At 39.7% G+C, this 288,358-nt stretch overlaps 1 protein-coding gene and 1 non-coding gene across 6 annotated transcripts; one reads left to right on the top strand and one right to left on the bottom strand.

Annotated features, from left to right (window-relative positions):
• Window positions 1-52,984: 52,984 nt before the first annotated feature.
• SHROOM4 (shroom family member 4) lies at window positions 52,985-261,797 on the bottom strand. Of its 5 annotated transcripts, none has more exons than XR_010838561.1 (10): window positions 261,541-261,729; window positions 155,072-155,223; window positions 99,301-99,435; window positions 94,498-96,958; window positions 89,178-89,239; window positions 67,140-67,937; window positions 63,234-63,587; window positions 62,386-62,566; window positions 58,645-58,914; window positions 54,084-57,687 (listed from the first exon to the last, which is right to left on the bottom strand). XR_010838561.1 is itself a non-coding variant. In XM_059049721.2 (10 exons), the coding sequence occupies exons 1-10, from the start codon at window positions 261,655-261,657 to the stop codon at window positions 57,418-57,420; spliced, it is 4,596 nt and encodes a 1,531-aa protein (XP_058905704.1). In that variant the 5' UTR covers window positions 261,658-261,797; the 3' UTR covers window positions 54,089-57,417. The 5 variants fall into 5 exon arrangements, 4 of the variants coding, with proteins under 4 accessions (XP_066879119.1, XP_058905704.1, XP_066879118.1 ...); XM_059049721.2 differs by having other exon boundaries at window positions 54,089-57,687; window positions 63,438-63,587; window positions 261,541-261,797; XM_067023018.1 differs by lacking the exons at window positions 155,072-155,223; window positions 261,541-261,729 and adding an exon at window positions 103,905-104,325 and having other exon boundaries at window positions 52,985-57,687; window positions 63,438-63,587.
• Window positions 110,582-110,685, top strand: LOC131749131 (U6 spliceosomal RNA). Its single transcript, XR_009333238.1, has one exon. It is a non-coding gene; the product is annotated as a U6 spliceosomal RNA (small nuclear RNA).
• Window positions 261,798-288,358: the final 26,561 nt, after the last annotated feature.

Below are 288,358 nucleotides of genomic sequence, written 5' to 3'. Positions count from 1 at the left end.
TATATATATATATATATATACAATGGAATATTACTCAGCCATAAAAAGAAATGAAACTGAGTTATTTGTAATGAGGTGGATAGACCTGGAGTCTGTCATACAGATTGAAGTAAGTCAGAAGGAGAAAAACAAATACCGTATGCTAACACATATATATGGACTCTAAGGAAAAAAAAATGTCATGAAGAGATTAGTGGTAGGACAGGAATAAAACACAGACCTACTAGAGCATGGACTTGAGGATATGGGAAGGGGGAAGGGTGGGCTGTGACGAAGTGAGAGAGTGGCAGGGACATATACACACTACCAAATGTAAACTAGATAGCTAGTGGGAAGCTGCCGCATAGCACAGGGAGATCACCTCTGTGCTTTGTGACCACCTAGAGGGGTGGGATAGGGAGGGTGGGAGGGAGGGTGACACAAGAGGGAAGAGATTTGGAAACATATGTATATGTATAACTGATTCACTTTGTTGTAAAGGAGAAACTAACACCCTATTGTAAAACAGTTATACTCAAATAAAGATGTTAAAAAAAAAAGTGTAGGCTGGGAAGGTATTTGGCCAAAGACTGAGCAATGATGAAGAATATGGATGAATTTGAAATGGACAGTTTTGTCAAATTTTGGGACTAAAGACTAAATTGCTAATGGCTAAAATTTTTGAGTGCTGACTATATGCCGCATGTGCTAAGCATTCTATAGACAATGTTTATAAATTTTACAACAACTCAGTGGAGAGGGCATCATTGGGTCTTTCGACTTTGAAAAGGAAAATAGAGAGTAATCAAAATAAAGTTTTATTTTCATAAAAAAAAATAGAAAAAGAATTCGCCTGCCAATGCAGGGGACACAGGTTCAAGACCTGGTCCGGGAAGATCGCACATGCCACGGAACAACTAAGCCCATGCTCCACAACTACTGAGACCTAGTTCAGATACTCATTATTTGAACACAACTACTGAAGCCCACACGCTACAACTGCCAAAGCCCGCATGCCTAGAGGCTGTGCTCCACGACACGAGAAGCCACCACAATGAGAAGCCCTTGCACTGCAACGAAGAGTAGACCCTGCTCACAACTAGAGAAAGCCCCCGCACAGCAATGAAAACCCAGAGGAGCCAAATAAATAAATTTATTTTTTAAAAAAAGGAAAAAGGGGGTGATCCAATGCCAGAGAAAGCTTGAAAAACATCAGTCCTGATAATGCTAAATATCCATTTGAATGTAGTGTACTCTTTCTAGTGGATGTTTGGTTGTCCAGCTTAGGGTCTAAGCCTAGCAACCAGGGTCCCTAGGACCCTGAAATGTAAAGATTAGCTGAAAATATTGTTAGAGGAAGTGCTTCACAACTGAGGAAATGTAATTTTAGAGGTAATCTTCAAAATATTTTAACAACTGGCTTAGCATGGGCAATAATCAATCAGAAAAGACATTAGTGCTAGAGCAGGGTTCTGGGAGCCCCTGTTGGGCTGCGTCGTGGAAATGTCTGGCAGAATCTTAGGGAAGGGCCCAGAAGAGTGGTGGAAGGAGTTGGAGAGTATCAGTACTAAATAGATATTTACTGGCTAGTATGAAAATATTTCAATATTTTTTACAATCAGTATGACTGAAATACTGCATACTAGCTTCATATAAGACCTGGATATATTTATCATTTTCTTCCTCTCTGATAGGGCTACTTGCATACTCTTTGCCATTTTGAATAGTCCTAAGAGGATTTCTGAAATAAACATTTCCTATCCTGAGGTTAGTGTAGAGTTTGTGTTTGTTTGGGTCAATTCAGCCTGGGTTAACACTTGGCTAGGTGTTGAGGACATTGAGTATCAGCTCTTAAGAAGCTTATAGTAAGAGGTGGGGGAATATAAACAAACAAGGATCATAGAGTGTTACAAGTTACAAGTGCTATGATAGAGGAAGGGATTCCTAGACAAGCGTGGGGTTGAGGGTGAAGTTTCAGACTAAGCTTCCTGAGTGAGATTGTTTGAACTGAGTTCTGAAGCAGAAATAGAAATTACCCAGATGAAAAGGGTTAAGGAACAGAAGGCTGGGGAGAGAACATTTCAGGCAGAGAAAAAAGCATGATGTGAACAGGGAATTCTGAGTATAGGTCTGTATTGATAGAATATGAGATGAAGGACAGGAGACATTGTTGAGGCCTGGATCATGGAAGGCTTAAATTGAATGCTAAGGAGATTGGAATTTATCCTGTACTTACTGGGGTGCCATTGAAGAGTTTTCACAAGGGTACTAACATAATCATATATGCATTTAAGAAAAATCAGTCTTATTGCTAAGGCTACTATATTGTACAATGTGAATGATGTTACCTGGAGTTATGCAAAGTGGCAGCCCTGCTTGGTAGCATTATGAAAGGTGGGTTTGAAAGGGTAAGACTAGAAGAAGGACAACCTTTTAAAGAGGAGCATTGCAATGTTCTAGACAAAAGATAATGAGTATCTGAACTAGGGCAGCAGTAATGAAAATGAAAAGATTATTCAAGGAAAAGGTAGAAAGTTAAGGTGGCAGGTCCTGGCAGTATTGGATGTAGAGAGGGAGTGACAAAGAGAAATGAAAGATGGTTCTCAGGTTCCTGCATTGGGGGACTGGAAGTTACCATCAACTGAAGATAGGATACCAGATAGAATATGAGAAAGGTTCAGACAGGAAAGACATGAATGCAAATTTTGACAGAGAGGTAGAGCTGTACAGTGGGCAGTTGAATATATGTCAGAAGCTTAGGCAGGACCAACTACATAATTTGCAAATCCCATTTCAAAATTAAAATGCAGAGCCACTGGTTCAAAAATTATTAAGAATTTCAAAGGAGGGTTGTGGTGGTGGTGTGATGAATTGGGCGATTGGGATTGACATGTAAACACTGATGTGTATAAAATTGATGATTCCCTCCAGAAAGTAGGCATAGAGGGAACTTTCCTCAACATAATAAAGGCCATATATGACAAACCCACAGCCAACATCATCCTCAATGGTGAAAAACTGAAACCATTTCCAATAAGATCAGGAACAAGACAAGGTTGCCCACTCTCACCACTATTATTCAACATACTTTTGGAAGTTTTACCCACAGCAATCAGAGAAGAAACTGGAGATAAAAGTAATCCAAATCGGAAAAGAAGAATTACAGCTGTCACTGTTTGCTGATCACATGATACTATACATAGAAAATCCTAAAGATGATACCAGAAAACTACTAGAGCTAATCAATGAATCTGGTAAAGTAGCAGGATACAAAATTAATGCACAGAAATCTCTGGCATTCCTATACACTAATGATGAAAAATCTGAAAGTGAAATTAAGGAAACACTCCCATTTACCATTGCAACAAAAAGAATAAAATATCTAGGAATAAACCTACCTAAGGAGGCAAAAGACCTGTACGCAGGAAATTATAAGACACTGATGAAAGAAACTAAAGATGATATGAACAGATAGAGAGATATACCATGTTCTTTGGTTGGAAGAATGAACATTGTGAAAATGACTCTGCTACCCAAAGCAATCTACAGATTCAATGCAATTCCTATCAAACTACCACTGACATTTTGCACAGAACTAGAACAAAAAATTTCACAATTTGTATGGAAACAAAAAAGACCCCGAATAGCAAAAGCAATCTTGAGAAAGAAAAACGGAGCTGGAGGAATCAGGCTCCCTGACTTCAGACTATACTACAAAGCTACAGTAATCAAGACACTATGGTACTGGCACAAAAACATACATATAGATCAATGGAACAAGATACAAAGCCCAGAGATAAACCCACGAACATATGGTCATCTTACCTTTGATAAAGGAGGCAAGAATATACAGTGGAGAAAAGACAGCCTCTTCAATAAGTGGTGCTGGGAAAACTGGACAGCTACATGTAAAAGTATGAAATTAGAACACTCCCTAATACCATACACAAAAATAAATTCAAAATGGATTAAAGATGTAAATGTAAGGCCAGAGACTATCAAACTCTTAGAGGAAAACATAGGCAGAACACTCTATGACATAAATCGCAGCAAGATTCTTTTTGACACACCTCCTAGAGAAATGGAAATAAAAACAAAAATAAACAAATGGGGCCTAATGAAACTTAAAAGCTTTTGTACAGCAAACGAAGCCACATAAACAAGATGAAAGGACAACCCTCAGGATGGGAGAAAATATTTGCAAATGAAGCAACTGACAAAGGCTTAATCTCCAAAATTTACAAGCAGCTCATGCAGCTCAATGTCTATAAAACAAACCACCCAATCCAAAATTGGGCAGAAGACCTAAATAGATATTTCTCCAAAGAAGATATACAGATTGCCAACAAACACATGAAAGAATGCTCAACATCATTAATCATTAGAGAAGTGCAAATCAAAACTCCAATTAGGTATCACCTCACACCATTTAGAATGGCCGTCCTCAAAAAATCTACAAACAGTAAATGCTGGAGAGGGTGTGGAGAAAAGGGAACCCTCTGGCACTGTTGGTAGGAATGTAAATTGATACAGCCACTATGGAGAACAGTATGGAGGTTCCTTAAAAAACTAAAACTAGAACTACCATACGACCCAGCAATCCCACTACTGGGCATGTACCCTGAGAAAACCATAATTCAAAACGAGTCATGTACCAAAATGTTCATTGCAGCTCCATTTACAATAGCTGGACATGGAAGCAACCTAAGTGTCCATCCACAGATGAATGGGTAAAGAAGATGTGGCACATATATACAATGGAATTTTACTCAGCCATAAAAAGAAATGAAACTGAGTTATTTGTAGTGAGGTGGATGGACCTAGAGTCTGTCGTACAGAGTGAAGTAAGTCCGAAAGAGAAAGACAAATACCATATGCTAACACATATATATGGAATCTGAGAAAAAAATGGTCATGAAGAACCTAGGGGCAAGTCGGGAATAAAGACTAGAGAATGAACTTGAGGATATGGGGAGGGGGAAGGGTAAGCTGTGACAAAGTGAGAGAATGGCATGGATATATATACACTACCAAATGTAAAATAGATAGCTATTGGGAAGCAGCCGCATAGTACAGGGAGATCAACTCGGTGCTTTGTGACCACCTGGAGGGGTGGGATAGGGAGGGTGGGAGGGAAGGAGACACAAGAGGGAAGAGATATGGGAACATATGTATATGTATATCTGATTCACTTTGTTATACAGCTGAAACTAACACACCATTGTAAAGCAATTATACTCCAATAAAGATGTTAAAAATTTTTTAGAAAAATAAAAATAAATGAACCTGATATACGCTTGAAAATTTCAGCTGTGTTAAAATCCTGAGTTGTCTTTTTCCTACATTGTAAATAATCTATAGGATGATTGAACATTAACTGATGATCTCTAAAAGAAAGTACTAAAATTTATTTTCAAGAATATCATAAATATAAACTTTCCAAAATATAACTGTATTTGCTTCCCTCAACCCATGCCCTCTACCATCCTTGATATGATTGCCATGTTTAACTTACTTTTACATGTCTATGTCTGATCATTATAATGATATTTCTCTACCTGTCACTCCACCACCACCCCCACCATGATGTGAGAATTGGCGTGAGTTATTTGGGAAAGTGGGTACATTTCCATAGAATAGTGGACATATAATACTACAAGTTTTTTCACCTTGAAATATTAAGCTATGAAATAAAAACAATTGACTGTGAATTCCAATTTTCTACTTCCTGTACACATGTGTATATGGCCTTTATATTTTATAGTGACTTGTATTCTTTGGTGTAAAAATGATGTTTTGATTGTTATTAAACTAATGTAGCATTTATGTTCTTTTAAGAATGTAACACATCTGATACCAATTTTCTTGGTGTCAACTATAATCACATCATAATTTTTTTTTTTTTTTTTTGGCGGTAGGCGGGCCTCTCACTGTTGTGGCCTCTCCCGTTGTGGAGCACAGGCTCCGGACGCGCAGGCTCAGCGGCCATGGCTCACGGGCCCAGCCGCTCCGCTGCATGTGGGATCTTCCTGGACCGGGGCACGAACCCGTGTCCCCTGCATCGGCAGGCGGACTCTCAACTGCTGTGCCAACAGGGAAGCCCCATAAAAATTTTATACCTCTTTTGCTACATACTTATTTTGCTTCCATTTACTCACTCTTATTGTGTATTTATTAAGATAATGGAGGAAAAAGAGGACATATGGCTGTTGGAAATCTCAGCAACTCCCTGTTCCTTAGATTGTTCAATAAACCTAATAATCTTCTTGGACTAAAAATCAAAAATTGATGACTAATAAGAACCTGCTGTGTAAAAAAAGAAATAAAATGAAATTCAAAAATTAAAAAATATATATTTCAAAGCAGTGACAATAGAGCACTAAACCAATTGCAGGATCCTTCTAAGCATGTGGCCCTATGACCTTCCACAGGATGCATGAGGCCAGTCCTGAACTTAGCAGAGAAGTCAGGGTGGTTGGTATGGATTTGGGGATCATTGTGTTATAGATGGTCTTTTAAATCCTGAGAGTGGACAAGATTAGCTAAAGAGAACTTTTATAGTGAGAAGAGCAGATAAATTCCAGGGAACACCAACAGTTAAATAATAGAGAGATGAAAGAAAACCTTCAATGGCAACTGTGTACACAAGAGAGGTAGAAGTTAAGAGAACAGATTTTGGATTCAGACTGCCTAGGTTCAAATTCCAACCCTGCCACTTTATCTTGATGATCTTAGGTACCTCCATTTCTTTACTTGTAAAAAGATATGACATCAATAGTATCTATTTTATAAGGTTGTATGAGGATTAAACAAGTTAATATATGTAAAAGCCTAGAAAGTTGCTGAGGACATATAAATTATATGACTGTTAGCTATAAAATATATTTCTTCTTCGTAATAGTAACAGAAGCAGAAGGAAATCCAAGAAAGAGCAGTGTCCTGGAAGCCAAAGGGGGAGAGGATTTCAAGGAATGGGGTTACTAATATCAAATACAATAGAAAGGGCCAAAAAGATGACACTTGAAACTAAGCCAATGATGATTAGGAAGGAGGTCATTGTTGAACTTAAAGAGAGAGGGGGCAGTGAGACAAAGTGTGGAAACCAGATTTCAATTGATTGAAGAATGAAATGGAGAGAGAGTGTGTGTAAATTAACCTTTTAAAGTTTGTGAAGAGAGAAAGGAAGGTGGAATGGGAAAAAGAAGAAGGAAAGAAAAATGTGGACATACTAGATTGTTTTAGCATAGTTATAGGATGAAGCAGTGGAATGAGAGGTCAAAGATGTTGGAGAAAGAGGATAATTTGGTGGCAAAGGGCTCAGAGGAGACAGAATAGATGCCTTATCTTTGAGGCTAGAGAAGAAAATGCAACAATGAGTGTACTCACAAATGCATTTACCAGCAAGCGGAGGGGGGGGCAAGCTGAGAAAGTTTGTCAGATAGCCTCCATTTTTTGTTTTTAAGGATTATTTAAAATAGTGAAATGTAAGTATCATACATAAATTGTGAGTATATAGCTCAATGAATTATGACAAAGTGAATACCATGTATAACATCACTTGGGATAAGAAAAAGAACAAAGTCAGCACACAGGAAGAGCCTCCTACCTGTGTTCCTTCCTATCACACACCCCTCAACCCTGCAAAAAGTTAAATATGGTGTGATTTTTTAGCATTTCTTTATACCTTTACCACATAGGTGTGCATCCCTAAACACTGTGGTTAAATTTTGTCTGTCTTGAAATTTATGACTGGATTATATTTCTGAGATTTATCCATGTTGTTTCATGTACTATAATATCATTATTTATGCAGAGGTATGGCAGTTTGTTATATAAATCAGAAAAATGTTGTTTGTCCACATTAAAGGGAATTTACATTGCATCTAGTTTTTGGCTGTTATGAATAAACCTTCATACCATTTTTGTTAATATTCACAAATTTCTGTTCTGTTAATTACTGAGGATATACCCATTGGGTCATAGTGTAAGTATAGCTTCCATTTTAATTGATAATGCCAAAATGTTTCAAGAAGTGCTTGTACCAATGTACATTCCCACCAATAGTGTATAAAAGTTACTATTGATTCATATCTTCTTCTATAATTTGCCATGCTTTAAAATGTTATATATACAAATGGGCATATTTTATGATTATTGATCATTTGGATTTCCTTCTTTGTGAAGTGATTTTTCAAGTCTTTTCCTCACTTTTCTATTGGGCTGTCTGTCTCATTGATGTGTTGGAAATTTTTTTTTAAATATATATTCTGATCTTAAGAAATAGGAAACATCTCGAATAAACAGCCTAACTTTGCACCTACAGCAATTAGAGAAAGAAGAACCAAAAAAACCCAAATTTAGCAGAAGGAAAGAAATCATAAAGATCAGATCAGAAATAAATGAAAAAGAAATGAAGGAAACAATAGCAAAGATCAATAAAACTAAAAGCTGGTTCTTTGAGAAGATAAACAAAATTGATAAACCATTAGCCAGACTAATCAAGAAAAAAAAAGGAGAAGACTCAAATCAATAGAATTAGAAATGAAAAAGGAGACATAACAATGGACCCTGCAGAAATACAAAAGATTGTTAGAGATTACTACAAGCAACTGTATGCCAATAAAATGGACAACCTGGAAGAAATGGACAAATTCTTAGATATGCACAAGCTGCCGAGACTGAACCAGGAAGAAATAGAAAATATGATCAGACCAATCACAAGCACTGACATTGAAACTGTGATTAAAAATCTTCCAACAAACAAAAGCCCAGGACCAGATGGCTTCACAGGTGAATTCTATCAAACATTTAGAGAAGAGCTAACACCTATCCTTCTCAAACTCTTCCAAAAGATAGCAGAGGGAGGATCACTCCCAAACTCATTCTATGAGGCCACTATCACCCCAAAACCAGACAAAGATGTCACAAAGAAAGAAAACTACAGGCCAATATCACTGCTGAACATAGATGCAAAAATTCTCAACAAAATACTAGCAAACAGAGTCCACCAGCACATTAAAAGGATCATACACCACGATCAAGTGGGGTTTATTCCAGGAATGCAAGGATTCTTCAATATACGCAAATCAATCAACGTGATACACCATATCAACAAACTGAAGGAGAAAGACCATATGATCATCTCAGTAGATGCAGAGAAAGCTTTCGACAAAATTCAACACCCATTTATGATAAAAACCCTGCAGAAAGTAGGCATAGAGGGAGCTTTCCTCAACATAATAAAGGCCATATATGACTAACCCACAGCCAATATCATCCTCAATGGTGAAAAACTGAAACCATTTCCACTAAGATCAGGAACAAGACAAGGTTGCCCACTCTCTCCACTCTTATTCAACATAGTTTTGGAAGTTCTAGCCACAGCAATCAGACAAGAAAAAGAAATAAAAGGAATCCAAATCGGAAAAGAAGTAAAGCTGCCACTGTTTGCAGAAGACATCATACTATACATAGAGAATCGTAAGGATGCTGCCAGAAAACTACTAGAGCTAATCATTGAATTTGGTAAAGTAGCAGGCTACAAAATTAATGCACAGAAATCGCTGGCATTCTTATACACTAATGATGAAAAATCTGAGAGTGAAATTAAGGAAACACTCCCATTTACCATTTCAACAAAAATAATAAAATATCTAGGAATAAACCTACCTAAGAAGACAAAAGACCTGTATGCAGAAAATTATAAGACACTGATGAAAGAAATTAAAGATGATACAAATAGATGGAAAGATATACCATGTTATTGGATTGGAAGAATCAACATTGTGAAAATGATTTTACTACCCAAAGCAATCTACAGATTCAATGCAATCCCTATCAAACTACCAATGGCATTTTTTACAGAATTAGAACAAAAAATTTCACAATTTGTATGGAAACACAAAAGACCCCGAATAGCAAAAGCAATCTTGAGAAAGAAAGATGGAGTTGGCGGAATCAGGCTCCCTGACTTCAGACTATACTACAAAGCTACAGTAATCAAGACAGTATGGTACTGGCACAAAAACAGAAATATAGATCAATGGAACAGGATAGAAAGCTCAGAGATAAACCCACACACATATGGTCAACTTATCTTTGATAAAGCAGTCAAGAATATACAGTGGAGAAAAGACAGCCTCTTCAAAAAGTGGTGCTGGGAAAACAGGACAGGTACATGTAAAAGTATGAAATTAGAACACTCCCTAACACCATAAACAAAAATAAACTCAAAATGGGTTAAAGACCTACATGTAAGGCCAGACACTATCAAACTCTTAGAGGAAAACATTGGCAGAACACTCTATGACATAAATCACAGCAAGATCCTTTTTAACCCACCTCATAGAGAAATGGAACTTAAAAAAAAATAAACAAATGGGACCTAATGAAACTTAAAAGCTTTTGCACAGCAATGGATACCATAAACAAGACCAAAAGACAACCCTCAGAATGGGAGAAAATATTTGCAAATGAAGCAACTGACAAAAGATTAATCTCCAAAATTTATAAGCAACACATGCAGCTCAATAACAACAAAAACAATAAAACCCAATCCAAAAATGGGCAGAAGACCTAAACAGACATTTCTCCAAAGAAGATATACTGATTGCCAACAAACACATGAAAGAATGCTCAACATCATTAATCATTAGAGAAATGCAAATCAAAACTACAATGAGATATCATCTCACACCTGTCACAATGGCCATCATCAAAAAATCTAGAAACAATAAATGCTGGAGTGGGTGTAGAGAACAGGGAACACTCTTGCACTGCTGGTGGGAATGTAAATTGATACAGCCACTATGGAGAACAGTATGGAGGTTCCTTAAAAAACTACAAATAGAACTACCATACGACCCCACAATCCCACTACATATACCCTGAGAAAACCATAATTCAAAAAGAGTCATGTGCCAAAATGTTCATTGCAGCTTTATTTACAATAGCCAGGACATGGAAGCAACCTAAGTGTCCATCAACAGATGAATGGATAAAGAAGATGTGGCACATATATACAACGGAATATTACTCAGCCATAAAAATACATGAAACCGAGTTATTTGTAATGAGGTGGATAGATCTGGAGTCTGTCATACAGAGTGAAGTAAGCCAGAAGGAGAAAAACAAATACTGTATGCTAACACATATATATGGAATCTAAGAAAAAAAATGTCATGAAGAGACTAGGGGTAGGACAGGAATAAAACACAGACCTACTCGAGCATGGATTTGAGGATATGGGGAGGGGGAAGGGTAAGCTGTGACGAAGTGAGAGAGTGGCATGGACATATATACACTACCAAACATAGGGTGGATAGCTAGTGGGAAGCAGCCACATAGCACATGGAGATCAGCTCAGTGCTTTGTGACCACCTAGAGGGGTGGGATAGGGAGGATGGGAGGAGGGAGACACAAGAGGGAATAGATATGGGAACATATGTATATGTATAACTGATTCACTTTGTTGTAAAGCAGAAACTAACACAGCATTGTAAAACAGTTATATTCCAATAAAGATGTTAAAAAATAAATAAAATAAAATAAAATATATATTTTGGATACAAGCCCTTATGGATTAGATGTTTTGCAACTATTTTCTCCCTACTCCAAGGGTATGAGGATATTCTCATATACAATTTTCAAAAGGTTTTATATTTTTGCCACTTGCTTTTTAGGCCTATAATCTACCTGGTGTTGGTATGAAATAGGGTTCCACTTAATTTTGTCTACCATATGGATACCCCATTGTCTCAACACCATTTATCAAAAAAAATCTTCCTTCATCCACTCTTTTCTAATACCATTTTGTCATAAAAACACGTATCCATAAATGTGAGAGTGCTTTGGTGTGTTCTAGTGTGTCTCGGTTTACTTGTCTCTACCTCTGCCAGTACCACACTACGTTAATGACAATAGCTCTATAAGTCTTGGTATGTGGTAAAGAAGGTTATCCTGCTCTATTCTTCTACGTTAAGTATGACATGGATATTTTTCGCCCTTTGCATTACCACATATATTATAGAATCAAGGTTTCATTATCTAAACACACAACCACCAAAAATCCTATTGGGGGGAGAAACCTTCAAGATGGCAGAGGAGTAAGACATGGAGATCACCTTCCTCCCCACAACTACATCAGAAATACATCTACACGTGGAACAACTCTTACAGAACATCTACTGTATGCAAGCAGAAGGCCTCAGACTTCCCAAAAGATGCCCTCAGGTGACCTACATGCAGCGGTGGGGCCAAATCCAAAGCTGAACCCCAGGAGCTTTGCGAACAAAGAAGAGAAAGGGAAATTTCTCCCAGCAGCCTCAGGAGCAGCGGATTAAATATCCACAATCAACTTGATGTACCCTGCGTATCTGGAATACCTGAATAGACAATGAATCATCCCACAATTGAGGCGGTGGACTTTGGGAGCAACTGTAGACTTGGGGTTTGCTTTCTGCATCAAATTTGTTTCTGCCTTTATGTTTATTTCAGTTTAATATTTAGAGTTTATTATCATTGGTAGATTTGCTTATTGATTTGGTTGCTCTCTTCCTTTATATATATATATATTTTTTCCCTTTTTCTCTTTTTGTGAGTGTGTATGTGTATGCTTCTTTGTGTGATTTTGTCTGTATAGCTTGGCTTTCATAATTTGTCCTAGGGTTCTATCTGTATTTTTTTTTTTAGTACAGTTTTTAGCACTTGTTATCATTGGTGGATTTGTTTTTTGTTTTGGTTGCTCTCTCTTTCTTTCTTTTTTATTACTTAAAAATTTTTATTTATTTTAAATAATATTTTAATTTTTTATTTTAATAAATTTATTTTATTTTATTTTTTATTTCTTTCTTCTTTTTCTCTCCCTTTTCTTCTGAGCCATGTGACTGACAGGATCTTGTTGCTCCAGCTGGGTGTCAGGCCTGTGCCTCTGAGATGGGAGAGGTGAGTTCAGGACATTGGTCCACCAGAGACCTCCTGGCTCCATGTAATATCAAATGGCAGAAGCTCTTCCAGAGATCTCCATCTCAATGCTAAGACCCATCTCCACTCAATGACCAGCAAGCTACAGTGCTGGACATCCTATGCCAAACAACTAGCAAGACAGGAACACAACCCCACCAATTAGCATCGAGGATGCCTAAAATCATAATAAGGTCACAGACACCTCAAAACACAACACCAGACGTGGTCCTGCCCACGAGAAAGACAAGGTCCGGCCTCATCCACCAGAACACAGATACCAGTCCCCTCCACCAGGAAGCCTACACAACCCACTGAACCACCCTTAGCCATTGGAGGCAGACACCAAAAAAACTAGGAACTATGAACCTGCAGCCTGCAAAAAGGAGACCCCCAAACACAGGAAGATAAGCAAAATGAGAAGACAGAGAAATATGCAGCACATGAAGGAACAAGGTAAAAACGCACAAGAACAAACAAATGAAGAGGAAATAGGCAGTCTACCTGAAAAAGAATTGAGAGTAATGATAGTGAAGATGATCAAAAATCTTGTAAATAGAATGGAGAAAATACCAAAAACGTTAAACAAGGACCTAGAAGAACTAAAGAGCAAACAAACAGAGATGAACAGCACAATAAATGAAATGAAAATTTCTCTAGAAGGGATCAACAGCAGAATAACTGAGGCAGAAGAACGGATAAGTGACCTGGAAGATAAAATAGTGGAAATAATTACTGCAGAGCTGAATAAAGAAAAAAGAATGAAAAGAATTGAAGACAGTCTCAGAGACCTCTGGGACAACATTAAATGCACCAACATTCTAATTATAGGGGTCCCAGAAGAAGAAGAGAAAAAGAAAGGGAATGAGAACATATTTGAAGAGATTATAGTTGAAAACTTCCCTAATATGGGAAAGGAAATAGTCATTCAAGTCCAGGAAGAACAGAGAGTCCCATACAGGATAAACCCAAGGAGAAACACTCCAAGACACATATTAATCAAACTATCAAAAATTAAATACAAAGAAAACATATTAAAAGCAACAAGGGGAAAAACAAAAAATAACACACAAGGGAATCCCCATAAGGTTAACAGCTGATCTTTCAGCAGAAACTCTGCAAGCCAGAAAGGAGTGGCAGGACATATTTAAAGTGATGAAGGAGAAAAACCTACAACCAAGATTACTCTACCCAGCAAGGATCTCATTCAGATTTGATGGAGAAATTAAAACCTTTACAGACAAGCAAAAGCTAAGAGAATTCAGCACCACCAAACCAGCTTTACAACAAATGCTAAAGGAACTTCTCTAGGCAGGAAACACAAGAGAAAGAAAAGACCTACAATAACAAAACCAAAACAATTAAGAAAATGGTAATAGGAACATACATATGGATAATTACCTTAAATGTAAATGGATTAAATGCTCCAAACAAAAGATATAGACTGTCTGAATGGATACAAAAACAAGACCCATATACATGCTGTCTCCAAGATCCCCACTTCAGACCTAGGAACACATACAAACTGAAAGTGAGGGGATGGAAAAAGATATTCCATGCAAACAGAAATCAAAAGAAAGCTGGAGTAGCAATTCTCATGTCAGACAAAAGAGACTTTAAAATAAAAACTATTACAAGAGACAAAGGACACTACATAATGATCAAGGGATCAATCCAAGGAGACATAACAATTGTAAATATTTATGCACCCAACCTAGGAGCACCTCAATACATAACACAAATGCTAACAGCCAAAAAAGGGGAAATTGACAGTAACACAATCATAGTAGGGGACTTTAACACCCCACTTTCACCAATGGACAGATCATCCAAAATGAAAATAAATAAGGAAACACAAGCTTTAAATGACACATTAAACAAGATGGACTTAATTTATATTTATAGGACATTCTGTCCAAAAACAACAGAATACACCTTCTTCTCAAGTGCTCATGGAAGAATCTCCAGGATAGATCATATCTTGGGTCACAAATCAAGCCTTGGTAAATTTAGGAAAATTGAAATCATATGAAGTATCTTTTTTGACCACAATGCTATGAGACTAGATATCAATTACAGGAAAAAAATCTGTAAGAAATACAAACTCATGGAGGCTAAACAATACACTACTAAATAACCAAGAGATCACTGAAGAAATCAAAGAGGAAATTTAAAAATACCTAGAAACAAATGACAATGAAAACATGATGACCCAAAACCTATGGGATGCAGCAAAAGCAGTCCTAAGAGGGAAGTTTATAGCAATACAATCCTACCTCAAGAAACAAGAAACATCTCAAATAAACAACCTAACTTTACACCTAAAGCAATTAGAGATAGAAGAACAAAAAAAACCCAAAGTTAGCAGAAGGAAAGAAATCAGAAAGATCAGATCAGAAATAAATGAAAAAGAAATGAAGGAAATGATAGCAATGATCAATAAAACTAAAAGCTGGTCCTTTGAGAAGATAAACGCAATTGGTAAACCATTAGCCAGACTCATTGAGAAAAAAAGGGAGAAGACAACTCAATAGAATTAGAAATGAAAAAGGAGAAGTAACAGCTCAATCCTTTTAATTGATAAATAGTGTTCTACAGCATGGATGTACTACAGTTTGTTTATCCATTTACCTTGAAGGACAGCTTGGCTGTTAACAGTTTTTTGAAATTATGAATAAAGCTGCTATAAACATTTGCATGCAGGATTTTGTGTGGACATAAATTCTCAAATCATTTGGGTAAATATTTAGGAACAGGATTGCTGGACTGCATGATGAGACTAAGTTTAGCATTGCAAGAAACTGCCAAATTGTCATCCAAAATGGCTGTATCATTTTACATTCCCACCAGAAGTTAATGAGAGCACCTGTTGCTCTTCATCCTCACTAGCAATTGATATTGTCAGGGATTTTATCCATTCTAATAGGTGTTTAGTGATGTCTCATTTTAATTTGCAGTTCCCTGATAACATATCATTTTGAGCATATTTTCATATGTTTATTAGCCATCTGTATATCTTCTTTGGTGAGGTATTTGCTCTTTTGTCAATTTTTAAATTGGGTCATTTGTTTTCTTACTGAGTTTTAAGTATTCCTAATATATTTTGGATTCAAGTCTTATATCAGGTATCAGTTCTGCAAATATTTTCTGTGGCTTGTCTTTTTATTCCCTTAACAGAGTTCTTTACAGAGCAGAAGGTTTTAATTTTGATGAGTTCCAACTTATCAACTTTTTCTTTAATAGCATGTGCTTTGGATGAGATATATAAGAACCCTTGGTCTAATCAAAGGTCACAAAAATTTTCTTTTATTTTTATTAAGTCATAATTTTACATTTAAAATTTAGGCTTATGATCCATTTGAGTTCATATTTATATGAAGTGTGAGGTACAGAACAAGGTTCATTTTTTAATATGTGAATATCCAAATGTTCCAGCACCATTTGTTGAAAATACTCTTTTTCCATTAACTTGCCTTCACATCTTTGTAAAACATCAGTTGACTCTATTTGTATTAGGCTATTTCTGGTTCTCTGTTTTGTTCCATTGATCTATGTATCTGCCAATACAATAATTACCTTGATTTTTATGGCTATATAGTTAGCCTTAACATTGGATAGACTGATTCCTCCAAATATCACACTGGTATCATTACCATAGTTTAATAGTTAAGCCTTAAAATGAGATACTGTGAGTTCTTCAACTTTCTTCTTTTTCAGAATTGTTTCAGCTATTCTCATTTCCTTACCTTTCAATATGAATTTAAGAATCAGCTTGTTAATATCTAGAAAAAAATCCTGTTGGGATTTTAATTGGGTTTGCATTGAATCTATAGATCAATATATGGGAGAATTGACCTCTTAACAGTATTGAATTTTCCAGTCCATTTATATGGTTTCCAATCCATTAATATAAATATTAATATATTAATATTTATTAATATAATAACTATATACATTTATTTAGTTTTTATTTGATATTTTTATATTTTATTTATATTTTATATTTATATTTTATTTGATATTTTTCTCAAATATTTTCTCAAATGTTTTGTAGCTTTCAGTGTACATATCCTGAACATATTTTGTTAGCTTTTTTTTTAACCTAAGAATTTAATTTTTCTGGTGCAATTGTAAATTATACTGTTTTTTTAAAAATAAACTTTGACTTCTGATTGTTCATTGCTAATAATATAGAAATGCAATTAGAGACCTTGTTAAACTCATTTATTAGTTTTAGTAGCTTTTTTGTAAATTCCATGGAATTTTCTCATGTTATCTGTGAATAGAGATAGTTTTATTTCTTCCTCCATATTCTGTATGTCTTTTATTTTATTTTTTCTTTAATTATTACGCCAGTTAGGACTTCCAATATGGAGTTAAATAGGAGTGGTGAAAATAAGGATGCTTGTGTTTTCCGTGGTCTTAGGGGAAAAGTATTCAATCTTTTATATTAATTATGATTATATCAGTAGATGCATGTTATTATGTTAAAGAAGTTCTTTCTAGTTTTAGTTAGCTGTGAGTTTAAAACAGTTTTATTGAGGTATAATTTACATACCATAAAATTCAACTATTGTAAGTATACATTTCAATATTTTTAGTAAACTTATAGAGTTATGCGGCCATCACCAAATCCAGTTTTAGAACATTTACCACCACTCTCCAACCTCAATTTCTTGAATCTCTTTGTAGTCAAGCCCTGCTCCCATTCACAATCCCAGGCAAAACTGCTTTCTTCTCTAATAATGTGCATTTTTCTGGATATTTTATGTAAGGAGAGCAGTGCTTGTACTTCCTGAATTTTGCCACTTGTGGTGGTGGGATTCCCCACTCCCAATGCTGTCAGGCCTATCATTGTCTCTAGGTGGGCAAAGGGAGTCTTCAACTACAGAATACAAAGAATTCTTTCCAGGCTGGGCCACTTGTTGTAGTGGTATTACCCCTGGAGGTGCCACTGGGGCCACTGGGCATCTCTAGGTGAGAGAAGAAACTCTCTGGCTCACAGAAATAAAGATTATTTCCCCTGGCCACCTTTTATTTTTGGAGCTCCCACATAATCACCCTTACCACTGCCACTGGACCTGACCGGAATTGTCAGCATAACTCCCATTTAATCTGGAGAAAGCATGAACCTGCCTGAGTCACCTTCATCCAATATGTTAGGGTCATGAGATGCCAGGCTTGGGTGGCCTTCTGTTACTGAGTGAGGAGCTGTAAGATACCATCTGCTGTATCTTTCCTCCAGCACTGGAGTCTTTAGATAGTCTACTTTCCTTTCTCCACCATCCAGAGTCCTCCCATGGTTACCTCTTATGTCATGTTACAGTTGTACTTAGCAGAGAGAAACGGGGAGAGATGAGTCTTTGCCATCTTTTCCAATCAAAGTCCCTAGATAATTTACATTTAATTTAACTACCCATATGTTAGGGCTTAAGTCCTTCACTGTTTATGTGTGTGCTTGGTGGTGGTGGTGGGGTTCATGTTCCTTTGTTCTCTCTGCTCTTCATTTCTGTTTTCTTTTTCCTGCTTTCCTATGGGTTACTTCAAGATGTTTTAGAATTCCATTTTGAATTAGCTAGTACTTTTTAGTGCATCTCTTCATGTAGATTTTTTAGGTAGTTGCTGTAGATATTATATAATACTGTGCATATTACATAACTTATCGAAGTCTACAGGTTGTGTAGACATTTTATTAGTTACATTGAGGTATTTCCCTTTAGATTTAATACACTTTCTCCCATTCATACTATAATTTTATCAACTATATCCTCTATATACATTGAGAATCATATCAGACAATATTATAATTTTTATTTCAACCATCAAACATAATTTAGAAAAGTCAAGAGGAGATGGAAAGTTTATTACATTTACCCGTAATTTTATCCTTCCATTGTTATTTCTTCCTTTCTGATGTTCTAAGATTCATTTTTTAATATTTCTTCTATGTTTCAAGAACTTCCTTTAGGCACAGCATAGGCCTACTGATGAAAAATTCTCTTAGTTTTCCTTCGCCTGAGAATGTTTTGATTTCTGCTTCATTCCTGAAGCATATGTTCACTGGATTTAGAGATTTGGCCTGATTTTCCATTCTTGTCAGTTCACTGTCTTCATTTACCTTTGATGTAGGATTCAAAGTCCTTGCAGGGCCAAAGTCTAGCACAACTAGAGGTATAATTTTCACTGTGTTCTATACTGTGTTCTAGGACTGCCATTCACATATGAGAGAGTACCTCTGGGGTCGCGTAAGGTGCAGTTTCTCAGCCCATTGCTGAAAAGAACAGGGATCGGAGGGGTTTGATTTGTGTGGTGCCGATTTGAATAGGCACTGAACAAATGGGAGAGGAAGCTAACAAATAAAGAGTTAGCTGAGTGGTGCCGAGGGCCCAACTGAGAAAAGAAGCCATTTGTTTGTGGTGGCTTCAATCTGCATAGCTGTGGGGTTTTTTTGTTTTTTGTTTTTAGCAGTCTGCAATAGAGGGTAGTTGGAGGCAGCAGTAAGAGGATAAGTTTAATGAAAGCTTTTGTTGTTTTACTCTTGTATTTCTTCTAACTGTCATGGTACGTACATTATCTACCCTCAGTATAGAAATCAATAGTAACATCCCAAACCACAGTTAACAGTATTTGTGGATATATCAGAGTATATCAGGCAGCAAAAAAGCCCTCTTTGGTTGAGTGGAATGTTGAAAACAGGTGAGGATTACCTAATTGGGCATTCACTCTTCCATCCCTTTCAAATCCCAAAGGCTGGTAGATTACAACCTGGGGACATTGGCTCCTCAACAGTGCTGCTTATTTCAAAGAGTATCAAGATGAAGCCTTGATCACAGCAGCAAATGGGAATGATCAACAGGTTCTGTGGTACCTGGGGCTCTCTTTTCCCCACTCCTTAAACACATTGTGGCTGACACAGACTAGGAGAGATAAGGTAAAACTTGTATATGTATATGTATATGTATATGTATGTACACATACACATACACACATTTTAATGGCATTTAAGAATATCAAAGACTTCTCAAATCTTCCAGATAGAAAAGTAAAATTCTCTACAAAGGAAATAAATTGATATCACTTATTAGCAAAATTAAATACAACAATCAAGTAATATTTTTAAGGTACTGGATCTATCATGTTTAACCTATAATTTTATATTCAGTCATCTTTTGTTTAAATGTAGTAGAGTAATAAAAATATTTGGGGGCATACAATGTCTCAGAAGGCTTGCCACACAAAGATCCTGTTGAAGACAATTTTGGAGGAGGTCTTCAAATGAGAAGAGATAAAAAGAGATACTGCAAGAGATATGGGAAGTAAGGGTGATTTAATGTGGTATAGTTTATTGCTGATGTGAAAAATTAAAAATATTGAGCAGAAAAAAGAAAAATCACATCCCTAGTAGCCCAGAACTAAGGTTTTAAACATTATCAAAATGATGGGGAAGGTGTGATGGGATGCAAAGGACATAAGAACATTTTCAAATACTTGTATTGTTAAGAGGAAAATATATTGATAAATTAATAGGGGTAAATAAACATAGATGTTAAGGGAAACCACAATAAGAACAAAAGTAGAATGTATAACTTTTAAACCAGGAAAATTCCATCTATACTATAGAAAGCAGGAAAGAAGAAAAAGATAAATGAGTCAAAAAAGATTTCCAATGTGGATTTCCTATAAAGATCCACTGTGTAGTCATGGGTGACAGTGGTTGAAGTGAAATGGAATTGAGGCATTCAACACAACTGAGAATCTAAGGTTCTGGGTGTCATGTCTGCATGGATTCCATTGTCAGAGATGAGAAATTTTATCTTCTTTTGAGACTTCTGTTGTTGGGATTTCCAATTCTCTACCCTCTTTGTCAAACCATATAATTTATGGGGACTAAGAAAATAGATTTCACCAGAGAGGGCTATTTGGAAAGTATATTCCTCAGGGGAGTACCAAGTCTCAGTTAAGAAGGGCAACAATGTACATTTTCACGAGCTGAGCTTGCTTTACTGTGCAACAGAGTTCCAGGTAGAACTATGGAAAGGTTTTAAAAGAGGGAAATCAATAATAGGAAGAAAAGTGGGTAAGGAATTCATGATTAGAGTACGAATGTAGGAGGAGGGTAGGTGATGGTGTGGGGAAGTGCTTGTCTTTGAGTAGTGTCTGTTTATTAAAGGATGAAAAGCATAGATGAAATTGGTTGTCCACAGACTCTCCAACAGTCATGCACAGTGTTTTGTACCCAGAATGAGCTGAATTATTAGATGGAAAACAACCTGATACTAGCACCACTGACACCACCACCACTACTACCTCATCCTTAACTTGCTATGTTAAAAGTGAAGATAAAGCCCCCTCCAGCCCTATTCTTCATTCCATCTCTCTGTTCCTTCTCTCATCTCCCACTTCTCTCACATCTCTATATCAGATTCATTTTGGACAGTTAGGTGACTAGACCAGATACACTTACTGTAACCATTGGTCAACCCATAGGACTTTAGACAGAGGTTGCCACCTTGTGGTTGGAGACCAATATAACCAAGATGGGATGGGTAAAACAAATGTGACTTCAATTTGGGGTCTCACACTTGAGTGTGCATCAGAATCACCTGGAAGCCTTGTTAAAACAGAGTGCTGGGCCCCACCCCCATAGATTCTGATTCAGTAGGTCTGGGCTGAGACTAGAACACTTGCATTTCTAACATGTTCCCAGGTGAGGCTACTGTTGCTGCTTCAAGGACCACAGTTTGAAAACCACTGCTTTAGGCAAACCTCATTCAGGATAGGGAGACCTCCATTTAGCCATCCAAGATTGGTAGAATTGGAGTTTGAACCTAGGTCTGTTCAAAGTACATGAAGTTTTTGCTACACTATTATTAGGAAGCACAGATGGTACTGCTTGGGCAGCAGTCTCGTTTGTATTCTGTATATCTGGAAAGGGTAACTACCTAAAAAATGAAAGAATAGTATCCATTATTTCTGCATGGATTAGATGTACCATGTTATAATTAACAATTTCCCTACTATTGGACATTTGGGTTGCTTCCAAATTTTCATAATTATTAAAAATCTTAACTGAACTTCCTTGTTCATAAAGTCCTCTCTTGCTATTTACTGATCACCTCTGATGGAATCATTTTAATATACTTTAATGATGCTAACCGTCTCCTTCCCATGAGGGGTGAGGATAGGTAGGAGTAAAAGGGATATGGGGGAGAACCATATTCCACTAAAAGTACTGCTATAAGCAAAACTGGACACTGGCTCCTGTTCCTCTGGAGATTAGAGTTCAGCATAATACTCAAACATTAATCAACTAGTCATACAAATAAATGTAAAATTGTGGCAGAAAAAAATGTTATGAAGGAGAGGTCAACAGTATGGTAGGCAGTGTGATAGTGCTTGGAAATGTTATTCCCATATTATAATAAGAAACTTAAAAAATTGACTACTAACAAATAATAAATTTACGATAAATATTTTGATATAATTTCAAATTTACTCTTGTATACAATAATTTCAATATATAATGAGGATTTGGGTGTTTGACCTTACCTTTTGCTGAATATTGTTTTTGATACCTGGCCAAGCAGCATTTGTCCAAACTCTGAATTAGGTGAACCTCCACCTAACTAGCACCACCATGCGTCTGTGTGGTGAACAGCTTTTGAGGTAGACCCTTAAGATCCCCATCACCTGGTATTCACACTTCTGTGTAATCCCCTTCTCTTGAATGTGGGCAGAACAGGTGACTTCCTTTTAACCAACAGACTGTGGAAAAGGTGATAGGATGTCAATCCTGTGACTACATTACATTACATAAGACTCTGTCTTGCTAGTGAACTTATTTTATTTATTTTTATTCTTTGAACTGAAGTATAATTGACTTACTGTATTAGTTTCAGGTATACAACATAATATTTTGATATTTTGATACATTACAACATTATCACCACAATAGGTCTAGTTATCATCTGTCAGTAGGCAAAGTTATTACAATATTATTGACTATATTCCCTACATTGTACATTACATCCCCTTGACATTTATTTTATAACTGGAAGTTTGTACTTCTTAATATCTTTCACCTAGTTCACTCACCCCTCCACTTCCCTCACCTCTGGAAGCCACCAGTTTGTTTTCTATCTCTCTATTTCTGTTTTGTTATGTTTGTTCATTTATTTTTATATTTCTCATATAAGTGAAATCATATGGTATTTGTCTTCCTCTGACTCATTTCACTTAGTAAAATACACTCTAGGTCCATCAGTGTTGTGGCAAATGGCAAGATTTCATTCTTTTTTGTGGCTAGGTAACATTCAATTTAATCTATTGATGCGTGCTTAGTTTGTTTCTGTACATTGGCTATTGTAACTAATGCTGCACTGAACATCAGAGTACACATAACTTTTTGAATAAGTGGGTTTTGTTTTCTTTGGGTATATACCCAGAAGTGGCATTGCTGGATTGTATGACAGATATATATTTTTAAATTGATTTAAATTTTTTTTTCTTAATTTTTAACATATTTATTGGAGTATAATTGCTTTACAATGGTGTGTTAGTTTCTGCTGTATAACAAAGTGAATCATCTATACCTATACATATATTCCCATATCTCTTCCCTCTTGCATCTCCTTCCCTCCCACCCTCCCTATCCCACCCCTCTAGGTGGTCACAAAGCACCGAGCTGATCTCCCTGTGCTATGCAGCTGCTTCCCACTAGCTATCGATTTTACATTTGGTAGTGTATATATGTCATTGCCACTCTCTCACTTTGTCCCAGCTTACCATTCCTCCTCCCCATGTCCTCAAGTCCATTTTTACATCTGCATCTTTATTCCTGTCCTGCCCCTAGGTTCTTCAAAACCATTTTTTAGATTCCATATATATGTGTTAGCATATGGTATTTGTTTTTTTCTCTTTCTGACTTACTTCACTCTGTATGACAGACTCTAGGTCCATCCAACTCACTACAAATAACTCAGTTTCATTTCTTTATATGTCTGAGTAATATTCCATTGTATATATGTGCCACATCTTCTTTATCCATTCATCTGTTGATGGACACTTAGGTTGCTTCCATGTCCTGGCTATTGTAAATAGAGCTGCAATGAAAATTGTGGTACATGACTCATTTTGAATTATGGTTTTCTCAGGGTGTATGCCCAGTAGTGGGATTTTTTATTGCCACTTTTAAAATAAAGTATCTTGGTGTGGACCTCTTTGGCTTCATCTTGTTTGGGACTCTCTGTGCATCCTGGACCTGGATGACTGTTTCCTTTTCCAGGATAGGGAAATTTTTAAATCTTATTTTTTCAAATAAGTTCTCTGTCTCTTTCCCTCTCTATGAAAACATAAGAAAATATATAACAAACTGGTAATGTTAAGTATATAGTCTGATTTAGAAATATCTAATACAGTAATAGGGTGGTATGTTGGCCACATAACTGTAGTATAAAAGTTAAAGGACAAAAGTATTAAAAATAGGGAGGAGATATGGGGATATATGTATATGTATAGCTGATTCACTTTGTTATAAAGCAGAAACTAACACACCATTGTAAAGGAATTATGCTACAATAAAGATGTTTAAAAAGTAGCTACAGTAATTTGTTAATGACTACACAATATAAATACATGTAAATTGTGACATCAAAAGCATAAAATGCGGGGAGCAAAAGGGTAGAGTTTTTGTATACAATCAATATTAAGTTGACATTAGCTTAAGTAGACTGTTATATCAATAAAATGTTTCCAGTAAGCCTCAGGGTAACCACACACAAAAAATCCTATAATACGTGAACACAAAATAAAGAAAAGAGAATCAAAGTACACTACTGTGAAAAAGCATCAATTCAAAAGGAAGACAGTAAGAGAAGAAAAAAGGAGCAAAGGAACTTCAAAACAGTCAGAGAACAATTAATAAGCTTTTAATAGTAAGTCCTTACATATCAAAAATTACTTTTAATGTAAACAGATTAAATTCTCCAATCAAAAGACATAAAGTGCCTTAATGATCAAATAAAAACAAGACCCAGCTATACGTTGCCTATAAGAGACTCACTTCAGCTTCAAGGACACACATAGGCTCAAAGTGAAGAGGTGAAAAAGATATTCCACAGAAATGAAAACCAAAAAAGAGCAGGGGTACTATACTTATATCAGACAAAACAGACTTTATTTTTTTAATTGAATGAAAGATTTTTTAAAATTCTAAAGTGCTTTACAATTTTTATGTTTCACACACATGGTTTCATTATAATCCCATAATAACCCTTTTTTTCCTCTACCCCTATATTGCCCCTCTCTCCTTCTCTCCCCACACTGATAATCACTGTTTTTTCTCTATATCTGTGAGTCTGCTTCTTTTTTGTTTTATTCACTAGTTTGTTGTATTTTTTAGATTCCACATATAAGTGATATCATACAGTATTTTTCTTCTCTGTCTTACTTATCTCACTTAGCATAATATCTCTCCAAGTCCATCATGTTGGTGCAAATGGCAAAATTTCATTCTTTAGAGAAAATAGACATTAAGTCAAAAATTGTAATGAGAAAAAGGGCTCAATTCATCAAGAGGATAACAATTGTAAATATATATGCACCCAACATCAGAGCACCTAAAGATATTAAGCAAACACTAACAGATTTGAAGGGAGTAATAGACAACAGTATGATAACAATAGGGACTTCAATATACCAGTTTTGACAATGGATAGATCACCCAGATAGACAATCAGTCTGGAAACGTTAGACTTGAACTATACTTTAGACCACATGACCCTAATAGACATATACCAAACATTCCATCCACAACGAGCATAACACACATTCTTCTCAAGTACACACGGAACATTCTCCAGGATAGATCATATGTTGTCACAAAACAAGTCTTATCAAATTTAAAATGATTAAAAGTGTATCAAGTATCTTTTCTGACCACATGATATGAAACTAGAAGCCAATAAATAAGGAAAACTGGAAAATTCACAAATATGTGGAAATTAAACAACACACGCCTGAACAATCAGTGGGGCAAAGATGATCAAAAGGGAAATCAAAAATATCTTGAAATAAATGAAAATGGAAACACAACATACCAAAACATATAGGATGAAGCAAGAGAAGTACTGAAAGGGAAGATGATAGTTATAAAGCCTACATTTAAAAAAAAGAAAGATCAAGGAGCTTCAAGATGGTGGAAGAGTAAGATGCAGAGATCATCTTCCTCTCGACAAATACATCTACATCTGGAACAGCTCCTATAGAATACCTACTGAACACTGGGAGAAGACCTCAGACCTCCCAAAAGGCAAGAAACTCCCCACGTACCTGGGTAGGGCAAAAGAAAAAAGAAAAAAAACAAAGACAAAAGAAAAGGGACAGGACCTACACCACTGGGAGGGAGCTGTGAAGGACGAAAGGTTTCCACACACTAGGAAGCCCCTTCATGGGTGGAGAATGTGAGTGGCAGAGGGGGGGAGGTTCAGAGCCATGGAGGAGAGCACAGCAACAGGGGTGTGGAGGGTAAAGTGGGGAGATTCCTGCACAGAGGATCAGTGCCGACCAGCACTTACCAGCCCGAGAGGCTTGTCTACTCACCCGCCGGGGTGGGCGGGAGCTGGGAGCTGAAGCTCGGGCTTTGGTCAGATCCCAGGGAAAGGACTGGGGTTGGCTGTGTGCACACAGCCTGAAGGGACTAGTGTGCCACAGCTAGCCGGGAAGGAGTCCAGGAAAACGTCTGGACCTTCCAAAGAGGCAAGAGACCTTTTCTTCCCTCTTTGTTTCCTGGTGCATGAGGAGGGGTGATGAAGAGCACTGCTTAAAGGAAATCCAGAGAATGGCACGAGCAGTGGCTATCAGCATGGACCACAGACACGGGCATGGGATGCTACAGCTGCTGCTGCCAACAAGAAGCCTGTGTGCAAGCACAGGTCACTATCCACACGTCCCCTTCCAGGAGCCTGTGCAGCCCACCACTGCCACGGTCCATGATCCAGGGACAACTTCCCCGGGAGAACACACAGCAAGTCTCAGCCTGGTGCAACGTCACGCAAGCCTCTGGTGCCGTGGGCTCGCCCCACATCTGTACCCCTCCCACCCCTGGCCTGAGTGAGCCAGAGCCCCAGAATAAGCTGCTCCTTTAACCGTGTCCTGTCTGAGCGAAGAACAGATGCCCTCAGGCGACCTACACGCAGAGGCAGGTCCAAATACAAAGGTGAACCCTGGGAGCTGTGAGAACAAAGAAGAGAAAGGGAAACTTCTCCAAGCAGCCTCAGGAGAAGCAGATTAAATAACTCCACCATCAACCTGATGTACCCTGCATCTGTGGAATACCTGAATAGACAACGAATCATCCCAAATAAAGGAGGTGGACTTTGGGAGCAAATATATATATTTTTCTCTTTTTCTCTTTTTCCGGGGGGATGAAAGTCTCTTGGTTCTCCAGCCAGGTGTCAGGGCAGTACCTCTGAGGTGGGAGAGCCAATGTCAGGACACTGGTTCACAAGAGACCTCCCAACTCCACATAATATCAAAGGGCGAAAATCTCCCAGATATCTCCATCTCAATGCCAAGACCCAGCTTCACTGAACAAAGAGCAAGCTACAGTGCTGGACACCCTATGCCAAACAACTAGCAAGACAGGAACACAACACATCCATTAGCAGAGAGGCTGCCTAAAGTCATAATAAGGCCACAGACACCACAAAACACACAACCAGACGTGGAACTGCCCACCAGAAAGACAAGATCCAGCCTCATCCACTAGAACACAGGCACTAGTCCTCTCCACCAGGAAGCCTACACAACCCACTGAACCAACCTTAGCCACTGGAGGAAGACACCAAAAACAACGGGAACTACGAACCTGCAGCCTGCGAAACGGAGACCCCAAACACAGTAAGTTAAGCAAAATGAGAAGACAGAAAATAACACAGCAGATGAAGGAGCAAGGTAAAAACCCACCAGACCTAAAAAATGAAGAGGAAACAGGCAGGCTACCTGAAAAAGAATTCAGAATAATGACAGTAAGGATGATCTTAATCTTGGAAATAGAATAGAGAAAATAAAAGAAACATTTAACAAGGAACTAGAAGAACTAAAGAGCAAACAAAAACTGATGAACAACACAGTAAATGAAATTAAAAATTCTCTAGAAGGGATCAATAGCACAATAACTGAGGCAGAAGAACATTTAAGTGGCCTGGAAGAAAAACTAGTGGAAATAACTACTGCAAAGCAGAATAAAGAAAAAAAGAATGAAAAGAACTGAGGACAGTCTCAGAGACTTCTGGGACAACATTAAATGCACCAACATTCTAATTATAGGGGTCCCAGAAGAAGAAGAGAAAATGAAAGGGACTGAGAAAATATTTGAAGAGGTTATAGTTGAAAACTTCCCTAATACGGGAAAGTAAATAGTTAATCAAGTCCAGGAAGCACAGGGAGTCCCATACAGGATAAATCCAAGGAGAAACATGACAAGACATATATTATTCAAACTATCAAAAATTAAATACAAAGAAAACATATTAAAAGCAGCAATGGAAAAACAACTAATAACACACAAGGGAATCACCATAAGGTTAACAGCTGATCTTTCAGCAGAAACTCTGCAAGCCAGAAAGGAGTGACAGGACATATTTAAAGAGCTGAAGGAGAAAAACCTACAACCAAGATTACTCTACACAGCAAGGATCTCATTCAGACTTGACTGAGAAATTAAAACTTTACAGACAAGCAAAAGATAAGAGAATTCAGCACCAAAAAACCAGCTTTACAACAAATGTTAAAGGAACTTCTCTAGGCAGGAAACACAAGAGAAGGAAAAGACCTACAATAACAAACCCAAAACAATTAAGAAAATGGGAAAAGGAACATATATATCAATAACTACCTTAAATGTAGATGGATTAAATGCTCCAACTAAAAGACATAGGCTGTCTGAATGGATACAAAAATAAGACCCATATATATTCTGTCTACAGGAGACGCACTTCAGACCTACAGACACATACAGACTGAAATTGAGAGGATGGACAAAGAGAGTCAATGCAAATCGAATTCAAAAGAAAGCTGGAGTAGCAATTCTCATATAAGACAAAATAGACATTAAAATAAAGACTATTACAAGAGACAAAGGAATCTACATAATGATCAAGGGATCGATTCAAGAAGAAGATATAACAATTGAAAATATTTATGCAGCCAAGGTAGGAGCACCTCAATACATATGGCAAATACTAACATCCATAAAAGGGGAAATTGACAGCAACACATTCATAGTCGGGGACTTTAACACCCCACTTTCACCAATGGACACATCATCCAAAATGAAAATAAATAAGGAAACACAAGCTTTAAATTATACATTAAACAAGATGGAGTTAAGTGATATTTATAGGACATTCCATCCAAAAACAACAGAATACACATTTTTCTCTAGTGCTCATTCTCCAGGATAGATCATATCTTCGGTCACAAATTTGGCCTTGGTAAATTTAAGAAAATTGAAACATATCAAGTATCTTTACCGACCTCAAAGCTATGATACTAGTTATCAATTACAGGAAAAAATCTGTAAAAAATACAAACACATGGAGGCTAAACAATACACTACTTAATAACGAAGTGATCATTGAAGAAATCAAAGAGGAAATCAAAAAATACTTAGAAACAAATGACAATGGAGACACGATGACCCAAAACCTATGGGATGCAGCAAAAGCAGTTCTAAAGGGGGAAGTTTATAGCAATACAATCATACCTTAAGAAATAGGAAATATCTCAAATAAACAACCTAACCTTGGACCTAAAGCAATTAGAGAAAGAAGAACAAAAAACATCCAAATTTAGCAGAAGGAAAGAAATCATAAAGATCAGGTCAGAAATAAACGAAAATAAATGAAGGAAATGATAGCACAGATCAATAAAACTAAAAGCTGGTTCTTTGAGAAGATAAACAAAATTGATAAAGCATTAGCCAGACTCATCAAGAAAAAAAGGGAGAAGACTCAAATCAATAGAATTAGAAATGAAAAAGAAGAAGTAACAATGGACACTGCAGAAATACAAAAGATTATTAGAGATCACTACAAGCAACCGTATGCCAATAAAATGGACAACCTGGAAAAAATGGACAAATTCTTAGAAATGCACAGCCTGCCGAGCCTGAACCAGGAAGAAATAGAAAATATGATCAGGGCTTCCCTGGTGGCACAGTGGTTGAGAATCCGCCTGCCGATGCAGGAGACACGGGTTCGTGCCCTGGTCCGGGAAGATCCCACATGCCACGGAGCAACTAAGCTCGTGAGCCGTGGCCTCTGCGCCTGAGCATCCGGAGCCTGTGCTCCGCAATGGGAGAGGCCACAACAGTGAGAGGCCCGAATACCGCAAAAAAAAAAAAAAAAAAAAAAAAACGAAAATATGATCAGACCAATCAAAAGCACTGAAATTGAAACTGTGATTAAAAATCTTCCAACAAACAAAAACCCGGGACCAGATGGCTTCACAGGTGAATTCTATCAAACATTTAGAGAATAGCTAACACCTATCCTTCTCAAACTCTTCCAAAAGACAGCAGAGGGAGGAACACTCCCAAACTCATTCTACGAGGCCACCATCACACTGATACCAAAACCAGACAAAGATGTCAGAAAGAAAGAAAACTACAGGCCAATATCACTGATGAACATAGATGCAAAAATCCTCAACGAAATACTAGCAAACAAAATCCAACAGCACATTAAAAGGATCATACACCATAATCAAGTGGGGTTTATTCCAGGAATGCAAGGATTCTTCAATATATGCAAATCAATCAATGTGATACACCATATCAACAAACTGAATGAGAAAAACCATATGATCATCTCAATAGATGCAGAGAAAGCTTTTGACATAATTCAACACCCATTTATGATAAAAACCCTCCCGAAAGTAGGCATAGAGGGAACTTTCCTCAACATAATAAAGGCCATATATGAGAAAAACACAGCCAACATCGTCCTCAATGGTGAAAAACTGAAACCATTTCCATTAAGATCAGGAACAAGACAAGGTTGCCCACTCTCACCACTATTATTCAACATACTTTTGGAAGTTCTAGCCACAGCAATCAGAGAAGAAAAAGAAATAAAAGGAATCCAAATCAGAAAAGAAGAAGTAAAGCTGCCACTGTTTGCTGATGACATGATACTATACATAGAGAATCCTAAAGATGCTACCAGAAAACTACTAGAGCTAATCAATGAATTTGGTAAAGTAGCAGGATACAAAATTAATGCACAGAAATCTCTGGCATTCTTATACAATAGTGATGAAAAATCTGAGAGTGAAATTAAGAAAACACTCCCATTTACCATTTCAACAAAAATAATAAAATAGGAATAAACCTACCGAAGGAGACAAAACACCTGTATGCAGAAAATTATAAGACACTGATGAAAGAAATTAAAGATGATACCAATAGATGGAGAGATATACCATGTTATTGGATTGGAAGAATCAACATTGTGAAAATGACTGTTCTACCCAAAGCAATCTACAGATTCAATGCAATCCCTATCAAACTACCACTGGCATTTTTTATAGAAGTAGAACAAAAAATTTCACAATTTGTTTGGAAACGCAAAAGACCCTGAACAGCCAAAAATCTTGAGAAGGAAAAATGGAGCTGGAGGAATCAGGCCCCCTGACTTCAGACTATACTACAAAGCTACAGTAATCAAGATGTTATGGTACTGGCACAAAAACATACATATAGATCAATGGAACAGGATAGAAAACCCAGAGATAAACCCACGCACATATGGTCCCCGTATCTTTGATAAATGAGGCAAGAATATACAGTGGAGAAAAGACAGCCTCTTCAATAAGTGGTGCTGGGAAAACTGGACAGGTACATGTAAAAGTGGGAAATTAGAACACTCCCTAACACCACACACAAAAATAAACTCAAAATGAGTTAAAGACCTAAATGTAAGACCAGACACTATCAAACTCTTAGAGGAAAATATAGGCAGAACACTCTATGACATAAATCACAGCAAGATCCTTTTTGACCCACCTCCTAGAGAAATGGAAATAAAAACAAAAATAAACAAATGGGACCTAATGAAACTTAAAGCTTTTGCACAGCACAGGATACCATAAACAAGACCAAAAGACAACCCTTAGAATGGGAGAAAATAGTTGCAAGTGAAGCAACTGACAAAGAATTAATCTCCAAAATTTATAAGCAACTCACATAGCTCAATAACAAAAAAATAAACAACCCAATCCAAAAATGGGCAGAAAACCTAAGTAGACATTTCTCCAAAGAAGATATACAGATTGCTAACAAACACATGAAAGAATGCTCAACATCATTAATCATTAGATAAATGCAAATCAAAACTACAATAAGGGGCTTCCCTGGTGGCGCAGTGGTTGAGAATCCGCCTGCCGATGCAGGAGACACGGGTTCGTGCCCTGGTCCGGGAAGATCCCACATGCCGCGGAGCAACTAAGCCCGTGAGCCATGGCCGCTGAGCCTGTGCGTCCGGAGCCTGTGCTCCGCAACGGGAGAGGCCACAACAGTGAGAGGCCCGCATACCGCAAAAAAAAAAAAAAAAAAAAAAAAAAAAAAAAAAAAAAAAAAAAAAAAAACTACAATAAGATATCATCTCACACCAGTCAGAATGGCCATCATCAAAAAATATAGAAACAATAAATGCTGGAGAGGGTGTGGAGAAAAGGGAACCCTCTTGCACTGCTGGTGGGAATGTAAGTTGATACAGCCACTATGGAGAACAGTATGGAGGTTCCTTAAAAAACTACAAATAGAACTACCATACGACCCAGCAATCCCACGACTGGGCATATACCCTGAGACAACCATAATTCAAAAAGAGTCATGTATCTAAATGTTCATTGCAGCTCTATTTACGATAGCCAGGACATGGAAGCAACCTAAGTGTCCATCAATAGATGAATGGATAAAGAAGATGTGGCACATATATACAATGGAATATTACTCAGCCATAAAAAGAAATGTAATGAGTTATTTGTAGTGAGGTGGATGGACCTGGAGTCTGTCATACAGAGTGAAGTAAGTTAGAAGGAGAAAGACAAATACCGTATGCTAACACATATATATAGAATCTAAGAAAAAAAATGTCATGAAGGGACTAGGGGTAGGACGGGAATAAAACACAGACCTACTAGAGCATGGACTTGAGGATATGGGGAGGGGGAAGGGTAAGCTGTGATGAAGTGAGAGAGTGGCATGGACATATATACACTACCAAATGTAAGATAGATAGCTAGTGGGAAGCAGCTGCATAGCACAGGGAGATCAGCTCGGTGCTTTGTGACCACCTAGAGGGGTGGGATAGGGAGCGTGGGAGGGAGGGAGATGCAAGAGGGAAGAGATATGGGAACATATGTATATGTATAACTGATTCACTTTGTTGTAAAGCAGAAACTAACACACCATTGTAAAGCAATTATACTCCAATACAGATGTTAAAAAAAACTCACAATAAATTGGGTATATAAGGGATATACCTTAATGCAGTAAAAGCTGTATATAACAAACTCATGGCTAACATCATACTCAAGGGTGAAAAGTTGAAAGCTTTTACCTTTAAAATGAAGAACAAGACACGGGTGCCCACTCTCACCATTTCTATTCAACAAATTATAAGAAGGTCTAGGCAGAGCAAGTAGGCAAAAAAAAAAAAAAAAAAAAAAAAAAGAAAGGCATTCAGTTTGGAAAGGAAGGAGTAAACTAATCTATCTTTGCAGATGACTTAATATTGTGTATAGCAAATCCTAACGACTCCACTAAAAACTGTTTGAACTAATAAAACAAATTCAGTAAAATTTCAGGATATAAAATCAACATGCAAAATCAGTTGTGTTTCAAAACACTAAGAACGAAAGAAAATAATCCCTTTTACAATACCATCAAAAACAATAAAGTACTTAGGAATAAATTTCATCAAGAGATGAAATATCTATACACCAAAACCTATAAGACATTGATGAAAGAAACTGAAGAAGACATAACTAAATGCAATGATATCCCATGTTCATGGATCAGAAGAGTTAATATTGTTAAGATGTCCATATTACCCAAAGCCCTCTACAGATTCAATGCAAACCCTATCAAAATTCCAAGTGGAATTTTTCACAGAAATAGTAAAAGCAATCCTAAAATTCATATGGAAGAACAAAAGCCTGCTAAAACCCAAAGCAATCTTGAGATGGAACAAAGCTAGAGACATCACACATCCTGATTTCAATGTTATTACAAAACTGTAGTAATGGAAACAGTATGTTATTGGCATAAAACAGACACCTACACCAATGAAAAAGAATGAAGACCCCACAAATAAATCCATGCACATAGGGCCAACTAATATTTGACAAGAGAGCCAAGAATAATCAATGGGGAAAGAATAGCCTCTTCAGTAAATGGTGCTGGAAAATTGGATATTCACATGCAAAACTATGAAATTAGACAGCTCTATCTTACACTACTCACAAAACAATAACTCAAAATGGATTAAGGACTTGAATGTAAGACCTGAAATGATAAAAATTCTAGAGGAAACAAAATACTAACAAACAGAATCCAGCAGCACATTAAAAGGATCATACACTATGATCAAGTGGGGTTTATCCCAAGAATGCAAGGATTCTTCAATATATGCAAATCAGTCAATGTCATACACCATATTAACAAACTGAAGGTGAAAAACCACATGATCACCTCAATAGATGCAGAAAAAGCTTTGAACAAAATTAAACACCCATTTATGATAAAAATCCTGCAGAAAGTAGGCATAGAGGGAACTTACCTCAACATAATAAAGGCCATATATGACAAACCCACAGCCAACATTGTTCTCAATGGTGAAAAATTGAAAGCATTTCCTCTAAGATCAGGAACAAGGCAAGGTTGTCCACTCTCACTGCTGTTATTCAACATAGGTTTGGAAGTTTTAGCCACAGCAATCAGAGAAGAATAAAGAGATAAAAGTAATCAAAATTGGAAAGATGAAGTAGAGCTGCCACTGTTTGCAGATGACATGATACTATACATAGAGAATCCTAAAGATGCTACCAGAAAACTACTAGAACTAATCAATGAATTTGGTAAAGTACCAGGATATAAAATTAATGTACAGAAATCTCTGGCATTCTTATACACTAATGATGAAAAATCTGAGAATGAAATTAAGAAAACACTCCCATTTACCATTTCAACAAAAAGAATAAAATATCTAGGAATAAACCTACTTAAGGAGACAAGAGACCTGTATGCAGAAAATTATAAGACACTGATGAAAGAAATTAAAGATGATAGCAATAGATGGAGAGATATACCATGTTCTTGGATTGGAAGAATCAAAAATCAACATTGTGAAAATGACTCCACTACCCAAAGCAATCTACAGATTCAATGCAATCCCTATCAAACTACCAATGGCATTTTTCACAGAACTAGAACAAAATATTATTTTATTTTTTAAACATCTTTATTGGAGTATAATTGCTTTACAAAAAGGGAACTGGAGGAATCAGGGGCCCTGACTTCAGACTATACTACAAAGCTACAATAATCAAGACAGTATGGTACTGGCACACAAAGAGAAATACAGTTCAGTGGAATAGGATAGAAAGCCCAGAGGAAAACCCATGCACATATGGTCACCCATCTTTGATAAAGAAGGCAAAAATATACAATGGAGAAAGGACAGCCTCTTCAATAAGTGGTGCTGGGCAGGTAAAAGAATGAAATTAGAACAGTTCCTAACACCATACACAAAAAATAAACTCAAAATGGATTAAAGACCTAAATGTAAGGCCAGATACTATAAAACTTTTAGAGGAAAACATAGGCAGAACAGTCTATGACATAAATCACAGCAAGATCCTTTTTGACCCACGTCTTAGAGAAATGGAAATAAAACCAAAAATAAACAAATGGGACCTAATGAAACTTTAAAACTTTGGCACAGCAAAAGAAAACATAAACAAGATGAAAAGACAACCCTCAGAATGGAAGAAAATATTTTCAAATGAAGCAACTGACAAAGGATTAATCTCCAAAATTTACAAGCAGCACATGCAGCTCCATATCAAAAAAACAAACAACCCAATCCAAAAATGGGCAGACGACCTAAATAGACAATTCTCCAAAGAAGATATACAGATCGCCAACAAACAGATGAAAGGATGCTCAACATCACTAATCATTAGAGAAATGTACATCAAAACTACAATGAGGTATCACCTAAAACCGGTCAGAATGGCCATCATCAAATATTCTAGAAACAATAAATGCTGGAGAGGGTGTGGAGAAAAGGGAACACTCTTGCACTGTTGGTGGGAATGTAAATTGATACAGCCACTATGGAGAACAGTATGGAGGTTCCTTAAAAAACTACAAATAGAACTACCATACGACCCTGCAATCCCACTATTTGGCATATACCCTGAGAAAACCATAATGCAAAAAGAGTCATGTACCACAATGTTCATTGCAGCACTATTTACAATAACAAGGACATGGAAGCAACCTAAGTCTCCATTGACAGAGAAATGGATGAAGAAGATGTGGCATATATCCACAGTGGAATATTACTCAGCTATGAAAAGAAATGAAATTGAATTATTTGTAGTGAGGTGGATGGATCTAGAATCTGTCATACAGAGTGAAGTAAGTCAGAAAGAGAAATACAAATATCATATGCTAACATATATATATGGAATAAAAAAAAAAAAGAGGTTCTGAAGAACCTAGGATCCAGACAGGAATAAAGACACAGACATAGAGAATGGACTTGAGGACAGATAGTGGGAAGGGTAAGTTGTGATGAAGAGAGAGAGTGGCATGGACATACATATACTACCAAATGTAAAATAGATAGCTAGTGGGTAGCAGCTGCATAGCACAGGGAAATCAGCTCAGTGCTTTGTGACCACATACAGTATTGGGATAGGGAGGATGGGAGGGAGATGCAAGAGGGAGCAGATATGGGGATATATGTATATGTATACCTGATTCACTTTGTTATAAAGCAGAAACTAAGACACCATTGTAAAGCAATTATACTGCAATAAATATGTTTAAAAGAAAATTCTGGAGGAAAACATGGGTGGTAAGCTCCTTGACATTAGTCCTGGCAATGATTTTTTGGATTTGACACAAAAAGCAAAGGCAGTGAAGGGAAAAATAAACAAGTGTGACTATATCAAACTAAATGGCTTCTGCAAAGCAAAAGAAACAATCAACACAATGAAAAGGCAATGTACGGAATTGAAGAAAATAATTACAAACCATATATCTGATAATGGATTAACATCCAAAATTTATAAGAAACTCATACAACTCAACAGACAAAAAGAAAGCAATCTAATTAAAGAATAGGCAGAGCTTTGTCATATAGTCCGAAGCCAGGGAGCCTGATTCCTCCAGCTCCATTTTTCGTTCTCAAGATTGCTTTGGCTATTCGGGGTCTTCTGTGTTTCCATACAAATTGTGAAATTTTTTGTTCTAGTTCTGTGAAAAATGCCAGTGGTAGTTTGATAGGGATTGCATTGAGTCTGTAGTTTGCTTTGGGTAGTAGAGTCATTTTCACAATGTTGATTCTTCCAATCCAAGGACATGGTATATCTCTCCACCTATTTGTATCATCTTTAATTTCTTTCATCAGTGTTTTATAATTTTCTGCATACAGGTGTTTTGTCTCCTTAGGTAGGTTTATTCCTAGATATTTTATTCTTTTTGTTGAAATGGTAAATGGGAGTGTTTCCTTAATTTCTCTTTCAGATTTTTCATCATTAGTGTATAGGAATGCCAGAGATTTATGTGCATTAATTTTGTAGCCTGCTACTTTACCAAATTCATTGATTAGCTCTAGTAGTTTTCTGGTAGCATCTTTAGGATTCTCTATGTATAGTATCATGTCTTCTGCAAACAGTGGCAGCTTTACTCCTTTTCCGATTTGGATTCCTTTTATTTCTTTTTCTTGTCTGATTGCTGTGGCTAGAACTTCCAAAACTATGTTGAATAAGAGTGGAGAGAGTGGGCAACCTTGTCTTGTTCCTGATCTTAGTGGAAATGGTTTCAGTTTTTCACCATTGAGGACGATGTTGGCTGTGTTTTTCTCATATATGGCCTTTATTATGTTGAGGAACGTTCCCTCTATGCCTACTTTCTGGAGGGATTTTATCATAAATGGGTGTTGAATTTTGTCAGAAGCTTTCTCTTCATCTGTTGAGATGATAATATGGTTTTTCTCCTTCAATTTGTTAATATGGTGTATCACGTTGATTGACTAGCATATATTGAAGAATCCTTGCATTCTTGGAATAAACCCCACTTGATCATGGTGTATGATACTTTTAATGTGCTGTTGAATTCTGTTTGCTAGTATTTTGTTGAGGATTTTTGCATCTATGTTCAGCAGTGATATCGGTCTGTTGTTTTCTTTCTTTGTGATGTGCTTGTCTGGTTTTGGTATCAGGGTGATGGCCTCATAGAATGAGTTTGGTAGTGTTTCTCCCTCTTCTATCTTTTGGAAGAGTTTGGGAAGGATAGGTGTTAGCTCTTCTCTAAATGTTTGACAGAATTCGCCTGCGAAGCCATCTGGTCCTGGGCTTTTGTTTGTTGGAAGATTTTTAATCACAGTTTAGATCAATGGAACAGGATAGAAAGCCCAGAGATAAACCCACGCACATATGGTCACCTTATCTTTGATAAAGGAGGCAAAAATATACAGTGGAGAAAAGACAGCCTCTTCAATAAGTGGTGTTGGGAAAACTGAACTGGTACATGTAAAAATATGAGATTAGAACACTCCCTAACACCATACACAAAAATAAGGTCAAAATGGATTAAAGACCTAAATGTAAGACTGGAAACTATCAAACTCTTAGAGGAAAACATAGGCAGAACAGTCTATGACATAAATCACAGCAAGATCCTTTTTGACCCACCTCCTAGAGAAATGGAAATAAAAACAAAAATAAACAAATGGGACCTAATGAAACTTAAAAGCTTTTGCACAGCAAAGGAACCATAAACAAGACCAAAAGACAACCCTCAGAATGGGAGAAAATATTTGCAAATGAAGCAACTGAAAAAGGATTAATCTCCAAAATGTACAAGCAACTCACGCAGGTCAATATCAAAAAAACAAACAACCAAATCCAAGAATGGGCAGATGACCTAAATAGAGATTTCTCAAAAGAAGATTTACAGATTGCCAACAAACACATGAAAGAATGCTCAACATCATTAATCATTAGAGAAATGCAAATCTAAACTACAATGAGATATCATCTCACAACATTCAGAATGGCCATCATCAAATATTCTAGAAACAATAAATGCTGTAGAGGGTGTGGAGAAAAGGGAACCCTCTTGCATTGTTGGTGGGAGTGTAAATTGATACAGCCACTATGGAGAACAGTATGGAGGTTCTTTAAAAAAGTAATAATAGAACTACCATACGACCCAGCAATCCCACTACTGGGCATATACCCTGAGAAAACCATAATTCATAAAGAGTCATGTACCAACATGTTCATTGTAGCTCTATTTACAATAGCCAGGAGATGGAAGCAACCGAAATGTCCATCACTGGATGAATGGATAAAGAAGGTGTGACACATATATACAATGGAATATTTTTCAGCCATAAAAAGAAATGAAATTGAGTTATTTGTAGTGAGGTGGATGGAGCTAGAGTCTGTCATAGAGACTGAAGTAAGTCAGAAAGAGAAAAGCAAATACAGTATGCTTACACATATACATGGAATCTAAGAAAAAAAAGGTCATGAAGAACCTAGGGGTAAGATGGAAATTGAGACGCAAACCTATTAGAGAATGGACTTGAGGATGTGGGGAGGGGGAATGGTAGGGTGTGACAAAGTGAGAGAGTGGCATGGACATATACACTACCAAACATAGAATAGATAGCTAGTGGGAAGCAGCCACATAGCACAGGGAGATCAGCTCGGTGCTTTGTGACCACCTAGAGGGGTGGGATAGGGAGGGTGGGAGGGAGGGAGACACAAGAGGGAAAAGATATGGGAACATGTGTATATGTATAACTGATTCAGTTTGTTATAAAGCGGAAACTTACACACACTATAAAGCAATTATACTCCAATAAAGATGTTAGAAAATGAAAAATAATTAAAAAATAGGCAGAAGACTTGAAGAGACATTTCCCCTATGAAGATATACAAATAGCCAACAAGAACATTTAAAGGTGCTGAAAGTCACTAACCATGTGTGAAATACAAATCAAAAGCACAATGAGATATCACTTTGTGTCTGTTAGGATTACTTATTACCCAATAGACAAGAGGGAACAAATGCTGGTGAGGACGTGGAGAAATGGAAACCTTAGTGCACTGTTGGTGGGAATATGAGTTGGTACATTCACTATGGAAAATAGTAGGAAGACTCCTCACAAAATTAAAAATAGAACTACCATACAATCCAGCAATCCCACTTCTAAGTACATATCCAGAGGAAACAAAAACACTGTCCTGAAGAGATATCTGTACTCCCATGTTCACTGCAGCATTATTTATAATAGTCAAGAAATGGAAACAACTTAAGTGTTCATTGATGGATGGATGCATTAACAAAATGTGATATATACATATATAATGCATGTAATATATCTAATACATTTTCTATGTACAACATTGCCATCTGCTAACAGAGAAAATTTTACTCCTTCCTTTCCAAATTGAATGCCTTTATTTCTTTTTCTTTTTTTTTGCCTAATTGCTGTGGTAGGGTATATATATATATATATATATATATATATATATATATATATATATATATATATATATATATATACACATATACATATATATGTATATATATATGTAAAATGTAAATAATAAAATATTATTCAGCTAAAAAAGAAAAGTAGGAAACCTTGCCATTTGCCACAACATGGATGGATCTTGAGGGTATTACGCTACATAAAAAAGTCAGTCAGAGAAACACAAATACTGTATCATCTCACATGTATAGTATCTAAAAACATCAAACTAATAGAAATGAAGAGTAGAATGGTGGTTTCCAGGGGATGGGAGTTGGGGAAATGGGGAGATGTTGGTCAAAGGGTATAAACTTTCAGTTACAAATGAATAAGTTCTGGGGATATATGGCACAGCACAGTGACTATAGTTAACAATACTGGATCATATACTTGAAAGTTGCTATGAGAGTATGTTTTTACCATAACAACAAGACCGAAATGGTAATCATATGAGGTCAAGGATTTGTTAACTAACATTGTTGTGGTAAATATTTCAAAATATATGTGTATCAAATAATCACACTGTACACCTTAAACTTAGACAATTTTTATGTCAATTTTATGTCAATTATATCTCAATAACCTGGAGGAATAAAGCTAAAGGCATAGAGGAACCTATAATGCAGATTTGGCCAAATAATGAGACTGAAGCCGAAGTGATGCATCCTTAGACAATGAAGCATGCAGAGCCTCATTGGCAATGGAATGGGACTTGGAATCTGTTAAAATGACTTAAGCAGGAGAAGAGGTGACATAGTCATATTTCGATTTTGGCAAGATTGCCCTGTATACAGCATGAAGAATAGACTACAGAGGGCAAGAGATGATATGGGGAGAATAACCAGCATGCTAATGCTGTAGTTTAGAAGGCAAAAGTTGTGGAAATAGAAGTGAATAGATCTGAGGGATATTTAGGGGATAGAATTGATAGGACATGGTGATGGATTCCACATGGGAGGATTGAGAGCGAGGAGGATGTCTAAGATCACTCTAAGACGTCTTGCTTTCCTAGTTGGATAGATAGGGGTATCATTCACTGAAATATAAGGAACACTGGAGGGAAACAGTTTGGAGAGGGAAAGGTTACATGTTCAGTTTCTAACATGGGGTTTAAAATGTCATTGAGCCATCCAAATAGATATAAAGCCTTAGAACTAAGAGAAGATCTGAACTAGAGATACAAATTTGGGAGGCAGCTTTAAATGGGAGGTAAACTGTAACCATGGTATGCATGAATCTTCTGATAGAAAAGAGGGGAAGTAAGAACAGAAGAGGGACTAAAGAGAATAGATTGAGAAGACAGGAGGGGCTGGCATCAGGTTTTAAGACACTCCAGGCAGCCCCACCTCCCATAGGGACCTGGCCTGAGGAGCATGGGTGGGAGCTTCGAGGACTAGGGTGGTGTGAAAGCTGCATGGATGAAATGCTCTTGGTGCTCCAGCCAGGCGTCAGGGCTGTGCCTCTGAGGTAGGACAGCCAAGTTCAGGACACTGGTTCACGAGAGACCTCTCAACTCCATGTAATATCAAATGGCGAAAATCTCCCAGAGATCCCCATCTCAATGCCAAGACCCTGGTTCACTCAACAACCAGGAAGTTACAGTGCTGGACACCCTATGCCAAACAACTAGCAAGACAGGAACACAACACATCCATTAGCAGAGAGGCTGCCTAAAGTCATAATAAGGCCACAGACACCACAAAACACACAACCAGATGTGGAACTGCCCACCAGAAAGACAAGATCCAGCCTCATCCACTAGAACACAGGCACTAGTCCTCTTCACCAGGAAGCCTACACAACTCACTGAACCAACCTTAGTCACTGGGAACAGACGCCAAAAACAAAGGGAACTATGAACCAGCAGCCTGCAAAAAGGAGACCCCAAACACAGTAAGTTAAACAAAATGAGAAGACAGAGAAACACACAGCAGATGAAGGAGCAAGGCAAAATCCCTCCAGACCTAAAAAATGAAGAGGAAATAGGCAGTCTACCTGAAAAAGAATTCAGAATAATGATAGTAAAGATGATCCAAAATCTTGGAAAGAGAGTAGATAAAATACAAGGAATGTTTAACAAGGACCTAGAAGAACTAAAGAGCAAACAAACAGTGATGAACAAAACAAGAATTGAAATTTAAAATTCTCTAGAAGGGATCAACAGCAGAATAACTGAGGCAGAAGGACGGATAAGTGACCTGGAAGATAAAATAGTGGAAATAATTACTGCAGAGCTGAATAAAGAAAAAAGAATGAAAAGAATTGAGGACAGTCTCAGAGACCTCTGGGACAACATTAAATGCACCAACATTCTAATTATAGGGGTCCCAGAAGAAGAAGAGAAAAAGAAAGGGAATGAGAACATATTTGAAGAGATTATAGTTGAAAACTTCCCTAATATGGGAAAGGAAATAGTCATTCAAGTCCAGGAAGCACAGAGAGTCCAATACAGGATAAACCCAAGGAGAAACACTCCAAGACACATATTAATCAAACTATCAAAAATTAAATACAAAGAAAACATATTAAAAGCAGCAAGGGAAAAACAACAAATAACACACAAGGGAATCCCCATAAGGTTAACAGCTGATCTTTCAGCAGAAACTCTGCAAGCCAGAAAGGAGTGGCAGGACATATTTAAAGTGATGAAGGAGAAAAATCTACAACCAAGATAACTCTACCCAGCAAGGATCTCATTTAGATTTGATCGAGAAATTAAAACCTTTACAGACAAGCAAAAGCTAAGAGAATTCAGCACCACCAAACCAGCTTTACAACAAATGCTAAAGGAACTTCTCTAGGCAGGAAACACAAGAGAAGGAAAAGATATACAATAACAAACCAAAACAATTAAGAAAATGGTAATAGGAACATACATATGGATAATTACCTTAAATGTAAATGGATTAAATGCTCCAAACAAAAGATATAGACTGTCTGAATGGATACAAAAACAAGACCCATACATATGTTGTCTACAAGAGACCCACTTCAGACCTAGGTACACATACAGACTGAAAGTGAGGGGATGGAAAAAGATATTCCATGCAAACGGAAATCAAAAGAAAGCTGGAGTAGCAATTCTCATGTCAGACAAAATAGATTTTAAAATAAAGACTATTACAAGAGACAAAGAAAGACACTACACAATGATCGAGGGATTGATACAAGAAGAAGATATAACAATTGTAAATATTTATGCACCCAACATAGGAGCACCTCAATACATAAGGCAAATACTAACAGCCATAAAAGGGGAAATCAACAGTAACACAATCATAGTAGGGCGCTTTAACACCCCACTTTCACCGATGGACAAATCATCCAAAATGAAAATAAAAAAAGGAAACACAAGCTTTAAAAGATACTTTAAACAAGATGGACTTAATTGACATTTATAGGACATTCCATCCAAAAACAACACAATACACCTTCTTCTCAAGTGCTCATGGAAGAATCTCCAGGATAGATCATATCTTGGGTCACAATCAAGTCTTGGTAAATTTAAGAAAATTGAAATCGTATCAAGTATCTTTTCTGACCACAACACTATGAGACTAGATATAAATTACAGGAAAAATCTGTAAAAAATACAAACACAGGGAGGCTAAACAGTACACTACTAAATAACCAAGAGATCACGGAAGAAATCAAAGAGGAAATCAAAATATACCTACAAAAATATGACAATGAAAACACAATGACCCAAAACCTATGGGATGCAGCAAAAGCAGTTCCAAGAGGGAAGTTTATAGCAATACAATCCCACCTTAAGAAACAAGCATCTCAAATAAACAACCTAAACTTACCCCTAAAGCAATTAGAGAAAGAACAAAAAAATCCAAAGTTAGCAGAAGCAAAGAAATCATAAAGATTAGATCAGAAATAAATGAAAAAGAAATGAAGGAAATGATAGCAAAGATCAATAAAACTAAAAGCTGGTTCTTTGAGTGGATAAACAAAAATGATAAACAATTAGCCGGACTTATCAACAAAAAAACTAGAAAACTCAATCAATAGAATTAGAAATGAAAAAGGAGAAGTAACAACTGACACTGAAGAAATACAAAGGATCATGAGAGATTACTAGAGGCAACTCTATGCCAATAAAATGGACAATCTGGAAGAAATGGACAAATTCTTTGAAAAGCTGAACCTTCCTAGACTGAACCAGGAAGAAATAGAAAATATAAACAGACCAATCACAAGTACTGAAATTGAAACTGTGATTAAAAATCTTCCAACAAACAAAAGCCCAGAGCCAGATGGCTTCACAGGCAAATTCTATCAAACATTTAGAGAAGAGCTAACAACTATCCTTCTCAAACTCTTCCAAAATATAGCAGAGGGAGGAACATTCCCAAACTCATTCTATGAGGCCACCATTACCCCGATACCAAAACCAGAAAAAGATGTCACAAAAAAAGAAAACTACAGGCCAATATCACTGATGAACATAGATGGAAATATCCTCAACAAAATACTAGCAAACAGAATCCAACAGCACATTAAAAGGATCATACACCGTGATCAAGTGGGGTTTATCCAACGAATGCAAGGATTCTTCAATATACACAAATCAATCAATGTGATACACCATATTAACCAATTGAAGGGGAAAAAACAGATGATCATTCCAATCAACACAGAGAAAGCTTTCCACAAAATTCAACACCCATTTCTGATAAAATCCCTGCAGAAAGTAGGCACAGAGGGAAATTTCCTCAACATAATCAAGGCCATATATGACAAACTCACAGCCAACATCGTCCTCAATGGTGAAATACTGAAACCATTTCCACTAAGATCAGGAACAAGACAACTTTGCCCACTCTCACCACTATTATTCAACATAGTTTTGGAAGTTTCAGCCACAGCAATCAGAGAAGAAAAAGGAATACAAGGAATCCAAATCGAAAAAGGAGTAAAACTGTCACTGTTTGCAGATGACGTGATACTATACACAGAGAATAATTAAGATGCTACCAGAAAACTACTAGAGCTAATCAATGCATTTGGTAAAGTAGCAGTATGCAAAATTAATGCACAGAAATCTCTGGCATTCCTATACACTAATGATGAAAAATGTGAGAGTGAAATTAAGAAAACACTCCCATTTACCATTGCAACCAAAAGAATAAAATATCTAGGAATAAATACCTAAGGAGACAAAATACCTGTATGCAGAAAATTATAAAACACTGATGAAATAAATTAAAGATGATACCAATAGATGGAGAGATATACCATGTTATTTGATTGGAAGAATCCACATTGTGAAAATGACTCTACTACCCAAAGCAATCCACAGATTTAGTGCAATCCCTATCAAACTACCACTGGCATTTTTTACAGAACTAGAACAAAAAATTCACAATTTGTATGGAAACGCAAAAGACCCCGAATAGCAAAAGCAATCTTGAGAAAGATAAATGGAGCTGGAGGAATCAGGCTCCCTGACTTCAGAAGATACTACAAAGCTACAGTAATCAGGACAGTACGGTACTGGGACAAAAACAGAAATATAGATCAATGGAACAGGATAGAAAGCTCAGAGATAAACCTACACACATATGGTCACCTTATCTTTGATAAAGGAGGCAAGAATATACAGTGGAGAAAAGACAGCCTCTTCAATATGTGGTGCTCAGAAAATTGGACAGGTACATGTAAAAGTATGAAATTAGAACACTCCCTAACACCATACACAACAATAAACTCAAAATGGATTAACGACCTAAATGTAAGGCCAGGCACTATCAAACTCTTAGAGGAAAAGATAGGCAGAACACTCTATGACATAATCACAGCAAGATATTTTTGACCCATTTCCTAGAGAAATGGAAATAAAAACAAAAATAAACAAATGGGACCCAATGAAACTTAAAAGCTTTTGCACAGCAAAGGAAACCATAAAGAAGACCAAAAGACAACCCTCAGAACGGAAGAAAATATTTGCAAATGAAGCAACTGACAAAGGATTAATCTCCAAAAATTACAAGCAGCTCAATATCAAACAAAACAACCCATTACAAAAATGGGCAGAAGACCTAAATAGAAATTTCTCCAAAGAAGATATACAGATTGCCAAGAAACACATGAAAGAATGTACAATATCATTAATCATTAGAGGAATGCAAATCAAAACTACAATGAGATATCATCTCACAGTGGTCAGAATGGCCATCATTCAAAAATCTACAAACAATAAATGCTGGAGCAGGTGTGGAGAAAAGGGAACCCTCTTGCACTTTTGGTGGGAATATAAATTGATACAGACACTATAGAGAACTGTATGGAGGTTCCTAAAAAAACTAAAAATAGAACTACCATATGACCCAGCAATCCCACTACTGGGCATATACCCTGAGAAAACCACAACTCAAAAAGAGTCATGTACCAAAGTTTTTATTGCAGCTCTACTTACAATAGCCAGGACATGGAAACAACCTAAGTGTCCATCAACAGATGAATGGATAAAGAAGATGTGTACATATATACAATGGAATATTTCTCAGTCTTAAAAAGAAATGAAATTGAGTTTTTTGTAATGAGGTTGATGGACCTAGAATCTGTCATACAGAGTGAAGTAAGTCAGAAAGAGAAAAGCAAATACCGTATGCTAACACATATATATGGAATCTAAGACAAAAAATGGTCATGAAGAACCTAGGGGCAAGACGGGAATAAAACACAGACCTACAAGAGCATGGAGTTGAGGATATGGGGAGGGAGAAGTGTAAGCTGGGACAAAGTGAGAGAGTGGCATGGGCATATGTAGACTACCAAAAGTAAAATTGATAGGTAGTAGGAAGCAGCCGCATAGCACAGGGAGATCAGCTCGGTGCTTTGTGACCACCTAGAGGGGTGGTATAGGGAGGGTGGGAGGGAGGGAGATGCAAGAGGGAAGAGATATGGAAACATATGTATGTGTACACCTGCTCCACTTTGTTATAAAGCAGAAACTAACACACCATTGTAAAGCACTTTTACTCCAATAAAGATGTTTAAAAAAAGACACTCTAATATTTAATAATTGTGTTAAGGCGGAGAAGCCAGCATAAAATATCTCCAGAATATGAAGCTCACAGTAAAGACTTTATGAATGCATCCCTCTCATAAAATATTACTACCCTCTATTTCTGAAGTGTGTACAATGAGCTAGGTCCACTGTGAAATGTGCTGGTGGTCTAAATTACTTTCTGCACTCAAAAAGCCCACAGCCTAAAAGCAAGAGACAGAAAGCATAAATAATTATCTTATCCAAATATCATATACTCTTATTAGTATAATAAAGGGATGTTTCTGAAAGAGGTGAATTCTGAGTTGACATCAAAGGACAAGCTGGAATTAGTTAAATGGGTGAAGTCAGAGGAGGGATTTTCAGGCAGAGGAACCTGTCTTTCTGCAAGCACAGAGGGATTAGACTGCATGACATGTTTGGAGAACTGGCTAGAGCTGAGGATGAATGTGAGGTGGTGTCAGGAGTCCTAGCTGGAGAAGAGAGAGGTCCACAGGAGACAGATCACAAATGGCCTTGTATGCAAGTAGTCAGGACTTTATCCTGTGGGCAGTGAGGCCAATTAGAGGGACCTGGCCTTGTATGCCATTTGGGGGCCAGGTGTGGAGAGTGGTGTTACATGCACTCTATATTCAGAGCCTGGAGCTAGGAGGGGTATTACTTCTTTAATAACCCCAGAAGTATCCACTTCACAGACCTGACAATGGAGCTCTAGGTCTCAGAGGGAGGGCAGAGATGGCTCTAGGTCTAAGGGTCTGAGTGCCATTACAGCAAGGTCCAGAAAACATGTGATTTTCCTCATTTTCAGATTGTTCGGTAACAGACATGCTTTAGGCCATGTTTGTCAAAACCGGATTTGTCTGATTCTTACAACAGGCTTACTTAATAGCTACCAGGCTGTGTGAAAGTGACCAAAATTATGTTCTAAATGCATTGCATTATCTAATTTACCCACAGTCTCATTACTCTTCTCTATCTGCCTCTCCTCACTCTTACCATTGCCTACTTTTCTGAAAGAAAAATAGTTTCCCTATTTGTAAAAGGTGTTTAAATATATAGTCATGTATGAAACTTCTAAACAGTGGCTATTTAAGCTTAGCCAAAATAAGAGATCTCTCTCAATTAGAAGTTATCATTTATGGTATCTACTAATGGGTTTGGTCTGCCAGTTTACCTCTCTCAAACTAAAAAATGTGGACAAATCAGGGTACAGATGATTTTTCCAGCACTTTGACTTATTCACATTTAACCTAATGCATTTTCAAGTTGGAAAGATTTGTCACTCATGGCCTTTTCCCAAATTATTTCCTCTGTAAAAAATATGACCAACTCAGCACCCAAAGAAGTGAGTTCCATTAATTATCCTTTTTAGATGGAAAATCAGTAGCTGACAGGAAAATGGAAATTCAAACCATGTTGTTTCACTCAGTTAGCAGCAGTGAGCAAATCCAGGATGAAGGGACATATTTAAGAAACAGTTTACAAACAGAGCATGGTCTTTTAAGATTTACATTGCCTAGTAGCAGAGAGGCTTTTGCCAGAATGCTTTAGCCTGTGGCTATGTTTGAACCATGCACAAAATGGGCATTAGTTCCATGTGATATAAGTTAGTTGTCTTTATTAATAGTGGAATTCAACCTTTCTGTCTAAACCATCTTTAAATCCAACTTCTTCAGGGACAGGGGTTTGCCATCCTTTTGCTAGGCATTTAAAAAAATCCCATTACAAATTCCATTCAGTCAGAAAATAAGAATATCACTGTTAAAAATTAACATTAAAATATTTTAGTTATTACAGTAGGAAAGAGAGTCATGAATTTAACCTATTGCTAATAGCTGTGGAATCAAGGAAAATTCTGTTTTGTCTTGCTCTACTAGGGTAAAAAAATGATTATGTGTGTATAATTCTATATATAAAGTATTATGTAATTATCTCATTAGGATGGAAGCCTCATGAAGGTGGACAATTTGCCTGTTTGGTTCACTTCTGAATCTCTATTTAGTAAAGTGTTTTAAAGTCACAGAGATGTTGTAAGGATTAAATGAGAATTTTTGTTTAAAATTGTATATCTAGCTAGAAAAATATAGTGGCACATATGTAAAGGTGCCTAACCTAGGGTAAGGAACTCAATGACATTTAAGTTGACACCAAATCTAAAGAGGAAGTTTGAGGAGAAGTAGATTTCCCTAAGCCGTCCTCAAATTGGAGCCCAAGTAGTCCACAGGCAAAATAATTCTTTCCCTACTGCTCTGAATGGGGTATGTTCTTAGGAATATAGGGGGTCATCTTGCAGGCAGCTAATAGATGGCATTGTTCCCATCAGATGGTAGTATTGAGCCTGCCAGAAAATTCTACTTACCATGAGGACCTCCTTAGTCTGAAACATTTTCTCTGCAAGTCCGAGGAAATCTTGACCTGGTTCACAGAGCAGGGTGGGTGAGGAAGTGAACTACCTTTTACTGAGGACCTACTACATGCCTAGCTTTACCAAGGATCTCATTTGTTTCCTACTTTAGCTTTATAGTAACCATTAGTATTCACTGAGTACTTACTGTATGCTAGGCACTATTCTAAGCACTTTACACAGATTAACTCAATAATTCTTCACACCAACCCAAGGAAGTGTAAGTATTTTTGTTACCTCCAATGGACAGAAGAGGATAACCACACACAGAGGAGTTAAATATGCTCATGGTCACACAACTTGTTAGTGGTGGAGACAGTATTCAAAACCAGGGGGTGTGGGTTCCAGTGTCTAGGCTTTAAACTGCCTCCCTAGAGAAGGATTATTATCCTCATTATTACAGAGGAGCTTAAAGCTCCATAAATGAAATGACTTCCCCAGGTCACCTTAACAGAGCTGTCTGACTCCAAAGCTGAGGGTGCTTTACTTTTCCTTATATGGTTTTGCTTCAGTTTCACCTCAATAAAAATAATAAATCTAGCAGCTAATCTTTATTGAATGCTTACTGTATGGCAGGCATTATTTTAGGTGCTTCATATGGAATATCTCATTTAATCTTCATAACACTTTGAGGTAGTGCTTTTTATTAGCCCCCCTTTTAGAGATGAAGCTTGAGAAGGGTCAAGTAACTTGTATAGGTGACATAGTAAGTTGGTGGACTCAGGATCTAAAACCTGATTTATTTGCCTAAAGAGTTGAAGTCCTTATCTACTCTACCATATTCCCTGCCTAGAAAGATTGCCCTCTTCCCCAATAGGTCCCATCCCTACTATTCCTGCTGAAGTCATGAGATAGAGCTGAGACTACTCTTACTTCTTGTGTTGCTGGGTCTGCCAAGTCTGCAAGGGGAAGGGTATAATGACAAGCTCCCTCCCAAAACACAAATTGTGTGAATATTGTATCTTTCAGGCTCAGGCATGAACTACATGCTTACCATCAATTCAGATTTTTGTCAATAGGAATGAGACTGACAGAAATAGGCCAAAGTGTTTTTCTTTTGTTAAAAAGCACTTTTATTGGGAAATAATTCATATACCATACAGCTCACTCATTTAAAGTGTACAATTCAATGGTTTATGGTATATTCACAGAGTTGGGCAACACTGATGACAATCTAATTTTAGAATATTTTCATCACCCCAAAAAGAAACCCCATGCCCATTAGCAATCATTCCTCATTTCTCCCAGACCACCAGCCTTTGGCAACCACTAATCTGCTTTCAGCCTCTGTAGCTTTGCCTATTCTAGACATTTCATATAAATGGAATCATACAATATGTGACCTTTTGTGACTGGCTTCTTTCACTTAGCATAACATTTTCAAGGTTCATCCATGTTGTGGCAGGTATCAGTACCTCATTCCTTTTAATGGCTGAATAATATCCCAACAAAGTTTGTTTATCCCTTCCTCAGCTGATGGACATTTAGGTTGTTTCTACTTTATGGCTGTTATGAATAATGCAGCTTTGAACATTTGTGTACATGTTTTTGTTTGAATGCCTGTTTTCAATTCTCTTGGCTATATGCCTAGGAGTGGTATTGCTAAGTCATATGGAAACTCTGTTTAGCATTTAAAGAAACTGTCAAATTGTTTTCCAATATGGCCACATCATTTTACATTTTATCCACCAACAATGTATGTGTTTCAATTTCTCCATATGCTCACCAACACTTGTTATTGTTTGCCTTTTCTATTACAGCCATCATAGTCAGTATGAACTGGTATCTCATTGTGGTTTTGATTTGTATTTCCTTAGTGTTGAGTATTTTTCCCTGTGATTATTGGTCGTTTGCATATATTCTTTGGAGAAACGTCTATTCTGATAAAAAGAAAAAGTCTTTGCCCATTTTTAATTTGTTATTTTTGCATTGTAAGAGTTCTTTATGTGTTCTGAATAAAAGCCCAATATTAGATACTTTTCCAATTATGTGGATTGTCTTTTCACTTTCTTGATGGTATTGTTTGCAGCACGAAAGTTTAAAGTTTTGATGTATTCCAATTTATTTATATTTTTGTCACTTGTGCTTTTGGAGTTCTACTTAAGTAATCATTGCCTAACCCAATGTCAGGAAGATTTATTCCTATGTTTTCTTCTAAGAATTTTGTAATTTTAATGCTTACATTTAGCTTTATAATCCATTTCAAATTAATTTTGTTGTGTGGTGTAAGGAAGAGATCCAACTTCATTCTTTTCCATGTGGATACCCAGTTGTCCCTGCATCATCTGTTGACAGACTATTCTTTCTCCATTTTATTGTCTTGGCACCATTATTGAAAATTAAGTGACCATAAATATGAGGGTTTATTTCTGTACTCTCAATGTTATTCCATTTATTTATATGTCTATCCTTGTACATATACTGTCTTGATTACTGTAGCTCTGTAGTGAGATTTGATTTTGAAATTAAGAAGTGTGAGTCCTCCAATTATGTTATTTTTAAAGATTGTTTTGACTATTCTGGGTCCCTTGAAATTCCATATGAATTTTAGGTTTGACTTTTCCATTTATGCGAAGAAACCAGCTGGGATTCTCATAAGGATTGCACTGAATCTGTGGGTCAATTGGGGAGTATTGTGATCTAAACAATATTAACTCTTCCAATTGATGAACATAGAGTGCCTTTATTTAGATTTTAAAAAATTTGTTTCAACAATGTTTTTAGTTTTCATATACTTCTTTTGTTAAATGTATTTCTAAGTATTTTATTCTTTTTGATGCTACTATAAATTAAATTGTTTTCAGATTGTTCATTGTTAGTGTATAAAAACAGAAGTGATTTTATATATCAGTCTTGTATCCTGAGACCTTGCTAAACTCATTTAGGCAGGTAGTTGTGAGCAATATGAGAAGAGCAAGAATGTGTCTGGGTTGGAAAAGAATGAATTGAGTAAATCAGGACTCGAATGATGGTTACTATGTACTGAGCCTGTTTGTGATAAACTGGTGCTTCTCAACTTTTAATATGCATGTGAATCTCCTGGGAGTCTAGTTAAAATGCAGACTATTATCATTGGGTTTCGAGTGGAGCCTGGGATTCTGCCTTTCTAACAAACAACCTCTTAGTATATAGCTGGTGGCTATCATTTATTATTTTTAAGCCACAACAGTCTTGTAAGATGCATATTATTGTTTCCATTTTACAGATAAGAAAATGAACTCAGATGTTGAGCAAATAAGCCAGATTCATAGAACAAGAAGTAAGTTGCAGAATCAGGATATGAACACAGTTCACTTCAATACCCAAACTGGGCTCTTTCCACTCTACTGCACTGGATATCTGGAATAGGAGGAGATCAGTTGGGATATCAATAATGTATGGATGGGGGGGCAAGTAAGATTTTCAGGGTCAAAGGAGCTCCCTGGAGTATATTTGGGTCTAAATCTTGAGGTTATCTTGGAAAGCTGATCAGTGACTAAGAGTAAAGGTGTGAGACTGAACTATCAGGTAGAAGTCAGATGATACTAGTAGAGAGAACTCAAGATAGGAGGAGGTCTAGAAAGTGGCTCACCTCTGATCAGGATAGACTCCAGAACTGGACTCTGTATACTGCTGAGGTCTACACTTGAGATCATGCCTATTGTTGACTCTTCCTGAATTCTCAGTTATTGTACTGGGAATAATGAATGGTGTAGCATCAATGCTATCCCTGAGGGGCCAGAGTAAGGGTTTAGGGATGTAGGTAAGGCTCTGATCATATGGTTACCTATGAAAGACTAGGGATAGGTGACCAAATTCCTTTCCAATACTTTTCAGCAGAATATTATGGAATTTCCATGACCTTAGTCAAAACACGTGAGATAATTTTTTTTTTGTCCTTAGCACCTTTTATTGAAGTATGACCCTTGATGACAATCTGGCAGGCATATCAATGTCAGCCAAGAAGGGAGTGGTGGAGGACACAAATGCAGAAACAATAAGATTCAGAAAAATAATAGTTTCACATGGGATAGATGACCCCCCCAACATTTGTACAACAAACACTGGTTCTTTCTCTATAGAAATTGCCCCCTGCCCCACCCCCCTCTAAAGACCTACTAATCTTCAAAGAATACAATATGCTGTTACAGAAATATTATTGGCATAGACAACTCCTTTGGCAAAGATAGAGGGAGACATCAAGCTCCGGACAGGAGGAAGTGGCCAGAAATGTGCCCAGCTTCCTCCATTTAGGGCCTGCTACTGGCAGAGCAGCACCTTTAGGGAGGCTGGGGTTAAGGCTGTGGCTCCAGTGCCCCTCGGCAGCGTTTTGGCACATGAGGTGAAATGGAAAACAGAACCTGAACCTGGCTTTGAAAGAGGCTTTTCATCTTTTCACCCTCTCCGTTCCTCAGCTTCCAGTCTCTCACTTTCTAGGGCTTTTTCTTTTCAGTGTCTCTGTCCTTTCTCTTGGCTTCCCCTTGAGCATTTACTGCTCTGCCCTGGATGAGTCTGCAGCTGGTGGGACTCAAGGAGACACTCAATTACCCAGAGTCCCTTACACTGATTCCTCTCTAAATTTCAACCAGTGTGCTTACACGTTACCCACTGTGGCCTGTATGGGGAAATCCCTTGCCTTGCCTTCCAAACTGCTACTCCCTGGCAGGCCTTGGTGGAGGGCTGAGCACAGGAAATGAGAACGAGGGCAAGAGATACTGCATCTCAAGTAATACTGGCGGCTTTGCAGTGCTATCACTCACGATGGGCCTGCCACGTCAGCATTGTGGGGCATCTGTGCCTGTCTGGTAGTTCACCTTTGTCTGCCGAGCTTCACTGCTCAATATAGTATTAAGTGCTTTGGAAACTGTCCCTCCGTGTGAAAATGAGCATTCTTGTACTCTGATCCCAACTTTAGAATAATTGGAGGTGGGATAAGGGACACAAATAACAAAGTCAATAGTACTTTTAGTCTGATAAGCTTAAGATACAATCATTCTAATGCTGACTAGAAAAGCCCAGACCATGGTCATGGTGTCCAGGTAAGCGGCCACTTTTTTCCCTGGGCTATATTCCCAAAAAGCTGTTCTGGTAAAAAATATATATATATATTAGAATGATGGACTACATTGGCCTCATCCTCCCCAATACAGGACATCTCCGCCTGCTCACTGTTTAAGAGCCTGTTTTAAAAACAACAAAAAAACCAAAAAACACAATAAAAACAAAAAAACCCAAAAAGATGGCAACCACAGCCTCTATTCAAAGCATTCCCCCATCTCATGCAACCTTGGCTTAGGTAAACCTAGCCCTTTATAAGCCATCAGCCTTCCTGAATAGAGTAGAATCCTCCACTTGATGGGAGAATGGCAGGTTGACATTTTAACAGTGGTTCTGACAGCAGCAGTGTACTAAGAGCATACTCAGGGCACCCCTCCCCACAGGACACCCTGCTGGCCAAGGTTCTTCCATTGTTTCCAAATACAATGAAGAGGAAACGGAAGCTAGCAACCAGTATTTGTAGCAGCAGTAAAGTTCCCTGGCAAATTCTTTGGTTGAATGAGGCACCCCTGCTGCTACAGTTAACCTCCAAAGACCCTGAGGAACTGAGCAGTAACTAGAAGCGATGCCAGTGCCGGGTTGGCTGCACAGGGCTGTGCAATACCAAGCATGGGCCCCAGTTATCAAAGAACAGAAGACTGAGCTGGGTAACAGGGCAGCATCTGGCCACAACTCCCTTCCTGCCATCACCCACCTGAGGGCTTTTCCAGGATAGAAACTGGCTACCGGTGGCCACAGCAGCAGCATTCATTATTTGTGTGCCTAAGATCCCGGCTGGACTATAACTTGCTCTGGGGGGCTGGCCCTGGCTGGAGCTTCCAGTGAATTTCGGTTCCTCGAGCCAGCCCACAGGATAAGAAAACAATTAGATAGAGGAGCTCTTCCTGAGCTCACCTCTACACCTTCCTTAGCTTGGAAATGGTAGAGAAATGGGTGAACCTTTGTCCCTTTCAGATTTCTTTGGTTTCAAGAAAAAAGAATAAGCAGTTGAAGCCTGTTGGGGAACTCTAAGCTCATGGTCATCCAGACTTCAAGGGAAGTATATGGCCAGGCCACAGTGGGGAAACTCTGAGTTCAAAGTGAGAACTCCTTCCTTAGATACTTGTTAGCTATGGTGGGAAGAATTCAAGGCCTTGGCACTTGCTTACCTAGCCATGGTGAATTCAGGATGATCTGCAGAAAATGCTTTCCTTCTGGGCTAACTTTTCCCTCTCCAACTCCCCTCTTCTTACCTTATTAGTTAAAAAAGAAAAAAAAAACATCAAGACATAAAAATAAATAAAATCAAAAGGCCATTTAAAATATAACAACCCCCTCCCCCCAATAATAAAACATGTATCCAGAAGTCAGCTTTAGTAGAGCTATTCATGGCCCATAGTGTGAAGCCCTTAGGGTAGGCACCTGTAACTCCCAGCAGTGAAACGGCAAGATGAAACAGGAAGTGGTAGGCCAAAGTCTTAGGACAGGAGGAGGGCCACACTAGCTGGGGCTGAAGATAGGCCTCCTCCCCCTCAACTAGATAATGGGGAAGGCAGGGGTAGAGCCAGTTTGTTTAAGCATAGCTCCTTCTAGCAGGGCATCAGGCGATTCCCAACCTTTGCTCACATTCTGTTAAACGTCATTGCTCCTTCTGTGCTTCCTACTGCAAAGCTGGGGTGAGGCCCTGAAGCTGGTGGCAGGTGAATGCCCTCAAGACGGCCAGATCTCTGTGGGAAATGGCTGGGCCACGAGCCCTGGGGAACAGTGGAGCTGCACAGGCAACTTCTCTCTGAGACTTCAAAGGCTGATGATGGTGTGGGTGGGTGGCTGAGTACATGATGTTCCTGGTGTCCTAGTACAAAGAATAATGAAGGCACTTTGTTGGTCCTGTGTGTGGTGAGTGCTTGGCCGTGCAAACTGTGGGAAGGAGAGTGTGGTTGTATGATCACACTTTGCTGCAGCTCCTGCTTCTTGCTTCTACTCCCTTGGGTAGAAGCTTGGGGCCTCCCCAGGTCCTCTTAGCTGGTTGGGAACACTGCTAGGTTAAGGGGCAGTGAGAGACAGCCAGGGTAGAGAATATGGAACAAACTGCTAACTAACTGTTATCTACTTGCTAACAAAGTGCTAACAAGGATTGAAAGCGCTTCCCATTATGGCGGGGCAGGGATGGTGTAGGCAGTCTGCTGGTGGAATTAGAAATTACTGGGCCCCAGGAGTAGGCTCTCCCTGAGACATTTGAGTTGCTCTTCCCCGAGCTTGATCTTCTCTTCCAGCTCTCGCTGTTCAATGATGAGAGCAGATTTCATCTTCACAAAGTGCTGGTAATCTTGGAGCTGGTCCTGAGGCAGATAGCGGGAGACCATACCAAACACCAGCTTCTCCCGGCGCTCCATGTGCTCCTTCAGCTCCTTGGCATCTGCCAACTGCCCTGTCAGCTGTTGCTTCTTCTCTATCAGCACCAACTGGGGAAGCAGAAGACCAATAAGGGCTATCCCAATGACCAGTCATCTGCCCGACCCAGTGCTCCACCAGTGATGCTCCCACAAAGCCACTAGCCCCTCTGCTCAGTGATCAGTCCTAGATTTCTTGCCCTGAAGTCCACCTTCACACAAAAGCCTTTCTTTCCTGTAGCAAGGGGAGGATAAACATGACAGCAATTCTGGATGGGGGATGAGCAATCGCCTCTTTCTATCTCTAAATTGTTGTTAATCTGTGGACCACCACTGGGATTGGGGTGGGGGAAGGCTCCGACAAAGCCAGCTCGTACACCTTCCATATGGTAAAAAAAAAAAAAAAAAAAAAAAAAAAAAAAAAAAAAAAAAAAATCGCTGTGACGATGCTTTCAAAACAGTGTGTGTCTCTGTGTGAGTGTGTGTGTGTATGTGTGTGTGTGTATGTATCCATGTGTGTATGCACAAGCATATGTGCCTTTCACCGTGGGTTCAAATTTGTATCCAAGAACCACTTGGATAGAAAAAGGTAATGCCATTTGGGTTCAGGAATTATGCAGAGTGTCCCAACCTATGAAATTGACAGACTCCCAATCTCAACTACTTGCTACTATTACTACTACTATTACTACTACTACTGGCAGCTAGCAATGATTTAGTGTTTATCTTGTTCCAGGCTCTGTTTTAAGTCATTAACATGGATTATCCAATTTAAGTTTCACAACCCCATGAGGTAGGTAGTGCGTTTACCCTATTTTTAAAGGGATGGAGACAGAGTGAGGTTAAGTGAATTGCCCACAATCACACAGTTACTTAATGGTAAAGCCAGAATTTCCACTTAAAAGCCAGTGCCCACACTCTTCACACTATGCTCTGCTGCCTCCAGACTAGCCAAACTTGAAAGAGGGATCCCTGGGAAGAAGCAGATGGCACTTCCCTCCATCCATACCCTGGAGACCTCAACCCTACCTTCTCCTGGTTGGCCTCTGAATCGATGCTGTTGAGAGCATTTTCCACACGGGCCAGTCGACCAGAGAGTGACAGCAACAGGTTGACTACTTTGTCCAGGTCCCCAATAAACAAACGGTATTTTTCAAACTCATTGGATTTGCAGACGGCTTTTAGGTTGGTCTCCACCTCCTCCCCAAGGGCAGAATTGGCAGTGATGTCCTCCAGCAATCCTCGCTGGGCCTCCTGCAGGACAGAAAGTTTTCTGCCAATGCTTTCGATGAGCTGAATCTAGGAGAAATAAACAGGAGAAGCAAAGGATGAGAATGGGGACTGACAGAAACGGATCTGTCCCTGGAACCGCTGTTTTGAGATCTAAATAACCCAAGGCGGGCTCTACCCTAGTCACTGGAAACAAAGGAAACCTGAGCAAGTCATGAGCAATTCCAGTTTTCTGGACAGACACCTTCTTTCCCATCTCTTCAGATCTGCTAGGAATCTCTGTCACCACCAAACTTCTTGGCATTAGATAAGTGGTACCCATTGGCTAGTTCTCGTTTGCCAAATGTAACTTACTAAATACTTGCTGAGGCTATTTAATAAACAGGAATGCTTGTGAGAGCATAGGTAAGAAAAGCACTGCCATCAAGTGTTTGCCTATTACTTCATTCATTCTCCTTCAATCCATTTCAGTACCTCTGATGTTGATGACACTGTGCCAGATCTTCCCCCACTCAGCTTGGCTCTTGAGGCCTTTTGGATAAAAGTGTGAGTCCTGGAGTCACAATGACTAGGTTTGACTGCTAGCTCTGCCACTTCCTAGCTGTGTGACCTTAGGTGAATTTCTGTATGGAGTTTTACTTTCTTTATCTGAAGAATGGGGTAACTGCAGTACCTACTTCATTGAATTGTAATAAGGGTTCAATGAGATAATGCATGCCAAGGGTTTAGCACAGACTAAGTGTTCAATAAAAGCAGCTGCTATGATTATGATTCAGTCTGGACTCACCCTACCATTCTAATCTCACTCCTCAGAACCTCTGAGGATTAGCCCCTCATGCTGTGTCCACAACACTCATTCTTATATTCCTGATTTGCTTATGCAGTTCTGCCAGCTCTTTATCTCTTCCTTCACTTTGGCTATTCCAGTTCTTTCTTCAGAGCCCAGCTTTGCCCCTACCCTCCCTGCTGGAAGCCCCTGCCCCCATAACTTCTCTCTCAATGATCTCTTTCTTTTCTAAACTCTCCAGTCTTTTAGAATGAGAACGCTTGAGTGTAATTTGAGGTTGTTCACTTTCTGTTTCCTGTGTGTGCATCTGATCCCTCTCCTACTACTGATTGTAAGTTTCTCAAGGGAAGGACTGCTTGTGTCTTCTGATTTGTCTCCCCTATAGGTGTAACGAGTTGTGGGACTGCACTCACAGGAAGGTAGTGTGGTAGAGTGGAGTTTTAGAGTCAGAGATGCCTGGATTCCAATTCCACCTCCTCCAAACTGTGTGACCTTGGGCAAGATACCCAATCCCACTGAGACTTCTGTTTCCTCATCTGTAAATTGGAGAAGTGCCCCCCACCAACCTTCCATTGTTGTGAGGGTTAGATGAGATCATAGAAGTAAAGTACTTAGTATTGTGCCTGGCACATTAAGTGCTCAATATATGTTTATTGATGCTGTTACTACTACTACTATTACTACTACCACCACCACCACCACCACCTGGCACTCTGAGCTAATGGATACCTGTCTAGCTGCAAGGTCCTGACAAGAATAGACCTGTCCCAGGTTGCTCCCAGCCTTTGCAGTCAGTATTGCATTATGGTCAATGGCATGGACTCTAGTGCCAGATTACCTGGGTTTGAACCCCAGCTCTGCCACAAAGTAATGGTGTAAACTTGAGCAAGTTACTCAACCTCTCTGTGCCTCAATTTCACCATCTAAAAGATGGGGTAACAATATTACTTACCTCATAGTGTTGTTATGAGAATGAAATGAGTTAATACATACTACATGCTTAGAATAGTGTCTTCTATATAGGAAGTATGCTTCAGTGTTTTATTACTATTCCTGCTCAGGCACTCTGGGAGCATAAGCTTGTAGTTATGTAGAGTACATTCTTTTCTCGTCCTTTATTTAGAGATGTCCGAGGTGACAAAGGACAAGAGAGCCTGCTCTGGGTCTGGGCCAGGTGTCGTAATTCAGAACTGGTCAAAAGTCAGGAGCTCACCATGACATTAGTGTAAAGTGTAATAGGTTTACATTTAGGGAAATTTCCAAAACCCACTGGAAATTAAGGATCAATGATATGAACGAGGCAACACAATTAGATGCCAAGAAGCTCCCAGTTATATCCGCACTCTCTGCTTTCCCAAACAAAACTCAGTGCCAGCGACAAGGGAGGGCTGGGGGCCAAATGATCAACTTGGAAAATCACCTACCTACCCCCAGCTCTTAGGTCCCATAGATCTGGAAGGAAGAAAGTAGACAGAGCCCTTTGTTTCTCAGCACTTGGGCTTTATAACCTGAACTTCAACTCTGGGGAAAGGGTAGTGGATAGAGCTGTGGAGTCATCACAGACCCAGCTAGACCTGAGTGGCTTTTCTGGGATATTGCAAATTGGTGACCTTCCTCACTAATTTTCCTCAGAGACAAAAACTGTCTTAGCCCACCCACAATCACTTCAAGTCACTATCTGCTGTTCTGTGCTTTGCCATTTCTGATCATGTCTTTCTTCTCCTCATCAGACATCTATTAGGTTTGCTCCTAATAAAAAAAAAATCCTAAGTGAGCCAGGAGCAGCCCTGTCATACTTAGGAAACATGGAATCCAAGGAAGCAGGCACCTGGATCAATAAAACTTTGATGCCACCATGCTTCCTATTCTTTCCCTGACATTTTGCTTCAGATTGGAACGTGGTGGGGGTCTCTTGCAAGTGGCCTTGAGCTTTGGTACAGGTCATGTCCTGAATAAGAAATATGGGCAGAAGAGCAATTTGCATTGAGTTCAGATGTCTACAAAGTGGTAAACTGGGCCTTTGAGGTTGCCATGGAAACCCTATTTGCTTAGGAAATAAAAGGGGTAAGTGCAGGGAGGGCAAAGTGATTCCAGGAATTTGATTAGAAACCCAGGCTAGTGGTACTTAGAGGAAGAAAGGGGAGGCTTCAGAACAACATCATCTCCATTTATCTATTTTAGTACTTTTAAGAGATGATTGACTATCCTTGCAAATAAATATTAAAGTTGACTGGCCTATAATTTTTCCTTTTCTTTATTGGCCAGTCTGCTCTCTCTTTGAAAGTTACACAGAATAAAAATCAATGGCTGCCAATGGTTAGAGCTCACTGGCAAAAACTCTGATGTGCCTTGGGTAGCAAGTTACTTACAAGGCTGGCTTATTTCAGAGTAGGAAGTCAGACAGTCTTGACTTTGAGTCCTGGATCAACACTTAGCCTTTAACCCTGGGCAATCTGCTCCTCTCAACTGGTACAAAGAAGCCAGTAATGTCCATCTTATAGAGTTGGTTTTAGGATTTGAGAGACACTGCGATGATGATGATGATGATGACTACTATACTATTATTACTATTATTGACTGGATCAAAAAGAGACTGCAGTTGCATTTGTGAGAAACCCGGGCAGGCTATTTGATTTCCATATTGAAAATACAGGAATGTACCAAGATATTCTGGAGAGTGTAGAGTGCAGGTCAACCTCCAGACACACTCAAGCTAAATGCAGTAAATCTCTAAGGCATGCCAAAAACTTCACCTTTTTTTGAGCCAGTTCGTGGTCAATTTCCTCCTCTCCCAGGCCAATCTCTGCCATCTCGGGTTGGTCTTTCAACTTGTTCAGCAGCTCTGCTTTGGCCACAGAAATATTGTAATAAGCTGAGTAAGAGGTAGGGATCCCTGGGGCACCCTGAGGAGGTGAGAAGTGCTGAAACTCTTGTCTGTGGAAACAAAAAATGACCATTTGAGCACCTCTGTTGACAGCCTGCTGACCTTTCTGCTTCTTAATTTCCCCATTTATAAAATGGGACCCTGCTTCACCAAGGAGTTATAAGGAAATAATGGATGGGGAGGCACTGTTCAAACATAAACAGGCCATGTGAAGGCTCTCTAAAAACCAAGTCAAGGCCAACTTTAAGAACTTAGAAGGCTCTTTCTACATCCCTGACTTCCACAGCTGGGGGGACTTCTTTAGAGATCAATGGGTTTGGTCATTAACACCCCAATAAAATTCAGAAAAAACTAGCAGGCCCCTAAAGTTCCAGGCTTCTGATCATCAATGATTCCCCTTGGTTCAGCGTCCCAGTATATGGATCCTGCGGGAGGGGCTAGGTGGTAGGGCCATGTCTGAGACCTTAGCTATTTGTCCTCTAAGGCTGTTGGGCTCCATCCTACCCATCCTGGATGACAGCCCAACCTGGCTCTATCTAGTCTGCTTGCTTATAAAGGCACCTCATGGCTTTCCTGGACACGCTCATCATTTCACCTTTCCTGGTGGTGCCACTCCTGCTTGAAATAACCCCTCCACTGCATCTCTCCCACAGCAAAGAGGTCACCCATGACCTCAGCAGTGGTCACCATGTTGGAGGATGAGTTTAGCACCCCTACCAGAGACTTGTCACGGCCCACCACATCTCTCATGAGCTCGTCTGAGATTGCCTGAGGTGGGGCAGGCCTTTGGCCTGAGAAGGGATAACATCTCTCAACTTCTGGCATATCCCCAATGGTCCCAGCCTCCTCCATGGTTGCAGAATGAAATGGGGGAAAATGGAACCAATGGTGCCTAGGGGCTTGACAAGTGTAACAGCAGACCCTGTTGTCTTGGGTTCACTGAAGCCTGCAGGGTTGAGGTGCTGCTTCTCGGAGCCCCAGCCCATGAAAGAGAACTGCTCCTCAGGAAAGAAGTAGCTCTGGCTCCATGCTGGCTTAGGTTTGGACTCTTCTGCCATCAAAGCTTCTGGTCTGATGTGAGGAAAGAAATGAAATGCTTCAATGTTAGGGTTCAGTGACGGAGGGGCAAATAATTCTGCCTATGGTTTATGTAAGGGGGAGACCCACCCCCACTATGTTCTTGTTGCCTACCAGCCATCCCTACCCTCCACCTGTCTGTGTCACTGCCCCTTCACTAACCTCTAGCTGTTTGAAAGGAAAAATAGGAGAAACTCATTAGTCATTTTTGCAGCTATTTGCAGCTCTTAGATAAAGGTCAAAAATAATGGGTAAAAGGCTCCACAGCTATTTACTGATTCATGCTATGCTGTCTCCTAATTCATCACACAAAAGAAATTTGGGCATGCCAATATTGCTCATCCTAGGTATTCATTTTACATGGAGGTTTTTAAGCTGATAGCACTGATAAAAGAGCTCTACTAGCTAACATTCACATAGTGCTTACTATGCCCAGGAGCTGTCCTAAGATATATGTGTGTGTGCGCGCGCGCGTGTGTGTGTGTGTAAATATAGACATAAAATGTAATGCTCATGACAACCATTTTATGGATAAGGAACATGAGGCACTGAGAGGTAAAGTGACTTTCCCGGGAACACGACAGTAAATGGCAGACCCGTGATTTAGACCTAGGTGACCTAACTCCAGAATCTGTGCTTTTAGCCACTGTACTATACTGCCAAAGGGTCAACTTGACATCACATAAAACCTTGCATGTAAGGAATTTTCTGGCTGGACTGTATCTATGTTAGCAGAGAAGAGAGGACATCCTGGAGGAAATATAAATGCATGAATTTAGGGAATTCCTACCTATAAGAAAAATATTTAGTGGCATGTGTGCGAGTTGAAAGTTAGAAAGTACTGAAAGAAAACACAGAATTTTTTTTAAAAAAAGGATGTGGCTATCTGTCAATTATATCTCAATAAAACTGGAGAAAAATTTTGAAAAAGGATGTGCTAATTAGAGACTCAGTTCCCTAGCAGACATAGCCCTGTACTATATTATAGTGTATCATATCAGGCACTGTGTTCTAGGGCTTCTTTCCTGATACTCTCCATTAATAGGGCAGAGGTTATAGGAGATCTATGAGAACATAATTTGACCTTGATAATGAACTTTGTTGCAAAAATAAGATTCCTTCTCTAGAGCACTGAGAGAGAATGCATAGAGTCCATAAAGCAAACTATACCTGTAATTGAATCAGAGTTATCAGATTTAACCAATGCTCAATAAGTCCACTCACCTGCTTCTACATGTATCCTGACATTTTGTAACTAAAGAGTATGTGGGTTACAGAGAGACTCCAGCTTAACGTGGCTGAAATTAGGATGTCTTTTTTCCTTTTTGCATTTTAGAGTCAAAATATTACACATCTACTTGCCCTTAACACTAGTTTCCCTTACAAAACCTTAAAGGCACTTCCTGCTGGGTAGAACCCTGTGCTCTCTGAGGGTCTGGAATAGGATCTTCTTGAGGAGCCCAGAGATCCTGGGTTGATATAGTTGGCACAGTGAGCCAGACTATCTGGGTTCTGGCTACCTGTGATCTTTTGCAACTTAATTTATATCCCTGTGCCTCACTTTTCTCATCTAAAAACTGTAGGAAACTAATGGTATCTATTTCATAGGCTTGTTGTGAAGATTAAATCAGTCAATACACAAATGTGCTTAGAACAATACTTGGCACATAGTAAAGAGGCAAAAAATATTAGCTATGTTGGAAATGATGTTTTTCCTTAAATATGCATCACTCAAAGAAGCATCTATAATTGATTTTTTACATCCACAAGCCAGGCTTGTGTGCAAACAAATGTTCCCCCTTGCATCCCATAGTCATTAAGAAAAAAAAATCTGTGGAACAAGTTACAAGATCTCTAGTAATAGCAATTTACTTCTCTCTGGACAAGGTGCCAGGATGAATGGAGGTACATAAAGGAGGAAGGACTAGGAGGCTGAAAGGGGTAAGCCTGGGGCCTGTAACTACTACCTCTGGTACACATTGCCTTCTAGGGAACAGGAGGTCTAAGTAAAGGCCTGGCTACTGCAGGAACAAGATCCCCCTGAGAGAGGCTGCCTAGGATGGCAAAAGAAGCATGGATTTTGGAGTAAGATCTGGCTTTGAGTCTTTTCTGTGTAATTCTGAGTTAGGTAGTCCCTTATTTTACTCAGCTTTAGTTTCCACATCTGTCAAATGGGGATAATAATGGCCCATAGGGCCGTTGGGAGAATTCAATGAAATAATAGATATAAAATGACTAGCAGTGTCTGACACATATCAAATGCTTAATACATGATCATTCATTCATTTATTCATTCTTTCTTCAGAAATAGTAAGTGCCTACTATGTGCTAGGTTGCCTTCCCTTCTTTCTGCTGTGATAGGTAACAATCCAGTCACTTTCCACAAATGTTTTCTAATTACAATAAGAATACTCCTCAGCTAGATGGGCAGCTTGAGAAGCAGGCACTAGGGATCTGACAAGAAATTCTCATAGTGTCTGGGAGCCAGGCCCTGTAAGTGCTGTGCCTGTGGCACCTTAGGCTGGAAAACTTGTCAACTAGCTCCAGATAGCCAAGTAATGGATTTGTCCATCAGTAAAAGACACAATAACAAAGTACTTCTAATAGCAACAAGTCTCAGGCAAGTTCCCTCTGTAAAGGTATTTAAAGAAAGCACTGAAAGGATAGACACCTGCCCCTCATCCCCACCCCCAGCAGAGAGTGGGTGGAGCTCTCTGCAGGAGGATTGGCAGAGCCAAAAGCCAAAGCTCTTTTGTTTTGGAGCAAAGAGGACAACCACACATTGTGGGGCACGCCAATGAGCATTGGCACAGTGAAGGGAACTGTTCTGTGGCTATAGTACACTCCTCCTTTGGCCTCTCTGCCCAGACAGCTGACCCTGTCAACTACCACTGTTGGTACTACCATTTTCCCACTGAAGCATATGCAAAGAGGCAGAGGAAACAAGGGTGGGGGTGATGGAGAAAGTGGAAGATGAAAAGAATGCCTTTGGTTTTTGTAAGGAATGGTCAAGGCATAAAGCATCCAACCCCAGGAACACCTTTGATGCTGGGGGTGGGGGAAGAGTTTAGAAGCTCAGACAGGTCCTAGAGCAGAGGCAGGTCAGGTTGTGAGCTGGACTCTTGTTCTGGAGAGCAAGCAGCAGAAAAGGCAAAAAAGGACCCGAGCCAGGCTTCTGGAAAAGGCCACAAGGCAATAAGGGTTTAATGCCTTATTGCTCAGGGGCCAGAAACTGATGCATACCTTAAAGACAAACTAGAAAAAAATATAGTACCTTGATAGTGATATTTAGGGATAATCAATGACATCAATGGCATTTACTGAGTACCTACTATGTGCTAAGTATGGGGCTATGTCTTTTACGTGGATTATCCTCATATTCACAACAACCATGTATCATCATGCCCATTTTCCAGGTGAGAAAACTGAGGCTGGAAATAGTTTAACTGACCAGCCCAAGGTCACGAAGCTGGCAAATGGTGAAGGTGGAATTCAAGCTCATGCTGCCACCTCTTCAGGGACCTAACGTCTTTCATAAGCACTTACTTGGGGGAATCAGTGGTCTCCTGCTCTGATGTTCTCCAAAGCCCACCAATGCCATAATAGCAAGGGGGCAGAGCCTTCTCAGGTTGAGATCCCAAATGGCCCCTTACTGGAGACAGGAAATCGCTGGAATGGAGAGCAAAGGACTCTTGCTCTGCTGGAAGGCTTTGTGAGCCCTGCCTTGAAGCCTCCAGGTGGCCAAAGCCCAGCGGTTGGGGCTGCTCCAGGACCTCCTCAGGATTGAGGGCACTGGAACCAGTGGTTTCTGAACTGAAATACTGGGGTGGCAGCTCTTCCTCCTCCCCCTCCTCCTCCTCCTCCTCCACCCCCTCTTCCTCTTCTTCCTCTTCCTCCTCCTCTTGCTGCTGCTTTTGCTGCTTCTGCTGCTGTTGCTGCTGCTGCTGGGCTGCACGAAAGAGCCTGTACTTCTCCCAGTTGGGAGGAGGAGGGCGAGGAGGAGGAAAGGCCTTCCTCCTGGCACCCAGAGGATCTGGCTGGATCTCATCAACTTTGGTAAAGAGCTCCTTTCTATGCTGCCCCCAGGCCCGGGAGCTCTGAGGATCCAAGCTGATGTGGCTCTCTGAGAAGGCCCGGCTGCGCAGTGGGCGGGGCATGGAGGCTAGGGAGCTTTCCTCTTCATAAACGGAGGTTTCCTCTGGTTTTTTTGAGGAGTGCTTGAAGTCTCCAAGGAGGTCAAGAGAAGAGATTGCTCGGTAGCTTGACAAGTCCAGTGCTGGGTTCTCAAAGCAAGGATGGAAGGAGGTTGCCCATGAAAAATTAGCCTTGGAATGAGCCATTTCCCTGCAAAACAGCAGATAAAGGTTGTATAAAGCAAGAACATTGCAGATGGTCCCATAATTTTGGATAACATCATTTATATAAAATTTAAAATGGCCACAAAACATATAATATAGGTAGTAAGTATAGTAATAATAATATATGATATATAATATTGATAGCTAACACTTACTGAGTACATACTAAGTGCCAGACACTGTTTTAAGTGCTTTCCATGTCTTAACTTATTTAATGCTCACAATAACCTTAGGAAGTAGGTATTATTATTGTCCTGATTTTATAGCTGGAGAAACTGAGGCATGGGCAGGTTAAGTCATTGCTCAGGGTCATAAAGCTGGTAAGTGGCAGAGCTAGGATTTGAACATGGAGAGTCTAGCTCCACGTCTGGATATACACACCACCCCACTCAGATTGAATGTGCTGTGTTCTGGGGCTTGCAAGTGTGGCTATCCTGCTACATCTGTTGTTTTTGTTTTGTTTTTAATTATGAAACATTTCAAATGTTTAAAAACATACAGAGATTGTTATAATAAATATTCATGTTCCCACCTACTGCCCACAATTAGCACATCTTAATACTTTACCATCTATGCTTCATGAATTTAAAAAAATAATAATATCCTTTGTTTCACTCCCCACTTCTATTCCTCTGCTGCCTCTCTACATGCAAGCTATATCATGAATTTGGCATGTATACTTTCTGTCCAAGTTCTTATACTTGTACCAAAAAAACATCGAGCCGGCCATTCACAAATATCTGCTACTTTGGATTTAAAATGTATCTTTCTAATGCAATTCCAATCAGAATTCTCACCAGGACTTTTTAACTATAGAATTTTTGTGTTAACTTGCAAAATAAAGCAGGATATGGTAGTCCCCATTTGTCTGCTCTTTCACTTTCCAAGGTTTCAGATACCTGTAGTCAACCACAGTCCAAAAAAACAGTAAATGAAAAATTCCCAAAATAAACAATTCATAAGTTTTAAAGTGCACAGTATTCTGAGTAGTGTGATGAAATCTCCCGCTGTCCTGCTCCATCCTGCTCAGGACTTAAATCATCCCTTTGTCCAGCAGATCCCACCCATTAGTCACGTAGTAGCTGTCTAGGTTATCAGATGGACTGTCACAGTGTCACAGTGCTTGTGTTCAAGTAACCCTTATTTTACTTAATAATGGCCCCAAGCCCTAAGAGTAGAGATGCTGGCAATTTAGATCTGCCAAAGAGAAGCCGTAAAGTGCTTCCTTTAAGTGAAAAGGTGAACGTTCTTGACTTAATAAGGAAAGGGAAAAACTCATATGCTGAGGTTGCTAAGATCTATGGTAAGAACGAATCTTCTATCCATCAAATCATGAAGAAGGAAAAAGAAATTCGTACCTGCTGTCATACCTCAAACTGCAAAAGTTACAGCCAGAGTGTATGATATGGGCTTAGGGAAGATGGAAAGGCATTAAATTTGTGGATGGAAGACATGAACAGAAAGCATGTTCCGACTGACTGCAACGTGTTGCGCCAGAAAACATGGAGCCTATACGAAGACTTCAGCAAGGGATCCCCTGAAACAAGTGACTTCAGCCATTTACTGCAAATAAGAAATGGTTACAAAGATTTAGGAATAAGTTTAGACTGAACAACAGGAAAGTTACTGGAAAGGCTGCATCTGTCAATGAAGAAGCCACTGCCACGTTTCTGGCAGAGGTGAGGAAGTTGATCAAGGAGAGAGACAGAATTCATATAACTTTTATTACAGTACATTGCTATAATGTTCTATTATATTATTAGTTATTACTGTTAATCTCTTACTCTACCTAATTCACAAATTAAACTTTATCATTGGTATGTATGTATTAAAAAAAACATAGTATATATAGGGTTCAGTACTATCTGTGGTTTCAGGCATCCACTGGGAGTCTTGGAATATAACTCCCACAGATACATGGGGACTACTGTATAATAAAAAACATATTTTGCTACAGAAGAAATCGGGGGTAAGTAAGGCATAAAGCATAACATAAAGCAATTATAATTAAAACTGTTTTACTGACTAACAGAACATAATTGAAAGTCCAGAAACATATCAAACTATTTCTAAAAATGTCATATATAATTCACCTTCCATAACAAGAAGATAAAGATTATTTAATAGATATTTTTGAGACAATTGCAGAGCAGTGTTATGTGGAGCTGTACTATATATTATATGCCAAAATAAATTTCAGATTCAAGAGTTAAGGGTGTGTGTGTGTGTGTGTGTATAAAATTTTAATGTGTTATATGTGTATATATGTATATATAATATACTTATAAGAAAAAACTCTTATAAGAAAAAAATTATCAGAAAACTTAAAAACTATGACTTGTGAGGTGAAATAAGACTCTCATCTCATAAGTAATAGAAAAGTATATGCAAGGAAAACAAGTCCAGGTTTTTTTATATATGTATAAAAAGTTAAACTTCTGTATAATAAAGAGGGACCAAAGCAAAGGACATCTCTTTAATCTCTGAGTTTAAAGAGTTAAGCCCTCTAAGCCAGAAGATCTGGTTTCCTGCTGTAGTCTGTGAGCAATCAGCATCATGCTAAGTACTGCCTAGTGACAGGAAATTCCAGCAGTTCAATTAAATCATCAGACAGAATATCCATTCAGTAGTCACGTTGAAGACTGAGAATATTTCCTCAAAAAATAATAATACACATAATGGTGGCCCAGGTCAGATAGAATGGAAAGCAAAATCTCCTTCATTCCCCTCATCTGCAGTCCCCATCCTGGCTAGCTCATCCCTCATGTGGATCAGAAATTCATAGCCACACATCACCATTCTCTTCTCATTTGGACCTTAGCCCACCTATAGCTCCTTAAGGTTATAATAATCCCTTGTGTACAAACTGTTCCACCTGGCATTTCCCCCCTCAGGAAACAAATAAACAAGGTGGTGAGTGGGAAGTAATAGGATGATAAATGCTATCAGGCAGAGAGGCCTTTCCTGATGACCTTATCTAAAGTAGAGACAACTTATCCTTAATTATCATGTTTCTATTTTGCCTTTCTCAGAGCATACATCCCCACAAGGGCAGAGATCTTGTGTGTCTCATTCATCTGGTACCTACTCCCTGGCACATAGTAGGCATTCAATAAATATTTAATAACTGAGCTAATTCCCAAAAAAACCCCAAGGACCATGATACTCATATCATAAAAAATAGTTGAATTAAAGGCAAAAAACAATAAACAAGACAAAGAAGGGCACTATAATATTAATGATTAGAAAACACAATTAAGATCTAATTACACTGAATCTTTATGTACCAAATAACATAGCATCAAAATTCATAAAGCAAATATATAGAAAATGCAAAGGTAGAAAAAGCAGAAACAAAATATAAGACTTTTTCAGCTGATGACAATACTGTATCTAGTCACAATACAATAACACTAGAAATTAATAGCAAAATGAAAAACAAATACTTCTAGCACACAGAAAATAAGAGGGAGAAAATATCCCCCACTCTAGTCAAAGAGGAGATCTAATCTAAAATTGTAGACTACCTAGAAAATAACAACAATTAAAATATCAGAAGCAAGAGGATGTGGTTGATTAAAGCAATGATTAAAGGAAAATTGATAGTCTTAAATACTTATATTAATACATAAAAACAAATTAAAATAAATGAATTATCCTTTCAACAAAAGAAGTTAAGAGCCACAAAAATAGACCTAAGCAAAGCAGAAATAAAGCTAATGGCAGAAATTAATACACTAGAAAACAAATGATAGAACTAATAATTAAAGCCAAAAGCTTTCTTCTAAAGAAAATATAAAACCATAAAACAGATAAACCACTTGCTAATCGAATTAAAAACCCTAAATGCACAAAATTAGAAATGGAGAAATAACCACAGTTACAAAGTAAATGAAAAGAGTAAGAGAACACTTTGCTCTACTCTATGAAACAGATTTGAAAACTTAGTCTTCTAGGAAAAAATAATTACCAAAACTAGTTGCAGAAGAACAAATATATCTAAACCACCAGTTATCATAGGAAAAAATTTGATAAATTTGACCAAAAAACCAGCATACTCCCATGGTCTTGTGTTAATTCTACCAACCTTCAAGGAACAGACAACCTCAATGCTATTTATGCTTTCTAGATTCTGGAATCTAGAGAATAGGGGGAGAAGAAAAGAATCCTGCATAACATCAATACCAAAACCCAGCAACTAGAACATACATAAAGGAAAACCAGAGACCATTCTCATCGAAGAATACTAATGCAAAACTCACCGGTTTTGCATTTAAAAGCATAAATATTAGAACATTAGTAGATATAAGTAATTTACTACCAACACGTATTAAAGGTGAATGCTCAAAACAATTCTTTCTGAGAAGGGTGCATGATCCAAAAAGTTGGAAACCATTGGTCTGAGGCAGTTGTTCTGAATCGAAGTGGCTCTTAATTGGAATTACCTGAAGATGTTGTTTAAAATGCAAATTCCTTGGCTCCACTTCTATCAATAGAAATTGAGATTTAGTACCTTTGTGGTGGAGCCCAGGAATCTACATTTTAAACAATTTCCCCAAGGGATTCTAATACCAGTGGTTCAGGGATCATACTATGGAAACAAAGGTCCAGGGTGAAAAATATGGGAGTGTTGTGGTTTGGAGGTAGAGGTTTGGGGATAGAGTTATTTGTTCCAGTTAGGTTGGTTTCCAATCTGAACAGTATGTGTCCCACCCCTCAGCACACACATGCCTATCTTCTGTCCTTGCCTCTCCTGTTCTTCCCCACCTTCATCTCTAATCTAGATCTTATGAGATGCAGGTGGTGAAAGCAACATCTCCAAAGGCTCAAGTTGGGCCAATGTCCTGCAGCTGTGGTGAGAAAAACCCTGCTCCATGATAGTCATCAAATTTACCACTCTTTCCTTGCCAGGGCACAGGAAAGGCAACAGAGCAGAGCGCAAAGAACACTGTTAGAAAGGCTTGGGTCTGAATTTCTGTAAAATTTAAAAATCTGCCTCCAGAGCCCAAAAGCTGCATGACCTTGAGGAAAGTATTCAATTTACCTCAGTTTCAGTAAAATATCTTTCTTAACAAAGCTGCTGAGGGGATTAACCATATAAAATAAAAAGGACCTAGCAATGATACTGGGTACATGGACAAGTGTTTAATAAATGACAGAACTATGCTTATTATTAGAGTGAAGTCCTTACTCAGGGCCACTGCATATGGTTGTGCAAACTGTGCAGTGTACAGCCTTCACTGCTGTATGCTTCAGCCCTGCTCCTTGTTCCCATAAAGGGAGTTGAACTGCACTGTCCCCTGGTTAATATTCAGCCCTGCTCAATAGCCAAGAAACCAAGAGACCTGGGGTCCCAGCTCAGCTACATGGCTGCCGAGCCAGGAGACCCTAGATAACCAAGGATTTTAATCCTAGGCTCATTCACTCACTCTTCTCATCTACTAAAAGGGAGAGAGAATAAAAGGCAAGTTTAGGCTTAAAAGCAGTGTGACCATCAACAAGACTAGATATTCTATGTTGTCCTGTTTAGGTACAAATCACTTATGTCAGCATTACAGAATTTACCTCTCAGTAGCCAACTCCAGAACCAGCTGGAAGAAAAGAGCACACCCTCCTAGGGACATTCGGTGCCCCAATTTATGGCACTGTGACACTATCCTGAGGCACTAGGCTCTAGCAAGGCAACCTGGAAATTGCTATTCTCTGAATCAATTCTAATTTCAAAAGCACTGGTCTCCCACCGACACAGGTTGTGTAAGGGCAGCCTGAACCTTGCAGAGTCATTTACATCAGGGGAGCAGAACTAAGCAAGACTCCAGAAAAGGGGAAGGACTGCCCTCGATGGGACCAGCTGGCCAATGTGTGTACAAGTCATCCAAGCTGTCATTCAATATTACACTGTGCAAGGTGACCAGATCTCAGGGGAGCAAAATCCGTAGCCCTTGCTTTCCAGGCACTAATAGCTGAAGCAGACTGGTGAATGGGAGGCTTCCATTGAAGTGTGTCAGGCTCAAGCCAAGGATATTGGTCTCTAGAGGTCCTAGTTTCAAAGGGCTCAAGCCTCCTATATGCACAGAAATCTAAGTCTACAACTCTTCTTTGGGATGAAGTAAGGATTCTTCCCTAGAGTGGAGGATAAGGAGCTAAATTAAGGGACAAGAACTTTCTTACTTCTTACTTACTATGTGTCACGCACTGTTGTAGGTACTTTCATGTAGGTATTTCTATTAATCTTCACACCAGCTCATTGAAGTATTACCATTATTGCCAGTTTGCAGGTGAGGATCCTGAGGCTTAGAGAGGGTCATTAATTTTCCCAGCTAGGAAGAAGTAGTAGTGTCCAGACTGGAACTTGCCTTATCTGGCTCCAAGGGAAATCCCACTGAAGCAAGGACTCCTGAGTTAAGGCGAAAGGTACTTGAGCTACATTCATCCTCAAGGTGTTCTCAAAGACTTCAGCTCCTTGCTGAAGAGAGGGGAGGAAGCATGAAAGCTGAGTCTGAGAAAGGGCTTTGTTGACACCAGCAAGGAGCCTACATCTCAAAAACAAAAGCAAATCATGTGCCAAGTCCTGGGCTGTTCTTCTCTTTTCCTCTTGGCACAGGTTGCCTGTTCTTCTGATGAATAGATTTTCCCCTTTCGTTACAATCTTTTTTGGGGGGGGAGGGGCTCGTAGTAATTGAAAATGAAAACCAGTATTTTCAGAGACTGAAAAATCTCCTCCCGCCTCCTCCTTAGGCCTTTTGAAGTTTTCTTGTTTGGAATTTTTATTTTTAACCTCACCACAATAGCTTGGCATTCCAGAATCTCAGCAGCAAGAGTGCACAGTCCCAGCCCTTCTCCCCTTCCCCTTTCCTCAGCAGCCAAAAGATAAGACTGCTCCAAGAGAAACAGCCACTCCCAGCTTATTGCTAAAGGAAATATTTACAAGATCCAGGAAGTGAGCTACAAGGAGGCTACACAGGGAGGGGAGAAGGGCCCGGAGAGCTTGTTGTTGCCACCCTTCTCCGCCTCTGGGGCCACGGAACTTCAAGCAAGGAACAATTAGTCTGGCAACAGCGAATACAAGTGGCAGGACTCACTCTGAGCCTTCTACAGCCCCCAGGAGCCTGCTGCAAAGTGTACTTTGAAGAGATCAGAGAAGTCCTTGCTATATTGGGGCTGTCCTGGGTAAAGCTTAGATTCCTCTCGCCAATGACTCCAACTTGGGAGTTTCCAAGAAGGTCTTCCCATTACTCCTCTGAACCCTACATAGTGTCACAGACATGGTGCTAAGGGATGGTAATGACCACTCTTCTTTACTCAGAGTCCACCATGTGTCAGGCACAGCACTGGACAGTTAACAGACTCCATCTCGTTTCACCCTGAAGACAATCTTCCAGCCTGAGTATTCTCTTGCCCATGTTAGAAATGAGACTCAGGGAGGTTAAACAACTGAGGGAACATAAAGAGAAGCAGCAGCCAGGAGAAGTTACAACTAAGGTCCATCTGACTCCAATGCCCATGCTTTTGCCAGCACAACATGCTGCCTCTTCAGCATTCTCATAACCTTCTCAAAAGATTTAATAAAAGACATTTTAGAGGCATGTAACACATTATGGAGGGGCCTGGAGGGTTTGATATCCATGAGAACAATTTAATGGAGGATCAGGCTGGCTGAGGTTATTGAGGCTCTATTCTCTAATAGGCAGTGGTTCTGAAACTTGAACATGCATCAGAATCACCTGTAAGGCTTATTAAAACACAGTTGGCTTAGTCCTACCCCCAGAATTTCTAATTTGGTAGGTCTGGGGCAGAGTGGAGAATTTTTATTTCTAACAATTCCCAGGACAATGATGGTATTGCTGGTCCCAGATCACACTTTGAGATCCACTGCTCTAAACAGTCATTATCTACCAGGTTCCCAACTCACCAGGGTATCTTAAGAGGTATACAGCCAAGAAATAAAACTCTCAAGGAGTTCCCTGGTGGTGCAGTGGTTAAGAATCTGCCTGTCAATGCAGGGGATACGGGTTCAAGCCCTGGTCCAGGAAGATCCCACATGCCACAGATCAACTAAGCCCACATGCCACAACTACTGAGCTTGCGCTCTAGAGCCTGTGAGCCACAACTACTGAGCCCGTGTGCTGCAACTACTGAAGGCTGCATGCCTAGAGCCCATGCTCTGCAACAAGAGAAGCCGCTGCAATGAGAAGAATGAGAAGCCCACGCACCGCAAGGAAGAGTAGCCCCTGCTCACTGAAACTAGAGAAAGCCCATACACAGCAACAAAGACCCAATGCAGCCCCAAAAAAACCTCTCAAGGGCTTCCCTGGTGGCGCAGTGGTTGAGAATCCGCCTGTGGATGCAGGGGACACGGGTTCGTTCCCCGGTCCAGGAAGATCCCACATGCCGTGGAGCGGCTGGGCCCGTGAGCCATGGCTGCTGAGCCTGCGCGTCCGGAGCCTGTGCTCCGCAAAGGGAGAGGCCACCGCAGTGAGAGGCCCGCGTACCACCAAAAAAAAAAAAAAAAAAAAAAAATCCTCTCAAAACGAAATGCATTTTAATTAACTATATACATACCACCCATGTAACAAGTATGATGAAGATTTACAAAATAAAATAATGGGAGGTCCATAAAGCTCTGGGAATCCTGATGCTATTTAAGGAAATTCGGTGCCCCGCCATCATTAAACAATGGATGTGCCAGGGGAAGAGAGCAATTTTTGTATATTTGAGTCCTCATATATACCAGATGCTAATGTACTAAATTTCGAAGACCTAAAATACAGTGGAATAGACTTAATACCAAAGTTATAAAGAACATGATTTTATCTCAGTTTAAAAGGCATTCTGGGTGCTCAATTATGAATGACAATTATTATCATAGAGTGGTTCTTTGGCATGAACATATTTAACATTTGAGGTTTTAACCCTTTGAGAGTAGCCCTAAAGATCCATGAAGTGTAATAACTGGTCATTTTGCAAAGGGTATGAATTTGACTTGCAAGGCCTCACAATTCTGGTGTGTAAGGCAAGTCACCAAGCAAAGGAGGGAGCCTAGTCAACCACTTGGCATTCCCATCTCAATGTGGCTTGATAGGTCTCTATTTGTTAACAAGGTACATAGGTGTGCAGTAACCATGGTAGAGAGAATATGTGCTTCTCTGTGAATAATGGCACTGAAATGCAAACTATTTGCAAACTAGTGCTGATGATGGAAGTGAAGAGAAATGTAACGGTCTTGAGAAAGTGATGGTTCTGAGTCAGATAATAAAATGTTCATTGGTGGAGGTGGAGAGGTTCTATGTTGTAGTAATGGTGACAAATTTGAAGATTCACAAATGTCTGGTGATGTGCCCCCTCAGAAATGTCAAGTTCTCACAGATTTAGATAAGCAGAAGTGCTGGTTGATGGAGAATTCTAGCAAAACAAATTCTAGCTAACAGACAGATCAAGCATGTCTGGTAAGTAACACTGTCTGTCATTGGTATGGGGATTTTCCTAAAGCCCTTGATCTTTAACTTTGCAGGCCTAAATCAAACCAATGTGGGCTGCCTCTTCTTCAGATTTTCTTTTTTATTATGAATTCCAGCAACTTGACATGTACCCAAAGAACACCATGTGCATTCAACTCCAGCTATTTACATTTTACCAGATGCCTTTCTGAATCTTCTTTGTGCAAGGCTACTATCAGATTCAACATGTGAGATTAGAATTTAGCCTTTTTATTGTTAGTATTATTATAAATACCCATTTCTGTGTAAGACCCAATATTTGTATACCTGTCACTGTTAATGGCTATATTCTATTCCATCATTATGATATATTAGATTGGTTAACATTTTCCATGATTATAAATAGCACTACTTTAAATATATTTTAAAAATTATTTTTTCCTTTTTAGGTTATTTCCTTGGGGGTATGCTGGATCAAGGAGTATGTACAAATAGTTTTGTAACTCTTGTCACATATTTCTAGACTGCCTTTTAGGAAAACTGAACCAATTTATACTGCTCCCCAAAACACATACTGTTTCCTTAAGTCAAGATAGGGTTTTGTAATTTCTACTTATAATTTCCATTAATTGTTGATAATTTAATAAGCAGGTTGTGATACCTTGATGTTGTTTTTATTTGCACTTCTTTAATTGGTAGAGAGGTTATACTTTTCCAGGCAGTGATTTTACTGCCTTTATTTCCTCATGTGTAAATTGGCTGTTCATTTTCCTTGCCCTTTTATGAAGCTGAATTTGAAAGCCGACCTTCTATATCTGTATCCATTCTTTATATTTTTCGGACAATCAACTGTTATCTGTGATGCTGACCCCAGACATTTTCCTCATTCTGCTATTTAGCTTTTTATTACATTTTGTTGTTAAAAAGGTTTCTTCCCCCAACTTTTAAATATTTGAAACCATCCATCTTGTCTCTGATGATATCCTCCATTTAACAGGCACAAATTTATCTTCCATCCATAGCTGGAATGAATATGCTGTTCCACTGGTCTGCTTTCTGAAATTTACTACAGAGTATTGTATGCACTGTGGCTCTAAGCTAATTATTCTCCATACTGATACCTACAGTTCCCAACATTTATTGAAGACAGATGATTGCTTTCCAAAGTTCACGGTTGCATCCAGTGTGCTCTACAGTCTTAGTATCTGTTCCTAGAATCTCTCTTTTTTATTTAATTTCACTGTTTGACGTTTTCTCAACCCACTATCATATGGTTTTAATGATTGTCACTTTATGACAGACTTTAAAATTTGATAGGGTAAGTCTACCACCATTACCTTTTTTTAACATCTTTATTAGATTATAATTGCTTTACAATAGTGTGTTAGTTTCTGCTGTATAACAAAGTGAATCAGCTATACATAAACATATATCCCCATATCTCCTCCCTCTTGCGACTCCCTCCCACCCTCCCTATCCCACCCCTCTAGGTGGATACAAAGCACCAAGCTGATATCCCTGTGCTATGCGGCTGCTTACCACTAGCTATCTATTTTACATTTGGTAGTGTATATATGTCCATGCCACTCTCTAACTTAGTCCCAGCTTGCCCTTCTCCCTCCCCGTGTCCTCAAGTCCATGCTCTATGTCTGCGACTTAATACCCGTCCTGCCCCTAGGTTCTTCAGAACCATTTTTTAAAATAGATTCCATATATATGTGTTAGCATACGGTATTTGTTTTTCTCTTTCTGACTTACTTCACTTTGTATGACAGACTCCAGGTCCATCCACCTCACTACAAATAACTCAATTTCGTTTCTTTTTATGGCTGAGTAACACTCCACTGTATATATGTGTCACATCTTCTTTATCCATTCATCTGTCAATGGACACTTAGATTGCTTCCATGTCATGGCAATTGTAAACAGACCTGCAATGAATATTTTGGTACGCGACTCTTTTTGAATTATGGTTTTCTCAGGGTATATGCCCAGTAGTGGGATTGCTGGGTCGTATGGTAGCTCTATTTTTAGTTTTTTAAGGAACCTCCATACTGTTCTCCATAATGGCTGTATCAATTTACATTCCCACCAACAGTGCAAGAGGGTTCCCTTTTCTCCACACCCTCTCCAGCATTTATTGTTTGTAGATGTTTTGATGATGGCCATTCTGACTGGTGTGAGGTGATACCTCATTGTAGTTTTGATTGGCATTTCTCTAATGATTAGTGATGTTGAGCATCTTTTCATGTGTTTGTTGACAATCTGTATATGTTCTTTGGAGAAAGGTCTATTTAGGTCTTCTGCCCATTTTTCCATTGGGTTGTTGGTTTTTTTGATATTGAGCTGCATGAGCTGCCTGTATATGTTGGAGATTAATCATTTGTCAGTTGTTTCTTTTGCAAATATTTTCTCCCATTCTGAGGGTTGTCTGTCTTGTTTAAGGTTTCCTTTGCTGTGCAAAAGCTTTTAAATTTCATTAGGTCCCATTTGTTTATTTTTGTTTTTATTTCCATTTCTCTAGGAGGTGGGTCAAAAAAGGATCTTGCTGTGATTTATGTCATAGAGTTTTCTCCCTATGTTTTCCTCTAAAAGTTTTATAGTATCTGGCCTTACATTTAGGTCTTTAATCCATTTTCAGTTTATTTTTGTGTATGGTGTTAAGGAGTGTTCTAATTTCATTCTTTTACATGTAGCTGTCCAGTTTTCCCAGCACCACTTATTGAAGACACTGTCTTTTCTCCACTGTATATCCTTCCATCCTTTGTCATAGATTAGTTGACCATAGATGCGTGGGTTTATCTCTGGGCTTTGTATCCTGTTCCATTGATGTATATTTCTGTTTTTGTGCCAGTACCATATTGTCTTGATTACTGTGGCTTTGTAGTATAGGCTGAAGTCAGGGCATCTGGTTCCTCCAGCTCCATTTGTTTCCCTCAAGACTGTTTTGGCTATTCAGGGTCTTTTGTGTCTCCATACAAATTTTAAGATTTTTTGTTCTAGTTCTGTAAAAAATGCCATTTATAGTTTGATAGGGGTTGCATTGAATCTTTAGATTGTTTTGGGTAGTAGAGTCATTTTCACAATGTTGATTCTTCCAACCCAAGAACATGGCATATCTCTCCATCTGTTGGTATCATCTTTAATTTCTTTCATCAGTGTCTTATAGTTTTCTGCATACGGGTCTTTTGTCTCCTTAGGTAGGTGTATTCCTAGGTATTTTATTCTTTTTGTTGCAATGGTAAATGGAAGTGTTTCCTTAATTTCTCTTTCAGATTTTTCATCATTAGTGTATAGGAATGCAAGAGATTTCCATGCATTAATTTTATATCCTGCTAATTTACCAAATTCATTGATTAGCTCTAGTAGTTTTCTGGTAGCATCTTTGGGATTCTGTATGTATGATATCATGTCATCTGCATACAGTGACAGTTTTACTTCTTCTTTTCCGATTTGGATTCCTTTTTCTTTTTCCTCTCTGATTGCTGTGGCTAAAACTTCCAAAGCTATGTTGAATAATAGTGGTGAGAGTGTACAACCTTGTCTTGTTTCTGATCGTGGTGGAAATTGTTTCAGTTTTTCACCATTCAGGATGATGTTGGCTGAACCACCATTACCTTTTAAAATAAATGTATTATTTTGTCTTCCTGCCCACTTATTCTTTCAGGTAAATTTTACGGTGAATTTGATAAGTTCTACAAAGTATACCACAGTGACTCTAATTGGTAGTGCATTACATCTATATATTATTAACTTAGGGAGTATTGTAATCATTACTATATTAGTCTTCCCAAATTGAAGCGGAATATAGCTATGCATTTATTCATGTCTTATTCATTTCTCCCATTAGATTTTTATAATTTTCCTTGAATAGGTTTTGTGTGCCCAGGATTAAATTAATACCCAAGTGTTTAAATTCACTTTGTCACACTCTTTGACAAATCCTTTCATGCCTCTGAAGGTTACATTCTTCTTAGCTGGTAAAGCCTTCCTGAAAAGTGTACTATTCCTAATGAAAGGAGATTCAATTCTGAATTATCCATTTTCTTTTACTTAATTGGCAAATAGGAAATGTGTACTGGATATTCCACACTCTGCTCATGATTTGGTATGATAAAAAGAAGGAAGAGAGCCCTAGGCTGCGAACTGAAAAACCTGGGTAGTAGTCTAATTTTGTCACGTACTTGCTATATAATCCCAGAAGTAATGGGCTCTGGAGTCAGATGCCTGTTTGACCTTGGGCAATCTATCTGTGAGTAAGTTTCCTCATCTGTAAAACTGGGTCAATAAATGGTAACTATCTCATAGGTTCATGATTAGTAATAAATAAAAGAATTCATGTGAAATGCTTAGAGCAGTGCCTGACACCCAATAAACACTTAATAAATGTTAGCTATTATACCTTTTGTTGTTGTTAATAATAGTATAATAATATCTTTTTTGAGTCTCAGCTTCCTTATCAGTCAAATGGGAAAAATAAGGCTTCACAGAGTTTCTGTGAGGATTTACTGTGGTTTTATATATATATATATATATATATATATATATATATATATATATATAAACGATCGCAGGAGGCAATTATAAGTATGGAAAACCAAATGAGATAATCTAGGAAATAAGTTCTTTGGGCTTTTAAATGCTTCACGTTTACGTAGCTTTTTCTCCCAGCAGATCTACTCACAAATGTTTTTTTTTCCCTCCTGCTAATATCAAAATGAGTTTGCATTCTCTGCATGCAAACTAAATAACTGTGGAGGGAGACAACCAAGAGTACAACTACCTGGAATTAAAATTCATTGCAGGCTTCCAGGCAGAGAGTGGCTCAAGAATATACATTTGATTTTCCCACCTACCCCCATCATTCAAGTTGTGACAGAAATGATGTAAGAAATGTTAAAAATGCGTGTGTAATGGGGGGAAGGTAAGTGGAAGCTCCATCAGGATTTCTCCTCTTTAAATGTCATCTCTGCCCTTGACCTTTCATAGGCCTTCTCATCTTCCTTGAGATCATAAACTATGATCTGCTGCCTCCATATTCAGCATAAATATTCTTTCCCTTTCCATTGACCTCTCCTTTCTGTTTTTAAACTTAAACCAGTTTCCCAAATCCTGATCAAACCATCACTTAAACCAGAGGTTCTCAGATTTAGCTTGCATCAGAATTGCCTGAAGGGCTTCTTAAAACACACATCTCTAGGCCATGTCCCAGTTTCTGATTCAGTAGGTCTGGGTGGGGTCCAATAATTTGCATTTCTACTTCAGTTCTTAGGTGATACTGAGGTTCCTGGTCCTAGGACCACATTTTGAGAACCACTAACTTAAACCTTATCTCCCCCTCTAACTACCACCCCATTTCTCTCCTTCCTTTTCCTAGCCAACTTCTTTTTAAACATTTTAAAATGTATAAATGTCTTTTCAAGCACTCTTCTTTTAAACCCTTTTCCAAATCACACAGTAGCACATAATCATTGTATTAAAATTAATGAAAAGAAACTGAAACCCTCCTACTTTGCTGGTGGAAGTGTAAAATGGTACAGCTGCTTTGGAAAACAGTTAGGCAGTTCCTTAAAAAAGTTAACAGAGTTATCATATGGCCCAGAAATTCTACTCCTAAATATATACCCAAGAGAATTGAAAACATATGTCCACATAGAAATTTGTATGTGAATGGTCATAGCAGCATTACTCACAAAAAAGTGGAAACAACCCAAATGTCCATTAATGGATGAATGGATAAATAAAATGTGGTATGTCCATACAATTGAATATTACTTGGCAAAAAAACGGAATGAAATACTGATATATGCTACAACAAAGATGAACTGCTAAAGCTTGCTAAGTAAAAGAAGCCAGACACAAAAGCCCACATAATGTATGATTCCATTTATATGAAAGGTACAGAATAGGCAAATCCATAGAGACAGAAAGTAGATTAGTGGTTGCTTGAGGCTGAGTGTGGAATAGAAAGTGACTGGAAATGAGCAAAAGGGATCTTTTTAGGGAGATAGACATGTTCTAAAATTGGATTGTGGTGATGATTGCATAGCATGCAAATTTACCAAAACTCACTGAATTGTACACTTAAAAGGTGAATTTAGCATGTGTAAAACTGTGTGCATTTCTTCTGTATGCATCCCCTTTACAGACCATATGCCATCTACTTTCTATGCCCACCATTTTACTAAGTTTGCTTTCTCGAAGGTCACTTGTGCATCCAAACCGTCAAAGCCAATAGCAGTCCTCTCCTTATCGTCTGTGATGGTACACTGGCATACTTCTCCTTCTTCCCACTCCAGATGCTTGCCCCTTCAATCCCCTTTGCTGGCTATTCTTCTTCATCCTACCTCCGCTGGCTGGGTGATCAACAGCCCTCCTCAAAAGCATCCCCTTGTCTTCCTCACTAACTTTAAATTCAACATACCCCAACTCAAACTTATTATCTCCACCAAGCCAGGTCCCTTTGTCACCTGCCCCCACTATGTCAATAATTTTCTCTTTCTAAAGTCACTGGGACAGAAAATTATTTTTGGCTTAACTCCTTTCATTCCCAAGTTCTTTCTACTTTTCTCTCAAAAGTTGTCATGTATTTGTGAGCAAATTGTCTGAACCAACAATTCACATGGGAATCAATGCAAATATTAAATAAATACATGAAAAATGTTCAAACCAGAATAATCAAAGTAAGCAAATTAAAATTATAATATGTACCATTTATACCTATTATATTAGAAAAAGAAAAACTTCCATGATGGCAAATTTTAGGGGAAACTGGTATTCTCATATATTGCTAATGGCAGAGTAAAACACCTCCAGGGAAAGCAGTTTGGTGAAATATATCAAGAACAATAAGAATGCTAATTTTCTTTCAACAACTAATCCCAACTCTGTATAAGTGTTTTTAGTGAGATAATTCAAAATGAGAAAAGTTATAGCTGCTCAAAATTTTTCAGCAGCATTACTTTATAATAGCAAGAAATTGGAAACAACCTAATTCTACCAATTTGGGAATGATAAAGCAAATTAGGGTACATTAAGCTGGTGAAATGTTATACAGCTATTAAAATTTATAACTATTGAGGAAGCCTTTATAGCAACAGGAAAAATTGTTCACCAAGTAATGCTTAGTGGGGAAAAAAGAAGCAGGACACATAAAATCACATCTACATAGTTATAATCATGACCCCCCGCCTGCAAATCTCTACACCTATAGATAAAGGCTGGCAGGGAAATGAAAACAATCAGGGTGTTAGGGTGGTAAGAATAAGGATACTTTTTCTATGGTTCTGAAGAACCTAGGGGCAGGACAGGAATAAAGATGCAGACGTAGAGAATGGACTTGAGGACACGGGGAGGGGGAAGGGTAAGTTGGGACGAAGTGAGGGAATGGCATGGACATATATACATTACCAAATGTAAAAGAGATAGCTAGTGGAAAGCAGCCGCATAGCACAGGGAGATCAGCTCGGTGCTTTGTGACCACCTAGAGGCGTGGGATAGGGAGGGTGGGAGGGTGGGAGACGCAAGAGGGAAGAGATATGGGGATATATGTATATGTATAGCTGATTCACTTTGTTATACAGCAGAAACTAACACAACATTGTAGAGCAATTATACTCCAATAAAGATGTTAAAAAAGATACTTTTTCTTCTGTTTTTAATTTCCTGTTATATTGCTTTCGCAATAAACATTTCCCCCAAAATATCCACACATTTATCTATCCCTTCTGTTACATTCCTATTGCACCCCGACCTTCCCAATCCAAGGCCACACTCATTCATGTCTGGATCACTGCCCCTAATTGGTCTCTTTTCAACCCATCTAGGCTGCAAATGCTGCCAAGTTATCTAAAGTGCCATATTTACCATGTCACTTACCTGATCAATAACCTTCAATTGCTTCCATATTTGCCATCCTACCTAGTTTTCAAGGCCTAACTATCCTGTTGCAATACTTCACTCTTTACCCTTTTTCTCTACTGTTACTATTGCTGCTGCTGCTCCTCTTAGTCCTCCTCCTTATTACAACTAACATTTACTGAAGGTTTATGGTGCCAGATTTTGTCCTAAATGCTTTACATATATTAACTCAATTATTCCACACAACAGTCACAGGAGGTAAGCACTCTTACCCCATTTCACAAATAAGGAAACCGATGGGGTGAGGTGAAAGAGAGGAACTGGGTGCGGGGGTGGGGGGGAGAGAAAGCCACTTGCCAAATTCACACAGCTAGAGAACAGAAGAACCTAGATTTGAACCCAGGCAGACTGATTTCAAGGACAGAACTTTTTTTTTTATTGAAGTACAGTTGATTTACAATGTTGTGCCAATCTCTGCTGTACAGCAAAGTGACTCAATTATGCACATATATACATTCTTTTTAAAATATTCTTTTCCATTATGGTTTATCCCATGAGACTGGATATAGTTCCCTATGCTATACAGTAGGACCTTGTTTCTCCATTCTAAATGTAATAGTTTGCATCTACCAACCCCAAACTCCCACTCCATCCCTCTCCCCTCTCACCTCCCCCTTGGCAACCACAAGTCTGTTCTCTATGTCTTTGAGTCTGTTTTTGTTTTGTAGAGAGGTTCATTTGTGCCACATTTTAGATTCCACATATGAGTGATATCATATAGTATTTGTCTTTCTCTTTCTGACATACTTCACTTAGTATGATAATCTCTAGTTCCATCCATGTTGCTGCAAATGGCATTATTTCATTCTTTTTTATGGCTGAGTAGTATTCCAGTGTGTGTGTGTGTGTGTGTGTGTGTGTGTGTGTGTGTGTGTGTGTGTGTGTGTGTATACTACATCTTCTTTATCCATTCATCTGTTGATGGACACTTAGGCTGTTTCCATGTTTTGGCTACTGTGAACAGTGCTCCTATAAACATAGGGGCGCATGTATCCTTTTGAATTATAGTTTGGTCCGGATATATTCCCAGGAGTGGGATTGCTGGATCATATGGTAATTCTATTTTTAGTCTTCTGAGAAACCTCCATACGGTTCTCCATAGTGGCTGTACCAACTTACATTCCCACCAACAGTGTAGGAGGGTTCCCTTTTCTCCACACGCTCTCCAGCATTTGTTATTTGTAGACTTTTTAATGATAAGGCCAGAACTCTTTAACAACCAGCATGGTTTGTTCCTCCAATACAGCCTGCTTAGTTTCCCCTCAGGGCCTTTCCTCCTGTAGGCCCCAGCCTTTAGTTTTCTTAACCTCCAATGAACTTAAATAGGGCACACTGATATTATCATGTATTGGCCCCTTACCATGTGCCAGGCTTTTCTTGTTTAAACCATGTATTTGACACTTTTTCATCTTATAGCAACTAGCCTGAGTTGAAAATCTGGCTTGTCCCTTTAGTATCTGTGAGACCTTGAGTAAGTTACTTAGCTCCTCTGAACCTCAGATTCTTTATCTGAGTCATCGGTTCTCAAAGTGTGATCCCAGGACCAGCTGCATCAGCATCACCTGGGTAGCTTGTTAGACATACACATTTTGAGCCCCATTCCACACCTACTGGATCACACTCCCTGGGGGCATGGTAGGAGCTACCATGTATCTGGGGTTTTTTTAACAAGCCCTCCAGGTATTTCTAATGCACATTCAAGTTCAAGAATCACTGCCCTAGTTATAATAATGCCTACCTGACAGTTTGGGGGAAGATAAAACAGGATATGTGTCACTTAGCTAGTGGCACATAGGTTGTTTTGCAAGTGGTAATTTATTATTACTGCTACTTAACTTTGTGTGGATTAGTCTTCCTTGCTCAAGCTGGGGATGGGCAAGCATTATGCTTCCTGATGCTCTTCCGCTAATATTTCCCTGCTTGCCTAGAAACACGCAGTACATATACTAGGTCTTAAATAAAGTCCTCTTCCTTGACTGGCTGATTAGTAAGAGAGCCATTTTGGAGAAGCACCATAGTGTAGTATAGTGTCTCTGAAGCTAGTCTACCTGGGTCTAGTCAACTTACTAGCTGTGGGACTTTAGGCAACTGAATTTATCTATCTGTGTTTCAGTTTCTTCTCTTGGTCAAATGAAGAAAATAACAGAACCTACCCCTTAAGGTTATGGTGGTAAATAAATACTTGTAAAGTGCTTTGAATGGTGCCTAGAATAGAGTACCGTGCTCAAGAAATGTTAGTTGGCATTATTATTTTTGTGTCATTTTACCTATTCAATGGTGGAGGAGGCTCTGTTTCTTCATTTGGCAAGCAAATGACAAATACATCTTGAGCAACTTCTCTGTGTCGGGCACTGTGTATCCATGACCAAGGTGTGGTCTCCTTTCTTGACAGTCTCAGTCTAGTAGGGGAGACTCAGCAGACCCACTGGACTGAAATGATTTCTCCAAGAACAGTGGGGAATCAAGGCCAGCCATAGAATCCCATACCCCACCCAGGCCTTAGGTCCCTGAGACATGATACTGAGGGGTCCATTTGAAGGGTTTCCTTAGGGATCCTAATTGAAGCAGTTATAATGGAAAAAGCATGAACTTTGGGGCCAGACAACCCTGGGTCTGAGTCTTGGCTCCATCACTTACTAGCTGTGCGACCTCAACTAAGTTATATAACCTCTCTGGACCTCATCTATAAAATAGGTAGTACACTTAACTGTTGTGGACAATAAATGAGATTATGGGTATAAAAAGATCCAACCCAGTGACTGACACTTAGTTGGTGATCAGTAAATGTTGACTTCCTCTCTTTCCATTGCCAATCAGAAAACCGATAGGTTTCCCAGACTTTGGAATCAAAAGAAAGCCCAAATTATTCCTGACTACACCACCAAATCACAGGGGATAATATAGACCCCTGGAAAGAACCCTGGACTTTTCAGAGGTCATGGGATCCAGATTCTAGCGCTCTCCCTAGGTGCTCCCACAGAGGCACAGCTAAGAGCCATCTTCCCTGTCCCTCCTTTATCCCTGGAGTTTGAGTTAAAAAATCAATATAATTTATGGACCTCTTGTCTGGAGAAGAACTAGCTGAAAGAGTATATCAAACAATTTCACAAAAGAGGGGTTCCAACCAGACTGATGGAGAGCAACCTGGAGGAGGTAACTGTCTCATCCACATGGTCACCTATGACAGGTGGGCTCATGTCTTTGGAGCATAAGTGCCAGGTACCATGTTCCCTACATTACAGGAACAGATTATCCACTCTGGGCATTCTTTTTCCCTTAAGGGCTCTGCAGAAGCAACTCTTTCCCCTCTAGCCCAAGCCATACATACCATAAATGTCCCTGCCTTCTTTTAGGAATTCTAACCTATTGTTAGCATGATCTGCCTTGGATTTTTAATGAACAGACCTTAAGCTCTCAACAAGCCCTATAAAAAGAAAGGTGGCAGAACCCAAGAAACACTCTGAGGCAAAGGCACAGCAGTAGCTGGACAGTCTTACCTCCTCTCTGGCCCCTCCAACCACCCAGTGGCTGCTGGGAAGGCAAGCATAGTTTATGCCTTCCCATCTGTGTTTTAGCATGGTCTGGTCCCCATGTCCTTGTGCCTGGGCACCTACCTCAGGCCTCTGAGCTGATGGGCACAACGTTCCACAATACTCCTGACTACGTATTCCAAAATGTGCTACCCATCAGTTTGGTCTATAGCCCAGCTGCCTGGTGGGCAGGCTGGATTACATCTTACAACATCAAGGCCTTTGTACTGACACCAGACAAGGTTCCTCAAAGGAAACAGAACAAATAGAAAACCTTACCAGTTTCCACAGAAGCCTCAGAGGTACTAACTCACCCCAACTCCCAGAGTGGTCACTTACCTCCCTGACTGGCTGGTCTTCCTGTTTCCTGTTATTGGTTTCCATTTGTCCCCAGGAAAGTCCTGCAAAGCAAAATTCTGATAAGTTAGGGAGCTCTAGGCAGCCAGGTATATATAGATGGCTTCAAAAACGTAAAGAGGTCAGGAGCCTATCCTGGGCCAGGCCCACCCCCTCTTCCCCATTCCCACAGCTGGTTCCTTCTACTCTCCCATGCAGGCTACAGAACTATGTACCTAGAGGGCTGCCTTTCTGTCAGGAGGCCTGCTGGGCTGCTGGGGGGCATGCAGAGTCTAAGACACACTCAAGGACCTGGACAATGTGGTCTAGAAACTCTAAGTTTCCCTCTCTTTCTCCACTCCCCTCCCAAACCACGTTAAAAACCAGTTTAGCATGTTTGCTGTTTGTTCTGGCTCTTGTAAAGAAAATCTCTTTGTTTGTTCTTCCCAGTGAACCTGCTCGTTCCTCTTGCCTCTTCCACCATAGAAAGCATCTTCTTGGAAGCCGCAGCCCTTGAGGGGGCTTTGAGGCCTAAAACTCCTGCTGCTACAACCCTGTCCTAGCCCACCCTGTACTGCAGGGTCCCTTTCTCCTCATTCCAGATCTGCTGACAGAGGCTGAGGTGGGCTTATTTTAGGGGAGCACTCATCTCCCATATTACAGGAGGAGACTCTTCACCCTGGGCATATTGTCCTTAAGGGCTTTGCCCAAGCATTCTTTTCCCTGCAGCCCAAGTCACATATACCATTTGTAAAAATGTCCTTGCCTTCCTATTCTAGCTCCAAGCCTAATGCAAATTTGCCTTTGACATTCTCCCTGGTTTCAGCATTCCGTACCCTCTACCTAGTGACTCAGAACTTAGCCCAATGGGAATGCACAGTTTTTCCTAAACCTCACTGATCTTCCAAAGTCCCGCTTTCTCCAATGCTATTATTGGTCCCATTCAAAGTTTTATTAACTTTGCCTCAGTCAAAGAAAATTATTACCTTTTGGGGGTAAGACACCTGGTTGTCAGTCATTTTGGCTAAGATACGTGTTATCTGAGGGTAGTTATGTCACCTCCCTGAACCTCAGCTTCCTGTCTGGCAAATAAGGACTAGGCTATCTAGCCTTGCTGGATTCCCAGGAGTGAGGATAAAATAGGATGTGTATAGAGAATGCTTAGCACAGCACTCGGAGCATAGGAGGCTTTGGACGTTAGTAGCCATGGAAACGATGAGGTTTCACAGCTTTCACAAGACCAGAGCAGTCCCTGCCTGTACCTGTCATGTGAGAGCAGCAAAAACCACTTGTTCAACTTAGATTCTGCCTTGATGCCCTTGTAAGATGTCCCTGCTTTCAAGCTTTGCCACAGTGGGAGCCAGGATTTCCTGTCCATGGCCTGTCTAGCCCTGTGGGAAGTGCTCAGTAAATAGAAGTGGCCAAACCAAAGTCCTGTCCCAACTCTCAATCTCCTCAAGTCCCCAGTATCACCTTACTTTTTTTTTCACTGAGCCACTTAGGTTGCTGTAAATTGTCTGCACTATTTGAATCAAAGAGGCAGATATCTCCACGGCTTGTTGCAGATGGGGATTGACTGTGGTAGGAACTTGTTGCCCTAGTGGAAGTTGTACTTCTAGAAGGCGTCCTGCCAGAGTGGGGAGGGCCTGGGCTTTGCAATCAGCTTTTGGAGAGGCAGTGTAGCACAGCTAGGAGCTTGGCCTCTGAGGCCACACTACATGGATTCAAATCCCACACTGAGTGTGACCTCAGGCAAACTACCGAGTTTCTCTTAGCTCATTTCCCCCAGCTATTTAATAGTGAACATAATAATAACAGTATCTATTTCTTGATTGCTTTGAGGATGACATGAGTTGATACACATAAAGCACCTAGAACAGCACCTGGTACGCCGTAGACACTCAAATGTTAATTATCATTACGTTGTTCAAATCCTAGCTTCACCACCTGCAAGATGTGTGATCTCACTGAGCCTCAGCTTTCTCAGCTGTAAAATGGGGATCCTATTATAATGTATCTCATATAATTGTTAAATGACATACTTTGATACTATATGCGGAACTAACTGGCATGAAGCATGAGGGATTTAGGTGTGTGCTGATTTTAGCTCTCTTAACAGCACCAAAGAGGAGCCAATTGGCTCCCCAGCCACTTCCAGGGGCCAAAAAGAGCAGGATCTCAACCCTACTTCAGATAGCCACCATCACAACTACCTTAGCCACCTGAGCTGGGGTATCCTAACCCATCTACAAGTTTTCCCCATGTCTGGGGGGAGGGTGAACTCATGTGGCAGGGGTAGAAATGGGCATGAAGTGGCTTCTGGACAGCTGTCCACATGTCTGAGAGCCTAGCATCTAAGCAGACCTACTTATCTAATCTAACAGACATTAGGAACCCAATGTGTCCTTCCCTCAGAGTACAAAAGGAGAGGCATGGTATGGGCACAAGCACACCTGCATTGCTGCTGTCAGCTGTTGCAAATTTCACCTCCTTCCCTTATGGAGTCACTGGCCCTAGGATGACCGTTCTGCAGCTGTCATCTGCTTACCCCACCCCCACCCCCAACTTTATCCCCTTTTCTCCATTGTCTACTTGCAGGTCCTTCTTTCAGCAAAAGTTTCTCAAGGTAAGCCCAAATCTCCCTTTATTCTAAAAGATAATAACTCACCTTTAAAAATGATTATTATCTGGTAGTTACTGTTCTAAGTGCCTTGCACATGTTACATCATTTAATCCTCTCAATCAACTTATGAAGTAGGTACTGTTGTCATTCCCATTTTTTTTAGATGGGAATGCTTAGGAATTCAAACCCAGGTAGTCTGGTTTCAGCATCATGCCCTTAAACCATTATTTTATATTTCCTCTCCTTTTTCCCCCCTACATTTTATTATGAATATTTTCAAACACTTAGAAAAGTTGAACAAGTTTCCAATGAACACCTATATATCCAACATTGTATAGTTTCTACAGTTAGTATCTTACTATATTTGCCTTATCACATATCTATTCACTCCTCTATCCATCCACAAATCCATCTTAAATTCTTGATGCATTTCAAAGTACAACTTTATCCCCATACATTTGAAAACTCAAATGGAATGGACAAATTCCTTGAAAGGCAAACTACCAAAGCTCACTCAAGAAGAAATAGATAACCCCATGTCTATTAAAGAAATTGAATTTGTTGTCAAATATCTTTCCACAAAGAAAACTCTAGGCCCAGATGGCTTCAATGATTAATTCTACCAAACATTCAAGGAAAAAAATAATACCAGTTCTATGCAAACTCTTCTGGAAAATAGGAGAGAAGAGAACAATTCCCAACTCATTTGGTGAGTAAGGCCAGCATCTTGATATGAAAAACAGACTCGGACATCACGAGAAAACTACAGACTAAAATCCCTGATATACATAGACAAAAATCCTTAACAAAATACTAGCAAATCAAATCTGGTAATATATAAACAGGATAAGGCGTCATGACCAAGTGGGATTTATTCTGGCAATGCTAGGCTAGTTCTCATTTCAAAAATCAATCAATGTAATTCACCATATCAATAGACTAAAAGAGAAAAACTGTATGACCATCTCAATAGATACAGAAAAAGCACTTGAAAAAAAATTCAAATATCCACTCTTGATAAAAGCTCTCCCAACAAACTAGGAATAAAAGGGAATTTCTTCAACCTGTTACAAGGCATCTACAAAAAAAATCTACAGCTAACATCAAACTTAATAGTGAAAAATTGGGAACAAAGTAACAATATCTGCTCTCACCACTTCTACTAAACACTGTATTGGAGGTCCTAGACAGTGCAATAGGGGCCTCCTCGCCTAATAAAGCCATACACAGTGGAAATGAAGACAAAATTACTTATATTTACAGATGACATGATTGTCTAGGTAGAAAATCTTTTAAAATCTACCAAGAAAAGTGAGTTTGGCAAGGTTGCAGGATACAAGGAAAATATACAAAATTAAATTGCATTTCTACATAATAGTAAAGAATTTTAACTTGACCTTAAGAAAACAATAGTATCTACAATGGCAGCAAAAACATGAAATCTTAAGGATAAATATAACAAAATATGCGCAACATCTGTATGCTGAAAACTAGAAAATAAGTTGTGTAAATCAATATACTTTAAAAACTCAAGCATACATATCATTAAAGTTTGATACTTGTTTACAGTATTTTAGGCAAAATTTACTTCCAGCGAAATACACAAACATTAAGTGTACATCTGTTAAGCTTTTGGCAAATGTATACACCTGTGTAACTCAAACTCATATTAAGATATAGATCATCACCCAACAAAGTTCCCTCATGCCCTTTCCTAGTCAATCTCTGTGCTGCCTGCCACAGGCAACCACTGTTTTGAAATGTTTTTCCATAGAATAGCTGTTTTAGAACTTTATATAAAGGAATAGTAGAGTATGTACTCTTCTGTGTAAGGCTTCTTTTACCCCTAAGTTTCGTTTCTTCAAAGAATATGTATTGAGCAATTTCATACAGTAAGTCTTTCAGAAGTGTAGGCCTATGCAAAAACAGTTCAACACAGGAACTAACTTCTGGTTTGAATGCACCAGCCAAAAAGTGGCACTAGGAAAGCCATGGGGAAGGAATCTGGTGGTAAGCTGGCAACAGCAAAGGGAGTCCTCCCACAAATACCCTGAGGGATGGTGGTGGCTTGTATTAGAGTTGTAGGTCATAACCAGGGTAGAGCAACAGCCAGTTTAGACCTGGGTCTCTGCAAACAAAGCCTGGGAGACATCTGCAAGTTTTTCAGCTCCAAATATATTTTAAAGCAGGAAATGGAAAGGAATACATGATGTTTTGGATCAGGCACTAAGGCTGGCACTCTGTGTTACACAATCTCATTTGATACACCCAACTAATTCATGAGGCAGCCATTACTTTCCTCCACTTTAGAGATGAGGTAATAAAACTTCATTTAGTACTGGCCATTTTATGAGGTAAAAATTCTTTTCTTTTTCCCTTTAAATAGAATAACATAACTACAACTTTTGGTGGCTGGATGACTTGCTTAAGGTCACTCAGATACCAAGTATACAGTCAGGATATAAAGCCCAGTTCTGTTCATTTTGTGAAGCAAAAGTTATTTTATTCTACTTCTAAAGATGAGGTAAGTGCAATTTTGATCACTGAATGTCTTGCCCAAGGTTAGTAAGCTACCACCTGGTGGACCCAGCACTATATAATTTTAAGATATTATAATTGTTATGTTTTCAAATGATTTACCTACCTTTCTCCTCACAAAGAGAATAATGAAGCTCACCCATCCAAGAGCCAAGTCCTCACCTGCACTGTTGGATTCCTGGGTTTCCAAGTGTTGCCAGGTGCCAAGCTGCTGTCCTCAAGGGTACCATGCTGGGGATTATGATAGCAAGCTGAACACCGGATGCACTGGTGGTGGTGGCACCGGCAGTTGTAGCAGTTTGGCATCATATTTCTCTTTCGCAAAGCAGGGCAGACTTCCCCAGAACAATAAATGCAAGGGTCATGGACTACAGCTCCCTGGACATTGCAGGAGTAAGAGCATGTCCTGCGGTAATCAAAATCACCACAGTGTAGTGGCTTACAACACATGGATTGTTCTAGACCTTTGCTTGCAAAACATTCTTTGTAAGTGGTAGTTTCTGACTGAAGGGGTGACATGGAATGATATGATTGGTCTGTGGCATGATAGGTTTGGTCTGTGGAGTGATATGATTGGTCCATGGGATGGCGCCTCAATTCCCTATAGCTGGAGCTCATTGGCTGGAAGTTTTGGTCAACAGGTTTTGGTCTCTGGGTAAAAGTCTTGCTATGAGTGGTTAAACCTGGCAAATGAGATGTAGATAAGGATTTGCTACTCTCTTCAAAGAACTTTCTTCTGTCTGCAAAGGGCAAGAGGATGGCTTCCTCCCCAGCTTGGGCAGTAGATGCCTTCAGTTCCTTGTCACCTGGGTTGGAAGAGTTTTCCACGGCTAGTGCCACATGTGGCTGCAGGTTATGCTCTGGCGACCATCTCCAGTGACCTCCACGGACTCCACGGTGAACATTTGTTTTTTCAGAGTCTGAGGAGGATGGGTCAGATGCTTTCCACCAGGTGTTCAGGCTCAAAGAGGACTGGCCAGGTCTCTGGCTAGGGCTCATTCGTCCCTCCAAGCCCATCCTAGATTCATGGCCCTCAGGGGCTTGGCTGAGGCACTCTGAAGACCTAGCCCTGAGTATCATACTCTTGTTGAAGTGCTTGTCTCTGGGGCTAGGTGGTTTTTTATATGAAGATAGAAGGGATGAGTTAGAGGCAGGAAGTGGAGGACTTTCTAGACGCTCCTCGGTCTCTTCCACTGGCTCCTTGGTGTCACACAGCTGTGACAAGGGACTCTTGCCTTTCTGGAGCTGGGCCTTCCTCCTCTGAATTTCATTACGTAGATTGGTAGCAAAACGCTCGCTCTTCCGCCGGTTTTGTATTGAGCGGCCCCGGGTCCCTCCATTTCGCCTACCACCCACCCGGCCACACTCCTTGGGATCACTGTCCCCTTCTTCAGTCGCCTCTGTGCGGCCAGCTACTTTAGTGGTTTGTTGAACAAGGGAGCCAGAGGCAGAGGACTGCTGGCTGGACAATTCACTGTCAGCTCTGCTTGCTCTGTTTGGGTCCTGGAAACTTCTTTCTGGAGGCTGTCCATCAGCCTCTCCATGTGGGGAACTGCTTGGGCTCTGATGCCCCGAACCCAGAAGTTTATCATCCACTGGCCTGGTCTTTCTCTCTTTGCTGGGCTGGTCCTGGGTTCCTCCTGAAGGGGGACATGGGCTTTTCTTGCCTGTGTGGCTACTGTGCAAAGGGGATAGAGTCCACTCCTGCCCATCCTGCCCAGCTGGAATCTCCGTCCTCTTGCTGTCCCTAGTATCAAGGTGCACATGCTGCAAGTGGGATGCCAGTAGCTGTTCAGGGGCACTATGGCGATGCCCTGTGGGATGTGGAGGGCTGCCAAAAGAAGAAGCCTTAGCTAGTTCTGCTGAAGCCTGGTTGAGTGGGCTGGAATCTGTGCTGGAAGCTTTGTCATATGCTTTTGGGAATCCAACAGCTTTGGCCGAGGCCTCCATCAGTAGATGCTCAGAGCCCTTCTGGCTGGATTCAGGAAGTTGGCTGAGCTCACAGTTCTGATGGGCCTCATTTGTCACTTGGTCTTGCCCGCTGAGGCAGTAGAACCTGTTAGGGTTCTTTGGGGATAGCATGGTGTCCAAGCTAGGTTTCTCCTTCTGTTGCAAGGAGTCCACAGGCTCAGAAGCCCTACTCTGCTCTCCATTGAGGAGTTGGGCTCTGGAGGCCTGAAGACTGTCTCGCCTCACTGGAGGTTGTGGTGGACCCCTGGCAGCCTTGGCAGGCCCTGAGGGGTGGACCTCCTGTGGACGGGATGATATCTGCGAGCTAGGAGTCAAGTGGCCCCCACTGGTTTGCCGGCCACCTCCTGAGGTTTCGGCCACATTAAGCTGGCCATTAGGGGCCTTCGTTGGCCCTGGGCCTTGCATGATGCAGTCCACAGAGCCTGGCTCCTCTGGCCTGAGGGAAAGGGCACAGTCAGAGGCATTTGAGCTGGCTGAGAAGGAGCTATAGGCTGAGTCACGCTGATTGGGGTATGTGCTCTGGTCAATGGGCAAGAGGTGGCCCTCATAGGTGGCTTGGCCTGGTTGCTCCAGGCTCTCCATGCTGCCAATGGAGCTGCTTTTCTCAGTGCTGCAGTGCCGGGAGAGTGGACACCACTGCACACACACGTCACTGCAAGACACAGGACACACCAGTTAGTTACGTCACCAGATCCCTTTCCCACCTTGGCCAGCCCTGCCATGGGAGAAGCAGGACAACCCAGAGGCACCCATGTCACAAGTGAGAGAGAGATAAGGCAAAAGAGGAAGGAAGGGAAATGGGGGAACAGATGGACACTGGGGGTACCACAGAAATGTGGTTAAATGGGAGACAAGATGATATGTGGAAGAAGGATGGGGCAAGATCCAAAAGACTAACAGTGTGAGAACTCCACTGAGGGTTGTGCTCTGTTTCTCTGCCTTCAGTGAGTCTAGAATTGCTTCTGGACTACTGCTGCCCCCAGGGAGTCAGCTATAGCTCTCTGCTAGGAGAAACAAGCACAGACTATTAGCATTTGAGAGGGGCCCTAAAGGGTTGATTTAATTTCAGCCAGCCCATTTTGTAAATCAGTGGTTCTCAAATTTGAGCATGTATCAGAATCACCCAGAGGGCTCATCAAAACCCAGGTGACAAGGTCTCATGCCCAGAGTTTTAGGTCTGGGTGGATCCAGAGAATTTTACTTCTGACAAGTTCCTGGGTGATGCTGGTGCTATTGGTTCAGGGACCATACTTTTGAGAATCATTGGTATCAAGCAAGCCCTGCAAAGGGAAGTGATTGTGAGGATGTGATTTTTCTCAAGATCGCCCAGCTCTAGTTCATGGCCCAGACAGGGCCAGAATTTAGGCATCGCCCGGTTCTTTTCTTGGTAATAGTAATCCTCACCATTTACCGAGGACTTACAATGTGCCAGGCACTTTACAATGTCTCATTTCAAACTGAAGGGGAGAGATTATTATCTCCACTTGACTAATGAGAAAACTGAAGCTGAGAGAGGGAAAGTAAACTGACAAGCTCACACAGCAGCAAAGAAGCAGACCTGGAATTTGAACCCAGGCCTCTATGAGTCTAATGTCCTAGGTCTTCTGCTACACTGTTTGTTAAATGTAAATAATAGTAATATCTGTATCAGAGGGTTGCTTTGTGGGTGAAATCAGATAATGAAAGTGAAGCTCTTGTCGCAGCCTGGGCACCTAGTGAAGGTTCAATACCTGGAGCTGCTGCTCTCTTGATTGTTGTTTTCATGGCTATTGTTATCAGCATCCTCTCTACTACGACTTTTGATACTATAGTGGTTCCTGCCCACCCAGGCCGCCCTCATCCCCCATGGCAAAGCCAAACCGGGGAGAACAAAGAAGGGACTAGGATCTGACACAATCTTGAATTTTAAGTACCATTTCCCACACACAAAGCCAAACTGAGCCAAGTCATGCTAGTAACACCCTGTGGCTAGAAACCCAGGAGGTTGCAGGCTGCCCTCAGAAAGGCCACAGTTCCAAACACCAGAGCTGAGCGGTGGCAGGAGCCCAAAAGATCCCCCAGGTCAGCCTTTCCTAATTCTTGCTCCCTGCCTTGCCCCTTAGCCACTCCACTTACTTGACCTCTGGGCTAGGAATCCATCAATTACTCCTTGGCAAGGAGATCTGCTACCCAACCCACCACCCTTCCTGCTGAAAACAGCCATGTCCCCACTCAAACAGGAGCCAAGCTCAGAATGTATTTCTGTGTATTCTCCCAGAACAAAACTGCCTCTGCCTCTTCTCTGAGCCCCTGGCTTCCGATGCCAAATAAAGACACCGAGTCAGGGCAAACTCAACCCTTAGCTTCCCTGAGCCTCCTCAACAGAAATCCCTTCTCAGAGGGAAGATCTTGTTGTGGAAGGGAAAAGGCAGCTGAGGCCAGCAGCTTTGGTGGCTCTGGGCTTGCTGAGAAAGTTTTCCGAGTCTGCTGGGCAGCTGTTTCAACCACAGACCATCCCAAGCACCCTAAATTGAGAGATCCTCATTGCAGGTGGACCCTGTTATTCAGGGAGGTTCCCATTCTGAAAGCTTTGGTTCTGTGACAGAGCTGGGATGAGAGGAACAATGGATGAGGTCACCATGAGTCACTGTAGCTAGAGAAGAGGACCAGAGCCCAGCCCCAGGGCCACTGATATCAGAGACCAGGATGATGCAGAGGAGCCAGGGAAAGAGACTGCAAAGGAAATAAGGTGAAAAGGAGGAGAGAGTGGTGTTTTGCAAGTCAAGTGAGGTTAGTATTTCAAGGAAACATTTTTTAAAAGGAAAAGGACTGTCCCAAAGTCACAGACAGTTCTCAGTAGACGAGGACCAGAAGCCAGGCACTCTGGAACCCCACCCCATTTTCCGGGATAGCACTCTGGGCTCTACAGCCTCCAACGGGGATGAGAGCAGAGGAGAGGGAGTGGCTGGGTGATCTAGCCTCTACCCCATCTTGAGGGGAGGGTTCTAGACTTACCTCGTGTTGCAGCCGGAATGCCAGGACAAGCTGAAGGCTTCAGAAGGGAAATGCATGTTGGTGGCTGCTTCAGGGCATCCCTCCAGCAGCTTGGCCACATGCCATGAATGTGGCCTACTGACGGGGGTGTTCTTCCTACAGTAAGAAAGGGACAGGAAGTCAACTTAGGGAACCAGAGCTGAAATCACTTCCCAGGCAGCTTCCGCCCCCACCCCGTCTTTCCCTTAAATGAAGTAGAACATCTTGCAAGGAGCTGATGTAGGAATCTTAGTGGCCACTCCCTCAGCTCTCAGTACTCACATCTCCTTCACCCCAAGGACAATCCCTGGAGATACAGAATGTTAGCGTCACAGGGCTCTTTTGCTCATGGGTGTATCCCAAGCATGTACAGCAGTGCCAGACACATAGTAGATGCTCAATAAATATTTGTGGAATAAGTGAGTGCTGCTGCCCAATGAACAGTGTGCCCACCCTAAGTTTTCTCTGAGAAAAAAAAATCATTCTGGCCAATCTTCCCATTTTTCTCTAAGAAAGGGATAGGTAAATGACTGAGAAGTTTGAGCAAGTCACCACCAATTGGCTGCCAATTGTTGGCTTATTCATTTGATAAGCATTTGTTGTATGTGTCTTGTGTACCATCTGTACATAGCTCTGGGGATACAGAGATCAATCAAATATGGCTTTGCCCTTGAGGACTTACAGATTAGTGAGAGAGAAAGACCTAATTCAAATAAAGCATGGTAAAGGCATTCAGAGAGTGAAGGATAAGATGGGCACAGTGGTGAGGTCCCCGAGTTTGTAGGCAAAAGGGTAGCAAGGAGCCCCAACTCCTGCAAGGGAGAATAGAATGAGATGGTGGATGGTGTGCTAGGCTGACAGAGGAGACCGGCTGTTCAGCAGGACAGGGGTGAATAAAGGGAAATAGGTCTGAGGCCAAGGCTCTGGATACAACCACAGCATCTGTCTGGTGCTGGAGGCTGCAGTCACAACTCTTGCACTGACTGGCTTCTACAGGACCCATCCCTGTGCTCTGGTATATTTCACATGAATAGATGCCACCCTCGTAAGTGGGGAAGAATGGGATGGGGAAGAGCACGTATGGGGCATGGGTAGTGTCAGAAGACAAAGAGATGACTGATATGGGAGAGAATGAGGGGAGGGGTGAGAATAAGAGAGAGGGGAAAGGGAGGAGAAAAGGGGGAAGGAGAGAGAGAGAGGGAGGGAAAGGGAGGGGAGGGGAGAGGAGAGGAGGGGAGGGGAGAGAAAGGGAGGGGAGAGGAATCAAGGAGAGAAAGATAGATTTCAAAAGGGCCAGATAGATGACAATGATAAGAGGGAGAGATGGTACAGAGAAAAATAAATGACAGAAAGGAAGAAAAGTCTGAGAAAGACTATAAGGAACTACACAGAGAGAAATGGATGATAGAGAACAAGATAATGACAGAGTAAGAGAAACGGATGATAAATAAAGGAGATGATGGAAAGAGAAATAGATGATAGCTTACTTACTAATTTATTCATTCATTTACTGTGGCAGGTTCCATACTAGACACACTGAGGGAGCAGAGTTGACTAAGATAAGGGCCCATGTTTTCAACACTCCTGTTATAGAGGAGGATACATCAGCTCTCTACCTACCAGGAGCAGTAGTAGACAGACTCAAGCTGATTCCATCCTAGCTGGGAATGCCCCTCACCCCAGGGGAAAGAGAGAATATCCCAGCTGTGCAGAGCTCTAAAGGGCTAAGGCCTAAAAAGGTAGTCCTGAGGAGGATGACCTTGCTGGGGAAAACATGTGTTGAGCGGTAACAGGCCAGACACAGAGAAGGAGGTGTAAGAGGAAGGGCAGGGGAAGCTGCCTACCAAAGGTCAGGAACCAGAGCCACAGGTCAGTAGCAGTGGCTAAAACTTATGGGAAGGAAAGGAGGTGAGGCCCCCACATTTAACCACACTGTTCTATTATGGATTCAGAGTGCCCAGCAGGGAGGCTCAAGGCACTAGAAGACCTTGTGGGGAGGCACCTGCTCCAGAGTTTCACACACAAAACCATGATTCTAGAAATCTCTCCAGCAGCTGTTACCCAGAAGTCATCCATTAACAACGATTTATAAAGCATCTCACAGAAGTACTATGTACTAGTATGTGCTAGGTACCATGTGTATCTACCATGTACCACATTTCTAGGCACTGAGGATACAGTGGAGGGCATGGCACCTCTCTTATTTTGGGCCCTTCATCCACATCCAGCATTCCTGAAGTTGAGTGCACCAACCATCCTGTCTCTTACTGAATTCTACTGAGCCTTTTTTTTTTTTTTACAGTATCTCTTTGGCTTTTCCTCTTTCTATCTCTCCCCCACCCCCCACCACTATTTTCATTGAGGCTATTCCACGTAATCATTTTTCTCCTCCACAGAGCCCGCCACCCACAGCTCCTGTTCTAGCCTTTTAACACTTTGTGTCCAAAATGCTGTGTTAGTCTGCCAGCCAGTCTTACCTTGTTCCACCTCCAATCGCTGCTTTTAGATTATATCATGTCAAACACCAATTGGATTGCGGCACTCTCCTATTCAAGAATCTTCACTGGCTCCCTATTTCTTAACCTGTCCTGCAGCAAATGTAAACTGGATCAGACTTTCAAAGCCCTTTATAAGCTATCTTTTCCCACCCAGCCCAACCTCTCACGTCTCTGTTCCAATCACACCCTGCAACCAGCTTTGTGCCTCTGCTTTTGGTTTTCTAGTAGAATCTAGCACAGGCTCTGGAACTGGACCTTGGTTGGAATCCACCACTTAAAAGCTCTGTTCCTTTAGACAGGTGCTTTCACTTCTCAGAGCTCTTGATAGTAAAATGGGATAACAGTACCTAATTAATGTAGTTGTAAAATAATCAAATGAGACCATGAATGTCAACTGCCTAGAATAGGGTTTCAGTTGTTACTGTGAATGTTCCCTCTGCCTGGAATGCCCCCTCTCATTTTGTTACTCTAAATCCCACCTGTTATTCAAGGTACTGCTAGAGTAATGTCTACTCCAGAGAGCTTGTCCTTAGTAATCTAGTCCCCACAATTTAGCCCATCATAATATAAGGTTTGATATTGCTCATCATCATTTCATGTACGTTAGTCTCATCCTACTAACTATAGCAAGCCAGCAGGCAACGAGACAAAAACAAGTGAGACAGATCTACTAGGTTCATAGCCTAACTACCATTTTGGATGTGTGATTCTGTGTAAGTCACTTAACCTATCTGATCTTTAGTCAGTTTTCTTATCCAAAACAAAACAAAACAAAACAATAATCCTTACCTGGCTAGGTTACTGTGGGGATGAGAGAGAATATTCTCAAAGCATCTGGGACACATACTGATGCATAACAAGTGGTCAATATGTCATAGGTACTATAGTAAGGGTTGTCAGCTCAGACTTTTCCTTCTCGATGGTTTAAGAGTACTTCCACCCAGATTTGTCCAACCACTGTCAAGGTTCCACTAGCATCACTCCCTTGCCACACTTTGAAAGATAGCTTACAAAGGCTCCTACTCTCTCTGGGGTTTCTCCAGGAGTGGGAAACAACCCTAAAGGAGACAGAAGCAAGGCAGTGGGGGCTTTGGGACCACTGGGAGAAAAGCACAAGCTGCAGGGAGGAAAATCCCAGTGGAGGAACTACAGCCAGAGCTGGAGCCTTCTAGGCCTAGATTAGGAAAGGAGAGGAAACTATCTGTAGGGTCTAATACTTGGCCTATTATTATTCCTGAAGAGCCCTAGACTTGGAGTCAGTCCACACTCACATTCCAATCCTAGCAGTGTGACTTGGGGCAAGTCACTTCTCTCAGTTGTAGATTCTTTATCTGTAAAATGGAGACGATCACCATCCCTTACTCATGAGTTAAAGTCTGGATTAAACGCAGTCCCATGTGTGAAATCACTCAGCATAGTGTCTGATGTACTATTAACTTAAAAAAACATAACACTATTAACTTAAAAAAATAACAACAGGGACCACTTATTGGATACTTAAGATGTACCTGGCACTGCGTACTTTGCATGCATTAGCTGATTCAATCCTCACTCCAGCCTTATCAGTAAGCACTATTATTATGGCCCCTTCACAGATGCAGAAAGAGAGACACAGAGAGTTGAACTGCTTTGCCAAGAACACACAGCTAGTAACCAGCAGTTGAGAATGAGGCTCAGGTCCTCCAACCCTTTTTAGGATACCACACTACCCCGCCTCCCCAAAGAGGGATCTATCTCAAAAAGCTTATACACCTAAGGCTTCTCCTAGCCATTCCTTCAAGAAGCAGTCAGAAAAGGGAAGTCTCAGTAGTCCTGAAGTTTAAACCATACCCTCAGGCAGTGGGGAAAGAGGATGAGGAGAAATAAGCACAGAGGTAAGAAAATGCCAACCGCCAACCATGTAGCTCCAGGCCAAGCTGTGGAGGCAACAACCCCTTTCTCCTAAGGCACTATCATTAAACACACACCCTATCATTCATTACCCCCAAATTCCTTTCTTAGGAAGCCAAACAGGATACTGAAGAAAGAAAGCCGAAGGGGGAAGAGGCAGCAGCAGCCATGATGGCCATGGCTACCAGTAGTACCTACCATGGAAGTTGCCCAGGATGGGGAGATGGCTTAGGAGAGAGCTGATTATCCAGCCAGTTCAGATGTTCCTCAACAATCCCTCCAGCCAGCCCCCTGGGCTTCTTTCTGCAGGCTGGATCCTCCTTTAGCAGAAACCCATCTGCCTTTCTTTAAGTCCTCTTGACAAGAGGGGCCATCAGCCCAAGCCCCTGAGTGTGATTCAAGGGGCTCAAGCCCAGCCAGGTCCCAGTTCCAAGAACAGAAAGGAATAGCACTGAAGGCAAGGTATGGCCATCAGCCTGGTTGGGCCTAGAGGAGGCCACAGCCTTAGGGAATGAAAGCCAGTGTCAAGAGCTGGATAGGAGTGAAGACGCTGCTCCAGAAACCAGCCAGCACCCTGGTGGCAAAGGGAAGGATGAAAGGCAGTTCCAGCAGCATAAACAGCCCCCCTGTTCCCTACTCCAGCCTCCTCTGAGCCCTGGCCCGCCCCCTTCCACAGCTCCGAGGCCAATAAGGAAGCTGGGCCCCCAGCCACTGCTAGAACTCAGGAAAGGAGCAAGGAAATGATGTTTGGGAAAGATAAAGCGGGTGTCTAAAAAGAATTTTTAAAAATACACGTAAGTGAGAGAGAAAAATACCCCAGACGCATACACTTAAAAGAATTCCTGTGCTTCCTGGACTGGGTTGACCCCACCCAGCCATCTCCGCAGGTCCTCTGGGCCCCAGAAAAGGAAAGCCCAGATCAGCCAGGCCCAGCAGCCTCCAGGTCAAGAAAAGCAAGTAGCACTACAGCTGATTTTACAAAGATGGGGGCAAGTAACCTAGAGATCTCCCAAGATGAATGTCCTGCTGAGACAGAAAGATTCACAAACCATTCTGGGCTGTATTTTCAGGGTCTGCACGTCCTACAGGCACCTGAGCAGACCCAAAGGAAACTGCATTTCACACCAGAGACTCCAACTCCAGAATAGTGCTGCTTGGAGTAAGCATCCCTGCCTCTGCCATGATTTTGCTCTGACCTCTGGCAATTTACTCCCCCTGTATGGGCTTCTGTTTCCTCTCTGCAAAATAAAACATTAAAGTCCATTGTCACAAACAACCTGTCCAACTATGGCATGCTCTGACGTAATAGTCCCAGGCCCAAGCCTGGGGGTCCACATGATGTCCTCAGTGACCTACGCAACAGCCAGATCCCAGAGCAGCTCCACAGGAGTTTGTTGCACACACTAAGCCCAAGCTCAGGCAACAGAATTTTATTTCTCTTGGGGATTTAGAGTTAGGGTTTTCCCTTCATAATATTGCTGGATCCCCACTCCAGTTTCCCTTGGCCTCTGGTCCCAATTCCAGCCATTTCTGGCCCCTGAGAGGGTTTATGTGAGCTTCCTCAGGACAAGAAGGATGCCAGGGCCTTCGCTTTCTAGGGAAATCATTCCGGGAGGCACCTTCCCCTCTCTTCCCTCTGTACCCCCTAGGGAGGTTTGGTTTCATCTGTTCCACAAAAGGCAGGTGTCAAAGCCCTCCTTTGGTAGGTAGAAGTACTGTAAGGGGGAAGTTTGGGGATTTTATGTGCATGTGGATCTGGCTTGGAGTCTCAGCTTTCCCACCCACTAGTTGTTTGGCCTTGGGCATGTCACAGAGCCTCAATTTCCTCATCTGCAGTGCATGCCTGGCACGTGATAGGCACTCAATAAATGATATCCGTTATTAAAATTATCCTCTACCCCAAATAATAATGGGAAGGGTATTGTCAGTGGCTAGAAAAAGAATGTCTTCAAGCCAAATGAAGAGGTAAGCAAAAGGACTAATTAAGGGAAGGTTCAAAAGCCAAGCCTAGTTCTCTAGAGTAGCACTCCTTAAACTTCAGTGGACAGACTAATCACCTGTCCATCTTGAATCAGATTCTGATTCAGTAGCTCTAGACTGGGCTCCAGATTCTGACTTTCCGACAAGCTCTAGAGTGATGGTGATGCTGCCAGTGTGATAACCACATTCTGAAATACACTGAGGAATATACCTTTAGTGTTAGCAGTACACTAGGGAATAACCCCTGGTCTGAAACAGCATCAGAATAAATGTCATTATTAAGGCCTGGGTACCCAGCCTTCCCTAATCTGGTCGCCAAGTGCCTTCCTCCCTCCACTCAGTAACCCAGGCCATAAAAATGCTTCCCTGACCGCCCCCATTTCCTAACAAAATAAAAAATAACAAATTTGATGCAGTCTGGCCCTGTCAGTGGCCAGGTGGGCTGAGGAAGTTTTGATTAAAGGTGCAAGCATGTTCTTGGGACTGGCTCAGGTAGGGAGGCAGGGTGGGAGCATGACAGTTGGGTAGTCACCAGAGGAGGAGATATGATGGGCAGATGGGCACAGATAGCATATACTGAAGAAATCCTTGGGCAGAGGATGATTAGAGAGGAATGTGAGCAGTTTGGCCAGTTTGGGATTTAGAAAGGAGGCTGGGAGATGGGGTGGGGGTAAAAGAGGTACCCTCTCACTTAGCAGAGCTAAGTTCCAGACAACATGAGCAAGTATCACCTCCTATGTTCAGGGGAAGGAAAAGATGACGGATTCTTTTCCAAGCACTCAGAGGATAAGAACTTGGTATGGGTGCAAGGAGGGTGAGCACATGCAGGCAGAAGCGGCAGATCTGTCAGAAGCTGGCTCCCAGAAGAGGCCTCAAAAAGGCTGTTATGAGAGGTGAGGGGAGGGAGGTGGACCAGTTCTAGAAGGAGTCAACCTCTGGCTGCTGTAGTGGGGTGTCACCCCGATACCTTCCGACAGCACTACCAGTCTCTGAGCCTGGCTCCCAGAAGAGCCCTCAAGAGCTACTTGGAGGGAGGAAGGTAGAGGGCAAGCAGAAAGAGAACCGTGGCTCTGATCCAACCCAGGGCAAGAATAAAAATATGGCCCCAGTTGCTTGGGGTTATGCTTAGCCTGAGGTCTGGCCCATAACCTACTGCAGGCTCTTTCCGTTTTTGAAAGTGTTTAGATAAGGAGAAGCACAAAAGAGTGTCCTTGATTAGCTCCGTTTACTTTCTGTGGCTCTTCCAGCCTCCCCCACCCCAAAACAGTGCATTCCACCTGCCCCACATGAAGGAATCCATGCTCATTCTGGCCCGCTCAGCAGGAAGGGAAGCCCGCACACAGCTGGTGGACAGAACAATGCATGGCTTGTTTATCTGACAGAAGGAGGCAAAAGTCGCTTGATCACTGTAGAGGGATATAGAGCTCTGAAGGCCTCCTCACAGTTACCTGGGGGACCCTGCAACCTGGTGATCTGGAGACCTTCCTTATACAGACCCAACCAAGGGAGAACATGTATGTGTATGTAAATGTGTGAATGTATATGTCTGTGTAGATGTATGGGTATGTATGTGTGTATCTGTGTGTATATCTATGTGTATGTGGGTGTATATATGTATGTATAATTTAAAAGAGAACTTTTAGGACAAGGTCTTTCTTGTCAGTTGGGGAGCTATAATTTGGGTCATCTGAGATACACGTACTTTACATAGAAGGGACTACCTCCCCTCACCTCTTGGAATAGCCAGGTCAAGTTCTTTCATGTAAACCTGCTGGATCCCCCCACTCCAGCCTCCACCTCAGGATCCATTCATGGCTTAAAGGAAACCCAGGGTAGTGAATAAGAAAGGAAAGGGATGTTGGGGTGGGAGAAAAGACTCCCTGAAATGCTGTGCTGTGTGTCAAGGGGTGTCTTTTGGCTTTCCAGGTAAAGAGCAATACCCTTATCTGGTTAGGGCCTTTACACTTGACCTTTTGCTTTCATTTCTCCACTTTTTCACAGGAATCTTTAAAACACAGGGACACCTCTTTTTCTAAAGAAGGTTGGCACGAAGCAACCATATGAATGATGTGGGAGAGCTCTGCAAATATTAGGGGCTAGAAAAATGCTTAGTAGTTTAGAAACACAGTACTTGGAATTCTCTTTCAGAGTGGGCTGTGAAGCATACTCTAGTTTACCTATGTATAGTCTGATAACAAATACCCATCATAGCTATTTCTTGTCAATGATCCCAAAGGCAAGGAGGTAGATGATGCATATTTTACAGCTTCTAGAAGCAAGGGGAGCAAGTCAAGAATCTGAATAACAAAGAGGGCTTTTCTCTCTTCCCTTATATACAAAGGCTAAGGGTGCAACACCAGAGGCATGAGGGAGACTTCAGAGGAGCACATAGGTAAAATGACAATAGGTTCACAGAACCCCATCTGTTGAGTCAGCTTCTGCTGTGATGCCCAATTTCCTAAATCAACACCCAGAGTGATAAAGAAGGTGGAGGATGTTTGTCCTGCAGCTCCAATTTCTATCAGTAATATTTGTAGCATCCCTTGGGAAAAAGGTTACAGGAATAATATAAGATTTCCCTTCTTTTCCCTTTCAGCCAAATACCTCCTTCAGCTCAAACTCAGTATTGGAGTACCAACTTTCAGCAAAATGATGGACTCCACAAAAGTTTTGCCTAAAGTCAAGTCTCCAAACCTTTAGAATTGCTTCTGGCCACTCCCTGAGTCATCTCCACTACTAAAGGCATGAAGCCCAAAGACAACGTCCAATAACAGTGAGGACCTAAATATAACCAAGAGAACCTACTCACTCTGCTTCGAGCAAACATGACAATGAGGAATGGCCAATGCTTAGCAGAGCTGGAGCACAGCGAGCAAGGTAGACAGTACAGGGACATGAGGTTGGGGAAGTGCCAAGGCCAGATCATGGAGCTTCCAAAGGCCAACATAGGAAGTTTGTGGTTTATTCTCAGTGTAGTGGGAAGTAAGTTACTGGAGGTTGTTAAGCAGAGAACTACCATGATCTAAGTTTTATAAAAATCTCACTTGGCTGATAGATTTAGGCAGGACAAGAGTAGAAGCCAGGGAACCAGTTTTAAAAGGCTCTTATAGGTAAGAGAGAATGGTGATTTGTTCTAGGGAGGGAGCAGTAGGGGTAGAGAAAAGAGGTTTGATCACAGGTATCTTGAAGAGGTAGAGCTTAATGTATTTGTTGATGGATTGGCTGTGGATAGTGAGGGAAAAAGAAGAATAAGCCATGACATTTGGGTTGTCTGGCATCTGTACCTTCTTAGCACAGAATTCATTCCCGAAACTGAGTCATTAGTAGTTCTTTAAAAAAAAGTTGGCAGTCTTTACCATTCTTTTATTCAAGCATTTATGGAGCTCCTATCTACATTTAATGTGCTTGGAGAGGTACTATGGAACATGCCAAAATGAAGAAGATATAGTTCCTGTGCTCAAGAAATGTATAGTGTGGTGGGGAGTGAATAAAAATAGCTAAGTAACTAAACAGGGCAGAATATCGTGTCATAAAGGAAGTGCTAACAAAATGAGAGTTTAAAAAAGGAGAACAACAAGGATTTACTGTACGGGGAACTATATTCAATATCTTGTATAACCTATAATGGAAAAGAATCCAAAAAAAGAACACACACATACATACATACATATCCAAATCACTTTGCTGTACACCTGAAACTAACACCACAACATTGTAAATTAACTACATTTCAATAAAAATTTAAAGCCACTCATAATAAAAACATTAAGCAAGCTTCCTTAATTTTTTGTTGAAAACACTATAAAATTACTGTCTAAAACCATACAATGAAGAAAAAAAGGGGAAAGTACAGCTGATTGAATCAAGGAAGACTTCACAGAGACTCTGATTTTGAAGACACAGGACAATTTCAGCTGGAGGAGACTGGGGAAGAGGTCATGCCAGGTTTTGCAAAAACAAGAGTGGATAAAGCAGGAATATGCTGAAGGAAGAACACAGTTTCTGTAAGGCGCACAGGAAGTAAAATTAGAACGATGCAACAACATGGTGGGCCTTAAGTGTCAGGATAAAGCATTTACTTTACCAATAGGCGAGAGAGAGGCTTTGGAGGTTCCAGGTTAGGAAAGCAACATGGTAAAAGCATATGTTAGGAAGGTTATTCTCATAGCCACATGTAGAATGAATTATATGGATAAATACTGAAAGCATAGTGAAGTGAGTAGGCTAGTGTGATAGACATAATAAAAGGTAGAAGTAGAGCAATGACAGTGAGTATGGAGCAGAAGGGAATGATGTGAGAAAGGACATAAGAGACAGAATCAAGAAGCTTGGACTACTAATTAAATATGGAGTAGAGAGAGGAGTTAAGGTGACCATGAAACACCTAGGAGAATGGTGGTATCACTAATCCAGATAGGGAAGTTGAGAGCCAGAGCTGGCTTCAGGAGTCATGAGTTTGACTTTAGACATGAGCGTGTTTGATATGCTGTCAAATAATGTAGACAGTCATGCCCAGCGAGCAGCTTGACATCTGGGCTGCAGTGCCAGAAAGAGGCTAGGGCAGGGTATGGACATGTAGTCATTATCCACAGAGAGGAGGCAGCCGAGGCTGTTGCAGTGGGTGTGACTGCCCACGGTAAATGCGTGCAAAGGAAAGAGGGTGGATGACATATCTCTATAGAACAGCTACAGAGAAAGAAGAGCTAATCAAAAATACAAAACAATAAAATGCCATTTTCAATGATATTGGCAATATATTTTTTTAACTAAGTGTCAGCAAAGTTGAAGGGAAAGAGGCATTCTTGTACATTGCTGAATGGGAATGGATTGGGTATACATTTGCTAGAGGGAAACTTGCTATATGTCATCAAGAGACATAAAAATGTTCCTACTGTGCTTGCTTTAGCTGACATATACTAAAATTGGAACAATACAGAGGATATCAGCATGGCTCCTGCACAAGGATGACATGCAAATTTGTGAAGCACTGCTTATTTTTTCTGGAATTAGACAGCAGTGGTGGTCATACAACCTTGTAAATATACTAAAAACCACTGAATCTCACACTTAAAAGTAATGAATTTTATGTTAGGTGAATTATACCTGTTTTTAAAAATGTTCCTACCCTTTAATCTAATCTTTCCATTCCAAGGATTCTATCCTAAGAGAGCAATTAGAGATGCACACATTGATTTATGGACATGAAGTGTCATCGACTGCAGGGTTATTTATAATGTAAAATTAGGAATATCCTAACTGTTCAACATTTAGGAAGTTAAGTGAAGTACTGTATATCTGCAGGAAGGAATAATAGTCTGCTATTACAGAAGTGAAAAAACAGTATACAAACCTGTATGTAGTACCAGCCCAAATCAAAAAGTATATATCCATACACATATATTCATGTATAAACATACACATATTAAAAGGCTGGATGAAAATGTACCAATATCTTACCACTAAGCATTTATCTCTGTGTGGCAGAAGAATTAAGGGTCATTTAAATTCTTTATACCTTTAGAAAATTTCAAAATTTTCTACACTACACATGTATTAGTTTTGAATGAGAAAAGGTTTCCAAAGAGAAAGGACACCCTTCTACACAGACATATCATTTACCTTGGCAACTGTCTAATACAACTGTCTGACACATTCCTAAGTTAGAAATCTGCAATTATACTTATGATTCCACTTAACTCTTTCAAACATCTGGATTTTGCCCTCAGGGAAATCAGCTCAGAGCCCACCAACCTAGCAAAATGGTTTCCCCAACAAATGCTTTCCTGCTTGGCAGTGGATTCCTCTGTTTATGCTACTAATTAAAAAAAAATTCCATCTGACAGTTTTTTACCCCAGTGTCAGCACTAGTTGCTGTTCTTTGCTGTGAGAGGTGGCCAGGGCTGGAAGAACGAGGAGCAAGTTGAGAAGAGGCCAGTCAGAGGAAAAGGGAGGTCAAGTCAAGGTCAGCATTATGGCCATGCCCAGTGGGTTAAATTTTTTTTTACTACTCAGGGCCTTCTTAGCTTTAGTTTTTCCAAGTCGCCTGATGGACTTGGTGGGACAAAGTTGTGTGGAGAGGGGACAAAGCACAGGAAAATCTGCTGGGGGTGGCAACAAGTACTATTTGTGAAGCCATTTAACTGTTAATATTTACAGTTTACAGAGAACTTTCACAGACACCATTCTATTTAATCCTTCCAACAACCTTATAAACTCCAGGTTAGAAAAGAAGAAACTCAGGTTCAGAGGTGAAGTAAATCATACAAGGCTTGAATCCAAGTTCTTTGCTTCCAAATTCCTTTGTTTTTTTTTTTTTTTTTTCCCCTAAACAGTAGTTCTCAAAGTCTGTCGAATAGAACAGCATCAGTACTACCCGCGAAATTTGTAAGAAATGAAATTCTGGGGCCCCACTCCAGACCTTTTGAATCAGAAACTCTGAGAGTAGAGCCCAGCCATCTGAATTTTAACAAGCCCGCCAAGTGATTCTGATGCATGCTCAAGTTTGAGACATATCACTCTAAAAAATGCTATCATACATTTGAAAACAGATTTTCAAATGGCTTCTTTAAAATACTGGCTGCTGCTGGTTTGACTTATGTGGAGTCTTGTCTTCCAAGGGAGCCTGGGAACCTTCCTTGAACTTCCAGTGGCTATGTACACAATAGAGGGCAGCTGCTTGAATAGAATTTGGGCTCCAGGGGCAGGAACATTCTACTTCATGGTGAGGCCCATCCCAGAACCAAGAAGGCAGTTCCCACATCACAACTTCCCGTGTTGAGTGGAGATATGAGCTGGCAAGCAGCTGCCATATATCTGTCCCCCTTGCTGAAGTTTCTCTTCATAAAGCTTTCACATGGTTTCACAATGCTCTGCATGAGCCGCTGAGAAATTCCCTGATCTGATGTATTTATGTTTACGAACCTCTAGTTCATCAAGCTTTTCATTTCTTTGGATTTCAGTTTGGTTTTCTAATGGATTTGGAAGCAACAATTTAGAAAAAAAATAGACAGCAATTTGAACAAAATTATTTTCCTTCTGGGGAACCTGGACTCCCTACTCCCACCTCCCCAACCTACTCCCTACCCTATTTCCTCACTGCAGATAACTGTTCTTTCTCTCTCTCTCTCTCTCTCTCTCTCTCTCTCACACACACACACACACACAATCATACACATTCCTTCCCCATGGGATGGAGAACAAACAAATAAGCAATTTTTTGTAAAATTGGACTTGATTTATATTGGATTTTAACTTTTGTCACGGTGATGTTTATAAAATTGAAACAAAACCCATAAATGGATATGGATTTAATTTGAAAATGCTAAAGCTGAAAGACAGAATCATGGACTGAAAATTATAAAGTTTTCAAAATTCTAGGAGTGAACAGAATTTGTTGTATTTCCCCTTCTACACAGGTACTTGCATTGAATTCATTCCTTTATTTATTCATTCATTGATTCTTTCATTCATTAGTTATTGAGAGCCAAGAAAGCACTGCTCAAGGTGCTGGGGACAAACCAATGAATAAAACAGACTAGACAGACCTCATGGGGCTCAACTCAATAAATATATAATATGACAGGTAGTGCTAAGTGCTATGAAGACAGAGAAAGCAGGGTAAGGGATAAACTGTCAGACAGAGCTATGTGAGGGCTGATTCTATTTTAGAGTGTGGTCATGGAAGGCCTCTATTAGGAGGTGATATCTGAGCAGTGACTTAAAGTCAGGGAAGGAGCCAGGCGAATATCTGAGGAAGAATGTTCTAGGCAGAGGCATCAGCTAGGGCAGTGGTCCCAAGATAGGATCAGCTTGCCATGGTCCAAGAACCATGAAAGCCAGTGTGGCTGGAGCAGAATGAACAAGACAAAGAAGGGTAGGAAATCAGGTTGGGGAAGGAGCCAAGGGTTAGGTGAGTGGGTCATTGTAAGGACTTGGATTTAATTGTAAGACTGATGGGAATAAATCTGTCTATCATGTGTTTAACAGGTGTCAAGGAGTCTTAAAAAGTCTACACTATGATCCTGGCCCTCAAGAAGCTTCAATCTGTCATCCATTTGGGGAAACAAGCCAGAATTACAGGAGACTTGAAAAGGGGTGGGGATTCTTGCTGACTCATGTATACTTGTTCCTAATACTAACTTGCCATCTTTAGTAGAAAAGAGCTCCAAAGGAGAAAAAGGCCTGCCTCCTATGCCAATTTGAAAAGATTCTTCCACGCCATACTTTAGGCATTTTTATATCAAAAGCACTTATAGTGTTCACTGTGTATTACAAATATGAAAACATTTAATATTCATAACAACCCTATGAAGCAGGTGCTATTCATCTCCATTGTGCAGAGAGGAAAATCAGATGTTTGGAGAGGTTGAGTAACTTGCCCAAGATCACAGAACTACAAAGTCACAGAGATCGTATTCAAACACAGGCAGCCTGGCTCCAAAGCCCATGTTCTTAACCACTATTCTAACCTGCCTCACCTACAGGTAGAGATAGAAGGATGGGAAGGGAGGCATGATGAATCTACAATTGAGAATAAAAGGAAAAGTCTCCCAGATGTCCTGGGTGACCAAGAAGAGTTCTGGGGCCTATGGGAGACCTGGGGAGAAGACTGAACTAGCTGGGGAGAGAGCTAGAGAAACAGGCTGCAGGATACTGCATCCATGTTGGGAGTCCATGAGGAATGTGAATGCACAGCATTCAGACAGGAGTGCTTTGATAGTGGAGACATTTCCTGTGGGAAACTGAGAGGCCATGGGACTTTAGGGTATCCTAACCTGCCTAGTACAGAATACATAATGTCTAATAGCTGGCAGCCAGAAAAACCCACATAAAGGAGGTCATGCTTGAGGTCTGGTCTTGAAGGAAGGGTAAGAATTGACCAAGATAAAACATACTTCTATAGAAGGAGTAGTATGTAAAAATCATGGAAATGTAAGGGGAAAATAGTGTCCTGAAGGTAGGGTGTATGAGGAGGGATGGTGGGAGGTAAGGCTAGAGAGGCAGGCTGGGCCAGAACACAGAAGACCCAGGCTGCCATGCTAATGAGTTTGGACTTTTCCCACAGGCACTGGGGAGCCAGTGAAAAATTGTAAGCATGACAATGGCAGAATCAAATTTGCATTTTGGAAAGATGTATCTGCTAATATTTTTAGGGAGAAAAGAAGCGGGTGTACCAGTTAGGAAATGAATGTTATAGTCCAAAGTGATCTATGATTCAGGGATAGAGTGGCAAGGCAGATTTGAGGCTTGTCTGAGAATGGTCGAGGAGGTAGAACCAATAAATCTTGGTTCCCAGTTGGACAAAATGTGAGGGGTAGAGGAAGGAGCCCAGAGTGTCTGCCATATTTCTCACTTCAACAAATAATTAAGCCTGTCACCAAGAAGAGTGAGGAGGGAAATTAGTCCAATTTTGGACAAGTCGATTTTTAAGTTTTTATTTTTAAAGCAATACTTGCAAAAGGTAAACCATTCAAACAGTACAAAAGCATATACAATGAAAAATGAGTTCCCCATACTCTGGGGGAAACCATCATTAACAGGTTCTTGTTTATCCCAGAGCAGCAGTATGGCATAGTGTTAAGAACATAAGCCCTGGAACCAGACTGTCTAGATTTGAATCTGCCACTGCTGGCTGTGTGGCCTTGGGCTAGTTATTTAACATCTCTGCCTCACTTACATTATCTGTAAAATCAGAGTTATAATAACAGAATACAAAAAAAGCATACTAGAATACTGTTCAGAACCTTGCTGTTAGTGTTTAACAATATATCTTAGAGATAATTTTGTATCTGCATGTACTTTTTCACAAATTTTTAATAACCGCCTAGTGTTGCACTTGTGTGACTTTTTCATAGTTCATTTAACCTTTACCCAATTAATGAAAATTAAGATTGTTTCTAATTTTTTGTTAATACAAATAATGCTGCAATGAATATCTTTGAACATCTCTTCACACACATATATGATTTTATCTGTTAGATAAATTCCTGTAACTGGAATTCTGGTTCAGAGCATATGAATGTTTAATTGTGATAAAGTCTCCTGAAATCCAAAGAGGTTATGCTAATTTGCATTTCCACCAGTGTATTAGAGCAGTGCTTTTCAAACTTTCATGTGCAAACAAATCACTTAGGAATCTCGTTAAAATGCAGATTCTGATTTAGTAGGTTTGGGATGGGGCTGCATTCCTAACAAGCTCTCAGTTCATGCAGATCCTGCTTGTTCAAGGATCATGCTTTGAGTAGCAAGGTATATAGCAGGGTGTAAGAGTGTGCATTTATCCACATGCTTGCCAAAACTGTATATTACATGCTCTGATTTTTGCCATTCTGACTGGTGAAAGTTGTATCTTAAGGTGAGAGTTGTTCCTTAAATTAACCTATATTTCTTTAATTATGAGTGTTGTTGAGCATCTTTCTGTTTATTTTTTATAAGTCAATTTTCTTTTTCCCTGGACTGGCTGTTTAGGTCCTTTTTTCCTCTTTTTAAATAATGGTTTATTGGTATTTTTCTAAGTGATTCTCAATCTCAAGAGCTCTTTATATATACAGGGAACCAGCCCTTTCCCATATCAGATGCAAATCCTTCTTCCCAGTTTTTTGTCTTTGGATTCCATTTCTGTATTTTTGTGGTGCTATAAATTTTAACTTTCATGTAGTCAAATTTAACAATTTTCTCCTTTATGGCTTCCTTTGTGTCTTGCTTAGAGAGACCTTTAATATTTAATAATAAAATCATATATTAAAAAATCTAAATTATGCCTTTGGATCAATTCCTAAGCTTATTATGGTCCATTGATCTGTATTCATGTGGTAGTACCAAACTATTTTAATAACTGTAGTTTTATAATATGTTTCAACAGGACTGGTTCCTTTCTCCCTTATTACTCTTCTTTTTCAGACCTTTCCTGACGATTCTTAGATTTATATTTCCATATGTACTTTAGAATCATCTTGGGCATGTTGAATTATGACATGTTTGGGAGATAACTTGTGGCAAAGTGTAACATGCAGTTGAAAATGATAATCTGGCGTCTAGTAGTGTGGTCTTCCCTGGATATAGAAATCTGAGAGTCATCAGTGATACCTAAAGCCTCTCAAGAAAAGTCCATAGAGCATTCTTTCATGTGTTTGTTGACACTCTGTATATCTTCTTTGGAGAAGTGTCTATTTAGGTCTTCTACCCATTTTTGGATTGGGGTGTTTGTTATTGAGCTGCATGAGCTGCTTGTAAATTTTGGAGATTAATCCTTTGTCATTTGCTCCATTTGCAACTATTTTCTCCCATTCTGAGGGCTGTCTTTTGGTCTTGTTTATGGTTTCCTTTGCTGTGCAAAAGCTTTTAAGTTTCATTAGGTCCCAATTGTTTATTTTTGTTTTTATTCCCATTTCTCTAGGAGGTGGGTCAAAAAGGATGTTGCTGTGATTTATGTCAGTGTGTTCTGCCTATGTTTTCCACATCACTTATTGAAGAGGCTGTCCTTTCTCCACTGTACATTCCTGCCTCCTTTATCAAAGATAAGGTGACCATATGTGTGTGGGTTTATCTCTGGGCTTTCTATCCTGTTCCATTGATCTATATTTCTGTTTTTGTGCCAGTACCACACTGTCTTGATTACTGCAGCTTTGTAGTATAGTCTGAAGTCATTAATCATTAGAGAAATGCAAATCAAAACTACAATGAGATATCATCTCGCACTGGTCAGAATGGCCATCATCAAAAAATCTAGAAACAATAAATGCTGGAGAGGGTGTGGAGAAAAGGGAACCCTCTTGCACTGCTGGTGGGAGGGTGAATTGGTACAGCCACTATGGAGAACAGTATGGAGTTTCCTTAAAAAACTACAAATAGGGCTTCCCTGGTGGTGCAGTGGTTGAGAATCTGCCTGCTAATGCAGGGGACACGGGTTTGAGCCCTGGTCTGGGAGGATCCCACATGCCACGGAGCAACTAGGCCTGTGAGCCACAACTACTGAGCCTGCACGTCTGGAGCCTATGCTCCACAACAAGAGAGGCCGCAATAGTGAGAGGCCCGCGCACCACAATGAAGAGTGGCCCCCCGCTCGCTGCAACTAGAGAAAGCTCTCACACAGAAACGAAGACCCAACACATACAAAAATAAAATAATTAATAAACTACCCCCAACATCTCCTTTAAAAAAATTACAAATAGAACTACCATATGACCTAGACATCCCACTACTGGGCACATACCCTGAGAAAACCATAATTCAAAAAGAGTCATGTACCAAAATGCTCATTGCAGTTCTATTTACAATAGCCAGGACATGGAAGCAACCTAAGTATCCATCAACAGATGAATGGATAAAGAAGATGTGGCACATATATACAATGGAATATTACTCAGCCATGAAAAGCAATGAAACTGAGTTATTTGTAATGAGGTGGATAGACCTGGAGTCTGTCATACAGAGTGAAGTAAGTCAGAAGGAGAAAAACAAATACCGTATGCTAACACATATATATGGAATCTAAGAAAAAAAATGTCATGAAGAACTTAAGGGTAAGACGGGAATAAAGACACAGACCTACTAGAGAATGGACTTGAGGATATGGGGATGGGGAAGGGTAAGCTGTGACAAAGTGAGAGAGTGGCATGGACATATATACACTACCAAACATAAAATAGATAGCTAGTGAGAAGCAGCCTCATAGCACAGGGAGATCAGCTCGGTGCTTTGTGACCACCTAGAGGGGTGGGATAGGGAGGGTGGGAGGGAGGGAAATTCAAGAGGGAAGAGATATGGGAACATATGTATATGTATAACTGATGCACTTTGTTATAAAGCAGAAACTAACACACCATTGTAAAGCAATTATACTCCAATAAAGATGTTTTTTAAAAAAGGTCCATAGAATGAGAAAGAGGGTCTGAGGCTGAAATCTAGGTTAGTGTGGTTCTCAAAGTTCAGTCCTCAGACCAGCAGCACCAGTATTACGTGAGAACTTCTTGGACCCTGACTGGATCAGAAACTTGGGGGGAGGAGCAATATGTTCCTTAACAAACCCTCCAGAGGATTCTACTGCACATTCAAGTTTGAGGACCACTCTTCTAAGGTACACTGTAGTTAACAGACAAATTAAGGAAAGAGAGCTGAAAATAAGTAGTAGTAAAAAAAACAGGAGAAAGACATATTTAATAATCAAAGAGAAGAAATTTCCAGAAATAAAAGTTCAATAGGGCCAATATTAATTAAGCAACAACTATTTTCAAAGGGCTTTATACATATTTCCTCATTTACTCATATAACTCTATAATGTAGATACCATTATTCCCATCTTGCAGATGAGAAAATTTTGGTTAACTAACTTGCTAAAGGTCAGCCAGCTGATATGTGATTTGACACCAGTGCTGTTATATAACAATGGCTATGTGCCTTCCATTGTACTCCTTCCACTGTACCGCTGAAAAACTGCTATTGAAAAATTGCCTACTGGAAAAGGAGAAAAAAAAGATGCTCCTTGACGTTTTTTTCTCAATCTGGAGGATACTAATTCATCTGGAACTATAGAGAAGACTGTCATATAGTGGAAGAAGCCACACTTCAGTGAGAAAATGACAAGAAGAAAATGGAGGATGAAAGTTAAGGAGAGCTGATATTTTTAGGATGAAGTGACCACCAGAAGATATTTATGTGTAATTGAGATCAGTTTCGATTAGGAGTAACATTCGATAGGCCTAGGACAATCTCTGGTCCTGATCTGGACCTAAACAACACACCACTTCTACCTATGCTCTACAACTGCCAGTTGAATCTCTACATATCCCATCAATCCCCTCAAACTAGAGACAAAACAAAACAAAAACCAAACAAACACTGAAATCAAGCCTAGCTCTTCCTAATTTATCTTTTTATCTTGTCTTAAAGATCTGACTGGCTCAAACCTTGTAACCATTGTTTCCTTCTCTTCTTCGGCCTTTATACTGAATCACTCACCAAGTCCTGGCTTTGAAATATCTCCCCCATTAACTCACCCTGTCCATTCCTACTGTCAGTACTTTACATAAGCAGGCATGTCACATAGCCTCCCTACATCCAGTCCAACCCACACCAATTTCCCACAAATACCAATTTCATTCTTATTTACCTATTCACAATCCTGCAATGACTCCTCACTGCCTATTAGATAAACTTTGCTTTACTGGGCCTTCTATTAGTTCAAATTTACCTCTCACTGATAGGTAAATTTGGATGGGCTTCCTTAATATTCCTCAAACCTGCATCTACATTTCTCTCCATCCTCTCTTCATGCCTTCCCACATACCATTTAGGAATTGAGCCAACCTCCCCTTATTTTGTTCAAGTTCCTTGTGATGTTCTTCTTCCAATTCTCACAACCACTTGCTGCTGGTATCACTCATTTTGTCAATCACCTACTTCCTTTCTCAACCATTTTACCTATATATGTCTTATCTCCATCCACTAGAGTTCAGGGGTGGAACATACTCCTGCTGTGAGCCCCACTACATTGTTTAACATATTGCTATGTACATGCTAAGCACTCAAACTCAAAAACACTTATTAAATCAATGAAATCATATCATGAGAACTTGGTATTTAAAGAGATATTTGGTGAATTAATGTTTAGAAAATGCCTACTTACTTTTTCACTTTCAAATGTCGTATTAAAAACAGTACACATTCACTAGTTATTACCCAGTATCAAGTACTATTGTAGGCACAATCTCATGAAGTACCTATTTAATCCTTACCAGATCCCTGTCAAGTGGGAATTACTGCCCTGAATTACTCATAAATACAAGACTATGAGATGGTTAAAGATTTGTCCAGTATTTCTACTGAGTACTCAGAGCCTACAATGAAAACCCCCAAGTCCACTGCTCTATCCTCCGTAATACAGATTCCTTTCTTTAATTTTTAATTTTTAAACAGGCTCTTATGGTTCTTAGTTGAATTATAAACATGGTTTTTCTATAGTCTTGATGTAAGAAAAATTGTGACTAACAAAATAGGTAAATAATAAATATATTTATATCTCAAGCTTAGTGTCTAATTACAGTTACTATGAATAATGAGAGAAAGTACCTGTGTGTCCCCGAAGTAAACTTGTGCCATAATGCAAATAGAGATGAGATGCAGCAGGGTGCTATATTAACATTCATAATTATGCATCTTATGTTCCAAAAATGAATTGTTTGCCAGCAAAGGAAAATGGCAATAGTAGGAATTACAGCAAAAGCACATAAGGTTAATCAACATATAATCGACTCTCAAATATGCACATTTTAGCTATTTTCTTTTATTGGTGTTTATGATTTATTATTTAGAAACACTGTAATCTACCAGAATATATTTCCCTATTAAGGACACCCGAAATGAAAACACACTCACATCAAGTGAATTAATTTTTATGACACATAGTAGATATATCACTTAAGGGAGATTTTGTTCTACAAATGCAATAAACTACATGTAATAAGGTGTCAACTTCTTCAGTGATATTTGGTCTACACACACACACACATATGCACTTTCAGGGCAATTTAAACTTTCTGGGAGAAAAAGACTAGGTTAAAAACTCTTTTCAATATCTCCTAATTCATGCTTTATTAAACATAGCACAACCCAAAGAAACAGGAGGAATGCAGAATACAAATGACAACACTTTCCCACTGACTGAGACTGACCCAGCTTCAGGTGAGAAAGGAAGATGCCTTCACCCAGCAGACGGCTATTGGATATCTTTATTAAGGTGCCAAAACCCATCAGTTCAGCTGCAAACAGACCCATTCCTAGAACCTTAACTCTCACCCTATCTAAGAGCCAATTAACTCAGATTATTCTTCTGTCAAGATTAGCAAGCAACCCAGGTCAAGGCAAAGCTTAAGCCTGGATGACTGAGAAAGATTCATTTGTCCTCTCAGACCACTTCTTACACTTTCTTTTGCTCTGGGCTCTACTGGAGTGCAAGGTTACTTCTGAGGATAATACTAACAGGGTGAGGCAAGGGAGAAATCATGCACAGCCTAAGGATTTTTAAAGTCAGACAAGGATTTCTTGAAGATCTCAACTAATATATTCAATTTAAAGCCTCAGAAAATGTTACAGAGACAGAAGCAAAATAGTAGGTAAGCAGGTAGGTAGGAACCAATGAGGTACTACAGACAGCAAACTATATACTATGGAGTCAGATGGACCTGGCTATGAGATTGTGGACATGTCAGTTATTTCATTTCTTTGTACCTCCGTCTCCTCATCTGTAATATAGGGATATATTCATCCCTATACCTCATAAGAGAGCTGTGATGATTAAATGACATGATGCACTTGAGAGCTCCAAGCACTGCATCTGACCCACAGTAAGTGCTGGGATAGGGGGACAGAACTAACATTTACAGAATGTCTATTAAATCTGAAAGTAATCATGGTTCTGGCTGTACCACTTCAGACTTAGGTGGGAAGGCACCTTGGAGAAACCCTTCGGCCTCAATCCAAAGCCCTATGGAGAACTCAGTTCATCCTTACTGGTCTTAACATTTTCAAACGAACTACTTGGTAGAGAACTGATACAGCACTATCTCAGTGAGTTGTAGAACTATGATTGTCCCTATGACTGGAATTCACACCAATGTTAATACAGGAAAAGGAGATGGATTCTGGAGTCACACACAGAGACTGGATTCGAGTCCCAGCTCTGAAACTTATTAGCTATGTGGTTTAAGACAACTGACATGTCCATTCTGAGCCTTGGTTTCCTCAATAATACATACTTTGTAGAACTTTGGTAAGGATTCAGTAGATGTAAGGGTGCTATCACTAATTAAGTCCTCATGATCACACGAGGTCTCAGGCCAAGCAAGCCACTTAGATCCTCGGATATAACACACAGGCAACACAGAGCTACTTTCCCTGTCCAGTTATGGCAAACCAATGGCGATTGCAAGTGTTTACCCTGATAAGCATTAGGGAGGAAAGAAAAAGTTGTTTTTACTGTGGCATGACAAAGGGTTTCTAGCAATTCTTCATTCTTTGTGTTCAGAAGGATTCATCATAATCATGATCCTGAATCACATATAAGAGATCAGCCATACTCTCCATCACTTCATGAGTGCCCTTCTCCACTCATCCTTTTTTATTGGCTGTGCAGCTTGCATGATCTAAGTTCCCCAGCCAGGGACTGAACCTAGGCTCCCTGCAATGGAAGCGTGGAGTCCTAACCACTGGGCAACCAGGGAATTCCCTCCACTCATCCTTAAACTTTTCTTTATTAAACCCCAAGCTTCTCCCAAGAAGTACAGAGTAGCAAAGAATCTCTCCCTCCCTCTGTCTCTGTCTCTCTCTCTGTCTCTCTCTCACACACACACATACACACACAAAGAGAGAGAGAAGGAAGGATATCACAAGGGAAAATTTTCCTAATTTCATACAAAATTCATGTACCAAGACTAGTTTTGAATTTTTGTTTCAAATGTTACATTCTGTTGGAAAGGCCAAGAGTACTTTAAGAAATCTATTCCTGAAGTGCAGAGGAATAACCTCAGGTAAGTAACTTTCACTGTATGTAAATTTACTTATTTATAAATTTATTTATTTAGGCTGTGTTGGGTCTTCTTTGCTGCACGCTGGCTTTTCTCTAGTTGCGGCGAGTGGGGGCTACTCTTCGTTGCGGTGCACAGGCTTCTCATTGTGGTGGCTTCTCTTATTGTGGAGCACGGGCTCTAGGCGTCCAGGCTTCAGTAATTGTGGCTCGTGGGCTTCAGTGGTTGTGGCTCATGGGCTTCACTAGTTGTGGCTCAGGGGCTCTAGAGCACAGGCTCAGTAGTTGTGGCGCACGGGCTTAGTTGCTCCGCAGCATGTGGGATCTTCCCAGACCAGGGCTCAAACCCGTGTCCCCTGCGCTGGCAGGTGGATTCTTAACCATTGCGCCACCAGGGAAGACCAACTGTATGTAAATTTAAATCACACAAATTTTAAGACTGAGAGAAAGAGAAGGGCAGGTGATGTTCTGCTCCTTCCCCTAGAGAGAAAATCTACTCTTCATAACTTCTCAAAGACTATTCAAAGGCATACATTAACTTTATACTTAACAAAATTGAAGGATATTCTGCACCCTCATCACAGGAGAAAAAGGAAGAATATATCTTTGCATTAGGAGCCAGAGACATAATCATTTTTAGCTGAACAAGGATGCCAGAACGGCCAACCAATGCTTTCCCTTTGATTAGCTGGAAAGCAATCAATGCACTCTTGCTAGATTGAAGCTTTCACTCAAAATAGAAACTGGCCTGAAGTCCAGAGCTGGCAGTTCAGAGACAAATCCCCAGAAGAGATCTTGACACTTGCAATAAGATCCAGGGTTGGCATACTCATTAGGATCCAAGTTTAAGACTGGGGCTTGAAGAAGCTAAATAATAAGGACTGGTGAAAAATAAAATACTGACTGCCTTCAGGATTCATATGTTTCTTTCATCAGCTAAAAGAAACACTTTTGGTGCTTAAGGTTTGCTTAGTTTAGCTGTTGTAAAAAAGACATTGGATTTTTATATTATAACTGATTCACTTTGCTGTACACCTGAAACTAACACAACACTGTAAGTCAACTATACTCCAAGAAAAATTTTTTTAAAAAGAAAATGTAAAAAGACTATTTTTAGTATAGATTTAGATTCACAGCAAAATTAAGAAGTTACAGAGATTTCCCATATACCCCTTGCCCCTACACATGCATAACCTTCCTCATTATCTATATCCTCCACCAAAGTGGTACATTTGTTACAACTGATAAACCTACCTTGATACAACATTATCATCCAAAGTCCATAGTTTACATAGTTTACTCTCACTGTTGTACATTCTATGGGTTTGGATAAATGCATAAAGACATGTATCCACCATTAGAGTATCATCAGAATAGTTTCACTGCCCTGAAAATCCTGTGTTCTGCCTTTTCATCCCTCCCTTTCTTCCCTCTAACCTTGGGCAACCACTGATATTTTTGCTATCTCTATAGTTTTGCCATTTCAAGAATGTCATATAGCTGGAATCATACATTATATAGCCTTTTCAGATCAGCTTCTTTCACTTAATAATATGCAGTTAAGATTTTTCCATGTCTTTTCATGGCTTGATAACTCATATATATATATATATATATATATATATATATATATATATATATATATATATATATATATATATAAAATGCTGGATAATATTACATTGTGTGGATGTACCATGGTTTATTTATCCATTCATCTACTGAAGGATATCTTGATGTTTCCAAGTTTTGGCAAGTATGAATAAAGCTTATATAAACATCCATGTGCATGTTTTTGAATGAACATAAGTTTTCATCTCATTTGGGTAAATACCAAGGAGAGCAATGGCTGGATCTTATGGTAAGAGTATATTTAGTTTTGTGAGAAACTGCTGAACAATCTTCCAAAGTGACTGTACCATTTTGCATTCCTACTAGCAATGAATGAGAGTTCCTGTTGCTCCACAGCCTTGTCAGCATTTGGTATTGTCGGTATTCCAGATTTTGACCATTCTAACAGGTATATAGTGGTATCTCGTTGTTATAATTTGCATTTCCCTGATGACATATGACATGGAGCATCTTTTCATATGCTTATTAGCCATCTGTATATCTTCTTTGATGAGTTGTCTGTTCAGGTCTTTGGCCCATTTTTAAATTAGGTTGTTTGTTTTTTTATTGTTGTGTTTGAAGAGCTCTTTGCATATTTTGGATAACAGATGTATTTTTTTAAACTATTTTCTCTAAGTTTGTAGCTTGTCTCCTCATTATCTTGACAATGTCTTTCCCAGAGCAGAAGTTTATAATCTTAATGAAGTCTAGCTTCTCATTTATTTCTTTCATGGATCCTGACTTTGGTGTTGTATCTAAAAAGTCATCACCATACCCAAAATCATCTAGGTTTTCTCCTATGTTATTTCCTAGGAGTTTTATAGTTTTACATTTTGCATTTAGGTCTATGGTTCATTTTCAGCTAATTTTTGTTAAGGGTGTAAGGTCTGTTTCTAGATTCATTTTTTGCAAGATACTGATTTTTAATAAAGACATTTATTCAATTTAGACATTTATTTAATTTTGAATTAATTGAAGATATGGAGAGGTAAGGCTTACAAATCTCAGGATGAGGGATTAAAATATTATTGAGACTTCCACTTCTGTGAAAATGTAGTAGATGAATTTTTCCTTATTCCTTCCATGAAGTACAACTAAAAATCTTGGACACTAAAACAAACGTAAGAAGACTCTCATATGTTTTCCTCTGATACCACTCACTAGGAGAAAATATTTGCAAAACATACATCGACAAAGGACTAGTATCTAGCCTATATGGAGAAAATTTAAAACCCAATAGTAAAACACAAACAATCCAATTAGAAGAGTCTTAAGGTAATGAAGAAGACATCTATTACATTAAAAAAGCTGACCGACAAAGGACCTTCCTTTCCAAGGAGCAATACGGTTGTAAGTTCCCTGGGCTTTCTTTTTGCCTTATATAGCCAAGGCTTGGATCTGAGAGGCAACAAACTGGAAATGCTAAATGGGCACACTTATTTTGTTGGGACAAAATAAGTCCCAACAGAAGCCTACTCTTCCTTCCCAGAGAACCAGGAGAGGGGTAGACTAGCAAGACAGAAAACTTTTAGATATAACTTCTCTATTCCAGCCAAATACCACAGAAAAACTGTGGCCCCATCTCTGCTCATGCCAATAAAGGCTGAATGGAGAGCCTAGATTTCCACCCTGGCCATGTTATAATAAGGTCTTTTCTGACATCATCACAGCCAAGGTGGTGGCAGAAAAGGCTGAATTCTGGGTTAGGACTTTCATCCATGCTGGGTGGTAACAAGCCCTCCTCTATCCACTCCTCTCTCCATTGTCATGGAGACCATGTAAGGAACATGGGCATGTAATCCCACCTGTGGTAACAAGGAGGCACTCCCTCTCCCTATTGAGGTGGTGTCAGAGGAGGCCACATGGGGAGCACCAAGGACAGATTTAGCAAGAGAAAGGAGCCTTCTTCCTTGGGTATTAGTAAATTCCAATAGGGAACCTGGACTTCTACGTCCATGTGGCAGCAAGGAGGCAGAAACCCCTTTCCCCTGCCAGGGTGGTGTCAGAAGAAGCCAGCTAAAACAGAAAGTTTAAATACGACCCAAAGTTTCATAACATAATACTCAAAATGTCTAGATTTCAACTGTAAATCACCTGTCATACAAAGAACACAGGAAGATGTGGAACTGAATTTAAAAAGATAATCAATAGACACCAATATCAAGATGACAAAAATGTTAGAATCATATGACAAAGTGACCATAATAAAAATGCTTCAGTGATCAAATATATACATACATGAAACAAATTAAAAAACAGAAATTCTTAGCAAATAGAAGCTATAAACAAGAACCAAATGGAAATTTTAGAACTTAAAAATACAATATTCAAAATAAAAAACTAGATTAATAGTCTCAATAACATAATGAAGGGAACAAAAGAATCAGTGAACTTGAAGACAGAATAATAAAAATTACCCAGTATTAACAACAGGAAGAAAATAGACTGAGAAAAATAAAGAGAACCTTAGGGACATGTGGGACTATAATGAAATATCTAACATTAATGGCATTGGAGTCCTAGAAAAAGAGAAGAAAGATGATGACTAAAAAAGGTACTTGAACAAATAACGCCTGAAAACTCCCCAAATTTGGCAAAAGACCTAAACCTGGAAACTCAAGAAGCTAAGCAAACTCCAACAGGATAAACCCAAAGAAATTCATACCAAGACACATCTTAGCCAAAAGTCTGAGCTAAAAACAAAAGAAAATCTTAAAAGTAGAGAGAGAAATAATACCTTACCTGTATAAGAAAAATAATTTAAAAGCCATATGATTTCTCATCATAAATCAATGCAGCCAGAAAGAAGTTGGCACAATATTTTTCAACTGCTAGAAGAAAAGAACTATCAACCCAGAATCCTATATCCAGAGAAAATATCCTTCAGGAATGAAGGGGGAATCAAGACATTCCCAGATGAAGGAAAACTAAGAGAATTCATCACTGACAGACCTACTCTAAAATAATGGCTAAAGGAAGTTCTCTAAAATAAAGGAAATGACAAAAGAAGAAATCCTGGAATTTCAGGAAGGAAGAAAACAAGGCAAAAAAATGGGTAAAAACAATAGACTTTCTTTTCCTCTAGAGTTTTCTAAATTATGTTTGATGGTGGAAACAAAAATTATAGCAATGTCTGATATGGTTGTAAATGTATGTAGCATAAATATTGAAGAAAAATTTATTATAAATGTTGGGAGATAAAGGGTTGTAAAGGGAGATAAGTTTTCTGTACTTCACTCAAAATGGCAAAATGACAACACCAATAGACTGGGATAATTTATGTATATATAATATAATACCTATAGCAGCAACTAAAAAGGCTATATGAAGAGATATGCCCCAAAACTAGAGATAAATAAAAATGGAATTCTAATAAATGTTTAAGTAACCCACAGTAAGGTAAGAAAAACAAAGAGTACAAAGAGAAAGAAAAATAAAATATTTTACTTAAGCCCTAACTTATCAATAATTTTATTAAATGCTAATGGTCTAAATACACCAATTAAAAGATAAGAGATTGGAAGAGTGCATAAAAACACATGACCCAATGACATACCATCAAAAGAAACTCACTTCAAATAAAACAATATAGGCAGGTTGAAAGCAAAAGGATAGGAAAATATATTATGTGAATAGTAATCAAAACAAAGAAGGAATGGCTATATTAATAATAGGTAAAGCAGGTTTCAGAGAAAAGAAAATTACTGGAGAAAGGGAAGGACATTGCAAAATGATAAAAGGGTCAACCCACCAAGATGAAATAACAACCCTAAATGTGTATGCATCAAACAACAGAACTGCAAAATACATGAGCAAAAACGGATAGAACTAGAAGGAAAAATAGACAAATCCACAATTATACTTGGACACTTCAACACTCCTCTCTCAGCAATTAATAGAACAACTAGACAGAAGATAAAAGGATACTGAAGAATTCAACATTACCGTAAACCAACAAGATCCAATCTACATTTACAGACTACTTCATCCAACAACCGTAGGATATATATTATTTTCAAGTGCTCATGGAACATATACCAAGATAGACTATATCCTGGGATATAAAACAAACCTGAACAGATTTAAAAGAACTGAAGTCATACATAGCATATTCTCTGACCACAGTGAAATTAAACTAGGAATGAATACTATTGTAGAAAACAAATGGAAGCTAAACAATATACTTCTAAGGAATCTATGGATCAAAGAGGAACTCTCCAGAGAAATACAAATTACATTAACTAAATGAAAATGAAAATACAACATATCAAAATTTGTGTGACACAGATGAAGTAGTGTTGAGGAAAATTTATAGCACTAAATGCTTATATTTGTAAAGGAAAAAAGCCTCAAATCAATAATCTAGGCTCCCATGTCAAAAAGCTAGAAAAAGAAAAGTGAAAAACCCAAGGCAAGCAGAAGACAGGAAGTAGTAAAGATAAGAGCAAAAATCAGTGAAATTTAAAGTAAAAAAATAGAGAAAATCAATGCATAAAAAAGCTGATGTTTTGAAAAGGATAATATAATTGACAAATCTCTAGCAAGACTGACAAAGGCAAAAAGAGACAAGATAGAAATTACCAATATTAGGACTGAAACAAAGGTTCTCACTATAGACTTTGCAGATATAAAAAAGACAACAATGAACAACTTTATACACATCAATATGACAACTTAGATGAAATGCACAAATTCCTTGAATACTACAAACTACCACAACTTACCCAATGTGAAATAGATCATTTGAATAGTCTCACAATTATTAAGGAAAATTTAATTTGTAAATAAATATTCTCCTTAAAGAAATCCCCAAACTCAGATGGTTTCCCTAGAGAATTCTACCAAATGCTTAAAGAAGAATTAGCACCAATTTTACACAGTATCCTCCAGGTAAAATAAATCCCAATTTATTTTATGAAGCTAGTATTACCCTGATATAAAAATCTGACAAAGACAGATTTATAAAACTACAGACTGCATGAATAATGACACAAGTAATAAAAAACCCTTAACAAAATATCAGAAAATATAATTTGGCAATATATAAAAAGAATAATATAATGTGGCCAAGTGGGGTTTATTCCTCTGATGTAAAGCTGGTTCTATTTTCAAAAATCAGTCAATGTGATATATCACATCAACAGGCTAAAGAAGAAAACTCATACAATCATATATTCACACAGAAAAAGCATTTGACAAAATCCAACATCCATCCATGGTAATTCTCAGCAAACATGGAATAAAGGAGAACTCCATCAACTTGATAAAGAGCATCTACAACAATCCTACTGCTAACATCATACTTAATAATGAAAGACAATGCTTTCCCCCCAAGATAAGAAACAAGGGAAGGATATCCACTCTCCCCACTCTTATTCAAAATAGCACTGGAATTTATAGCCAGCACAATAAGGCAAGTAAAAGCGATAAAAAGGCATTCAAATTGGAAAGGAAGAAATAAAACTGTCCCTATTTATAGATGACATACATAGAAAATTCAAGGAATCTAAAAACAAAAACAAATAAAGGAAATTCCTGGAACTTCCAAGTTCAACAAGTTTGAGACATACAAGATCAACACAAAAAGCAATTGCATTTCTATACATTAACAACAGACATGAGGAAACAAATTTTTTTAAGTATCATTTACAATTGCTGCAAAGGAAATGAAATACTTAGGTATAAATCTAATAGAACATGTATAGGATGTGTATGTTGAGAATGACAACAACGCTGATAAAAGAAATCAAAGATCTAAGTAAACAGACACACTGTGTTCATGAATTAGAAGACTCAACATAGTAAAAATGTCAGTTCTCCCAAAATTCATATACAGATTTAATGCAATTCCTTTCAGAATCTCACCAAGGTTGTTTTTGTAGGTATAGACACAATTATTCTAGAAAGACAGGGACCTAAGGACAAAATAGAAAATCCAGAAATAGACCCAAACAGATATGCCCAACTTATTTCTGACAAAGTTGCAAAAACAATTTAATGGAGGAAAGATAGCCTTTTCAACAAATGGTGTTGAAGCAATTAGACTTATGAACCTTGACATAAGTCTTACACTTACACACAAAAAACTCAAAATGGATCATGGATTTAATGTAAAAATACAACCATAAATTTAGAAAAAAAGGAGAAAATCTTTGGAATCTAGGGTTATGCAAATAGTTGTTAAACTTGACACCAAACGGACTGATCCATTAAAAGAAAAATTGATAAATTGGATTTAGGTTACATCATTCATTCTTTATTGTTATCACAGATCATTAAATGCTGGGATTTTAAAGATGATTTAGATGCAGTCCCTGCCTTCAAGGTGCTCACAGTTTAGTAGGAAAACAGATACCTAAACTGATAGGTATGATGAGATACGGTAAGTGCACAAGGAGAGAACCATGAGCTCTCCTGTGGGAATGAGGAATGGCCTGTAATATATAGTGGGCCCCTTTACAATGAGTAGGGGCTTACCAGGTAAAGAAGGGATGGGAGACTATTCCAAGCAGAGAGAAATGTATCTGTAAATGGCAAAGAGTCATTAGAAGATACTAAAGTAAGTTAGAGAAAGACAAATATCATATGATATCATTTATATGTGGAATCTTAAAAAAATGATACAAGTGAACTTATTTACAAAACAGAACCAGACTCACAGACTTCGAAAACAAACTTATGATTACCAAAGGGGAAACGTGGGGCAGGGGGAGGGATATATTAGGAGCTTTGGATTAACATATATGCACTACTATATATAAAATAGATAATCAACAAGGACCTACTGTATAGCACAGGGAGTTCTATTCAATATTCTGTAATAACCTATACGGGAAAAGATTCTGAAAAAGAATATATATATATGAATCACTTTCCTGTACACCTGAAACTAACACAACAACACAACATTGCAAATCACCTATACGCCAATAAAAAATAAAAATTAAATCAAATATTAGAAAAAAGAAGATGCTGTATATTCAGGGAATGATTAAGATGTTCAAAGAGGTTGAAAGCATGAGATATGAAAGAAGACATATTTGAGGTAGAATCAACAGGATTTGGTAACTGATTAGATAAAAGTGAAATGTGTAGCTAAGAGCAAGGAGGGATCAAGATGTTCCTCTGTGTCCTATATTAGGTGACTAGGACTATTAAATGAAATAAGGAACAGGAAAGGAAGAGGGGTTCTTGTTTTTGGAGGGGGAATATCAAGAAATGTTGAGGTTGAGGTAACTGTTTTTAGACAGAAATGTCCTTTGACAACTGGAAATATGAAGTTAGTATTCAGAAAATAGTTCTGGGGCTTCCCTGGTGGCGCAGTGGTTAAGAATCCACCTGCCAATGCAGGGCACACGGGTTCAAGCCCTGGTCCAGGAAGAGCCCATATGCCACGGAGCAACTAAGCCCGTGCGCCACAACTACTGAGCCTGTGCTCTAGAGCCCACAAGCCACAACTACTGAACCCACATGCCACAGCGACGGAAGCCTGTGCGCCTAGAGCCTGTCCTCCGCAACAAGAGAAGCCACCACGATGAGAAGCCTGTGCACCTCAAAAAAGAGTAGCCCCCGCTCACCACAACTAGAGAAAGCCCGTGCACAGCAACGAAGACCCAACGCAGCCAAAAATAAATAAATTAAATAAATAAATATTTTTTTTAAAAAAAGAAAATAGTTCTGGGCTAGAGATGTAAATGGGAGAGTATTCAGGATTCAGGTAGTTGAAGCCATGATAATAAATTACATTACATGTTGAAAGGACAGACTGGGAAGCTGGGTGTGTGTGTACATGTGAGGGACAAAAAGAAATGGACGGAGCAAAGTCCAAATGTTCTTTTCTGACTGCTTGCCATTCAGTCTTCACAAAAGTAGTTTAGATTCCCCTCCATGCATTTTGAGAACTCTGGCTTGAATAAAATAAAGAGATGAAAAGGCTGTAGTTCATCCATTTCTCAGCCATTGCTGCCAACTCCCTTCTCCTGTTCTGTCTCAGCATGGCATCTCTGGGGAGGTAAGGATCTGCTGAGGTCAGTAAAGAAAATTCCATAGCTTTCTTTGGTAAATTATCACTGACTACAGAAAGTGATTTGGAAGTCCTCTAGAAGACCTAGCTAAAATCCCTTCTGCTACAAATGATGCCATTTCCTCTTGTGCTGTCCTTAACGGAAAAAGAAAACAGTTAGACATCCTGTTGTGTGTGTCACAGAATGTATTTTCTGGTATGGACAGCATGGGAAAGTAGATTTTTTTAAGAAAAATAAAGTGGCTGACGGGAAGTCTTAGGGTTGACAGGGAAAAGGGGGTGGATAGAGGAGACCATGGGACTCAATTCCTAGCATTCTAGAAACGTGGATTTTTTTTTCCTAGAGAATACTTTTCAATACTTAAAAGCAATTATTAAATCATGTCTTCCTCTCTTGCAAAACAAATATATAAAGAATCCAACACAAGGCTTATTTACTTTACGCAAAACTCCTCCATGAACATTAAATTGGTTTTGGAATGAGTTAAGTCGGCATTTGTTTTGTTTTGTTTTTTAAACCATCCATGGTAAGTGGCTATTTCTCAGGGTCTGAAAATTTTATCTTCTCTGGGTTGAATAATCTTGCTTCTTTTACAAAGCCTTCACGTGAATGCCTTTTCAATCCATGAATCATTTTACCGCACTTCCTTGATTGCTCACCAAATTCTCTGCACCCATCTTTAGCTGTTATGATAGGATCACTTTAACTCTCTGATGAAAAACTATGTTTAAATATTGTCGAAAACATTCTGTTCTGTGCAAGGGATATAAGCCCTTGGAATAAACATTTCAGAGAAAAAAAAAGTGTCAGGCAGTGTTGCTAAAGGAAATGACCTGCCCTGGGATATTAATTAAGCCCAGTTATTGTATCCAAATTAAACCAGTATCTCCTAACTCCAGCTCAAAAAGCAGCAAAGTGGAGGGAAGAGAAGAAATTCAAAAGAGAAAAAGAGAAAATATCCTCCTGCTTAAGGACAAGAGAGAAAAGAGATTTTTTATACATTTAGTGGTATTACTTCTTTAATGAAGCTATTCTTTTATTTATAAATTCTGTCTTGTGTGGAAGGACCAAAAAAACGATAGAAGGAAATCCGGAAGCAAGGAGGTGGAAAAGGTAAACTTAGAATTTCTTCCACTGGTTAGCTCCAACAGCTAAGGCCAGCAGAGCAGCTTATCTGTGGCCAACATAGTGTGAATTACAGTTAATCACTGAGAGCAGCAGCCCCGGGTGTTTTGGATACTGACCGAGTCCCAAGGATGAGAACATGTTGCCAGAGAGCTTTTTTATTTTGTTTGCATTAAGATTTGGGGTTGAGTTGATAAAAGCAAAGTGAAGGAGTATCATACCCGATAGTGCCTTAGCTGTTTATTGTTTTTAAAAATTGCTCTAAAATTGCCTGCTGTGTCGGTTAATGTTAAGCTAAGCTGTTTTAACATCAATATCTATGATTTTTTAAGAGAAAAGGTATAATTTTCTTTATTCCCAACGTGGTAAAACATAAACAGAAAGTTTGACTTGTTGGGAGAGACTGAGTCTGGAAAAATAAAGAGGAACTAGAGCTAATACTTTTTAAGGTACTAAATGCCAAGCATCTTATCTACATGCTTTTATTTCATCCTCAGAAGCACCCATTGAAAAGGAAATGAGAAAGCTGATTCAAATATGTTAAGGAACATGTTCAATCTATCAGTCCACCACTTGTATTATATTGGTGTTCCTAAGTGTTCTTCCCAAGGTGCCATTCATTAATTCATCAGCTATTTATTCCTCAAATACTATATTCCAGGCTCTGGATCCATGTCCTGAAATCAATGGTAAACAACACAAGGCCTTAATTTTAGGGAGCTTTACCTGTTCCTAACCAACTCTTCAAGTTTTGAAGAAGTTTGTCTACTCCTCCAACCTCTTGGCCCCCCATTCCATATTCTGTCATCAGCCATATTCTGTCCCTGCCTAATCAATGGACATTCTCTTTGTTATAACCCTGTGGTCAACTCAGGTATGAGTCACTCAACAGCAGGAAAACAAAATGATCAACCAGTTTTTTCTCTGACACAATCAACCAAATTAGTGTAGGAAAAAGCTATTAGGTCATATCCAGTCCATCCCTCTGGGAACAGAGCAAAACCACTCCTTGTATTATGCTACATTATTTCTCAACTACATTGTCCTGCCTAATTGTAAATAATTATAAATGACTCAGTGGCAGGGTTTCCACTATTTCCTCTCAAAGGTTAGCCCACAATCCAGTAATTTTCAGTGTCAAGATGGTTTCTCTGATAGTCAGCCAAAATATCCCTTGTCTTGATTTCATCTAATTATGCTCTGATCAACCCTGATCCCAATCTCTGCAATTCCTCATTTGTTGTTGTATTTATACCCTTCAAATATAACTATATGGCTATCACACCCTATTCCCTCCCCTCCCCTCCCCAAGAGTCAATTGGCTGACTCTTAAGCTAACATCGGCAAAGGAAACTGCATCCCCGTCACAACTTCTAGCCACCTCAGTATTTCCTACCCTATGCAGAAAACACCATCTAAGTTCTTGCAGTTCTGGGGTCAGACCTTCCAGGTCTCCACCTATACACTGGGCAGTGGTGTGGGTGTCCAGACACCACAGATTGCATTTGAACTTCCTCCTCTGTCATCTCCATTCTTCTATTCCTCTAGGGTACAGAAGCACCTCTTTAGCTATTTTTTCCAACCACTTGTTTTGAGGGTAGTAAAACAGATCCAATTTCTCAAAAGAACATCTTAGAAGATTTCACTGACTCTATCTGGGTACAGAATTCATTCATTCACTCACATACTCAACTCTTATTGAAAACCAGCAGTGTCATATCCTGTACAAGTTACTAGGTATACCATGTGAATCTGACATACTCCTCTTCCTCAAGGAATTCACAGTCAAAGAAGATAAATAGAACATTCTCTCCAACTTATTATCCCCTACATCCTTTTCTTTTTTTAAAAAAAATTATTGGAGTATAGTTGATTTACAATGTTGTGTTAGTTTCTACTGTACAGCAAAGTGAATCAACTATATGTATATATATCTCCCCTCTCTTTTGGATTTCCTTCCCATTTAGGACACCACAGAGCACTGAGTAGTTTCCTGTGCTATACGGTAGGTTCTCATTAGTTATCTATTTTATACATAGAATCAATAGTTTATATATGTCAATCCCAATCTCCCAATTCATCCCACCACCACCCTTTCCCCTTTGGTATCCATACATTTGTTCTCTACGTCTGTGTCTCTATTTCTGCTTTGCAAGGAAGATCATCTATACAATTTTTCTAGATTCCACATATATGCATTAATATACGATATTTGTTTTTCTTTTTCTGACTTACTACACTCTGTATGACAGTCTCTAGGTCCATCCACACCTCTGCAAATGACCCAGTTTCATTCCTTTTTATAGCTGAGTAATATTCCATTGTATACATGTACCACATCTTCTTTATCCATTTGTCTTTCTATGGGCATTTAGGTTGCTTCCATGACCTAGCTATTGTATATAGTGCTGCAATGAACATTGGGGTGCATGTGTCATTTTGAATTATGGTTTTCTCTGGATATATGCCCAGGAGTGGGATTGTTGGGTCATATGGTAATTCTATTTTTAGTTTTTTAAGGAACCTCCATACTGTTCTCCATAGTGGCTGTATCAATTTACATTCCCACCAACAGTGCAAGAGGGTTCTTTTTTCGCCACACCCTCTCCAGCATTTGTTGTTTGTAGATTTTCTGGTGATGCCCATTCTAACTGGTGTGAGGTGACACCTCATTGTAGTTTTGATTTGCATTTCTCTAATAATTAGTGATGTTGAGCATATCTTCATGTGTTTGTTGGCCATCTGTATGTCTTCTTTGGAGAAATGTCTATTTAGGTCTTCTGCCTATTTTTTGATTGGGTTGTTTTTTGGTTTGGGTTTTTTTTTTATATTGAGCTGCATGATCTGTTTGTATATTCTGGAGATTAATCCTTTGTCTGTTGCTTTGTTTGCAAATATTTTCTCCCATTCTGAGGGTTGGCTTTACATCTTGTTTATGGTTTCCTTTGCTGTACAAAAGCTTTTAAGTTTAATTAGGTCCCATTTGTTTATTTTTGTTTTTATTTTCATTACTCTAGGAGCCTACCTCCTTTTCTAAAGAATATTGTTTACAAATACAGTTCCTTATCCTGTTTACCCTTCACTGAAATTGGGCCTCTGCCTCTAGTATTTTAATGAAGTCTTTTCTGCCAACGTCAACCAGTCATCTAATTAGCAAACCCAATAGCCTCTTTTCAATATTCATACAACTTCAATGCAAGAGCATTTAACATTATTGATCGATGGCCTGCCCCTTCTTGAAATCCTCCCCCTGCCCTTGGTTTCCACTCTCCCATATGTCTCCTCCTACATCTCTGATTGTCCTTTCTTTCTCTTTTACACTCCTTTTCTCCTCACACTCTTAGCTGATGGCTTTCCCTTATGTTTGATTTAAAAAGAGACATATTGAAAAGGGAACATCCTCATCTTTCCATCATTTCATTACCAACCTACCTTGCTTTACCTCTTCTTAATATAGATCATTATGCTTATTTTTAAAAATCAAAGTTCAAGGGCTTCCCTGGTGGTGCAGTGGTTGAGAGTCCGCCTGCCGATGCAGGGGGACACGGGTTCGTGCCCCGGTCTGGGAAGATCCCACATGCCACATGCCGTGGAGTGGCTAGGCCCGTGAGCCATGGCTGCTAAGCCTGCGTGTCCAGAGCCTGTGCTCCACAATGGGAGAGGCCACAACAGTAAGAGGCCTGTGTACCGCAAAAAAAAAATTAAAATTAAAATTAAAAAAAAAAAAAGTTCAAGCCCCTATTTCTGCTCAGATCTCCCAAGGACTTTGCTGCTGAAATTATCCCTTATTTTCTACACCATCTATTTCTCCCTCACTACTGGATTATCCCATTAGCAGTCAGATATTTAATATTAAATAGTCAGATATTTAATATTAAGTCTCCCCTTCTTGATCCCAAACCCCTTCCAGCTAATACTCCACTTTTCCATACACCTTCACAGCTCAACTCCTAAGAAGACTTATTATCTTCATTTCCCATTCTTTAATGAAATAATCCATTCAGGCTTTTATCTCCAACATTCCATTGTCAAGGTTACCAATCACTTCCATGTTGCCAAAATCAATAGTCAATTCTCAGAATCAATGTCTCATCAACATTTGACACAGTTGACTACTCCCTCTTTCTTTAATCAGTTTCTTCACTTGGGTTGTAGACACCATTCTCTTTTGGTTTTTTCCTACCACACTGGCCATTTCTCAGCTTTTTTTTTTTGGTTGCTCATCTGCCCTACCTCTAAATATTGGAGTACCCCAAGGCTCAGTCCAAGGACCTCCCCTCTTTGCTGTCTAAACTTAACCCATTAGAGATTTCATCTAGTCTCAAAGCTTTATCAGAGGGTGATTCTAAAATTTAAATAGTTAACACTGACTTATTTCCTGACATCTATCTCATTTCTTAGTAAATATTAGCATGTAGCTGTCAAATGGACATCTTCAACTTAACACGTATAAAACCAAGCTATTTATTTCCTATTCCTTCTTACCACTCACCAAACTTGTTCCTTTTCCAGTCTCTCCCACTCCAGTTTTCCCACCTTGGTTTTCAGGCCAAAACCAAGGAAACTTTTATTCCTTACCTACCCGCTCCATACCACAACGCTGCCCAACTCAAATCTAATCCATTAACAAGCCCTCCAAAACAAATTCCACATCCAACTACTTTTCACTATTTCCACTACTAAAATCCAAGCCAAGCCATAACCACCTCTTGACTGAATTAATTAGCCTCCTAACAAATTTCCCTGCTTCCTCTCTGCCCCCTACAGTCTGTTCTCCATACAGCAGCCAGTGTGTTCATCTCCAAGTGCAAAACAAATCATAGTGCTGACCTGCTTAGAACAGGTTTGCTCTGCAATTAGAATAAATCTGAACCCCTTACCAGAGCTTACAAGGCCCTATGTGACTGTGTTCCTACCACCTTTTCAATTTCATCTCCTTTCATGCTCCTTTTTGCTTACTACACTCTAGCTGCAGTAGCTTTCTTTCTGATCCCTGAATACATCATGTATTTTTCCATTTAAGGACTTTTATTCTTGATATCCTTCTGCCTGGAATGCTCTTCTCCCCAGATCTTTATATGGCTGCCTGTCTCTCATCATTTAATTCTTAGTTCAAATATCTTCAGAGAAGCCTTCCCTGAACTAGCTAAAGCCTCCTCTGTCCCCATTATATCCACACTCAGTCATTTTATATGCTCTTACACTTATTTGTTTTCCTTTATAGCACTTCTCACAAACTAATATTATATAATATGTTTACTTGTTTGTGAGTATTGCATATTTCCTCTATCCCCACTAGAGTATCAGCTTCATGAGAAAAAGAACTATTTTGTCTCGTGTTATATCCCCAGTTCCTATAAGAGTACCTGGCACAGAGTATGGCCCTAGTAGATATTTGTCTGATGAAGGAAGAAAGGGAGGGAGGGAGGGAGGGAAGGAGGGAGGGAGGGAGGGAGGGAAAGAAGGAAGGAAGGAAGGAAGGAAGGAAGCAAGGAAGGAAGGGAAGGAAGAGTTTCTCTCCCTGTGCTTAGCTCTTAAGTATACGTCCCCCAGGATTTTGTCCATCTCTTCTTCACTTCCCCTCTATACTGCCCTTTTTGGAAGATCCCTCCCACCTCCCCCAAAGTTTCAATTACAATCTACCCAACTAACTCTGAATCTACTTATTACGTCTTTGTTTCTTTTCTATACCCAAGACTTATAGTTACAATTGACTGCTGGACATTTCTACTAAGAGGTCTTAATAGATACTTAAATCTCTGCATGTCTAAAACTGAGCTCATTATTTTACTTCCTTCTGATATAATGTATAAAAATACTGAGTCAAATGTGCAGTGTCTAGTAGGGACTCAATAAATCCTAGTTCTCTAACTCCATCTAGCCTATTAAGCAAGAAACTCTGGACTCATCTTTGACTCATATTTATTTTCTTGGACCCACCACCTCAATTTTCAAGTATTTGGAAGTCTGACAACCCAATATCCCTGGGATTCTCAGCTTTTAATCCTCACTCTGGTAACCCTGATTGCCCTTGCCTGGCACACATTCATTCAATTCAATTAGCTATTCGATGAGTATTGAACTTGTATCCCTGCTAGGCACTATGATGGCTATGTCAAAGATACAAGGATAAATAACACATGGACACCACCCAAAATTTATAGGGGGAAATGGATGAGTAAACAGGCTGTTACAATATAGAATAAGCAGTTCTAGACAGAGGAAATCAGCTGGTGTTGTTTATGGGAGGAAAACAATACAGTCCAGGGATGAAAGAGCTAAGGAAAGAGTCTTACAAGTGGCAAAGCCTTGGTCAAGTCTTGAGTTAACTAAGCAAACAAGAGGAGGGAGCAGTCATCATGCCAGGAAGGAGCAGAATGTGAAAAGACACAGAGATATGGGAGATGATGTTATAGTTGGGGAGTACCTGCAGTTGAACATGGGCATAGCATAGATTGGAAGCTTGTGTGGAGATAAATACGGTTATATTCTAAAGGGCCTTGTTCAACCAAATTAAGAAGTTTGGATTTTATCTTAAACATAATAGGGAACCTTGAAGGGTTGTGGTGAGTAAGGGTTTCATGACCAGATTCAAGTTTAAAAAGAAGACTCTGGTTGTAGTGTGGAGAACAGATTCAATTCAGGAGGTGGAGAGCATGGAAAGACTAGAGGTAGATAAACTAGTTGAGGGACTATTGCAGTGAACACATAAGTGAGGAGAAATGTGAGAAATTTTTAGTAGGTAAAAATTGCCAAGACTTGGTCAATTAGATACAGAACTGAGTAGTTGAGAAAACTGAGTTCACTGGGAACTATTTACTTATATAGAGGTACACAGGAGGAGACACAGATTTCATCAGGTGTTGGAGATGGAGTTTAATACATTTAAGACATACATGTGGAATTTTTGAGATATCTGTGGGGGCATACAAATATCCAGAAAGCAGTGGGATATATGAGAGAATAGTATGGGATATAATGAGATATTTAGAAGTCTTACTTGCTAAGTAAAATCATAAGAATGAATTAAAATCACCCAGATTGTACAGTGTGAGAAGAGTAGAGAACCTTGTGTAGAATTCTGGAGAATATATACTTAAGGGGAGTGGAGGAATAGAAAAGAAAAAAAAAACAAAGAAAAACTAGGGGGAATATAGTGTTACTGGAGCCAAAGGAAGAGGAAATTTTGAGAAAGAAGCAGTGTTTAACAGTGTTAAGTACTGAGGAAAGGCTGTACTGGGTTGAATGGTCCCCCCCCCCCAAATTAATGTCCACTCAGAACTTCAAAACACAAGCATAGGAAATAGGGCCTTTGCCGATGTAACTAGTTAAGATGAGGTCATACAACATTAAGGTAAGCCATAAATCCAATAAATGGTGTCCTTATAAGAAGGCCATGTAGACGCAGACACAAAGAGAGAAATGTTATGCACAGAAGGAGGCAGAGATTAGAGTGATGTGCCTGTAAGCCAAGGAACACCAAGAGTTGCTGGTGACCACCAGAAGCTAGGAAGAGGCAAGGAAGGATTCTTTCCTAGAGTTTTCAGAAAGAGCATGGCCCTGTTAACACCTTGATTTCAGATTTCTAGCTCCCAGAACTGTGAAAGCATTCCTTTTGTTTTAAGGTACCCAGTTTGTGGTACTTTGTTATGGCAGCTCTAGCACACTAATGAAGAGGTGAAGTAAGATAAGAATAGGAAAAAGTTCATTGCTTTAAATAATTAACAGGTCACTGGTAATATTGGCCAGAGTCATTTGAGGAACATGGTGAGGGACAGAATTAGATTATTATGAGTTGTGTTGTGAATGGAAAGTGGAAGAGTAGGAACAGTGAGTGTAGACAAGGTAATTTAGCTAAGAAAGAAAAAAAGGGTAATATCTAAAGATAAACATAGGTCTGACAAAGGTTATTTTCAAGATGGGAAAGATCTGAGCCGGTTTGCAGACATAGAGGGTGGACTCAGGGCAAAGAGAAGGATAACAGGCTGATAATATGTGAAAGAAAGAGAGTGGGAATCAAAAGTGCAAAATTTCTCCAGGAAGTAGAGGGGAATGAGGACCAGGCCACAAGTGAAAGAATTGGGTATGTCCAAGTGAGGAGATAAACGTTTTAAATGCATATCCCTTGAGTTTCAGGGAGATGACAATAGAAAAAAAGTCCTTTAGACCCATCTATACGGTGTCTTCAATGCTGGAATGAAGTGGCTGGACTTAATTCTGGAGGCAATTGCAGCTTTTTTTGAGAAAGGGAATGACATGACCCAGGCTAAGCACAATTGAGATCTCATAATTCATGAGGTTTACCCAGAGCACAATTACTGCTGATTGAAATGAATACAGAGATGTGCTTTAGGGAGATTCATTTGGCAGAATTGCAGAGCATGGGTTAGAGGGCATCCAGACAAGAGGTAATGAGTCCCTGGCAGTAGCAGGAAGAAGGCAAAGGAGATAGATGAGTTGGATATTAGAAACACTGCAGAGAAGCTCAGAAAAGGCTTGGGGACTGTTGGGGATAAAAAAGGGAATGGAAGAGGATTCTACAGTTGTGAGATTGACTTACAGGGGTGGGAAATATGCCATGGTCAGAAATAGAGATATTAGGTGGGGAAGTTGGGTGAGGGGTAATACAAACTTTGGAACAGAAGTCTGCAGGTCAGAAAGAAGGTAAAGTTGGGCAGAGGTATCTGGCAGTCTCCTGCATCTAGGAGAGAGGTGAAACACTTGGATGTGGATCAATTCATGAAAGAGTTGGCAGAGGGAAAAGATAAGGTAAAGGTTAGTACAGTGAAGGTATTTTGGGTGTAAGAAGATGATGTCTCCCTCAAGTGCAGGAAGGCTTCTTAGAGGAGGTAGCAAATGTGAGACATCCCAGAAATGGTGAGAAGAATGCTTAACTGGTAAGCAAAAGCTGCTTATTTAGTCCTACCTCTGTCACTTCTAAGCTATGTGAACTTAGAGTCTTTCCCTGTCCTGGGCACTTTTTCATGTATAAAATGGGGTTTGCTAAATACAGTGATTAGAGAGACCCCTTTTAGCTCTGACAGTACATTTTCCTTTGATTGTAGCTTGACTTTAGTGTATGGCCAGTCTTTGGTTCAGCAGAGAAAGGTGAAAAACTTTCTATGTCAAGGAACAACATAGAAAAGGCAAAGAGGCACACTCAAGGAACAAGAAGTAAACCAATTTGGAACTAGTTGTTTTTCACGACTTGTGCTATCCAACCTAATGATTATTCTGGTTGACAATTATTATTACCATTGATAATAACACCTCATCTATGTTGTTAAAAGTGCTAGCCATTAAAAGGAAATTTGGGTAACATAGTTTTAACCAGTATTGTACTCCCTGCTAAAGTCAGTACTGAAGGATAAGGACTGCCATCTTTTTATTTATTCAGGAAAAGGAAAAGAAAAATCATTAAATCCTACTTTGCTTCAGGTAGTTTCATATATTTGACTAAAATGCAATTTCCATGAGGGCAAGATTTTCTCTTTAAATCTACTGTATTAACTGCTGTATCACCAATACCTGGCATAGTGCCTAGAATATAGTTGGCACTCGATAAATATTCTTTGAATGACTTGGGAAAAAATATATATAATCTATTTTAATCCTTACAACAAACTTGCAAAAGAGGCATTAGCATTCTCATTATACAGGAGGGAAAAGAATGGCTAAAAGAAGTTATGTAAACTTGTTCAAAGTCATGCCAGGGTCAAACACAATAAACTATAAGCTACATATGTGCAGGGAATGTGTCTGTTTTATTCCTTATGGTATCCCCAGCAGTTAGCTCATTATCTAGATTACAGAAGCACTCAATAAATATCTTTCTTAATGTATATGTATAACTGATTCACTTTGCTATACACCTGAAACTAACACAACATTGTAAAGTAACTATACTGTAATAAAATTTTTTAAATATATATCTTTTTTATTGAAGTATAGTTGACTTACAATGTTGTGTTAGTTTCTGGTGTACAGCAAAGTGAATCAGATATATATATGTGTGTGTGTGTATGTATACATATATATAAACATACATATATACATACATATATATTCTTTTTCAGATTCTTTTCCATTATAGGTTATTACAAAATATTGAATATAGGTCCTGTGCTATATAGTAGGTACCTTTTTTTTCATACATATAGTAGTATGTATATCTTTTGAATAGGAGGAAGCAAGCAAGCAAACATATACTTGTATGAACAAAAATACAATTCATTTTGCCTTATACCAACCACATCATCACTCAAACTCAAAAGAATAATTGAATTTCAAGAATTCATCAGTTGGCCTCACATGTTTGTTGGTTTAAACATTCTGTGATTTTTTTTATGCAGTCTCACTTGTAGACAGTGGTGGTTCTCTTTCAGTCCTTTTAACCTTTAGATAGTCTCAGGGTCTTCTTTTTGGAGGATGCTTTATACCTTCTTTTTGGAGGATGCTTCTTTTTGGAGCATGCTTTAAACTTTTTCTATAAAGAGCCAGGTAGTAAATATTTTAGGCTTTGAGGGCCATATGTTCTCTGATGGAAATACTCAACTCTGCCACTGTGGTATAAAAGCAACATGTAGATGAATGAACATGCCTCTATTCCAATAAAACATTATTTACAAAAACAGGTAGCAGGCCAGATTTTGCCACAGACCATAGTTTACCTATCCCTGTTTTATAATAGTACTTCAATTCTTCCATCTCTTGCCTTTCCAGGACTTCTCTAACACTGTGTCAACTGTGAAGCTCCTCCTGTCCTTGGTATATTAATACATGACAGGACAAATACAGTTTTAATGAGTTTTAACAGTTAAACCCCTTCCGTTTAATAACTGTAGATAGCAGAGGCATAATCACCACAGAGAAAGATAAGCTAGAGAGGTTGGCAGGTAGCCTGGACAAAGCCCCCAAATATGGTTCCTTCTCCTAATCATGTTGGTAGAAGATCTGGACATCAGGTTTGCAGGGAGAAAAACTAGATTTTTCAGCTTTTTTTGATCAGTGAACCGAGAGTTGATCAGTTAAAAACAGGCTCACAAATAACCATACCCATAAGAGACTGAAGGCAATCTCATACACCAATTTAGCTGACCATGAAAACTATCAAGTGTACCAATTACTAATATTCTCTATTTCCCTACTTCCCTACATCAGGATGTGTAAAAAAAAAAAAAAAAAAAAAATCTGAGTCTTCATCAAGAAAAAAACGGAGAAGACTCAAATCAACAGAAATAGAAATGAAAAAGGAGAAGTAACCACTGACACTGCAGAAATACAAAGGATCATGAGAGATTAATACAAGCAACTCTATGCCAATAAAATGGACAACCTGGAAGAAATGGACAAATTCTTAGAAATGCACAACCTGCCAAGACTGAACCAGGAAGAAATAGAAAATATGAACAGACCAATCACAAGCACTGACATTGAAACTGTGATTAAAAATCTTCCAACAAACAAAAGCCCAGGACTAGAAGGCTTCACAGGCTAATTCTATCAAATATTTAGAGAAGAGCTAACACCTATCTTTCTCAAACTCTTCCAAAATATAGCAGAGGGAGGAACACTCCCAAACTCATTCTACAAGGCCACCATCATCCTGATACCAAAACCAGACAAAGATGTCACAAAGAAAGAAAACTACAGGCCAATATCACTGATGAACATAGATGCAAAACTCCTCAACAAAATACTAGCAAACAGAATCCAACAGCACATTAAAGGGATCATACACCATGGTCAAGTGGGGTTTATCCCAAGAATGCAAGGAATCTTCAATATACACAAATCAATCAACGTGATACACCATATTAACAAATTGAAGGAGAAAAAATATATGATCATCTCAATAGATGCAGAGAAAGCTTTTGACAAAATTCAACACCCATTTATGATAAAAACCCTCCAGAAAATAGGCATAAAGGGAACTTTCCTCAACATAATAAAGCCATATATGGCAAACCCAAGCCAACATGGCCCTCAATGGTGAAAAACTGAAATCATTTCCACTAAGATCAGGAACAAGACAAGGTTGTCCACTCTCACCACTATTATTCAACATAGTTTTGGAAGTTTTAGCCACAGCAACCAGAGAAAAAAAGAAATAAAAGGAATCCAAATTGGAAAAGAAGGAGTAAAGCTGTCACTGCTTGCAAATGACATGATACTATACATAGAGAATCCTAAAGATGCTACCAGAAAACTACGAGAGCTAATCAATGAATTTGGTAAAGTAGCAGGATACAAAATTAATGCACAGAAATCTCTTGCATTCCTATACACTAAGGATGAAAAATCTGAAAGTGAAATTAAGAAAACACTCCCATTTACCATTGCAACAAAAAGAATAAAATATCTAGGAATAAACCTACCTAAGGAGAGAAAAGGCCTGCATGCAGAAAATTATAAGACACTGATGAAAGAAGTTAAAGGTGATACAAATAGATGGAGAGATATACCATGTTCTTGGATTGGAGGAAACAACATTATGAAAATGACTCTACTACCCAAAGCAATATACATATTCAAGGCAATCACTATCAAACTACCACTGACAAATTTCACAATTTGTATGAAAACACAAAAGACCCCAAATGGAACAGGATAGGAAGCCCAGAGATAAACCCACGCACATATGGTCATCTTATCTTTGATAAAGGAGGCAAGAATATAGAGTGGAGAAAAGACAGCCTCTTCAATAAGTGGTGCAGGGAAAACTGGACAGCTACATGTAAAAGAATGAAATTAGAACACTCCCTAACACCATACACAAAAATAAATTCAAAATGGATTAAAGACCTAAATGTAAGGCCAGACACTATCAAACTCTTAGAGGAAAACATAGGCAGAACACTCTATGACATAAATCACAGCAAGATGCTTTTTGACCCACCTCCTAGAGAAATGGAAATTAAAAACAAAAATAAACAAATGGGACCTAATTAAACTTAAAAGCTTTTGCACAGCAAAGGAAACCATAAACAAGACCAAAAGATAACCCTCAGAATGGGAGAAAATATTTGCAAATGAAGCAACTGACAAAGGATTAATCTCCAAACTTTACAAGCAGCTCATGCAGCTCAGTAACAAAAAAACAAACAACCCAATCCAAAAATGGGCAGAAGACTTTAATAGACATTTCTCCAAAGAAGATATATAGATTGTCAACAAACACATGAAAGAATGTTCAACATCATTAATCATTAAAGAAATGTAAATCAAAACTACAATGAGATATCATCTCACACCAGTCAGAATGACCATCGTCAAATAATCTACAAACAATAAATGCTGGAGAGGGTGTGGTGAAAAGGGAACACTCTTGCACTGTTGGTGGGAATGTAAATTGATACAGCCACTATGGAGAACAGTATGGAGGTTCCTTAAAAAACTAAAAATAGAGCTACCATATGACCCCGCAATCCCACTACTGGGCATATACCCTGAGAAAACCATAATTCAAAAAGAGTCATGTACCAAAATGTTCATTGCAGTTCTTTTTATAATAGCCAGGACGTGGAAGCAACCTAAGTGTCCATCGACAGATGAATGGATAAAGAAGATGTGGCACATATATACAATGGAATATTAATCAGCCACAAAAAGAAATGAAATTGAGTTATTTGTAGTGAGGTGGATGGACCTAGAATCTTTCATACAGAGTGAAGTAAGTCAGAAAGAGAAAAACAAATACTGTATCCTAACACATATATATGGAATCTAAAAAAATGGTTATGAAGAACCTAGGGGCAAGACGGGAATAAAGACACAGACCTACTAGAGAATGGACTTGAGGATATGGGGAGGGGGAAGGGTAAGCTGTGACAAAGTGAGAGAGTGGCATGGACATATATACACTACCAAATATAAAATAGATAGCTAGTGGGAAGCAGCCGCATAGCCCAGGGAGATCAGCTCAGTGCTTTGTGACCACCTAGAGGGGTGGGATAGGGAGGGTCAGAGGGAGGGTGATGCAAGAGGGAAGAGATATGGGGACATATGTATATGTATAACTGATTCACTTTGTTATAAAGCAGAAACTAACACACCATTGTAAAGCAATTATACTCCAATAAAGATGTTAAAAAAATTCTGAGTCTTTCTTATGTGCCATAAGGTGTATTTGGTGCTGAGGACACGACAATGAATATGAAGCAGCCGCTCCCCACATGGTTCTTCTAGTCCAGGGGTCAGTACATTGTTTTCTGTAAAGGGCAAAATAATATTTTTTGGCTTTTCAGTTGTGACACTTTCTGTCACAACTACTGAATTGTGCCATCATAGTGTGAAAGCAGCTATAGACAATATGTAAATGAATAGGCATGGCTCTGTTCCAATAAAACTTTATTTATGGACACTGAAACTTGAGTTTCATATAATTTTCACATGTCATAAAATCCTATTCTTTCTTTTCCCCAACCATTTAAAAAACACTCTTAGTAGCAGGCCATCCCCAAAAAGGTGATGGGTTGGATTTAGCCCATGGGCTGTAGTTGGCCAACTCCTGGTCTGGTGTAATGGGGAAGATAAATGTAGAAACAGATTATTTCAACACAATGTGATAAAACCTACTAGAGTTCTATGGGAGCCAGAGAAATTTCACCGAACTCAACCCAAGGCATCAAAGAAAGTACCCTAGAAACATCCCCAGAGCTGAATCTTAAAGGTAAATATGAACGCATTAACTAAGGAAAGAAAGAGGAAAGTATGCTCCAATAGAAAGCAGAGAATGATCAGAGTCAGAGGTGACAAACAGCATGAAATTCTTGGGGAATGGTATTGCTCTAGCACAAAAGACAAGTGTCAGATGAAGTTGCAGGTATGGGTAGGGATGAAGATATACAATGTCTTATTTACTATGCCTCTGAGCAATGAAGGCCTCTTACAAGTTTCCAGTAGGGGATGAATATAATTGAATCTGTATTTTAGATTTATTTTTGTGGCAACACCTTGGCAGACAGATCTGAGACAGCCAAGAGGCTACTGAAATAGTCCAGGGGAGAGATGATAAGGGCAATAGTGGTGAAAATGGAGGGAGGAGGGTAAATTCTGGACGTGTCTAAGAGGTTAAATCAACATGGCTTAGTGAGGGAGAACAAGGAGTCAAAAATGACTCAGGTTTCTCACTTGGATGGCTAGATGGATGAAAGTACCACCAACTGCTACTGGAAAGGGAGAGAGTTTTAAAAGCCAGATAATGAGTTCAGATTTACACACATTGCCTTTCAGTTTCCGCTGGGTTTTCCTGTAGAGATGTTTACCAGGCTGCTGTGCGTATGAGCTTTGGGGAGAGATCAGAACTAGAGATATAGTCATGAGCACACAATAGTAGAAAATGATATTTGAGGGCTTGATGATATTGAAGAGCAGCTGTAAAGACAATGGGGTATGTGAAAGCTAGAAGGAGGTAATGTTGTTATCAGAGAGTTTTATTTAGTCTTTCTCAGCTGATTCCTGAGAATTAAGCCTGAAGCCCACAAGACAGTGGTTCTCAAACTGTAAGCTTTACACCTGGAAAGATTGTTAAAACATATTGCTGAGTACCACCCTCAGAGTTTTGATTCAGTAGGTCTATGGTAATGCCCAATAATTTGCATTTCTAACAAGTTTCTAAGTGATGCTCACCAGTAAGAAATACAGCCCTGAAGAATCCACTGTATGTAATGAATTAACTTCTCTCTTCTGCATCTAGCACACTCTTAGTTATGTGCTATCCTTGGGAAAATTGAGATAACAGTCACTCAACTTATTTTCTTTCTTCTATGATTCAGATAATGAACTCCAATGGAGAAAGACTGGAAGGTGTCAGGGTTCCATGATTGAGTCACCAGACTCTAGCCTAGGTTAGACATTCAATAAATATTTGTTGACTGAAAGGTTGGCACAGTCCATGGTACAGTCGGGGGAGTGAGCTGCTGATATAGAAGGGTTTATCTCTGAAGTTGAGATCAAGAACCCGCATAAGACTAAAGTTTGTGATTCTTTACAAGAACAATGAAATCTTTCAGTATGTCAGCAGGAACTGGGGTTAGAGAAGATGATGGTGAAGCAGGTGCCAAAGTATAAAATGGAAGTGGGAGAATGACTTGCAGGCTGATAGATGACATTGGTAAGGAAATGAAAATGATAAAGCCTGCTTGTTTGAATTTCAAAAGGGATTTTTGTGTGAGGGTAGAGGAATAATGGTTTAGAAGTTGTCTGTGGAAAGCATGTCTAAACCAGGGCATGTGTATATACTATCCATCAAATTGTGTCTTAATTTTATCATTACAATAGTGCCCTGAGACTTTACCCACGTGATAAAAAATAGCATCTACACATTTTCTCTTTCTGGACAGTTTTGTAATTTCCAGCATAAACAACTTCTTTCTTTCATACATATTTCCTACTAAGGTCATTTCTAAGAATTGTATGTGTTTGGTTGCTACTGTGAATGGGATATATTTCTCCTTATAGCTCCTCATTGGTTAATGTGGTCTAGTTTTAAATTAAATTTGTGCTTCTTTGACTTATCCTTTGAACTGGTTGTGACACTTTACAATTTCCTTATCAATGTTAAATAAAAATCTTTAACACGTTCATTTTTCTATCGCTATGAGTTAAGATTTTATCTTTTCAAAAATTATCTTTTAACATTTGCAATGAATTGTTATTGTCCAACATTACTGAAGTAGATTTGATAGAATTTCATTTATAGGTTTTCCAAGTTCAAAAATTGGATAGAATGTTCTTTTTGGAGCAGTTTGTCAGGTGTTGGTATCAAAGTAATGCTACCTTCAAAACCAATGTGAATAACTCTTCAAGATGTTCAGTATAACATTGCTATAGAATTGAATTTTTCTATTCCTAGAAAGTTTGAAGGAACTCGCTGATAAATACATCTGACCTTAAAGTATTTGTAGAAGTTTCTCTTTGATGATTGTTTTCAATGTTTCTACAATTACAGGTCCATTTAGTTTGCAACTTCTCAATAATGCTTGCCATTTAATATTTTATTAGATATTTTACATTTCTCTGAGATTTTCAAATTTATTAAGTTACAATTTAGTAGTATCCTATAATTTAAGAAACCTTTGTATTTGCTCTTAAATTTATCATTTATCATTTAAATTTTATTTTTAATTCATCATTGTTTTCTTGATTAAATTTGCTAGAGGCTTATCTACTTAATTCATCCCCCCATTAAAAAAACCCTTCCTGTCGGCTTCATATTATATTGGATTCTTAGTCACATAATTTCATTCTTCATATTTAATAATGAAATATTTAAGGCTATAAATTTACTCCTGAATATTGCTCTCAAAGATTTGATAAGTCGTGATCTCGTTTTTGTTATTTTTTATTAGTCTGACAGTGTTTCTTTGAGCTAATACTTGCATATAAATGTGTTGTGAAATATTCATGCAGTTGAAGACTTTTGTTTAAATTGTTTTCAAGTTTATAAAAGTTTTACATTATCATCAGGGAACAGAGAACGTGTGTCTACTTGCAAGAGTTTGCAAAGGTTTTCTTTGTGGCATATCAATTATCATTTTTTTTAAATGTTACCAGAATATTTGGAAAGATAGTGTATTCACTGTCTATAGAATATAATTTTTGACATTTATTAATTAGACCCTATGAATCATGGTTTTCAAACCTTTGAAGTATATATTTTAGGTCTACTTTATCTGATATAGTTAAATTATGTTAAAGTTTCCCATATAGACATTTATATAATTTTTCTTCTTTTATTGCAGGTTTTTTCTTTACATATTTAGATCCTTTTTTTTCCTCAAAGAATGGTTTCATGAATACAAATCCTTAATATAGTCTGTATCTTCTATCTCTTGGGACCAATGTGATTGTATGGTTATTGGTCCTGTTTTGTTTTCTTTTTCTCAAATAGATAAGTGACATGATTAGATGCCTATTTGGAGAATGGGTTGATTGGAAGGAGGTGAGACTACAAGATTAGAAGCCAGTGAGAAGACTATTACAATGGTCCAGGTAAGAAATAATGAACAATTGGATTAAGACAAGGGCTACAGAGAGGTTTTTAGCAAGTAGAATAATCAAGACTTGGAATAACTTGGATTGAAGTGGCTTGAGGCAAGTGAGAAGAGTTGAGGGCAACACCTAGATTTCTGACTTAGTTAACCATTATCTAAAGAGCAATATAGGAGGAAGAGCTGGGCTGGCTTTTCAGAATAAGTCATTTTCTGAAGTTCCTTCTTTACATTCATCCCCAAACACTCAAGCTCAGACCTAAAGCTCAGTGTTGAATCTTTGTCAGTTGATTGCTTTACTCAAACCAAAGACTTTCTACCTTAGTATAAAACACTAGGCTAAATATTAAATTTCATGGAGATCACATTTCTTTTATGTGCTGAGAGCTTTTTCATAAATTAGAAGAATAACTTGGACTAAGAAAGAAGGAATAAATGCCCTACACCATCCCCAGGGTAGTCCATAGGTGAAGGTTAAGTTTTCCACAAGAGGGCAGCATCACCTAATAAATTATGTCATTGAACCCCTCCTCCAATAGAGGTTGAGACGGGGAAGCCGAAAGGGTAGACGACGTAGGTTCTGGGAGCCATTGGACCTGCCACACCATGAAAACCAAAGGGCCCGACTATCTCCAAGGCCATAATTATAGCCACTCTTAAGTGACTGGTAGTGGCAGATGTCACCACAGCAGGGAGAAAGAAGACATGGAGCTCACCAAGGGAGGATGAGTGAGTGACATATCTGAACACTCTCATTCTTATGACTGGATCAGAAGCCAATACGGATCATGTCTACATTCCTTCTAAGTGCTGGTATCTCTGTATAACCAGTATTTCTCAAGGGTCTTTATTTCCTGTCAGATCTTTTTCACCCCTAATTGTTTCCCAGCAAATCTTGTCTCTGAAGGTTAGGTTGCAAAGCACAATACAGTTTGATGATCTCCTTATTTCATAATGGTGGTTGGTTACTCCAATTATGCTTCTTTTATACCCTAGGGAAAGGAATGGGACTGAAATTCACTGAGAACCTATTATATTAAAGGCATTTTACATAAATTGCCTCACTTAATCATCATCCTATTATATAGAAGCTATTATTTCCCATGTGACAGAACCAGGAAGTAGCATACATGTGTCTATCTGATTCTAAAACAAAAACTTCAAAATTCACCAAGCTGTCCCTTTAAGAAGCCTTATTTAAAACCTAAATTATGACCTATCTAATACTGAGTCAGTGACAATGTGTCTATTGTATAAGACATTATTTAACATGTCACCTCTTACCTAGGTACATGGGCAGGCATGGCTTAGTCTTATGTAGCAGCAGGTAATATAATAAATCAATGGGATTCTATATAACTTCACCCTGACTAACTCAAAATCTTTCCCCCTAAGTATTCTCTCCTCAGGGTAAATCATTTGCATATAGAGCAGGAGAACAATGGAAAAATTAAAGGTGGCTTCTGTGTTTCTGGCTTGGTTGACTAAGGGCATGGTGGTCCCAGTCACTGAGATAAGGAGCTTGCGAGGAGAAGAAGATGATGTGTTAGGTTTTGAGCATGTTGTGTGTGAAATGCTTCTGAGGCATCTAAGTATAAATGTCTACTAGAAGTTGGTTATAGGGGTCTGGGGCCTAAGAGATCTAGTCATCCACATACAGATGATAATTGAAACTTGGGGAGTGGGTGAGATTTTCCATGGTATATTGATGAAATTAGAAAGGGTAGAACTAGGGGAAACACCAACATTTAAGGGATGGGCAGAGGAAGAGCAGGTGGTAGAGGAACTTCATTTTAATAAATGAACAGAGAGATAGAAAAAGAACAGGGAAGTGGGGTATCTTGAAAGCAAGAAAGGAGAGTTTCACAAAGAAGGGTGTAATCCAGAGCAACAATGTCAAACGCCACATGTAAGTCATATATGATGAAGACTAGAAATAACCCATTGATTCTGACAACTAGGAGGTAATACATATATTTTGACAGAGTAGTTTCAGTGGACTTCTGGGGGTCAAATTCAGACTGCAGTGGGTGGAAAGCTAAACGGTAGGTGAAGTAGAAACAGTGACTATAGACTCGCCTTTTGAGAGACTGGATATGAAAAGAAGAAGATGGGGCAGAAGCCAGAGGGGGAAGTATGATTACAGGAAGACACAAAATTTTTTCTAATAAAAATAATTAAGATGGAAAAACTTAGGCATGTGTATAGGATAAAGGAAACTAACAGAAAGGGAGAAGTATGAGCTCCAGGAGTAGAGAACAAAGATACAGCAGCAAAATGAAAGGGAGACCTATGGTAAGCTCACCTATAGGTGGATGCTTTGGCAGCAGTAGAATGACTGTCCTTATCTTCCAAATATGTCCTTATCTTCCTCCTGCTTGTGCCACTCTACTTACCTAGAAAGCCTTTCCCCTCTTGATGGTTTCTTTGTCAAATTCTACCTGTCTTTTAGCTTAGATTCCACCTCCTCTATGAAGTCTTACCCTAACCATCTCTTCTGAAGTGCTTTCTCTTTCTCTTGAACTCTAATAGCAATTTCTGTCTGAACAATTCATTTGACAATCACCCTTCACCCTGTGGAATCTCCTTTATGGTTTTCTTTAAAAAATGTATTGCTAATTAATTTTTCTGTCTTATGTGTGTCTTTTCTCCCCTGTTAGACTGTACACTCCTCAAGGGCAGGCTTCCTGTCTTAGAGTTTGCCACAGCCTCCAGAGTGCCTACCATGGCTGGGAGTAGGATCTATTTAAATCTATGTGGTTCAGCGGTGGCAGCCTTTTATGAAGGAGGATACAGAAAAACACTGGGTTAGGTAGGCCCTTGGTGTGTATTGAGTCATTTAGTTCTCTCAAAAGCAAATGAGGAGAGTGAGTCTTGCAGAGGTAAAATAAATGTATGCAAGATGACATGGGTAGTATGAGATAGTGCCAGGATTTGAACCAAAGGTCCTTTCTCTTATGCCATTCTGCTTCAGTTGTCTGCAAAATTCTGTTCACATGAAACACCTCTTTCCTTGATATTGATAATCAGAGACATGCCTCTATTGAGGCTTTATTACCAACCAAGTGGTTTCAGCAGCCCCTGCACCTTATAGCAAATCTCCCTGTGCCTTACCTCCTGACAATCAGCTTGAGGATCCGGAAGGAGCCTTTGATGAGGATGAGGGCCTCTTGACGGGAGCCATACAATGGAGTGCCATTGATATTCACCAGCTCATCACCAGTCCTCATCTTCTGGGACAAGGCTGCCTTGCCTCCATCTTCAATCTGTGTTGCAGAGGACAAAAAGAAAACAGGTGGTGAGGCGATTCCTTCCCCAAAATTCTACTTCCTGGCTCCTCCCAACTTCTGAGCCACAAATAGTCCTGGGGGATGGCACCAAGACGCTCCAGGGAGCAGCTAAGAAGCTGATTATAGGCCATTATTTACTGAAGGCAAAGCTTGGGTAAGCCCTTGGGGAAGAAAACAACACAGACATAATGCAATCTTTGCCCCGGAGGAATCAACAGTCCATTTGGGGAGACAAGTGCTTCTAAATAAGAAAATGATGTTCGAAGGAACTCCACAGTTTGGGCATGGAATAGCAAATTGTGCACACAAATTAGAGCCAGAAGAACTAGGATTCAGCAAAATGACCTTTGGCAAGTCCTTCTCTCTTTGGGCAGGGTCTGAAGTCTGACAAACTTGAGTGTGAATCTTGGCTCTAGTACTTCCTAGCTCTGTGACCCCAAGCAAGTTACCTAACATCTCCATGTCTCAATGGCCCCATATGTGAAATACAGATAATAAGCATCCCTACCTCACAGGGTTGTTAGTAATGTGAAGTATCTGGGAGCAAGGGGTTGACTCTGAAGACCATGAAGATGGCTTCCAGCTCAACCTTCTGTGAGTGGAATTGCAAATCCAAAAGATACAAAGTAACTGATCATTTATCTATATCTCTTCAACAACTATGTTGTTGACAGCGGGTACTGACCAAATGCTGGGGACATGGGTGTTCACTGTTCCACCATAGCCTACAGAATTTCCATTGGTCAAGGGCAATCTTGGCAAGAATGTAGTCAGGCTGGAGCATAGGCATTGAAAGCAAAGGAAGAAATAATAGCCACTAGGGTAGGCGAAAGCAAAGCAAAGCAGAATGTTCCCCCAAGGATCCTTACTTACGGCTACTTTTGTATGTGACATTTCTTCTACTATAAAGGTGAGTTCCACCTAGTGGAACATCAATTCCATCCATGGTGGTAGGAGTCATCTTATCCATCCATTAATCCATCCTCAAGTTTTTGGTTAATTTCTAGTATACAGGGGACAACGTGCTTAGTGCTAGAGATACAGAAATGAACAAAGTACACATAGCTCCCAGATTCAGGGGTGGGTTACCATCTAAAGTTCATATGTCCATGGAGATGGGCACGTGAAAAAAGGTCCAACCCACTAATGGAATCAGGAAGAGGTGTTTGTTTGCTTCTCTCAGAAGCAAAAGAGTTGAGGATGATTAAACCATGCAATTCTTAGGGAAAGGCAGGTTCTAAATGGCACAACTAAGGGCTGGTCTTTGCTGCAGGTGTTTTTACATTTACTTCTACTCTTGTTCCAATCTTTCTTTCAGTCCTTTATAGCATCCCTCCAATCTATCCCCACTCCATGTAAGTTAGAATATTGCTGAGCTTTAGGTTGGCCAGCTCATGTGCAATTTGGCAGATGAGACCTCCTGAGTTCAGAAAAAAAATGTTAATTCAGGATTTTTTAAATCCCGTCAAATAAATTGAAATTCTGAGTTAAATCACAGACTGTTATTAAATTTATTGCTGCTAACCCAACAGTCTTTTAAAATTAACCTTTGTCTGACAAATCATAGGTTAGCCAAGTGACACTGAATATATATACCTCTGTTCCAATACCTGGGCCACCACTCAAGACAAAACAAGCCAATATTGGTAAATGGGGAACAACTCTCAGCAAATTAAGTAGGATCACATTCTTATTTCCATTGTCATTATCATTATTACTTCACAGTCACTGCTGCCAAAAAAAGAAAAAAGAAAAAGAAGAAGAAGCAAAGTGCTGTACTTGAATTTCAGAAGTTCTGTTTGAATGATTCATTCCTTTGGCATCCATGGAAGGCCCTCAGCATCAGGCAGGACTTTCAACAGGCATCATCAGCCATTTGAAAGGGCTTCCTTAGGCTAACAAAGAACCACAAACAAGAGTCTAACTAATGAATATTAATAGATTTTTCCTGTTGATGTACATTAGTCTTAATTTACCCATTTTTAAATTCATATAACTCATTTATCCATCTTACTGTTAACCATAGCAAGTCTCTCCTTCAATATGTATTGATATTAAGTACCACCTCGGGTTAATTAAGCACTTTGTTACATCAATAAGATTTGTTTATTCTAGACCAGAAAATGAAAGAGGGGTACCTTTTAAACCAAAATGCTTAATTATGGCTGCAGCAAAAGATCAGGCACTTTGCATTCCCTACTGCCACTTTGTTTGCCACTATCTGAATCCTTGTAGGGACTCTTTCTTGGACTATAGCCTCAAGCCAATTGTCCATGCCCCTTTTTCTGTTCCATGCCCTTTCTCAGTCACCAGCGGCATCACCCTCAGAACATGAATAATAATAACTACATTTTACACAAGTGTGAGGGTTCGCAGACAACAGACCAGCAAATTATGGCACCAAATCCCAAAGTACAGACAGGTCCAGATCAGGAAATGAAACTCCATTTGGTTGAAGAGCCCTTGGACTATACCCAAAACTAGCCCTTTCCCAAACCCAGGGCATTTACTGAGCTATACAACAGATTCCTTCTCATTCCTCCTAACTTTTGGACTCTTTTAAAAAGTAATGCTCATGGGTCTTCCTCCTCCCCGCTCCACCTCTAGATTCCTGGGATCCAGCATGTCTTCCATTTATTGTTTGGCATCCTGACAGCCAGTTCTCCAGGTCGGTGGCTCAACCACATATTTGTTTATATAGAAGATAAAGCAGCTGTTCATTTTTCTAGCAAGGAAAAGGAATGGAAAGGAAAGGAAAGGGAAGGGAAGGGAGGGGAGGGGAAACAATATGTATATTCTCTTATAAAAGATTTTGGTTTTCCCTTCCCACTGTGCCACTCGTAACTCTGGCTGGGGCACAGAAGAGGTGTGAATCAACAAACATGTTGAGAATAACATGTCCTTCTTGAGAGGGCTGTATAGCATCATTTGATGCTGTCCATTCAGTAAGGCTGGTCAACTTTCCAGCTCTTCCTGAATCAGCCCTTCAGGGTGGCTTTCTTGTTTCATTTGAAGTGTTGTGAATTCTCAGATTGGACCCAGATGCATTGGAATGTCAGTATAAACACACACCACAAAGCCCAATGTAAACGATGGTTAACTTATGTGTCATTTTGGATTATCCAAGTGATCGTTGGGCTAGCAGTGAGTGGTCCAAGTAATTGAAAATTGATTGCATCAAGGTCATATAGCCAAAAGCCAGCTGTTGTCTGGAAAGTTGGGAAGAGCTGATTGACCTTGGACAAGTCCCTTTCCCCTCTTTTGGCCTCTTTCACCCTTACTGGTAAAACGTGGGGGTCTGACTAAATGGTCTCTGACGACCTGCGGAGCTCTGACATTCAGTGACCTGTGTACAGTTAGCAAAGTCATGCATTACCATTCTGCTGACACAGATAATCCCACTGTGCTTTGCCTTCACCTATGTTTCACTCCTTCGAAACTAATCAACATCCATCTCTCATTTCCCTGTGGTCTTTATCCATTGTTTCAGAGTGGTCCATCAAGGTTTGAACACTTATAAAAGCACAGTTGGGACACTGAGAGAAAGAGATTCCTGAAGCCCCATTTTGTGCTAATGAGCTGATGAATTGGAAATTTTTGATGGATCTTCTATGAAGCATGAAGTGCTCTAATAACTGTCAACAAAGTGACAAGTTGGCCGCTTGAGAGTAAAGGCAAAGGAAAATGGACTTAACAGTACTTACTGGCTTTCTAGTAGCTTTTATACTAAATAAAAGATACTAGCAGATACTTGCTTGGGTCTTTTGACTAAACTAGGAAATATGAGAAAGTGAAGGAAAGAAAAGTTAAGCCAGGTTTATCTTGGGGGAAAATGCATCAGCAGGAGACATACCATCTGCAACAATAACCAGCAGGTATTGAATGCTTATTACAATAGTGTAAGAGCAGTATTAAAAGTCAATGGCATGATTGTGAATACCTCTGCTTGCTACAAGAAATTTATTGGAAAAACTAGGCATTAACTGAAACTTTGTTGGCCAGTTCTAGGAGCTTCTGGCCAAATTACACCACGGCGCATGTTCCGCGGGATGTTCCGGCATTCCATGGGTTCATCTGGTTGGCTGAATCCACAGATGCAAAATCCCATGCATGGGGGGGCCACCTGTAAGATATTTGAGCTTCCATGGATTTTGGTATCCACGTGGGGGTCCTAGAACCAATCTCTCACGGATACCTAGGGACCACTGTACCCGCCCATTCTCCTACCTCCACCAGCTTGTCCATTGTCTAAGAAGGCAAATAACATAGTTAATTGTATGAATTGATTTTTTTACTACATAAATGGAAAAGGTCCACCCAGAATACAATAGTTATATTGCTTTTTAAAAATAAGTATATCCTCTCAATGTCTTTTTATCACTTTTTGAAAGATTTTCAAGTTTTTAGTAACACTCCAGACACCAATTCAGCAATTTGGCCTTTTCTGGGGAATCAATAGAGAGAAAATGTAGAGATGGAGATAATCTGTCTTTGAGAAGTTTAACTATTAGGAAGTAGGATCATCAAATAATAAAGTCTGTGCTTATTCTGAAACTTAGTTTGACTTGAGCAGACCACAAGTTGGGGGCTATTTCTGATCTGCCCTCTCTTACCCCATTGGTATCACTTAGAATCTGATCATGCTAGGAGAGACCAATCAGAGTGACCTGGGCAAGGGAGATACAGGCTTTTAAACCTCTGCGATCTCTTTGCCATGACTTTCAATGGTCTGATCCCAGGTTGCAGACAAACTGCCTGCCCTAACTTGTTTCTTTTAGCAACTTCCTCCCTTCAAAATCCCTCTCCAATTCCAAAGTAGTCTATATTTGAAAAATAAGAAACTCCTGTTCCTAATTTCATCTTCCCTACCTTACCCCAGCTTCCCCAAAGCCAAAACAGAAAACAAAAACCTCTCTCAAATAAATGAGAATTCAAAAAGATCACCCAATTAAAAAGATGTAAGTAGGCATGGTTCTAAGTAGTAAGTCCTATATGGAACTAGACTGAGGAGGTGGACACCAAAGGAAAAGATATTCTTTACCTTACCAGCTAAGAATCCTACAAGGGGCTGCCCCAGAATGTTCAGTTCTGTGGATCACGCCCATCGGCTCTCTTGACCTTGGACCAAGGGAGCTATGCTGTGACCCACAGTATGACCTATCCTTACAGATAGCTCCTTCCTCCCCAGCTGCTTAATTACCATCTATTTTACTAATCCTCACAAGGAAAGCTCTCTAAGCTCCAAATCATTAAATTTCCCCGGGGATTACCCCAAGTCAAATTCTAAGTATCTTTGCCAAAAAGTCAGTCCAGAGCCAAGCTCAGCTCTAGGAACTTGGTAATGAGAAAAGGGATAGGGAGTCAAGAGCACTGTACCCTACATCAGCAACCAAAAGCAAGTCTGTCTTTGCTCCTACCAAGTCAGATCAGTCTTGCTGTCTCTGTAAGTCAGGCAAGGGAGAACAAACATCACTGTGCAAGAGCAAACTCAGAGTTTCTTACATTATCAGCAAATATGCTCATTGGGGTCCTCTTCACACTTTGTCAGCTCTAGCCATTTGTTAACACTGAAGTCTTTTGCTGACATTAATGTTATCAGTGTTTGTCAAAAATGTTATTTAGCCTTTGGTGGTTTAGAACAGTAGTCTCCAGGGTGGATTTATATATCCCAGGCTATGCACAAATGACCTACTGGAAAGGGTGATAATGGAAGTTCTGTTTATATTTATCTAATTTTTTAAAAACTAAGCTTTATTAGTATTTAATGTTGGTGGTGGTAGATTGTATCATTCATAAATAAAATTATGTATATTGGGGACACATGCTCAAAACATTTTTACTGATATAAATTTTTACGAAAAAATTTTTGGCCAGATCATAGACTTCAATGAGAGGGCTAAAACCATAAAGCTTTCAGAAGAAAACATAGGAGAATAACTTTATGACCTTGAGGTGGGCAAAGTTTTATGGGCAGGATACAAAAAGCAATAATCATAAAAGATATAGTGTTATATTGGAGTTCATCAAATTAAAAAAAAGTTCATTTAAAATGTCACTGAAAAAGTGAAAAGCCAAGCCACAGATTGGAAACATATTCATAATATGTATATCTGACAAAGGACTTACATTCAGAATATAAAAAGAAATACAAATCAATTAGAAAAACACAACCAATTGGCAAAAGATTTGAACAGGAACTTCACTAAAAAGGTATGTACAGCAACATGAACTCCACATTTCTGGTGGGAGTGTAAAATTGTACAACCACTTTGGAAATCTGTGTACCTAATCTAGCACCTAGAAATTCCACACCTAAGTATCCCCAAGAGAAAGTAGCATATGTGTCCACAAAAAAGGACTTGATTATTCATAGCAGCTTTATTCACAATAGACGAAAACTAGGAATAATCCATCAAGATATACCTACACACAAAGTAGCACACTTCATAACAATAAAGAAAGAACAAACTACTGATACATGCAACGAAATGGATGCCTATCAAAATATTACACTGAGTGAAAGAGACCAGACTAAAACAATACATACTGTATGATTCCATTTTATTTAAAGGACAAGAACAGACAAAACTCATCTATGGTGATAAAACTCAGACTAGTAGTTACCTTGAAATGGTGTACTGACTGTGAAGGCACATGAGCATAACTTTCAGGGGTGCTGGAAATGTTTTACATGTTAATCTGGGAACTGATTACATGGAAATATACACATCTAAAAATTCACTGAGATATGTTTTATATATACATGTATACAATATATATATATATATAAAACTTATTACTTAATTTAAGAAAGAATTTTAAAAATTAAGAACTCTACACTATACAGATTATATTTCTGAGGTAGGGCCCAAGGATTGGACACTATTTTCACATACTCATAGCTTTAATCAAGGCAAAAACATCTCACTTAAAGGGTAAGTCTTTACAATAGGCCTATAATTTACGAATTTGCCCATTGTTCCTCTGCTTTGAGACAGTATTCATCTGCTCTTCTTCCCACATCCACCCTTCCAATAAGGTGGATGATTTCCGTAGGAAATGAAAACAAAGACAAACATTTTGTTTTCCTTACCTGCCAACTGGTAAAGATGAAAAGTGTTTTTTTAAATCACCAGCCAGTTTCTACCTTGACATATCATAAAACCAGAATCAATTCCTTATCTAATCTTGGAGCCATCCACTTCTGTTCCTCCTGTCTCTCCCAGATACTTCTCTTTGTCATGGTCCCTAGGGTTCCTGCTACCCACTCTGAGAAGCAGAACTTTAGGTCAGGCCATTGTCACAGAGGCAACAATCTCCTCTTCAGTTATCATTATTGCCTCCTACTGGATTACCTATGCTTCTTAGCTGTCTAATAAGCTATGAATTTCAGTGGTACAAGTGAGCAAAGAAACTTGCAAAGCTGATGTGGTAGAGAGAGTTCAGGGAGGACCGGGGTAGAAGAAACTTGACAAAAGGATATGGTAGCATGTTAAGGACTTTGCTCCTGACTTCTAGAAGCAGTTACCAGCAAGAGTTCACTGTATACAACCATGATATAAGCTCCCTTGTATAGGGTTAAAACAGTCTGAAACAAACCAGAAAGTCCATGATGCCACCAAGCATTAAAAGAGTATAGTATGTAGATCTAGTGGCTGAGCCCAGGGGGCTGAAAAGACAAAACAGTCCTTTATATACCACCTAATATAAAAACACTGTAAATAGGACACATTAACCTATTGGCATTTATGAACTGTGCATGAATGCTTATAAGAAAAGCCCAAATTAAAAATAAAAGTGGGTGTTACTTTTATCACCAGATTACTACACAGAGATGGAAATTATTCTTCTTGGATTAATATAATCTTTCTTTCTCTACTACCAACCTTTTTTTTTTTTTTTTTTTTTTTTGTGGTACGCGGGCCTCTCACCGTTGTGGCCTCTCCCGTTGCGGAGCTGCGCTCTGGACGCGCAGGCTCAGCGGCCATGGCTCACGGGCCTAGCCGCTCCGCGGCACGTGGGATCTTCCCGGACCGGGGCACGAACCCGTGTCCCCTGCATCGGCAGGCGGATTCTCAACCACTGCGCCACCAGGGAAGCCCTACCAACCTATTTTTGATGTAAAAACTATTCTTCAAGTTGATCAGAAGTGTCTTTTTAACTTTCCAGCTGAATGTGAATGGGTTAGATACAGTCTTCCAGCCCAACAGAATGTGATTAACTATCTGGAATCTGAACTATCCCATAGCCAAGTTCACTCAATAACTCATTTCTGGTTCCCTGAAGCCATTTATTTATAACCCATTATGCAAAAAGCTAAAGACAGTTTCTAAAGAGTGCACATACCCCACATTAGTCATTTTTGACTAGAAAAAGACCAAAGGACTAACACCCTTCAGAAAAGGGACAAAAGGCTGCCTCTGGAAACCACTAGGCCAGCTCTACCGCCTGGAACCCACTTGTCCAGCTTCCTAGGCACCCGTGTGCCCTCTACCAGACGTGGACCAATGGGTTGCGGTGGGGGGGTGGGGGGCGGCTTGCTTCCTATTGCCCACAGCTGGGCCCCTGCATTCTGCTCCCAGAACATCGTTTGTCTCTGCCCAGGTCCCCTTCCCCCAGCAGTGATTTGAATCTTTGGTCTTCACTTAGCCCTTGGAACAGTATTAGATAAAGAGGGGGGAAAAGAGGCATTTAATTTCCTCTCATCCTTCTGCATAACTGCTACCAAAGCAAACAACTCCCACAGAAATAACCTACCAAGGTATATATGCATGTTGCAAAGGGCATAACAATACCATTCCTTACTGACCCTAGGACAGATCCAATTTTAAATTAAACCAGCACACTTGCCGCTGCTTTCACATAGTGCTGCAAATCTGGGAACAAGTAAGCCATCATACTGTTGTGTTCCAAGCTACTGTCCTGTTCACGTGGTGGCTGAGAAGTGGCATACCATCTCTTTTCCACTCAGTGAGATGCGTCAATAACAGAAAACAAAACTGAGTTTCCACAAATGAAAAAACCTAAAGGGAGAGAAAATGTACTCAATTGCTCATGTGTTAGTGTTGGATAGGGACTCTTACATCAGAGCATATTTCCCTTTGCAATGCCAGGATTTGTTGGGGAAGAAAATAAGGAGGAAATGATGGGCATTTGAGTTCAAGTTCTGAGGAATCAATAAGGGTAAAGCAGTACAAAAGCCTTTCTCCTGATTAGCAGGCTTGCTTTTCAGGTTAAGTCTCGATGAAAAGAAAGAACCAAACTTTTGCCTCCTGCCCTACTCACTCCCCCACTTAAGATTTTAAACACAAAGGCAGAGCCCTGCCCCTTCCCCTATAATGGTTGACCCTTCTGACAGTGCACTCCACAAACCTAGGCACTGAGGGTGTTTCTCATAGCCAAGGTCGCCCTGGTGCTTTTCCTCCTCCCTCCAAACTTTCTCCAGCCCTCCCTAACCATTTCCCCTGTGTACACACTCACTCTTCCACCCCCACCTCTCTCTCCCACAAGACTTTGAGCTTTCATTCTGTTTTAACCCCCACATCCACCCCCTTCCGCCAGTGCCTCTTCCTGGGTTTCTTATGGGTAAATATCAAGCAGCCCTATCATTAACATCTGGCACTTATGTTTACTAATTGAATCAGAGAGACCAAGGAATGATTCTTACAGTGTAAATAGCAGCAGATTAGAAGCCCTACACAATCTGGCTATGTCTGCCTTTCTGGTCTCATTTCCTACATGTACTGCAGTCATACCAAACTTTCTGTTCTTCAGAGAGGTCAAGCCAATCCTCACCTCAGGACCTTTGCACTTGTTGTTCTCTCAGTTGAGAACATTCTTTTTTAGATCTTTATGTAGCTCCTTTCATCATTTAGTTATCAGCTCAAATGCCACCTCCTCAGAGAGGCCTTTCCTGACTACCAATATCAAGTAGATTCCTTCTTTGTTTCCCCCACCCCAATCCCCATCATTCTCCATCACGTTACCTTGTTTTATTTTCTTCATAGAATTTATCATTTTGCATTATTTTATTTATTCCTATATGTATTTACTTTCTGTCAGGATACTTGCATTATAGTGGGAGAGATAGTCAGACAATGTCTTTTTACAGTTCTATCACTGGACCTAGGAAAACAAACGTCTGTATTGAGTACATAGTATTTGCTCAATAACTCTGTTGAAATTAGAATTAGAAGGGACCTCAGGATATCGCCCCACTCATTTGCCTGATTCTCGACAAGTAACATTATTTTCACTTTTTCAATCATGTAACTGAGGTTCAGGGATGCTACGTGACTTGCCCAAGATAGAGAATCTGTTAGGCTTCAGATATTTTCTTCTGCAAGGTTGTGACAAAGCAGTTTTGTTCTCCATGGGTATATTGCTAGTCATGATCCTTAACTAGAAACACAAAGAATTCTGGTTAAAGAGGCACTTTAGGTTTCCAAGCCTTTTAAAAAGCATTGTTATTATTGGCTCAGAATTATTATCCTTTGAACTAAACATCTCCTCTTTTTTAAAAATAGATCTTTATTGGAGTATAATTGCTTCACAATACTGTGTTAGTTTCTGTTGTACACCAAAGTGAATCAGTCATATGCGTACATATGTCCCCATATCCCCTCCGTCTTGAGCCTCCCTCGCATCCTCCCTATCCCACCCCTCTGGGTCATTGCAAAGCACCGAGCTGATCTCCCTGTGCTATGCTACTTCTTCCCACTAGCTAACTATTTTACATTCAGTAATGTATATATGTCAATGCTACTCTCACTTCGCCCCAGCTTCCCCCTCCCACCCCGTGTCCTCAAGTCCATTCTCTATGCCTACATCTTTATTCCTGTCCTGCAATAGGTTCATCAGTACCATCTCCTCTTCTTTGTGAGTGACCAGAGGTGAATGCTAGACTCTTAATTTGGTGGGAAGAATGAAACTTTTAAGTAAATTTAGGTGCATGGCAACAATACCTTGTATCCATATATGATTCTGCTTAGTTTGTAACATTCCCAGCCTTAGGAAGTTAATTTAAAACACACACAAGCCCTCACAAACAGACGTGAACACTGAGATTTAACTGCTCTCAGCATCTGGGAATTCAAAGTAACATCTACTCCACCTTCCTGTGTACAGAAATTACAACAGGCTCTTTCAGTCTACCATCCCTGGAAATTTTAAGAGCAAATCCAGACGATGGGCATAAACCAAATTCTAATTTGATTTAGTGCTTAGTTAACCAATTCCCTCAGACCCCTAAAAAGGTGTGTGCATGGGACCCTCACCAATGTTTGAATGTAAGTTAGCCCTGACCCAATTTCATGTGACTATAGTTCCCTCCTTAAAGGCCATTTGTTCAGTGTTTAACTAAGTGTGATTTAGTGTTTATACTTTTGTGAGGTTTTTCATATAAACATATTCACAAGTCTGAAACAAATCCTTTGTGAAGCCAGGATTCTTGACTTGGGTCTTAGAAAACATGGCCATCATGATATGACTTTTAAAAAGTTTAAATATCTGTAGTATGCATTCAGCACTAATGGATAATAAGTGATAGGGAAGTTTTGTCAGGTCTGATTCAGATTACCTGTGGCTGCTGTGAATTATATGGAATTACAAAGAGTTTAATGGTTCTCTGGCAATTTGCCTTGGCTCAGCGCCAAGGCAGCTAATGCTTCAATCAAGCTGTTCTCTCCACCCCCACCCCAACACAATTTCTGTTCCTAAGTCTTTAGTGTATCCGTGATGAAGCCTTCAACGACACCCTCATACAAATGCCAACTTCTTTTCTTTTTTTTCTCTGTCACTTTCTCTTCCTTCTTTATGGCTGGGTATATTAACTGCTCCTATAGCTTTGCTGAGACAAACTGCCTGGCTAGCATTTATGAAAAGGAGAGCTTTTAAGGTTTTATTAAAAAGGAGGAGCCAAGAGTGAGAAGATGAGAACAGAACAAGTATCAGTTGGCCCTATGCTTTTCCTATGCAGTGCCATCAGCTAGATCTATTTCATTCTGATCAGCAGAGGCCCTGAACCCACCCTACAGTGTGACCTAAAACAGCACATGAACAGCTCAGTAATGCATCCCACCGAAGGCATGTAACTCCCTCTGACAAAGAGAGTCGTTTCATGTGGCAAGTTACCCTCCTCTCTTTAAGAGCCAAACTGGCCCTGAGGCTGGGATTCTGCCACAGATCTGGCATCACTTTCACAGAGTTGGTGCAGTGGACAAAGGCCAAGTACACAAACAGAGGCCAGACAAGTCCTCCGCAAACTTGCAAAAAAAAGGCATGTCCAACTCTGAGGTGCAATCATCCGGTAGATAGCAAACATTCCAGATCCAATCTCTCACAGATCCCTGTTCACCTCTGCCCCCCCAGCTTCTCCTAAACCTCATGTGGAGCTTCAGCACTAGCACCTCCTGCTATTTGGCTAATGTGATTCCTAGACCCTTTGCCCAACTGATTCCGAAGTCACATTTACTGGCCATACTAAGGAGAAAGCTTATTTTAAGAGACTAGCTGCCATAGAACCAGCAGGAGGGAAGGGCAGAAACCACAGGATTCCTACTCTGTGCTGATTGCCACTAACTCATTTCAGCTGCTAAGGGGAGGCCCTGTTGGGGGAGCTGGGAGAGGAAATGGGTTCCATGTACAGTCCACTTTAAATTGTTCACAATTGTGTGCTCGAAAATAGTCTCTACTAAACATTTAGCATGGCCATTAGCACAAGTCATAAAGCTTTAGGCTTTGCTGCACTATTGGTCCAAACTGCTTAAGCTGCTTCCCCATGGCAAAGATGATTAAACGGTTGGCAAGTCAGATACATGCAGGAAGGATAAAGGAGCTCCAAGGATGGTTAAACCTGTGCCCAGGAAGGATGGTTTAATGACTTTTAAGCCATAAAGAATGTAGAGGGTGAGGACCAGCTGTTCTCAATTTTGATTGAAAGCAGAACAAGGGGAAAGAAACTGAAATCACAAGGAGAGGGACTGATGTTAGCAAGAAGGAAGAACTTCCTGCCAGAGAAAGTAGGTAAATATTAGACTGAGTGGTTGGTCAATGAAGGATGTGGAATTTCCTTCTTTGGAGTGGCTCTTCTGTCTGGGCTATTTCTGTGTGGTCCTTCCAGAGGGTGGGGGAAGGAGGAGAGAGAGGCAGCCAGAGGTCCAATTCAGTCCCTCTCAGCACTCAGAATCTCATATTCATAACATTCAAGGATCTGTAACAGGGATCACGGAGAGACGCTTGTGAAAAAAGGAGCAACAAGCAGCTTGTTGCTGATCTCAGATGTTTAGATTTACCCCAATGCTTTAGCCCTTTCTATGAGCCAAACTATGCCCTGGCCGCAACAATCTCAAGAAAGAAGGGGAAGACTTGCTTTTGGCTCCCCAGGGCACCTAAGCCATGCATATGGGAACAATATTTTTTGAACCCAAAGCAGGACATGGTCTGCCAATTATATTTATGGGGACAAGAGGATAGAATATGTGAAATCAGAGCTGTCCTAGGAAATCTGGTATGTATGGTCTCCCGTAGCCACATATTATCTCTTTATAAGGGTCCCAACACAGGAGGGAGTGAAAACTGTGCCATGTGGTTTAAAGCCTGGGTTCTTTCCTTGTCTGCAGCAAGATCAGTTAGGAGTGTGAAAAAGCCAGGGTCATAATAAGCCCAGTACAAACTGAAATCCCTGCTGTGGAGGTTGGAGAAAGAAGTAGTGTGTATGTCTTCTCCAGTATCCCCTGCCAACTCTAAAACTTAGTAGGAACAGGCACACCCTACATGGTAGTGCAGTGTAGGGTGTGCCTGTTCCTATTAATTGTGTCCAACTATAAACAATACCATAAGGTTATAGAGGGGAAAAATGCAGTCTTGTACAAGAGATCCTATTCATTCATTCATTCATTCATTCATTCAAGCAGTGATCCTCAAAGTGTGGTCCCTGAACCAGCAGCAGCAGGGTTTCCTGGGAGCCTGTTAAAAATGCCAATTTTTCGAACCCACCGTAGGTGTACTGAATAACGAACTCTGAGGGTGGGCCCCAGCCATTTATGTGTCAATCCCTCAGGGTGTTTCTGATAAACTCTAAATTGTGAAAATTCCTGGATCAGAAGTCCTAGTGGTGATGACCCCATTGCCCACCAGCAACAGTACCATTAACCAAAAGGACCAAAGCCACAGGCATGTGTGGTAGGCCCATCAATATCTATGCCAATTCAGCCTAAATGCCTTTCACAATCCCCAGATCATAGAATAGCCTGACTCTTACTACATACCAAATTACTCAAAGCCTGAGTTTCAAGGAGGTAACCCTGCTTATCTGTTCAATAGGCCTCTTTCAAATAGGGCAAAGGACCTTTGGGTTTCTCATTTAGATCCTATTCAGGTACACACACTCCTTTGGGTGTTCTATGTATATTTCAACTCTTAGCCCTGATCTGAGTTTCAATGAACTGATTAGAGTTCACTTTGACATCCAAGCCGGGAATGTTTTATCTTTAGCAGCATTACTTTCACTTTTAAAAAAACACAGATGAAAGAGTCCCTGCTGAAAAGAGCAGGCCCTACATTACTGACATTAAATTACAATAAAATAAAGCAAATTATTCATTGTTTCACTTCAGTTTAAACTGATAAAGTTAATTGCCATAATCAACAGGCAACCTTTCACAAATGTTTGCTTGAAAGGAGAAGAAGTGCTTCCAGGTGAAATTTATCAAAGTGAAGGGATGTGAGGACCAAATCCTGTTAAGTGCCACCTGGTTCACTCCCAGAACATCAGTCAATGGAGGAAAAGCAATCTCAACACATCCTCCCAGTTAGAATCACTGACGTCTGCCTTTCAGTGGAGTTGCTGGTTCATTTAAGGAAGCTGTACAGCACAATTAAAAGCAACATATGTGAAGAAAATTTGTGTTGATGATAATGTTCTATATATTGATAGGGGTTTGGGATACACAGGTGTAAATTGTGTCAAAACTCACCCAATGGTACACTGGAGATTTTTATATCTTATTGTATGTAAAAGTTACCTCAAAAGAAAAAAAGAGGAGATTGGTTCAAGATGGCAGAGTAGAAGGAGGTGCTCTCACTCCCTCTTGGGAGAGCACCGGGATCACAACTAACTGCTGAACAATCATTGACAGGAAGACACTGGAACTCACCAAAAAGGATACCCCACATCCAAAGACAAAGGAGAAGCCACAATGAGATGGCAGGAGGGGCACGATCACAATAAAATCAAATCCCATAACCACTGGGTGAGTAACTCACAAACTAGAGAACACTTATACCACAGAAGTCCACCCAATGGAGTGAAGGTTCTGAGCCCCACATCAGGCTTCCCAACCTGGGGGTCCAGCAAAAGGAGGAGGAATTCCTAGAGAATCAGAATTTGAAGGCTAGCAGGATTTGATTGCAGGACTTTGACAGGACTGGGGGAAACAGAGACTCCACTCTTGGAGGCCACAAACAAAGTAATGTGCACATCAGGACCCAGGGGAAGGAGCAGTGACCCCATAGGAGACTAAATCAGACCTACCTGCTAGTGTTAGAGGGTCTCCTGCAGAGGCAGGGGTGGCTGTGGCTCACCATGAGTACAAGGACACTGGCAGCAGAAATTCTGGGAAGTACACCTTGGTGTGAGCCCTTCCAGAGTCTGTCATTAGCGCCACCAAAGAGCTGGGTAGGCTCCAGTGTTGGGTCCCCTCAGGCCAAACAACCAACAGGGAGGGAACCCAGGCACACCCATCAGCAGACAAGCAGATTAAAGTTTTACTGAGCTCTGCCCACCACAGCAACACCCAGCTCTACCCACCACCAGTCCTACCCATCAGGAAACATGCACAAGCCTCTTAGATAGCCTCATCCACCAGAGGGCAGACAGCAGAAGCAAGAAGAACTATAATCCTACAGCCTGTGGAACAAAAACCACATTCACAGAAAGACAGAAAAGATGAAAAGGCAGAGGGCTATGTACCAGATGAAAGAACAAGATATAACCCCAGAAAAACAACTAAATGCAGTGGAGATAGGCAACCTTCCAGAAAAAGAATTCAGAATAATGATAGTGAAGATAATGCAGGACCTCGGAAGAAGAACAGAGGCAAAGAAATGTTTAACAAAGGCCTAAAAGAATTAAAGAACAAACACCTAGACGGATTAAAGAACAAACAGAGGTGAACAATACAATAACTGAAATGAAAAATATACTAGAAGGAATCAATAGCAGAATAACTGAGGCAGAAGAATGGATAAGTGACCTGGAAGACAAAATGGTGGAATTCACTGCCATGGATAAGAATAAAGAAAAAAGAATGCAAAGAAATGAAGACAGCCTAAGAGACCTCTGAACAACATTGAACGCAACAACATTTGCATTATAGGAGTCCCAGAAGGAGACGAGAGAGAGAGAGAGAGAGAGAGAGAGAAAGGAAACAAAATATTTGAAGAGATTATAGTTGAAAACTTCCCTATCATGGGAAAGGAAATAGCCACCCAAGTCGAGGAAGTGCAGAGAGTCCCAGGCAGGAAAAATCCAAGGAGAAACACGCCGAGACATATAGTAATCAAACTGACAAAAATTAAAGACAAAGAAAAATGATTGAAAGCAACAAGGGAAAAACAACAAAATAACATACAAGAGAACTTCCATGAGGTTAAGAGCTGATTTCTCAGCAGAAACTCTACAAGCCAGAAGGGAGTGGCATGATATATTTAAAGTAATGAAAGGGAAGAAGCTACAACCAAGATTACACTACCCAGCAAGTATCTCGTTCAGATGTGATGGAGAAATTAAAACCTTTACAGACAAGCAAAAGCTAAGAGAATTCAGCAACATCAAACCAGCTCTACAAGGAACTTCTCTAAGTGGAAAAGAAAAGGTAAAGGAACTTCTCTAAGTGGAAACACAAGAGAAGAAAAGGACTTACAAAAACAAACCCATAACAATTAAAAAAATGGTAATAGGAACACACATATCGATAATTACCTTAAACATGAATGGATTAAATGCTCCAACCAAAACACACAGGCTCACTGAATGGATACAAAAATGAAATCCATATATATGCTGTCTACAAGAGACCCACTTCAGACCTAGACTGAAAGTGAGGGGATGGAAAAAGATATTCCATGCAAATGGAAAACAAAAGAAAGCTGGAGTAGCAATATTCATATCAGATAAAATAGACTTTAAAATAAAGAATGTTACAAGAGACAAGGAAGGACTACACAATGATCAAGGGATCAATCCAAGAAGAAGATATACCAAATATAAATATTTATGCACCCAACATAGGAGCACCTCAATACATAAGGCAACTGCTAACACCTATAAAAGAGGAAATCGACAGTAACACAGTGATAGTGGGGGATTTTAACACCTCGCTAACACCAATGCACAGATCATCCAAACAGAAAATTAATAAGGAAACACAAGCTTTTAATGACACAAGAGACCAGAGAGTTTTAATTGATATTTATAGGACATTCCATCCAAAAACAGCAGATTACACTTTCTTCTCAACTGCACACGGAACATTCTCCAGGATAGATCACATCCTGGGTCACAAATCAAGCCTCAGTAAATTTAAGAAAACTGAAATCATATCAAGCATCTTTTCTGACCACAATGCTATGAGATTAGAAATCAATTACAGGGAAAAAAAACATAAAAAACACAAATACATGGAGGTTACACAATATGTTAGTAAATAACCAAAAGATCACTGAAGAAATCAAAGAGGAAATAAAAAAATACCTATAGACAAATGACAATGAAAACACGATGATCCAAAACCTCTGGCATGCAGCAAAAGCTGTGCTAAGAGGGAAGTTTATAGCAAAACAAGCCTATCTCAAGAAACAAGAAAAATCTCAAATAAAGAATCTAAACTTACACCTATAGGACTTAGAGAAAGAAGAACAAACAAAACCCAAAGTTAGTAGAAGGAAAGAAATCATAAAGATCAGAGCAGAAATAAATGGAATAGAAACAAAGAAAAGAATAGCAAAGATCAATAAAACTAAAAGCTGGTTCTTTGAGAAGATAAACAAAATTGATAAACCATTAGCCAGACTCATCAAGAAAAAGAGGGAGAGGACTCAAATCAATAAAATTAGAAATGAAAAAGGAGAAGTTACAACAGACACAGCAGAAATACAAAGCATCCTAAGAGACAACTACAAGCAACCCTATGCCAATAAAATGGACAACCTGGAAGAAATGGACAAATTCTTAGAAAGGTATAACCTTCCAAGACTGAACCAGGAAGAAATAGAAAATATGAACAGACCAATCACAAGTAAATAAATTGAAACTGTGATTAAAAATCTTCCAACAAACAAAGTTCCAGGACCAGATGGCTTCACAGGTGAATTCTATCAAACATTTAGAGAAAACCTAAAACCCATCCTTCTCAAACTCATCCAAAAAATTGCAGAGGAAGGAACACTCCCAAACTCATACTATGAGGCCACCATCACCCTGATACCAAAACCAGACAAAGATACTACAAAAAAAGAAAATTACAGACCAATATCACTAATGAATATAGATGCAAAAATCCTCAACAAAATACTAGCAAACAGAATCCAACAATGCAGTAAAAGGATCATACACCATGATCAAGTGGGATTTATCCCAGAGATGCAAGGATTCTTCAATATATGCAAATCAATCAATGTGATACACCATATTAACAAACTGAAGAAGAAAAACCATATGATCATCTCAATAGATGCAGGAAAAAGCTTTTGACAAAATTCAACACCCATTTATGATAAAAACTCTCCAGAAAGTGGGCATAGAGGGAACGTACCTCAACACAATAAAGGCCATATATGACAAACTCACAGCAAACATCATTCTCAATGGTGAAAAAGTTTCCTCTAAGATCAGGAACAAGACAAGGATGTTCACTGTCACCACTATTACTCAACATAGTTTTGGAAGTCCTAGCCATGGCAATCAGAGAAGAAAAAGAAATAAAAGGAACCCAAATTGGGAAAGATGAAGTAAAACAGTCACTATTTCCAGATGACATGATGCTATACACAGAGAATCCTAAAAATGCCACCAGAAAACTACTAGGGCTAATCAATGAATTTGGTAAAGTTGCAGGATACAAAATTAATGCACAGAAATCTGTTGCATTCCTATACACTAATGATGAAAAATCTGAAAGAGGAATTAAGGAAACACTCCCATTTACCATTGCAACAAAAAATAAAATACCTAGGAGTAAACCTACTTAGGGAGACAAAAGACCTGTATGCAGAAAACTATAAGACACTGATGAAAGAAATTAAAGATGATACAAACAGATGGAGAAATATACTGTGTTCTTTGATTGCAAGAATCAACATTGTGAAAATGACTATACTACCCAAAGAAATCTACAGATTCAATGCAGTTCCTATCAAATTACCAATGACATTTTTCACAGAAGTAGAACAAAAAATCTTAAAATTTGTATGGAGACACAAAAGACCCTGAATAGCCAAAGCAGTCTTAAGGGAAAGAAACAGAGCTGGAGGAATCAGACTCCCTGACTTCAGACTATACTACAAAGCTACAGTAATCAAGACAATATGGTACTGGCACAAAAACAGAAACATAGATCAATAGAACAGGGCAGAAAGCCCAGAGATAAACCCACGCACCTATGGTCAACTAAACTATGAAAAATGAGGCAGGGATATACAATGGAGAAAAGACAGTCTCTTCAATAAGTGGTGCTGGGAAAACTGGACAGCTACATGTAAAAGGATGAAATGAGAACAGTCCCTAACACCATACACAAAAATAAACTCAAAATGGATTAAGGACCTAAATATAAGGCCAGACACTGTAAGACTCTTAGAGAAAAACATAGGCAGAACACTCTATGACATAAATCACAGCAAGATCCTTTTTGACCTACCTCCTAGAGTAATGGAAATAAAAACAAAAATAAACAAATGGGACCTTGAAACTTAAAAGCTTTTGCAAAGCAAAGGAAACCAAAAACAAGATGAAAAGACAACCCTCAGAATGGGAGAAAATATTAGCAAACGAATCAATGGACAAAGGATTAATCTCCAAAATATATAAACAGCTCATGTAGCTCAATATTAAAAAAAAACAAACAAACAACCCAATCCAAAAATGGGCAGAAGACCTAAACAGACATTTCTCCAAAGAAGACATACAGATGGCCAAGAGGCACATGAAAACCTGCTCAACATCACTAATTATTAGAGAAATGCAAATCAAAACTACAATGAGGTATCACCTCATACCAGTTAGAATGGGCATCACCAGAAAATCTACAAACAACAAACGCTGGAGAGGGTGTGGAGAAAAAAGAACCCTCTTGCACTGTTGGTGGGAATGTAAATTGATACAGCCACTATGGAGAACAGTATGGAGGTTCCTTAAAAAACTAAAAATAGAATTACCATATGACCCAGCGATCCCACTCCTGGGCATATATCCAGAGAAAACCATAATTCAAAATGACACATGCACCCCAATGTTCATTGCAGCACTATTTACAATAGCCAGGTCATGGAAGCAACCTAAATGCCCATAGAAAGACGAATGGATAAAGAAGATGTGGTACATATATACAATGGAATATTACTCAGCTATAAAAAGGAATGAAATTGGGTTATTTGCAGAGGTGTGGATGGATCTAGAGACTGTCATACAGAGTGAAGTAAGTCAGAAAGAGAAAAACAAATATCGTATATTAACACATATATGTGGAACCTAGAAAAATGGTATAGATGAACCGGTTTGCAGGGCAGAAATAGAGACTTAGATGTAGAGAACAAACGTATGGACACCAAGGAGGGTAAGTGGTGGGGGAGGGGTGGTGGTGGTGTGATGAATTGGGAGATTGGGATTGACATATATACACTAATATGTATAAAATGGATAACTAATAAGAACCTGCTGTATAAAAAAATAAATAAAATTCAAAAAAAGAAAGAACTATGAACAAGGATAAATGATATGCATGCTGAAAGGTTTAAAGAGAACTGTACTGATGTCTTCAATTTACTTTGAAGTGCATCAGAAAATAACAGGGATTGATGGATGGAAAGAGGGAATCAATAAATGAACAGATATGTGATCAAATAAATATAACAGTATAACATTAATAATAGAATCTAAATGATGGGTATATGATTGTTCAATGTAAAATTCTTTCAATTGTTCTCTATGTTTGAAAAATTCATTTATAAAATGTCAGAAACACATACCAACAGGCCCAGAAATTGCTCCTGGATATAGCTGTCAAAAAGACCATTTGGGCTTCCCTGGTGGCGCAGTGATTGAGAGTCCGCCTGCCGATGCAGGGGACACGGGTTCATGCCCCGGTCCGGGAAGATCTCACATGCCGCGGAGCGGCAAGGCCCATGAGCCATGGCCGCTGAGCCTGCGTGTCCGGAGCCTGTGCTCCGCAACGGGAGAGGCCACGACAGTGAGAGGCCCGCGTACCGCCCCCCCCAAAAAAAAGACTTTTCATTCATTTATTCATTCCATAAACGATATGCATGACCTGAGACTCTACTGTGTGTTAGGCATGAGTTCACATCCTGGCTCTGCCATTTAGTAAAGGTTTGAACTCGCGCAAGTCACTTCACCTCTCTGAAATTTGCCTTCTTATCTGTTCAGTAGGGAGAATAATAACTTCACTAACTGGTGTGAGAAAGGTGAGGCATTCCATTTTCAAGGCCAGGCCCATGCAAGTGGTTGCTTCTGGCTTTTGCAAGTCCTCCAGCTGGTTTTGGGCTACAGGGAGGCTGGCTGTGTCCCCTATGAAAGCACTGTCAAACTGTGGGCCTGGGGATGTAACTTGAGAACAGGCAAGTAGGTAAGTACCTCACAGAGCCGGCCAAGGAGCAAAAACCTGGGCCTGAGAAGCTGTCCAGGAGGGTGCTTTATGAGCCTCTGAACAGCAGAGCTCTCTGGAGCACAGGAAACCATGCACCAAAAGTGCAGCAGACTTTCTAGTGGCCAAATCCAATCAGGCTCTAATTAGGCTAAGTTTTAGGAGGCAAAAGCTTTGGGCAGCAAATATCTCTACACAAGAAAGTGGTGACATGTAAGGCTTTGTCACTGAGACTCAACATCTAACCCTGAAGTCTGGTTCAAGGATTAAATTCTTTTTTTAATTTTTATTTTTATTGAAGTATAGTTGATTTACAATGTTGTGTTAGTTTCAGGTGTACAGCAAAGCGATTCCGAGATCTATATCTATATCTATATCTATCTATGTATAATATCAGTATATATACTTCTTTTTCAGATTCTTTTCCATTATAGGTTATTACAAGATATTGAATATAGTTCCCGTTACTATACAGTAGGTCTTTGTTGTTTATCTATTTTATATATAGTAGTATGTATCTCTTCATCCCATACTCCTAATTTATCCCTCCCCACCTTTCCCCTTTGGTAACCATAAGTTTGTTTTCTGTCTGTGAGTCTGTTTCTGTTTTGGAAATAAGTTCCTTTGTATCATTTTTTTACATTCTACATATAAGCAATATATGACATTTGTCTCCCTCATAAAAAAGAATGAAATAATGCCATTTGCAGCAACATGGATGTACCTATAGATTACCATACTAAGTGTAATAAGTCAGACACAGAAAGACAAGGATTAGATTCTGCAGGCCTTATACACCCTCTCTCCACAGCACAACCAGCAGGTTCAGGGAACTGATAAGCGTGATGAAAACAGCATGTGAAAAAAAAACCTAAAAGATTGCCTTATATTTAAAGAATATTTTGTTGTTTTAAAAATGTATATAAACCCTTTATGAATACAGTTTTAGTTTAAGGTATGTTAAGACAGCAACATAGGATAGAGAATTGTAACTTTTAATGATAGGATATGTGAGGCTCTTCAGCCAAATAATCTTTTCTGAAAAAGCTGATACACATGCCCCAACCAGTTATTAGAGGTCCAATCTTCTGCAACCCCCAGAGGATATGCTATAGCAGATCATAAAGCGACTTAGGAGGATATTGTTCTGTCAATGAGAGTCAGTGTTCCATGACATTTTTTGAGGCCCCATTATGCATGGAGATGCTTAGGTTTCAGACTGTAGATGTGGATTGGAACCTCTAGGGAGCATATGTGGTGGGTTAACCACAACATATGGAGACGAGGGAGGAAAGAATTCGTCACCCCATTGTTTACTCATTGTTTTCTACAGACTCTACTCCTTAGTTTGCTCCTCAAGTATAAAGTAAGAAGGCTGTTTGGGGGCATTGTTATATATGTATCTATGCCAGATGGTTCTTTTCTTACCTTCTTATTGCTTTATAAGCTCCCAACACTACTTCTATCCCTTCCCTGTGTAGCCTGGATAGGTTAGTAACTCCTATGTACTCCCAGAGCTCTCTACACTCACCTCTACTGTTCCACGCACTTACCACATTGTACTGAAGTTGTCTGTTCGTGGGTCTGTCTCCTCTGCTCTACTGGGAATTCCCGAAAGACAGAGACTAGGTCTTTCTCATATCTTTTTCCCCAGCACCTATGGGTGCTTAGTAGATGTTTGTTGGACAGTTTGGGGGAACTTGAGGGTATTAACTGAGTTTTATTTTAACCTTGTAATCTAACAGTACCTTATACACAGTAGGTGTTCTATGTATATCTTCTCTGATAAAAGTAATTTTAAAGGGCTTAAAGATATATGGTACTGTCATACAGAGTGAAGTAAGTCAGAAAGAGAAAAACAAATACCGTATGCTAACACATATGTATGGAATATAAAAAAAAATGGTTCTGAAGAACCTAGGGGCAGGACAGGTATAAAGATGCAGATGTAGAGAATGGACTTCAGGACACGGGGAAGGGGAAGGGCAACTGGGACGAAGTAAGAGAGTGGCATGGACATATATACACTACCAAATGTAAAATAGATAGCTAGTAGGAAGCAGCCACATAGCACAGGGAGATCAGCTCTGTGCTTTGTGACCACCTAGAGGGGTGGGATAGGGAGGGTGGGAGGGAGACACAAGAGGGAGGAGATATGGGGGTATATGTGTATGTATAGCTGATTCACTTTGTTATACAGCAGAAACTAACACACCATTGTAAAGCAATTATACTCCAATAAAGATGTTAGAAAAAAAGATATATGGTACTTTATTTGGCTTACCAAATGCTTTCGCATTATGTCACATGATCCCCACCATGAGCTTGTTAGGAACCGAGTCAGATATAACAATTATCATTTGACATGTAAGGGAACTGCCTCACAGCAGTTACTGGACTTGTGCAAGGCCACACAGGTAATGTGAACTCAGTGGGTACTCTGAATCTACCCTACTGCTCTACACTGCCCATGTTTCTCTACTATCTATAAAGATGGAACTGAGAATGTTGGACACCAACATGGTTTCCTGGACTTCCTAGTTATTAGATTCTTCTCTCTCCTGCTGGACAAGAACAAGGTAACCCTGGTACATGTTGACAGTCAATTATGAGCAGCTGAATCAACCCATCTTGAAGCCTACCCCTTCCCTGGACTTCCTGTTATGTGAGATAATTTCCAGTTAGAGTCAGTTTCAGTTACTTGCAGCCTAAGTCATACCTGATGGATGAGGCTTGTTGACTAAGTTCTTTGAAGATGGGGCCCAGCCATTCTCCCAGCCTGGTCTCTACAGTCCTTACAGCTTGGCTGGCTACAATGGACTATTCTTGTGGGGGTGGGGAAGAAAGGTTGTCAGAGAGGTTCCTGAAACAAAAGTTAGCTTCTTGCTCAAGGGACCACCAGTTATGAAGCCATGTTAATGAAGCAGAGCTGGCAACGAAATCAAGAGAGATGTAATGTATTCTCCACCCCAACCCCACAAATTGGTGTCTTCCCTGGCAGTGCTGGAGGAGAAGGGGCAAGAACATTTACATAACTTCCAACAGATAGGCCTCAGGCCCCCCTTAGAGAGACTGCAAGCCAGCATCTCCCCAGAAGTCAGTGGTCTACAATTACTCACACTAGGACAGCAGTTTTCACCCCCAAATCCCAAAGGGCTTTACAGCACTGTGGGTAAGGAAAAGTTCCAGAGACATGACTATGTCTCAATTCTATTAAGCATTCATTGTGTGGTTGAAACATTTCCATTTCGCAGTAAGAGAATGGAAATAGTATTTGCTCTTTCCCTCCAACTCAAGGATATTGGAAGTGTGAATAACATTCAGGATGTATGTAGTAAGACCAGGAAAGTGCCTTGCATCAGCTTCAGGTCTGGACCCTGGAGTAGTTTAGAGGATTACAAACAGAACAGTTCCATCTACCAGCATTCTCTATGTTAAGAAACAAGCATGTATTGAGTGTCTACTATGTGCTGGGTTCTGAGCTGGGCTATGGGACTACATGGTGGAGTCACTGTCTCTGCCTGCAAGAAATTTCCAATATAGTGAGAGAGACAGGAGTATCAATCCAGACATGGAATATGAGAATTTCAGTATTATTGCCATCTGTGGGGAGAACCTGTGAGAGATGAGGCCAGAAAGATGATCTGGGATGAGATGAACCATGAATGCAGAGATAATCCTTAAAATATTTAAAAACCAGAACATCAGGAGCACTGACCAAGCAGAACGGATGCAGATCAACACACGAAACAGTGTCCTCCAGGCTCCCTGCTGTGCTGGGCACTATCCCTTTAGTTGCTGGGTCTTGCGGAGGTTAAAAATGGGTCCGGGAGTGGGGAACAGGGCAGAAGGAGGGGTCTTGAGGGGACAAAGAGGAGCAGCTGGTATTAAAATATTCCAAAGTTTTAACAAGAGGTGTGACTATATCAGTGCCCTGCTTCAATGTCATATGAAGGAACATGTATGTTACCTTGTGGGCATCCAGGAACCCAGGAATTCCATGTGGGTTGGAAAGGGCACTTTAGCAGCAGTATGCAGGATGGACTGTATTGGGGCAGCATGCAGCCCAGGAGACAAGTAGAAACGCTTTGCAATACACCAGGAAAGATAGATAACAGGGCTTACTGCAGTGGCAACAGGGCATGTATTTCTGTAAGTGTGCTCAAATATGTTTGCACAAATCCCCATCTCTATATACCACCTTTGTTCCTAAGAGTTCTCCAGTCTTTTTGCATTCATGGCTCCAATATCCTAGCCCAATGTAAGCTTATACATACAAACATATATACACAAATACATACATGTGTACACTTGTGTGACAGGTCCTGTTTAAGTATACACACTCAACTAGTGGCTGGCAGGCTATAATTATGGCAAGTAAGAGGCCTGCCAAGAAAAATTCATTTAAATACTGAGGTCATCCTATTCCCAGCTGCAGGAGAGTGGCTGCAGTATAAACATCTACCTTCATGATACCAACCTATGTATGGATCGTCCTCTCTAATTTTCCATGCATAGTCACACAATTATCTCATTTGTTTTCTTAACAATGGTCCTGGGAGGTGGGTAGGACTGGTATTATTTAGTTCCAATGTATAGATAGGGAAACTGAGGTTCAGAAAGAAGGTCACTCGTAATGGGTCAGTGGTACCACTAGGACTAAGATGCCTTCTGCCTCTTGTTTCTGTTTTGTTCTTCTGCCTCTGTCTCCTGTTTCTCTCAACCTTCCATGTGGCAGCCTCCTTCAGAATAATTCCTGATCATTCTTGCTCCCACGTCCTGCAAACAAATACTAATTCTAATGCACATTGCTAAGAGAGTACTGTGGATGACTCAGAGTCTCCAACCCTATCCTCCACGGCCCTGCTCAAGTCTTACCATCCCCTCTAGGAAATCTGCCCTGGGACAACAGTTCAGTAACCTCAACCCCTTCTCCTTTAATATTTAATTTGTATTATTGCCTTAGTGCTTTCTGTATTCTCTCCTATTGTGTTCTGATTTCTTGATCTGTGACTTCTGGTTCCCTGACTTCTTTTTTTCTCCCTGCCTAGCACAAGGCTTGGCACACAAGGGAACACTTAATAAAGCATTGTTAATGAATAGCTGGATCCAATAGAGCCTTACTCTGGCATTATAATGTCTGAAATTCCCAGTTCACAACAAAGCACTCTGAATATGTGTGTGTGTGTGTGTGTGTGTGTGTGTGTGTGTGTGTATCCATGCACCACTCATCCAGTGACCCTGAGGATAACTAAATCAATGCCTTCAAAGTGCAGCATCAGCACATAGTTATTGTACATTCCAGTAGGAATTGAAGCAAGGCAACTTTCTTCCCTCTAAATTTTTTAAAAATAAATATTGCTCTGGTTCCAAGTGGTATATTTTTGACATCTTGTGTACATTTCTGAAATACAGTCCAGATGAGAAATGAGCTTGTGTATGTCCATCTCAACCGGAGAACAGTAGATTCCTATTCATGGACAATTTCATTTCTGAAATCCCAATTGCAGAAAAAAGCCTAGGGAGCAGGTTGCAGGAAAGAACGAGGCCAACGTGGAGTCACTGCTTGACAATCTCTTTGAGTCTTGAGGACAAGAGCAGGGCATGAGGAAGAGAAGAAAGAGGCACTAAAATGTTACCCTCCCCTCTCGTACCTGCCCATTTAGATTTCTAAGGGACATCAATGGGAAGGCAGCTGATGGCTGCTCCCAAGAAGGCAGGATACTTGCAAAACACCCTTTAGATATGAGAGTGGCCAAAGGCAGGTGAACTTCAAGAAGACCACTAGGTAAAGCAGGTCCCAGAGAACACCACCCACTAGTTTGCCTGGAGGGAAATGCCTCCATAGAGTCCCAACTGAGGATGAAGGAATAATTTTTCTATCTCTTTTAGAACGTGTAACATTGCCCAAGTACCTACCATGTACCAGGTACTGTGCTTGGCACTTATAAACATCAACTACTTTATACTGTTGGGATTCAAATTCCGATTTTACAGGTGAGGAAACTGAAGCTCAGAGAGAAATTAAGTCATTTACCTGTCATCACACAATCTGACTGACTGCATATTCTGGGTTCTTTCCATTGCACCACTCTGCCTTCCTCAGGTATATTCAGTGAGCTCTGGCAACAAGAAAAAAGCTGAAAACCACTCCCAGTGAGCACTTGGTCTTAAATGATGAGTGAGACATCGTCTAATGGAGAAAAAGAGGAAAACCGTATTCATTCCTGGCTGAAGGAATAGCAGATGCAAAGGGGCTGATGAAGGAAAGAAAAAAACACATTCGGGAAAACGGTAAATAGTTTTGTGGGGTTACTTGAGAGTGAGTACAGGTGATGAAACACGAGGCTAGAGCACTTGAGGCCAGTTTATAAAGGGTCTCATCTATCATGTTAAGGAATGTGGTTTTCTCTCGGAGGAGATGAAAAATACTAGAAAAGAGGGAGTCGAGATCACACCTCTGTTTTAGAAAGAGCACCGAGGCAGCCATGTGGGCAGACAGTTCGGAAGAGGCACTGACTGGCTGCAGGGAGACCAAGTCGGGAACGTGTGGTAACAGTCAAGGTGAGAGTCAGAGTGGTGAAACAAATGGAGGCCCAGCTCATAAAATGCTGCCTCCAGAACAGTCATTGCAAGTCAGCCTCAGTCTAACTTCAAAGTTTGGATTCCAGGCTTTGCAGCATCTACCCCCACAGCCCTTAAACACTGTGTATGTTGCTTTTGCCTCAAAACTAGTAACAAGTCTTGTTTTGTCCCTTGGGGCCTTGCCATTTGTCTCCATCTTCTAAGCTGGCGGCTTTGTAGCTCCCCTGAGCCTAGCCTAGCCCAGCAGTCTGGGGAGGGAGGAGAGAAGTCAGGTAGGCTCTAAGCAGAAAGGCCCTGATGAACACATGTTTCACGTTCCCCACATTGCATGGCAATTCAAAACCAAACCCTATGGGATTGTTTTCTTAAAGATTTGGGATGGGTTTGGGGCTTCTTCTCTTTCTTTCTTTTTCTTCTTTTTTTATTATGTGTGTTTCTGGACTGCAACTATTTCCTCTGTCCTTGAGTTAAGTAATAGCAGAGGGTGAGAGAAAATGAAAATTTGCAGCAATGCAGAAAAGATGTTTCTGGAGAAGTCCAGAGGAGGGAAGGAAATCCAGTGTGGGGACTCACAGCAATGTTCAGAGAAGGCCAGAGAATGTGGCTGTGGAGGGGTGGCAGTGGGGTTTCAGCTAGGGCAAGTGTATAGAACTCAGGCAAAAGCCTACCTAAGGGACATAGCCCCTGACATGCAGCTAGTTGCAGCCCTTGGCTCCTGTGAAATCAGCACTCAGATTGATTTTGCTCTGGTCATCAGCAGCTGTATAGCACCAGCACAGCCCGCAAGGTGTGGGCTCTCCTTGTTAACCTTGGAAATTAAAGCACTAAAATGAACCAAAAGCACTTTACAGGTAAAGGCAGCCAACAATGCACTCCTCAGAAGCCCATGCTCCCCAAGAACTGGAGGATCTTACAAAAACCTCCCAGGCTTCCCTCTATATATAAATGTACAATTCTGAAATAGAGCCTAGATGAGAAGCCAGGTCATGTGTATGTCTCTCCCAGTCTGAGAACAGTAGATTCCTACTTATGGACAAATTTATTCTTGAAATTCCAATTGTATAAAAAAGACTAGTGGAAAATAGATAACCAACAAGGACCTACTGTATAGCACTGAGGACTATACTCAGTATTTTGTAATAATCTATAAGGGAAAAGAATCTGAAAAAGAATATATATACATATACATAGAATATATATGCACACACATATATATATACATATATATATATATATGTATATGTATATCTGAATCACTTTGCTGTACACCTGAAACTAACACAACATTGTAAATCAACTATACTTCAATTAAAAAAAAAGACCAGTGGGGCTTCTCTGGTGGTGCAGTTGTTGAGAGTCCACCTGCCGATGCAGGGGACACGAGTTCATGTCCTGGTCCAGGAAGATCCCACATGCCGCAGAGCGGCTAGGCCCATGAGCCATGGCCACTGAGCCTGCGTGTCCGGAGCCTGTGCTCTGCAATGGGAGAGGCCACAACAGTGAGAGGCCCGTGTACCGCAAAAAAAAAAAAAAAAAAAAAAAAAAAAAAAAAAGACTAGTGGAACAGGTTTTATTTTCTTTTCCATCTCACTCCCTTTCTATCATTTCCCTTAAGATATAATGAGAAAGTACAGCTGAAGTCTTCTGACAATGTATAGCATTTAGGGGAACAATTATTTATAATTTTTAATGAATAGCTTTGTTGAGATACAATTTATATACCATAAAATTATCATACCATAAAATCCATCCATTTTAAGTATATTTCAAAGGTTTTTAGCACATTTATAGAATTATGCAACCATCACCACCACACCTAATTTTAGAACATGTTTATACCCCCAAGGAAGAAACTGAGCTCATATTCAGTCAGTCCATGTTCCTACCCACAGTCCTAGGCAACCACTAATCACTTTGTGTCTCTATAGATTTGCCTTTCTTATAAATGGAATGATAAAATGTATGGTCCTTTGTGTCTGGTTTCTTTCACTTAGCATGTTTTTGAGGTTCCATCCATATTGTGGCATATATCAGTGCTTCAGTTCTCTTTATTGCCAAATAGTATGCCATTATATGGATGTATAATAGTTTGTTTATCCAGTCACCATTAATGGACATTTGGGGCATTTCTGCGTTTTGACTATGAGGAATGATGCTGCTAAGAATATTCATGTACAAGTTTTTGTGTAGACATATGTTTCCATTTCTTTTGGGTATATATCTAAGAGTAGAATTGCTGGATCATATGGTAATTGACCATAGATGTATGATTTTATTGCTGGACACTCAATTCTATTCCATTTATCTATATATGTCTTTCCTTATGCCAGTACCACATTGTCTTGATTACTGTAGCTTTGTACTGTTCGAATTTAAGAGGTATGAGTCCTCCAACTTTGTTCTTCTTTTTCAAGATTATTTTGGCTAGACAGGGTACGTGCAATTCAATATGTATTTTAGGATTAACATTAAATGGATATGAATGCATGAAATGAATATTCAGCTTTTCCATTTCTGCAATATCTGCAAATCAATCAATATGAAACACCACATTAACAAATTGAAGAGTAAAAATCATATGATCATCTCAGTAAATGCAGAAAATTCTTCTGACAAAATCCAACATCCATTTATGATAAAAACTCTCAAGAAAGTAGGTATAGAAGAAACATACCTCAACATAATAAAGGTCATATATGACAAGCCCACAGCTAACATCATACTCGATGGTGAAAAGCTGAAAGCACTTCCTCTAAGATCAGGAACAAGATAAGGATGCCCACCCTTGCCACTTTTATTCAATATAGTATTGGAAGTTATAGCCATAGCAATCAGACAAGAAAAAGTAATAAAAAGGATCCAAATTGGAAAGGAAGAAGTAAAATTGTTCACTGTCTGCAGATGACATGACACTATACATAGAAAATTGTAAAGATACCACCGAAAAACGACTAGAACTCATTAATGAATTGGGTAAAGTTGCAGGATACAAAATTAATACCCAGGACTCTGCTGCTTTCCTATACACTAACATAAACTAGCAGAAATAGAAATTAAGAAAATAATCCCATTCATAATTGCATCCAGAAGAATAAAATACCTAGGAGTAAATCCATCTAAGGAGGTAAAAGACCTATATTCAGAAAATGACAAGGCACTGAGGAAAGAGATTTCAGATGACACAAATACATGGAAAGATATGCCATGCTCATGGAGTGGAAGAAATAGTATTGGTCAAATGGCCATGCTACCCAAGGCAATCTACAGACTCAATGCATTCCCTATCAAAATACCAATGGCATTTCTCACAGACCTAGAACAAGTAATTCTAAACTTTGTATGTAAACACAAAAGACCCCTAATAGGCAAAACAATCTTAAGAAAGAAGAACCAAACAGGAGGTATCACACTTCCTGATTTCAAACTATATTACAAAACTACAGTAATCAAAACAGTATGGTACTGGCACAAAAAACAAAGAGATAGATCACTGGAACTGAATAGAGCCCAGAAATGAACCCACACTTAAATGGGCAATTAAGTTATGACGAAGGAGGCAAGAACATACAGTGGGAAAAAGTCTCTTTGATAAATGATGTTGTGAAAACTGAACAGCTATATGCAAAAGAATGAAAATGGGGCACTTTTTTACAAAATACAAAAATAAACTGAAAATGGATTAAAGACTTAAATTTAAGACCCAAAACCACAAATGTTGTAGAAGAAATCATACACTTATGCTCTTTGTTATCAGTCTCAGAAATATTTTTTTGGGGGATCTGTCTCTTCAGGCAAAGGCAACAAAGCAAAAATAAACAAATGGACCTATATCAAACTAAAAAGCTTTTGCACAGTGAAGGAAACCACCAACAAAACAAATAGGCAATGTACTGAATGGGAGGAGATATTTATAAATGAAATATCCCACAAGAGGTTAATATTCAAAATATATAAATAACTCACACAACCCAATTTTTTAAAAAGCTGATTAAAAAATGAGCAGGGGATCTGAATAGACATTTTTCCAAGGATTACATATGGCCAACAGGCATATGAAAGATGCTTAACATAACCAATCAAATCAAAATGCAAATCAAAACCACAGTGAGATATTACCTCACACCTGTCAAAATGGCTATTTTCAAAAAGGAAAGAAAAAAGAAGTTTTGGAGGAGATGTGGAGGAAAGGGAACCCTTGTGCACTGTTGGTATGAATGTAAATTTGTTTGGCCACTATGAAAAACAGTATGGAGGTTCCTCAAAATATTAAAAATAAAACTATCATATGATCCAGCCATTCCACTTATGAGTATTTATTCAAAGTAATTGGAGACACTAATTCGAAAAGATATGTGCACCCCACCCCATGTTCACTGCAGCATTATTTACAATAGCCAAGATATTGTAAGTGTCCATTGATAGATTCATGGATAAAGAAGATGCTTTTGCAAATATTTTCTCCCAGTCTGGTGGCTTGTCTTCTCATTCTCTTGACAACGTCTTTTGCATAGCAGAAGTTTTTAATTTTGAATGAAGCCCAGCTTATAAATTATTTCTTTGATGGACCATGCCTTTGGTGTTTTATCTAAAAATTCACCACCTTACCCAAAGTCATTTAGGATTTTCTTCTATATTATCTTCTAGGACTTTTATAGTTTTACATTCCACATTAAGTCTATGATCCATTTTGAGTTAATTTTTGTGAAGGGTATAAAGTCTTTGTCTTGATTTTTTTTTTGCATGTGGATGTGCAGTTGTTCCAACACCATTTGTTAAAAGGACTATCTTTGCTCCATTGTATTACCTTTGCTCCTTTGTCAAGAATCAGTGAGCTACAATATAAAAAAAACAAACAAACAACCCAATCCATAAATGGGCAGAAGACCTAAGTAGACATTTCTCCAAAGAATATATACAGATTGACAACAAACACATGAAAGAATACCCAACATCATTAATCATTAGAGAAATGCAAATCAAAACTACAATTAGATATCATCTCACACCGGTCAGAATGACCATCGTCAAATAATCTACAAATGGGCTTCCCTGGTGGTGCAGTGGTTGAGAATCCGCCTGCCAATGCAGGGGACACAGGTTCGTGCCCCGGTGCTGGAAGATCCCACATGCCGTGGAGCAGCTGGCCCGGTGAGCCATGGCAACTGAGCCTGTGCGTCCGGAGCCTGTGCTCCGCAATGGGAGAGGCCACAACAGTGAGAGGCCCATGTACCACAAAAATAAATAAATAAATAAATAAAAATCTACAAACAGTAAATCCTGGAGAGGGTTTGGAGAAAAGGGAACCCTCTTGCACTGTTGGTGGGAATGTAAATTGATACAGCACTATGGAGAACAGTATGGAGGTTCCTTAAAAAACTAAAAATAGAACTACCATACGACCCAGAAATCCCACTACTGGGCATATACCCTGAGAAAACCATAATTCATAAAAAGTCATGTACCAAAATGTTCATTGCAGCTCTATTTACAATAGGCAGGACATGGAAGCAACCTAAGTGTCCATCAACAGATGAATGGATAAGAAGATGTGGCACATTTGTAGTGAGGTGGAGGGACCTAGAGTCTGTCATACAGAGTGAAGTAAGTCAGAAAGAGAAAAACAAATACTGTATCCTAACACATATATATGGAACCTAAAATAAATAAATAAAGAACCTAGGAGCAAGACGGGAATAAAGACACAGACCTACTAGAGAATGGACTTGAGGATACAGGGAGGGGGAAGGGTAAGCTGGGACAAAGTGAGAGAGTAGCATGGACATATATACACTACCAAATGTAAAATAGATAGCTAGTGGGAAGCAGCCGCATAGCACAGGGAGATCAGTTTGGTGCTTTGTGACCACCTACAGGGGTGGGATAGGGAGGGTGGGAGGGAAGGAGACGCAAAAGGGAAGAGATATGGGGACATATGTATATGTATAACTGATTCATTTTGTTATAAAGCAGAAACTAACACACCATTGTAAAGCAATTGTACTCCAATAAAGATTTTTTTAAAAGGAATCAGTGAGCTATATTTATGTGGGCCTATTTCTGGGTTCTCCATTCTGCTCCATTGATCGAGTTTTCTTTCTTTTGCAAATACCACACTTTCTTGATTATTGTAGCTTTATAGTAAATCTTAATGTCAGGCTTCCCTGGTGGCGCAGTGTGTGGGAATCTGCCTGCCAATGCAGATGACACGGGTTCGATCCCTGGCCCGGGAAGATTCCCACATGCTGCAGAGCAACTAAGCCCATGTGTCACAACTACTGAGCCTGCGCACTAGAGCCTGTGCTCTGCAACAAGAGAAGCCACAACAATGAGAAGCCCGTGCACCACTCGCTGCAACTAGAGAAAGCCCACACACAGAACAAAGACCCAACACAGCCAAAAGTAAATAAATAAATAAATAAATAAATTTATTTTAAAAAAATCTTAATGTCAAGTAGTGTCAGTCCTCCAACTTTGCTCTCCTTCAATACTGCGTTGGGTTTATTGCCTCTCCAAACAAACTTTAGAATTAGTTCGTTGATATCCACTAAATAATTTGGTGGTATTTTGACTGGGATTGCATTGAATCTATATATCAATTTGAGAATAAATGACTTGACAATATTGAGTCTTTCTATCCATGAACATGGAATATCTATCCATTTATTTAGTTCTTTTTTAATACCATCAGACTTTTTGTAGTTTTCCTCATATAGTTCTTGTACATATTTTGTTTGATTTATACCTAAGTATTTCATGTTGGGGGTTGCTAATGTAAATGGTACTATGTTTTTAATTTCACGTTTCACTTGTTCATTGCTGATATATAGGAAAGTGATTTACTTTTCTATATTAACCTTGTATCCTGCAACCTTGCTGTAACTGCTTATTCGTTCCAAGTTTTTTGTGTCTATTCTTTCAGATTTTTGATATATACCATCATGTCACCTACAAGCAGTTTTATTTATTCGATTCCAAACTGTATACCTTTCATTATTTTACTGCATTATATAGTACTTCCAGTACAATGTTGAAAAGGAGTGGTGAAAGGGAACATCTTTTCCTTGTTTCTGATCTTAATGAGAAAGCTTATCATCATTAAGTATGATGTTAGTGCTATTGCTTTTAAAATAAACTTTTATTTTAGAATAGTTTTAGATATACAAATTGCAAAGATAGTACAGAGATTTCCCATACACCCCACACACAATGTCCCCTATTATCAATGTATGACATTAATATGGTACATTAGTAATAACTAGTTAACCAATATTGGTACATTATTAGTAACTAAAGTCCACACTACTCAAAATTTCATTAGTTTTTACTTAATGTCCTTTTTCTGTTCCAGGATGCCATCCAGGATACAACATTACATTAAGTTGGTACATCTCTTTAGGCTCTTCTTTCCTTTGACCGTTTTTCATACTCTCCCTGTTTCTGATAACCTTGACATTTTTGAGGAGTACTGGTTAGGTATTTTGTAGAATGTTCCTCCATCAGTATTTGTCTGACGTTTTTCTCATGATTAGACTGGGGCTATGGGTTTTTGAGGGGAAGATCACAAAAGTGCAATGCCCTTTTCATCACATCATATCAAGGGACATACTATCAACATGACTTAATGCTGTTGATGTTAACCTTTATCACCTGGCTGAGGTAGTGTTTGTCAGCTTTCTTCACTATATATTACTCATTTTTCCTTTTCCATACTTTACTCTTTCAAGGAAGTCACTATACATGGGCCTGACTTAAAGAGTGGAGAGTTATATTCCATGTACCTGAGAGAAGAGTATCAACATAAATTATTTGGGATTCTTCTGCATCAAAGAATTGTCTATTCTCCCCATTTATATATTTATTCAATCATTTATTTATACCCATATAGACTCATGGATATTTATTTTATACATTAGGATATAGTCCATTACTAATTTATTGGGTTTTTTTTCTGCTCAAGTTGTTTCAGCTTTGGCCATTAGGACCTCTTTCAGTTGACTCCAGTGTCCCTTTCACATACCCCCTTCATTGTGTGTGTGTGTGTGTGTGTGTGAGTTGTGTGTGTGTGTGTATGTGTGTGTGGGTTTTCTTTCGTTTTGTTTTGAGCACTTCCTTACTTTCTGGCACTACAAGATTCTCTAGGCTCATCTTGTATATTTTTTAGCCCAGTCCTAGAATCAGCCATTCCTCCAAAGATCCCTGGTTCCTTTTATTGGAGAATGGTACTAAAATCTAAAATCTTGGTGCTAAGTGTGCTCATTGCTGTTTCAGTATGCTATTGTTTTTTAAATAAACTAAGGAAATATGGAGAAGAAATATGTAATTATACTGTCTTTTATAGTTACTATATAATTACTTTATAAGCACTCTTTTTATTTTTTCTGTATGGATTCAAATTACTGTGCATTATTGCTTTTTTTCAGCCTGAAGGATTTCTTTTACTTTTTCTTGTAAGGCAGGTCTGCTAGCAACAAATTCTCCTCATATTTAGTTTTCTGAAACATCTTTATTTAATCTACAAATTTAAAGTTAGTTTTTCCAGATATAGCATTATTGGTTGATTTTTATCATGCTGAATATGTCATCCCCCCATCCCATGATAGCCATAGTTTCTGATGAGAAGTCAATTGTCAAACTTACTGGGGTTCCTTTCTGTGATGGGTCTTTTTTCACTTGCTACTTTCAAGATTTTCCTCTTTGGCTTTGAATTTCAACATCTTGACTATGATATCTCTAGGTGTGGATCTGTTTAGTTTATCCTACTTGGAGTTTGTGAACTTCTTGGATGTTTAGATAAATGTCTTTCATCATATTTGGAAACTTTTAAGCCATCCTTTCTATGAATAATTTTTCTGCCCCTTCTCTCCTCTCCTTCTGGTACTCCCATCACACATATGTTGGTGTGCTTGTATTCTACATGTGTCTGTTCAATTTTTTGATTCTTTTAATTTTCTTCAGAATGTATACTTTCTATTGATCTGTTTTCCAGTTCACTAATTCTCTCTCCTGCCATGTAAAATACATTGTTGATCCTCTTTTATGAATTTTTCATTTAGGTTATTGTACTTTTACAATCCAGAATTTCCATGTGGTTATTTTCTTAAATGTGTTCTATCTTTTCATTGATATTCTTTATTTGATTAGTCATTGCCATTATATATCCTTTAGATCATAAAACATGTTTTCCTTTACTTCTTTGGATGTATTTATAATAGCAACTTTGAAGTACTTATCTGACAAATATAACATCTGGGCTCCCTCCAAAGTAACTTCTATTACCTGACTTATTTCCTTTCCATGGTTACACTTTCTTGGGTTTTTTTTGGGGGGGGAGGCTCATAATTTTTATTGCAAACTAGATATTTTAAATAATAGAGCTAAAAATAGAGCTACCATATGACCCTGCATTCCCACTGCTAGGCATATATCTGGAGAAAAACATGGTCTGAAAGGATACATGCACCCCAATGTTCATTGCAGCACTGTTTACAATACCCAAGACATGGAAGCAACCTACATGTCCACCAACAGAGGAATGGATAAAGAAGATATGATATATATATGCAATGGAATATTACTCAGCCATTAAAATGAATGAAATAATGCCATTTGAAGCAACATGGATGGACCTAGAGATTGTCATACTGAGTGAAGTAAGTCAGACAGAGAAAAAGAAATATTGTATGATATCCCTTATATGTGGAATCTAAAAAAAAATGATACAAATGAACTTACAAAACAGAAAAAGACTCACAGACTTAGAGAACAAACTTATGGTTACCAGGGGGGCAGGATGGGGGGAAGGGATAATCAGGGAGTTTTGGATTGACAGGTACACACTGCTATATTTAAAATGGATAACCAACAAGGACCTACTGTATAGCACAGGGAACTGTGCTCAATGTTATGTGGCAGCCTGGATGGGAGAGGAGTTTGGGGGAGAACGGACACATGTACATGTATGGCTGAGTCACTTTGCTGTGCACCTGAAACTATCACAACATTGTTAATTGGCTATACTCAATATAAAATAAAAAGTTAAAAAATAAATAATACTTTGTAGTAACCTTGGATTCTGCTTACCTCCCCTTCTTGGGTCTTATTTCTGTTTCTATTTTGTTTTGTTTTTCTCTACTTGTTTAATCACTTGCCTGGACTAATTCTCACTGAAGTCTATTTTCTCTGCAGTGTGCAACCTCTGACATCATGCTCATTTTCCCTTTGTTTTATTTTTAAACCTGGCTTTCTGGGAGTCACCTCTGGTTCAGCATAGTTAGTTTCAGCCTGTGATCAAGTGGTCAAAGGTTTTTCTTAGGCACCCAGATCCAGTAAAGCTTCTACCCTTTGCCAATGTATTTTGTATGGCTTGTGGAATGCCTTCATAGTTCAGGGAGGTTTTGATGCTACCCTGCATTCAAACAGAATTCAGCAGTTCACAAATAACATTTCTGGTTGCCCCTGCATGTGTTGCTCCTACCTACAGCATGTGTACAGCTCAAACTAGGGATATGTTTTATCTTAACAGGGCCCATTTTGATGGTGTTTTCCCTAGGTCTCTCTGCAAAATGTCTGGCTGGTCTGCTCTTTTCTGTCTGCTACTAATATATAATTGCTTTTCTAATTTTCACTACTATGATCTCTATGGTTTTCAACACCTTTAGGCATGAGTTCCTTCATGCTCTTTTCTAAAGAAAGTCAGCCTCCATAGGCTGTGCAACTATGCTGGAGCTAGCTGAGGAAAGTGTGATATGGCAGGCTGCTTCTTCTGGAGTGACACCTCTGCCCTATGAGCCCTTGAAGTCCTTGTCTGACAAGTACAACATCTGGGTCCTGGCCGTAGACCTTGGAGGAAGAAAATAGGAGTTTCCAGGCTTCTCTAACTGCCTCTCATAGTTTGCTGTACCTGCCTAGGAAACAGACTTCATCTTAAGAGTGGGAGCTGGGCCGGGGATGAGAGCCCTCCATCTTCTTGGCCATTTTTGCCCAGAATAAATCTTCCACAACATAAAACTAGAGGGCAGAATTAGAGTCACTAGCAGCCTGCCCATCCTGGAGTGAAACTATACCCTATAACCAGAAGTTAGTGAAGAGGAGAGCCCTTGTATATTTTGTTTGTTTGCCTTTTGGCTGTGCCCACCTAGAATAAATTTTCTGCAATATAAAGCTAGGAGGAGAAGTAGGAGCAAGTCCTGGATCAAATGCCACGTATGACAATTGTTCTTACCAAGATTCCACAAATGTTCTTAAATAAATGCTTCTCAATTTGTTGCATGCCCTTAAACCAATTTCCTGACACTTTAAACAGTTGTTTCTGATAAAAATTTTACCAGTTTAATGTTTATTTCACTAGTGAGGGTGTCTGCTGAGCTTCTCACACAGCCATTCCAGAAGTTGGTCTGTCACAATTATTTATCTTAATTCAAGAACATACTTAGCGAGCACTTACTACATGCCAGGTGTTATAGGCACTTGGTTTAAGTAAGAGCTTTATTAAGGTACAGTTGAAATATATTAAATTGTACATGTTTAAAGTATATTATTTGATGAGCTTTGACATATGTATGTACCATCACCATAATCAAGATGGTGAACATATGTCAAAGCTCATTAACACCAAAAATTTCTTTCTGCCCTTTGAACTGCCACCCACCCTTCCCTGGCCTGCTCCACGGGCTTGATCATCTTTCTGTCACTATAGATTAATTTTTGTGCCTATTTTTAATTTATAAAGCTGGTTGGTGGCAAAGTTTATCCTTTACTAAGTAACCCACCTCAGCCAGATTGCTCTTTTCTTGTGAGCAGAATATTTTAGGGATTTTCTTTTTGTCTCTAGGGCAAGATTCCTCAACAGGAAACAAAGATTCCAGTAACCTCCCTCCTCCCTAAAGGGAGCTTTGGTGACTGGCTCACCAGATTCATGAATATACGTGTACAGAACCCCAAAATGGCAGCAGCATTTGACTCCTGCTTGGGTTGATAAATCCAAGTACTTGCATTTAAAGAATTGTGGGCAAGAGAACAAGCGATACATTACTCCCCAGGGTTCTTCTCACTGTTTTTGCCCACACGCCACCAAGAGCTATTAAACAACCCAGTGTATTCCCATGGCCCTTCAGGTGAATGATTATAAACTTCTAGCAAAATCTGAAGGACTCAGGGTGGCTTAGTTTCTACGTGAACCCAGGAATTGAATCCCCAAATCATGTACATGATATTGCTCCTTTCACTCTCCAATGGGGAAATGATACTGTAGCTCCAATGGGCTTAACTGCTATTAAATGGAATCGATCCTAAGAGCAACGATTTATTGCTTGCCTACCATATGCCAAGCACTGTGCTAAGTGGTACAGAATTGTTAACCTCATTTATAATACTCACAATAAATACTTGGTATAATTGTTCCCCATTTTATACAAGATAAAGCTGAGGTAAGGTGAGGTCAAAGGACCTGTCCTAGATCATACAGCTAGTGAATGGCCAAGGTGGAATTCAAACTCAGATCTGCCACCAAGACTACCCTCTGTTCACTCTACTATAATGTCTGATTGCCAGGCTTAGGGATTTCCCTCCACACCCCAAAATCCTCTCATAGAAGATAATTCTAACGATGTGACCTTTCACCAGTGTGGCACTAAGAGCCACTTGGGTCCCTGTATTTTTATTGCTCTTATGCAAACCTACATCATCCTGTCAGAGGAATTAAAATACCAGTTCATATAAATGTTCCTTCTCAGAAAGAACACAGGAATCATATTATCCAGAAGACCTGTGAATGAAATTCATATTCGGGCTGTGATTTTTACTGCTTACATGACAATGAACAACAGAAACTGGATTATATTCCAAACATCAATGATTAGCACCTTGGGATCTTATAATACTTTAAAAAAAGTCTCACCAATAGCTATCCATGCAATATAGAACTCTAATTCAGTTGTGCTGTGTCAGAAATTGGCAAAGATATCTACTGCAATATTTTTACAAGAACTACTTTCACAAAATTGAGTCCAGTCCACCAGTTTATGTTATATCTCATATAAGACTGCCATTCTTTAAAGGGCTAAAAAGAGTGAATGGAACAGAGCTACTTGGCTCAAACCAGAAATGCAAGTTCAAAGCAGTTACTGACTCTCCTCAGTAGAGGGCAGTGGTAGGCAGGACCAACTGGCAGGAAGAGAGGGACATTAACTTCTATTGTGTACCCACTAAGTGCTCAGGCACAGTGCTTAATGTTTTATAGATAGTATCTTGTGAATCCTGACAATGACCCTATGAAGGAAGGATAATTAGCACTCAAAGAGTCCCAAAGAGGTTAAATAAATTGAAAACCGATCTGGTGCCCTCCAACTCAACTATACCATACTGTTTCAGGAGAGGTACTATTCCAAAGTCTCATAACTGGGTACTTATACAGATTAACTAAAAGAGCAGACTCACCTAGAACATGGCAGGTCTCACATATGATGGGATCTTAAAGATCTGGACTAGCAGGAATAATGGGAAGCATTTAACAAGAATATCATGTAACAAGTTCCAAACTTTGGAGCCAGTGACAAGGTGGAAATTATCTATAGAAGTGGTTCAGAGGAACTTGATACATGGGAAACAGCTGAGGGACCTGGAGAAGATTAGACCAGGGTGCCTGGCACTAGGAAGGTGCTCAAAAATATTGAACAAACTGAATTTAGAAAATATGTCATGAGGAATCCAACAGTGTCATTAATGACCCAAAAGGCAGTTAGTTATTAAGAAGGTACAGATCATTTTGTATGGACCAGTTGGAGGCAGATTTTTAGTTCCTTAAAAGGAATAATTTTCCAAAAGACAGAGAACCCTCTAGAAGGGGGAGCAACTCAAAACTGGTAGGAGTTGCTTTGTGAGATTAGGGTATAAAGATGACCTCAGGAAGGCTTTTAGCTCCAGGGTGCTCAGATTTTTGAGCTGGTCAAGATCCCTAGAATGGCTTCTTTACCCTTGTCAAGTGAAGGTCTTAATGTTTTCCAAGAAGTAACTGGTTGGTTCACAACACTTAGAAGCCAAAGCATTCAGACCAAAAACAACTCTACTAAGATGTACTTGTCCACAGACCTCCCAAGAAATTAATTATAGGAGAAATTCTGAGACTGCCTCACAAGAGGGAGCCAGTGGTATTCCACTGGAATCTGGGAATTGAACCAATTCACTTGAAGGCTACAAATGTACCTTTCGCTCAAAGAAACAAACAAAAAAGGTCAAAAAGTTTAATCATTCCATTAAACAATAGGTCCCTGAAATACACATACACAGGGTATAATACCAAAAAAAGCCCACTGATAATGGAATTCAGAAATATGCAACCCCAGCCACATCTGGATAAATAATTCAGTTACTTAATCAGCATTTACCTGGTTCAGTATGCTGTATGCCAGTCTCTGTTCTGGCTAATGGAGATAACAGAGATAACAAGATACAATTCCCACCTTTGAAAAGATCACAATGTAACAGAGAGATCTCCTCATAGATGATTTACTTCCCAGTATGAACAATGCTAGAATAGTTCTGTAAAAAGGAGATGGGGATATTCTAGAAAGGGTACAACATGTGCAAAGACAAAGCAGTGGGAAAGATCTTGGTGTACTTGAAGAATATAGTTTGTCAGGTATGGATTGGTTAGGGCATAGGATGTGTGAGGAAGTGGTGAATCAACTTCTTGATGTTCTTGCTATGGGGAGATTCTCTCTAAAACTAGACTTTTGAGATTAACATATACATACTACTATAACAAGGATCTACTGTATAGCACAGGGAACTCTACTCAATATTCTGTAATAAACTATATGGTAAAAGAATCTGAAAAAGAATGAGTATATGTATAAGTGAATCACTTTGCTGTACACCTGAAACTAAAACAACATTGTAAATCAACTATACTCCAGTATAAAATAAAAATTAAATTTAAAAAATAAAACTAGAGTTTCAGCAACCTTACCAATTGCTGATACCCTGAACTGGCTTCCACTGCTGATCCCAGACTGGGCTGTGCCCTCACCACTAGAAATCTGGTTGTTAGAAGACCTCCGTCATCTATCTGTTGAGGATTGTCAAAGCCACAGTGAACTGGTCTTGGACAACAGAGACACTTCTTGGGGACCTGGAGCTGGTCATAAGCCACCAACAAAAGTGGGAAGCCACCTCATTATTTTGGCCTCCTCCAAGCAACACTTCCAGGAAGGGAAGGATTATTATGGAGGTCTTTGCTAGAATCTAGGCGATGAGACTCTAATACTGAGAGACCAAAAAGGAGTGCCATATGTGCCAGCCTACCTGGTCAACATCAGCTACTAAAGGCCCATGCTTTTCCAGAGGAAAGTGTCCAAAGGGCTTCAGTCAGGAATCCTTATTGCTGTTATTACAGGCCCTTCCTAAAGGGATGAACTTCTGAATTTGTCAGTAGCTTTCTTCTTAAAATGGTTCCAAGAGGTCCTATTTCTATAGCTATATCTCTTCTGAAGCAGTCAAGTCTCTGAATTATTTCTAACTGCATTTACCTCAGTTGATTTTAAGGACTATAAAGAAAGAAACCTTATAATGTTCATCACCATCCTTCATCACCCTCAAGCAAATGGTCAGGTTGGAAAATGGTAGACAGTAGTAGTACAATGCTGGGCATTTAATAAAAGCTCTCCAACCACAGCTTGGTTAAGATTGTTCTGAAATGGGTTATTAGAAGAGGTTGGCCATTAAGACTTGTCAAGCCATTAAGACATCATTTAATATATCACTCCATATGTCTTTCTTGCTCAATAAAAAGGGGATGAAATTTTAAGACATGTCTTCATTATCTTCACCCAAGCTTTCATAAAGACATACATATAGAAGAATGTATTTTTAGAAGCACTGTTAATTGAACCCATCTTTATTCATTTATAATAAGACAATTAGTTTTGTTAAGACTTATGAGGCAAGGAGGGAATTCTATCATTCTAATTGAAATCATGGAGTCTATGCTAAACATAGTTCAGAATACAGATGGACCCATGTGGTACCACTGCTTTGATTAACTGTGAAATTGTTGCTTCTAGGGTGATGTGACAGTGGGACAAAACAATATTGACACTTTTATCTTCAAGAAATATCAGGCATTGAATCCTCAGCTATGTCTCCTAGGGGAACAATAAAGAACTAGTATTTCTTCACCCACTGGTATAACTCAGACCTAGCCTTGCCAAAAGGGTGTTTCTCTATCACTATGGAAAAATAATGTTAGCTAAGGAGCTAATGATATTCTGCATACCAAGCAGAACTGGGGTTCATTGTTAAATTGTGGTCCAGGTTTGCTTTTGAGATGGTTTGGGGGAGGGTGACCATAGTCATTTTCTTTAGTAACATTAGACTGTATTGTTGACAGCTCTTTGTCCAATTTTCCTACTACCCAACATGAAACTAACCAACACCATCAGGGAAATACCAAGTCTGCTCTGACCTTAGAATTGTTCCTGATCATGTCAAATACATGCTGTCTCTACTTTACATTATTAGTGTTTAATTATTGTTAACATAGAACTTTCTTTTCTCTGATTGTTTCTTGAGAATAGATGTCATGTCTCCTTAGCTAAACAGTAAGACTTAAGACAGCAGCGTAGGGCAGTGAAAAGAATGGGCTTTGGAATAAGGCATATCCAAGTTTGAATTCCCCCTCACTAGCTATAAGTCACAAAAGTCCTATAGATATTATTAGTCCCCTCATCGATAAAGTAGGGAAGATGCCATCTACCCCATAGGATGGCCTTAAGAATATGTAAAGTGTTTGGCACATTTCTGTAAGTGAAAGTTACCTCCCCCTTTCGTCTCTACTATTCCTACATCTGGGAAGATAACACAGGATGTTCTAATCATGTGTCCAATAAATCTTGACTAAACAAAGGATAAACATTTGATTCCATGCTTTTTGTTCCCAATATTTACAAGGATTCCTTTTCCTGATCTCCCTCTAGCTTTAACCCGGGTTTAGTCACTCCTGGCTGCACATGGTTCTTCAATAGCAGACTAAGCCCTCTGGGAAATGTGGTCTGTAAGCACCTCCTATTCTGATAGAGCAGACAGGGTAAGTCTCACCCACACCTTAATCCTAAGGAATGTGCCTTTTTTCTTCTCTTTTGATGCACTGGCTTAGAGCCACATCTTCTCCCTGGGGAAAGCAGATAACAGACAATCTGTGATTGTGTCTGTTTCAGAGCAGGAAGATGGCCACCTGTCTTACTTTTCAGATGATTAACCCCATTATCCAGATTGCCTTTACAAGCAGTATGAGGGAACCCCTGATGTGGCTTAAGGCCTGCTGGGAAGGGCTCCCTGAAAAGTACTACTCTCTCATCCCTTCTTTCCTTTCTACCCCGAAAGGTTAAAAAAAGAATCCTGCCTTCTCTAAGGGCTCTCTTTTAAAACACATTGCTAAGTCACCAATCAAGGAAGATTGCCTAAAACTTAAGATAACTCTGAAAGCCCTTTATGTGAGAAAATAGATTTAAAATATTGTCTTCCAAAGGAGAAAAACCGATTCCAGTTTTGAATCCTCCTTTGTGCCAGATAGCCCCTGCAACGACAGGGAGAGTCTGTCGCTAGAAATTGTCAGGTGAGCTCAGGGCCTAGATTCAGGCTACACTAATTTGTGTCACCTTCTGAGAGGACACAAACTAGGAAGATTTCTTTCACTTGATTATTCCTAGATATACTTTGGGGGCTGTAAATTCACCCATCCATCCCTTACACAGCTGAGTTATGACAGCACAGACACAGTCCCACAGACAGCCACACGCTTTCACACAGCCACACACATGACTGCACACGTTCACACATACAGTTACATATCCTCCAGAGCACAGAGGTGAGACAGGGAGCCCCTGAGAGATGGACTGTCCTGGGAAAAGAGATTGAGTATGGGTAAGGGTAGAGGATAGAAAACAGAGAGAATTCCCAGGCTAGTAGGTAGTTGTTTGTTGGCACTTCCCCTGGGTCACTTGAAGGACTTGAATACCAAGGGCCTCTTCTTTGATGACTCTGATGTTCCCACCTTAAATCACTTCCTGCCTCATTTCATGGCCACTCTCCTGAGGTCTATGACCTCCCTGCCTTGGAGAATATTTGCAGAATCAAAATGATGTCGTGCTTTAAGAGAGTTGCTCTCCCAAAAGCAGTGGAGGAGACTTTGAAGGAGTTTAAAGGACTGTTAATGTTACATGGGGTTCTAACCTCATGATGTGCAGCCCATGTGGGTAATAATTGAAAGAACAGCTTTCTGCTGAACAAATTATCAGGATCATTCCCACTAATGTGCCTTTCTTCATCACCTCACAGAAAGGTATCTAATACATTCCAGTGTTCTTGAGAACAAGGCCTAGCACTGAGCTGTCCTGTCCACTACCTACCCACTAGTCACATGTGAGTACTGAGCACTTAAATGTGACTAGTCTAAACTGAGATGTGTTTGTAAGTTTATTATACACATCAGACTTCAAAGACTTAATATGAAAACAAGAATGTAAAATGTTTCATTAATAACATTTTATATTGATTACATGTTGAAATGTAAACACTTTGGATATATGAGGTTAAATATAGATTAAAATTTCTTCCAATTTTTTAATTGAAGTATAGTTGATTTACAATGTTTCAGGTGTACAGCAAAGTGATTCAGTGAAAAAGAATATATATAATCTTTTTCAGATTTTCCATTATAGGTTATTATAAGATATTGACTATAGTTCCCTGTGCTATACAGTAGGTCCTTGTCATTTATCTATTTTATATATAGTAGTGTATATCTGTTAATCCCAAACTCCTAATTTATCCCTCCCCCCCTTTACTCTTTGGTAACCCTAAATTTGTTTTCTATGTCTGTGAGCCTGTTTCTGTTTTGTTAAATAAGTTCCTTTGCATCATTTTTTTAGATTCTACATACAAGTGATATCATATGATATTTGTCTTTCTCTGTCTTACTTCACTTAGTGTGATAATCTCTAGGTCCATCCACTATTAAAATTTATGTCACCTCTGTTTTTTTTTTTTTGGCCACTCTGTGCAGCTTGTGGGATCTCAGTTCCCCACAGGGATAGAACCCAGGCCCTGGCAGTGAAAGCACCGAGTACTAACCACTGACCACAAGGGAGTTCCCTCACCTATTTCTTTTTACTTTTTTAATGTGACTACTTGATCACTTACAATGGCATATACATAGCTCTCATTATATTTATATTGGACAGCACCAGCCTAGAACCAGGCCTGCCACATAGTTGACATCCTATAAATGTTTGTTGAAGGAACAAAAGAACAAGAAAAGGGACAAGAACTTTAATGGAGGTATCAAGGAATGGTTGGTTCAGCCCTGGGTTTAATCCAATCCCTTTCCACCTCCTTCTGAGTCTCCAAGCCCAAGAGGGGCAAATTGTATTGCTGGGACTCCTTATGTGACCCTTTAAAGCCCCTTTAACTAGCATTAAATAGGATATTTGAAAGAACATTCTTGAAAGGAAAGGCTGTATTCATATGGCTCTGACTCATCTGATATAAGGTAAGCATTTTGCGGGGAGCATCTCAAGTACTGAAAGCCAAAAGAAAACCTTTGGGAGTTGGATATGATGGAGTTTGTAAACCATTGCTTGAGATTTCATTCATCTTCTGGGACTAAATAAGATACTCTTACCCCAGGGAACTAGCTGAAGCATTTGGGAAGAGGAGAGGTAAAGTTATTTGATGTCTCTTGGTAGCTCCAAATTACTAGGCATCATAGTTATGGGAAATAGGGAGAAATGGTGTTAGAAAATGTAAATGTTTTTAATGACATTTCAGCAGAGCAAGATTCTCTTTCCCTTCAGAAAGTCTAAGTGTTCGGCATACAACAGAGCTTAGGACCTAATAAATGTTCCCTGAATCAATGAATGATTAGTAACACAGAAAAAGAGGCAATGTACTATATTAGAGCAAGTATAGGATTAATAGCTGGGGGAAAACTGGGGTTGATTACTGGCTCTTCAAACTAGGAGTACAGCCTTGGGGTGCAATCTATTTAAACTCCCCAGGCCTCCATTTCCTCATCCATAAAATGGACTTAATTGTCTTAAGGTCATTATGAGGATTTAACATGTTAATGCATTAAAAACACTTATCTCTCTACCTAACATACCATAAACACTCAATAATTGGTAGCTATTCTACCCAAAGACAGTGAAGAGGACTTCCTAAAGCAATGTTACACATCTCATCACCAAGTAACATCATTTGTTTTTACATAATTGCTAATGAGATCCTTAGCTGGCAAAAAGTGAGGAGCCTCAGTGTTGGTCTCTTAGAGATCTCTGAAAAAAAACTTGCTTTCAAGTAGTAGCCAGGTCTGGAAAAGAGCTACAGACCTGGAGGCAAATCATCCATTCATCCATCCAACATACTGAGTGTCAAGCACTGTTCCAGACAACAGGGATCTAGCAATATACAAAATAGACAAAGATTCCTGTTGTTATGGAGTTTTATTTCTAATTTTAAAAAAATAGGGGACTTCCCTGTTGGTCCAGTGGTTAAGAATCCGCCTTCCAATGCAGGGGATGCGGGTTCAATCCCTGGTCAGGGAACTAAGATCCCCCATGCCACAACTAATCCTGCGCACCGCAACTACTGAGCTCACGTGCCTCAACTACTGAGGCCATGTGCCGCAACTAAGACTTGACACAACCAAAAAAAAAGAAAAAAAGGCATAGATTTGTTTTCAGAAAATTGCTTCAATCATTTATGTTCCCTAACTGGATTTGAAAACCACTACCTCCAGGGACAGTAATGACCTCAAATGGACAATTCTAGGCCTCGCCTGAGACCCAAAAGGATTGTGTGCTGCTTCAGAACCTCTGCCACTCCTCTGGAATAGTCAGGAACTCCTGGCTATTCAATTCAGTCCCTCCTTAACTCAAATTAATCAAAGGGTTTAGAAGTCCCCTGCCCCACACCAAGGTCTTCACCACCTTCCCTTCCTGCTGCCCACAGAGAGATTACCCTAACACCCTCTAGCAAGTGAAATGCACTTCAAGTGATGTGCTTATGTCCAATCCCCAGAAGGTGAACAATATCTAGGGCACTACCACTGGAAAAGTACATTGTCTCATTCTCTCTGCTGCTAGCTTTGCCGTAGGAGGTACCATGGTACAATGAAAGTAGCATGGGATTTGGCATCAAAATGATCAGGATTCAAATCCTAGCTCTGCAGTATACTGTGGGGCTTTGTGCAGACCATTTTAACTCTTTGAGCCTCCATCTACTCACCTGTGAAATGGGTATCTCCCTCACAGGTTTATGAGGTGTACTTAAAGGGCACAGTGCCTAGCACAGAATTGGTATTCCAGAACCATTCATTCTCTTCTCCCCAAAGTTCTTCCAACTAAGTTGGGTAGTATTTCAGAGACAGTGTAAAAGCTGTTTTTGGTGGGATTAGGACTAAGCAATTACCTCCCAGAAGGCTCAGACTGGATAGCTTCCCACCTCTGCATTCAGTAATATCATGTTAATAACTTGAAACTGACTATGGTGGGAGTATACCCATTATGGAAATCACAAATTCAACAAATCAGGTTTTATTTATTTAATTTCCCTGGAGGTCCTGTTTACCAGCACACCACTGGCTTAACCCCCAAACAGAGGGACAGCTCAGGGACTAAGAGAAGGCAATTACACACTTGCCATTTTGAAATAGAGAACTTTCTATAGGTTGAACAAAAACTGCCATGAAATATAGCTCTTTAGAACTTCTACACAGAATATTTTATATGCAAAATTAAAATTTCTTATTGTTCCCCAAATATAAAGATCAGTAACATAGGAAACCACAAGTATCATCACAGGGTCAAGTACACAGCAGGTGCTTATGTCAAATGCATAAACCCAGGAGAAATTATGTGCCCCCTTTGGCCAAAGAAATAGAACCAGCAGTTTGAGAAAAACACTCATGATTTGGAAATGAAATAAAACCTCAGGAGAAAAGGACTTTAGGAGAGAGATGAGAGCACAAACCATAATGCTGGGAGAGAAAGAAGTTCTGGAAGGGTAAATAGGCTCAAGGCAAGTGAAAAGGTGGGACACAGAATCGAAAGGAAGAGGTCCATGGTAGGGTACAGAAGGGGTACATGGAGGAAATTGACAAATGGAACAAGATCCTGAAAAGGTAATAGGAATAGAAATTTGGGAGTTATACTTTATCTGGGAATAGATTTTATAATTTGTTTTAGTGATCTTATTCTTTATAAAAATCATCACAATTATTATTACTTTCTCAAACTACTGCATTTAACAGCTTTGTTGATATATAATTTACATATGACAAAATTCACCCATTTAAAATGTACAATTTAATGAATTTTAGCATATTTATAGAGTTTTGCAACTATCACCCAATCTAAGTTTAGAATATGTCCATCATCCTAAAAACACTTGTGCCATTTACAGTCAGTCCCCATTCCCATACCCAGCCCCAGGCAACCACTAATTACTTTGTCTCTATAGATTTGCTTTTAAAAAAACCAAACACTCCATATAAATGGAATCATACAATTTGACCTTATGTGTCTGACTTCTTTCACTAAGCATAATGTGTTGGAGGTTCATTCATATAGTGGCATGTAACAGTGCTTCATTTCTTTTCATTGCTGAAAAATATTCCATTGTATGGATATACCACACTTTATCCATCCATCATTTGATGGACATTTGGGGTGCTTCTGGTTTGGGACAAGTGTGAATAATGATATTATGAACATTCACATACAAGTTTTGATGTGAACATGTTTTCATTTCTCTTAGGTAAATAGGTATCTAGGAGTAAAATTGTTAATTCATATGGAAATTCCACGTGTAACATTTTGTGGAACTGCTAAACCATTTTCCAAAGAACTGCATCATTTTACATTCCCAACAGCAATGTATGAGAGAGTTCCAATCTCTCCACATCCTCACCAACAGTTGTTATTGTCCTTTTAAATAATTATTATGGCCATTCTAAGAGTGAGAAATATTATCTCATTGTGGTTTTGATTTTCATTTCCCTAATGTCTAAGGATGCTGCATATCTATTCATGTGCTAGTGGCCATTTGTATATATTCTTTGGAAAAAATATTTATTCAAATTCTTATCCTGATTTTTAATGGGTTATTTGTCTTTTTAGTCAGTACTAAAGTTGTAAGAGGTCTTTATATATTCTGAATTCAAATACTTTAGAAGATATATCATTTAGAGGTATATTCTCCGAGATTTTGGGGTGACATTTCAGTTTCATGATGGTATCTTTTAAAAAGTGAAAAAAATTAATTTTGATTAAGTCCAGTTTATCATTTTTTCTTTTAACACTTGTGCTTTTTTGTCATGTCTAAAAATCTCTGGAACCCAAGATCATGAAGATTTACTCCTATGTTTTCTTCAAAGAGTTTTATAGTTTAAGGTGTTATACTTAGGCCTATTATAAATTTTGAGTTAATTCTTTGTGTATGGTGTGAGGTCAAGGACCAAACTCATTATTTTGCATGCAGATAGCCTATTGGCTAAATACCAATTTTAGTCAATCCTATTGGCTAAATCCTATTAGCTAAACATAATTTCTTCCCTTTGAAATTTCTTGGCAATTTTGTCATGAATCAATTGATCAAAAATGTAAGGGCTTATTTCTGGGATCTCAACTGATCTCCATTAATCTATATGTCTGTCCTTATGCCAGTACCACACTGACGTGACTACTGTGGCTTTGTAGTAAGCTTTGAAATGAGCAATTGTAGGTCTTCCAAGTTTTATCTTTTTCAAAATTGCTTTTGGCTATTCTGGGTCCCTTGTATTTTTATGTGAATTTTAAGATCTATCTGCTTGCCATTTTCTGAAAGAAAATAAAAAGTCACCTGGGATTTTGATAGGGATTGTGTTGAATCAGTAGACCCATTTGGTGAGTACTGACATCTTAACAATATCATCTTCTAATTCACGAACATGGTATGTCTATTTATTTAGGTCTTATTTCATTGCTTTCACTAATGTTTTATAGTTTTCAGTGTACAAGTCTTGCACTTTTTGTCAAATATATTCCTAATTATTTTACTTTTGGTGCTATTACAAATGGAAATTTTTTAAAATTTCATTTTCAGATTGTTCATTGTTACTGTACAGAAATACAAGTGCCTTTTAATGTTGACATTGTATTCTGCAAACATGATGAATTTCTTTATTAGTTATAGTAGTTTTTTTAGTGGATTCCTTAGGGTTTTCTATGTATAAGGTCATGTCATCTACAAATGAAGACAGATTTACTTTTTCTTGTCTGGTTGCCCTAGCTAGAAGCTCCAGTAAAATGTTGAATATAACTGGTGAGAGTAGACATCCTCATCTTCTCATCTTAAGTGGAAAACATTTAGTCTTTCTCTATTAAATATGATGTTACCTGTAGGATTTTGATAGATGCCCTTTATCAGCTTGAGGAGTTCCTTTCTCTTCCCAATTTGTTGAGGGTTTTTATCACGAATGGGTGTTGATTTTTGTCAAATGCTTTTTCTGCATCTATTGAATTGATCATGTTCTTTTTGTACTTTATTCTACTAATGCAATGTTTACATCGACTAATTTTTGGATGCTAAACACCCTTGTATTCCTAGGATAAATCCCACTTGGTCATGATGCATAATCCTTTTTATATGCTGTTGGGTTCAGTTTGCAAGTATTTTGTCCTGGATTTTTACATAAGGGATATTGGTCTCTAGTTTTATTTTCTTGTGATATCTTTGGCTTTGGAATCAAGGCAATACTTGTAAAATGCATTGGATTGTTCCCTCTTCTATTTTTCTGGAAGAGTTTGTGAAGGATTGGTATTAACTCTTCTTTACATGTTTGGTAGACTTCACCAGTGAAGCTATCTGGGCCTGGGCTTTTCTTTGTGGGAAGATTTTAAAATACTAATCCAGTCTCTTTATTTATCATAAGACTATTCAGATTTTCTATTTCTTCTTGAGCAGTTGTGACCATTTTAATTTTTCCAATAATTTTTCCATTTCATCTGTTATCAAATTTGTTGGCATACAGCTGTTCATAGTTTTTTCTTACCATTTTTATTCACTTTTCTGTAAGTTCAGTAGTGATGTTCCCTCATCATTCTTGATATCAGTAATTTCATTCTTCTTTTTCTCAATCAATATATTTAAAGGTCTGTCAATTGTTATGGGATGAATTGTGTCAACACAAAATCCATATGTTGAAGCCCTAACTCCCAGTATCTCAGAATATGACTGAATTTGGAGATAAGGCCTTTAAAAGAGGTAATTAGGTTAAAATGATGCCATTGGGTTGGGCCCTGATCCAATGTGACTGGTGTCCTTATAAGAGTATGAAATTTGGACAAAAGAGACAACAAAAGCATGCATGTGTACAGAGGAAAGACCATGTGAGAACAGTAAAAAGGGGGCCATCTGAAAGCCAAAGAGAGAAGTCTCAAGAGAAAACAAACCTGTTGACACCTTGATCTTTGACCTCTAGCCTTCAGAACTGTGCGATAAATTTCTGTCATTTATGCTACCAATAGAAAATGGATATTTTCTAATGTATCATTTAAACTACTTTAATTTTTCACTCTATTTCTTAAAGTTATTTTCTTATTTGTTGTTCTGGGGATTACAGTATACACCATAACTTATCATACTCTATTTTTTTGTGTGTGTGTGGTACGCGGGCCTCTCACTGTTGTGGCCTCTCCCATTGCGGGGCACAGGCTCCAGACGCGCAGGCCCAGTGGCTATGGCTCACGGGCCCAGCCGCTCCACGGCATGTGGGATCTTCCCGGACCAGGGCACGAACCCGTATCCCCTGCATCGGCAGGCGGATTCTCAACCACTGCGCCACCAGGGAAGCCCCATACTCTAGTTTTACACTAACTTAATTCCAATAAAATGTAAAAATTTCGCTTCACTATAGCTCTATCCCCTACCTCCTCCTTTGTATTACTAATGCCATATATGGCTATATACTTTACAAACCCAACATCAGTGTTATAATTGTTTCTTTAAATAATCATATGCTCTTTGAATGAACTAGGAAAAGAAAGGGAAAACTATATAAAGGTGTTTTTTTTTTTTTTAACTGAGCTTCTTATTTACCATTTATGGTACTCTTTGTTTCTTCCTGTGGATTTGAGGTACTCTCTGGTGTCACCTTCTTGCTCTATCACTTCCTTCCCTCCCTGCTACTTTGTGCTGTCATTGTTAAGTATATTTCCATACGCTACAGGCCCCCAAATTCAATTATACAGATATCTTAAATGCTATTGTTTTTTAAATCAATTAAAGAAAGATGAGAAGAAATATGCAATTATACTGTATTTTACAGTTACTACACAATTACCTTACTAGCACTCTGTTTTTTTATGTGGATTTGAATTACTGTGTGATGTGATTTCCTTTCTGCCTGAAGAACTTCCTTTAATATTTCTTGTAAGACAAGTTTGTTATCAATGATTTCTCTCCACCTTTGTTTATCAGAGAATGTCTTTATTTTGCCTACATTTTTGAAAGTTTTGGTGGATATAGGATTCTTGTTTTCTTTCTTTTTTTCCCCCTTTAAGCACTTTGAATATATCACCCCTCTGCCTCTGGTCTCTATTTTTTTCTGATGAAAAGTCAGCTACTGATCTTATTAAGATTCACTTATACATGATGAGTAATTTTTTATCTTTCTGCTCCCATGATTTTTCCTTTGGCTTTCAATATTTTAACTATGATATGCCTAGGTGTAGACCTTGGTAGTTTTTGCAGGTGTAGACTAATGATTTTTACAATGTTCTGGAAGTTTTCACCCACTATATCTTCAATTTTTTTCCTACTCCATTCGCCCTCTCCTCTCCTTCTTGTACTCCCATCATGTGTATGTTGGTGCACTTAATAACATCCCATAGGTTTCTGGGGCTCTGTTCATTTTTTTTTCTGTTCTTCAAACTGTACAATCTCTAATTATTTATCTTCAAGTTCACTGATTCTTTCTTCTTCTAGTCTAATTCTAGTGCTGAGCCCTTCTGGTAAATTTTTCATCTCAGTTATTGTACTTTTCAACTCCATTTCATGTCACTGTTTTTTAAAATATAACTTTTATCCCTTTACTAATATTCTCTCTTTGATGATTCATTGTTATCATATCTTCCTTTCATCATTTTTTTAAATGACTCCTTTAGTTCTTTAAAAATATTTATAATAGCTATTTTGAAGTGTTTGTCTGCTAAGTACATCATGTGCTGCCCCCCTGCCCCCCCCAAAGGTAATGTCTGTTGCCTACTTTTTCCCTGTACAATGGTCACACTGTTTCTTTGTATCTGCTGTAATGTTTTGTTGAAAACTGCACATTTTAGATAATATATTGTAGCAATTCTAGATTCTGATTAGTCCCACCACCACCACCACTATGGGCCTTGTTGTCTGGTGGCTTGCCTGAATTAAGTTTGTGAAGTTGAATGCCTTTGCATTGTACAACCTCTAATGTTACTGCTCAGTTTTTTCTCCTTGTTTGTTTCCTTGTTTTTAACTACCTCAGAGTTGCTCCTGGGTCAGCATAACTTAATGTTCAGCTAGTGACTGGTCAGAGGTTGCTTATGTCCCTTGAGCCAGTAAGGCTTCAAACTTGATGATGGATCTCTGTGTAGCTTGGGAAATGCTTTTAAGTCAGCTCCACATTCAAGAAGTGGCTAGTAGCTCTCAAATGACCACTCAGGTTGTTTTTTAAGGAATGCAATGTAGCATATGTGCACAGCCTTCCCCACCCCCAGGGATAAGTATGATTTTAACAGGGCTCTTTTTTAGCTGTCTCTCTCTCTTTGGTTCTGTTAAACTTCTGGATGGTCTGCCATTTAATTTGTTGCTCCTTGTTTCATGGAACTATTAGCCTTCTACTAGTTGTTCAACACAAAGATCTGTATTGTTTTTGACAATACAGGAAGGAGCGCATCCATGCTCTGTTCCAAATGAAACCAGGTCCCTTAACAGAGCTGGAGCTGCTGACCCTCCAGTCTTGCCTAAGCTCCTGCACAGAATTTCTATACTGTTTCACTGGAGTGAGGGTGTGGTGAGGGCCCGATTCTCCCTGAGTGATATCTCTACCCTATAAGCAAGAGCTTGAAGGTGGAGATGGGAGCCCCCACCTTCTTGGTATGCCCTTCTTGGCATGGAATCTCTACCCTACAAGCAGGACCTGTGGGAGGTTGGTAGCCCATGGTCTTCTATGGTTGCCTCTTCTAGCATGGAACCTCAGCCCTACACATGGGAACTAGGGTGGGAGGACCCCAGTCTCCTTGCCCATGCCAGCCCCAAATAGAGCTTCTACAACATGAAACTGAGAGTGTGGGAAAAGAGATGTCGGCAGCCTGTCCCCACTGAGGTGAAACCACTGCCCTATGACTGGAAGCTGGGGATAAAGGGAGCCCCATATTTTGGCTACAACTGTCCAGAGTAAAGCATCCATAGCATGGAGCTGGGTGGGAGAGATGTGACAACTAGGCTCCCATTGTTTTCACTGAGACTTAGTAGATTTGCTTGAATAAATGTTTCTCAATATATTGAGGTCAATATATATAGGTCAACTTCAGAGACTTTAAATGTTTTTTGATAATTTCATCAGTTAAGTGGTTGTTTCACTGGGAAGAGGGTCTGTCAAACTCTTCACACAGCCTCTCTGGAAGTTCTGCTCCCAAACCACTAATTTTCAAGCCTCTGACTAAGCTTTTCTTAGCCTCTGGAAAACAACCCATTTTCAAATTTGCAGATGGCTTGGCTCCACTTACCAGTGGTTTAATTTCTACACTGTAGTCTTCATGCCCACAACAAGAAATAAAACATTTCTCAAATTAATTAGGTGTATATTCATGTAAGCAGCCACATTCAAGTTAATTTTGTGTTTCATGAATATTGGCCCCTCATTTTTCCAACAGAAGGTGGGAAGGAAATATTTTCCCATAACCAAATCTTCTTGATACCTGAGCTTCATTCCTTTAAGCACAGACACTTCATTTTAGCCATCTTGATGTACTCACTCTAAAATGTCTCCTAAATAACTTAAGCAAAAGGTAGGTGATCCTAACTACTTGAAACAAAGAATGAAGGATTACTGAAAAGGAACCAGCTGCAATATATCAGAAAGATATCACAAACCCTGTCAATTGTATAGCGGTATCAGACATACTGATAGACACTGTAAAGGGTAGACATGATACTGCCAAGGAACCCAAATATCAAAATGGTGCACACGTTTATTGTACTCACATTTCAGAGAACAGTCCAAAGAGATAACAGCCTTCCTAATGAAACAGACTGGCCTAGAAATCCACTCTGGTCATGGCACTTTCATATCTCTAAACCTTTTTCATGCCAAAACAAGGAAAGAATCAACGCCTCTTCTTGACATTTGAGGCCCCAACCTTCCTTTCCAGTCTCAATCTCCATTATTCCCCAACTTGTAACTTTCTTCTACCACATCCATTTCCCTTTCTACTACCTCCTCCTGGTATGTTTCCTTTATCCACACCTTGTTTTGCTAGTTTGAGAGCTCCTTGAGGTCAGGGATTACATTTTGTTCATCTCTGCCCTAGCACCAGCATGAGGCACAGCAGAATAGACATTCAGTACCTGTTTCATTAATGAATGAAATCCTGCCATCTGAGCCCTTCTTAAATGTCACCTCTACTTTGAGGCCTTTCCTTGTCTCGTGTGGAATGCCTCACTCCTTTAAATTCCCATGGCTTCTTGCTTTTAACCTCTCTAATAATACCTATATCATAGTCTTGTGCTTTGTTATAATTATTTAAATATCTAGGTAAGTACTGCCACTGCCACCCTTCCGTTCTTCACAGAAACAGGGAGAGCAAGAGGCAGACAGACACAGACAAAGGATAACATGCTTGGAAAGCATGGACTTTGCCTCATTTTTTAAAAACTTCCTTGTGGTACTTAGCACAATGTTTAGCACATAGGAGTTCAAGAAATATTTGCCAAATTGAATTGCTAAAACATTTGGATATCAGTATGGAGATTTTACTTTAGATCCATACCTCATACCATACACTTCAATAAATTCCAGATGGGTCCAAGAATTAAACACAAAAAAGAAAAAACACCCTGGGGGAGTGGGAGGACAGAATAACATATTTGTCCCAGCTGTGGAGGAGTGGTAAATTTCTGAATATTGAAAAATGAAAGGAACATCAGAGACAGGATGAATGGATCTGAATACATAAATGTGAAAAAGAACACTTTTGCATAGTGAAATATAATAAAGCACACATAAAAATGAAAGCAACAAAATTGGAAAAATATGTGACAAATATAAATGATAAAGTTGAACTATCCAAAATATAAGGAATGGATAAAAATATAGAAGGTCAACAGATTTTACTTGATAAGTGTTCAAAGAAAATGAATAAGGAAACAGATGGCAAATCATGACATTAAGAAATGTAAAGCTTCATTAAATAAATAAAATTAAAACAAATGGAGAGTATACATACATACCTATTAAGCTAGCAAAAATATTAAAAATGATAGTGGCTTCCCTGGTGGCACAGTGGTTAAGAATCTGCCTGCCAATACAGGGGACATGGGTTCGAACCCCGGTCCGGGAAGGTCCCACATGCCACGGAGCAGCTAAGCCCGTGTACCACAACTACTGAGCCTGCGTCCTGCGACTACTACGGCCCACATGCCTAGAGCCCGTGCTCCGCAACAAGAGAAGCCACTGCAATGAGAAGCCCGTGCACCACAACGAAGAGTAGTCCCCGATCACTACAACTAGAGAAAGCCCGCATGCAGCAACAAAGACCCAACGCAGTCGAAAATAAATAAATAAATTTATTTAAAAAATAAAAATGATAGCATTCAGTGCTGCAGGGCTGTGAGAAAATAGTAATACTTACACAGTTTAATCTTTTGGGAGTACAATCTGGCAACATGCAACAGCTATAAAACAACTCATACCTTTTGACCTGGTTAGTATATGTTTAGTAACATATCAGAAAGCAATAACTCTGAATAGAAGAAATGCAATTTGTACAGAAACCATTTACTATATCACTTTTTATAAGAGTGAAAAATTTTAAATAACTTAAATCCCCAGTAATAATAGAATGGCTAAGCAAAATCTGGCATATCAACACAACAGTACACCACAATCTTATATTTTTGTGTGGAAGGCTATCTCCTTATTCCATATTACCAGATTTTTCTTTTTTGTGTTCTCTCCATTCCAGTCATTCGGTACTCACTCAACTGTCACTGTGCCAATTTCTAGGGTAAACTACCTCCTGAAACCTATGCAGCCTGCTACCCCCAATTCTAATTTACTGCTTGTGTTCCCTCTTCCCCTGTACCATGGGCTTTGTGACAGCTGTATCAAGATCTCAAAGCCTTCTCTTTTTTTAACTTATTACTGGGGTCCAGGCTATGTTCTGAGCTCCCGGATAAGTGAGGCATTACTGCAAATAGTTTTGCCTTAATTACAGGCCTTTAGTAAAACTGTTTGCATTTCATGAACACTGTTTTTGAACAAAACTCTTTCATTTCATACTAGAAATATTTTCATATGGAAACACCTCGGATCAGGAAAGATAGCCTTAAACTCTATAAATTATAAGTCTTGAGAATACATGTGGCCATGTTATGATTAAAGAGAAACTTGGGAACAAGTAACAGCAAATTCATTTATTAAGAGTCATGCTCATATGCCTATTGTCAACTAAAATACATTTATTTAAACTTAGGTTTCTTTGGTTTATTACAGCTTACTACTGCTTTGAAATAATAGATAATGTGCTTGAATTTCACAAACATGAAAATTACAGTCTTATATTTATCATCAAAGACCCAATTGCAAACATTTCTCATCAAGGACCCAATCTCAAACTAATTTGTAAAAAACAAAATGTCAGTTCTCTGTGAGTCATAGGTTTTATTTAAGGCCATATATAATTAGCCTTCAAATCTGAAGTCAATGCAGGGACCAAATACAAACCCTAACATAAACATATTAGAGCCATTTTGTGAAAGATCTAGACACCAGCCCTACCAAAGAAGTGAATAGACACATTAAAGGCAATTCAAAATAAATAGAAATAAGAACATTTTAGGTGGAAAAAGTGATTGCTGGCAATGTTAAAAGAGAATGATATCTTCATTTTGACCAGTAAAACCAACAAAACAAAATACTCAGAAGAAATTTAAGCTGTGAATACTTGGCCATGATGACAAGAAGATAAAAAAAGTGAAGAATTTCCCACCTTGGGTCTGTTCCCTGGATGGGACCAGGGGTGTTAATTCTGCTTGTGTGATAGAAACAACCATCCTAATAATTCTGCAAGGAATCTGTGAATGGGAGCCATTCCTTAATTTTTCTCTTTCTGCAAATTGCTTTATCTGTAAATCTTTTTCTCTGCCTGTGAACATGAGCTGCTTAGTGCTTTGGCCAGCAACAAATACAGTGTACACTCTTAATTCAACTTTAATGGATCCAAAGCTTCCCATATGTTGAGCATCTGAAATAAAAAGACAATGCAGGTTGATGGGCAGGAAAGGAAAGAAGAGCTCATGGAATCGCAGAATCAAAACCCACTCTCAGAACTTAGATCTGCTGATGTCTGGTGCCGACACTCTGATACACATTTATATGAATTAGATTGGCAGGTCGATAGATTTCTCATGACCAAAGTTGGGTTTCTTGAACTCTTAGGACACTGGAAGAGAATATTTAGACAACAATCATACCAGCAGCAAGCCAGGAAGATGAGACCTGCAGGAGATACTGACTGAGTCATTTCCTAAGCATATCAGAAGGAAATTATTTCAATTCTTGTCACAGGATAGGCCAGATGCTCTGTCCTGCCCTAGCCTCACTGTGCTCCCCCTTCCAAAACAAAGAGGGAGGAAGCATAGAAAGGGAAAGAAGGGGGGAGGAAGGGAGAGGGAGAGGGAGGGAGAGAGGGAGGAATATTACAATTAAGCTAAAGCAAGGATTAACAACTGTAAGAAATAAAGGTTACTTTTGCATAAAATGGAAATATAAAAGGTCAGTGTTCAGGAAATGTTAACGTACTAGCTCAGTTACTCTCAGTTCATAGGACTGAGTCATTTGGTTTAGCGGGCTCAGGGAATAGTACCATAGCTTTTTCGCTTGCACTTTTATGAGGCATATCTGTGCTGGTGGCAGCTAGCAGACTGGCAGCGCTACAAACTGGCATGCCCTCAGGTCATAAACTAATTATGGCACAATCATTCACTTGTTCTAGCCATTCTGCCGATTACTTCATAAATGGGGAGGGCAGGACCCTTGTCTAAGGCCAGCTCTGGAAAAAAAGACCTCCCTGGTTCAAGTCTTCCTTCCTGGGGAGTTATGTGGGACTCTGTAGAGCCATCGACAGTCTCAGTAAGCCTAGCAGTCTCTCTTTCTGCCTTAATAATGAATTCACTATTAAGTGTCTGTGTTGTATAAGACGCAGAGAGGAAATGCAAAAATAAGGAAGACTGTACCTTCAAAGGGCTGAGTTTAGAGGGGATGGGGAACATAAGAACCATTCAAAACCTTCACTTGTCTTAAGCCCACCTGCACATCTCAAAATCCACATTTTTCCTGAACAGAAGAGGCCTTTTGACTCGAGACCCCGCATTAGTCATCTGAGTCTACCCCCACAACCTCTAGAAAAAATGAAGACATTCTCTTCCAGAGTCAGTGTAATCTTCCATCTTTTCTCCAACAATGGGAGATAAGTTCCCTGTTCATAATTCAATTAAGGACTCAAGGCTGCTTGTCCAAAAGAAGGGCTAACCACTCCCCTCCAGTGAAATAGCTCTCCTGCCTGCCATCCTGCCTCTACTGAACACACAGTCAAGGTTCCTGATGAGGTATACACAGATGATATCCCTTTAATCACAAGAAGGCTTACCAACATCCACACAGACTTACAAATAGCCTCAGGGAGCCAAGCATGAATACCCAGAAATGCATGTGAATATACGAAAAGGTATGTACACAGGTTTGCTTACAGCCAGAAGAGAAAGTAAACAGATTGGGGAGGGGTGGTGAAAGTTCACAGCTCAGTGAGCTGGAGACCTGGGTAGGAAGGAGAAAGAATGAGTCCAAAATACCCACCGAGTGCTGCTTTTCAAGACAGCAGCATACACAGAGCCAGTAGTGACAAGTGATTTGGTGGGACTGGAGAGAATGGATTTGTAGCTAGAACTCAGGAAACGGTTTGAGGATCAATAGACCCCATCAGTATGCCAATGATTTCATAGTAATATAGTCAAGGTCCCAGAATAAATCATTTCCATGCTCATTACTGCTTATGGCAAACATCACCCAGTTCAGACTCTGAGCTTCAAAGAGCACAAGATCTCTGACAGGCATCATTAAAAACATTCCTGCAAGAAGCACCCTTCATAAGGTGGAGGCTGGCCAAGCACACAGGCATCTGCTCCCCACCATGGTCACATATTCTCCTGCTGCCTTCTACGCTCCTACAGGCCCCCACAGTCTGTTTGCATTCCCACACCTGGCCCCACCTTCTAGCAGAGGCCAAGAGCATCATTTCTGGATGAGTGCCCAGCCTTTGAAGTCAGAGAGAATTCAGGCTGTTAGATGAGGAGATCCAGATTCAAGACTTCTCAACACACACTTCCCCCTACTCAACAATGCTTACAATAAAGTTACACTCAAGAGGTACTCTGGCTGCTAGAAAAACAGGAAGCCAGGAGTGGGTGGGTAAGTTAGTGTATCTAGGCTGGCCTGAGCTCTGTGGAATGTCAGGCTCGCTGCAAAGTTGAGTCCCTCCACTGAAGGTGTGACCAAGGGATCCTTAAGCTGGGTGCTGACAAACCAGCCTTGCCTTTTTTTTCTAACCATTTTTAAAAATTGAAGTATAGTTAATTTACAATGTTATGTTACTTTCAGTTGTACAGCAAAGTGATTCAGTCATATATATATATTCTTTTTCATATGCTTTTGCATTATAGGTTATTACACGATGTTAAATATAGTTCCCTGTGCTATACAGTAGGTCTTTGCTGTTTATCTATTTTATATACAGTAGTGTGTACATGTTAATCTCGAACTCCTAATTTATCTCTCCCCTACCCCCACTCTCCCCTTTGGTAACCATAGGTTTTCTATGTCTGTGAATCTATTTCTGTTTTGTAAATAAGTTCATTTACATATTTTTTTAGATTCCACATATAAGTGATATCATATTTGTCTTTCTCTGTCTTCCTTCACTTAGTATGATAATCTCTAGGTCAGTCCATGTTGCTGCAAATGGCATTATTTCGTTCTTTTTTTATTCCAGCCTTGCCTTTAAAAATGTATTTCTCCCCGATATCCCCCACAGCCCCCACCCCACCCCCAGACACAAATAAAGCCCCCAGGACCTCAGGCTTGGGGCACAAGAGCATAGCAGAAAAACTCAGGGCAGAACTATCTTGGGAGACCTTCTTTATTCCAGTGCTGTCCTAGAATTAAAGGTTGGCAAAGAAATAGGTCTGAACATTTGGTTAAAAGAGCCATATTTAAAAGCAATTTTTCAATTCAAGTTTACAAGAGGCTTTCTTCATCTTCGAAGTCTGAGGGAGGGAGTGAAGATATAGATCCTTTAGGATAAATGGTAACCACCCACTTATGCATACATGTTCCTATAGGTGTGATTCATGGGAATCAGGGAGAAATTGAGCCTTCTCCCCTCTTCTAGTCCTTAAGGCCATCATTCTGCCACGCCTCCAACAATAACAATTGCAATGCCATAACTTGTACTTATGTAGCACTTGCCAGTTTACAAAGCTTCCTCCAATTCATTACCCCATTTAATACAAATTAACCCAGTATGTGCTGTAGTTAATGAAGGGGATGATATTTAAAGTGTATTCCGTCTGACCTAGCAGTTCTGCTTCTTCTATGAATATCTCTTAATAAATAAAATAATTAGACAAGTGTGTGAAGATGTATGTACACAAATGGCCACTGTAGCACAGTTTATAATAGCAAAACATTAGAAGTGAATTAAATTAGTGTGGTTCTGGTTTAAATATTTATAGTATTCATACAGTCATAAAGTGTGACACTGTAAAGTCATTAAAATGATTAGATTGGAAAAGATTTCTGCAACATATTGTCAGGTATAAAAAAGCGGGCTACAAAACAATATATATTCTATGACCTAATTTTTAATATGTGTGTATAAACAGAAAAAAGTTAGCATAAGATATATATATACACCTAATTATCAATCTGGTTATCTCTAGGTGATAGAATGTAGGTAATTTTCATTTTCTTCTTTAAACATTTATGTATCTTCTAAGTTAATATTAAAACAATAAACAGTATTGGTTTTGATTACATGGAAAATAAAGCTATATTCATTTTGAACAGGAGAAGAAATATGGTATGCAACAACAGTAGTAGCTACCATTTATTGAGCAACTATTATGTACCACAGCTTCAAACACACATCATATTTTAACCCTCATAACAATAGCAGGAGGCATGTAATATTGTCCCCTATCTGGCACACGAGGAGTCTGAGGCTCAGAAGGTTTAAAGGACTTCCCAAGGTCACATACCTAGAAGTGACAAAACTAGGATTTGAACTAAGGTTTCTTCTTCACTCTAAATCTCATGCTCTTATTTGCTGTTCTATCATCTCCCTTCTCAAGGGCCATTTCTCCCTTGAAGTGCCCAATGTACCAAAGCCAAATTTTATATTTTTGAGTACTTATGTCAGAGAGACCCCATTAAGAGTATAACTGCTGCCAGCTCAAAGCAAGGTTTCAAGAATATACAGAACCATCAAGGCCTGGTACCAAAAGCCCAGAAAAAGCAGCAATAGCCCAAATTGAAGTCTGGTCCCTAAAATCTCATAAAGGCAAGGAGAGTCCTTGCTTGATTCAAACCTTTGCTTCCTCCATCCATCTATTCCTTCCCTGAGCACCTAGCATGTGCCAGGAACTGTGGGAGTGCAAAGGTGAACAAGGCAGACTCCTGGCCTTCAGAATTACTTGAGAGCAAACTTCATGATGAAATGTGACCAATGGCCAAAGGGCCATAGAAGGAAGCTTGGAAAGACAGGAAGCAGGTGGCCAAATCCTTCTTTACTATACTTTAAAAGAATAGTAAATACATGGATTCAATTACCCAAAACCATCCAACATTATTGAGCAATGACTATGTAGCAGGCCCTGTGTTGTGTGCTGTCACATATCTTACTAGTATTACTATTATTGCTACTACGAAGGAAAATAGCAGCTAACATTTTATTAAGTCCTTACTGGTAGTGGTGGAAACTGGGTTAAGTGCTTTACATACAGCATATATGTTCACAACCACAATTCTATTAACTTGGATTAAGGTAGAGGTTTAATATGAAAACAAAAAGGAATAAACCCAACAAACAAAACCTGTAGAGTTCTCCACAGATTCCCCTATTCACCACTAGAAATATAATGGTCATCATAGAGGTAAAATGGTTTGAATATCCAGACAACTCTATAAACACTTTCCATTTGTTCCTTTTTTTTTCTTTTGGCTCGATACAACACACATTTATTATCTCTCAGTTTCTGTGGGTAAGAGTGCAAGAATGGCTTAGCTGGGTCATTTGTAAGGCTTTAATCAAGGTGTTGGTCAGGGCTAGGGTCTCATCTGAGGCTCAGCTGGGGAAGAATCCACGTCCAAGCTCATGGGACTGTTGACAGGATTTAGTTCCTCGTAAGCTTTTGGAGTCTTGCTGCTTGTCAGCTAAAGACTGCCTTCATTTGCTTGCCACATGGCCTCCTTCATAGGTAACTCACATTCATGTCAGCTTGCTTCTTCAAAGCCAGTAGGGGAATAAGGATCCTGTTGCCTTCTTTAGTCCAGATCAGAGGCTAACATGCTTAAAGCATTACTATCTAGGGTTCTATACATAGATGTAGCACTTTATTGCAATACAAGGGATTTTCAGGGAGAATTTCCAGTAATTCATGATTTTTTGTCTTGTGTGCTATTTTTAGTACCTGACTTAAAGGGTGTATGAGATAATAATGATGATATGAAGATTATATGCCCAATAAATGATAGATCTTGCCTTAATATACTAAGCTTCACAATAACCCTATCATAGAAGTACCCTTGATCTCATTTTACAGGTGAGTAAATGTGGTTCAGAAAGAGTCATCCCACGCTATTTCAGTGTGACAAAGCCAAAGTTTAGACCCAGGTCTGACTGACACCAAAGCTCCTTGCACAGCTTCATGAGAGGTACTTCCTTTTTGATACATAAATTAGGTTTTAGCTAAAAGGAATGACAAGGGCACAATGAACAAGATGGATCAGAAGGGAGAGCATGAGGCAGACCCAAGGAAGGGTGGTGAGAAAAAAAGTGACACTCTCAAAGTTGGGCTTTAGGAAAATTAACCTGATGGTGGTGACACCTGTCCCCTGAGGCAATGTTGCCTCTCATTTGAGGTAGAATACAGAAAAGAAACCCTAGTCTACAGAACAAGCTCCTTGTTCTGGTGGAGGATTCCAAGGTACTATCTGAAGGTCACCTGTCTCCTTGAATTCCCAAACTGAGAACTCGCAACCACATTCTTGGAGGTGATATAGGAAGCTAGGACCCCAGTTCCCTATCATTGCATATTACAAAGTTCACGCTGAAGAAGACACCTCAGCCTCCCTACTGTCTCAGAATGGTGTCAGGTAGCAACAGTACCCGTTAAAATGTCTAAAATGTGCTATTTTTCACCTGAACCATCTGCATCTAATTTCACAAAGGACCAGCTTGGGACTGGAGAATACAGCTCCTGCCAAGCAAATACCACAGACCATGCACAGCTCCCTCTCTCTACCTAAGCTAAGCTTGCAGGGGTGCTTCTCCCTGTAAGGTCTGTTGCCTCATCCAAGGAAGACTGAAGAATTTCTCTTATACTTTTGCCTATTTCCTAGGATAGCAAAAATATCAAGGATGACAAGCCATACCCACCAGGTACCCTACTTATATCCAAAAAGATTTGAAATACCTTACAATAAAAATTCTTATATCACAGGACCATAAAATTAAAAGAGGTTTAAAAAAACAGAGGGGGAGATGATTTTATTTAAAAGAAGAAAACCTTTTGTTGATATGTGCTTCAGTGGAAAATTCAAATTTGCTCCAAGCTTCCTAGCAGCCAAGGCATAAAGGCAAACATTATAGGTTCTAAAACTTTGGTCTGATAAAAGGAAACAAGCTAACTTGTCAGGAGGCAAACTATTGGTCGGCCCTGGATTCTACATATAAATTGTACAAGGGACAATTGAAAAAAAACTCACAAAGGCTGATCTGTTCAACATCGTTTTGGCAAAATGTACTTTTGTCATATAATCATTTCTTAAATTGACGCTCACATCTTAAATCACCCTCCCTATTTGAATAATCTTTTTCTGTTTCCTCACTTGCTTCCCAGTACTCTTACTGAGGTACCTGTGAACAAGCAGTGCCAACGAGTCCCTGAAACTGCAGCTTTGGATCTGATCCAAGTTCTTGGATACTTGGTTGGGATCTCAAAAAATGCTATGCCCAGAGAGCAGAGAAAATACCAGTTTGGGCCTAGAATATGTTTAGGGCTATGTGGTGTCGACTGCCTTAACTAGCAGCCTAGTTCCTCAGAAACAGCTGACACTAGGCTTTGAGTAGGAGAGTCAGTGGTACGTAAGGGCCTCTTTCTACTGCAGCTTATGTGCCTGTTGGACCAGAAGCACAAAAAAAGAAAAAATAATCGGCACCAAGCAAGCCAGACCAGAGGCAGTCCCAGTTTGGATTAAAGACCATACTCAGGAGAAAAGAATTCTAGGTGTGAATACAGAGAGTGGGGCCGGGGGAGGGGGTGTTAACCAGCATACAGTTCAGTTTTTAGGAACATTGCCAGAGCAAGGACTCCAAAGCTGGAAAAAAATGTTTGGCTTTAATCATGGGAAACCTCCCAACCCCCACCCCAACTGACCTGGAGGTGGGGCAAGTCTGAAGCAAGTCAAGAGAAATAAATGGCATGCTGACAAGGGAAGAGGTAAAAGGGAGGTTGAAGAAACAGAGTCTGGGAAGCAAAATTCTGAATAGCTAGTTAAAAGGACATTTTTACTTACGTTATGAGACCAACAGCTGACAAGTAAAAGGAGATACTGTTAGGAGCCAAAGTCTCATCGAAGTGTGAGATGTGAGGGAAGTGGTCCTAGTCCAGGCTATGAGAAGAGGTGGAGGGTGTGGTGTCGCAAAAGCCAGGCAGACATTCCAATAAGAAATGAAAAGAATAGAATTTGCACTCAACCACTGACTAAACACAATCATTATTACTCAATTTAATTGTCCTGACAACAATCCTGTGACCTAAGAATGATTGCCCTCTGACAGATGAGGAAAATGACACACAGGTTGTTGCTTCACAGAAATTACTCAGGGTAATTACCTGGCTAGGAAAGAGAGCTTCCAGGCTTTGAACCCAGATGTCTGTGGCTCCACAACTTGTAGTCTTTCAACACATCCCCCTGAACAGTGCCAGTCCTGCACAGCTAAGGAACCAAGGCCCCAACATCGGTGGTGGCGGGGGGTGGGGGCGAAGCAGCAACTTCACCTTGGCAGTCTAAGAAAAGCTTCTTTCCTGAAGTAGGACCAATCAAAATTAGATTTCTAGGCTTCTTTAAATGTCTACCTATTCTATTCTTTCTAAATATAACTATAAATATAGGTGTGTGTGTATATAGTTATATTTAGAGAGAACAGAATAGGTAGGAATATATATATGCATACACACATACATATATATATAATGAAATATATATTTTAACCTTTTATTTAAATAATATTAATATATATATTTATATTATGTTATATTATATATTATTAATAATAATAGGTAGTACTTATTACCTAGTAATAAGCATTACTTTGTGCCAGATACAGGACTAAGCACTTCGTAGCTTAGATCGTTTCCTCACATCAGAAAATCTGCATATAAATCTTACTATTATCCACAATCCACAGATGAAAAATTAGGCTTGGAGAGGTTCAATAACTTGTCTGAAGTTACACAAGGAATAAATGACATAATTTCAGTTCAACTCAGCCTCCAGATCCATACGACACTGCCTCCCTAACTCTTCCATATAGATACCTCAGAAAATAGAGATGAGCAAAAAAAAAGAAAATCACCCATAACAGCATAAACATTTCTGCTTTTCTCTACAGACTTTCAAGCTACATACCCCGGTGTTTTGATTTGATCTGTTCCTTAATTATCCCACATGTGTCTGTCCCCAAAGAGCTGATAAGCCCCTTGCAGGCAGGAGTTAGGCCTTCCGTTTTGTTTCTCCCTACTGTCTCACTCTAGCCCCAGCACAGAGCCCAATGGGTAGTCATACCTGTTGCCGATGGACCACGATGAGGAGAGTCAAGCTCAATGACGATACCAGAATGCAGCAGAATTTTCCAAGACATGATTTCATGAATCTGGCAGCCCGGCAAGAGCTCACTATGTCATCTGAGACAATGAGAGATGCTTGGGTAACCTCCTCAAGTCCTAGGCTGACCCAATCTTTTATCAAGCATTAAGTCAGCCAGTTGTAAATCAATAGAAAACTTCTTAAAGAGTTGATTCGTCTTTAAGTAAATTATCAGATGCTTGGACCAAGATGTATGCACAAAGATACTCTCCACAATGTTATTTATAATAGCAAAAAAAACCCTGCAAACCTAAATGGCCAACTACATGGAAGTAGTAAATTAAATTATAATGCACCCATATGGGGCTATTATTATGCAGTGATCTAAAAGTAAGTTTAAAAAAATTCCTAATGACAAGGGAAAAGAGCCATAATAAGTTAAGTGGAAGAATTTGAGGGAAGGATACAGACAATATAGCCATGTAGTATGATCTCAAATATACATTACTTTTATAATCAAAATATATTACTCTTAATGAGAAAAAAATCAGTTTATAAAAACAAGGTGAATAATTGTGACCCCTTCCACAATGTCTTTTCTCTTGCAATTAGCTTTGCCTTTTCTCAGACATGGTTTAAGTTGCTGCTACATTATCTCAGTTTCATTTGTAAAATAGGGGTGAAAGTAGCTACTAATTTCCCATAGTTGCTGTATTGATGAAATGAGATAATGGATGTGAAAGTGATTTTTCAAACAGAGTACTCTTCACTTCTAAGCTATACTGAGGAGATCCTAAGTGTGCTAAATTTTTGGTGGTTTGCAGAAATCAATCTCTCTTGGAGCCAGTCTCTCTTGGGGCCAATCTCTGTCTGTTCCTGCCCATTTCCACTGCCATAATCACACTCCAGGCATTTACCCTCTCATTGCCTGAATTTCCACACTAGTCTCCTAGCTGGATCTCCTCCTGACTCTGACCCACACTATCCACCCTCCACAAAGCTCCAAGAATCACCTTTATGACCATATTAATCCTTTGCTCAGACTCCCAAGTACTCTTCACATACCACACCAATTTTTAAATCAATTATTCTACAACATTCTCCAACTATCACCCTAGTCCCCATATAATCAGCTTAAAAGTCTTCAACATGTCTTTGTTTAACTAGAAAGCACCATATTACATAGTAGACCCTCGATGTGTCATACCCTTCTATTCTAAGTGTGGTCTTTGGACCAGTATCATCAGCCTCACCTGGGAGTTTTTAGACAGGCAGAATCTCTGGCTGCAGCCAGACCTATCGAATCAAAGTCTGCATTTAAGAGTATCCAAGTGATTTGTATGCACAGTAATGTTTGAAATGCACTGGCCTAGGAGGCCCTAAAGCTGTCAAGGTAAAGCGAAGTATTTTTTTTTTTTTTTTTTTTTTTTTTGCGGTATGCGGGCCTCTCACTGTTGTGGCCTCTCCCGTTGCGGAGCACAGGCTCCGGACACACAGGCTCAGCGGCCATGGCTCACGGGCTTAGTTGCTCCGCGGCATGTGGGATCTTCCCGGACCAGGGCACGAACCCGTGTCTCCTGCATCGGCAGGCGGACTCTCAACCACTGCGCCACCAGGGAAGCCCTAAAGCGAAGTATTGACAGCTGTAATTAATTGACAGATTTATTAACGCTTTCCAAGGTGTCCTTATTGCTTCTCTCATGTGTTTGTCCATCTCCTTTTTTGGATGGTAAGACTGTTTAAAAAGTTGTAACTTACATAACCTATATGGGAAAATAATCTGCCAAAGAATGAATATATGTATATGTATAACTGAATCACTTTGCTATACACCTGAAACTAATACAACATTGTAAATCAACTATACTCCAATAATATTTTTTAAAAGCAAAGTGGAACTGAATGGTAATTTTTTCTATTCTTCAATTAAATTAATTTTGACAGAGGACAAACTATATTTAATTTTTCTAGAAAAAAATCTTCTCAGCAAAAAAAAAAAAAAGTAACTTACATTTTTCTCTTCCTTTGTCCCAACGCCCATCATCCAGGAGGCTCTCAGTAACTGATCATCAACTCAAAATAGCTTTAAAGGCCATATTTAAAAGTAATCATGATCAAATTTATTTAATATTGCACAGTGGTTAAGAACATGGAATCTGGAGTTGCCAGCCTGAGATCAAAAACCTGGCTCCACTACTTTCCAGCTGAGTGACCTTGGGCACTTAACCTCTATGTGCCTCAATTTACTCATCTGTGAAATGGAGATATTAATACATATTCAAAAGATTGTTGTGAGAATTAAATGAGTGAAGCAATGGGAAGCTCTTAAACACCATCTGCCACAGTTACTACTATATAAGTTTTAGGTATTACAAATGTTGCCTTAGAAGAGCATTATGATAACTATTTCAAAATGTAGGCCATTAACAATCATAACTACAGAATTATTTCCAAGATGGAGTGCGTGCTGGGAATTTAGCATGGATAGTCATTCTGAATTCTCACAACTCTTCAATGAGATTGACAGTCGTCTTATTTTACAGGAGACAGAGTTTTCACAGCTAAACTTGAATTCATGCCTGAAGGACTTCAGAGTCCATGTTCTCTAATGTGTATAAACAGGGGGCTTTAAAGGCAATAGAGAAAAGAAATAGTTTATGGTTTTAAGAAATAATAAAGAATGAGGTAAAAGTTGATGGCTTGACTACTGCGGGTACCCAGATTTTGGAAAAGCAAGATCTAACTTTGTAAGAGCTCACAAGCTCACTGATATGAGTAATTAAAATAGTATTGTGGATATTGCACTCAATGAGCTAAACATGAAGCAGTTTGTGGAGGGTAAGCCAAAGGCAACCTTCTGTGGCTCTGGGATTTCTCCCTCAGTATTCCAGGCCAAGAAGTGGATAATAGAAACTTGTCTGTATCCCCAGCTACCTGGACTGTCCCTGGACAGGAATTAGGTGCAGATATTTCTATGTGGGAATCAGAGAACATGAAACACACAGGAAGGAGAGGCCCACAATGGCCTGCAACACTCCTGTCCTGGACATTGCTACCTCTGGTTCTTCTTTCCTGTCCTAGAGATTCACCTGGTCACCATCATCACCACCACCACTACTTAAGGCAAACCGCCACACTGTTCTTAAGAGAAGTCAGAGGAGGGAGATAATGCCTGGGATTAGAGCCAAAACTAGGAAAGCAGTATAATGTTCCCTTTCTGCCGAAAAACCTGGAAGGGGGATGGGGCAAGTGAGGGCCTTTGGGAGTCCTGCAAACTCATAGCAAGCAGTGGGGGCATCTTGTGAAGGGAAAAGGCCCAGGGGCCAGAGGCATAGTGAGCTCCCAGTATGGTGTTTGGCACATGGGCGAGGACCTCTTTGTATGGCTGTTCAGTAATAAATTCCTTGGGCAAGGAAGTATGCAAAAGAGTACTGAGTCAGCACTGTGTATACCAAGGGCAGGAAAACAGACACAGAATTCTCTGTGCATACAGGTGAGAGAATTTTAACCACCTAAATTAATAAGATAGTTGTAAAAAGTCAACCAAAAAGTAGGCAGAGGTCATGGGGCCTAGAATCAACAATACAGTATTCCAGGCAAAGGGAAAGAAAGTGAGGATGAAGAAACAAAAGATTGCATTGCAACCTCAAAGGATGCTGCAGCTGAAGATGAGTCTGTGACAGCAGTGATAAGATCTGATTGGAAAACTCAATTTTAAAGAGTTAGAAAAACAAGAAAAAATGAGTCCTATCTGAAAAGGACATTATAAAAAGCGCTATTAATGAAATCACATAGCATCCAAGCACTGTATAAGGTCCCCAAGCTGAGGGAATAAATCGGAACCTGAGCTCCACTTGGTAAGCCTGGTGATCTACACAGGGCTGAATGCCCTCCGAAGAAAGGAGGATTTTTTTGTAATTGGCATAAAGGCACCATACGGGCTAGTGGCAACTCAGGAGTCTGTGTCTTCAGAGGGTTTCATATTAGTAAAAACTATTACTATAGAGATAAATATTAAAGTGTTGACCCCAAATAGATCCAGCTATTTCATCTCTAACTCACTTGATCTCTTTTCAAGAACATATAGCTGGATATTATAAGAGTTTTATTTGATTGCCTGCAAAGCTAAAACTCCAAACAGAGTTAAGATTCAAATGGGTAGTTTAAAAAAATTTTAATCTGAAAATAAACCATCATCATCGCCATTATAAATAATTTATTAAGCCCCATATCACACTCACAAAGGGAAAACAAAGGTTAGGATAAGAATTCTTGAGGCTGACAGGGTCCTTAGTTTAAATCTTCACTACAGATAGGGGAAATGAGGCCTAAAGAATGGTAGTTACTTGCTCAAGGTAACAGATTACATAAGTAACTATTTCAACTGTGGACTGTAGGGTATTTTGCTTGACATGAACTAAAAATCTGATACATATACATATGTTCCCATATCTCTTCCCTCTTGCATCTCCCTCCCTCCCACCCTCCCTATCCCACCCCTCTAGGTGGTCACAAACCACCTAGCTGATCTCCCTGTGCTATGTGGCTGCTTCCCACTAGCTATCTATTTTATATTTGGTAGTGTATATATGTCCATGCCACTCTCTCACTTCGTCCCATCTTACCCTTCCCCCTCCCCATATCCTCAAGTCCATTCTCTAGTAGGTCTGTGTTTTATTCCCCTCCTACCCCTAGGCTCTTCATGACATTTTTTTCTTAAATTCCATATATATGTGTTAGCATATGGTATTTGTTTTTCTCCTTCTGACTTACTTCACTCTGTATGACAGACTCCAGGTCCATCCACCTCACTACAAATAATTCAGTTTTGGTAAAGCAGAAACTAACACACCATTGTAAAACAATTATACTCCAACGAAGATGTTTAAAATAAAACATGATAGCTATATGGTTAAAAAAAATCTGGTGAGGGTGGAGTGGGATAGGGTAAAGTTCCCTAAAGTCAGGGAGCATACATGTTCTCCATTTCTAATTCTATACTTGAGATGAATTGAATAATCATCTCAAATAGTCACTTTGCTAAACCACAAACAACCACCCTCCCCCCCAAAAAAAAAACAACATAGAACAAAACAAACAGGCAGAGAAGGAAATTACCTAAGTTTCAGAAATGGGACCTTACACATAAGAGATGCCAAACTTTGGTTTATTGAATGCATAGGCAGTTTTGGGGAAAATAAGTTAGAAGACAGACAGGGCCTACCTACGTATATGCAGAATCACTGGGGGCAACTTAAACAGCCAGGCTACTAGGATTTCTCTCATCCTCCCCACAGTAAAGTCTCAATTTGAACTTATGCCTGGGCACAATCCTTCCCTTATCCCCACCTACCCCCCCATCCCTCCAACTATTAGAGTCAATTTGAAATCACTGGGGTATATTCTCTTTAGCGCAAGGCTCATCAAAGTATATCGAGTTAAGCTGCAAATTTTCCCTCATTCTATATCTTTAGGTTATAATTTAGACTAGGATGGTAATAGGAGGTTAACATGAAAGGACAATCTGGTATAGGCACCTTATCTCCATTTTTCTAATCCAAAATTCTTATTTTGCTCCACACAGGTCATGTAAATAGAGCTGAAGCCCACTGTAGGTTAAAGGGGAGCAGGTAGAATTGGCAGGCAGCTCTATAAATATTCATATATTTCCAGTGAGTGCTCTTGGTTAGACGGACAGAAATGGGAGTGCAATGAGGGGAATGGTTGGGCACTTCCAAAGAGGCTTTTGTCTGACACTCTGGCTACTTATACTTGTATGCCAAGAGACCAAGAGACCTCCCAGCTACTTCAGATAACAGTCTCAAAAGGGACAAGTATAAGGTAATTAATGCTTTTTATGTTTTTGTGGGGTTTTTTTGTAGTATAGGTTCTGCCTCTGGGAATATGGGCTCCAAGCTATCAGCTCTAAATAAGAGATCTGGAAAGCACTGTAGACTGTTTAATGAAGACACCAGCCTAATTTGTTCTTTCAGCCAAAATAAGTATTGGTCTACGCATGTCAAGAATAGAAAAAAAAATGAGATGTTCCTTTCCCTCACTCCCTCACCTCACCCTGCTCTCAATTCCTTCCTTCATGGTTTGCCTTCATCTGGGGTACTGTGTGCTGGTCCAGTCATCACATCTCAGGGACAATACCATCAAGCTGGAGAAGGTCCAGGAAAAGGCTTAAAATGGTAAATTTACAGCCAATAAAACAAAGTCCAACTTCATCAATTAGTATGCTTAGAAAACATATCCCCTCCAAAGTTTAGAACAGTCTGACAATACAATGTTTTTTTTTTTTACATTTGGATAAATTCATTGACAGATATTAAAAAGGAAATTAATGTTTGGAGAATATCACTTACTATAGATGTTGACTAGGAGGAGGGCCCAAAGATGAAGATTTAGGGGTTATATATTCTGCCAGGTCCTGCACTAGTAACATTACCTGTGTTATCTCATTTAATCCTCACAATAACCCTATGAGAAGGTACTATTAGATCTCCATATTAGTGATGAGGAAACCGAGGTTTACAAGAAGTTACATAACACATCTAACTCGCATACTGCTGGTTAAAACCAGGCTTCGAATTAGAGAAAGAAGAACAAAAAAACCCCAAATTTAGCAGAAGGAAAGAAATCATAAAGATCAGATCAGAAATAAATGAAAAAGAAGTGAAGGAAACAATAGCAAAGATCAATAAAACTAAAAGCTGGTTCTTTGAGAAGATAAATAAAATTGATAAACCATTAGCCAGACTCATCAAGAAAAAAAGGGAGAAGACTCAAATCAATAGAATTAGAAATTAAAAAGGAGATGTAACAACTGACACTGCAGAAATACAAAAGATTATTAGAGATTACTACAAGCAACTGTATGCCAATAAAATGGACAACCTGGAAGAAATGGACAAATTCTTAGAAATGCACAGCCTGCCGAGCCTGAACCAGGAACAAATAGAAAATATGATCAGACCAATCAAAAGCACTGAAATTGAAACTGTGATTAAAAATCTTCCAACAAACAAAAGCCCAGGACCAGATGGCTTCACAGGCGAATTCTATCAAACATTTAGAGAAGAGCTAACACCTATCCTTCTCAAACTCTTCCAACAGATAGCAGAGGGAGGAACACTCCCAAACTCATTCTATGAGGCCAACATCACCCTGATACCAAAACCAGACAAAGACGTCACAAAGAAAGAAAACTATAGGCCAATATCACTGATGAACATAGATGCAAAAATCCTCAACAAAATACTAGCAAACAGAATCCAACAGCACATTAAAAGGATCATACACCATGATCAAGTGGGGTTTATTCCAGGAATGCAAGGATTCTTCAATATATGCAAATCAATCAACGTGATACACCATATCAACAAACTGAAGGAGAAAAACCATACGATCATCTCAATAGATGCAGAGAAAGCTTTCGACAAAATTCAACACCCATTTATGATAAAAACCCTGCAGAAAGTAGGCATACAGGGAACTTTCCTCAACATAATAAAGGCCATATATGACAAACCCACAGCTAGCATCATTCTCAATGGTGAAAAACTGAAACCATTTCCACTAAGATCAGGAACAAGACAAGGTTGCCCACTCTCACCACTCTTATTCAACATAGTTTTGGAAGTTCGAGCCACAGCAATCAGAGAAGAAAAAGAAATAAAAGGAATCCAAATCGGAAAAGAAGAAGTAAAGCTGTCACTGTTTGCAGATGACATGATACTATACACAGAGAATCCTAAGGATGCTACAAGAAAACCACTAGAGCTAATCAATGAATTTGGTAAAGTTGCAGGATACAAAATTAATGCACAGAAATCTCTGGCATTCTTATACACTAATGACAAAAAATCTGAGAGTGAAATGCAGAAAACACTCCCATTTAACATTGCAACAAAAAGAATAAAATATCTAGGAATAAACCTACTTAAGGAGACAAAAGACCTGTATGCAGAAAACTATAAGACACTGATGAAAGAAATTAAAGATTATACAAATAGGTGGAGAAATATACCATGTTCTTGGATTGGAAGAATCAACATTGTGAAAATGACTCTACTACCCAAAGCAATCTACAGATTCAATGCTATCCCTATCAAATTACCACTGGCATTTTTTACAGAACTAGAACAAAAAATTTCACAATTTGTATGGAAACACAAAAGACCCCGAATAGCCAAAGCCATCTTGAGAACGAAAAATGGAGCTGGAGGAATCAGGCTCCCTGACTTCAGACACTACTACAAGGCTACAGTAATCAAGACAGTATGGTAGTGGCACAAAAACAGAAATATAGATCAATGGAACAGGATAGAAAGCCCAGAGATAAACCCACACACATATGGTCACCTTATCTTTGATAAAGGAGGGAAGGATATACAGTGGAGAAAAGACAGCCTCTTCAATAAGTGGTGCTGGGAAAACTGGACAGCTACATGTAAAAGTATGAAATTAGAACACTCCCTAACACCACACACAAAAATAAACTCAAAATGGGTTAAAGACCTAAATGTAAGGCCAGACACTATCAAATTCTTAGAGGAAAACAGGCAGAACACTCTATGACATAAACCACAGCAAGATCCTTTTTGACTCATCTCCTAGAGAAATGGAAATAAAAACAAAAATAAACAAATGGGACCTAATGAAACTTAAAAGCTTTTGCACAGCAAAGGATACCATAAACAAGACCAAAAGACAACCCTCAGAATGGGAGAAAATAGTTGCAAATGAAGCAACTGAAAAAGGATTAATCTCCAAAATGTATAAGCAACTCATGCAGCTCAATAACAAAAAAAACAAACAACCCAATCCAAAAATGAGCAGAAGAACTAAATAGACATTTATCCAAAGAAGGTATACAGATTGCTAACAAACACATGAAAGAATGCTCAACATCATTAATCATTAGAGAAATGCAAATCAAAACTACAATGAGATATCATCTCACACCGGTCAGATTGGCCGTCATCCAAAACTCTAGAAACAATAAATGCTGGAGAGGGTGTGAAGAAAAGGGAACCCTCTTGCACTGCTGGTGGTAATGTAAATTGATACAGCCAGTATGGAGGTTCCTTAAAAAACTACAAATAGAACTACCATACGACCCAGCAATCCCTCTACTGGGCATATACCCTGAGAAAACCATAATTCAAAACGACTCATGTACCAAAATGTTCATTGCAGCTCTATTTACAATAGCCAGGACATGGAAGCAACCTAAGTGTCCATCGACAGATGAATGGATAAAGAAGATGTGGCATATATATACAATGGAATATTACTCAGCCATAAAAAGAAATGAAACTGAGTTATTTATAATGAGGTGGATGGACCTGGAGTCTGTCATACAGAGTGAAGTAAGTCAGAAGGAGAAAAACAAATACTTTATGCTAACACATATATATGGACTCTAAGGGGAAAAAAAATGTCATGAAGAGATTAGTGGTAGGACGGGAATAAAACACAGACCTACTAGAGCATGGACTTGAGGATATGGGGAGGGGGAAGGGTAAGCTGTGACGAAGTGAGAGAGTGGCAGGGACATATATACACTATCAAATGTAAATTAGATAGCAAGTGGGAAGCTGCTGCATAGCACAGGGAGATCACCTCTGTGCTTTGTGACCACCTAGAGGGGTGGGATAGGGAGGGTGGGAGAGAGGGTGATGCAAGAGGGAAGAGATATGGGAACATATGTATATGTATAACTGATTCACTTTGTTATAAAGGAAAAACTAACACACTATTGTAAAACAGTTATACTCCAATAAAGATGTTTAAAAAAAAAAAACAGGCTTCGGTATGGATAGGAAAGGCAGTGAAATCATCTTTATGTAGAGATGATATGATCAGCTAGGTAGAAAATTCTAAGGAATCTACAAAAGGGCTATTAAAACTAACAAGAGATTCGTACGGTTATGACACAAAATCAATATACATAAATCAATCACATTTCTATTACTAGCAATCAAGAATCAGAAAGTAAAATTTTAAAATACTAACCATTTATAATAGCATCAAAAATATGAAATAGTTAGGCATAATTTTGACAAAAGATGTCCAAGAGTTGTAGATTGAAACTACAAAATACGGCTGAAATAAATTAAAGAACATTTAAATAGAGAGATATACCCTGTTCCTACATTGGAAAAGTCAGTATTGTTAAGGTGTTAATTCTCCCCAAATTTATCTATAGATACAGTGTAATCCCAATCAAAATCCCAACAGGCTTTTTGAATAGAAATTGACAAGTTGATTATAAACTTTATATGGAAATTCAAACAACTGGGAATAGCCAAACACTTCTGAAAAAGAACAAAGTTGGAGGGTTTACACTATTTGAATACAAGACACTATAAAGATACATTAATCAAAAAAATGTGGTTTTGGCATAAAGATAAACATATAGGTCAAAGGTACATACTACAGTGTCCATGTGTATAGAGTCAATTGATTTTTGACAAAGGTACCAAAACAATTAAATAGAAGAAGGATAATCTTTTCAACAAATGTAGCTGGAACAATTGGATGTTCACATGCAAAACAAACAAAAACAAAAAGCAAACCAAAAAACCCTCAGCTATTATCTCACACAACTTACAAAAATTAACCCCAAATGGATCCTAGACCCAGGTGCAAGAGCTAAAACTATATAACTTCTAAAAGAAAATATAGGAGAAAAATAATAGTTACCTTGGGTAAGGCAAACACTTCTTATGACACAAAAAGCTAAAATTATAAAATGTTTAAAAATATTTAAATGGACTTTATCAAAATTAAAACATTTTACTTTTCTTTTTTAATATTTAGGTGATTTAATAGACATTTCTTCAAAGAATATATACAAATAGCCAATAAGCACATGAAAATATGCTGCTCAATATCACTAGTCATTAAGGGAAATGCAAATCAGAACCAGAATGAGATATAACTTCACATCCACTAGGATGGAGAGAGGTCTAAACAGAGATGGAGATAGAGACACAGACATTTAAAAAAAAAAACTTTTACTTTTCAAATGACACTGCTAAGAAATGGATAGGCAAGCCACAGACTGAGAGAAAATATTTGCAAATCACATATACCCAACAAAGGACTTGTATCTAGAATATAAAGAACTCTTACAACTAAATATCAGAAGAGAAAAACTAATAAAAATAGTCAAAATATTTAAATAGACACTTCACCAAAGAAGATATACATATGGCAAATAAGCACATAAAAAGATGCTTAACATCGCTAATCATTATAAAAACATAAACTAAAACTACAAAGAAATACCAGTGCATACCTTCTAGAATGGCTAAATTTTTTTAAATGACCATAATAAGTATTGGTATGGAATGGAACTCTCTTACACTACTGGCATAAGATATTTACAACCATGTTGGAAAATAATTTGGCAGCTTTTAAAAATAATAAAGATACACCTACCATATGACACAGTCATTCTACTTGTAGATTTAACCAAGACAAATGAAAGTATATGTTTACACAAAGACTTATACATGAATGATCACAGCAGTTTTATTCATAATAGCCAGAAACAAGCCAAATGTTCAACAACAAGCGAATGCATAAGCAAACTGTGGTATATTCATGCAATGGAATATTACTCAGCAATAAAAAGGAATAAACTGTTGATAGATGCAAGAACATGGAAAAATGTAGAAATATTTATACTGAGTGAAAGAAGGAAGACAAAAAATATATACTAAATGATTCTATTGACATAAAATTCTAGAAAATGCAAACTAATCTATAGTGATAGAAAGTACTTGTCTGGGAGTCATGGAGGTGGATATGAAGGGGTACAAAGAAACATTTGGGGGTGAATCATATGTTTATTACCTTTATTATGGTGATAGTTTCATGGGCATTGTCAAAATTCATCAAATTGTATAGGCATTTATACATGTATAATTTCTTATACATCAATTATAGTTCAATAAATTTGTAAAATATAAAATCAAGTCAAATTTGCCTCAATGTAATAGTTAACATACTTGTAAAATAGGGACTGATTTCCCAAACAAATAAAAATAAGTATGCTTATTTTGTAGCCAAACTTTACACAGTATATATAGTTAATTCTGGAAAAGGAGACTAAATAATGATGCCCAGACCCTTCTAATCCAGAAGAATTGTTAGTCAAAAAAAATAAAGGGTTAAGAAGGCTGCACAATAATATATACTGCAATAACTAGTATCTCCCTCCTATAGAACAGATTTCAGGGGTTAGCTGAAAGAAAAGAAAAAAAGAGGGGTTATTAACTTTGGCTTTACTGGATGATGGAATTAAGACTGGGCTACTTGCTAATAAGTTCTTCAATAGTTAAAAACTAGTATTGGTTGTTTTTTTTTAAAAAACTCATTTAGGAAGACATACTCATAATTCAAGAAAGTAGAAGAAGAAAAAAAGAAGATGTGTGGTTCCTCTATGCTTCAGTAATAATCACAACCAGTTTATGACTCCCTTAAACAGTCTGTTGAAAAATATAAAGGGAGAAGAAAAGGGGGCCCCATGAAAGGTGTACAGGGATAGGGTGAGGATTGACAAAGATATTATGGGTCCAGAGAGAGATATCAAGAGCACGTTTTTAACTTTGCAAAATCAACTTAGAGACCCTTAGGTTAGGTGGCTTATACTCATGTAAAATACCAGCCATTCCATCAACATATTTTTTTGAAGTGCCCACTAGTGATTTATAGTTAATGCTTAGTGAACTGGAACACTGCAACTGGAACTACTTAAATTTTTCTGACTTCTGAAATGTAATTAAATTGGTACACACAGGGAATTAGCAAAAGTATCCTGATCCTTTAGAGACCAATGTGTTACCCATTTAATTAGTCTGTCCGTCTGGGTAGTAAATCATGTTCTTGTCTAACATGCTAGATAAGCATATCTCACTCAAGCAGAGAACTCAGAAACTTCAGATGGAAATCATTACAAAATACAAATGGGAAACCACAATAACTACCAAAAGAAGGGAGGAAATAGAGAAGAGGGAAGAAAGAAGAGAGGAGGGGAGGGGAAGGAGGAAGTTCTGTAGGAAGTAGCATTTTAAAGGAGCTTTATTAGCACAGAAAACATGGAAACTTTCTACTCCAAAAAGAATCACTCCCTCAACCACTCTACCACCACCACCACCACCACCATCACTCTCTCTCTCTCTCTCTCTCTCTCTCTCTCTCTCTCTCTCTCTCTCTCTCTATTTTTTACACACACACTCTCTCACACACACACACTAAATTTTACAAGTTCAAGTAGTGAAGTATCTATCCATACATCTATGTGAAAAATTAAAACTCATATCAGTTTCTAGATAGCATAGCAATAAATGTTAAGGGTAAGGGAGAGGGAAGATGAGAAGTAGTAAATATTAAGCTAAAAGCTTATCATCTAAGATCAGGAACATGACAAGGTTCCTCACTCTCAAGACTTCTACCCAACATAGAACTGGAAGTCCTAGCCAGAGCAACTGGGAAAGAAAAATAAATACAAGTCATCCAAGTTGGACGGGAAGAAGTAAGCCTGTCTCTGTTTGCAGATGACCTGATGTTATATATAGAAAATCCTAAATACTGTACCAAAAAACTGATAGAACTGAAAAACAAATTCAGTAAAGCTGCAAGAAACAAAATCAACGTACAAAAATCAGTTCTGTTTCTATATATTAACGATGAACTATCTAAAAAGGAAATTAAGGCCAACAAACACATAAAAGAAGGCTCAACATCATTAATCATTAGAGAAATGCCAATCAAAACTACAATGAGATATCATCTCACACCAGTCAGATTGGCCATCATCAAAAAATCTACAAACAATAAATGCTGGAGAGGGTGTGGAGAAAAGGGAATCCTCTTGCACTGTTGGTGGGAATGTAAATTGATACAGCCACTATGAAGAACAGTATGGAGTTTCCTTAAAAAACTAAAAATAGAGCTACCATACGACCCAGCAATCCCACTACTGGGCATATACCCTGAGAAAACCATAATTCAAAAAGAGTCATGTACCAAAATGTTCATTGCAGTTCTATTTAAAATATCCAGGACGTGGAAGCAACCTAAGTGTCCATCGACAGGTGAATGGATAAAGAAGATGTGGCACATATATACAATGGAATATTACTCAGCCATAAAAAGAAGCGAAATTGAGTTATTTGTAGTGAGGTGGATGGACCTAGAGTCTGTCATACAGAGTGAAGTAAGTCAGAAAGAGAAAAACAAATACTGTATGCTAACACACATATATGGAATATTTTTTTAAAAAGTTCTGAAGAACCTAGGGGCAAGACGGGAATAAAGACGCAGACCTACTAGAGAATGGACTTGAGGATACGGGGAGGGGGAAGTGTAAGGTGGGACAAAGTGAGAGAATGTCATAGACATATATACACTACCAAACGTAAAATAGATAGCTAGTGGGAAGCAGCCGCATAGCACAGGGAGATCAGCTCGGTGCTTAGTGACCACCTAGAGGGGTGGGATAGGTAGGGTGGGAGGGAGGGAGACACAACAGGGAAGAGATATGGGGACATATGTATATGTATAACTGATTCATTTTGTTATAAAGCAGAAACTAACACACCATTGTGAAGCAATTATACTCCAATAAAGATGTTAAAAAAAAGAAATTAAAAAGCAATCCCATTTACAATAGCATCAAAAAGAATAAATTTAACCAAGGAAATGAAAGACCTATGCACTTAAAACTATAAAACAAATTGAAGACACAAATGGAGAAAAGAGAACCCTCCTATACTGTTGGTGGAAATATAAATTGTAAAGCCACTGTGGAAAACAGTATGGAGGGTCCTTTAAAAACTAAAAATAGAGTTACCATATGATCCAGCAATCTCACTCCTGGGTATATATCCAGAAAAGACAAAAACTCTAATTCAGAAAGATACATGCACCCCAATGTTCATAGCAGCACCATTTATAATAGTCAAGACATGGAAGCAACCCAAGTTCCTATCCACAGATGAATGGATAAAGAAGATGTGAGGTATATATATACACACATATATATGTATATAAAATGGAATATTACTCAGCCATAAAAAAGAATGAAATATTGCTATTTGCAGCAACATGGATGAAACTAGAGAGTATCATACTAAGTGAAATAAGTCAGAGAAAGACAAATATCATATGATATCACTTATAAGTGGAATCTAAAAAATAATACAAATGAACTTATTTACAAAATAGAGACTCACAGACATAGAAAACAAACATATGGTTACAAAAGGGAAAAGGGGAGGAGGGATAAATTAGGAGTATGTGATTAACAGATACACACTACTATATATAAAATAGGTAAACAACAAGGATTTACTGTATAGCACAGGGAACTATATTCAATATCTTGTAATAATATAGAATGGAAAATCATCTGAAAAAATATATATATATAAAAATATACAATCACTTTGCTATACATGTGAAACTAACACAATGGTGTAAATCAACTATGCTTCAATTTTTTTTTAAGAAAAAAGGAATAACTAAGCTGAATATCCAAGAACAAAAAACAATTGAAGACACAAACAGAAAGATATACCATGTTCTTGGATTGTAAGAATTAATATTGATAAAACATTTATACTACCCAAAGCAATCTATAAATTGAATGCAACTCCTATCAAAATTCCAGTGGCATCTTTCACAGAAATAGAAAAAACAATCCTAAAGTTCATATGGAACTACAAAAGACACTAAATAACAAAGCAATCTTGAGAAAGAAAAACAAAACTGGAGATATTGCACTTCCTGATTTCAAACTATATTACAGAGCTATAGTAGTCCAAACAGTATCATGCTGGCATAAAAACACAGACCAATAGAATAAAAATAGAGAGCCCACAAAAATCCAAGCACATGCAGTCAACTAATCTTTGACAAGGGTGCCAAGAACACACAACGGGGAAAGGATAGCCTCTTTGATAAATGCTGTTGGGAAAATTGAATATCCACATGCAAAAGAATGAAACTGAACACTTATCTTATACCACTCACAAAAATAAACTCAAAATGCATTAAATACTTACAGTCCCGAAACCATAAAACTCCTAGAAGAAAACAGGGATAAAGCTTCATGACATTGGTTTTGGCAGTGATTTCATGGAAATGACACTAAAAGCACAGGCAAAAAAAGCAAAACTAAACAAGTAGGACTACATGAAACTAAAAAGCTTCTGCACAGCAAAGGGAATAATCAACAGGGTATAAAAGCAAACTACAGAGTAGGAGAAAAGTATTTGCAAACCATATATCTAATAATGGGTTAATATCTAAAATATATAAGGAACTCAAACAACTCAATAGCAAAAAAAAAACAAAACAAAAACAAATAACCCAATTTAAAATGAGCAAAGGACCTGAATATACAAAGGACCAGTAGGTACATGAAAAGGTGCGACAAGAGATAACAAGTGTTGGCAATGATGTGGAGAAAAGGGAACCCTTGTACACTGTTGGTGGGAATATAAATTGGTATAGCCATTATAGAAAACATTATGGAAGCTCCTCAAAAACAGTAAAAAAGAACTACCATATGATCCAAGAATCCCACTTCTGGGAATATATCTGAAGGAAACGAAATCAGTATTTCCTAGAGATACCTGCACTCCCATGTTCATTGCAGCATTATCCACAATAGCTAAGATATGGAAATAACCTAAGTGTCCATTGACAGACAAATGGATAAAGAAAGTGTCACAACAACATGGATGAACCTGCAGGGCATTATGCTAATTGAAACAAGCCAGACAAAGAAAGACAAATACTGCCTGGTATCACTATATGTGGAATCTAAAAATAAAAGTCAAACTCATAGAAACAGAAAGTAGAATAGTCACTGACAGAGGATAGGGGGTGGGGGAAATGGAATGTTAGTCAAGGGGTTCAAACTTTCAGTTATAAAATGAATGAGCTCTGAAGATCTAATGTACAGCATTGTGACTATAGTTAATAATACTGTATTGCATAATTAAAACTTGCTGAGAGAGTACATCTTAAGGGTTCTCACCAAAAAAGTGTACATGTATCAAATCATCACATTGTGCACTTTAAATATGTACAATTTTACTTGTCAATCATATCTCAATAAAGCTGGGGGGAAAATTAAGGGTTTTTTTCTTAGCATCTACCTCCAACCATCCAACAACCACCACCACCACCTACTCCCCCCACACTTCACACACACACACTCACAATCTCTAGATCAAGTGGCAAAGTATCTATCCTTCCATCCATCTATCCATTGGCGTAAAAAAGCAAAATTTATATCACTTTGTAGGTAGCATAGCAAAAAATGTTAAGGGCTAGGAAGAGGGAAAATGAGAAGTAATAAATGTTAAGGCAGTCATATTGGTAATAGAGGCTCTAAGAAAATCCCTCCTTATTTTTAGGTTGCTCCTCATTCAGCTCTCAGTTTAAATAAATAAATATTTAATATAATATATAATTAATATTATAGTATATAATTAATAAATATAATATATAAAATTCATATTTCATTTTATAAATGTAATATAAAAGTAATAAATATATAAATTACATTGCTATGCAATATATACTATAAAATATTACTACAGATGGCAATGCTTGAACTGTTTGGTTTTTGTTCCTGTCACTGATGGTACTTGGGAACAAATGTACAAACTACAGGGCAATGAGAGAAATGAAATTTTGAGCTGAAGAAAGAAACCAGATTCAGAAAGCAAAGATTCATATAAACTTAAAATATGAAAAAAAATCTCCATGAGGAATATAAAACAGGTTCACACTGCTCATTAGAAAGAACATGATGAGCTCTAGCAGAGACGTGAAGAAAACTGTAAGGATTTTATGGGAGGAAAATGGAAGAAGAATGGAGGGATGGAAGATAGAGCAGAATGGTACCAGAAGGAAGTATAATTTGTGTTGAGCCTCAAAGAATAGGCAAGGTTTAGTCAGGTAGATAGGACTAAGAAGGTGTTGAAAGAAGATGATGAACAAAGCACTGGGTATGTTTAGGAAATTGTGAATTGTCACATTTAGGGCTTACTGTGTATGGCAGGTGTTATGGACATGGGTTCTCAAAACAGCCTTTCAGGATTAACATCCTAGCTCTACCAGTTACTAGCTGTGAGACTTTGTGTAAATCATTTAGAGTTCCATATGGTTCATTTTCCTCCTCTGAAAAATGGGGAAGCACAATAGGAATTTATATGGTTGCTGTATGGATTAAATAAGATAATACATGTAAAATGACTTAGAACAGTGTCTGGCATCCAGTAAGTGTGCAATGAATGTCAGCCTTTTTTTCTTTTTGGAGGAAGTGCAAAGGAAGTATCCAGGATGTAAGGCTAGGAGAGAAGGTAGAAGCCATATTATGGAGAACTTGGGTTGCCAAACTTGAGGGGTTGGTACTTAAATCAAAATGAAGAAAGTTTTGAATAATAGAGTGCCATAAAGGCAGAGTAGTTGTTGTCAATTTGTGGTAGGAGATTTTTATAACTCTAGCTGCCTGACAGTGCAAAGGGCCAGCTCGTGAGAGAGTTTTTACCATCAACGGAAGGGTTCAAGCACAGCCTGGTCAACCAAAGTCAAGGGTGTCATAAATGGTAGTCAGGCAGTGGGTCAGTGTTGACCAACTTGAAAGGCCTCTAAGATTCCTTTCAACTGTAAGTTGATTTCGGATAAAGACGCTAGGAACAATATGGAGGAGAGTTTTATGCAAGACTAAGCATGGAGCCAGAGCAACTGTTCAAGTGAGAGAGGGCAGTACAAGAGAGTCAATGGTGGGTTTGCTGGTCTAGAATATCAGAGCTGGAAAGAACCACAAAGATCAACCAGCCAGTTCAGCTTCTTCACTGTACAGACAGGGAAATTTAAATTCTGAGATAGAGGAAGTGGGTAAATTTTAAAGGGGTAAGCCTAGAGGCGGGGAAGCCATCCAGGAATCCAGAAATCAATAAGGGCTTGGAAGAGGGTGGGAGTAGCAAGATTTGAAAGGAAGGGAGTAGATAGGAGGGCTATTTTGAAGGAAGAAGCACTGACAGCATATGGTGATTGATTGGACATAGAGGGTGAATAAGCAGTGACTCCAAGATTTCAATGCTGGCTGAGTGGGAGGCAGGAGGCCAAGGACAGAGCCTGTTTGGCAAGGGGAAGATAACAAGTTCCGTTTTTGATATATTGGGGTTTGAGATAAAAAAAGAGAAAAGTTATTCAAGTAGACACTGTCCATCAGACAGTTGAAGAGTTTTTTTGTTTATCACTTCACCTGTCCCAGTGTGAGAGGCATCATGAGCATTGGGAAGAAAAGGCACTCTAAAATCTGAATTTTGAATACCAGCTCTGCCACTTACAGGTCCAATGGATTTTGGAAACTCTCTCAGCCTCAATTTCTGCCTCTTAGAATAGGGACACTACTAAGTACGTATCAACCACCATATTGTTTAATCCTGAGAGTCTAATGCACATATTTCAAAACTTCCCAGGAAAGCTTGGGAATGACTGGTCTGTGTGACCTGCCTCTTCTCCAATGCTATGACACACAGAACGTGGGCAGAGGAATAGTTAATATTGTTATTAGAAAGAGAACGTGAGGCACAAAAAGAGGATTTGACACAAAATTCCAAAGTATAGTGGGACAAGCATAGGGTTTGGGGTCAGGCCAACCTGGGTTCAGAGCACAGCTCTACCACTTATTGGCTTTGTTACTTTGAGAATGTTGTTTGGCCTCTCTGAGCCTCTTTTTTTTTCATCTGTAAAATAGGAATCCCATCACTTAATTTACAGTAGTGATAAGATTAGATATTATGCACATAAAATTCCCAGAATGTAACTGGCAGTTAATCAATGGTAGCTTTGATCACCCCCATCCCAGAGTTGACTCCCAAGCACATGAAAATAGTGACGCCAATTTCCTACTGTGTACTTCCATTCTCTTGCTCCTTCGAACCAGCCCTCAAAAAATAAAAGCACATCAGCTATCCCTTTGATTTTTCACACACCTATGAGGTCACCCAAAGCATTCCCTCCTGCCCTTTGAACTTTTAATTCATTCTCAAATGATTTACCGCCTGCCTAGCCTCCAAATGACCATGCTAGCAGTCGTGTCCTTCCTCTCTGAGGCTCTGTCCTTTTGATAACAACAGTGCCCCTGATGGGGTTAACATTCCCACACTCTAAGAGCATGCTCCCAAGACAAAACTGTCAACTTCAGAAGGACCTTAAATGGGAACAGCAGTGAGGAGCAAGCTAACATTCTGTTTCTCCACCAACGCCTGCAAAAACTGAATTATCTCCTCTAAGACTTTCTCAGATTGCTGTACTCCTTGCAAACTTACTATGCGATCCTGATGAGGATAAACATTTCCCTGGGGTCTCTTTCGAGGCCTGTTCCTAAAGTTTGCTCCAGCGATCAAACTCTCTAGCACTAGTCTGGGCAGGAACAAATTAAGAGAAGACCCCACAGTGTATCTTAAACTGTCACAGTACTGCCAGTGTGAGTTTTGATGTGTTTCCTTTAGTGCCCTGACATAACCTAACTGACTTCCACAGAGACAGCCGCTAATTAGATGAGACCCCCTTTAGGAAGGAGGATGGAGAAGGTTCCTTTTGGCCCCTTTCAGCATTCTCAGCTTTGAGTAAAACAGTGAGAAAAGGAATGTCATGGTCAAATAATAAGGACACTTAAGGCACTGGGTATAAATACCAGACGGTGACTCATATCCAAGGCTAGTCAGACAGAACACGTTAGAGCTTGCTTAAGCAAAAGTGAAAACACACACACACACACACACACACACACACACACACACACAGAGTAGGTTCACATTGCTTCAGCTGAAGCAATGAAACACTTGAGTCAGGCAGAAGCCTCACACTCTACCCTCCCTGAACACATAGCAACAAGAGGGGTGGCTGCTGTTTTAAGAGTCTCGCAGCAACGCTTCCCAACAGCAAGAGAATGCTGTAATCATCAGCCAGCAGGCCTCTCCCACATGCAAGCCTCAGGAACACAGCTCACGCACAGGAGTTGCAGCGGCAAGAAACCCAACTCAAGGCAGCTCTTGGACAAGCAGGTAGATGACCCTAGCCTCCACTGCCGCCCTCTCCCCTCTCATCCAGGGTTGCACTTGGGATCCCTCTCCATGTCCACCTGTACCACTACTTCCTTCTATTCGTTCCCTCTGTCCCAAGCTCGTATGTGTCTGTCATTCAAGGCTCACCCCACTTACTAGGTTTCTCAGAAAGACTGGAAAACTCAGCTAGTATATCCAGCTCTTCAAGTCATATTCGCTTTCTCATTTGTAATGGGGAGACATGACCAGTTACTGAGTACAAAAGTTTTGCTTGACTCTTCCAGCAAACCATTATGGAGAATCTGCTCTGCTCTGTGCTGAGGATAGTAAAGATACAGATGACACAGCCATTGTCCTCTAGAAGATTTTGGTCCAGCAAACCAGACACAGGGCAGTCAAAGTACCCCAAAATTTCTACTGGAAAATCAGAAGTCCAGCATTCCGAAAAGGGAGAGATTTACATCCACCAGGAGCAGACTGAGATGATGCGCTTGGGGCATAGAGTAGGGCTTGAAGGTTAGGCCCAAGTGGGAGGGGAGGGGAGAGGGGAGTGGGCCTTCTGAGTCGGCAATATGAAGCCGAGCCACTCCAGGAACGTCGCGATGGGAAATTTGGAGGCCAGAACTTCCCATGTGTGTTGGTGGGGAGAGTGGAGAGGAAAATACTCTGTCTGAGAATCTGGGTCCTGGAAGGAATGCTAGAAAGTAAGACTCGAGCCCAATGGACAATGGTCCCTACACCAGGCTAAAGTAGTTTGGGCTCTATTTTAGAAGTAGCAGGGAAATATTAAATAAGTTTAAGTGGGAGGGGGGATGATCAAAGGGAGGGAAACCATTGAAGAGGCCACTACAATAGTGTAGTTGTTCCAGAAGGAGGCTTCTTCCTGCCTGTCCCAGCTCTTGCAAGATCCTCCTTCAAAGCTACCTTCTCTGTCTGAGCTCACAATTTCAGAGCTCATTACTATGCATCTCTTTTAAGTTGGGTGAGATATCAATGACTTTTCTTATTCTGAATGAGACTCCTAATGTTGTACTGAAGTTGGGTCAGGGACTTAAAAAAAAGAAGCTTCATCCCAAACTCCCAGTTTAGAAGAAAGGAACTATGATACATCATTTCCATTTCTGTAATAGCATCGGTTGGCTTGGCCCCTGGTCTCTTCTAAGGTCCCAACAGAGGAGCTGGAGGGGAAAGAGGGAGAAGGGAGACAGAGGGAGACAGAGGGAGGGAGGGAGAGGGAGAGAGGCAGGGAGAGAGAGAGAGGTGCCAACATAAGTCAAAACCTGATTGTCAAGTGCTTTTCTGGGGCCTGTTCCAGATCACTGTCACTTACAGGCTTAGACTAGAGCTCAACCCTAAATTAGGGCTCTAACCTAGAAGCCGGGATGGTAGGTGGAAGGGCCCCACCTGTGTCTTAGCAATGGGAATTAACTCTCCCTGATCCTTAATTCTTTTGGCTTTTATTAGTGGCTGGAAGGGGAGAAGAATGAAACCTGAACCCTAATGCAGCTGAGAAGGGCTAAGAGCCAAAACCTTCCTTAAGCAGATACAATATGTGCAGGGCCTGGGCAGGTTTCAGAACACTGCACATTTCTCCAGCCAAAGGCATGGGGAAACATGAAAATTACATATTTAACCCTTTACATCCAGAGAGGGAGAGTATCATCCTCCCACCAGCGCTCACACAGCAGAGACAAACTGGCAAGCTGGCTCTTGAAACAGCCCCATCACTTGGTGCTTTGTGACCACCTAGAGGGGTGGTATAGGGAGGGAGACACAAGAGGGAGGAGATATGGGGATATATGTATGTGGATAACTGATTCACTTTGTTATAAAGCAGAAACTAACCATTGTAAAGCAATTATACTCCAATAAAGATGTTAAAAAAAAAAAGCCCGAGCACTTGGGTGGCCTTTTTCACAAAAATACCCCCAGCAGCTAGATACTCAAATCAGTTTCAAATATAAATTACAAGCTATTTCACCTGGTCAGAGTTAGGTAAAGGGAACCCATGTGCCCATTAGATTTTTAGCATGAAATGAGTTTTGTCTATGAGGAGGGAGGGAGTGAAGAGACCAAGTTCCATGGCACAAGCATCTTTACAACATTCTGAATTTCAGTTTTTCACCATGCAGAAAAGTATGTGATGCTGTACAAAAAAAAGTAACGGATCTAGAAAGCAAATCTAAGAAGGATGGAGGTAGGAAAGTTAACCTTTCCTGAGAATTTTCTGTCAGTATACAGAACATCCAGTCTAGGGTTTGGGTCAGATAATCACTCCAAATGTGCAGAAGTTTCTTAATAATAAAGTGATGTTTTCCAGCCAGATTTGCAGCCAATGAATTTGTGAAGTAAATCCGTATTTCCTTTTTTAAATTAATTTTTATTGGAGTATAGTTGCTTTACAATGTTGTGTTAATTTCTTTTTTATTTTAATATAAAACTCACGATGAAAGTACAGTGAGGACACCACTGAAAACAAATCATATTTGCAAGTTTAACAATGCTTTTTCAAAGGTCACATTTTAAGAACCAATGCTACTGCAGAAATATGAACAATGATATTCACAGATTAATAATACTCCCCCATGCAGAGAGCATAAAACTACTAACAACAAAAATGCAATCCAGACTTGAAACTCCAGTGGAGTTTGCCTTACGAAGCCTCCACATTTTACTTTTCATATAGCGAAAACAATCCTTAAATATCTTGGCAAGACAACTGATGTTTTTTAACAGCCTCGAATCTTTTAACATTTCCAACTTCATGTCTGAACTTTGGCGTTTTGACAGCTTCTTCTATTTTTTGTTTGTTTGATTTTTGGACTTCCCCATCACTTGAAAGTACTAAGTTAGGCAGAAAGAACTTCAGCCAGTAATACCTCAGGTGACTAGGCAGCCTGCAGATTGGAGGAGATAGCAAGACCAAACTATGACCAGAAAAGACCATTAAATAACAATGCAGGCCTGTTCCAATGTCTGTTGGGGCATGAGATTGTCTGGCAATTAAGTCATTTCCACAACAATCAGCAGATTAGTAAATCATCTGTGTTAACCATTATGTTCCTAAAATAATGATTTGTTGTTTTAACTGACCAGTGGCCTTAAATAAAATTCTTTTTCTTTTTCTGAACTGCCTATGGAACTCCTTTCCCTGATGGTCCTATGGTCTCAGAAGATCCAAAACTGAACTAAACCTGGTTAGCCCTCCCAATTTCCATCACCACCTAGAGCCTTCTAGATTAGAAATACTGGATTCATCTCTAACTCCTGCCTCTCCCTCATTTCTTCAGATCCAAATGGTGTATATTACCACTACCTCTGGCAACTTGCTAATGTGTTAACAACAGTCAGCACGTTGCCAAGATGACTGATTCCTTTATAATGCCATCTCCAATTGTTCAGTACAGGTCTTTCCTCATGGAAGCAGTTATATAGCTGGTACTGTGTTAGATGCTTTATTTTTAATACTTTAACTCTAATCCTCCAAAAAACAACAAAATGGCTACATACTTCCAACCTGAATCCATCCTATAGCCCAATGTTCTGGGTTCTTCAGAATAACTGGCTCAAATCCAGTCACCCTTATGTCTCATTACTCAAGCAGATCTTCACTGATCCACTTATCCAGCCACACAAGCAGTATCACATTGGGCAAGTTACCTAACCTCTCTATTCCTCAATTTCCTCATCTGTAAAATGGGGTTGATAAAGGAGCTAATATGTGTTAAAATAGAAAACCAGTGCCTGGTCCAAGGTACGCACTATGAAAGTATTTTTAGAAAGCAAATAAAAGTGACGTTTATGGGGCTTTGTGCTGGTTTCACAGGCCATAGGAAGTATAGCTCAGCTCGTAGAACAGGCACTCAATAAATTTAATGCATGAATTAATAAGTGAATAAATGAAGAAACCACACAAACCTGGCCCTTGGGGAGCTCATACTCTTACTCAGTTCACTGTGGGGGTAACCCAACTGGCCTGTCGCCTGAGTCCTTAGGACATGCAGCACTTGTACTAACTGGAATGAATGCCTTTCTTCCTCCCCAACCTACCTAAATCCTGTATAGCCCTCAAGGCCTAGCTTCAATTCTTCCTTTCTCCACAAAGCTCCCTAACCACATCAGCCTGCAATTAAATCTCTTCGCACTGAATAAATGTTGCTCTTCCCCACAGACATAGAGAACAGACGTGTGGTTGCCAAGGGGGGGGGGAAGGGATGGATTGGGAGTTTGGGGTTAGCGGATGCAAACTATTATATACAGAATGGATAAACAACAAGGTCCTACTGTATAGCACAGGGAACTATATTCAATATCATGTGATAAACCATAATGGAAAAGAATATGAAAAGAATGTATGTATATCTATAACTGAATCACTTTGCTGTACAGCAGAAATTAACACATTGTAAATCAACTATACTTCAATAATTTTTTTTAATGTTTCTCTTAGATCCTAGCCCATGGTTTCAGCACTTAAATTAAGGTTTTTGTTCCCCAGGCTTGCAGTAGTGCCTCTCTTCAACAAAACCATCATTTCCAGGGAACAGGTCTTCCACGGTAGCTATCTCTTGTATTCTCTAGTTTAGGGTAAGGCACTTTACAAAGTGTTCAACAAATACGTGTTGACTGGTGGACTGATTGATTGATTGGAGGCTTAATTGAGAGCTCTTAGGTAGGAGCCAAACAAGGCTTAGCATAGCCTTTCAAATTGCTGTCTCTTCAAACATTAGCCAGAAATCATGTCTGGTCCTCCAACTTCTGCCAGGAGCAAACGTCACATTAAAGATGTCCTGCCATTTCATACAACTTCCAAAGATTTGGTAAATTCATACACTTAATTTTTTAAGTTCAGAATTCCCTTAAGAGCATTTCTGCTTAATAAGGGACACCTGTAGAATGATTTTCCTTTCTTAAATCACATACACATCTAGTATTTATATGAGATAAAAGATAAAATCAATCTCCCTCCCTACTGGGGAAAAATGCAAGTTTTATTATTTTCATTTTGCAAATGAGGAAATGGAGACACAGAGAGGAAAATGACATGCCCAGTCATACACAAATATTGAGCAGCAAGGCGAAGACTGAACTTCAGGTCTTCTGAATCCAAGCTTATACTTCTTACCCTGACTTGAGATTTAAAACAAAATAAAACAAAACAAAACCTTTCCTTTGACCCTGACCCCTGATAGGCATGTACTAGTCACAGTACCAATTTTTGCAGTAAGTTACATTTCTCTAATTTCTCTCATTCCCCACCGCCTGTCATATTCTTATCCAGTTCTTTTTCTCTCTCTCTCTTTTTTTCTTTCACCTATGTAAACATGATAGTGTTGAAACAGCCTGGGATATGGAGTCAGACAGAAGTCAATTTGAATGCCAGCTCATCCATGTGGAGTCTGTTACTTAACTTCTCCTGAGGCTCAGTCCCCTCATCTGCACAATGGGGAGATCAATATCTACCTCAAAGAGTTACTGTAAAAATTAACTAAGAATATATGTAAAACACCTAGAAGTAGCAGTATTTACCACATAGGAGGTCCACTACCTCTCCTATCCCCCCATATCTACGGCTGGATCACCTATTTAGTTCAAGAGGTTGCTGAGATCCAACCAAACAGCATTACCTCCATCCAATGAGGCACAACCACACAAGTGGAGTATCCAGGTCCCTGCCTGGTCCACTTTTCCCCCTGTTGCCTTGCTACTCCCTGATTACAAATTTAAATTAACACAGAGCTCCAAACTCTCAGTCAAGTCCTTCAAAGAACATGAGAGTCAAGAACTGATACTTACTCTCCCCTGAGTCTCCAAGATATCACCCCTCACCCTCTAAGTCAGAGATAATATACCATCAAAAATGGCCTACCTGCAGAATTTTTCAGAGGAGGTTTTACTTACATCAAACACAAACAAAAAGAAATGGAAAGCAGCAAGGTGGCCCAACAAAGACAAGGCTTTAGCCTGTCATGTTCTCATAAGCAAAGATGGGGCAGCAGCCATGAGACTCTAACCCCTTTCCAGAATAACTAGTTGAACGAGCTTTCCTCCCAGGTCTACCTCATCTCACCCCCAACCCCCTCCCCCAAAAGAAAAATCAATTTCTGATGGACCGTGAAAGGCAGTATAGGAGAACCATTCAAAACTTCCCTGCCAGAGGCTCTGGAAGAGAGAAGACCATACAGCTGGGAATCTGCTGAGTGGCATTAGGGTGGGGGCCAGAAGACACCACAAAGGGTCTGTCCATCACTGGGCTTAACCCTTGATCCTGTCAAATTAGTCCCACCTCCCGCATTCCTCACAGATGTAACATTAAAAGACTTGAGTGAAAGTTAACAGACCATGCGGCATGCCGTCCCTGAGAACATACCAGGAAACAGCCACTTCTGGAAACATAGGAAGTAGGAGTGTGGAGAAAAACTAAGCCCTGGAAGAACTGCCTGCTGTCAGTCAGCCTTTACACTTTCACAGCCTAGATCATGAGCAAAGATCCTGGAGCTCTTAGCATCCCACCAGTAAAGCAGAAGCTTGCCCCTCGGAGAGGCTGAGAAGAAACAGGAGGGTACAGAGAGGTAAAATAACATGCCAAGATTACTCAGCGAGTTGATAAGAGAATATCAGGAATGTGACAAAGGTCCAGTCCTCCACTGAAACAGGACAGAGAGAGACACAGTATGAGAAAAGTTCCCCCAATCCAGCTACCAATTTGCTGAGAGTTTTCAAACTTTATCAACCTTAACTCTGTGAACTTCTCTCCCCCCACCTCCCCACACCAGAATATGGCTGCGCCAAGAGGGACAGAGCTGGTACAGCAGACTAGAAGGGCCCACTGTACCAAAAAAGAAAAAACAACAACAAAAAAAGCTGGGTTTTGGACAACGGGCAGGGAAGACAATGAATGAACCAAGAAGTAGTGACACTTGAATGAGACAGTCCCAAATGTAGGCCTCAAGCAACCTGGTGCTGGTGGGTGGGGGCAGGGAACCAAAGACTGGACATGAAAGAAGGGTAGCCTAGATGCATGGAAAATTTGTCTCTGTTGCTACCAGGCAGTGCTCATCCCATGGCATGGCGTAGTCACAGACTCGCACTGAAAGAGCAGGGAGTGGAGGTGAAATCAATGGGGAGGAGTTAGTCTCTTTGAGAAACGAAGTCATCTTGATATTTGCAATTTCAGGGCCCAGCCAGGATGGCTATGTGCCCAAGTAAACATGCCAGTGTGATGTGAGGAAGAACAAATCATCCCTTGCAAAACTAATGCCTAAGACAACCTTTCCACTTGGCCTGTTTACAGTGGATGGGGCGAAGGGGTGTAAGGAGACAAACCTCTATCCCATCCCAGTCCTTGGAACACAGTCTTTAGCAGGGAAAAATAATATCTCAACTTGTTCATTAATGACTTAATTGAAGTCTGTCTGAAGCGGGTATTTCAGGGGAGCACAAGGAAACAAAATATTGCCTTCACAGAAACTGAGTGAAAGTGATCTAGGTACCAACATAAGTAATATAAAGGGTCACTTGCTGATTACAAGATAAATCAGGTAAACCTGGAGTTCAGTTTCAGAGAGAAATTTAATGATGCATACACTGTATGTACACACAAATCTGGCCCCAGGATCAAGGATATGAGCACCTGGGCAGTGATAGAAGCAGAAACCCCAAACCCACCTACATCTATGTAACAGAGATATCTAGAGCACTTGTTGTCCCTGACTTATGGATTGTTTTCCAAGATTACCTTTCGTAAATAACCAGCTTGGAGTGTTGAATGCAGTTCCCTATAGACAGAATATTGTAAATAGTGGTTAGGTTCTGTAATTTCATCAGTGATACACTATGGATAAAAGAGGCCTCTCCAGAACTGTTCTGAATGTGGCCACTATCAATAACTGTGTCAGGGGGACATATTTCCTAGACTTTAACTCTCTCTTCTCCAGGCCTCTCATCCTTCAGCGATAATGAGGATTAAGCTCCACTTCAATACACTCCCGGGTCAGGGCTTCAGTAGCAAGAAAAGGTATTTGCCCAACTCAGGTGACAAACTGGTAGATGTGAGGGTGTGGGGGAGGGGCGAGACTGTCAGTGCAAGACCTCCAGAAGGAACGACTCTTGTGGGTATTCCAGGTACAGACAGAAGACCTCAGAACACAGGAATGGCAGCAACAATAGGAGATTTGCAGCCAGTGCCAGTGGCAATGTGCACAGAAATAAACATCTGACAGGGCTGGGGACTGCTGGGTCTAAATTCCTACCGAGGGGTTCTGTAAGTTGGAGACTGCTTGTATGTCACATAGGGTCAGCATCTTCAAGCTTGGAGACACCTATTTGTTCCAGAAGGGGAAAATTAAGTTCAGAGAGGTTATTCCTACAATTTCCAAGCCAGCAGTTGGTTAAAAATCAAATCAAATCAATTTGATGTTCTAGAGGTCTGATTTTGACACTATTTGCCAAATGCCACTTCCTTCTTCTAGTATACAAATTTCTTGTCTGTATCTCTTTGTAGAAATATATATGCTCCTGGAATTCATGGCTTATGTCTTCTCTATCATCTCCCTTAGAACACTTTTTCCAAGGCTGACCTGGGCTAGGGGCAGGGCTAGGGGCAATTCTAAATGCATAGTGAGTGATTAGATGTGCCCCTCCTAAATCTCTTATGTAGTTGTCCCAGGTGCCTAGGTAGAGGCCTTGGGCAGGTGTGGCTTAGCAGCAGCACAGATAATTCCACTAAAAGGCTTTGCTTGACACAGAGTCTTCGTATGGCATGGATGCCAGAAAGAGCCAAAGTGGTCTTCAGCCGTATTTTTTTAAAGAATGGTCCTACCTAACTTTGGTCAGACTCTCCTCAGTTACTGCATTCAGCTGTGGGCTCCCTAACTCAAGAGGAACATGGCCAGGCTGGAATGCATCCAGAGTGGGAGGAGGCTGGATCTCAGATCCTGTAAGGAACAGCTGAAAGGGCTAAGGCTCTTTAGCCTAGAAAAATGAGACAAAGAGACACAGTCTTTGTCTTCAGACCTCCCAAAGGTTGTCCTAAGTAAGAGAAAGCATCTTGTTCTGTGTGGTCCCAGAAGGCAGAGCTGTAGGACCCATAGAGAATAGGTAGATGGAGAATGATTTCAGCTCAATCTGAGAAAAAGCTGTCTACTATAGTCAAAACTTTTCAAAACTGAAATGGACTGCCTAAGAAGGGAGTGAGCTCCCCCATGACCACAGGAGAACAAGCTCAGGGCTACTGCACATGGATCGGTTAAGATTAAGACCAGGTGACTTCCACAAGGCCTTCCTCACTCTGATAATCTGTGATTCCAGCCACCTCAAAGGACAGCATTCCGTTAGCAGGCCTGAGTTGAGTCTGCCCTTTGGTGAGGGGTGGGGGAGGAGGGTGCTTAGTGAGAGCAGCCCTTCACTTAATCTCTGCTGTTCTTCATTAACTTTTCTCAGACAGGTCAGCATCTTTTTGTCCCCTGGTTCTAAAGGAGCCTAACTATAAAAATTCTGATGTTCCTTCCAGATAATCACTCCATAAACACCAACCTCAAATCTGAGTCTCTCTTTTCTTTAAAAAAAAAAAAAAAAAAAAAAAAAAAAAAAAAATTCCTGGGAGGAGATGGAGGAGAGCAAGGGGCAAAATCATCTGAATTCTGTTTAAGGGACAACATTCAAGTGTCTTCCAGCTGGAGTTGAATTATTTTCTTTGAGGTTTTAGAGAAGGAAAAGCCTCTAATAGGCTTGGCCTTTTTTCACTTCAGGGAGCACATGTGTGGATTGCAATAGGTTACCAGGTGTATTGTGACAGCCCAGCAGGCCCCAAAGTAGTGTGTACCCAAAGCTCAGCCAAGGGTTACCAGACATACCACCCACCCTCTTTGCCTTACTACCTCCCTCCAACCTTCTTTGTATTTCTCTGGATGGATTCCTACCCCATGTCCCCAAAAGCTTACTTTCTGAGAGAGGAGCATTTGGGGAACTGAGGTAGTAGACATCCTTGCTGATTCTAGAAGCAGAGATAAGGAGGAGATTCATCTAAGTAACCAGGCTGGACTAAGCTCTCAAGAAACACACCCCATGAAGGGTCCCTTTGTGAATGCCAAGCCCTGGCCTGGGGGTGGGCCCGGCCTGTAACATAACTAAGAAGGTTTCACAGAACTACCATTTCTCGCATAACACTACCTCTGCACCCAACAAGAACTCAAAGTCACAGCCAAATCTACTGCCAGCCACAAGACAGCCTGAATCTGACTTTACCCACGTCCTCTTGAAATCTCAAATGCCTCTTTGTGTGCTTCTTCTAGAAATAAAGTCATAGTGGGGATGGGGGAGCGTATAAAAACAACTTAAAGAGCATGTCCTGCCATTTTCCTAGGCTAAGGATGGCACACAGAATTAGGGTTTGCCCAATTCATTTTCACATCATCTGTGCTAATAAAGATGGGCCAACGACCCCCATTTGGCAAATAGAATCTTGGGTCCAAAGAGGATGAAATAATATAGCAACATCAGTGCACACTAAGTGGAGGAGGTGAGGCTTCTTCCTCCTCCAGGCTACTGCCCCACCCCACCCTACTTTGTTCCAGGGCAGTAACTAGCATCCACTTTCTTCACTGTGCCAGGCAGAGACTGCCACCAAAAATGGGCCAGGAAAAGGGCAAATATGTAGGATGAGCCTGTTTCTGCAATGTCTTGTCCTTCTCGCCAATTTTCCTCCTTCTCCTTTTCCTGCATCCCCACATTGGTCTCCACCCTTTCTTTTCTCCACCCTCAGCCAACCTCAGGGCACATTTCCAAGAACTCAAAATGAGTATAGGAATCTTACACTACAGCTTAGCAACTCTCTCTCTCACACACGCATGCACGCACACACACCACAGGAGGATACAATTTGAATCTCTGAGGCCTCTGAGAGGCCCTATCTGATGCATAATCATTGGCGCCAGAACCTTGAAAAGGTCACCCACCCTCCAAAGTGGATCTTTTCCAGCGCACAGAGCCAACTTCATGGATGACTGTCTACACTGTAGAAGGGGTAGAGGAGGACCCCTAGGTAGCAAATAGCAAAGTCTGATTAGAAGAGAATCTCCACTTCATCCAGACAGGCCCCTGGGTCAACGAGGTAGATGCTAACCAAAGGAATCAATAACGCCAAGGGCATGGGCCCAATTCTCTAGTTGGTCACATTTCTTTGGGAACATCACACTGTATGGGGCAATCATAAACCATCCCTTAACACATGGGATAATCAATAATAATAGTTGTTTTTTAACATTTCTTTTTTTGTCACTTAATTGTTAAGAGAAGGCTATACTAGTCTCCACTACTTCAGCAGCTGAATTCCCTACTTTCAGGGAAATCATAGGAGCCTATAGGAACTGATGATTTCCCCAACCTGATTATTTCCTGATCCAAAGGGTCCCCCATAACAAATATGAAATACACTTTCACACTCTATGCACTCTTCCCACTAATCATCTTTCCTCAAATTCCTCCACTCCGAAGATGCCTCCACCTGTTCCACAAGCTATCTCCAAGCATGTACACCACATCAGATCCAAATCGTTTTTGGTGTTTTTCCCCACGACACCAAAGGAGGTTCTCCAATATTTCTTACCATGGTTCTGGCACCTTACCTCTGTCTCTGCCTGACCTGAGATCATCACAAGTGATTTGGAGTCACCAAAACAGTCCTCTCCTATTCCCTGAGCCCAGACTCCACCAGGGAGTGTCTGCAACCCAGTGCTCACCTACTCTAGAAACACAGGCTGGCATGCAAAAGGTCACTGGCGTGGGAGGCCGCCAAGACTGGATACATCCCTCAATGGTATTGCCCCATGGCCCTTCACAAACTGCAGTACTACCGGAAGAATTGAGAAACTCTCCAAGTAGAGGATGTGGAGAAAAGGGAACCCTTGTGCACTGCTGGTGGGAATGTAAATTGGTGCAGCCAATATGGAGAACAGTATGGAGATTCCTTTAAAAACTAAAAATAGAACTACCATATGATCCAGCAATTCCACTACTGGGTATAGAGCTGGAAAAAACAAAAACTCTAATTCGAAAAGATACATGCACCCCAATGTTCTTAGCAGCACTTTTTACAATAGCCAAGTCATAGACACAACCCAAGTTTCCATCAGCAGGTGAATAGATAAAGAATATGTAATACACACACACACACACACACACACACACACACATATATAATGGAATACTACTCAGCCATAAAAAAGAATGAAATATTGCCATTTGCAGCTACATGGATGGACCTAGACAGTATAATGCTTAGTGAAATAAGTCAGACAGAGAAAGACAAATACTGTATGATATCACTTTTATGTGGAATCTAAAAAATAATACAAATGAATCTATATACAAAACAGAAACAGACTGAAACTTGTGGTTGCCAAAGGGGATAGGGAGAGGGGGAGGGACAAATTAGGAGTATGAGATTAACAGATACAAACTGCTATACATAAAACAGATAAGCAACAAGGATTTACTGTATAGCACAGAGAATTATACCCAATATCTTGTAATGATCTATAATGGAATATAACCTGAATAAAAAAGAATCACTATGCTGTACACCTGAAACTAACACAAAATTGTAAATCAACTATACTTCAATAAAAATAATAATTAAAAAAAGAAAGTCTCCAAGTGGCAGAAAATATGATCGATTTGGAGCCTACCACTGGCATAAAGGATTGGCTACCAGACTGTCATAGTCTTATTTAAAGACTTGAACCTCGTAGTAGACATGGAGACACCTAAGCCCAGGGAGGGCAAGTGATGCACCCAGGATCCTGGGGCTAGTGAGTGGCGGAGCAAGGATTAGAACCCAAGTTTTCAATCTGTCAATACAATTCTCTTTCTACACCCTTCCATCCCATCCCCACCAACGTGTACAGACTGAAGCTATTTTCAAGAAGAAATCTGTATTGTTCTGAAGCATAAGGGGAAACAAAACTAAGGTCGAAAAATTAAAAGGGCATTAGTGAACTATGCCACATACTGTCTTAGCAAGAAAAAAAGATACAGGCAACCATTGCACCTTACAAAAATGCCATGGCCCCTTTATATAGTAATAAGGCTAACCAGGTTATATATAGCTGGCTTTTACTGGAAGGATTCAAGCTATCTGGGATAGATGGGAGAAATGATGTTACCCCCTGCATATCCAAATGTGTGTAATAATGAGCCTTCATATATAATAGGGGTCAACTGTACATTCAGCACAAAGGGAGTCGTTAAAAGGCACCCTGCCTCTCAACACACGAGTCATTTCCTCAACAGCTTGGCCAAGGAAACCCTCATCTACCCTCAAATAATCCCCCAGCCAGACCACAAATTGTTGGCTGCCCCATACTTAGTAACACCCCCCTGCCATGCTCCTGCTGGCTCACAAAACAATCCAGGACCACAGCAGCAACCACTCTCTGGGGTGCTTCTCAGGATGGGTCAGCCCTGGGCAGGGGTGAAAAATGACCTCTCCAAGGCAGGTTGTCTGGGCAGACTGGAAAGTCTGTGGGTGGTGTCAGGAGAAAAACAAAGGGGGGAACTGCCAGACCATGGAGGGCTGCATAGACAGTTCTGACCTTGGTGGAAAGAGCAGGGAGAGGAGGGGTTTGATTAGAAGAAATTCCTGAAGGCCAGGATTCCCCTCCTCAAAGGGGTTGTTTGAGAGTGTTTAAAAAAAAAAAAGGAAAAGCTTATTACTCCCTCCGGATAATACTGGAGGGAAAGGGATAGTGCCTTATGGGGGGGGGAGGAATGGCGTGACAGTGGGTGACAAAGCAATCTTAGGCTGGTTAGAAATACATGACTAGTATGGGGAAAGGGGGTGCTGGGTGAAGATCGGGCTGGCTATTGGTGTTTGGGGAAGCTAAAGATCCCAGGTTTCCCTGACAGCCCCTCAAAGTTTTGCCTCAGGCGCTCAAGATGATTGGTACACCCCATGGCAACACCCCAGGACTGCTAAGAGTGTGGCCCCCAAGGCCTTAAGGACTCCCTACAAGTTAAGCAGCAGCTCCGGTGCCTGGCGAAAGGGCCACAGGTTACGCGGGGTGTGTGGCGGGGGCACTCGCCACCCCCTTCTGAGACGTGACCCACGTTAAGAATCCAAAACAATAAAGTGACATTTGTTCCCCACAGAGAAACCACATCTTTTTATCTGCAGCCCAAACCCACGTCTTCCACCTCAACTGCAATTTGAGCGGGTTGGAAGGGGAAGGGCTTTTCAGATTTGAACATTTCAGAGAAACAAAAACAAAAACAATAAAAAAACAACAGGATAAAGTTCGTGAAGTTCGCTCCCTTGGCCATCTGGCGCCTCAAGGTGAGTCGTCCTGCAAATCTCTCTTCCCAGTTACAGCCCCCGCGGCCTCCACCCCCTACACTCACCCCTACCGGGGGATGGCTTGCTCAGGGATTCTGGAGCGCTCGGGAGAGCTCCTCTTCCCTGCCCTCAGCTGCAACTTGGCTTCCAGCAGACCACAGCCTCCTAAAACAAACAAACCCTGGCGGCGGCGGCGGCGGCGGCGGCGGCGGCGGCGGCGGCGGCGGCGGCGGCGGCGGCGGCGGCGGCACAGCTGCGCTCCATGGCGCAAAAGTTTCCTCCACTCTCCTCAACGTGCAGGAAATCTCGCCGGCGCTGGGGCAGGACTCCGGCGGGAGGGAAAGGCCGAGCCCAAGCGGCAGCAGCAACGCCCCACCGGCTGAATGGATATGCGCGCGTCCGGCCGTGGGAAGTGAGGCTGACGAAAGCCACCGATGCCTCGTCTCCGTTCCCACACCGGACCCTCGCCCCGCAACCTGCCCGGGCGAGATGGTCCGCCGGTCGATCCAGGGACCGACGCCGTGAAGAAATGTGCCAAGGCGCCTTGCCTGTCCCTTCAGCCCCTCGCTGTCCCTCAGGGGCACGGGAACTTCCAAGGAGGAACCCCCAACAGCCACCACTTCCTCCAGCTCCAACGGAGGGGAGCAGCCGCCCAGACACTGGGGAGCAGAATCGGCCCCCGAGCCCTCCCGAGGGTGTCTGTGCGCGGGGCTCTGACCCGGGGCCGGCCGCATTCTCATCTAGCGCTCCCGCCACCCCGAAGGGGTGTCCGCGCTGGGGCTGGTGGCCAAACCCCCCCCCCCACCAGGGCAGCTAATGCTTCACGTCGGGGCTTTCATCCCCAGCACCGAACAAGTTTCAAAGTTGGTCTGAGGGCCGCGTCCCGCGGCAGCCTGCGCACCCGCTCGCCCATTCAAAGTTGGGCACCGCTGGGACAGAGCCGCCAGTTCTTACCTTAGACACTGTGAGCGGTTCGCAGTGTTCCAGACCCCCCTTAAGGGTGAAGCCCCAGGGCGCCCCCCCTTGCAGCTGCACAGGGACGTACTGGAAGGACCCAGGCCGGTTCTCCATCCTCCGCTCGGCTCAGGGCCGCGGGGCTCCTTTTCCGCGGGGGCTACGTTGCCTCCGCCCCCAGCGGCTCCACCACCATAGCCCTCCAGCGCTACGCCACCCCGCACCGCCCTGCTCCGCCTACTCTCCTGGCTGGAGACGCTCGGGCAGCGAGCGAGCGCAAGGAGGAAATGACACGGAGCTGGAGAGAGGGGGAGAGAGGGGGGGAAAGGAGAAGGAAGAAAAAAAAAGAAAAGAAAAGAAAGAAGGAGAGGCGGAGGGATAGCGCGTAATGGACAAGAAAATGGAGCAATGGGGAGGGGCAGTCACTGGGACCTCGCCTATAGGATCGCTGGGGAGTGGGAGCAAGGCGAGGCTTCACATCAATTGTTACATTGTTTCATTCAAGTAGGCCCCCCTCTTTGGTTCTCCTCCTTACTGAAGAGTTCCCCGCCCCTCCAGCCAGCCGAGGCAAGGGGAGGTGAAAGTCGTTAGTGTGGATGGCCCGCGTGGCTGAGTGGGCTGAAATGCTGGTTTCCCGATTAGCGCGTTCATGTTTCTCTGACTGCCTTTTTCTTCTGAAGGTCCCGAGAACCGGGTCCTGGGAGGGTTACAAAGCTGCTAATTTGTGGACCTTGCCTAGAGGGATGGAAAGTCAAGCAAGCAGGCCAGCGAACACAGTGGGGCTGTGTGTGTAGGCTGCTCTGTGTGTATGAGCTAGGTGTGTGGGGTCATTATGAAACATCGCCCCGGAGCATAGTTTAAATAAAGAAGCACTTTGAGGATGCCCCCTGCCCAGGCTCAGCCGCACCCTGGCTCAGTGCTGGCGTCTATGGGTAGCACTGTGCTCATGTATGTTCCAGTCATCTGGAGTTCCTGGCACGGCCTTGCACTTGCCCCACTGAGATGACCAAGCCAGGAATCAGCAAACTTTATGACTAGCAGTATTGTTTTCACTCCTAAACAAACCTACAGGAAGGAGCATCCATTGATAAGCTGGCCAATTAACAATGTGGTGCCTTTTGGAAGAATCGGCTTTTAGACAGGGGCCAGAACGTCTCTGCTCATCTGTTCATGCTTGAGGCTGTAGTGTCTGAGCTGAACTTTTAGAACAGACCAAACAAATACCCACACTAATAGTCCCCCAAAGTGAATTTGTTACTAAATCTTGGGCTGATTTCTCAGTCTTGACCTGGGCACGGTTACCACCTCTCTCTGAGGTGTTGTCTCTGGAGCCACATTCAGGCAGTGAGTTTTTAAAGAGCTTCGCAGTAGCGGGGAAAGTTTTGACAACTCTGGTGACTCCACAGGACCCCTCAATGCTCTATTGCCTGTTCCATCTCTTGCCTCTTCTTGTGCAGTTCCTTCTTCATCGCCAAGAACACACACCATGACACCCTTACTTCCACAGTCAGCTTTCTGCAGACAAGGTTGTCACTCTTTGCTTCCATTTCCTCACCTGTCACAGCCTCTTCAACACACTTCAGCCTGTGTGTACCCCTTCAGGCCACTGAAACTTCTCTCACAGGCTCTCCTCCCTCCCCCAATACTTTCTTCTCTGCCTCCTGGACTGTTTGCATTATATGATGGTGACCTGACTTTTCTTTAATAAAACTGCAGTTTCGGTGTTTATAACTTGCTTTATAAAAGTCCTTAGATATGTATAACTGATTCACTTTGCTGTACAGTAGAAACTAACACAACATTGTAAGTCAACTATACTCCAATAAAAAATATTTTTTAAAACAAAAAAGGAAAAAGTCTTTAGAGATGATTCACATGGGGAACCACCTTCAATCTTTTAGATTTTTAGACCTGCAAAAATCCTTTCAATCATGTACATTTTTTTGTTTGCATTTCTCCTACTAGAAAGCAGAAAGTTTGAGAAAATGGCAGCTGAGTTTCTTGATTGCATGTCAACCTATGACATAACACTCATTTGTTCTGTCCCACCTTGAAACTGAGGTTCTTTTTCCCTTCATCTTCTTTTTGAGATAAGACTTCTATCTCCATGATTATCACTTGGTAAAACTTAGCATGTTTCAGTTTCAGCATATTGAAATCTATAAAGTGCAGTTCACAGGATCTGTGGTCATCACTCAAGGTCTACTAGAATTATGTGTCTAGACTAGAGAAAAGAGATTGGGAAGCAGGAGACACAGGAGACACATGTGAGCCCTGGCCTTGTCACTAACTAGATGGGTGACAAATCACTGAACTGTTTTCAGTCTCATTTTTTTTTTCATCTGTAAACTTCAGCTAATAAGCCCTGACCTCCCTCCCTCTCAGGCCTGTTGAAGACTAAAATGAAATAATACATATGAAAACACTTTGGTAAGGAAAGAGTCAAAATCCTCACAACCTTATTATGAAAGCAAGCACTGAGCTAGCCTTTAACCAATCTATTTTCATTCCAAGACTTACTCCACACTGATGTCTTGTTGCACTCTTCAGTTTATCCTTTCCATTATTACAGCAAAAGAACATAAATTACGTAGCTCCTGGTGCAAACAGCACAAAAGTAGCAATTATGAACATTGGATGGCTGGATAATCTTGCTTCTTTACTGATAAAAATTACTGCTAGTGGCAGGGATCTCATTCTTCCTTGGAAGTACAGTTAGTGGGAGCATGATTATGTAATGGAAAGGGTACTGGGTAGGATGTGAGATGCCTGGATTTTAAGCTGGTTCTGCCATTAAATTGCTGTGTGATATTAAGCAGATCACTGCCCCTCTCTGTTAATGGAAAATATTGAGCTACTTGATTTATTAAGTTCCTCTACAGTTTGAAAATTCTGGGACTACTTCCTGGCAAGTGGCTAAACATAGTTATATGTGCAAACAAAGCCTTAATGATGGAGATGAACCATGTGAAAATAAAGCAATGGAGAAGAGTCCAGGGGTGTATTTCTCTCCTTCCCTCTCTCCCTCTCTCTCTCTCTCTCTCTCTCTCTCTCTCTCTCTCTCTCTCTCTCTCTCTCTCTGTGTGTGTGTGTGTGTGTGTGTGTGTGTGTGCAGCCAATGGACAGATGATAAATTCACTCTAAAGTATGTTAAATTGCCTGTGGGTAAAAAGGTAGAAAGTCCAGTAGGCAAGTAGAAATAGGAAACAGCATATCAAGAGAGGAATGGTGATTGATAATACACATTTGGATTATAGTTGAAGTCATTTGGAGTGGATAATCTCATGCAGGGATATCAGAATGATAAGCAAATGGAGATTTAGATGAAACCTTGGATTATGCTAATATTTAAAATATTATGCTAGTATTTAAAAGTCAAGAAGGATCACAAAGGATCTAAAAAGGAGCCAATATGGGAGGTGGGCAAAAGGTCCATCAGCAGAAACAGGGAGAGAGAAATTAAAAACAGGTTGTTTACTTCCACCTCATAAAAAAAAAATCCTCACAGGAGTCTTTTCTCATTAGAAATCTATTGACCAGTTTACCTTTATTGGTAGGAAGGAGATTGAAATAGCAGTCCTTCTTTGAACTTTTTATTTTTTAACACAAATTTGAATACAATTTTCCTCATAGTAGTGCCTCTAGCTCCTTTCTCAATTAAGGACTCTTTTGAGAGTCTAGTGAAAGCTATGCACTCTCTCCCCTAGAAACTCCTAGAAAGCTATACATTATCACCCCATGTTGCATATAGTTTGGGCTGAGGCTTATAGACCCTAGCTTCAGAATCCTTACTCTAGTAAAAGATCAGATTTTTTTTTTACTGTGGCAAAAGAATGTGACATGAAATCTACCCTCTGAACAAATTTTTAAGTATAGAGTACAGTATCATTAACTACATGCACAATGTTGTACAGCAGATTTCTAGAACATTTTCATCTTGCTTGACTGAAACTTTGTACCCATTGAATAGCAACATCCATTCCTACCTCTCCTCAGCCCCTGGCAACCATCATTTCACTCTGATTCTATGAATCTGACTATTTTACTTTTCTCATATAAGTGGAATCATGCAGTATTTGTCTTTTTGTGACTCGCCTATTTCACTTAGCAATGTTCTCAATGCCCACCCATGCTGTTGCATGACCATATTTCCTTTTTTAGGGCTGAATAATATTCCATTTTATATATATATATATATATATATATATATATATATATATATATATATATACGCATATGTCTCACATCTTCTTTATCCATTCATCAGTCAATGGGCATGTAAGTGTTTCCACCTCTTGGCTCTTGTGAATAATGATGCAGTAAACTTGGGAGTGCAAATATCTCTTCAAGATCCTGATTTAAATTCTTCTGGATAAATACCCAGTTGTGAGATTTCTAGATCATATGGTTGTTCTATTTTTAATTTTTTGAAGAACCTCTGTACTGTTTTCCATGCTGGCTGCACTGTTTTACATTGTCATCAACAATGCCCAAGGATTCCAATTTTTCAACCCCCTTGCCAACAATGGTTAATATGAATTTCTGTTTTTTTTAAATAATGGCCATCCCAAACAGGTATGATGTGATAGACATTGCATTTCCCTGATGATTAGTGAGTTGTGCATCTTTTCATATACCTGTTGGACATTTGTATGTATTCTTTGGGAAAAAGTCCATTCAAATCCTTTGCCCATTTTTTAATCAAGTTATTTGCTTTTTCTTTTTTCTTTCTCTTTTTTGCTATTGAGTTGTATGAATTCCTTATAGATTTTAAATATTAACTCCTTATCAGATATATGGTTTGCAAATATTATCTCCCATTCTATAGATTGCCTTATCTACTGTTTGTTTTGTTAGGTTTTGTGTTTTCTGTGCAGAAGCTTTTTATTTTGATGTAGTCCCATACACTTATGCTTGTTTCCTATGCTTTTGGTGTCATATCCAAGAAATTGTTGCCTAGACCAACGTCACAAAGATTTCCCCCTATGTTTTCTTCTCTGAGTTTTACAGTTTCAGGTCTTATATTTAAGTCTTTAATCTATTTTGAGTTAATTTTTGTGAATGGTAAGATAGGGGTCCAGTTTCATTCTTTTGCATGTGGATATCCAGTCGTCTCAAGATCATTTGTTGAAGAAACCACCCTTTGCCCATTGGATGTTCTTGGCTCCCTTGTCAAATATTAGCTGAATGTCTTTGCGGGGGGTTATTTCTGGGCTGTCTATTCTGTTCCGCTGGTTTATATGTCTGTTTTTTATGCCAATATCCTGTTGTTTTGATTACTATAGCTTTCTAATATATTTCAAACTCAGGGACTGTAACGTTTGTAGCTTTGTTCTTCTTTCCCAAGATCGCTGTAGCTATTTGGAGTCTTTTGTGGTTCCATACAAATTTTAGGAATTTTTTTCTATTTCTTTGAAAAATGTAATCGGAATTCTGATAGGGATTGCATTGAATCTGTAGATCACTTTGTGTAGTATGGCCATAGCAGTTCTTTTAAAGGGCTTACATATTTACTGAAACAATGTTTCAACAGAAAATTTAGTATTCATTCAGTGGGCTAAATTTGCCCTACATTCAGAGGACAATTGCTAAATGCTAGGCACCATGCAACACATTTTTCATGTATTATTGGCAATGATTACAATGACCCTGCAAAGTAGGTATTAGTAGCTGTTTTCCAAGTGAGGAAACTAAGTCAGGAAACGGTAAAACCAGGATTTCAAGGCAGGGAGGCTGCAGAAGCATCCTGCGATGACTTTATTAATCATGTCTCTGTCATATTCTCCTCTTTTGCAGGGGAGAGAAGGGTTTGGAATGCTCCATTCTGCTCTCTTCATGTTTCCATTTGGGAGTACTTCTGTTAGAATAACTCTCTTGGCCTCTTTCCCCACCTTTGGGTGAGTTGGCAATTCCGTCTAGCTAAGTGGGGAGGGTATTAAGAAGCATATTATGGACATCTACATATTCCTTTTTCTCCAATCCAGATTTTAACAGTAATAAACAGATATTTTAAAACTCTGCCTCTCTGCTTTCCCCGTCTCTCAATTGTTTCTGAACTTGTGTGTGGATGAGAGTATTAACATTCACCACTACCGCCCAAATATATCTACCCAACCCATTTTATGCAATTTGTGTGTCCTCTGTCCACTTTCTATTCCATATTGTCTCCTGAATGTGTATATGGGCCTGTTTATGAATGCAGCTCCGATTGCCTAGGTGCCTCTGTGTCTGTACATCTGTATAACAGGAAGTGTATGTGGGTGTTAGGCCCAAGCTCCATACAGTCCTCAAGGGAGTTTGATCTGAGTATGTGCGGAGGAGAGAGGGAGAGAGAATGAAGATGTGTACCTTGAACTTAGCTTTGAGGGCCACCTTCCCACAGTGATCATACTGATTCTTGAAGCAGGCTCTACCTTCTCCCTTAGAAGCAGGCTCTACTTCAAAAGACTGCTTAGTTCCATTTCTTTCCCTTTCCTTCCATTCTGGGGTCACAGACTTCCTACTTCCTATCTGTGTGCTAGCAGTCACTATTTCAGAAACCCTTTCTGTGCTGCCTCACAGATTGTTTGAAGATTATTTAGAGACTAGGGAAGTTCTCATTCGTCATAGGCAAATGATCCTATTAGAGAAATCTAACCTGTGTTTTGTGATTGTTATCTTGTGTACTATGGCACATACTTCTAAAATACTCAAGTCATCTTCTTTTTTTTTTTTTTTTTTTTTTTTTTTTTTTCTCGGTACGCGGGCCTCTCACTGTTGTGGCCTCTCCCATTGCGGAGCACAGGCTCCGGACGCGCAGGCTCAGCGGCCATGGCTCACGGGCCCAGCGCGGCACGTGGGATCTTCCCAGACCGGGGCACGAACCCCTGTTCCCTGCATCGCAGGGGGATTCTCAACCACTGCGCCACCAGGGAAGCCCTCAAGTCATCTTCTTAATTTCATCACTCCCTTGGGAAAAATAAGGTAAGAGTTAGAATTAGAGTCACCATTTTACAGGTGAAACCAAAGGCAGAATAGATTCATTGCTTTACTAATCATCCCTCCATGCTTTCTTGGAAAATCAAGTATTGGTGGACCCAGAATATTCCTGGGCCAGTTGACTCATAGGCAAAGGGGGACCCAAAGCATTTTTTAATGAAACAGATTATGTCATAAATGATATCAAAAAGTGTTCATTTTTAATCTCATCAATTGGATCTATTGGACTATTCTACTTGGATTTCTAAGGCCCTTGTTTCTCCATTTATCCCCACCCTGCCCAACAATTACCCTGGCTCTTCTGAATGTTTCTCACAGAGGAGAGATCTGGGGCAATGATAATTATCAGTGGAGAGGGAAAAAAGTCTAGTGTAGCAGGTATTTTTCATATACAGATTACAAGAAAATAATAGCAAGCTCCTCCCTCCCACCTAGTATACATCTAAAGGCGTGTGTGTTGTTGGGGGGAGGTGGGAGGTGAGGATTGCAACAAAGGACAAATCTAAGTAGACTAACCTACTAAAGAGTCTGATTCCTGGGGAATTTTGCCTGGGGCTAGGGAAAGTCATTACAATAGAGGCTTGTTTCTTTTGAATTAAAGCTAGTATTACATTAGCATACAAAATTCTGTATCTGGGACAGTACTTTTGTTAAATAAATCATAAGTACATGCTGCTGGAGAAATATGGAGTTTCAGTTTCTCCTTAGGTAACTTTATAAAGAATCCTTCCTTCTATTGCCATTTGGGTCAACCTATGCATTTATCCACTCAGAAAAACACCAATTGTCTCATGGAATCTCAGGATCTTGGCTTGGTATTATGTTTGAGACTATGGATTTAGAACTTCTTCCTTCCTTAGTAGACAAATCTAGACAGCTTGTGTGTGTGTGTGTGTGTGTGTGTGTGTGTGTGTGTGTGTGTGTGTGTGTTTGTGTGTGTATGTGCAAGAGGCTGCCATCTGTTGTGGTTGGTGTTCTCCAGGAAGGCTTGTTGGAGCAGGAGTTGGTTTGTTTGTGTTCTAAGCTCACACTAATGTCAGCCCAACTGGAAACCTTCAATTTGCCCTTGGGGAAATCAGTCATCTGGTACAGGTTCAGCTAGGCTGTGATGAATGTTTACCATTGCTCTACAGGAGTTTCAGCCAGGGATTGACTCCATATCAAGGACGTGAAAATCAGATGAATTGCTGAGATCCAAAATGTGGGCTTGAAGATGGCCTCTTATGGTACCCAGCTTGGACAGGGGCCACCCTTGCTTTGAGCTCTGTGTTAGCCAGTCCATTTTACTTCTCAAATTCTGTTTTCTGGGGGTCATTCATTACTCCTTAGTCATTAATAAAATAAAATTTGGGGGTATATTAAGCTCTTACCTCAATTACTTCAGCCATGGAAAGAAAAAAATCACACGTTCATATACACACAAAATCCAGCCCTTTTATTTTCAAAATGTTTCCATCATTTTGCCCTGCAGAGAAGTGGCAGAGAAGGTATACCAATGCACTGATCATTTGAACAAAACAAAGTCCCCACTATGGTTTTGATGAAGCTCTGGAGAAGTACACAGTTGACAGTCAAAATATAGATATAGATACCTTTTTTTCTTTGATAGTTTACTTTTACTCTAGAGTAAGTAGAAATGAACCCTATCTATGAAATACTGGCTAAAGAGGAAACTGTTTTGCTTTGGCTTGAATCTAGAATGACCTAGCCCAAAGAGGAAAGAATAATCTGTTGCCTTTGTCCAGGAGTGTCAGATGGACTTCAGAAAAATATGACTTTCTCCAAATATTTTCTTTGGGGAGGTGGTCCCAGGCATGTGTACATGTGCCTAGATGTGTATACATCCACCCCTTCACCCATATAGATACATGAACAAAGCCACACGTAAGGCCTCATGTTCAAATTTGGGAATGCCTGGCTCCTTTCTCTGAGAGTCTGGCAGCTCAGATTGCTAAAGAAAGAGGTTCCTAAATTCTGGAATAACTTTCAGGCACCTGACAATTACTTGATGTTTGAATATCTAGGGCACTTTCAGTGTTTTTTCTTTCAGTGTTTTTATTATTATTATTTATTTTATTTCTTTTTTCTTTCTTTCAGTGTTTTAATTTCAGATTAAACTTCAGAAAGCTGGATATCATCCTTAACTTCTCCCTTTTTCTTCCCAACCACTGACATCCACTCAGCCACCAAGGTCTGTCATTTACAGTCCTAAAATAGTTCTCAAATCCATCCATTTCTCTCCATGCCTACCACCACTTCATCATCGTCTCACACCTAGACCATTGGAACAGATTCCTAACTGGGCTTCCTGATGGCGCAAATCCATTCTCCACTTTGCAGTGCTTTGTAGCCAGGATGCTCTTTCTAAAACAAACTGTATGTCACTCCTCTGTTCAATTTTTTTTCAGTGGTTCCCCATTGTTTACTGAATAAACTCTAAGCCCCTTGACTAAGATCCTTATTTTGTGGCTCCTGCTTACATAGTACTATTCCCCCTGCCACCCAGGGGGAATAGTACTTCAACCTCCCCCTACAACACACACTTGGATCTCCAGATGTACCAAATTATGGGCAGTCACCCTAAGCACAATCTGTTCTCTTGTACCTCTAGGCCTTTTCACAAACTTTTCTTCCTGCCTAGAATACCCTCCACTTTATCCTTGTGCATCGGGCAACCCCCTACTCCTTCTTCAAGTCAGTTCAAAGATCACACTGGTAGAATAAATCTTCCTTGATACCTGTAAGGTAGTCTTTCTTGATATACCCACTGCCCCCTTTATATTACTCAACTGGGGCCCTGATCATATTTTATTGTAATTGTTTCCTCCCTTGGGCTGGATATTCTTTGAGGGCAGAAACCATGTCTGATTCTTCAATATGCTCCCCAATGTCTAGCACAGGGCATGGACATGGTTGATGCTCAGTCATCACTGAAACTGCGACGCTGAGCCTGGAAGACCAAAGGCATTTTTTGTCATATGGAAGGAACATTCTGGTTGGTATCTTGATATATCTCTTAATCATGGAATGGAAGATAAAGATTGCCTCCCCTAGAGCAGCCAACAAATAGGACATCACAAAGAGGCTCCTCTAGTGATTCAGAATCCACAGTGGATCCTGAGATTGACCAAACTCCAAGCCTAGAGAACTTTCTACTTTGATACTATTTGTTGGTACATGTTACTGAAGAAAAATTACAAAGAGAAGCAATGTAAAAATTTGGCTAGGCTGTAGAAAAGGCATATAAGAAATACAAATTGCCATCTCCTTAACACGACATTTCAAACGCTCCACAAATTGGCCCCTGCCTTGCTCTCTAGCTTTGTCCCTTCATCCTCTGACTCTCACTTTACCCTCTGACCACACCAAACTGTTTACTCCCAACCCCCTCATGCTGTCTCTCTGCCTTGAATACATTTCCCTTTGCCTTAGGTAACTCCTACCAACATAAGATTTAGCTCAGGCCATATTTCTTCCAACCAACACACCAGTGTATATGTGTGCATACACTGGCATGTGCACACACACACAGAGTCTAGATAGACGTTTGTATAAATCATGACTCTTTTGTTTGAAAGTGACAGAAATACAGCACAAATAAGCTTTAGCCTAAAGAAAGGGTTTATTGATACTAATAGAAAAGCACAGAGGTAGTTTTAGGCATAGCTAGATCCAGGTGCTCAAATGATGACAAATGATGTCATCTGCAATTTGTTTCTATCTCTTGGCTCTGACCTCTTCTATGTTGATTCAGTTCTCAAGCAGGCTCTCTCTGCATGGTGGCCAAGATAGCCACCAAGAGCTAGAGATTTGCATCTCTCCACTCAGCAACCCCAGTAGAAACACAGACCCACTTTCTCAATAGTCCCAGCAAAAGTTTCTGAAGTGAGTCTATCCCCAAACTAATAACAATGACCAGGTGTATTAGTCAGGGCTCTCCAGAGAAACAGAACCAATTGTTTGTTTATTCATTTGTTTGTTTACTATAGGAATCATGCAATTAGGGAAGCTGAGAAGTTCCCTGATCTGCCACCTGCAAGCTGGAGAACCAGGAAAGCTGGTGGTATGATTCAGTCTGACTCTGATGGTCTAAGAACCAGGAGTGCCAATATCCAAGGACAGGATATTCCAGATCAAGCAAACAGCAAATTTGCTCCTCCTCTCCTTTTTGTTCCATTCAGGCCCTCAACAGATTGGATGATGTCCACTGGCATTGGTGAAGGTGATCTTTATTCAGTTTACTGATTCAAATGATAATGTCTTCCAGAGACACACTCACAGACATATCCAGAAATAATGTTTTAACAGCTAGCTGGGCATCCCTCAGCCCAGTCAAACTGACATTTAAAATTAATCATCACACCAGAGTTGGGTGATATACCCATCTAAGTGAGATGAGTTATGTTACCAGAAGAAGACATGTTGGACAGCAAAAGCACTATATGTTCACACTTAGTTTTCCTCTTCTGTCCTCCCATGTTCCTCTCCATTTCAATGCTTCTGATCAGACGGTATCATTTGTATTTGCATATATGTCTGTCTCCTGCACTAGACTGTGAGTTCTTATGTCTATTTATCTCTGTATCCCAGGAGACAGTATGGGGGCTTGCCTTCTAGTAGGTATTCTCAATCAGTGAAGGATGAATGACTTTGCTGTGCATTTTGAATGGATGATTAAATTACATGGAGCCATACTTAAGGCTAATCCAGGTGCATAGTTTCATTTGCTAATTAGACAAATTAATAACATGACTCTAATTAAATGCACAATTATTACTAGGTTGCATGGTAAGGAGACATAAATAATGAATGGTTCATTCAAAATTATGTAATAAATGCCTTCTCTGTGTCAGGTACTATGCTAGAGACTAAGATTAGCCTCTGCCTATTAATTAGCCCTTTAGCATTAATGAGAGTCAGTAGTGTATAGTGATTGTAGGTGTGGGCTCTAGAGCCCTAGATTAAACTCTTAGCACTTGTATTTACTAGTTAAGTGACCTTCTGCCAGTTTACTTGACCACTGTGTCTAGTTTCTTCTTCTGTCAAGTGAGAATAGTACCTACCATACAGGGTTTTTGTGAGGATTAAATACAGAAATGGTAAAGAACTGAGAATAGTACCTAGAACATTTTAAAGTCCTTAATAAGTGTTAACTCTTATGATTAGCTTTTCACAGAATCTCCTCTCTACTTAAATTTCACTTTAACCTTTATACTTGGCCTGAGGCAAGGCCCTTGGGTTAGCGATTTAAAATTGAGCCTGAATACAACTTCTGGGTTTTCAAAAAAGACAATAGAACAGAATAGAAGCTTGTTTTAGCCCTGGCAGAGTTGTATTTGGACATAAAACCTAGGACCTTGGCTCTCTTAGTGGGAAATTACCATTTCCTAATGAGCCACTAGTCCAAGCTTCATAGATACAGAGAAGGAAGAAGTGGTCTTTTCCCTTGGGGAAGAGGTGTTGTTCCACAAGAGCTAGGAGATGACTCAAATCCCTGCATTGCCACCTCATGTGGCTCCTAGGAGAATCAGAGTACAAGCAAATAATTTGGGTGGCTAAACAGGGTTTGCTAATAACATACACTAGTTCTAAGTGGGCTCTTTGATTTAATGAAGAGAGGATGCCATTTGGAGGCCAGCAAATCTGGGCCAGAATCCAAGCTCTCCTCTTTACTGACTGTGGCATCTTGGGTAATAATAATGATCACAGTTCAGACTTTTTGGGTGCTTACTATGTGCCAATCACTGTTCAAAGCACTTTGCATATATTGTATCTTTCAATCCTTGCAAACAAGGTAGGTTCTTCTATTATTATCTTCTTCAACAAGTAGAAGAAACTGAAGGGTGGAAAAGTTAGGTAATGCGTGTAAGATCACTTAACTAGTAAATGGGGAAGCCAGGATTCCGATCTAGACACTCTCACTCTAGAACTCATGCTATTAACTACCTCTTCATGCTTCCTGCCAACTCAACCTCTCTGAGCCTCAGATTCCTCATCAGTAAAATCAGCTTAATTGTACCCACCTCATAGGGTTGTTAGGATGATTAGAGATAAGCTGGGGGAAGCATTTCATACAATACTGAACACAAGGAAGGAGCTCTGAATAAGAGTTGTTATCATTCTGTCTCTGCATTTTTCCTAGGGGCAGCTGGTCTGGACTTTCCTTCTTTGTTGCCAGCACTGCTTCTTGATTCTAAATAGTATGACTACAAATGAGTTTCCATATGAGGGAGGCACTACACAATGGAGGGAACTTTGATGCCAATGATGATTTTTAGTTCATCCTTAAACTGTGATTCTGCCTTCTTGTGTCCTGGTTACATGTGCCTCTCACCAGGTCCCTCAACACTGGCTGATGTCCCTCCCACTCTCCATCTAACCTTCCCAACTGGGGCTCCTGCCAGGTTGGCCATATTTCTACCTGTCATCTCATTATGGAAAAAATGGATCTGAAAATGACTGAAACACCAGCCTGCTAGCCGATCCTCATGGACACAGATACATCTGAAAGGGATATTAAATTGTGGCCAGTTGTTTCTTTCCTCATTGGTAATTTTTATTTTCCTGTCATCTTCCCACTATTTTGAGTATATATGTAATCATTGAAACAATAAAATTTAAGACTCAAGTAAAAACATGGAAAGAAAAATAGCAACTAAAAAATCCCATCCACCAATGACAAGCTTGCATTCTCACAACTGCAATGCAAATAGGTCTGATCCTTTGGGAAAGCAATTTGGTAATTTGTATTAAGAGCCATAATTATGTTCTTGGCCTTTGACACTGCAATCCCCCTGGGGACTCTATCCTAAGGACAGACTTCAGCAGAAGGAAAACACAAACCTATTGGCACAAAGATTGTCAATGCAGTATAATTTTTACTAATGAGAAACTGGAAATAATGTTAATGTTGAACAACTTGATGTATATTAGGACCTGTCAGTAAATGAAATAGGAAAGATAAAAGGTTCACTTTATAATATTAAATGAATAAAGCAAAATACAAAATAGTTACAACCAGGTCAAACTGTCTTTATATGGACACAACCTAGAAAGGACTATAGAAAATGAAAATTATTGCATTAGGACAGTGGGTCAAATGATAGTCTCTTCCTCTCCACTTTGATGTCTTTCATTATTGACTTTAGAAGTTTTAATGTGTGTTTGAGTAGGAGGTGAGGAGTGTGAAGGAGTTGGAGAAGGAATTTCAAACGCCAGCCCCCTTAACTCCATTTCCTAATCATCACCTTACAAGTAAAGCCAACTAAGAAAAAGACTTAATTCTGTCTTTCAATACAAAGATATACAGTAGCCATACTTACTCATCCTATCAGATATGCATACTCAGTCTGGCTCCCACTCCACAGCCCTTCCTTTTCTTGTCCCATTGTGTCATGCAGCAGGGCACAGGAGCAAACACATTCATATTTCCATCCCCAAGCTGCCACTATCAGCTGTGTAGCGCTAAGTGTGTTACTTTAACTTGTCTTTGACTTAGTTTGCATTTGAATAATGGGGCTAATAATGGTACTTACACTTTGGGATGGTGTGAGGATTAAATACGTTAACATATGCAAAGTGCTTAACACTGTGCCAGGTATCATGTAAATGCTAAATACATCTTAGTTTCTGGCTACAAAATTGGGATAGTACTAGCACCTACCTCAGAAGGTTCATAGAGATGAAATGGGAGAATAAATTTCAAGCTCCTACCTAATAGGTGTTAAATGTATGGTAGCTGTCAGAAAAATTGCTGCACTGGGTAGTCTCGTCTAGTAACAAAATTATTTAGATGATAAAGGGCTCATTTAATGCTCATGCTGATACCAAGTAGATTGGTGCCTGGAGAGACATACCTGTTAAAAATTCCTTCTAAGCAAGCAGTATGAATCTGAAGGTCAAGGGGAACCTGAGATGGTGACTCAGCAGGGAAAACATGTGCAGAATAAAGACGAAGCTCTTTTCAAAACCGTGAAGAAACTAGAAAGTAAACAGGATGATTAATGCAGATTGTAGAAATTCATGGGGCAGTCCCCAAAGGAGTATGCTAAGAGGTCAGAGGCAAGTCAGCTAGAAAACCTTAAAAGCAAACTTAGCGGAGTTGAGTAGAAGTGGAAGGTGGGATCTGAGCCCAGAAAAGAAAGAGGCTGATAATAATAGCTAGTACCAAATCTATACGATGTGTCAGCATTGTGCTAAGCAATTCATATGCATTCTATCATTTTGTCTTCCTTATCATGCTACGAGGTAAATTTTTATTATTACTCCCATATTATATTCTGGACCCAGCTATGCCTGACTACAAAACCTTAAAGTATACCAGGTCCCAAAAGAGTATCTTTTGAAAATAAGCTATTGAATAAGGTTTGGAGGATCCAAAACAGAATTCATCATCTTTTCCCAGGGAATCCATCCTTCATTCTGTACTTCCCATCAGAGCACTACCATCAACCCAAGCCAGAAACTTGGGAGTCACCTTGATTTTTCATTCTTAATTGAATCAGCCACTAAGGCCTTCCTAAATATTTTTGAAATCCATCATTTCCTCTCTGTCTCCTGCAATTCAAGCTCTCATTCTCTCCAACATGGGCTATTCTAGTAGTGTTCGATCTGGATTCTCTGCCTTTAGTTTTGACTTCCTTGTAATCTAGCTTACAAACTGCTAGATTACAAGGAAAATTATGAGGCAAGGCCATTGAACAAAGGGTACATTTTGGCAGACAAGTCCCTAAGGATTTGCAGACAAAATTTAGTTTGTGGTACAGAGAATTAGGGTACCTGTTGTGTGGCCCCTGTAGTTCCAAATAGGCACCATGATCCCTTTTCTTCTACTTTCTTTTTTTTTCTACAAAATAATCCCACTAACATGCGAATCTGACCATATCATTTCTCTAGCCAAGAACTTCTGGTTGTTCCATAATTGTCCTCTGAGTGATGTCTGTGACTTGACTCTCCATGTCCTCCTGACGTGTACCTACTTCTCTGGCTTCATCTCCTTTCACTCTCTATCCTCTGAACTTCAGTGTAGCTCCTCCTTATTCACCTCACTAGTCCATGGGCCTCATGACTTTTGCTGGTGTCATTTCTTCCACCAAGTTCACCCTTTTAAATTCCTTTTCTCTCAACCTTTAAGTCTCAGCCTAGGCATCAACACCTCCAGAAAGCCTCTTCTGACCTTTGACTGTGCTGACTCTCCTCTACCCTTTGTCCCCCTCGCCCCATGTCTAGTCACTTACTATAGTATATTGAAATGATCTGTGTGGCTATGGATCATGCCTTGTTCATCTTTATACCCCTAAAATCTAATGAGTCCCTGGTCCATAGTTAGGTTTTGATCTGTGTCTTTGAACTGTTGCAGGCACTTAGGTTCTGTATGCAAATAATGCTTGAGGTATAGAGACCAAAGAGACTTAGAAATATCTACCATTTATGAAGTACCTTCTGTGTGTGATGAAGTACCCTCTGTATGTGATGATCTCCAACTCTGACTGGCACTCACTAGCCCTCTATCCTGTCTTATTTTTCTTCGTAGCTTTTATCACAATCTGTCATATTATATATTTTACTTATTTAATTGTTTGTTAGACTTCCGTCACTATAATATAATCTCCATGAGGCTAGTAATGTTTGTCTTTGTTCATTGCTTTATCCTCACTGCATATAGCAGTGTCTGGCATACAGTAGGTTCTTAGTAAATATTTTTGAATGAATGTGGAGGGTAGGCACTTTCAATGTATAATCTCATTTAGTCCTCACAACAACCCTGCAAGGTAAGTATTAATGTTTCTATTTTAAAGGTGAGGAAAATAAAGTTCCTCATTATCCCACACAGAGAATAACAGAGATTTTGAGAAATTGGTATATTTATTGGGCCTATAGATTCAAAGATGATTGACTCAAAGATCAGGGCCACAAGGTCTGGGGATGCAACAAAAATACCAGCCCAATAAAATACCTATTAATAAGTGAACAAACTGAACTTAATAGAAAGACTATATACTCTCTTCCCAGAGAGAGACTGTATACTCCCACATTCTACAAATGAAGTCAGTTTTACAGCCTGAATAGCTAATATTATATCTTCTTTCTAAAAGAATCTGGGGGCTTATGAGGACTTCCATAGGAAAATTATGAGGCAAGGCCATTGAACCAAGGGTACATCTTGGCAGACAAGTCCCTAAGGATTTGCAGACAAAATTTAATTTGTGGTACAGAGAATTAGGGTACCTGTTGTGTGGCCCCTGTAGTTCCAAACCACACCTACTGCCATAAGGGTAGATGAGAACCAAGCTCTTTGCAAAAGGCCTTGCAAGGCTGTCTCTAGTCAGTGTCTGCGATGTTGCCATTGTGTCTGGAATTTGGCCAGATCTCAATACAGTTGACATTAGCCCAAGAATGCTTGAATTCTATCTCAGTTTTGGCCTCTGTAGTCCCTCATTTCAACTTTGGTTCCTTCCAGCCCATTGAAGACTTATTTTCAAGTGTCCAGCCCATTTTTAGTCTAGATAAATTAGGAGGGGAGAAAAAACCCAGGCTTAGGATAGACAGGGTTGTTCCTATATTTTCTTGAAACTCTTTTTATTGTCCCAGAAGGGAAAAGTTTCCTAAAAGATGATCTAAAAAGTCAGTTTTTTTTTTTCTGTGTGTTAGCTCTTCCCCAAAGAAAAATATCTGGCATTTGTATCATACTTTATAATTCAATAGAGTGTTTTTCACTTATAATAGGACAGTTTAATCATTACAGTCATTTTATAATGGAGGAAAGGGTGGCTCAGCAAAGACGTATAGCTAGTTCAAGGCCACACAGGTAGAAAAGGGTAGAATTTGCTTTGCTAGTCTTAAGTGATAGTGAATCCCAGCCTTTATATCTTACCTTTGATTAGATTTCTCCACTTGGACGTCCCACAGGCCCTTCAAGCTTACTGTGGTGAAAAATGAACTCATCATCTTTGTGCCCTACCTCCCAAAACTTGCTCTCTTTCACTCTTCTCTATCACAGAGGATGGAGCCTTTATCCATCCTGGTGTTCAATCAGGCACCTGGGAGTTAACCTTGACTTCTACTCCCATGGTGTCTCTTTTTTTTTTTTTTTTTTTTTTTTGTGGTACGTGGGACTCTCACTGTTGTGGCCTCTCCCGTTGCAGAGCACAGGCTCCGGACGCGCAGGCTCAGTGGCCATGGCTCAGGGGCCTAGCCGCTCCGCAGCATGTGGGATCTTCCCGGACCGGGGCACGAACCTGTGTCCCCTGCATCGGCAGGTGGATTCTCAACCACTGCTCCACCAGGGAAGCCCCCATGGTGTCTCTTGAATGTTCCCTCCTCAATAACGCTGCCTCACTATAGTATCCAAGATTCTCATCTCCTGTCATCTAAACTGATGCAATGACTTTTTCACTGGCGTTCTTGCCTCCATTCTTACCCTGCTTCATTCTCCAAGCCAGAAGGACCTTTCTAAACCACAAATTAGATCAAGTTATTAAAACTCTTCAATAACTTTCCATTGTCTTTAGGCTAAAGTATGAATTTCTTAGCTTGGCATCACATCCTTCCTCCTTTTTCCCCACCTTCCCTGACATGAACTCTGCAGTCTACTGACTGAAACTTTCTAGTTTCCTGAAAGGGACATAAACTGACCTCATATTTATTGGGCACCTATTATGTGCCAGGTTGTGGCCCAGACATATCATCTCTTAAAATTTAATCATTAGCAACTATCCTTTGTGGTAGATAATGTCATTATCCCCATGTGACAGATGAAGAAACTGAGTCAGAGAGGCTAACTAATTTACCCAAGGTCATGCAGTTAATAAGTGGCAGATTCGGGATTTGAGCCCAGGCACTTTGGTTCCAGAGTGTGTGTTCTTAACTACTACCCTACCTCTTTCATTCCTTTCTGTGTGCCAAGAATGTCCTTCCCTCCTTCTCATTGTCCACAGGCTAAACCCTTTAAGGCTTAACTCAAGAATCTTCTCTGGGAAAAGTGCCCTGACCTCTCCACATTCCTATGCTAACTCTGATCCCTGCCCCCAGCTGAATAAGCAATCTCTCTTCTGGCTTCTCCTAGAACCTGTACATTCCTCTAATTATAGTACTTGACACATACCTTATGTATGTGTCTATTCATGAACTTCTTGAGGGCAAGGAGCTGACTTTAGTCACCTTTTATCCCAGCATATATATAACACAGTGCCTGGCACACAGTAAATGTTTTTTGAGTAATTATCCTTCTCCTGGAAGATTTCCCACAAGTAACTGGGATGAGTTCATATTTGCCCAAACACACAAATCCACAGGTGACATCCTTCACTATCCTGGAGCCCTGAGAGACCCCTCAAAACTAAGCAGGGAAGGGCTTCCCTGGTGGCGCAGTGGTTGAGAGTCCGCCTGCCGATGCAGGGGACGCGGGTTCGTGCCCTGGTCCGGGAAGATCCCACATGCCGCGGAGCAACTAAGCCCGTGAGCCATGGCTGCTGAGCCTGCGCGTCCGGAGCCTGTGCTCTGCAACGGGAGAGGCCACAACAGTGAAAGGCCCGCGTACCGTGAAAAAAAAATGGAATGGATCATGAGCTGTAATGTTTTACTTGGATATGTTTTCAAAGTTATAGAAAAGTTGTAAGAATAAGAATTATACCAAGAAGACTCAAGTACCCTTTACTCAGATTCACCTATTTCCAACATTTTGCCCATTTGCTTTATCATCTGCTTGCTCTATCTATCATCTACCATCTATTTATCTATCTATACATATGTCATAGTTGATTTTTCCTGAACCATTTGAGAGTATGTTGCACATATCATGGCCCTTTTCCTCATAAATACTTCAATACTCTCTTACATAACCACAGCACAGTTATCACCACTAAATTTGACATTGATATGATACTTTAATATCATCTACTTTCCATATTTCTTATGTGAGATATTCCATATCCCATTTGTGGCAACAGGCCGCTGTTGATAGCTTTCTTTGTTTGCTTCTGCCAGTATAGGATCCAGTCCAGGATCAGGTATTGAATTTAGCTGTCCTGTATCTTTACTCTCTTTTGATTTAGAACATTTCCACAGCATTTCTTTGTACATATTTTATGACATTCATATTTTTGAAGAATATCGTCTTCTCCACCCTATGTTTTTATTCTTTTTTTTTTTTTTTCTTTTTTTTTTTTTTTTTTTTGCGGTATGTGGGCCTCATTGTTGTGGCCTCTCCGTCGTGGAGCACAAGCTCCGGATGTGCAGGCTCAGCGGCCATGGCTCACGGGCCCAGCCACTCCGCGGCATGTGGGATCTTCCCAGACCGGGGCACGAACCCGTGTCCCCTGCATCGGCAGGCAGACTCTCAACCACTGCGCCACCAGGGAAGCCCCACCCTATGTTTTTAAAAAATATGTAATGTCCTTCATTTTAGTTGCCTGATGTTTCCTTGTGGTTAGATTCAGGTTATGTATTCCAGGCAGGAATATCACATAGGTGATGCTATGTCCTTCTTAGGGAATTGTACAAGGTGGCACCCGTGTCAAGATGTTGCCCAATCATTCCATTGTATAGTTATTATTTTATCTCTTGCATCTGTGGGAAGACACATTAATAGCCTGCAATAAACTGCTTCTCATTAAAATGTCCCATATTTAGTATCTATTGATCCCTGCCTGAACCAATCTTTACCATGATGGTTGCAAAATGATGATTTTTTTCCACCTCTAGCACTCCCTCCACATTTACCAGTCAATTCTCAGTATTCTACTATAAGCATGAACCCTCCCTTCTCCCCCTTTATTTATCTTCCTGTTACCACTATGAACTCATGGATTCCTATTTTTCATCAATGGCTTATAATTCATTACTGTTCTTAATTATTTTGGTGCCCAAATTGTTCTATGTTTGGACAGTGGGAACCCTTTCAAATATCTGGTTCCTGTGTCCTTGAGATATGTGCCCATTATTTTCTTGAGCACTTCCTTACTTTCTTTTTTAAAATATTTATTTATTTATTTGGCTGTGTCGGGTCTTAGTTGCAGCACACGGGATCTTCGTTGTGGCATGCGGGATCTTTTTGTTGTGGCGTGCGAGCTCTTTACTGCGGCGTGCGGACCTCTCTCTAGGTGTGGCGTGTAGGTTTTTCTCTTCTCTAGTTGTGGTGTGCGGGCTCCAGGACGCGTGGGCTCTGTAGTTTGTGGCACACAGGCTCTCTAGTTGAGGCGTGTGGGCTCAGTAGTTGTGGCATGTGGGCGTAGTTGCCCTGCAGCACGTGGGATCTTTGTTCACCAACCAGGGATCGAACCCACGTCCTCTACATTGGAAGGCTGATTCTTTACCACTGGACCACCAGAGAAGTCCCAGCACTTCCTTACTTTCTGGCATAATGAGATGTTCCAGGCTCATCTTGTACCTACTCTGTTCCAACTCTGGGATCATCCATTTCTCCAAGGACCTCTGATTCTTTTAGTGAGGAATGGTATTGGAGATCAAGATCTGGACATTAGGTGTTGAATTGAATGACAGAAAGGTCCAATAGGAGCTGGCCAGATAGAAGAGAGCTTTCTTAGCTATGGGGGAAAGAGAGGAAAACAGGGATTAGATGATGTTCTCAAGAGTGTGTGCAGCTACTATGGCAAACATTGTAGGTTGCTCAAATGACAACCTTACATGCTCACCCCATATGGTCAAGGAAGAACCCAGAGTCGTTCTTTGTCTAGCCTAGGAGATGTGTCATTATTGGATTAAACCAGTCATGGCAATCCCATTCCCATTTGCCTGGTGAAACCTACTAGTGAGCATATGACCAGTTCTGGTTAATGAGACCTTAGGTAAAGTCTTTTGTGGGTTTCTAGGAAAGAATATACTCTAATAAAAACTGTGAGCCTTGAAAGAAAACAGCCTCTTTATCTCATGACTCTTTTTTGCTCCTTAGAAAGTTGTTGTTTGAGGATGTGATGTTAATGCTGTAGCAGTCATCTTGTGGCCATTCATTAATTCAATAAATATTTATTGAGTGCATCCTGTGTGCCAGGCAATGTTCTTGGTACTGGGGATATAAGAGTGAACAAAAGTCTCTGCCGTCATGGAGTTTACATTCTAATGTGGGAGAGAGGAAAACAAATAAATAAAATATATGCTGGATGGTGATAAGTGATATGGAAAAAGTGAAGCAGGGAAGGAAGAGAGGGAATGCAGATATAGGGTTGTAATTTTTATAGGGATTTTGAGGACAGCACAATTAAAGAGGAGTTATTTGGCGGTGCCTTGTGACCACCTAGAGGGGTGGGATAGGGAGGGTGGGAGGGAGATGCAAGAGGGAGGACATATGGGGATATATGTATATGTATAGCTGATTCACTTTGTTATAAAGCAGAAACTAACATACCATTGTAAAGTAATTATGCTCCAATAAAGATGTTTAAAAAAAGGAGTTATTTGAGAAGAAAATGACATGCTTCATGAATTCAGGTATCTTCATATAGGGCCATGTAATCTTCTCTGTATTGTTTCAGTTTTAGACAATATGTGGTGTTGAAGAAAGGGGAGACATTACAACACTCCTAGGATGGTAGAGCATAAAGATGGAAAGAGCCTGGGTCTTTGATGACATCACTGAATTGCTGAATGAAGCTACCTGGGAATTTACTTTGTTCCATACTTCTTGTTACGTGAGCTCATGAAATGTCTTTATTGTCTAAGTATGAATTAGTCAGATATCTGTAGTTGCAGCCCAAAGGACTGTAACTGAAACAGAGGTCATTAAAAAAGTTTGCTTGACTGGCTCAGGTAGTAGTTAGAGGGTCAACTTTGTGATTTCTGTTGTGCAGGATTTGGAAAATGGGAGTGCTAGAGTTGGAAAAAATCATCATTTTGCAACCATCACAGTAAAGATTGGTTCAGGTGAAGATGAATGGACACTAAATCTGGGGGACATTTTAATGAGGAGTAGGTTACAGACTAGTTATAGGGTCAATGTTAAAGGCTGAATGTTACCAGGGGTATCAGGAAGGGAATTACCAATCTGGTAACTTGAAGATGACCATGAGAACATAAAGCCAGGGAAGGATAAATGTACTAGAGGAAGGGAAGTTATTTGGAAGATGGGAAAGCACATGAGGCAAGAAAGCACAGCCTTTGGCATAAAAGGCTTGTGTTGGAGCTGCAGTTCTGATGATTATTGATTGGGTGAACTTAGGCAAGTGGTTTCATCTCTGAGCTTCAGTTTCCTTGCCTGTAAAATGAGGGTGATGATGCCTACCTTAAGGTAGATGTTCGAGGATCAAATGAGGTGTAGTAGACTTGGTTGATATACGATATAGCATAGCAGGTAGGCATGTGGGCTCAGAAGTCAGACTGCCTCAGTTCAAAACCTTGCTCAGCCACTTACCAGCTGAGTGACTTGGGCAAGTTAAATAATCCCTGGATTTCAGTTTCTTCAACATCAAATAGTGACGATAGTGATGTCTACCTGAATAGTTGAATTAAATTAGACACTACACATAAAATGTTTAGAATAGTGTCTAGGTGAGTAAGTGCTTAGTAAATGTTAGCTGATATTATTAAATGTGACAGATATTTCAAGGACGATCACTGCATTATGAAAAAAGTGGTGTACTTCTTCTGTACTCAGAACTATCAGAGGAACAATGACAGTAATTAACAAATCCCAACTTACAGATTTAAAGAAAATCTTTCTTGCCCTTCATCAGAAGCTCTTGGAACATATTATTAAGCTTCATAACACTAAATCTACTTTGTTACAGAGCTTAAGTGTCTGACCTCAGGTCATAATGTTAAGAATTAGAACCCAGTCCTTCAATGACTCTTCTTCAGCACCTAAGTTACTCTGTATTTCCTCTTTATATATAGTACAATAAAATTCTTCCAAACATTGAAGTGGTTGACCCCAAGTCTCATGTCCCCTCTCCCAGAAAAAAGACCTAAAACTTAATCAGAGGTAATATTTTAAAGTATTGAACTATCTTTGGTCTCATCAGGAGTTGGGTCTGGAAGGCTCCCTGCAGGTCAGTTATTTCCCCATATTTGAGGCATGGCAGGAGCCTGGGGAGGGGGAGGCTCAAGTGGCCAGGGCCAAAGGAGTACTTGGGAGGCTTGAGACAGTGCTATTTACAAACCAGTACAGAAGTATGTTAATATTTCAAACCCAGATAATTTTTTTAATTTTTTTTTTAATTTTTTGGCTGTGCCCCGTGGCATGTGGGATCCTAGTTCCCTGACCAGGGATTGAACCTGTGCCCCCTCCATTGGAAGTGCAGATTCTTAGCCATTGGACCACCAGGGAAGTCCCAACCCCTGAGAATTTTAATCACAGTGCATACCAGCTGTATGAGAGCATTCTTAGCCATCTATCCAGTGTCCACCCCTAGCACTGACATAGAGAATTCTTGAATTCCTTGAGATCCTCTTGTCAGCTATAATTAGGCATACAGACAATACTACAGTATTACGAAGAGATGGTTTAAATAAGTCTCTAAAATCTTCTACTATCCACCTTGGAAAAGTGTGCTGATGACACCAGTAATACTAGAGTCTTGACCAAATTGCAAACCGGGTAATACCTGTCTTATTGGCCTCATCCTAAGTCGTGCTGTTCTATTGCTGCTGCATTTATACTTAAAGCCAAAGAGCTCACTGGATATGGGGATTGCAATTTGCTGATGTGGTAGAGTTAAGCTAGAAGGTTTTCAAGTAGAAGGTGTCTTGAGGTTTGAGAATGGCCAAGGGTTAAGGTGAGTCCTCTCAGCTGTTCACATTTCTCTAGTGTTGGCTGCCAAGTGTAGATAGTGCCCTGAGTCCCTTCTATTCTCCTGTTCCCAGGGTTAAACTTTAGATTCAGGGTGCTGGGTGGGAGAAGGGACCCCAGTGTGGACGTGGGGCCTGCAAGGCTGCAGGAGAAACAACCCTGTGTCTTTGGGACACAGAAGTTTCAGTCTCCCATCTTGAACCTCAAAGGCTCCCCCTTGGTCACCCTGAAAACAGGTGGGGTTGAAACTGGGCAGGCAAGAGACAGAGCTGAAGCAAGGCACCCGAGTGTCAGGTACAGAAGGGGCCTGGGGTCCATCTGTCCCACTTCATCAGTCCTCCTCCCTCCAGGCCCTCATCAGACTCGAGCTAGAAACTCTTTCAGCTCACCTGCTCGCACCCTCTCTAACTGGTGGAGGACTCCCCTCCTCAGCCTTCCTGCCAAGTGTCCGCACCCAGATTCCAAGTGATCTGGGACAGACCTGGAAGCTCCCTGCCTCAGCGGGCACAGGATTCCACTTGACAGAATGTTCTTCCTCCTGATGAGCCAATCCTGCTCCCCTGTAACTTCCTTCCACACACCCACGTTCTGCCCTCAGGACAACCAACCAGACAGGACAGCTCCTTATTCTCAGAAATGTCCTTCACATATTTGAACACAGCTACCTCTGTCATTCTTGCTCCCTAGCCAGGCTTCTCTTTCCCAAGGTAAATCCCCCCCATCTCTTTCAATCACTCCTTATTGATGCCAAAGGAGGTGATGCTTATCTTGATGCCTGAGTGAGGCAGCTAAATGCCCAATTTGTGCAAATTGGGTTTGATTTACACTTGTGAAACTTTGGGTAAGTCACTTTGCCTCTCTAAGACTCATTTCTCCCATATGTATATTGTTTTTTAACATCTTTATTGGAGTATAATTGCTTTACAATGGTGTGTTAGTTTCTGCTGTATTACAAAGTGAATCCGTTATACATATACATATGTTCCCATGTCTCTTCCCTCTTGCGTCTCCCTCCCTGTATATTGGTTTTCTTTGTGGTAATGGAATGTATTTACATTCCATGCCAGAGCTTGTGGGACATAATGGCTGAATTACACCTGACTAATCATATTTTTCCCTAGGTATCTCAATGTGGTGTTAATAGGTGAGGCTGCCCTTATACTAAAAGAAATTCAGTGATTGGTTCATCTTGGCTAACATTTAGCTTAACAAGGTGTTCGTGTCTTGTCATTTGTCGTGTCATTGGCTATAGTCTTAATTTTGCATGTTTCATGGTTACCACTTTTTGCATTTTCTCTCTAATCTTCCAAATTATTAATGGCTCAAAAGTGGTTTATTCAAGTACAAAATCAGTGATGAAAAACCACAGTAGCTCAAGGTAACATTAAAAACATAAATAATGAACTTGACTATGGGATAATTATAGAATGTGAAAATATGTGCATTAGGACTAGTAATGTGAAAATACGATGATTTGATGTGGCAGGCAAAAAAACTTTTAATTTACAATGCTACTTTTCATAATTAATAAGATTAATATACTTATTAATTAATTAATTAATTAATATATACTAATACTTCTCTATGATTAAAAAAAATTTCTGCTAATATAGCAATAGAAATTAGGAAACACTGGCTTTTGTGGAGATCATAGTGTTAGGAAACTTGATCCAATGATGCCACCAAAGCCTTCATAACATTTTCATAGAAAGCACAGGGACCACTCTGGTAACCAGTCATATGTTTCCAGAAAAAGCAGAAAATAATATTTTCCAATACTAGATTGATGAATATTATTACTAATAGGAAGTAAGAGGCCCAAACTACAATGGCATCAACAAAAATTGTACTGCTTTAGCACTACTTTTAACATTTTTTTCTAAGAAACTTACAATACTAACCACAGAGTTTGTGGCAACTATTATATTCATAAACATTCAGAATGAATATTTGGCACAATTGGCTCATTACTATCATATGTTGCATAATATTATTGGATGACATAGTGGAAGAACAATTTCTAATTTGTGAACATATTACAAGACATTTTCAGTTGGCATATGGATATACATATTCAAGAAAAGTACTGGTTAACTTTTG

This window comes from Kogia breviceps, chromosome X (assembly GCF_026419965.1).
Source record: "Kogia breviceps isolate mKogBre1 chromosome X, mKogBre1 haplotype 1, whole genome shotgun sequence".
Lineage (NCBI taxonomy): Eukaryota > Metazoa > Chordata > Mammalia > Artiodactyla > Physeteridae > Kogia > Kogia breviceps.
This window is presented reverse-complemented; position numbering and strand designations above follow the sequence as displayed.

Bases quoted from the DNA above. Each gene is read 5' to 3' on its own strand.
- SHROOM4 (XM_059049721.2), bottom strand. From the start codon at position 261,657: ATGGAGAACCGGCCTGGGTCCTTCCAGTACGTCCCTGTGCAGCTGCAA. The intron at 58,915-62,385 runs GTGAAGTTTTTG...TATTTCTCCTAG, and splicing joins ACGAACTGGCTCAAAAAAAG to ATTCAGCTCATCGAAAGCAT. The intron at 57,688-58,644 runs GTAGGGTTGAGG...CTGCTTCCCCAG, and splicing joins CAGAGGCCAACCAGGAGAAG to TTGGTGCTGATAGAGAAGAA.